This window comes from Budorcas taxicolor, chromosome 17, assembly GCF_023091745.1.
Source record: "Budorcas taxicolor isolate Tak-1 chromosome 17, Takin1.1, whole genome shotgun sequence".
Classification (NCBI taxonomy): Eukaryota; Metazoa; Chordata; class Mammalia; order Artiodactyla; family Bovidae; genus Budorcas; species Budorcas taxicolor.
This window is the reverse complement of record NC_068926.1, coordinates 70031059-70268823: the sequence shown is the minus strand read 5'-3', so window position 1 is coordinate 70268823 and position 237765 is coordinate 70031059. Positions and strand designations below refer to the sequence as shown.

The 237765-nt window shown below is 48.5% G+C and overlaps 5 protein-coding genes and 2 non-coding genes across 15 annotated transcripts; 5 read left to right on the top strand and 2 right to left on the bottom strand.

Moving 5' to 3' along the window:
• Positions 1-7116: 7116 nt before the first annotated feature.
• PISD (phosphatidylserine decarboxylase) lies at positions 7117-35122 on the top strand. 3 transcript variants are annotated; one of them, XM_052654367.1, is made up of 9 exons: positions 7122-7181; positions 13581-13660; positions 17732-17907; positions 30916-31081; positions 32321-32557; positions 32695-32833; positions 32994-33140; positions 33318-33478; positions 33886-35122. In XM_052654367.1, the coding sequence occupies exons 3-9, from the start codon at positions 17732-17734 to the stop codon at positions 34108-34110; spliced, it is 1251 nt and encodes a 416-aa protein (XP_052510327.1). In that variant the 5' UTR covers positions 7122-7181; positions 13581-13660; the 3' UTR covers positions 34111-35122. The 3 variants fall into 3 exon arrangements, with proteins under 3 accessions (XP_052510329.1, XP_052510327.1, XP_052510330.1); XM_052654369.1 differs by lacking the exon at positions 30916-31081 and having other exon boundaries at positions 7117-7181; XM_052654370.1 differs by lacking the exons at positions 7122-7181; positions 13581-13660; positions 17732-17907 and adding an exon at positions 29358-29443.
• On the bottom strand, positions 35118-119081 carry SFI1 (SFI1 centrin binding protein). Its single transcript, XM_052654476.1, is given in 34 exon segments — positions 35118-35276; positions 35354-35465; positions 35938-36009; positions 36050-36056; positions 36134-36266; positions 37273-37459; positions 37556-37660; positions 38163-38425; positions 38513-38689; positions 38778-38852; positions 39350-39424; positions 39875-40035; positions 44532-44628; positions 45727-45829; positions 46510-46586; positions 46948-47043; positions 47521-47596; positions 48288-48466; positions 48791-48872; positions 53499-53629; positions 58296-58362; positions 59584-59681; positions 61978-62070; positions 63923-63993; positions 65711-65872; positions 68033-68189; positions 79508-79610; positions 81514-81631; positions 84432-84526; positions 90575-90685; positions 103235-103306; positions 104767-104940; positions 118986-119054; positions 119056-119081. Coding segments are annotated over 34 exon segments (3729 nt in total). The 3' UTR covers positions 35118-35171.
• LOC128062668 (U6 spliceosomal RNA) lies at positions 100145-100253 on the top strand. The gene has a single exon (XR_008200823.1). It is a non-coding gene; the product is annotated as a U6 spliceosomal RNA (small nuclear RNA).
• On the top strand, positions 106594-106667 carry TRNAR-CCU (transfer RNA arginine (anticodon CCU)). Its single transcript has one exon. It is a non-coding gene; the product is annotated as a tRNA-Arg (tRNA).
• Positions 119082-127074: 7993 nt separating the features above from the next.
• EIF4ENIF1 (eukaryotic translation initiation factor 4E nuclear import factor 1) lies at positions 127075-166508 on the top strand. 4 transcript variants are annotated; one of them, XM_052655158.1, is made up of 19 exons: positions 127075-127093; positions 127959-128078; positions 140456-140529; positions 142650-142777; positions 143814-144100; positions 144334-144535; positions 147882-148057; positions 152563-152698; positions 152913-153092; positions 153731-153963; positions 156915-156986; positions 157437-157620; positions 158546-158625; positions 158938-159080; positions 162272-162356; positions 163603-163735; positions 164481-164825; positions 165066-165230; positions 165744-166508. In XM_052655158.1, the coding sequence occupies exons 2-19, from the start codon at positions 127986-127988 to the stop codon at positions 165983-165985; spliced, it is 2958 nt and encodes a 985-aa protein (XP_052511118.1). In that variant the 5' UTR covers positions 127075-127093; positions 127959-127985; the 3' UTR covers positions 165986-166508. The 4 variants fall into 4 exon arrangements, with proteins under 4 accessions (XP_052511118.1, XP_052511120.1, XP_052511117.1 ...); XM_052655160.1 differs by lacking the exon at positions 127075-127093 and adding an exon at positions 127259-127345 and having other exon boundaries at positions 158941-159080; XM_052655157.1 differs by lacking the exon at positions 127075-127093 and adding an exon at positions 127260-127345.
• A 4316-nt stretch (positions 166509-170824) lies between these two features.
• On the bottom strand, positions 170825-184962 carry DRG1 (developmentally regulated GTP binding protein 1). Its single transcript, XM_052655161.1, has 9 exons — positions 184829-184962; positions 183930-184053; positions 182850-183025; positions 178793-178862; positions 176556-176725; positions 173557-173687; positions 172356-172523; positions 171968-172090; positions 170825-171138 (listed from the first exon to the last, which is right to left on the bottom strand). The coding sequence occupies exons 1-9, from the start codon at positions 184868-184870 to the stop codon at positions 171039-171041; spliced, it is 1104 nt and encodes a 367-aa protein (XP_052511121.1). The 5' UTR covers positions 184871-184962; the 3' UTR covers positions 170825-171038.
• Positions 184963-208482: 23520 nt separating this feature from the next.
• PATZ1 (POZ/BTB and AT hook containing zinc finger 1) lies at positions 208483-226004 on the top strand. 4 transcript variants are annotated; one of them, XM_052654392.1, is made up of 5 exons: positions 208483-209991; positions 211313-211376; positions 217201-217372; positions 223116-223188; positions 224613-224759. In XM_052654392.1, exons 1-5 carry the CDS (start codon positions 208721-208723, stop codon positions 224644-224646), a joined length of 1614 nt encoding a protein of 537 aa, XP_052510352.1. In that variant the 5' UTR covers positions 208483-208720; the 3' UTR covers positions 224647-224759. The 4 variants fall into 4 exon arrangements, 3 of the variants coding, with proteins under 3 accessions (XP_052510352.1, XP_052510350.1, XP_052510353.1); XR_008200798.1 differs by lacking the exons at positions 217201-217372; positions 223116-223188; positions 224613-224759 and adding exons at positions 212475-213153; positions 213522-213560; XM_052654390.1 differs by lacking the exon at positions 223116-223188 and having other exon boundaries at positions 224613-226004.
• The last annotated feature ends 11761 nt before the right edge of the window (positions 226005-237765 follow it).

The following is a 237765-nucleotide window of genomic DNA, read 5'->3' as shown; positions in this document are numbered from 1 at the left end:
GTCTTAAAATCATAGAACTTTATAGCTGGAAGGAGGCCTTGAAGCTCTGATATGTAAAGATTTTACATCCACACACAGACACATATATATTCTTAAAAGTTAAGGGGGTTGGAACATGTGCATATGTATATACATATACACATATATATGGAGAAGGGAATGGCAATCCACTCCAGTATTCTTGCCTGCAGAATTCCAGGGACAGAGGAGCCTGGCGGGCTATAGTCCATGGGGTTGCAAAAGAGTCGCATACGACTGAGCAACTAACACACACACACACACGTACAGACATACTGACGATATCAGAGGTCGTATATGAGTGTCTTTTAATTTGCTTTATTGTTGTTTACTCCTGAAAAGTGCTGACTACTTTCCCCTGTAGAATTGTGCTAGAATTTCTATGTTGTTGTTGTTCAGTTGCTAGGTCATGTCCGACTCTTTGAGACCCCTTCAACTGCAGGGAAATTTCCAGGGAAATTGGAACCTTCATCACTACTGATGGGAATGCAAAATGGTACAGCCACGTTGGAAAACCTTGTGTCAGTTCCTTAAACAATTAAACTATTGTTGCTGTTCAGTCGCTTGGTTGTTTCCAACTTTTTGCGACCCCGTGAACTGCAACATGCCAGGCATCCCTGCCCTTCACTATCTCCCAGAGTTTGCTCAGACTCATGTCCATTGAGTCAGTGATGCCGTTCAACCATCTCACGCTCTGTCCTCCCTAAAGAATTTCTATAGCAAGTTTCTATGCTGACAACCAACGTGGATCCTCAGATGTGAGGTGAGGTGCTGAAAGCCACGACTTCCGCTCCTCTGGACTGGCCGGCTATGTGCTTGCCCCTTTGCCCCTCTGAACTTGTCAGCAAGCCTTCCCTGGCCTTTTCTACAAGTATTTCCAGCTCTCCAGCAAGCCCTCTGTGTCTTTCCCCACCAATCCCAGGACGATTAATCTGATCTATATTCCTCTGATTCCAATCTGAATTCTTGATAGTAACTGAATGTCAGAGAGCATAGACCATCCCATGGAAATAATTTTCCCTTTTGGTGAACTAGATCCAAATCCCTGCTTACATTTTTTCTTCGGGAGGCTGTAGCTAGCTCCCGTCTCTGATGATGCCAGGACAGAGGCCCCCACACAGGGTGCTCTGGACAAGATTGTAGACACCTTTTTCTGTGAAGGGTCAGACAGTAGCTATCTCAGGCTTTGCAAGCCATATGACCTTTACTGCAGCTACTCAACTCTGTGGTCATAGCAGGAAAGCCGCTGTAGATGATATGTGAACAAATAGGGGTGACTGTATTCCAATAAAACTTGATTCACGGAACAGGAAGTGACACCTCATTTGCCAACCTTCACTCTGGAGGATAAGCATCTCTACTTGGACTCAGGAAACCCCTCCCCTCTTGGATTTTACCCAGGGACTCACCAATCCAATGTGTTTCTACAGAGACGACTTGAAGAAAAAATGAGATGAAACAAAATCTGACAACACAAGAAATCAGTATAATGGTCCTGGCCAGAGGAAACCATTGTCAACACAGTATTTGGAAGCTTCTACTCCAGTGCATGTCAAAGGGTTGCTGGGAAGTAGCCAGGGGGCTCCGGAGCAGAGGGTTCCATCTGACCATGGTAAAGGTCCTCGAACCTCTCCTGAGCAACTACAGTGTTTTTTCCTCCTTTTAATACCACGAGGACCTGGTGTGACAGTAGATGGGGTCCTAGGAGAAGGGTCGTGTCTTTTACTGTACGTGGGGGTGCTGGGCAGGCCGCAATGAAGACGGGAGATTCTGTGTACTGCAACTAAGACCTGGTGCAGCCAAATGATTTTTTTAATGGAGCTAGAGATGAATCCACGCACCCTGGACACCTTATCTTTGACAAAGGAGGCAAAAATATACAATGGAGAAAAGACAACCTCTTTAACAAATGGTGCTGGGAAAACTGGTCAACCACATGTAAAAGAATGAAATTAGAACACTTTCTAACACCATACACAAAAATAAACTCAAAATGGATTAAAGATCTAAATGTAAAACCAGAAACTGTAAAACTCCTAGAGGAAAACATAGGCAGAATACTCTCTGACAATCGTTTCCAACTCTTTGCGACCCCATGGACTGCAACACACCAGGCTTCCCTGTCCTTCACCATCTCCAGGAGCTTGGTCAAACTCATGTCCATTGAGTCAGTGATGCCATCCAAACATCTTATCCTCTGTCGCCCCCTTCTCCTGCCTTCAAATCTTTCCCAGCATCAGGGTCTTTTCAAATGAGTTGGCTCTTTGCATCAGATGGCCAAAGTATTGAAGCTGCATCTTCAGCATCGGTCCTTCTAAGGAAAAGGATTGATTTCCTTTAGGATGGACTGGTTGGATCTCCTTGCAGTCAAGGGACTCTCAAGAGTCTTCTCCAACACCACAGTGCAAAAGCATCAATTCTTCGGCACTCAGCCTTCTGTATGGTCCAACTCTCACATCCGTACATGACCACAGGAAAAACCATAGCTTTGACTAGATGGACTTCTGTCGGCAAAGTAACGTCTCTGCTTTTTAATATGCTGTCTATGTTTGTCCAAGCTTTTCTCCAATGAGTGTCTTTTAATTTCATGGCTGCAGTCACCATCTGCAGTGATTTTGGAGCCCAAGAAAATAAAGTCTGTCACTGTTTCCATCATTTCCCCATCTATTTACCATGAAATGATGGGACGAGATGCCATGACCTTCGTTTTTTGAATGCTGAGTTTTAAGCCAGCTTTCACTCTCCTCTTTCACCTTCAAGAGGCTCTTTAGTTCTTCTTCACTTTCTGCCATAAGGGTGGTGTCATCTGCGTATCTGAGGTTATTGATATTTCTCCCGGCAATCTTGATTCCAGCTTGTGCTTCATCCAGCCTAGCGTTTCTCATGATGTACTCTGCATATAAATAGCAGGGTGACAATATACAGCCTTGACGTACTCCTTTCACAATTTTGAACCAGTCTGTTGTTCCATGTCTGATTCTAACTGCTGCTTTTTGACCAGCATACAGGTTTCACAGGAGGCAGGTAAGGTGGTCTGGTATTCCCATCTCTTTAAGAATTTTCCAGTTTGTTTTGGTCTACACAGTCAAAGGTTTTAGCATAGTCAATGAAGCAGAAGTAGATATTTGTCTGGAATTCTCTTGCTTTTTCTGTGATGCAGTGGATGTTGGCAATTTGATCTCTGGTTCCTCTGCCTTTTCTAAATGCAGCTTGAACATCTGGAAGTTCTTGGTTCACATTACTGTTGAAGCCTGGCTTGGAGAATTTTGAGCATTACTTTGCTAGCGTGTGAAAAAAGTGCAATGTGCGGTAGTTTGAACATTATTTGGCATTGCCCTTCTTTGGGACTGGAAAGAAAACTGACCTTTTTGAGTCCTGTGGCCACTGCTGAGTTTTCCAAATTTGCTGGCATATTGAGTGCAGCACTTCAACAGCATCATCTTTTAGGATTTGAACTAGCTCAGCTGAAATTCCATCACCTTCACTAGCTTTGTTCATAGTGATGCTTCCTAAGGCCCACTTGACTGCACTCCAGGATGTCTGTCTCTAAGTGAGTGACCACACCACCATGGTTATCTGGGTCATTAAGATCTTTTGTGTGTGTGTAGTTCTGTGTATTCCTGCCACCTCTTCTTAATATCTTCTGCTTCTGTTAGGTCCATACTGTTTCTGAGCCACGGCGGAGCCACTGGGGAAGCCCAATTAAACTATGCAGCCCAGCAATTCCACTCCGAGGTATATACAGAAGAGAAGTGAAAACACATGTCTATACAGTAAACCACATATGAATGTTTATAGCAGTATTTTTCATAATTGCTAAAAGGTAGAAATGATTAACTATGAATGGATAAAGAAATGCAGTCTATCTATATAGTGGAATACTATTCAATCATAAAAATGCAGTACTGGTACGTATTATAAAATGGACAAACCATGAAAATATGCTAAGTGAGAGAAACCAGTTATGCAAATGCATATATGATTTCATTCATATGAAAATGCAAAATAGGGAAATCTATAGGGATAAAAAGTAGATTATTTATTGCTTGCATGCTCAGTCACTTCAGTGATGTCTGACTCTGCCACCCCATGGACTGTAACCCACCAGGCTCCTCTTTCCATGGAACTTTTCAGGCAAGGATACTAGAGTGGGTTCCATTTCCTCTTCCAGGGATCTTCCCAACCCAGGATCAAACCAGGGTCTCTTGAATTGGCAGGAGGATTCTTTACCACTAAGGCCACCTTGGAAGCCCCCATTCAAGAAATGGCAACCCACTCTAGTATTCTTGCCTGGAACATCCCACAGATAGAGGAGTCTGGTGGGCTGCAGTCCATGGGGTCGCAAATCAGTTGGACACAACTGCGCAACTAAACAGCAGCAAGCACTTCATATAAGTGGAATTAAACAATACGTGTCCTTTTGTGACTGGTTAATTTTACTTACCATAGTGTTTTCAAAGTTTATTCCTGTTGTAGCATATATCAGTACTTCATACATTTTTTTAAGAAATATTTACTTATTTGGCTATATTGGGTCTTAGTTGCTGCTCACAGATCTTTTTTCCAGCATAGGAGGTCTTTTGGGTGGTGTCCGGGATTCTCTCTCTAGTTGTGGCTTGGGGGTTCAGGGTTCAAGACTATGGATTTATTAATAGTTGCCCAATAGCATGTGGGATCCTTATTCCCCAACCAGGGATTGAACCCATGACCTCTGGGTTGGAAGGAGGATTTTTAACCACTGGACCACTAGGGAAGTCCCTTCGTGCATGTTTGTATGGCTGAATAATATTCTATTATATAAATATGTCACATTTCTATTTGTTCATCTACTGAACCACTTTTTGGCTATTGTGAATAATGTTACTATGAACATTGGTGTACAAATCTCTGAGTCCCTGCTTCCATTCTTTTAGGTTATACCTGGGTGCTTGATTGGGGCTTCCCAGGTGTGCTCGTGATAAAGAACTCTGTCAGAAAGATCCCTTGGAGGAGGAAATGGCAACCCACTCCAGTATTCTTGCCTGGAGAACCCCATGGACAGAGGAGCCTGGTGGGCTACAGTCCGTAGCAAAGAGTTACAGTGAGCATGTACACAGGTGCTGGGTCATATGATAATTCTGTGGTTAACTTGTTGAGAAACCACCAAACCATTTTGCATAGCAGCTGTACCGCTTTACATTGTTACCAGCAATGCATAAGTGTTCTCCTTTTTCAAAATCCTTGCCAACACTTGTTATTCTCCTTTCTCTTTGATTGTAGCCATTCTAATGGGTGAGAAGTTGATATCTCACTGTGCTTGTGATGTGCATTTCCCTAATGATTAGTAACACTGAGCATCTTTTATTGGCCTTTGGTATATTATCATTGGAGAAAATGTCTGTTCAAGTCCTTTGCCTATGTTTGAATTGGATTATTTGTTTTTTGTTGTTGTTGTTGAGTTTTAGTAATTCTGTATATATTCTGGAGACCATACCCTTATCAGATATGTTTGTTTGCAAATATTTTCTCCCATTCTCAGGGTTGTCTTTTTGATTTATTGACAGTGTCCTTTGATGCACAAAACTTAAATTTTGATGAAATCCAACTTATGTTAGTTTGTTGTTGCCTATGCTTTTGGTGTAATATCCAAGAAATCACTGTTGAATTCAATGTCATGAAAATTTCCCTTGTTTTAAGAGTCTACAGTATAGAGCTGTAGTTCTTAGCTTTAGGTCTTTGATCCATTCTGAGTTAATTGTTGTATATGGTGTAAGTGTTAGTTGCTCAGTAGTGTCTGACCCTTTGCAACCCCATGGATTGTAGCCCGTCAGGCTCCTCTTTCCATGGAATTCTCCAGGCAAGAATACTGGAGTGGGTAGCCATTCCCTTTCTCCAGGGTATCTTCCTGACCCAGGGATTGAACCCAGGTCTCCAGCACTGCAGGCAGATTCTTTACCATCTGAGCCACCATGTGAATATTCAATTTCCACAAATGCACTTCATTTTGAAATAATCTCCCTCTCCCACTTCTTTTTTCACCCTGGTTTTGAGTTACTACTCTCAATGAATAGTAAAACCCATTCTATACTCCCCACCCCCTTCAGACTTTTGAAAACCATAAAGGGAAATGTCTCCTCTTCAGTAGGAAATCCGATGCCTGTTAGGCTCCCTGTAGGGCCTGGTTATGTCCTAGTTGAGCATAACCAACCATATAGAAATGTCAATAATTGTAGGCACCAGGCAAATATCAAATGCCTGGTGAAGACAAGTACAATTAGCAGCTTAGGGAGGAAAAAGCAGAGCTATATTCCTTTAGTTTGGGGACCCATATTCAGCCAGATTCTAGGCAAAGGGCTTAAAAGGAAGAATGTTTAGTTCATGGGTTTTGGAACTAGAGATGTATGTTCAAATTCTAGCTTTTCTCTTTTATAGCAGTATGTCCTTTAGCATTCTAATGGTTAGCTTTCCTGAGCTCTGATTTCTCTATCTTTAAGAATAATTCTCAGAGCTAGCCGCCGAAGGCAGATACTATTAAGTCTATTTTCACTCAAACCTGAAGGTCAGGAAACTGCAGGAGCACTCGCTGTCACATCAGTTACTTCGTGCGACGACTAATTGCATTTCTAGGGGATCCAAGACCTCTGGTCTCTGGACTCCCTGATAGTACAGCGATGGGAGGTGAAGAATGAGACACCGTGCACGCTAAGTCACTAGCACAGAGCTTGGCACTTAAGAAGCGCTTACTCAACGGCAGCTGAGCTGTGGACGCTTTCAGATTCCCCACCCGTAAATGAGCGATTTAGCTCAACTGATCCATTCTCAGACCTTGGGTGAGTCAGATTTTCCGGGTACATGCGGAAACGCACGTCGGAGGGAGGAAGGAGAACTGGCAACCCGGCGCCCAGGTCCAGGTTTAGCACAGTGGGCGCGGCCACCTCGCTCACCTATCCGACCCGGCTCTGCAGGTGCCTAAAGGGGCGGGCAAAGGAGCTTAGACACATAGCCCCGCCCCCCACACACGCTGCCTTCTTCATTGGGCCCGAGAGGCCGAGACTCGGAACGTCACATGCGTGCGACCCGCGTGTACAAGGGGGCGTGTCCCGCCGAGAAGGAGGAGACAAGATGGCGGCGTCCGTGGGGCAGGGATGTCTGAGGTGGCTGCCCGGGGTCGCGTGGCGGAGCAGGTACAACTGTTTGGGGAGCCTGCCTCGGGGCGAGGGACGGCCCGAGCCAAGCCGGGGTCTAGAGAGAGGAGTCGTTTCTCTGTCGCGGGCTCGCCCTGAGGAGTGCTCGAGTGGAGACGGAGCCACTCACCTTCACCTCGAGCTCGGGCGCAGGTGCGACTGCCTCCGCCTAGGACGGTCCGAGTCTGGCCTAAACCTCTCTCTTTGTCCTTTCCACTCCACAAGGGACAAAAAACAAAAATATAAACGAAAAGCACCCCCTAAACCAGGTGAAATGGGCTGCGTGTCCGCCACTAGAGCCGAGGCAGGGCTGGACGCTTCTTTCTCTGGGAGTCGTATTGCTGGGAGGGGCGCCGAGATGTGGGAAGAGCACTGGAGTGGGAGTTGGGCGGCTTTCACTTTGGATTCTTGGACTCTGAAGTGAGAGGGTAGGATTCCGTAATCTGAAAATAGTCCATGATGGAAATAGGGTCTCGGTTACCCTGGTGACCGTCAACTCTTAGATTGTTAGAGGGGTCATAAATCCAGCCCTTTCTTTTTGGCGAAGTCGAGGCCCTGATAGACGGAAGGACTTGCTCAGTTCCACCCAGCCGGGTAGCAGCAGAGCTGAGACTCCTTCCCAGGTACCTCTGTGTCTCACGCAGGGACCTTTCCTTCAGGCTGCCCACCGTGAGGACATTCATTATTCGAAATAACTTATGTAAGAACTGGCATGGGAGCATTTGGACTCTCGGAAAATGGATTAAAATGTTGGTTGCTGTAACTCAGAATCTGTCGCTCGGTGTCATTTCGAAGAGCTAAGATTGTGAGACTCACAACTTTTGTGTTTCGGACTGGCTGCATTTTGTCAGCGTGGATCAGAGCTTGCGCTATAATTTTGGGAAGTAGAGACACTGGTTTCGGGCTGAGAGGGAACAGAAAATGTCATTGCCCTGGACAGGAAAGCTTCACTCTCCATTATTAACTACTCAGAAATGGTGTAACTTCTCAGGAGAGGGCTCCACAGTGTGGTGGTAACTGTTGGGATTTGAACAAGAGGGTCTCTGTTGTTTTATTGTTACCAGGTGTGCTGTTTATGAGTCAGTAGTAAAACGTGTCATAAGTTGGAAAGACTAAAAAAATGACTCTCGTGTGTTTTTTTTTTTTTAACGATGGTGAGGAAGATGACTTCACCCACTATCATTTAAAAAGGGAAAAAAGTCAAAACTGTAGTACCAGTATAGGTAGAGACAGCTGGATTTAGGTCCACTGGGTAGGAGGGGTGAGGATTTGGGTACAGTAATTCAGTTTTCAAAGCTGTTACATATCCAGATGGAAACTATATTGAGATGCAAAAAACCCCCAAAAGATAACATTTCCATGATTTTTAAGTAAAGCAGTGTCTGTTTGTGAGACATATATTTGAAAGCCTCATACTGCAGAGTTTTCCAGTAACTGAGTGATATATGACAGGTGAGAGAATAGAGAAAGTAATTATAAGTGATAATTTAGGGCCATGTTTCCTAAATTTGATAAAAGAATGGAGTGGGTGTTTATTAGTAAAAAAGATTTCCAGGTACATCCCCACAATGCTGCCAAATGCAGGCTAAGTAGGTGTAGGCTGGGGCCCTGGCAACTGTGTTTTTTATGGGTGCTCTGGACGATTCTTTGGTTCAGGCACATATGAACATAGTACCTAGGTGGTGCATGATTGTGTCAGACCTTCCTTCAGGAGTATTTACGACATTCCTGCCACTGTCAACTACAGTGCCAGGGATCAGGGGTGAGGGGGGAGGGCAGGAGAAAAGAGAGGAATTGAAAGATAACAGGCCTTGTGTTGAAAGAACTTTACAGTTTAGTAGAAGCGAGAGGGAACACGGCTAAATAGTACGAGATAGAACATGCATTAGGCCTTAAGAAACCTGCCAGTTCATTTTCAGGAGAACTTGCCACAGCTCCAAAAAGCAGGAGGGACGTAAGGACTATAGTTAGTGTTACTACCAGAGGTGATGTTAAAGATACTTTAAAACTGGGCTTCGCTGCTGCCTCAGTGGTAGAGAATCTGCCTGCCAATGCGGGAGACATGGGTTCGAGCCCTGTTCTGGGGAGATCCCACAGGCTGTGGAGCAGTCGAGCTCACCTGCGGTAACCGTCGAGCTGTGCTCTGGAGCCCGGGGAGCCGGAACTGCTGAGCCTTAGAGCCTGTGCTCCGCAACAAGAGAAGCCGCTGCAATTGGGAGCTCAAGCACCACAGCGAGAGAGTAGCTCGCACTCCCCACAGCTTGAGAAGCTTCGCAGCAGCAAAGCCCCAGCATGGTCAAAAATAATAATAATAAATAAATCATAAACATAGTTTAAAACTATGAATGTGGACACAGACCAGTTAGGGTGAGCAGGGGTCACAGTTGATGTGGCCACCCCAGTGTGCCAGCTGAACATCACTTGTGTTACTTTTGATAAGAGTAATACGTAGCTAGGTACCAGGGCCTGGGATTAAGGTTTTCTGTGATTGTCTCATTTACTCCTAATGAGGTAGGTCCTGTTTTTAGAGGTGGAGAAACTGAGGCTTAGAATTAGTTAACAAGCGGCAGAATAGAGATCTGAGCCCCAGAGTCAGACTTAAGTGCTTAATCGTGGGCTTTAATTGCCTGCTTGCAGGGGGTACACGTGGGTTCACCATGCAGAAGGTACATGTGATTGAACCTAGCTGTTCATTTCTCTGAAGCTTAATCTCGCTGTTGAGATTGAGGTCCAGGGGGAGACAGACAAACCCCTGTATTCGTCGACAAGTACAGACAGAAATAACGTGAATATATATAAAATCAGTTCATTTCAGGTAGTGAGAAGAAAAATAAAGGAAGTTAATTAAGGAGTTAGCGCTCCAGAGAGAGAACTCTTGGGCTTGTGGTCAGGCGGAAGCATTTGAGCAGAGAATTGAGTGAGGAGGGACTGAACCAGCTGGAGGGGTGTGCCCAGCAGAGACAGCATTGCAGAGGCATGGGTGTGCAAGGGGTGGGGGTGGACGTGTGAGGAGAGGGGAAGTAGCAGGAGGTCTGGGGTTCAGAGGGCCACTTATGTAGGGTCTGTTTTGAAAAGGTCAGTCCAGATGTTCTGTGATAAATGGGACATGGAGGCCAAGCAGGGAGACCAGGCTAGTGCAGCTCTTCAGCAGCAGGCTCAGTGGCTCAGGCCAGAGAAGAGAAGTAGGCAGATAAGGGTGTATTTTGAAAGTGGGGGCTTCGTGCCTTGTCAGTGGATTGAATGTGGACAGTAAGAAAGAAAGGACTTGCAAAGGAGTCCCCTGTGCACTGGGGGAGTTGTGGTGCCTTTTGTCTGGGGTGGTGTATTTATTATAGCAGCGTTGCTATGGTAACAGGTAAATTCTAACATCTTGGTGGCTTAACACAGTGGAAGTTTTTGTCTATCATGTAAGTCCAGGCCACTTCTCATCGGGAGGGCAGTGTAATTTGAGGGCCTGTCTCTTGCCATCGTAACACATGGCTGCCCAGGATCTGCATGTTTGCCTCCATCTAACAGGCCGGGAGGGGACCTGGGGAGTCTGAATGGTTCTCACAGTGGTTAGAACTCACTTCTAGGAAATCTCATCTGTTGGGTAGAGGAAGTGGATTTAATAACCGGCTGGCTAATCTCTGCCACAGATGGACAGCTCTGGGGGATGGAGCTGTTGAAGGGGAGTGAGGGAGGGTTGGGAATCTGTTTTGGACAAACTCAGTTTGAGGTGATTCAAAGTGAGGATGTTGGATAGCCAGGTTGAAATATGGTCTGGAGGTCTCTGAAGTAGAAGTGAGGAGAGTCCTCTGCATCTGGCTGTTTAAAAGCAGACTGGGTGAACATCTCTAGGGCGAAGCCTAGACCAAGCAGGTGTCTGAGCCTCAGACATGGCAGCTGTTTGAAGTTAGGGAGACTGGACAGACAGAAAAATCAGGGTTCCAAAGGCTGTGTGTGTTTCAAGAGGGGCAAGGTGTGAATGAAGGCGTTGAAAGAGACAAACTCCCAGTTGAAAAACACCTAAGTCCCAGGCACTCACTGTACAGTGTGGGGCCAATAGTTACTAGTACTGTCTTGTGTATTTGAAAGTTGCTAAGAGAGTATTTCTCATCACAAGAAAAATCTGCAAACATGTATGGTGAGGGGTGTTTAACTAGTTTTCTTGTGGGGATCCTTCCACAATATATACAAATAGGGAATAATATCCTACACCTGAAACTAATATAATGTTACATTTCAGTTATACCTCAGTTGGACGAAAAAAAAAGGAAGGGATCACCTGTGACAGATGCTGCTGAGAGGTCAAATAACACGAGGTCCAAGAAATGTGAGTAGGGGTTGGCAGGTGGAAGAGGTGACCTCGGCAAGAGGCGATGTGGTAGGAACAAAAGCCCGGAGAGACGGGAAGGCGAGGAAGTGAAGCGGTGAACAGTGCTCTTTCTGCACACCCGCAGTGGTGTGGGCAGTGTTGTAAGATCAGAAAAAGTGTGGTGTTGATATGAGAATAAGAATGATCCAGAGATGAAAGACAAGCTGATGCAATGAGCTATTTGCCAGGCACTTCTTCCAGGAGCTGGGGCTGCAGCAGTGGATGGCGAGACCTTGACTTTGTTCTTGGGAAGATCTAAATGGAAACCAGCTGCCTGGGTGCTGTGCATTGGGTTACAGTGGATAAGCCCTGATCTCCCACTTGCACCTCCCCTACGCAGCGCCCCCCCGCCGGGGGGGAGGGAAGGAAAGGCCTTATTCAGCAGCCTGCAGCATGCTTTGAGTTGGGGGCTCAGCAGCAGTTCTGGACGCACAATGCAGCAGTGTGCGCCGCGCAACAGTGCAGCCTTCAGCCAGAGTTTACACTGTGGCTCTGGGCGCTCGCCTTCGCGGTGGGAGTGTCCAGTCCAAGAGATGAGCATTGTGCACTCTGAAAGAACACTCGCCTACTGCAACACACCCTCCTTTGTGCTAGGAGCTGTCCGTCCATCTGGCCTCCGAGGGGGTGGTGACGGTCAAGGTCCCAGCCTTGTTCTGCACGCAGATCTCCGTCGCCTGTAGGAGAAGCAGAGTCACCCTGTTGGCACCATGCTGCGAGAGTGTCACTAAGTCAAGAAAGTTTCACAGGAGTAAATGAAGGCGTTTAAATCTGATCATGTTCACAGGATATTTATGTAAGACGTAACTACTAAGAATCCATGAATGTAAATATTACTGTATGAAAGTCATAAATGCCGTTCTATTTTCCACAAAAATAGCAGTTTAGACATTTATAATAGAGTGAATTTCTGCTTTCATAAAAGACTCCGAAGGAAAAAAAGAAACCCTTACTAACAAGGACATAGTTTCTTTACTTTAGATTTCAGGTCAGTATTTGGGGGAACTGAAGTGCTATCTGAATTGAAGGTGGGGTGTTTGCTCTTTGATTAAGGAGAGAGCCGGTTGTTCATTAAAAATTCATCAATGCTTTCCTTGCTCGCACAGTCACTTACTGCACTGGGGATGTGTCCTGTTTCCCTAGGTAAAGAGGAAATGAAGAGAGACAAAGAATAAAATACTATTTCCTTACAGCTTGAAGCCATGAAAATGGTCATTTTTTTCCTCAGAATGCTTGAAAACCCTTTTACCCTGTGAAAGTAGCTTTTGTGGCCAAGTAGCCACAAATAATAATTTTAAAATTCCAAACAAGTTGAGCCTTCCAGACTCAAAGTAGATTAGAGGAGCTCAGCCCGATTTGTTTGCGTCATTCTTTCCCCAGGGTAAACATGTAAAGTTTAAAAATTCAGGGTATTCTCTGCTGGTCCCGTGGCTAGAACTCTGTGCTTCGACTGCTGGGGGCACAAGTTCAGTCCTACAGGCTTCGTGGCACAGCCCAAAAAGAGAAAAATTTAAAATTTCAGCCACTTTATTAGGTTCTTTAATTAATAGGAGTTTGAGGCTACAAGGCTGTGTACAGCTGTTCTTTTGTGGTGAAGAAACATGCTTTTTGTGTAAGTGCAGCTTTACTGCTTATCATGGTCTTAAGAAAAGAGTAATTCTTTTGTGAAAAAGTTTTAGACTTCAGAAAAGTTATGAAAATAGTACAGAGAATTTCCAAATGCCCTGTGCTCTGATTCCCCGTATTTTAGCTATATCTGCTTTATCATTCTCCCTTCTCTTCCTTTTTCTCTTTTTGTGAGTGTCTATATGTATATATTTTCTGCTGAAACACTTGGTGCCCCTTTACGTTTAAATTTTTGAGCCCTTTTCCTATAAGGACATTTTCTTACAAAACGACAGTACTGTACAGTGGTCAAAACTGGTAGATTAAATGGATGCAATAGTATTATTGACTCTATAGATTGTATTCAAATTTTGGCAGTTGATCCTCTAATTTTTTTTAATTAAAAAAATGTTTAATGATTCCTTTTTGCTTGATTATAGGCGTCCTCACTGTGAAGATGTTGTCTTGAGCCACTTCCTTCAGTCCCTGAGGAAGCCATCTCTCAGAACCTTTTCCACAAGTAAGTAGCAATTTACTACTTACAAAAGACTGGACTGCCCAGGTGACACAGTGGTAAAGAATCTGCCTACCAATGCAGGAGGCTCAAGAGATGTGAGTTAGATCCCTGGGTGGGGAAGATCCTCTGGAGAAGGAAGTGGCGACTCACTCCAGTATTCTCGCCTGGAGAATCCCATGGACAGAGGAGCCTGGCGGCTGCAGCCTGTGGAGTTGCAGAGGCGGACGCAGCTGAGCGACTAAGCACAGGCACCAGCAGCAGGTAGAGACGGTGCTGGCCTCTGCTTCAGCGTGCTCATCAGCAAACTCATACAGACGCAGCACCTATTTCACAGGGCTGTCGTTAGACTCAGATGGAATTGTGCCTGTGAAGTGCTTAGAGTCCCTGCCCCATAGGTAGCCCTGAAGCTTTAGCTGCTGTTATCCGATCATTTTTACTGGGTGAATATGTGGTGTTCCGTTGCTTGAATGTACCATTTGGTGTTGGGCAGTTTAGTTGCTCCTAGTCTTTTGAACTGTGGTGTTGGAGAAGACTCTTGAGAGTCCCTCAGACTGCAAGGAGATCAAACTAGTCCATCCTAAAGGAGATCAACCCTGAATATTCATTGGAAGGACTGATGTTGAAGCTGAAACTCCAATACTTTGGCCACCTGATGTGAAGAACTGACTCATTGGAGAAGACCTTGATGCTGGGAAAGATTGAAGGCGGGAGGGGAAGGGGACGATAGAGGATGAGATGGTTGGATGGCATCACCGACTCGATGGACATGAGTTTGAGTAAGCTCCGGGACTTGGTGATGGACAGGGAGGCCTGGCGTGCTGCCGTCCATGGGGTCGCAAAGAGTCAGACACGACTGAGCGACTGAACTGAACTCTTTTTCTATTATAGACAGTTCGGTAGTAATGTATGTTTATGCATCCTCAGAATAAATTTGGTGACTTAGAATTGCTGCCTGAAAAGGTTTGTGTGTTTTATAACTTGGTATTTAGACCAAATTGCTCTTCAGAGAGGGTTGTCCCAGTCTCCCCTCCTGACCAGAAAAGGCTCATGAGCACATCGGTTCCCCACACCCACCTCAGCACTGGATTATGAACTTTTTGGATCTTTTAAGCAGTTGTTTGAATCTTTACAAAAATGTGTGTTGTTTTTATTATCTAGATACCCTTTTTATTCTGTTGTACCAAAAGCTGTTTTTGACTGCCGAGTAATCACACCTTGGGAATAAAATGAGATGATTAATGAGAATAAAAACAAAAGGCTTATTATTAAGGTAGTTAAATAGGGGCACATCTGAGTGTTACTTAAGTAGGACTTGCCTGTGGGAACATGTAAGACTCAACTTGAAGGATGGAGGGGAGCCTCAGAAATGAAGTCAGAATGTCACAGATCTGCAGAAAAACTCTGCTTTTATAAAGTGACAAACACGGCCGGGAGGCAGTCAGGAGTGAAGGGCACCCCTGCTTCCTGCTTCCTGTTAGAGGAGTAAAGAAAGCCTCTAGAGAAAGAGGCCTGTAATTGAAGCAAGGACCGATGTAGCCAAAGCACCGAGGAAGGTGTGACCCGCCAGCCTGGGGCGCTAGCTTAGTGCCACGGGGCTGTGTACAGCAGGTCTCTCCTCACCAGATAATCCAGAAAGAGGGAAAAAAATGTTTCTTGCTTTCTGACAAGTTTTTCTGGTCAGAGGTAGACTATTTAGTTGTTAAGTAGTAAGGGTTCTTTAGGAATAATCAGAAGATGGAAGAGATTAATGACATCCATACTTGCTCATTAAAAAAAGAAACAGCAGGGAATTCCCTGGTGGTCCAGTGGTTAGGACTTGAAGCTGTCACTGCTAAGGGCCCAGATTCAATCCCTTGTCTGGGAACTAAAACCCCACGAACCTCTCGGCATGGCCAGAAAAAAAGAAAAACAAAAAAATCCTAACCCTTCTTCTCACTGTGCCAGTCTTCACTTGCTGCCTTCACCTCGCTGCCCTTGTCTGCAGGTGGCCTTCTCCCCGTGTGTGTGTCTGTCTCCAGACTTTCTTCCTGTAAGTGGACGAGTCATATTATTAGAGCCCACTGTGGGGACCTTCTTTTAACCTGATTCCCTCTGTCGAGACCTCCTATCCCAGAAGGGTGACGGAGGTGTGGGGTTGGGGCCTCAGCATATAAAGTTTGTGTGTGTGCGTGCTCGGTCACCAAGTCGTCTCCGGCTTTGTGGGCCCTGGACTGTAGCCCACAAAGAGGAACTAAAAAGCCTCTTGATGAAAGTAAAAGAGGGGAGTGAAAAAGTTGGCGTAAAGTTCAACATTCAGAAAATGAAGATCATGGCATCTGGTCCCATCACTCCATGGGAAATAGATGGGGAAACAGTGGAAACAGTGTCAGACTTTATTTTGGGGGGCTCCAAAATCACTGCAGATGGTGACTACAGCCATGGAATGAAAAGACACTTACTCCTTGGAAGAAAAGTTATGACCAACCTAGATAGCATATTCAAAAGCAGAGACATTACTTTGCCGACTAAGGTCTGTCTAGTCACTGCTAAGGGCCCAGATTCAATCCCTTGTCTGGGAACTAAAACCCCACGAACAGTTTTTCCTGTGGTCGTGTATGGATGTGAGAGTTGGACTGTGAAGAAGGCTGAGCGCCGAAGAATTGATGCTTTTGAACTGTGGTGTTGGAGAAGACTCTTGAGAGTCCCTTGGACTGCAAGGAGATCCAACCAGTCCATCCTAAAGGAGATCAGCCCTGGGATTTCTTTGGAAGGAATGGTGCTAAAGCTGAAACTTCAGTACTTTGGCCACCTCATGTGAAGAGTTGACTCATTGGAGAAGACTCTGATGCTGGGAGGGATTGGGGACAGGAGAAGAAGGGGACGACAGAGGATGAGATGGCTGGATGGCATCACAGACTCGATGGATGTGAGTCTGAGTGAACTCCGGGAGATGGTGATGGACAGGGAGGCCTGGCGTGCTGCGATTCATGGGGTCGCAAAGAGTCGGACATGACTGAGCGACTGAACTGAACTGAACTGGACTGTAGCCCACAGGCTCCTCTGTCCATGGGGGTTCCCAGGCAAGAACACTGCAGTGGGTCGCCACTTCCTTCTCAGGGGATCTTCCTGACCCGGGGGTTGGACTCAAGTCTCCTGTGAGAGTTGGACTGTGAAGAAGGCTGAGCGCTGAAGAATTGATGCTGGTGGGTGGATTCTTTGCCATGGAGCCACCTGGTCTGGGGGACATGGTTCAACCCATAATGCATGTTGAGCGTCTTTACATGTACTTACCGGCCATTCCTGCTGGAGAAACATCTGTTCATATCCTTAGTGTGTTTTTACCTTATTTTTTGTGTTACTCGTTTTTGGCTGTCCCGGGTCTCTGTGGCTGCGTGGGCTTTGCTCTGTGATGAGCACAGGCTTCTCACTGCAGTGGCTCCTCCCGTTGCGGAGCACGGGCTCTGGGCTGGCAGGCTTCAGTTTCGGTTCTCAGGCTCTAGAGCAGAGGCTCAACCGTTGTGACGGACATGCTTAATTGCTCCCTGGCATGTGGGATCTTCCCAGACCAGGGATAGAACCTGTGTCTCCTGCGTTGGCAAGCAGATTCTTCAGCACTGAGCCATGAAGAAAGCCCTTAGTATGTTTTTTAATTGGGCCATTTGTCTTTCATTGTTGAATTGTAACAGCTTATGAGATTTTGCCTTTGAAAGAATACTGGTGTCCAGTCAGAACTGGGTCTGGGTCATAAAAGTGAGATCAGAGAGCCTGTCCCTGTCTGGCCCTTTGGGTAGCCAGTAGGGCAACCTGGGATACTTCTTTGATCTCTTTGCATTTGATGTTTTCATCTTAAACTCGGTAGCTGTGGCGGCAGTCGAGGTACGTCGTCGTTTCACGGGGAGGACGCGTGAGCCCTGACTGGGTAGACTCTGGAGGCAGCAGCGTCTCTGCAGTGACTCAGGGCTGCTCCTGCTTGGCAGACCTCTGGGGTCCCGTCAGCTTTCCTGAGGGCTTATCCCAGCCTTCCTGTTGGTGTTGTGTTTGCATGCTTCAACGCTGTCCCTTCTCCTGGCTCAGCGTTTTCCTGTTTTTTTACAGATGCCAGGAAAGTCCACACGGCCCCTGCCCGCACCTTGTCCCTGCTGCGCCCCCTGCCCATTCTGGTCGCCACGGGTGGTGGCTATGCAGGGTACCGGCAGTACGAGAAGTACCGGGAGCGAGAGCTGGAGAAGCTGGGCTTGGACGTCCCGCCCAAGCTTGCCGGTCACTGGGAGGTAAGAACCGGGGGAGCTGCCTTGCGTCCTCCCAGAAGCTGGAGAAGCTGGGCTTGGACGTCCCGCCCAAGCTTGCCGGTCACTGGGAGGTAGGAACCAGGGAGCCGCCTTGTGTCCTCCCAGAGCATGTCCCTCTGTAGATCGGCCCGAAGTTAAGCCGCCTGAGAAAGCGGAATGTGCTTTCTTGGAGCTCATGTCTCCAGTGGGTTTGGGGCGATGTGGAAGTCGTGTCAGGCTTCCCTCTGTCTTCAGACGCACCCCTCGTCTCCCCAAGGACTCTTGAAATCTTGGGAGCTCATGTCTTCCCCTGGGGCTGGTGTCCTGGCCGTCATGCTTCCTCAGTCTGAGGGCGGGCCGGAAGGGTGGGACTGTGTGATGTGGATACGCTCTCACCAGGAGCCAGACTGCAACCGTCCAGTCTCTTTACCATTACTGCTCAAAATGCCCTTGGGCCGGGAAGTGGGGGTGCGGTTGGGCGTCACATAGTGAAGGCTGTGGCTCAAGGGACGCGCCTGGGCTTCCCGCGGCACAGCGTCATTCGTGACTACTAGTGGACGTTCAGTCAACGCTGAAATTGAGTATAAAGGTGTGAGTTTAACAGTTGCTTTCTCTTCACCCTTAATTTAACAAATGAAATGCCTGCACTGTCAGTAGACCCTGACCTGTGAGCGCAGAGACTTGACGGTATTCGGGGTGATGCGTGTGGGTTTCCCTGTGAGCCTCCCCGTATCATTAATCCAGCCCGGCTGCCCCCGCAGCCAGGGCCCCAGTCCTGAAGGCTGGCTCTGGCTGTGCGCCTTGGTGGCTGTGTGCACTCAGACCGCTTTCCTGGTTGTCTGTTTTGGGGTCGCACACTCCGGACTCCGTTTGCTGAGGGGCCATGGCGCAGCGTGTGAGTCACGCTGTCTGTGTGTGCTGAGCACCGCACACCTGTCGCTGGTGGCTTCCTATGTAAACATAGCCTTCTTCCAACTAGTGAAGTACTTGTGAGACTGTGACCCATGACCCCACCGGAGTGTTAGACCCACGCTTTCTTCCCTCTGACCCTGAGCATCTGTCAGGCTGACCCACCCTGTGACCTGCTCACCTGCTTTTAGGAAATCCCCACTCATTTCCAAGGAATCCCAAGAGAATCTGCGTGTGCAAGAAATCTGCTTCCTCATTCACAGAAGACCAACGTCAGTGGTTTTTTTTAGCATCCATTGTTTGTAAAACTGGAATTCCTGCCGTCTGTGAGTCAGTACCTGAAAGACAGTTGTCTGTAGAGAGGACAGGGTTGAATTAGCTCGTAAGCTCTGGGCTCTGGCCAGTGACGGGACACGGGGGCAGAGCGGCCCAGCGCAGCGCGAGCTCTGGAGGAGCTGGGCTTAGTGCTGAAAGAGCTGGGCTGAAGTCAGTCCTGCTTGCTCTCTCTTCCTCTGTAAATTGGTTGTTGGCTGTGCGGGCTCTGCGTTGCGGTGAGTGGGGCGGCACGCAGGCTGCTCATCCCGGTCTCTCTTGTGGAGGAGCACCGGCTCTGGGCGTGCATGGGCTGAGTTGCCCCATCACGTGTGTCATTGAACCCCAGCCCCCTGCATTGGGAGCGTGGAGTCTTAACCATTGGACCACAAGGGAAGTCTCTCCTGTAAGAATTTTACGGTTTTAGGTCTGATGTTTAGGTCTCTGATCCATTTGGAGTTGTTTTTTATGTCGTATAAGGTAAGTGTCTGACTTCATTCACGTGGATGTCCGGTGTGCCCAGCACTGTTGGCTGAAAAAAGGCTGTCCTTTCCCCGTTGAGCGGTGTCGGCCCCCTTCTGTGAATCAGTCTTATTCTCTCGTAAATGACAGAGATGATGGTAATGCTCTGACAGAATGTTGGAAAACGGGGAGCACACTCTTGATTCCCCCTGCTTCTCACTAGATGACTTGTTGTGTAATCGTGGGCTTTAGTTTTCGTGTATTCACTTCCTGTCTATCTCTGTTTTTAAACGGATATACAGTTGACCCTTAAACAATGTAGAGATTGGAGGCACCAGCCTCCGTCCCTGCAGCAGTAAGAAACGTGCGTGTAACTTTACAGGCCACCCCTGGGGTGCGTGGCTCCGTGCCCTCCGTACCCTCCGTTTGCATAGTCCTGTAGTGCGGATCTATTGAGAACACTGCTTATAAGTGGACCTCTGCAGTTCGTACCTGTGCCGTCCAGGGGCAGCTGCTCCTATTTCATAGCTTTAGGTTGGTGCAAAAGTAATTGCGGTTTCAGATCATGAATTTTAAATCATTATAATTAGATTCAAACACATCTTTATTAATCAAAATAGGAACCATTACAATCAACACAACTTTGCCAATGAGAAATAAATTGATTTATTCCTGTAGTGTAAAAATCTGTCCTTCAGGATTTGATAAATTCTTGGAAAGCATTTTCTGCCTCCTGCTGGTCATGGAAACGTTTTCCTTGCAAAAAGTTGTTGAGATGATTGAAGTCGTGTTTGGTGAGAGGTCAGTGAATATTGCAGATGAGGCAAACCTTTAGCCAAATTCATTCAACTTTTGAAACATGGGTCGTGTGGTATGTGGTCAGGCGTTGTCATGGAGAAGAATTGGGCCGTTTCTGTTGACCAGTGCCAGCTGCAGGCGTTGCAGTTTTTGGTGCATCTCATCGATTTGCTGAGCGTATTTCTCGGATGTAATGGTTTCACTGAGATTCAGAAAGCTGTAGTCGATCAGATGGGCAGCAGACCGCCAAATCGTGACCGTGACGCTCTCTGGTGCAGGGTTGGCTTTGGAAGGTGCTTTGGAGCTTCCTGGTCCAACCACTGAGCTGGTTATCACTGGTTGTCGTATAAAATCCACTTTTTGTTGCATGTCACAATCCTATCGAGAAATGGTTTGTCGTTGTTAGAATAAAAGAAGATGACACTTCAAAATAAGTTTTTAAATTTTCGGTCTGCTCATGAGGCACCCACTTATGCAGCTTTCTCACCTTTCCGATTTGCTTGAAATGCCGAACAGCTGTCGAATGGTCAACGCTGAGTTCTTCGGCAGCTTCTTGTGTAGTTATAAGCCTCGATGATCCTCTCACTTGGTCACTGTCAACTGCCAGTGTCTGGCCATTACAGCCCTGATCTTCACGGCTGTCATCTCCTTTGCAAAACTTTTTGAATCACCACTGCACTGTATGTTTGCTAGCAGTTTCTGGGCCAAATGCATTTTGTTGTGAGTGTTCTCCACTGCTTTAAGATCCATTTTGAACTCAAATAAGAAAATCACTCGAATTTGCGTTTTGTCTAACATCATTTCCACAGTCCGAAATAAATGTAAACTGAACAGCAAGTAGTAAGTCATTAGCACAAAAACCATAAAGCGAGAAATGTATGTTACGATGTTGTAGAACACAACCTCATTTAAGAATGTATTCCAGTATCAAACAGCAAATTGCAACAGTGCAAAAACTGAAATTACATTTGCACCAACCGAGTACGATGATTTTGCAGACTCCACGTGAGTACTGACTGTAAGTGACTCTGTTGCTGCGGTGGATTCTGGGCACGGGTGCTTTTTACCGGTGATTAATGCTGAGCCAGTCTTTGCACATAGGCCTTCCCTTGGGCTGCATGCTGGGTGTGGAGTTGCTGTCTGAAAGGGTCTGGGCGCCTGCAGTCTGTGCTGTGTGTTTGGCATCTAAACCTCTTGTAGCCATCTGTAATGGGCATTGTCCATTAGGCATAGGATCGTTGTACGTGAACCACAGTGGGTGTTAGTGAAACCGTTGTCACAGACATTATTCCTCTCATGTTCACTCCATACCACAAATCTTTGCGCTCCTTCACGTGCCAGGCCTTGTTGAGCTGCAGGGGATTCGCTAGTGAAGAGAACCGGAGTTCCCATCCTCAGAGGGCTGCCCTTATTAGGGGCTAAGACAGACAAGAAGCAGGCACACATGGGCATGTCGAGGGTTGAAACGCTGCGGAGGAAGCACAGACAGGTACAGGGCACAGTGTCTTGGGCTGGGCAGCGCCAGGGAAGGAAGGAAGGCGGGCCCACTCAGAGCCGTGTGGGCTCCCGGGGCATCTGAGGGGCGGGGAGAGCCTTCCGGGCAGATTGGACAGAGTGCGCCTGTCGCTGTTGATGGGGAACAAGGGCCCCTGTGGCTGGAGGCCGGAGGGCGGGAGGACCCAGGGCGCCAGCTCTGCCTGTCTTTTGAGTGCGCCCTGAGTGATGTGGGTTCTGATCCGACTGTCCTGGCTGCGGTGGGGACAGGTTAGGGGACCTGTTGGGAGACTCTGACAGGATCCCAGCAGATCAGAGTGGGAGCAGTGAGGAGGGGAAAGGCACTCGATGCTGTTTTTATTGAAGTGTAATTAATGTAGAATGTAAGTTACAGGTGTACAGTCCAGTGATTCACGACTTTTAAGGTCATGCTCCATTTACAGTTCGTATAAATTGCTGACTGTATTTCCCGTCGTGCAGTACATCCCTGCGGCTCATCTCGTGCGTGATCGTTTCCCCTCCCCCCCCGTCCCTGCGTGTCCCTGTGTCCCTGTCAGGCGTGCCAGCCCATTGTACTGTGTGGACTGCACATTGGATTCTGGGTATGTGTGAGGGGAGAGTGCACGGGACGCCCCGCTGGGTTGGATGTGGGATGGGAGTGGAAAACGCCCGGTGAGCTCTGACTTGAGCAGGTGGAGGGGAGGGAATGAAGAGCCTCCGGACTCGCGCTGTATTACGCTCTGTGGTCGGCTTTTCTCGGAGCGTGAGTCCCCATCAACATTTCTCACGTGTTTATTCTCTGCCTGTATTGGCTCAGTGTACTCGTCAGCTTAACATTTCAGTCTGATTGGCACGGACTAAGGAGCCCACCCTCCTGCGGCCCCGGTCGGAGCAGGACACCTGCCCTCAGAGCCAGAGCTGTGGCTGGGCGAGGCGAGGGCTCTTCCCCAAGTGCCTTTTCAGGAGCTCGTGATGTCCTTCCTGGGAAAGCTTTGGGTTCAGGGTCAAAGAGCCTGATCATTTTGGGCTGCTTAGGCCTGGTGTTTGGCCTCCGGGGGGAGGGCGGTCGCCCTGGGCCTCTGCTGACAGGTGGCTTTGAGGGGACAGCTCTGCCCGGGGCTGGAAGGCCCCCCGTGCCCAGAGTGTCGCGCCGTCTGTGTGGCGGCTATAATTTCACATACACCCCGCTCGTGTCTCCGTAAGTGCAAACGGGGAAACAGGCCTTCGTAAGTGCTTCTTACCGAGAGGCTGAAAGGTGCTCCAGCAGGTGGCCCGGGCGGCAGGCGTGTGGTGGGAGCACATAGGCGTGCCCACCCCAGGGGCTCCTGCCCCACGCAGGGGGGGATCTGGGGGCAGAAGCCTCCGCACCCCCAGGTTCTGGCACTTCTGAGGTGTCCCTTTCTGACCAGGCCTGAGGACAGGTGTGGGCATGTGGGCGGGGTGGAAAGGGTGGCCTTTGGAGCAGAAGCTGGCACATGTCCTCCTCCTGCACCAAGGAGCTGACTCCGTGGAGATGGGGCCGAGGTGCAGGGTGGTGGTTGGCGGCTGCCTCTCCCACCAGGCGAGGAGCTGCCGTGTGGACAGAGAGGGGTTCTCGGGAGAGGCACTGTGTGCCAGCCTGGTCCGGGGCTTTTCTCCCCAGTAGTAGAATTTAGTTTTTCTGTGGCTTAAACAGTGTCTTCCAGTATTTTTATTGTGAGCATTTGAATAAGGCAGAAAAGTTGAGAGAAGAGCACTGGATTGATGGGCGTGAACGTTTCAGTATATCTGCTTCGTTTCTGCGTGCATCTGTGGACTCCCCTCAAAGCCACTGAAAGAACATTGCAGACGTTGTGAAATGAAACTTCATCCCTCCACACTTCAGTCCGCATCTGAGCATAGGATGCAGCGTGTTGTTGTCTCAGCTTAGCCTCAGGGTGCTCAGGGAGCAGTCCCTGTGTTAACACCAATTCCTTGGTTCCGGCTCAGTTTGGTGTTTTTAAAAGGAAGGTGCGGCATTCCAGCTGTGAAAAGAAAGAAAGCCGGATCAGCCTGTTGTCCCCCACCCACCGCCTGCACTTGGCATCTCCTTCCCTCCATGAGCCTGGACAGTGTGGAGCTTGTTTTACAGGTTTTTAAACTTCCGGTAATTGTCACAGCTTTATTGTTCCTCTCTGTGAACAGGCTGCTTTGAAATAAGAATGGCACAGGTATAAACACCTGGTCCCATGCTGGCAGGGGGTGGGCATTCAGTAAGTGCTATTCTGCTTCTTACCTCACAGGTGGTGAGAAGACAACTCTGGATGTTAAGATGGGCAGACAGTCCAGTTGGTGGGAAGCAGACCTCCAGCCTTTCCTCTCCCCTAGCCTGGGGGGCACCTGTGCCTGGAGCCCTGAGGGGGCAGGGAATGGACGAGGCTGGGCTCCGGGCAGGAGGGGCTTTCTGCTGGGCTGCCTTATCCTGTGCAGCCTGTTTGCTCTCTGGGTGGCAGAGAAGTCATCGGGCTGGTGGGACTGCTAGGAAACACTGGAGAGCCCCACGGGCGAATTTGGCAGGGCTGTGAGAAGCCCTTGGATCAAGAAGTCACCCGAGGGCACTCTGTGCTTGTCCCGGCTCCTGCCAGGCTCCTGCCAGGCTGATGACCTGCCGCTGGCTCCCCGTGCCAGCCTTGGGACGCCAGCCATCACTGTTCTTCCTCAGGGGCCTCCACTAGCCCCAGGCAGTGAGGACACCTGCCACTCCCTGGCCCCCTGGCTCAGCAGAGCACGGTGTTCAGGGTGTGGGGAGGGGCCGGGCGCCGTCCTTGGCGCTCTGGCCCAGTGGCTGGGGGCCTGCAGAACCTTGCGGTGGCACTAGGTGGCACTCCCGCCCAGGGGCGTCCAGGCAAGGTGGCCATGAAGGCCCAAGTGTGGCTGGCCAGAAGGGGCCTCATTCGGGCAGAGTGCAACTGCCAAGGGGTTTTGTTAGTCCCAGAAACCATGCTGAGTTTTGTCTGGAATATGGTCCAGAAGGCATTTCCCTCCTGAGGTACACGTGGTGGAGGGCAGGTTAGAAAGCGGGAGCGCCGGTCTCAGGGCTGGTTTACACGTTAAATAAGCACCGACCAGCCTGAGAGTTTCGAATGATCCCAGAGGAGCGCAGGTCCACGTGGAGCAGCCCAGCTGGCCCTTTGACGGTGGGGAGCAGCAGTGCTGCGGGGGCTCGGAGGATGGAACGCTGGGCTCTTGGGCCACGTTTGTCACCCCCTCGCTTCGGGTCTGGGTGCACTGCAGGCTGTGGGGAAGCCGGGATGGTCTCCCCGGGTTTCCAGATCTGAATTTTCTTGTTAGGATTGTGTATCAGCATCTCCTGTGCTTTAACTCCTCGTCATGCCATCGTGAGTGGTGTTTGGTTGGAGCTCTAAGCTCAGAAGGGGCCTGGAGGCTCACTGAGAATGCCGGTGTGCTCCCCTGCCTCCCAGTTCCTGCTGGCGCCCTGTCCTGTTGGGTGCAATCCCTGAGGGAGGAGCCTCCTGTCCTCCCCCTCCTCCCCGCTGAGATGCCCCGGGCTGTGGTTTGTTGCGGAGCCCTGGGTTTGGTGGATCGAGATGCGGGCGGTGTGTGGGCTGTGCGTCCCCCTGCGCCTTCTTCCAGGTGGCCTTGGCCTCCCCTGCCCGTCTCCTCACAAGCCCTAAGGCTTCCTGAAGAGGAAGAGGCTCCTCTTCTAAATGTTGCTCTGGAAAGTGAATTCCCCATGGTCAGGAGATGCTGGGGTGGTCCTGCGTGCTTTCTGTGACTGAGTAGGGGTGGTGGTGCGCCCCTGAAAACTGGCTCGTTCCATCCCATGTTGATCGAGTGGTTTTGGTGGGCATGGCGGGTAGGGTGCTGAAGCCTGCAGGCTGGGCCCCCACCATCCAGTGGGGCAGGAAGGTGGAGGAGAATCACCCCACAGGTCTCGAGCCCTGCGAGGAGGCCTGCGGCAGGGCGGGGCGGGCCCTGCCCACTGGGCCTCCTGTGCTGGTCTGCACTGGGGGTTTCTGTGTCAGGGTGTATCTGCCTGGAGAAGAGGGCTTGGGGCGGGAAGCAGCCTTTGTCCTCAGGCTTGGGTGTGAGAGGGAGCGAGGGCTTCGCCGCCTTCTGTCAGCTCTGCGGGCTGGCTGGAAAAGGTGGCCGGAGGGCGAGGCCCGCACCGGAGGAGGCCCGGCCGCGGACCCCTCTTCCTGCCGCTCCGCGGCCCCGCCCCGCCGCTTAAAGGGACCCCGGCCGGGCGGGCGCCGCCGAGCCTGGCGTCCGGCCCCCGCCCCGCCCCGGCGGCCTGAGTGGCTGCAGCCCGGCCCCCTGCCCGCCCCCTGCTTCCGTGGAGCGGCGCCTCCCGGCAGTTCAGTGGCGCGGGCGGCGCGGACACGAGCGGAGCCGACCACCTGCGGGTGAGTGAGCGCGCGCGGCCGAAGGCCTCGCCCAGCGCGGGGGGGCCCTCGCCTCCTGGGCTGTGGTCGCGCCTTCCCGCCGGGGATCTGGGGAGCACCCCGCTCCCTTCCCGGGTCCTCACCGGGCTGTGGCTTCCCTGGCCCCACACGGTGGGTCACGGGGCCGGCGGATGAGCTCACTTCCTCCGCGTCTTGTAGCATCTCTTCGCCCCACAGCCCGGAAAAGGGAAACCCGGGCTGCTCGGGGTCTTCCCTGTGCCCAGTTTCCTCAGTGCTGCCGGGGGCTGGCAGTTGTGGGGAGGGAAGCGGGACCACGGGCCGAAGGGGGTGAACCCGCCCTTCCCAGAGCCCCACTCCCCGCTGGTGCCAAGGACTGTCCTGGAGAAGGCTCCTTTCCTTGAGGGGAGCTAAGAACGACTCCTGCCGCCTCCCTGCACCTCCCTCCAAAGAGGCGCACCTGGACCTTTCTTTTTGCTTCCTCTTCTTTCACCGGAGGCTTCCCCAGGATGGCTCACCCATTTCGCAGGGAGAATCCATTTTCTTGGTTCCCTACTTCTGACATTTTGTCCCCTCTGGCTCTGGCACTTGCGGAGGAATGGTTGGTGGCCCCACCTGGACACAGCTGCCCTGTGACTACCCCAAAGAGCAGGCGTGTGCACCGCAAGTCAGGCCGGGGACACGTGGTTTGGGGGCACTGGGGGTTACCTGCCGAGGCTTCAGGCCGGGTGTCTGGCACCCCGTGAGCTTTCCACACGGAACACCATCGCCCCGGCTGACTCGTGCAGGATGTGAGGGGTGGGCGGGGACACTGCGGCCCTGCTAGGGTGTGAACCCCAGAAGAGCTCTGACAAAGGTGAACCCCTCCAACTTGGTCTTCTTGAGCCCGCCCTTCCTGCTCACATCATTGCTGCCCTGGGGTTGGGCCTTCTCTGCCCTGTTCCTTCCATCCTCCCAGATCGTGGGTCTGAAGGGGGGGGGGGGGGGGACGTCAGGAGCCAGGGCTGCGGGATGAGACTGCGCTAAGGTTTTGGGGGGAATGGAGGCGTGGGGTTTCCGAGCCTCCAGACAGGTGACCAGGAGGAACGGTCCTTCCCCTTTCAGATGAGGGGACTGAGACCCAGACAGCACCTGCGACTTGCCTTTCCCAGCTCGCAGGGTGAGGGTGGCGGGGGCATCCAGGGTCACAGCCACCAGATGGTCCCCTTCCCCCACCAGAGCCACTCTGTGTCCTCACGTTCCGCATGGCTGGCTCTTAGGTTGCCCAGTGACTTTGAACTCCTACTGGTCCCAGCCCCATCTCATCCCACAGAGTGTCCTTGGGACTCTAGGGAGAGAGGGAAGGTGTCTGTACTTCTCTGCTTCCGGGTGCCCTCCTTGCAGAGTCCTCATTCAGGCCTGAGTGCCCCAAGTTGCACTCAGGGAGCCAGAGAGGGAGAGAAGGCTCTGGCTTGGCCTCCAAAGGCCACTGTAGGCACAGAGGGCTAGTGGGGCTCTGAAATGGGAATGCCCTGAGTTAGAAGGGGTGATCTCTAGGGACTCATTCCCGCCATTGTGCAGCTCTGAGCTGGTTGGTGCTTGAGGGTGCTGGCCCATTTCTTGAGGGACAGGTGAACTCGTGTCTGCTTCCTGGGGGCCTTTGGGGGTGCACCGATGGTGATTTAGAAGAAATCTGACCCTGGTCTCAGTGTCCCATTTTAGAGAAGGCGGCAGAGTAGTGGCCGAGACAGGACTGAGGCATGCAGACTTGGGGCTCCTCAGGGCAGTTCTGGAGTGCCTCCAGGATAGCAGCTCCTTGGGCTGGGCCCCCCCAGAGCCCCTGGACTGGAGGCTCTGGGAGAGGATGCAACGCAAAGGCACACGCGGGGATCTGCTTTGAGGGCCTGACGTTTTGGAATGAGCTGGGTTTGTTTGTGGGCTCTTGAATGTGCCTGACAAACATGCAGAATCGGTGACGGTCCTGCCAGGAAGACAGTGAGGAAAACTGCCCCAAGGACGTCTAGCTCCTGTCCAGGCCCACAAGACTTCACCAGCCCCTGCCATGAATCCAGTTTTCTAGAGGCGGGTGGGGCTCGAGTGGTGAACCTGGTCCTGAAGCCTAGCTCCATGCTCAACCCCAACTGCCCATCTCCCCACTGGGCCTGCTTCTCTTGGGAGCCAGCAGGCAAGTTTGGGGTCTCAGGTGGGGCGGGCTTGCTCGTAGGTGGGCAGGACGTCCGCTTGGGCCTGGCCCTTGGGCAGAGGAAATCTGGGTGGGCACCCTCTGGCCACTCAGGAGGGTGGCCTGGGGAGATGGGCGTCCTGGTTTGAGATGGGGCGGAAATCCAGTTGAACATCCAAACCTTAGTCGGCCTGGTCCAGCCCCATGGCCGCGGACACCCAGGGAGCCGGCAGTTGCCGATCCTCCTTGAGCGAGGTGGGTTTGCCCAGGGCGGCAGACGTCCAGCCGAGCTGGGGCCCCTTGCTCTGCCCCTGCTCGGTAGCCGGGCGGGAGCAGCCCTGGGCCCCCGTGGGTCTTCCTGTGAAGATGCCGCCAGGCTCGCGGGTCGGCAGTGTGCTGGGCAGACGGGACTCGGGGCTGCCGAATGTTGCTCCCCCTGCCCGTCGGCTGGGAGCCGGGCGCCCTCGCCCCACAGTGCCGCTCCTCCCGGGAGAGAGGGGAGGGCGCCGGGCTGCCCCTCTTCTGAGGAGGGAGGGGTGGAGGGCCAGAGCAGGCCAGACGCCGGGTCCCAGCGCCGCGCCCTCACCCCTCAGATGCTACTCTGTCACCTGCAAGGGAAAGGGGGTCAGGTCCCGGCGAGGGAGGGGCGGCGGGGCCGACCTGGGTGCCTGCCCGGAGCGCGGGGCTCGGATTCCCGCTTGGGCCCGGCGGCGCCGAGTCCCCTCCCGGCCGGGAGTGGGCAGGTGGCCAGGGACACAGCGGGCCGAGCAGGTCCGTGACCCGCGCCTGTCTCTGCAGCAGCCCCGACGTCTCACCCGCGCCCCCGAGCCTTCGGACCGGACCGAGCCGGGGCGCGGTCCCCCCGGCCGCCACCTCGGGCCGAGGAGCGGTGACAGCGCAGCCCCGGGGGGAAGGGAGGAAGGAGGAGAGACAAAGGCGCGCGCCGGCCCCGCCTCCTTGCGCCGCCCACCATGTGTCAGTCAGAGGCGCGGCGAGGACCCGAGCTCCGCGCGGCGAAATGGTGAGATGCCCGCGGCCGCGGCCTAACCCCGCCGCACCGCGCGCCGACCTCCGGAAGGTCCGCGTTCACGTCCAGCGGCTCCGCGGCGGAGGTGGTGGCGGCGGCAGGGGGCTAGGGGCCCAGCTCCCGCGGCTAGAGGGGCCCACCCCGGGGGGGCCGAGTCCGAGAGCCCGCTTCAGGTATTGGTGGGGGCCCGCGGGCTGTTGGTCCGGTGTCCACGCCGCGCCCCCGCCCCGCTTGGGCGCAGCTTCTCTGGGATTGGCCCCCGCGCTTCTGCAGAGAGCAGGGTGGGCGGGAGGAACCCGGGGTAGAGGAGTGATGCGTCCGGCCGGGCCTGGCCCCTTCCCATTTCGTGGGCCTGTTTAAAGGGATGGGAGAGAATGATCGCGGAGGGTCTGGTGCGGAGGCAGCACTTCCAGGGCCGCCGCTGAGCTGCAGGGCCTGGCCCTCCGCTCAGCTCTCTGTCTTCTCTGCTTTTCGTATCAGCTGTGCTGCCTTTGTTCCTTGGGTTGTTGAGCAGCTGGGGGCAGAGGACCGAGCTGCTCTGAGCGCGCTCAGGCGCAGATGGAGCCTCCTGCTCCAGTTGTGTAGTGTTTTTGATGAAACCGAGGCACCAGGACATTCTCCGAGTGGGTGGTAGAGTGGTCTCTAAAGCCCACACTGAGGCCTTGAGAGCATCTAGGTCCTGGGTCTGTGGCGCGGCGACCTGGGCCTCGGTGTCACGACTCAGGAAGAACTTAGCCCGGTCTCTGGCTCCCCTGAAGCTGAGCCTTTGCTGACTGTACCGAGTTGGGGCTGGTGTGGTCGGGGGAAGGCCCACCTACCTTTACTGGAAGGAGGGGCTTGGGTCAGGTGTGTGTGGCCCCAGCAGGCCTGAGGGTTGGTAGGGAGTTTAGCGCCACCACCCTCTGGATTGTTGCAGAGAACCTGAGGTGACGTAGAGGGACAGCAGGGTGGGTGGAGCAGTAGCCGTGAGGGGTGTGTGTGCGCACCTGCGTGTGTATGTGTGATCTTACCAGGCCCGATCCCTTATCAGGTGAGGAAATAAGAGGCCTGGTCCATGGAGAGATTTACCCAGATCCTGTGCTGCCAGAGGCTTGGGGGCTCAGCCTAGCTCTCCTTGAAGCCCATGTGAATGGAGCCGGCCTCAGGCAGGTGGGGACCGCCCAGCGGGTGCTGTCTACACTGCCTCCTTGGTGCTCGGCCCCAAGGTCCGGGACAGGGCCCCTGCCAGGCTGAGAAGCTATTCTGAGCCGTCTCAGCTGACAGGCAGGTCGAGACTGGGAGGTGAGCGCCGACAGAGGCAGCCCAGCCCCCGACTCAGAGTGCGGTTGGTGTGAGGGGGTCGGTGTGAGGGGGTCCGGCCAGAGTCACCGGCTCCATGGAGAGGCAGGCGAGCTTGCCGAGGGCGGGAAGGGTGGGGCCCCTGGTCCCCTGCTGACCGCGGCCGTGCGCGGACGTGTGCCCTGCAGGTTGCACTTCCCTCCGCTGGCCCTGAGGCGGAGGCTGGGACAGCTGAGCTGCATGTCCAAACCCGCCCTGAAACTGCGCTCCTGGCCCCTGGCGGTCCTCTGCTACCTCCTGCCCCTCGGCGCCCTCAGGCCCCTCAGCCGGGTGGGATGGAGGCCTGTGAGCAGGGTAAGTGTGCGGGGGCTGCCGGCCCTGCCTCCCCACAGCAGGCCGGAGGGGGTTGCCCAGTTGTCTGGGCAGAGGTGGTGCTGCGGGGCCTGAGCCCTTCAACAGATGCTGTTGGAAGGCGAGTTGGTGGAGGGGCTCGGCTGGTCGGTGGCCATGTGGGCTGTGGACAGGTGACGGGACAGGCCCGTCATTCACGGCCTGCTCTCTCTCCCCGCATTCCTGCCGTGTCAGTGCTCTGTTTCTGGAAAGAACCCACATTGGGCGTTCAGAAAAGGGTGTGTTTCATCTCCTGTGCCTCAGAAAAGAGCTTAGAGGTGATTTTGAGAAGAATCAAATTTCTGAACCCGAGAGGGCAGTTCATACACGCAAAAGCCTGTGTGCCCTCTTTGGGTAGGGAAGCCTTTGAGGACCCAGGAGCCCCCAGCAGGGCTACATGAGGGCCCTGGGCAGCCCAGTGGGTGTCGCCAGGCTTGGAAGCTGAGGGTACCTCTGGGGCACTGCGCATTAGGCCTAGGGACACAGGGCAGCCCTGGGCCACCCCCACACATAGGTATCAGCTGGGGGTGCTAAGAGCTGCTAACTCAGTGCCTCTTTAGAGGTGTTTAAAGTTGGGAGTGGCATTGCTTTTGCACCCTGGGGACTTGGTGTCTTGGCATCGTTCAGCAAGCAGCAGCCACCAGTTAAAGCAGGTCCCACAACAGCACCTCAGATTTAAGAGCTTGGGCTGGAGGGTCTGACTGAGGTGCAGTCCCCTCTCCTGGAGGAGCTTCGGGCAGGGACGGCTGTGTGGACTGTGAGGCCCTTGGAGTAGAGGTGTCAGTGCCCGGCACTTCTGCCCGAAAGCCCCTGTGCTCAGGGCAGGCTGAGCACGTGCACTTGGGAGTGTGGACGTGCCTGACCACCGAGAGCCGACTGCTCCTGTGCTGATCTGGTACGCCCACAGCACTGCCCACCGCAACCTGTGTGACCACATCCGACCCTTGTATGCCCATCCCCATCCAAGAAACGGGGTGGGAACACTGCAGGAAATGGCTGACACCTGAGCTATGTGAGTCACTGCGGAGGCCCCACCAGTACTGTGTGTAGACTTGGAAGCTCAGTCTGGTTCCTGGTGAGAGACCACCATGTCACAAAGCCCTCGAGGGTCCCAGCTGCTCGGGCCTCAGAGCTGGTCCCTGTGGGGGGGTCCTGGGGCTGCGTGCACGGCGTGGCACACTCACCTGCCCTCGGGACCTGCAGGTGGCCTTGTACAAGTCGGTGCCAACGCGCTTGCTGTCGCGGGCCTGGGGCCGCCTCAACCAAGTGGAGCTGCCGCACTGGCTGCGCAGGCCCGTCTACAGCCTGTACATCTGGACTTTCGGGGTGAACATGAAGGAGGCCGCTGTGGAGGACCTGCACCACTACCGCAACCTCAGCGAGTTCTTCCGGCGCAAGCTGAAGCCGCAAGCCCGGCCCGTGTGTGGCCTGCACAGTGTGGTAAGGCCCGACCCGCAACCCGCGACCCGCCTCCTGCCTCGGTGCCTTTGGGCACTGCCTCCAGGCTGGACCCCCAGGGGGGCCTGGCCCTGTCCTCCACACCCTCCCCTGCCGCGAGCCTCTCCTGACCCTTCCAGATCAGCCCCTCAGATGGGAAGATCCTCAACTTCGGACAGGTGAAGAACTGTGAGGTGGAGCAGGTGAAGGGGGTCACCTACTCGCTAGAGTCGTTCCTGGGCCCCCGCACTCCCGCAGAGGACCTGCCCTTCCCCCCAGGTGGGTCCTGGCCCGTGGTGCTGGGTGCCAGCAGGTGGAGGGGTGGGGAGGGAGGGAGGCCTGTGGACAGGAGACCCTCTGCCCGCAACTCAGGCCTCCCTGGAGCCGGCGTCCGGGCGGCACAGAGGGCTCTGAGCAGCTGGCCCGCATCTGCCCACAGCCATGCGCCACAGCTCCTTCAGGAGCCAGCTGGTCACGCGTGAGGGGAACGAGCTCTACCACTGCGTCATCTACCTGGCCCCCGGGGACTACCACTGCTTCCACTCCCCCACTGACTGGACCGTCGCCCACAGGCGCCACTTCCCAGGTAGGCCGGGCCCGGCTGCCCCCGGGGGCCTCGGACGAGCGCCTCAGCTGCTTCCTGCCGGAGGCCGTGGGCTCCAGAGTTGGGGGCAGAGCTGCATGTGGGGGTGCAGGTTGGGGTCCAGCTGCCCCGCATCTGGAATGGCAGGCCGGCCGGGGAGTAGCAGTGTCTGACCCACAGGCTCCCTGATGTCCGTGAACCCCGGCATGGCCCGCTGGATCAAGGAGCTCTTCTGCCACAATGAGCGGGTGGTCCTGACTGGGGACTGGAAACACGGCTTCTTCTCGCTGACGGCCGTGGGGGCCACCAATGTGGGCTCCATCCGCATCTACTTCGACCGGGTAAGCAGGTCCCACTAGAGCCCAAGGGCTGGGCCATTCTGGGCTCCCCGCACCATCTCCCGTGCAGCCAGAGCTGCTGGGGCTGCGATTTCTAGGAAGGCGGGTCCCCCACCCCGGTCTAGAGGTGGCTGCAGGGGGAGGAAATTAACCTCCCTGCTTGGCACTTGCTTCTGCTGGAAACCCAAGGGGAGCCTGGGTCAGGGTGCTGCTGGAGGGCAAGTGTGTGACGGGCACAGGGGAACAGGCAGGTCCGGCTCCTCCAGTCCCTCCGGCCCCAGGTCACAGCAGATCAGGGGCTCCAGCTCAGCCCTGGCCCGTGGCCCGAGCTCCTGTCCCCACTTCCCTTGCCAAGCAGGGTGGGGGACAGGCTGTGTCCACGGCCCACATGCTCTGTCCCCGCCTCCCAGGACCTGCACACAAACAGCCCCCGGTACAGCAAAGGCTCCTACAACGACTTCAGCTTCGTGACGCACACCAACAAGGAGGGCGTTCCCATGCGCAAGGGCGAGCACCTGGGCGAGTTCAACCTAGGCTCCACCATTGTGCTCATCTTCGAGGCCCCCAAGGACTTCAACTTCAGCCTGCAGGCAGGACAGAAGATCCGATTCGGGGAGGCTCTGGGCTCCCTCTGAGCCTCCTGCATGGCTGCGGCTGCTGAGGGTCTTTTCAAGGGGACCTCTGAGGCTGTCTAGGGAGGGGACCGCAGGGTCTGACCAGGCAGGACCTGGGTGACTTCCGTCCCTGCTTCCAGGGTGCAGACAAAGTCGTCAGAGCCCATCATGCCCTACACCGCTGTCACCGCCCGCCCGCCCCCCCCACCCCCCCAAGAGAAAGCCTGGGCCAGGGTGATGGAGTCCCTCTTGGAGACTTTTTAACGTCTCGGAAAAACTGGCTCTTTTACCTCCCGGCTGAGCGTTCGGTTGGTCCCAATTTCCGTTCTGAGATAAGCGGTAGTTAAGGTACCTTCTTGCTGCTCGTCTTGTCACTGCTTTCTGGCCTCCGCCTCTGCTTCCCCTGCACAGGGTGAGGTGCCTCCTGGCACTGACTGTGGGCCCCACACCGGGGCCGATACTGCAGCTGCTTTCTGTCCCCGAGTTTGCTCCACCTTGCTTGTTGGGAAAGGCTGCCTTCTCTCTTTGCACTTGAGACTGAACACGTCACCTGCCAAGACTCTGCCAGCAGCTTCCAAGGGTGGCCTCTGGTGGCTCAGTGCTTGGCAGACCCTGGCGAGTGACCTTCTGGAGCTGGTAGGACCCATATCGACCCCCTGCAGTGGTGGCCCAGCTGGGACCAGGGTGAGCTTGTGTCCCCTCCCTACATCCAGGCCTGTGTAAATACGCAGAAGTTGCTGCTGTCGATCAGGGGCTTACACTGGAAACAAACGAGCCTTGTTGATGTCTTTGGTGTGTGACGGAGGGGGCTGTCAGTGCCTAGAAAACCTGTCCCCAAGTAACAGATACTAACAGGTACGAGGTCCTGAGGGGGGCGGGGGGAGGGCCAAGTTTCATGTTTCCTGGGGATGCTGTGAATTTCTCCTGCAGGAGAAGCCATTTGAACTTTTTCAACTGTATCAGTAGCACAGTATTTTTGTATGAAAAGTGGGAGACTTCTGAACAGTGATTCATTTAATTGCAACATTTTGAAATAAACTAAAGAACATTGCTGCTCTGCATTCTGTTCCTGGACGTGGTGACTAGCACAGAGCCCGCCGCAGGGCCTGGACCCGAGCGATGCAGGTGTGGACGGGCTGGCGCCGGGCCTGCAGCTCGTGGGCCAGCTGCTGGATCTGCACCTCCACCTGGGGGGACGGGGGGCCAGCTGAGAGGAAGCCCAGCCCAGGAGCCGTCCCAGCCGTCCCAGCCGCCCACGCCTCACCTTCCGCAGCTCCTCCTGAACCTGCTGCTCAGCTTCCTGGTCCTCAGCCCGGGGCTCCTCCCTGCTCAGCTCTAGCCACCGCCTCAGGCTGTGCGCTTGCCGCTGGCAGGACCTGCGGGCGTAAGGCAACTGCTGCCTGGCTTTGCCCAGGCAGAGCCTGGGGACAAGCACACCCGCTTCTGCCGTGGGCGGAGGCAGAGAGGCTCCCCGACCATCCTCAGCCTGTGCAGAGCAGGCCTTGGGGGACCCAAGTCCTTCCCTCCAGTCAAGGCTGCTGCCCATGTGGAGGCCCCCGGGCGTGCGGGAGGCTGGCCGTGGACCCAGAGGGCACATGCAGGGCACCATCCCGCATGAGTGACAACATACCACGCAGACCACTGGCTTCCAGGGGCACAGATGGGTGTAAAGTTCTGCTCAGCTCCTCCTGAGCATTACGCCCTCAGGTCCCTGAAGGTGAGACCACCCTGGACCTAAACGAGCTGGACTGAGCGGGGAGCTGCTCTGCCTGCCTGCGGGGCTGTCCCCGGGGACACAGCTCCCCAGTTGGTCCCCTCGGTGGGGCGGCACGAGTGCCGTGGTCTCACCTGAGGTTCTGCCTCGTGGTCTGGTAGTCCTGCAGCTGCTGCCGGATACCCTCAAGCTCAGCCTCCACGTCGCTGTGGCCAGTGCCCACAGGGGAACAGGCTTGATTTCGGCTAGCTTCCTGGCTCAGTCCAGGATGAGCCGAGCTGCCGGGGGGGGCGCCCCCTCTCAAGGCACTGACAGGCCCGCGGTAAACACCTGCAGGGTCAGAGCCAGGCCCAGGCCTGGTGCCCTTGAAGTCCTCAGGAAGGAGCAGGCGGGGGCTGGGGACACCGGCCAGGGACGGAGGGACCGGGGACGGAAGCCCAGGCGTCACCGGCTGGGCTGATCGCTGTAAAGGAGAGGTGAACACTGACCAGGGAAGTGGGCGGAAGGTGGGGAGCCGGGGTTCCCTGCGCCTGCTGGGGCCAGCTCACCTGGCCTTGCCCTCTTCTACACCCGACCCCGCCAGAGGGCCCCCACCACTGGAGCAGCCGCTGCCAGCTGTCCCAAGCTTTCACCCCTTCCCTGAGAAAGGTGCTCCAGTCCCCCTCCCCTCCCTCCTGGTGACGCCGGCCCCTGGAAGGACTCGATGCTCCCACCCTCCCTCCACCCGCTCAGGTCGCAGCCCTTCCGGCGGGGCCAGCCCAGGGCACACGCGCCTCCGCACGTCCCCGTCCCGACTCCTTGACTCTCACGTCACAGGCCCCAGAGTCGCAACCCCTCCTCCCTGTCACCCCTTCGGTTCTCAGGGGGTTACCTCCAACCTGTGCTGCGAACTGTCAACTTTGATCTGCCCTGACCTTGTTCCTGGAGGCCAGGCTCCATCTGTTGCTTTATCTCAGACCTGACAGGTTCAGGACTCACGCATCACCTGGGTCCCCAGCCATGTCTTCCCTCTCGCAGTAAAAGAACTCATTATTCCCCTGGCGGTTCAGGCTGGAAACCCAGGCACCATCCTGGACTCCTTCCCTCCCTCTCACCAAACCCATCAGCGCAAGCCCTGCCTGCCCTGCCTCGCACGGCGTCCACGCGCCGCGTCCCAGCCACAGCACCTTCTGCGGGACCCGCGTCCACAGCCTCTTGCGCACCTAACGTCCAGCTTCTCCCTGGGGCCTGCATGTCCCTCCCTGGTCCGCAGCTTCTGCCTCTGTGCGTGTGGGGTGTCCTTTGGTCTCCACCTCCGTGTAAGTGTCACGAGCAGGGGCCTCGGGGGCTGCTCCCTGCCGTGTCCCCAGGACAGTGGCCCCTACACTGGGTGCGTCTCCCGAGGCAGTGAGCACAGCTTTGGCTACGGCACCAAGTGTGCGAGAAAGCAGCAGCAAAGGCCAGGCCAGAACAGGCCCCGGGGGTCTTACCCAAACGGGTACTTGGGCCCCACGTGGTGCAAAGGAGGACGGGGGCAGCAGCTCTGGGCTGGGGTGCGCCGTGGGTGGTGGCTTCAGGCCAGAGGCGCGTGGCAGGGGGCTGCTTGGGTCCAGCGCTGACCGGGTGGGGCCCACTGGCCAGACCTGGTGTAGGCCGCACTCCCACAGGGCCTGGGACCTGAGTGGGGGAGCGGGAGGAGCCAGTCAGGCCGCGCCCCAGAGGAGCGGGAAGGAGGGGGGCCAGGCCCCAAGGCCCCAGGACTGCAGCACCTACCCCTGCCTGCTGAGGGGGCCGCACCCCAGGGGCGCCCGGCTCTGCAAGGCCTCTGCCAGGAAGCTTGGGCGTCGCGGCTGCTTCCGTGCCCAACGGGCAGCATTGCTGGGAAGAGACAGGCTGTCTCTCCAGGCTGCCCAGGGCCTGGGACTTTGTGGGTGCAGTCATCCAGCCCGACCCCTGAAACCCCTCGGGGAGACTGGAGGCCGGGTGAGCAAGGCCCTCGCCCCAGCTGCCTTCCTGGACGAGCAACTCCAGGAGCCTGCTGCCCGCGGGTGCCCCACTCACTGTCTCCCAGGAGCCAGGCACAGGCTGCAGCAACGCAGCGTGTGGGGCCGGCGTGTCCCAGAGGGCACCCGTCTCCCGGCTGTGACAGGAGGAGTGGGGAGACCACCAGGTCTGGTGAGGAGGGGCTGCCCGGGGCCCGTCTGGGAGGAATAGCGGCTGAGCCCCGGTTAGGGCCCCACAGAAGCGGGGGCAGGATTCTGCTGCACGGGGGGTTCCCAGTGGCTCGGCCGTGACCCCGGAGCCCAGTGTCCTTCCCATACTGTCCAAGCTCTGCCCCGGGAGGAGGCGAGCAGAAGGAGGTGAGGGTCGGGCTACTCACAGCTCCAGGAGCTGGGGGTCCCCAGGGGCTGATGCCAGGCTGTCCAAGGCTCCCCAAAGCCCACGAGGAGCTGGTGGCCTCTTAGTCTCCAGGGGAGCATCGCCAGCCCCGGCAGCAACGTGGCTAGGAAGCGGACGCTCAAACGTCACTCTTCTGCTGGGCTCAGTGGACACGGGGGACTGCGGCTCCCTGCCCTGGCCCAGCGCCTTCTGTTTCCAGAGCGTGGCACAGCGACGCACTGCGCGGTGGAGACTGTGGGCCGCCTGCAACTAGCCTCCAGTCAGGCGGTGCTGTGCCCGCCCGTGCCCCACGGGGCTGGGGATGGGGCGGTGGGGACAGCCCAGGCCCACCTGCACCTGCTGCTGGGCGTGCAGCTGCTGCCGGAAGGCCTTCGTGCCAGCTGCAAAACGCAGGAGGCGCTCAACACCCTCCCTGAGGAGCTGCAGGTGGTAGGCCTGCGCCGCCTGCTCCTCCCGCGCCTTCTTCCTCCTCGTCTCCTGCACAAGGCCCCGCCAGGCGGCCCAGGCCTCCAGGGAGAGGAGAGGTGAGGCCCAGCCTCCTGCTGAGGCCCCCTCCCACCGGCTGTGGCCTCTGCTGGGACGGGGAGCCCGTTACCTTCGCCTGCAGGGAGAAGGCCCAGAACCACAGGGCCCGCGCCGTGTGCTGCCGCTCGTGCCTCCTGTCCAGCAGCTACGGGCCAGAAAGGCAGTGTCCCCTTCAGGGAGACCCCCTCACGCAGCCCGTTACCCTCAGATCCCTCTCCAGCTGGGTCCGGCCCTGCCTGCCCTGAGGCTGGGCATCGAGGAAGCTGCCTGGGAAAGAATGGCCAGGAGCTCTGGGGTCAGGAGCAGGGGGCAGGACTCCGGACTCTAGGGAGGAAACGGACCGGACCCCTGAAGGGCCAGCGGGCGGGACACACGACGCAGTCTGCCTGGTGTCTCAGCAAAGCCTCAGTGAAGACCTAAAGTGCGTTTCCTATCAATTTCTACACGTTACCCTGACATCTTTTCAACAGGACACTGCAGGAAGGGACTTGGCCTTCGACAGGTTCCCAGGGAAGGAAGCTGGCAGTGCTGGGCAGTGGCTGGCGGGGCTGGGGGAGCCCCGGGAACAGGGTGAAACCAACATGAACTGGAGCGGGCCCGTGAGGGAGCAGGACTGGGAGGGGGCTTCTCCAGGATGCCCACCTGTCGTCTCCACTGGTGGAAGCAAGCCCGGCTGAGCATCTGGGCCAGGAGTCGGGCGGCCTGCCTCTGCTGCAGCTGCGGAGAGAGCACGCAGTGGGCTGTGGGCCGTGTGCTTGGGGCTGGCAGGTGCCCACACCCAGAGCCCCCGAGGGCAGCGTGGACTTCAGGCCCACTGGCACCTCCTCCCACCAGCAGGAGTCGTCCTGGATGAAGCCAAGGGCCTCCTGCACAGACGGGGTGTCCAGATGGCTCCGCAGCTCGCCCAGCGCTGACAGGCGTGGTTCAGATTGAACGGGTTCTCTGCCGAGCCACTGTCCACCTGGGGGACAGGCTCCCGAGGCTGCTTCCCCAGCCTTCACTCACCAACCAGAAAGGCAGCTTTGCACCCACAGGACCCCAGCCACCATCATCCACACTGGCTGCTTTGGAGTGCTTCAGGAAAGACCTTTCCTTGCCGGAACGCGGTCTCCTGGCCCAGACAGCCCAGCCGCGTTGGGGAGCTTGTGAAGCTGCCCCTCGCCTCACCCTCTTCCTGACGCAGCCCTGATGGTGCACCTTCCACCGGGCCAGGGCCTCCTGCAGCAGCTTCCGGCAGTAATGCCGCACTGCCCGCTCCATCTGCAGCCTCTGCTGGGCAGCCCTCCGGCTTCGGTCCCGCCAGCACCGAAACCAGGTCCTGAGACGGCCTGAGACAGGTCAGAGTCAGTCAGCTCTTGTGGAGGACGCACGTGGACCACTAGGGCTGTGCGTGCTAAGTCGTTCAGTCATGTCTGACTCTGCGACCCCATGGACTGTGGCCCGCCAGGCTCCTCTGTCCATGGGATTCTCAGGCAAGAAGACTGGAGTGGGTTTCCAAGCCCTCCTCCAGGAGTTCTTCCCAACCCAGGGACCAAACCTGTGCCTCTTGTCTCCAGCTCTGGCAGGCTCTTTACCACTAGCCCCCTGGGAAGCCCTCACGGACCAGTAAGCAACAGTGAAATTTAGAGGGTGGAGAACCTGGGCATGTGGGCGTGTCCTCTGACGACAGCTCCAGCCACCTTCAGAGGCTGCGCCCACCCTGACAGGAGCCAGGTCTGTTGATCGCCGGGCCCCCCACCCCACCCCCGAGCCATAAGCCTGTGCACAGCAGCCGCAGGCGCGCCAAGACCCCGCAGAGCCGCCTGCGAGCAGCCGCTGGGCTTGAGGCAATGGGAGGCAACCGAGGCTCAGCGGCCCAGGCAGCCCGAGCCAGGCAAGGGAGAAACCCAGCCCTGCTGAGCGCGTCCTCTGACGGCCGGGCTCCGCAAGCAGGGGGGTCGGGGCCGCACCCTGCGTGTCTGTCATGACGCTCGAGGGAGCAAGCACTCTGCTCTGGTGATGCTTTCCCTTTTGGACTTTTTCCTTTTCTTCAGCCTGGAGCTGTCGCACTAAGCGCTGCTGTTCCCCGGGTCCTGCTTTACACACGGATGTGTGAGCCTCACTGGACCCCCGGGACCACCTCCAGGGCAGGTCCTACTGTTCCCACCCTCAGCCGGCACACCGAGGCTGAGAGGAGGCCCTGCCCGAGTCACGCAGGCACTGACAAGCACGAGTCCCCACGACCCCTCGGCCCTGCTGCGTCCTCCCGCAGTCCCAGCCGAGCCGGGGACCACCAAGGTGTGCCCGAGACTCAGAGGCTCACTTATGCCAAGAAACAGCCCCACAGGTACGGTCTGCGCACGGGCTGTGACACCGCACGTCGTCAACAGCCCCCAGCAACCTGCACCAGCCCCAATGGACACAAGCCGAGGGCCAGCCACGTGCCACCCGTCTGAGGAAAGATGCTGCCGGCAGCCCGCGGGGGAAGCAGCTTCAGCTGTGCCGGTCACCATCCCCCCGCGGCCGCCTGACTCTCACGGTGCCGTGCAGCACCGGTGCCAGAGCTCCAGCCCAGCAGAGAGCGGGGGCGGGCTGAGCACGTTGTATCTTTCCTGGGAATGACTAGAAACATTTAGCCTTGGTTTCTAGGGTGAGGAGCAGTCTGAGGTCACAGAGGAGCATGCTGGACCCTGAGATTCCGTCCAGGAGAGCACAGATCTGTGTTCATTGACACAAGAACCAGTCAGAACCAAACCTGAGTGGATTAGCTTTTGTTTGGGAGCAATGCTATTAAGCCAATTTAACAACTTAATCCACTTTCTCTATGGTCCGATTTAAACCATTTCTCATTCGTTCTAACCAGCAGCTGTCTCCTCAGAGTGTCAGACATGCCCCCTGCAGACCCAAGGGCCCCTGTTTCACATCTCTCTCCAGCAGTGGTCCCCCCAGGCCACTGGAACGGCAGGTCATGGGACTGCCTGGGGCCAGCTGGACAGTCCCTGCTCCCCAAGCAGACAAGGAAGCAGGACCCTGACAGGGTGGGCCCGACCTGACAAGCAGCTGTCACGGGCAGAACGTCCCCATCAAACTGCCTCCAAGACCCCACTCCAGCTCCAGGTCTTTACCTCTCTGTAGATCTCAAGCCTGGGCTTTCGTTAATGGCAATAGGACAGGACGAGGGTGTGAAGATGCACTGGAACGCACAGTTTACGCCTCCCACGGCCACATCCACCCCAGAACCTGAGCTAACGGTGTGTGGAGCAACCGATGTCTGGAGTGGGGTGCGCCCTTAACCCAGTGACGACTGGTCTCCTAAGAAAAGACACAGGTACACAGACACGTGTGATGACGTGAGGAATGATAAGGCCGGAGTGACCTCATGTCTACAGCCTGCGGTGCAGCAAGGGTGGCCGGGAGCCGCCAGAAGCCAGCTGAGGCAGGGGAGAGGACCCCCCTGCCCGCCACCGCAAAGCCTTCGGAGGGAGCACGGCCCTGCCAGCACCTTGAGCTTAATCCTCACAGGCCTCTCTTCAGCTTCCACACTTTCGCCAAGAGAACGTACTGTCACAACAAACACCCGCTTCCAACAACGTAAGAGACGGCTCCACGTGGGCCTCACCAGATGGTCAACACCGAAATCAGACTGATTATATTCTTTGCAGTCAAAGATGGAGAAGCTCCATACAGTCAGCAAGAACAGACCAGGAGCTGACTGTGGCTCAGATCATGAACTCCTTATTGCCAAATTCAGACTTAAACTGAAAAAAAGTAGTAAAAAGCACTAAACCATTCAGGTGTGACCTAAATCAAACCCCTTACGATTATGCAGTGGAAGTGAGAAATAGATTCAAGGGAGCAGATCTGACAGACAGAGTGCCTGAAGAACTAGGGACAGAGGTTCGTGACACCGTACAGGAGACAGGGATCAAGGCCGTCCCCAAGAAAAAGGAATGCAGAAGGCAAAATGGCTGTCCAAGGAGGCCTCACAAATAGCTGAGAAAAGAAGAGAAGCAGAAGGCAAAGGAGAAAAGGAAAGATATACGCATCTGAATGCAGAGTTCCAAAGAACAGCAAGGAGCGATAAGAAAGCCTTCCTCAGGGATCAAGGCAAAGAAATAGAGGAAAACAACAGAATGGGAAAGACTAGAGATCTCGCCAAGAAAATTAGAGATACCAAGGGAACATTTCATGCAAAGATGGGCTCGATAAAGGACAGAAATGGCATGGACCTAACAGAAGCAGAAGATATTAAGGTGGCAAGAATACACAGAAGAACTACACCAAAAAAATGACCCGGATAACCACGATGGTATGATCACTCATCTAGAACCAGACGTCCTGGAATGTGAAGTCAAGTGGGCCTTAGGAAGCATCACTATGAACAAAGCTAGTGGAGGTGACAGAATTCCAGCTGAGTTATTTCAAATCCTAAAGGATGATGCTGTTGAAGTGCTGCACTCAATATGCCAGCAAATTTAGAAAACTCAGCAGTGACCACAGGACTGGAAAAGGTCAGTTTTCATTCCAGTCCCAAAGAAGGACAATGCCAAAGAATGTTCAGACTACTGCGCAATTGCACTCATTTCACATGCTAGCAAAGTAATGCTCAAAATTCTCCAAGCTAGGCTTCAGCAATATGTGAACTGAGAACTTCCAGATGTTCAAGCTGGATTTAGAAAAGGCAGAGAAACAAGAGATCAAATTGCCAACATCCGCTGGATCATAGGAAAAGCAAGAGAATTCCAGAAAAACACCTACTTCTGCTTCACTGACTCTGCTAAAACCTTTTATTGTGTGGATCACAACAAACTGTGGAAAACTCTTAAAGAGATAGGAATACCAGATCACCTTACCTGCCTTCTGTGAAACCTGTTTGCAGGTCAAGAAGCAACAGTCAGAACCAGACATGGAACAGTGGACTGGTTCAAAATTGGGAAAGGAGTACATTAAGGCTGTATATAGTCACCTGCTTTTGAACTTCTATGCAGAGTCCATGATGAGAAATGCCAGGCTGGATGAAGCACAAGCTGGAATCAAGGTTGCCAGGAGAAATATCAATAACTTCACATACGCATTTGACACCACTCTTTTGGCAGAAAACCAAGAGGAACTAAAGAGACTCTTGATGAAGGTGAAAGAAGAGAGTGAAAAAACTGGCTTAAAACTCAATATTCAAAAAAAGATCATGGTATCCACGACCATCACTTCATGGCAAATAGATGGGGAAACAGTGGAAAACAGCGACAGACTTTATTTTCTTGGGCTCCAAAATCACTGTGGATGGTGACTGCAGCCATGAAATTAAAAGACGCTTGCTCCTTGGAAGAAAAGCTACGACACACCTAGACCATGTGTTAAAAAGTAGAGACATCACTTTGCCAACAAAGGTCCGTCTAGTCAAAGCTATGGTTTTTCCAGGAGTCATGTATGGATGTGAAGAGTTTGACCATAAGGAAGGCTGAGCACCGAAGAATTGATGCTTTTGAACTGTGGTGTTGGAAAAGACTCTTGAGAGTCCCTTGGAATGCAGAGATCAAACCAGTCACTCTAAAGGAAATCAACCCTGAATATTCATTGGAAGGACTGATGCTGAAACTAAAGCTTTAATACTTTGGTCATCTGTTGAAAAGAGCCAACTTATCAGAAAAGGCTGGGAAAGACTGAAGGCAGGAGAAGGGGATGACAGAGAATAAGATGGTTGGATGGCCTCAACGACTCAATGACCATGAGTTTGAGCAAGCTCTGGGAGGCAGTGAAGGACAGGGAAGCCTGGCGTGCTGCGGTCCACGGGGTCACAAAGAGTCAGACATGACTGAACCACCACCATCTAGCGGGCCCCACTTACCTCTACGCAGCACCAGCCGGGCCTCCCTGACAGCCCCATCCGCCTGCTCTCGGAAACACACCTGCACAGACACTGCCTCTCGCCACTCAAGCAGCACCTGAGGGGCAGAAGCACAAGAGTGTGGCCACGGCACGTCCCCACTTCCTGGGGCCACCCCGGCTCTGCGGGTCGCTCCCCATGGAGTGAACGGCATTCATGTGGGCTCCAGGAAGTGCCCGCCGTCCATATAGACCCAGGCCACCATGCCCAGGCCCCTCGTAAGAAGCCCTGTATCCCAGGCGATGGGCCCAGAGGAGCTGAACTTCACACAGTGCCGTGCAGACGTCAAGTCTCACTCGGGCTCTCATCCTATTTGTTAAGTGGAAGCTTCATGTCACGTACGCTTTCATACGTGAGGCAGACGTGAAGTCACAGAAACAGGACAGGGGGTGCCTGCCGCCTGCTCCCCACACAGTCACGAACTCCACTCCCCAGAGGCCTCCTCCCTTCCGAGCCCCGACCGTCCTTCCAGAGCAGGGCACTCACGCCGGCCTCTGAACCTCCCTGAGAGCAGATCGGACACTGACCACGTGGAACTGCTGCTCGTCCATGGAGGCCCCAGAGCTGCCAGGACCGGCCCCGGGCTCCCAGCAAACTGCCTTCTTCTGAAACGCCCCCGAGTCAAGGGCCACCTCCATCACGGTACGTGCGTCCTGTCACATGACGTGACTTGTTCCCACAGCCATGTACCCCTCAGCCCGTGGAGCCAGGGCACACCAATTCCTGCCAACCGTGGCCAATGACCTCACATTCCCGGATGCTCTGCGGAAAGCCCCCGAGGCCATGAATCCCAGAAGGCCGAAGAGCAGCAGGGGTCAGGGAGGCCTCCCCGCTGTATGTCCGTGCTGATACGAGGAGACGGAGGTGTGGTGTCCCAAGGGAAAGTTCCACGTGTGTGGGAAGCCCTGGTTCTAGGGAGAGCTGGTTCACAGTCACTATGCGCCCTGCCTTTGTTTTAGGGATGTTAGTTCAGAATTCAGGGAAAGCAGCGAGTAAACAAGCCCGCCTGCCGGCCCAGCTGCGTGTGTGCAGAGGGGCGCTGTCTCTTGCTCTGCGCTCCTCACTCTGTTCACGCCTCTGGAGGCACTTCCAGGCCGCCCCCTCGCAGGAACACGGCCCCAGCCCCCCAGGCGACCAGCTGGCCCCCAGGGCTCACCTTGGAGCACAGAGTCCTTCTGTAGTGAGCTGCCGCCTGGGACATCTTTTTCGTTTCGTCCGCTTGGGCCACAGTGTTCTCTCTCCAGCGATGTAACACACGCCTGTGGGCACACGTGGGGACAGGGTGACCTGGGGGTGGATAGTGCGAGGCTCTTCTGCTCGGTCGTGAATTGAGGTCTCCCCACACCCAAGCGTGTCTGTTGCACGGACGATTCACGTTGACTGCACACCCCACACACGGCTGAGCAGTGCCGTGGGTGCACCACGGGCACCACGGCCTTGTGCATTGAGGCGCCACGGGGAACACAGGGCTGCAACCCGGTGACAGCGACAGAGGTGCTGCATCTGCGGTGAGAGAGGTGCAGCCGGGAGGAAGGAGGAAGCAGCCTGCAACAGCAGGTGCTGAACAGACCGAGGCGGGGAGGAAAACAGCGGAGCCGAGGGGCGCGAGGTGCAGACACTCCCAGAGGCTAGAGAGAGGCCTAGAGCAGGGGGTGGGGGAGGGCACCTCCCGCAGGTCTGAACGGGGCAGAGAAAGGTGCTCAGATGAACAAGACACGCAGGAGATGGCGCAGGTGCCTCCCAGAGGCCCTGCTCAGCACACAGCGCGGGTTCAAGACACATGAGGCCCCAGTGAACAGCACCAGTGTTGGAAACACCGAAGCCTCGCTCTCAGCAGCAGGGGCATGACTGCCAGACCCTGGCTGGAGTCCTCCCAACCTGCCGGGGTCTGCAGCCTGCTCCCTGGTCCCTGGGCTGTGCCGGGGACGCGCGGACTTACCGCAGCAGCCGCCTCTTGTGCCGGCTCTCCCTGGCAGCCGCCTCCTGCAGCACGCTCCGCACCTGGCTCTGATACACCTGCAGGCGAGCAGGAGACTGGAGGACCCGGGCCGCAGCGCGTCCTGCCCTGGGGCAGCCGCAGGGGTGCAGGGCCTGTGCCGCCCAGAGCAGGCAGCACGGAGGGCGGGGGGAGGCCAGGAGCCCACCCAGCAACAGGGAGAGGACCAGCTATGCTCACCTGGTGAGTCCAGCCCCCAGGTCCCCGGGGAAGGACGGGGAACTAGCTCAGGGGTGTAAGACCCACTGGCCAGGGCACTTGCTCTGAGTCTCATGGAATTACTACCTCGGGAGGGGCGGGAGAAAAAAGGAAGGGGAACAAAGCCTCCGGAATCGCCCTCCCTGCCAGCCGAGGAGGTCTGGCGGCCGCGGCATCGCGTACCCCCCAGGTCTGCAGCGCCCTGTGCATCAAGCTGTGCTGGCGGTGCAGGTCGGCTCGCGCCAGCTTCTGCCACTCGGCACTGCGCAGGGCCCGGCGCTGCGGAGAGGAGAGAGCCGGCCGCCGCAGGCCCAGGGCTGAGCGGGGCTCACCCGTGCCTCGGTTTCACTCTTAGCTTGGGGGAGCTTGAGTAAAGTGGTTATTAACCCCAAGCCCAGCATCCTCCTCTGTAAACAAGCAGTTCTTAGAGGGCTGTGAGGATGACATGGGGCAAACGCCTCCTGTGGGTCAGTGCGAACATTTTTCACCCTGAAGAGGACGTCTGTGAACCATTAGACCAGGAACTGTAGACTCAGAGTGTCCAGGAGGGGCAGCCTGGCACCTAACACAATGGGGGCCTGTGAGCCAGTCATCTCACAAGACCAGCTGGGCACTCACGCCACCTGCCACCCGGCCTCCCGCGCACACTCAGGGGAAGGTGGTCTCCGTGGGACCATGGAGGAGACCGTGTGTCCGCCCTGACTCACCCCAACGAGGCTCCACCCACCCACAGCCCCAGGCACGCCAAGGCCTCACCTCCCGCCACCTGGTCCAGGCCCAGCGCAGAAGCCACGCCACGTGGAATCGTGCAGCCCGCACACTGCCCATCCTCCTGCAGGGAGACAGCTGGCGCTCAGCCCAGACCCTGCAAAGGCCCTCTTGAGGGGCACCCCACTGCAGCTGGGACCCTGCCCAGGGGGTCTTAAACATGCAGGGGAATCACGACCCTTTGGGAACAGCTGCCAAAGGATTTGGGCGTTCCACTCAGAACAGCACTCATGCAGCCCAATTTCTGTGAACAAATTCACAGGGCTCTGTGTTCATGTGGGAACAGGTAACCAAGGAGGACGTTCAGCGTGGCCAGAGTTCGAGAGGTGAGAGACCCTTGAAGCACAAAGCGGATCAAGAGAGAACCCAGGGCAGGACGACGCCTGTAGGGCACACGGGGTTGTCCGCCCTGGTCCCTGACTACGGGGTGTGGTGAAACCACCACAGCCTGCCCCAGCCACGGGTGTTTCAAGTGGCCCCAATCAGTGAGCAGGGTGGAGCTGACGGGCAGGACCTCAGGTCCATAGGCCCTGTTGACCAGCCAAGGTCCGGAGCCCAGAGATCCACGAGCGCCCCAGGAGCCTCTCACTGCAGCCCTGGCTTTGCTTAGACTGTTTCAAGTTGAATTTCTGAATCCAGGCTGACACGACCACCCCCCACCCTCTACCCGCAGACGCTCAGAGCTAACAGTCTGCCACTACAGTCAAAGCTGCCCCGAGCCGGGAAGGGTTTCCGAGGCACGAGTGGCCACTCACTCTGCTCTGAGCCCTCGGGCGCCCTCCCTCCAGACACAGAAGACCCTCCTGAGCCGCCCGAGGTGGTGGTGGGCACAGGCCAGGGCATGCTGCTGCTGCTCCAGGCGGTGTGCCGCTGCCTGCTGGCGCCACGTGGACCACGACTGCTGCAGAAGGTGCCGCTCTGCGTGGAGCACGGCCTGCGGCAGGAGAGATTGGAAGGGTCACAGAGGCGGCGGTGCGGAAGCCAGGAAAAGTCCAGGCCATGAAGATGACCAAGGCGGAAGAGCTGGAGGTGCAGGAGCTGGGCAGGCCCAGAAACCATCTGCAGAGTCCACTGACAGACAAGGAAACAGATGCCAGGCCCTGCCCTGGCCTTGCGAATCCTGGCTGCAGGTGGGTCGCCCTGCAGCACGGGTCCGGGTCCAGCAGCATCCTCACGGGCAAGGCGCCAGGTGCAGAGACCTGAAGCAGGCCCGGCGCATCCAGGCACCTCCCCAGGGGCCCCCGGGGGCACCACTCACCATCCTCTCTGCCAAGCGGTGTTCTTGATGCTGAGACGTCTTCTGACACCAGAGGGCAAACACCTGCTTCTCTAACATCTCCCTGAAAGAATCCAAGTGAATAACAGGAGAGCTCTAACTCCACAAGAATGAGAAGTTCCAAATGACTGGGTTTTTTCTCTTATATTAAGAGCCAAATAAGCCCAGGTGGGGAGCAAGGAAAGCGGACAACAGCCAAACCCCTCAAATGACCCGACACATTCCACACTTTAAGGAAGAGATGTCACTTTGCCGACAAAGCTCTAATCAGTCAAGGCTGTGGGCTTCCCTGACAGCTCAGTTGGTAAAGATTCTGGTTCAATTCCTGGGTTGGGAAGATCCTCTGGAGAAGGTAGGCTACCCACTCTAGTATTCTTGCGCTTCCCTGGTGGCTCAGCTGGTAAAGAATCTGCCTGCAATGTGGGAGACCTGGGTTCAATCTCTGGGTTGGGAAGATCCCCCGGAGAAGGGAAAAGCTACCCACTCCAGTATTCTGGTCTGGAGAATTCCATGGACTGTCAGCCCATAGGGTCATAAATAGTCGGACACGGCTGAGCGACTTTCACGGTTTCCCAGGAGTCATGTAAGGCTGTGAGAGCGTGACCATAAAGAAGGCTGAGTGCATCACCAACTCAATGGACATGAGTTCGAGCAAACTCCAGGAGACGGGGAAGGACAGCAGAGCCTGGGGTGCCACAGTCCATGGGGTAACAAAGAGTTGGACATGCCTTAGCGAATGAACAACAATAAGGCTTTAAAGAAACGCTGTACATCATTAGTCATCAAGAAAATGAAACAGCTCTCCACATACCCACCGAAACGGCGAAGCTGGAAAGACTTCAAGAACAAACGCTGGGGCTTCCCTGGCAGTCCAGTGCTTGAGAATCTGCCTTGCAATGCCAGGGACACAAGTTCAAGCCCTGACTTCAGAAGATCCCACATACTGTGGAGCAACTAAGCCCATGTGCCGCAGCTAGTGAGCCTGTGCTTTAGAGCCCCTCAGCCCCGGCTACCGAAGCCCGCGTGCCCCTGAGCCTGCACTCAGCAGCAGGAGAAGCCCCTGCAATGAGAAGCCCTCACACCTTAATTGGAGAGCAGCCTCCCCTCGCCACAAGCAGAGAAAAGCCCGCAAAGCAGCGAAGACCCAGCACAACCAAAGCTAAAGAAACATTTTAACTTTGGTGCGGATGCTGGAGCAACCAGAACCCTCAGGTTTTCTGGTGTGAGCAGAAAATGATATAGCCACCTCCAAGATTAAGCAGACGCCCACCCTCTGACCCGGAAGTCTACTTCAAGGTATCTACCCAAGAGAAGTGAAACGTACCCCACTAAAACAAAACGTGCACAGCAGCCTTAGGCACGATGGCCGCAAACTGGAAAACAACTCCTATGTTAACACAGATCGAAACGGTGTCTGAGATACATACAACTGAGTAGTACTCAGCAAGTTAAAAACACCTATAGATACATGCAATAACCTGGCTCAACCTCAAAAACATTAGGCTCGAAGACACCATAGAGCAGGTACTACATGATCCCACCGTGCAAAGTCCAAAAGCACGCAAAAACGAACCTAGAATGGCAGAACGCAGAACAGGGATGACTTCTGGGGGCAGGAACTGGTGGAAAAGGGCAGGAAGGAACTCTCTGGGATGATGGAAGCATTCTGTATCTCAGCTGGGGTGCTAGTTATCCTGGGACGCAATTTGTAAAAATTCCATCTACTTTCTTAACATCTATACCTTTTACTGTATGTAAATTTCAGCTCAATTAAAAAAAAAAAAGGCAAACGGGTACTGCCTCATTCTCAGTATAATATTTCACTGGCTGGTTAATAAATTATTATTTTTAGCCATAATTCATGAGATTCTACCATGAATTCAGTTTATATTCCTGAAATATTTTTTTAAAGTACCCCAAGAATTATGGAAAGATAGAACATACGCTTCTTTTTTTTTTTTTTGGAACTTTGACTTGCTAAACTCAAAACCAAACATGGACATCAATTTACCTTAAGAGCCACAAATCAGTTCCAGGGGATGGATTATCCTTCTCAATGGTCATGGCAACCCTGTGGGATGTTATCAATTCATCTCCATTTTACATTTGAGGAAACTGGGGCTCAGAGAGACTGAGTGACTTGCCCAGAGTCGCAGAGCTGCCGAGCGTAGAGTGTGGGTCTGAACTCAACCAGGCCTGTCGGCTTCTAAGCCAGGTTCTCAATCACTCTGCGTTCTTGTGACCTAGGAAGGCAGGAACCTAAAAAACTAAGCTGTCTAAGAAGATCCAGCTAAACCAAAAGAAGTAATGTCTAATCTTTTTCGCCAGCCTTCAAGCCTTCATCTGACTTCCTGCCTTGATCCGCCCTCCACACTTTTGTCTCAAGTGATGGTTCTAAACTCGCCCAAGGCGGATGCCAACCACATCTCTTTTAGGAGCTCCTCTGGGCTGCTTTGAAGGTGCCCTTGATTTCTGGTCCCACGACATCCCAAAATACAAACAAGCAAGCAACAGAACCAGCTCACTTGTAAAGGAAACGTGTGTTGTAGGTAGTGAAGCCATTTGTTGAATGCCTCTTACATTAGATCTCAGCACAGAAACTAAGGCAAAGCCCCTCTCTGCAGCAGAGGGGGCAGAGATAAGTGCCAGCCCATGCCAGCCTCTTTGCTTCATGGCCGCCCACTAAAAGCACCTCCTTGAACTTAGTGTACGGAGCCCAGGGTTCGGGCTGACCCTCTCACACCAGCGTTCGGCGTCCTCCAAAGCCAAGTGCACGTCAGCTTCTCCCAGTGCTGGTCCTTCCCCCTCTGCCCTAAGTGACGCACTGTCCTCAGGGCAACATCCAAAACTGTCACTGCTTCCATGCACCTGCTCAAACACCTGTCCGCGATCTACCTGCAGAATCAGGCAGCCCCTCAGTCTGGCCCTCCTCGTCCCACCATCCACTCCCCACCACCCGCAAAGCAAGCCTCCCCAGGGCACACCCCTCAGCACCAGCTCTGAGCCCTGGAAGAACCTGTGTTGACACTCTGAGGACACAGATGGTCTGTTCTTTAGGACTGTTCTCCAACTGTCCCTTGAGTATGTCTCTCCTTCTCACCAAGATTTAAAGTTCATACCAAGTCATAGGGCTCCAAAATCACTGCAGATGGTGACTGCAGCCATGAAATTAAAAGACACTTACTCCTTGGAAGGAAAGTTATGACCAACCTAGACAGCATACTAAAAAGCAGAGACATTACTTTGCCAACAAAGGTCCGTCTAGTCAAGGCTATGGTTTTTCCAGTAGTCATGTATGGAAGTGAGAGTTGGACTGTGAAGAAAGCTGAGTGCGGAAGAATTGATGCTTTTGAACTGTGGTGTTGGAGAAGACTCTTGAGAGTCCCTTGGACTGAAAGGAGATCCAACCAGTCTATCCTAAAGGAGATCAGTCCTGGGTGTTCATTGGAAGGTCTGATGTTGAAGCCGAAACTCCAATACTTTGGCCACCTGATGCAAAGAGCTGATTCATCTGAAAAGACCCTGATGCTGGGAAAGATTGAGGGCAGGAGGAGAAGGGGATGACAGAGGATGAGATGGTTGGATGGCATCACCGACTCAATGGACATGGGTTTGGGTAGACTCTGGGAGTTGGTGATGGACAGGGAGGCCTGGCATGCTGCAGTCCACGGGGTCGTAAAGAGTCGGACACGACTCAGTGACTGGACTGAACCAAGTCATAAAAAGACCTTCCTCCTGATCCAGCAGCAAGTACTTGGACTTTGGAATCAGGGAGATCTGAATGTAAACACTGGCTGTTGTTACACAGTTGAGTCATTTATCACTTTGAACCTGTTCTCTCCGGGCTGCTGTGAGAAGGAAATTATTAGTGAAGATGATGTCGTCACAGGCAAATGGGCTTCTGTATTTTCCACTCTCCCCTCCCACCACACCTACACCTCTGTGGCCGACAGTTAGTCATTAACGACCTCTACACTGTCTTGCACTAACAGGTGGTGCAAACCTGCTCTCAGCAAGTCTGCCGCCAACTGGAGCTAAAACGATGGAGTTCTGCCCATCCTAACTTTGTTGACAATATTTTCAAGGCTTCAAAAAGTCAGGTTGAGGAACTTCCCTGGTGGCCTAGGAGTTAAGAAACCGCCTTCCAGTGTGAGGGACACAGGTCCCCGGTTGGGGTTGACAAAGGTCCCAGGTTGATCCCTGGTTGGGGAACTAAGATCCCACATGCCACGGGGCAACCAAGCTCACACTAACCACAACTAAAGAAGCACCCCAATGAAGACCCCATCCATCAAGAGGGGAAAAAAAAGGTCTAGCAGAAGAGGAGCCAAGCATTTCAGGGAAATCACGCTCAAGAAAGCCGTCCAAGGTGATGCGACATCCAACCACACCCTGATCCGGGAAGCTGATGGGCAGCTTTAAAGCAGCTCACTGCGGCTCGTGATGGGGGCAGGATGTAAAACCAGGGCAATTCTCGAAGCACTTGTACACAGATGGGCAAATGTTTCCCCAGGGGAAACACGGGCTGTCTCTTCCAGGCAGATGAGCTCAGTGAGCCCACAGTTGAAAATCCAGGAAGAACCTGGGCTGAGGGCACTGGTAGGCTGAGATATGAAACAAAGGGCTGCATGGGGAGCAGACCCGGACCCAAGACATGGGGCTGGGTGCAGAGAGGAGCTGCATGGGGTACCTGTGAAAGCTCGCTGCCCGGGCCTCGAGGGCTCGCTGCTGCTGGTGCCACCGCCAGAGTCTCCTCCATGCCTGGAAGGCTGCAGGCAGGGCTCTCTGCTGGAAGTGGCAGTCTGCTCTGGCCTGCAACAGCTGAGGGGAAAACCGTGAATGACCATTTGTACTTTACATTAAAAACGAAAAAAGTCTTTCCAGGTCCCATTCTCAAGGGAGGACTGCTTCCGATACAAACACCTTTTAAAGTGAAAAGCATTACTTTTAATTTCTGCCAACATGACAGGTGAAAAATGAAATGATAGGTTAAAAACTTTGCCTTTCATTAAAAGTGAATTAAGCGTCTCTCCCTACATCTGACCCCGTGTGTGTGTGTATTTATCTGGCGTTTTTCCCTACGGCCCAAGTGTCCGTCCTCACTGCCCAGTTTACTGTGAGCATCTGACTCAGTGACATATATGGGTTTTTTGAACCTTAAATTTATTAGTCCTCTGTCATGTGTGTGATCAATTTTTGTTTCCACCTGTGTCTTTTGATTTTATAATACTTTTTTGAAATACAGAGTCTTTAAATGTTTATGTAATTATAAAAGGCTACTTAATCTACCATAGGACCAGTAAAATCTACCATATGACCCAGAAACCCCACTACTGGGCATATACCCTGAGAAAACTGTAATGAAAAAGGACACGTGTACCCAGTGTTCACAGCAGCACTGTTTACAACAGCCAGGACACGGAAGCAACCGAAATGTCCATCAACAGATGAATGGGAAAAGAAGTTGCGGTATATGTATCAGAATAAAGATAGATGTACGTATCTCAGAATATTACTCAGCCATAAAGAAGAATGAATGTGAGTCAGTTCTAGTGAGGGGGATGAACCTAGAGCCTGTTACAGAGTACAGTAAATCAGAAAAACAAACATAGCATACGTATGCATATATACGGAATCTAAAAAAATGGTACTATCTGCAGGGAAGGACTGGAGATGCAGATGTGGAGAATGGGCCTGTGGACACAGTGGGGGAGGGAGCGAGTGGGAGAATGGGGAAGTGGCTTCAGCATATAGACACTACCAGGTGTCAGACAGACAGCTGGTGAGAAGCTGCTGTGTAGCACCGGGAGCCCCGTCTGGCCCTCTGTGATGACCTAGAGGGATGCGATCGGGGAGGGGGAGGGGGGATGTATATGCAATTATGGCTGATTTGCACTGCTGTATGGCAGAAGCCAACGCAAGTTAAAATTAAAACACATGTATATTTAAATTAAAAATAAGAAAAAAAAAGGCTACTACTGTTCTGTCCAGTTTTAAGCTGGCTTAAACTTCAGAACATTCAGAAAACTAAGATCATGGCATCTGATCCCGACACTCCATGGCAAAGAGATGGAGAAAAAAATGGGAAGAGTGTCAGACTTTATTTTCCTGGGCTCCAAAATCACTGAGGGATGGTGACAGCAGCCACAAAATTAAAAGACACTTGCTCCTTGGAAGGAAACTTTTGATAAACCTAGACAGAGTATTAAAAAGCAGAAACATCACTTTGCTGACACAGGTCCATCTAGTCAAAGCTATGGTTTTTCCAGTAGTCATGTACAGATCTGAGAGTTGGACCATAAAGAAGGCTGAGCGCCGAAGAACTGATGCTTTTGAATTGTGGTGCTGGGGAAGACTCTTGAGAGTCCCTTAGACAGCAAAGAGATCAAACCAGTCAATCCTAAAGGAAATCAACCCTCAGTATTCATTGAAGGACTGATGCTGAAGCTTCAATATTTGGACCACCTGATGCGAAGAGCTGACTCACTGGAAAAGACCCCGATGCTGGGAATGATTGAGGGCAGGAGAAGAGGGGGACAGAGGGCGAGATGGCTGGATGGCATCACTGACTCAATGGACGTGAGTTTGGGCAAATTCCAGGAGGTAGTGAGGGACAAGGAAGCCTGGTGTGCTGCAGCCCACGGGGTCACAAAGAGCTGGACACGGCTGAGCGACTGAACAAGAACAACTGCTCTTCTATGGCTCCATCAGTAGGAAGACACGCCACTGACAGAACGATACGTACGCCTCCATGGTGCAAAAGCTTGGGGCAGCGGGGAAGCATACACGTGTGTGGCAGGTTCAAGATAGGGCTGGCTGCAGGGAACTCCCTGCCAGTCCAGTGCCTCGGGCTTTCACCACTGCGGGGCACGGGTCCTACCTCTGGTTGGGGAACTAAAACCCCCATGCCTCGGCCAGAAACAGTAACAACAAATAAAACCAAAAAACAAGACTGCAAGCTCTTTGACCTTCCTTTCCTTGAATCTGGGTGGACAGTGACTACTTTGACCAACGGTGAAAGTGACACTAAGTGGCCTCTAAGGCTAGCTCGTAAAGGGCCACACAGCTCCTGTCCTGTTTGTGGGAACACTCCGGGAGCCCTGAGCTGCAACACAGGAAGTCTGCTACCCAGGGGCCGCCATGCTGAAAGGAAGCCCGAGCCTCTGGGGAAGGCCACGGGGAGGCTCTCTAGTTAACAGTCCCAGTGGAGCCCCGTCTTTGAGTCATTCCAGCCCCAGAACCAGATGACTGAGTGAGGAAACTAAGCTGAACGGCTCCAACCTCCTGCCACTAGAATCAGACCAGCAGAGGCCCCAGCAGCACGGAGCAGAGACCAGTCAGCCTTGCCACGTCCTCTCTCAGGTTTTGACACACAGAATCCTTAAAACATAATAAAGTGGTGGTTGTTTTAATCCACTGAGTTTGGGATGATTTTTTCTCCAGCGCAATAGAAAATTTCACAGCATGCCTATGTGTGTGTTTGTGACACACTCCTATTCACACAGAAGAAAAAAAATATCAGGTTTACTCACCAAATGTCATCTTAGAGGCAGGATTATGGGTGTTTTTTTTCTTTTTTTATGTCTTTGTACACTTCTCAAATTTTCTGTGATGTCTACCTATTGCTCATGGGCATTTTCCAGTATAAACAAGAGTAGCAGCAATAATATAACAAATCCCCACAGACTTCTCACCCAGCTTCAACAACAAGCAAACGTTCTCGCCATTCTTTGTAATATCACTTCTTAAATAGAAGGAAATGCATAATACATTAATTTTTATCTTTCCCTAAAATAAAAGGCACTGACGTGTTCCTGGATATCTGAACCAAGCAATACTACTCAGATTGTTAGCTACAGGTTTTTTTAAAACACAACAGCTGAGCAGGGCTCTTACTATTTTTCAAACCGTCCACTGTGTGGGCTGCGCTGGAGGCCTGAGAGATAAGGACTCGACCCTTGACCTTCTTCCAGTGCTGGGCCCCAGGGTCGAGCGGATCCCTTTTTTCAGGGAGAAATTCAATGAGACCCTTTGCTTCTTTTCCACCTTGAATAAACATAACCTTTCAACTCAGGGGCTCATGTTCTTTTTTTAAAAGGGCTCTTTCTTCATACGCTGTTGTGCTTGCATTAAATAACCTTGAGAGACCAGGTGGCAATGTCCTTTCCAAAACAGCCACATAATCCAAAGGGATGTCAAAGAATGCACCAATTCTAAGCCTTTTCCAGGTGTGGAAGGTAAAGGTGACCCAGAATCGACCCATGCCCTGCTCAGTCCCAAACATCAAGGCACTGGGGTGGTTTGGGGGGTAAAGTCTGAAGCAGTCACCAGCAGCTCATGTTTGTTCGCCCGTGTCCCTCGCTTGTCCAAACACGGTCAGGGCCTGCCCTCAGCCAACAGTTCAGGAGATGAATGGAGCAGGGCAGGCTCTGTGCTCAAGGAGCCTAGAGCCTGGTGGGGTGGACGGGGTGGGGGGCAGCCAATGCCAGGTGATGAGAAGGCCGCATGTGGGACGGGGGCAGGGGCCAGGGCTGACACCTGAGCTAAAAGGGCAGTGGTTAGACTGGGAAACAGGAGCAGGCAGAGAACACCCAGGAAGGACTGGCGGCTGGACTGCACACAGCTGTGAAGGGCAGAGCGGACACAGGGACAGGGAGAAGAGCTGACGGGACCAGCCCCCAAGGGAGTCAGTATGAAGTCCAAACCAAGCAGCCAGCCAGACTCCTTAGATCCACGTGTCAGACTCGAGCAGCAGACAGAAGGGGAGGTGGAGAGGGCAGCAGCGAAATCACCATGAGGAGCCTGGTTCGCGTCCCCGCCCGTTTTCACTGGGGGAAGGCCAAGCAAAGAGCTGAGCAGCCCATGTCCTACTGTGAGGCCCTGCAGACATCACCAATTGAACACTTACTCCCCTGAGCCTGATGAGGCCTGGAAACCCACCTTTCTCAGTTCAGCGATCAGCCATTGTTAGAGCCCCCCAGGGGCTGAACTGCAAGCCTTGTGAGAGTAGGAACCCTCTGTGCTTTGTATCATAGCTGCATTCTCAAGGCCTGGCTTGGTCTCAGGCACAGCAGCTGTTCAGTCTTTCTCCACCTGCCTCCTCCCACCACTGCGGGCACCTGTGTCTCACGTGGTTTAGCTCTGGGACATGGGACTCAGGCTCTCCACCTTCCCCGGCATCTCCCGAAGGTCCCACGGGATGAAGGGCTGGCTGAGGACAGTCAAGACGTGAACAGAATGGCTTGTACGCTCATCGCCTTCAGAGAGCAGCTGTGCTGTCAAAGCACACGGAGGCAGGGATGGGAGTCACGCAGACCGTGGCACCCCTGGAGGGCCCTGGGGCAGGACCTCGAGCTTTTCACAGTGCCCTTGCCTCCAAACCAGAACACCAGGCCCCCTGACACAGGCCTTCCCCAAGAATCTCTCCAACGCCAGCTGGTCCAAGAGTGTGAGCCAGCAGAGCCCGCTGAGCTGAGGAACTCCGTACCTGCTGGGATCGCCTCTTCTGGGTGGACTGTGACCACAACTGGAAGCACTTGCGAAGCAACGTTATTCTGAAACGAAACACGCCACCAAGGGAATCACCTCCCACTTCCAGGAGTCTAAACTTTTGTTTCACTTTAAGGAAGGTGAATCTGGGCACAGGCACTTCTTGAGCAGTGCCGGGGCCCTCAGGGGTTTCATTCTAGGAGAGAAGGAAATAATCTGATTTCTGACATGAAATCCACCAACCCCTGATTTTGGACTGTGGTCCGACCCCCAAAATTTAACAGCTTTCTTGTAAACCTAATTGGACCACCAAGGACAGTGGACTTGGAATTAGGTAATATGTATGAAATCCCCCAAATATGCTGAACTTTCCGGTTTTATGGCCAAACTCTGGGGTCTTTTAGGACCATGTTGGTCTGTGACATGCCTTCACAGTAATACTGAAATTGAGAACCACACTCAGCTTTGTAAAACAGGACTTATAATAGTGATATACCCTGGCAGCTCCAATCTGAGTCGGCTAAATACTGGGATTCTCACTGACTCATTAAAAAGTGCTCCAAAATTGGACCCATAGCTATGCAAATTAAGTTATACTCTTGGGGGAGGGTTTAATGAACATGTCTTACAGCAAGAAAGTGAATAAAAAGTAATGAAAAAATATTTTAGACAAGGGGATTCCCTGGCAATCCAGTGGTTAGGGGTCTAGACTGTCACTGCTGAGGACCCTGGTTCAATCCCTGGCGGGGGAATTAAAAATTCCACAAGCCAGGAGTGGTGGTCAAAAAAAAAATAAAAAGTGAACAGCGGTTCCCTCTGAAGAATAAGACTAAGCCGTTGAAGGAAGGCGTCCGGGCAGTCTTTATTTTTCACTTTCTACTTCTTTTCTATACATTCTGAGTTTCCCCTGTGGACATGTGGTGCTTTTATTTACTTACTTTAACTGAATGTTTAATTGAGGACACGCTTCACAACCTCCAAGACCAAGCCACAAACACCCAGCTGCCTGGGATGTCTCTGTAACACTACTGATGCCTGAATTCCAAGACAGAACGTCACTGACGCCTGAGACCCGAGGCACTGGTGGCCGAGCACCAGCTCAAGCGCTCCTCATCCCACCTCCCGCCTCGTCAGCCCAACAGAAGAGGCCGGCGCAGGAACCACTGGTCCACGGCAGGGCCTTTCCGAACCTGCACAGTAACGTGGGGAAGGGCGAGTGATGACTCCTACAGACCAGCAAGCAAGTCACAGCAGGCCCCTGGGGAGCCTGCAGGCCACATCCCTACCTGCTGTGGTCCCAGGCAGCACGCAGGAAGGGCAGCTGCTCTCTTTCCTCCCTCTGCTCAAGCCGCGACTGCCAGAGGTTCCAGACCCTGCGCAGCAGCTGAAGTGAAACAAGGAAATGGAAGTTCATTAACACAAAACGATCTCTCCTGACCCTGCTGCTGCTAAGTCACTTTAGTCGTGTCCAACTCTGTGCGACCCCAGAGACGGCAGCCCACCAGGCTCCCCCGTCCCTGGGATTCTCCAGGCAAGAACACTGGAGTGGGTTGCCATGTCCTTCTCCAAGGCATGAAAGCGGAAAGTGAAAGTGAAGCCGCTCACTCGTGTCCGACTCTTTGCGACCCCATGGACTGCAGCCCACCAGGCTCCTCCGTCCATGGGATTCTCCAGGCAAGAGCACTGGAGTGGGGTACCATGGCCTTCTCCACTCTCCTGACCCATTAGGCAGCCAACTGGTAACTCCAGAAGACGCAGGAATTACCTCAATTTGGAGCACCCGACATGTAACAGACTTGAAAAATAATTACGGCCAAACTATATGGAACTATTCTGGGCCAACATAAAAAACAAACAGCTGGATCTATCAGATCTGTGGAAATCAAAATGAAGAAGCTGTTCCTAATCGGGGCCTCATGGAGGCCAGCACCATTTTAGAAACTAAAACTGATCTTATCACATATTACTACTTATGAATCTTTTGTGACCCCACGGACTGCAGCCCACCATGCTCATCTGTCCATGGGATTTCCTAGGGAAGAATACTGGAGTGGGTGCCATTTCTTACTCCAGGAGATCTTCCCAACGCAGGGACTGAACCTGGGTCTCCTGCATCTCCTGGATTAGCAGGTAGATTCTTTACCCTGGTGAAGGAAGCTCACTGTCTACGAAGTAGTCTTGCCAAAAAACATTTAACTTCAATCTAGTCAAGCCCTTAGATCTAATTTCCAGTTCATAAGAGCTACATAGGAAAAAGGGAAATCAAATGACATCAAAAGTACACAGAAAAATGGAGAATAGGAAGACTGTACAAAAAACTGGTCTTCCCTTTCAAAAAGTCAATGTCATTAAAAATACATACGTTATGCTAAGTGAAATGAGCCAGTCACAAAAGGGCAAAGTTCTATAAATATGAGGTACCCGGAACAGTCAAATTCACAGAGACAAGAAGGAAAGCAGTGGTTGCCAGGGGCTGGGGGAGGTGGAGGAGACTGGGGTTTATTGTTTTGGTTCTGCAGGATGAAAGGATTCTGGAGATGGACGATAGCTGCACAGTGACGTTAATGTCCTTAATGCCCCTGAACTGTACACTTAATGGTCCAGATGATAAATTCTGTGTGTTTTACCACAATTAAAAAATTAACATGTTAAACAAAAGAAATGGAGGGTGGGAGAAGCTTATTGATTTACTAGAGTCTTAAGAGACATAACCCAATGTAGTAAGTCATCAATTTTTAATTGCATCCTGGCTTGTAAAAAAACAAGTATAAACACATTTGGGTCAGGGGCAACTGAATTTGAATATGTGCTTGGTATTGGTTAATACTGGGCTTCTCAGGTGGTGGTAGTGGTAAAGAATTCTGCCGATGCAAGAGCTACAGGTTCGATCCCTGGGTTGGGAAGATCCCCTGCAGTTAAGAAATGGCAACCCACTCCAGTATTCTTGCCTGGAAAATCCCATGGACAGAGGAGCCTGGCAGGCTACAGTCCAAGGAGTTGCAAAGAGTTGGACATGACTGAGTGAGCACACACTGGTTAATATTAGAGCATTGCTATTCGTTTTGTTAGGGATGATAATGATATTGTGGTTATAGAGCAAAATGTTCTCATTTGGGGGCAATGCAGACTGAAATGTTTAGATGTAAAGTGTCATAACATCTGTAATTTACTTTGAAATGACTCAGGAAAAAAAAAGCAACTGTTAACCTTAAATGGTAAACTGAGGTTTATTATACTATTTTTTATATTTTTTCTGTACATTTGAATACTTTCACAATTAGAAAACCCCCTTCTACGCCCAGAAGCACAACTGACAAATGAAGGTAGAATGCTGGTTACCCTCAGGAGAATTAACCACTGAAGACGACACGGTGCAAGCAGTGCCAAAGTCCCTGGAATGCAGGACTTCAGAGTATATTCCCCAGGTCCAGGCTGAATCCACAGTGCTTGGCCTCCGATTCAACTACCATTTTTTTTTTTTTTTAAGCAAACAGATAAAAAAAAAGGCATCACATAAGAGAAAAACAAGAGTTTCTCTATCCTGTGGTACAGATCACTGAAGAATATGGACCTGAAGGTTTTGGAGTCTCAAGATCTGAACAAACCTCTAAGCACAAAGGTTAAAAAAAAGAGGGAAAGAAGGGCCATCAGAAGTGTCTTGGTACAGAAGAGGGCCTCACCATGACATCATGCTGTTGGTGAGCAAGATTCCTTCTTATCCGTTGAAGACGGGCATGGATCACGTTGTCTTTCAGGGCTTTAAAGCAAAAATGCTGTGAAAAGAATGGACACAGTCAACAGTGTGCCTGTAACAGTAAGCTTGATGCCGGAGAAGGTGGTGAAAAGCTCAGCCATGGCTGTTCACAGATGCTCCCGGGTCCCAAACAGTGTTTCTCTGCTTTGAGATTCCATTGGGAGTCTGATGCAAGCCAGCCCACACAGTGGGCACTTTAATAAACACTCCCTGTTGCCCGAAGGTACTGCACACACAAGAACAAATCACCCTCACCTCTGACCAGGAGAAGTCCCTGTGACTCACACAGAAACATCAGACAAAGGTCAAAATATAACCACTGCCTCTCAGAAAAGAGACAGACTTTCAGCTTATGGTGGGTTTACTTTTTTTTTTTTTTTTTACCATGTGGGGTCAACGTGTACACATGGTTCAGTTGCTAAGTCATGTTCGACTCTTTGTGACCCCATGACTGCAGCACACCAGGCTTCCCTGTCCTTCACTATCTCCCGCAGTTTGCTAAATTCATGTCCACTGAGTCACTGATGCCATCCAAACAAACATCTCGTCCTCTGTCGCCCCCTTCTCCTCCTGCCTTCAATCTTTCCCAGCATCAGGGTCTTTTCCAATGAGTCAGTTCTTCACATCACGTGGCTGAAGTATTCAAGCTTCAGCATTAGTCCTTCTAATGAATACTGAGGGTTCATTTCCTTTAGGATAGACTGGTTTGATCTCCCTGCAGCCCAAGGAACTCTCAAGAGTCTTCTCCAGCACCACAGTTCGAAAGCATCAATTCTTCGGCGCTCAGCCTTCTTTATGGTCCAACTGTCGTATCTGTACATGACTACTGGAAAAACCATAGGTCTGCCTAGATGGACCTTGGCTGGGAAATTGATGTCTCTATTTTTTAATATGCTACCTTGGATTGTCAGCTTTTCTTAATATGCTATCTCTTTTCTTTAATATGTTATCTCAGTTGAAGATTTTCTTTAAGGAGTAAGTGACTTTTAATTTCATGGCAGCAGTCACCAGCCACAGTGATTTTAGAGCTCCCCCAAATAAAGTCTATCACTATTTCCATTGTTTCCTCATCTGTTTGCCACGAAGTGATAGGATCAGATGCCACAATATTTGTGTTCTGAATGCTGAGTTCTAAGCCCGCTTTTTCACCCTCTTCTTCCACCTTCATCAAAAGGCTCTTTAGTTCCTCTTTGCTTTCTGTCAGTAGGGTGGTATTGCCTGTGTGTCTGCAGTTGTTGCTATTCCTCTTGGCAATCCTGTCTATTTACACAACTGCAAACGCAGCTGTGCAGAGTAGAGCAGAAGGAAAGAAGTAATCTTTGGTGACTGAGGTGGGGGGACAGGGGCAAGCCATGCTGGCCTGGCTCCAGCTCCGTCCAAACGCTTCATGCGTGACTAAGCAGAGCCCATGCTCCACAGGCTGGCTTCAGTTCTCTGAGACTGAGAAGAAGCACCTAGGGGTTTTCACAGAGTGATCTGTGGGCCCCCAAAGGCTCCTGACAGTGTCTGGAGGCCACCTCGTGTGGTGAGGGTGGGGGAGAGCAGCCGGCAAAATGGGCACTATTCCCAGACCTGGCTTCATCCACCACACCTCAACTTGGATTGCTTTTCAAGACTAGGCCTCCACCATTTAAAGAGGGGCCTAAAGTGTGGATATCCCAGGACTAGATCGCTTCTAAGGCTGCCCTGCAGCTCCCAGCACTTCTGACCCCACACCATCGCCGTCTCTGATCCACAATTAAAATCAGGACATGACAATGAAGGGGACTTCCATGACGAATGGCAACCACACAACCAGATGCACTTAAAGAGCATGACGTGGGTTGGGCCCCCCAAGGAGGGATGCCCGAGCATGGCCGCGGTGCCCTTACCAGCAGGCCGCGCCTGTGGTGTTCTCCTGCCGCCTTCCACCGCTCAGCTTCCTCTGTGCACAGCAGCGTGTCTGCCCGAGTCAAGGCTTCTCATCTCGACATGGCCCCGCCCCAGCCCGGTGCAACCCCAGTGACCCGTCCCAAGGGTCCTGGCTGCAGGTGACAATGGGCGAGCCAGGAGGGCTGGTGTCCACCTCGTCTCGCCTGATGACCCAGGAAGAGAGGATTGAGGGGAACCATCATGTGAGTTATTTATCTGCCTTTTTCCCCTCTGATGCCTGCTCCATGCGGGGAAAAAATAGTTGAGATAAACTGCTACCAGCCGGAGTAAACATTTCAAAATCTCAGCAGAACCTGAGACTCCCGCACTCTCTGTTTTGGCAGCACAATCCGGTCAGATGTCTGAGCTAAAACCCTTGGAGTTATTTTCAATCCTTTTCTCCTCCTACCCCTCCATCTCTCAGCTGCCAAGTCCATCTGCTCCCCTCCTTGTCTCCGCGTTGTCCCCACCCCCAGCCCTGGGCTGTGCACCAGACTGGGCCCCCTGTGCCAGCTTCACTCCCACCATCGAGCATCGTCCTTCGGAAAGCACAGACCTGCTGCATCACGTCTCAGAAGCCTGCAGGGGGTCCTCAGTGTCCCGGGATGAAGCCCAGATTCCTGACCACCCACACAAGGGCCCCACGAGCCGGTCCCCAGCCTGTGTCTGCCTGCCCCAGCACCCCACAACAGAGTGCAGACCCTCATCGCCACCCCTGGGGCTCTTCCGCATCCACGCCTGCGTAAATGCCATTCCCTACACCTGAACCGCCTCTTCCGATTCCCCTGCTGGGAGAACATGTCAGCCCACAAGGCTTGAATTCAGCTCAAACATCAATTACCTCCTCGGCTAGGTCTCCACAGCAGCTCTAGCAGGACTTAATACAAACCTTTATGACAGTACTTCTCATGCCACATTTGCAGACTGGTTTTCATGTCTGTTTTCCCCAGTTGACAATGAGCTACTGTTAAGTCTCTAGGTTTCCCTGTATTCCAGAACTTGGGCAGGAGTTTAAAACAAGAGTTCAGTGAACAAACGAAAACGTGAGTGAACACCCAGGGCAGTCCAAACCCCAAGCCTGGGCACAGACTGTGGCAAGGGGGGGATTAAGAAAGTGCACTGGAGTCAGAAGCCTGGCGCTGCCAATGAGAGTGAAAATCACTTAGCATCCCCGACTCCGCTTCCTCATCTGTGAGATGGAGATGGTGACACCCACTCCACAGGGCTGCTATGAGGATTAAGGGGATCATCACAGTGTCTGCACGTAGCAACAGCTCAATGAACGGAAGCTGGGATCGTAACAAGGCCGCCAAGGACAGAAGGCTTCCTGAAACAGAAGTGGAATGAAACAAATTTCTGAAGCAGAAATGGCATGGCTATTCCCACCATCTAATGGGCAGGAAGAAAAGGATGAAACGATAAGAAAATCGGAGCAGTGGGAATGCTTCTGAGGGGGAGGAAAGGGAATACCGTCAGCGAGGAGTGAACTGGGGTGTGCGCGATGTTCTACCGAGCTGTGCTCATTTTACGATTATTCTTTAAATTACAAATGTCTGCTATACGCACTCTTTTGTATGAGTATTCCCAGAATGGAACAAAATTTTTTTAAAAACAGCCGACCAGAGATCAGGACTGCCCGAAACTGCTGGGCAGCTGTGTCCCACGTGTCTCCGGACTGTCTTACAGGCTGCCGGGCTCTCACTGTCTTGGCTGGGCCTGAGGACAGGCCTGGGGAACGCAAAGGATACAGTGTTTCCAGTGCGCCAAGGCCCTCCGCAGCAGCGTCCTCCTGGCCAGGCCCTCCACCCGCGCGTGGTGGGCGTGCAGGCTCTCCCTCCGCGCCCAGGCGCGCCGCCAGGCACAGAAGTGCATCTGGAGCAGGGTGGTGCACTGGACTCGCTCGGCCATCTCTGCAACAGAGAGAGGAGCTTCAGTGCTGCCCCGTCGAGGCTGGACCACGAGCTGGAGGCTTCTCTAGGATGGGCTGAAACCCACCACTGGCACACAGCTGCAATTCCAGGCTGCTGCTCCACAGAGAATGTTGGGAAAGAAGGGTTTTGAACAGGGGAGGGTTACTATGGATTCCTTAGCTACAGTTCTGCTCTCCAAGGAAAGAGAAAAGGATTCTGTCAAAGGACTGAAGCTCCTGGTTAGTGACCAAGGAGCAGGAACGGGGACAGCTGCCTCTAAAGAAAACCCCGTTTCACTCCTGCCTCTATACCCGCGTTTCGGGACTCCAGGGAACGAGTCAGTGACACACGACTCGGTCGACATGCTGGCAGAGGCTTCTGTGAGCCGTCAGCCAGGCTGATACAGGCCGCCAGCTCCATCTCCTTTTAAGACTAATTAGCTAATGGCCTGATGAGCTTAAGGCCAGAGAGGGGAGGGCATTGGTCCTGGGATGAGAATGCCTTAGGTGGAGGCATGTACTAGTCTGCAACTCATCACTAAATAGCTTCATGCCTTCATTGAACTTCCAGGCTTGGGCATCCAGACAGTAGGCCCCTCATCACTATTTTCAAGTGGGCACATCAGCTCTCCCAAGAGACAGTGCTGGGAGGCTAGGAATCCTGCAGGGAGGCCTGGGGAAAGCAGGGGAGCCTAACCCTGCAGCCAGGACTTCCATGTGGGCTCGAGAAACTGAAGGTCAAAAAGTACTGGCCTTCATGACCAATTTATCGTTACTTCTGACCTACTGTGGGAAAACTAAACCATCAGGATAGTGCTCAGAACACTCAACATCATAAATCATGCATCTGCATAATGAGGGACAAACAATCCAAATATCTGTTTCCTCTTTTTTTGGCCACACCACACAGCTTACGGGAGTTTAGTTCCCCACCCAGGGATCAAGCCCTCGGCCTCAGCAGTAACAGCGTGGCATTCTAACGCTGGACTCCCACGGAGTCCCCCAGATATCCATTAATAGAAGAATGACTGAGTAGATTAAGGTAAGCCGCCCCCCTCCGTAAAACACGGTCATTAAAAAAAAAAAATGTATGGGATTTCCTTGGTGGTCCAGTGGTTACGACTTCGTCTTCTGGATAGCTAGGAAGTCTGGGATGGATATGTACACACTGCTGCATTTTAAAAGGATAATCAGCAAGGACCTACTGTATAACACAAGGAACTCTGCTCAATGTTACCTGGCAGCCTGGATGGGAGGCGAGTTTGGGCGAGAATGGATACATGTGTATGTATGGCTGAGTTCCCACCTGAAACTATCATAATGTTGTTCATAATGAAATAAAAAGTTTAAAAGAAAACAGACTTCACCTTTCCAATTCAGGGGATGTAGGTTCAATCCCTGGTTGGGCAGCTAAGATCTCACGTGCCTCGTGGCCAAAAAAACCAAAACATAAAGCAGAAGCAATACCGTAACAGATGCAACCACTTTAAAAATCGTCCACACACACACACAAATTCTTATTAAAAATAACTTAAAGACAGGAAAGCATCGATTAGTTGAATGGAAAAAACAAGATACAAAACTGTACATATCATACTAATCATAATAATCGCACTACTTATAGCATAATTAAAATCCTACTGAATTAAATACACTGAACAGGAGCCCCTTCTGGAGAACGCCAGTCCCTTGAGGGGAAGAGGACACAAAACGCCACTGCAAAAACAAGTCAGACACAACAGATACTGTAAGAAGTCACCTGTGCGTGGGATCTAAAAACACAACAGACTAGCAAATCAAGGGAAAAAGCAGCGGACTCGGCTGTGTGGGGGCAGACTAGTGGCTGCCAGCGGGGAGGGGGCCTGTTATGGGATTATACGAAATTATGTGTGCGCAACTTCTGAAAACTGAAAGGCTCTATAGAATGTAAAGACTCTTTCATTCAATAAAAAACAATAATAAAGGAAAAAAACGGAATAAAACATTGAAAAAAAACACACAGAGGAAATAACTTAAACAGGAGTCAAGGATGCTGTCCTGTCCTCGGTCTCTTCTTTCAGAATCTGTGGTGTGACTGTTACCACCCCCCGTTAGTACATGACCGCCCCTGGCAGCCGTGGGCATGGCGACCCTCCCTCTGCCCCTGGTGCCCAGGACTCACGGTTCTGCAGCCTCTTCTCTCTGCGCAGCTGCAGGTACTCAAGCCAGGCCCTGAGGGCTCTCCACTGCTGCCGGCGCTGAAGGTGTTTCACTGCGGAGACCGTCTTCCTTCTCTCCCTCCAGACAAAGAGGAGCTGCTCCTGCCACCGTGACCAAGCCTGAAAACCAGAGAAAAGACAACCATTAAGGGAGGCAGGAAACCAGAGGTGAAATACAGGTGAGGGGAAAGAGAAACCCACACGCTGGAAAGGGAGAACTCAGAAAACGAGGAAGTGGCGATTCCAAAGCAGGACCGTAAGAGATGGGGATGTGGGGTGAGAGGATCTTTGAGAAGGGCATTCTGGGACTTCCCTGGAGGTCCGGTGGTAAAGAATCCGCCTGCCAATGTGGGAGACACAGCTCGATCCCTGGCTGGGGAAGATTCCACACGCCTCAGGGCAACCAAGCTTGTGCGCCACCAGTACTAAAGCTGTGCTCTCGAGCCCGGGGGCCACAGGGGCTGAAGGCTGTGTGCTGCAACTCCAGAGGCCCACAGGCCTAGAGTCCAGGCTCTGCAGCAAGAGAAGCCACCGAACCGAGAAGTCCGTGCACTACAACTGAGGAGGGCCCCTGCTCAGCGCAACTGGAGAAAGCCATTCTTTCCTGGATTAAGGGGAAAAAAGAAGAGGAATGACAAGCTGGGACAGTCCAAGGGGTGGTAAAATTAATTCAGATCTGGAACAGGTGAGGCTCTGTCTTTTCTTCCAAAGAGGGAGGAAGCCTACGGTCGAGGCCCTTTCTCAGCACGTGAGTCCCCAGGACATGGACCTATAGAAACCGAGGGTCTGCAGACGGATTCCCTTAAGATTATCCATCAACGGGCACCCTTGGGAAAGCCTTCACGCACACCCAGCAATACTCCTGCCCTACTCTGAAGGTAACTGCCATAGATGACTTGATACCTTCTTTTATGCCTTCATACCTCTGTAAACCTGTGACATCCCTTCTCCCTTCCTTCCTCTCATCTGAATACCATTTTTTCTATTTTGCCAAGAAAATGAAAGCAATCAAAAGACAATTTTCTCAAGCTTCCACACATCCCCCAGGGGCTCTTCCTTCTCTCCACACTCCCAACAAAGGTCACCCCCACCCTGCCCATCTTCTCTCACCTTCTCAAGTGTATCACTCTGGCAATTACCCCCATTCCCTTCCTGCGTCATCAGCTTTTGCTCTGCTAGATTTTTAAAACCAGCATTCAAACGTGCTGTTATTTCTCCCTTTGGGAATGTGGCAACCAAAAGCAATGGGTGACCTCTGACTGGGCCCTGGATCTGACAGTAAAAGAGCAACAGTGTACAGCTGCAAGACAAACTGTAGTCTCGACACTATCATATCAACACTACACTTCTTAGATGGATGTGGTTGTATAAGAAAACATCCTTGTTTTAGGAGGTATGAGCTGAAGTATTCAGGGTGGGGGCTTCCCTGATAGCTCAGTTGGTAAAGAATTCACCTGCAACACAAGAGACCCTGGTTCTATTCCTGGGTCAGGAAGATCCTCTGGAGAAGGGATAGGCTACCCACTCCAGTATTCTGGCCTACAGAATTCCATAAACTGTATGAGTCCATGGGGTCACACACAGTTGGACACGACTGAGTGACTTTCACTTTCACTCAGGGTTAAACTTGACGTCTGCAACTTTAAAGTGACTCAGAAAATACAAGAAATACACCGATACACTTGGGAAAGCAAGTGTGGGAAGATCCTAAGGATGGGTTAACCTGGTGAAGAGAAGCCAGTATCCAGCTTTTCTGTGATTTGGTACTTGTCAAAATTAAAAAGCTGAGGGCAAAAGTTGCAGACTAGTGTGGCACTAGACTTCACTCTTGGTCCAGTAATTAAGAATCTGCCTGCCAATGCAGGGGACAAAGGTCTGATCTCTGGTCCAGGAAGCTACCACAAGCCTCGGGGCAACTAAGCCTGCTCCTGGGCCCACATGCCTAGAGCTCATGCTCTGCAACAAGAGAAGCCGCCACAGCGGGAAGCCCAAGCACTGTAACGAGAGAGAGCTCGGGCGCAGCAACAAAGACCTGTCCATAGATAGAATTTTAAAAGATTATGGTCACACAAACACTTCCGGAAGAGAATAGATCAGTCATCCTCAAACCAACCACCCATCGGCCACCCACCAACACCTAAGTGCTCTCTCCTTTCCTTTCCAAACTCTTCAGAAGGGCTGTCTACTTTCTCTCTTCTCCTCCCGCAATAAGCAGGGAGATCCTCTCCTCCTTGGGTTCACTGAGACTGCTCTTATCGAGGGCGTCGATGACCTCCACGTTGTTCAATCCAAAGGCCAAACCGCAGTCCTTGGCGGCCAGAAGCGTCTGACACAGCTCATCGTCTCCACCCGGCCTCCTTGCCTCCGCCTCTCCTCTCTTCCACCACCGACGGCAGGCTCAGTGCCACTGGCTACACCCACTCCCTCTGTGCTTTCACCATCTCGTGGCTCCAAATGAAACCTGTGTGCTGAGGACTCCCGAGTTTACCTCTCTGGTGTGGACGCAACACTCCACACATACCCAGCCAGCTCCTCCCCGACTGCCCCTCATGGTCACGTGAAAGGCCCATCAGGCTGAAGTTACGGAGCTCAGGATGCAGCCCCTCCCCATCCTCCCGCACAACCCTGCCTCTCCCTCCCCTCCCCTTCCCTATCTCAGTGGAGAGCAACTGGGAGCAGTGAAGCACCTGGGAATCCTCTCAGACTTCTTCTCTGAAGGTTCACTCCTTATCTATCCAGTAGCAAACCCTGCTGGCAATTCCTTGAAAACATATTCAGAATCCAACATCATCTTGCTTTCATCTTGGCCCAGAATCTCGCCTGGAACTTTGTAATCGCTTCCTAACTGTCCTCCCTGCTTTTATATTTGATTTTCCGTGGTCTGTTCTTAGCACAGCAGCCAGTGGTCCTTTTTCACTAGTTATGACTGCTTTGTAAGTTCAGTCTCTCCATTGTGCTGCTTATTTTTAAATAATTACTTAAATAAATAAATAAATAATTATTTCATATTTGGCTGCGCCAAGTCTTAGCTGTAGCACTCAGGATCTTCTATTAGTTTGGTGCAAAAGTGACTGTGGTTTTCCATTGTTGAACTTTGCCACTTGATACTGGAATACATTCTTTTTTTTTTTTTTGGAATACATTCTTAAATGTGATTATGCTATACATCAATTTAATGTGCATTTCTTGCTTTATTTTTTCCCTAATGACCTATTACTTGCTGTTTATATTTACTTTGGACTATGGAAATGCTGTTAGACAAAAAACAAATTCGAGCAGTTTTCTTATTCAAGTTCAAAATGGGTAGCAATGCAGTGGAGACAGCTCGCAACATCAACAACTCATTTGGGTCAGAAGCTGCTAAGGAACGTACAGAGCAGTGGTGGTTTAAGAAGTATTGCAAAGGAGACAAGAGCCTTGAAGATGAGGAGCACAGTGGCTGGCCATTGGAAGTTGGCAACAACCAGGTGAGAGGATCCAGAGAAGGCAACGGCAACCCACTCCAGTACTCTTGCCTGGAGAATCCCAGGGATGGCGGAGCCTGGTGGGCTCTCGTCTATGGGGTCGCACAGAGTCGGACACGACTGAAGCGACTTAGCAGCAGCAGTTGAGAGGATCATCAAAGCTGATCTCCTACAACTATACGAGAAGTTGGCAAAGAACTCAACATCAACCATTCTAAATTAGTTATTTGGCATTTGAAGCAAACTGGAAAGGTGAAAAAGCTCGATTAAGTGGGTGCCTCATGAGCTGACCGGAAATCAAACAACTCGTCATTCTGAAGTGCTGCCTTCTCTTATTCCACGCAGCAACAATGAGCCACTTCTCAATGGGACTGAAACGTGTGACAGAAAATGGACTTCATGTGGCAAGTGCTGATGACCAGCTCAGTGGCTGGACGGAGCAGCAGCTCCGCAGGCTTCCCTAGGCCAAACCTGCATCAGAAACGGGGCCACGGCCACTGGTTGCTGGTCTGCTGCCCATCGGATCCACTAAAGCTTTCTGAGTCCCAGTGAAACCATCACATCTGAGAAATACACTCAGCAAATCAAGATGCACCGAAAACCGCAACGCCTGCAGCCGGCACTGGTCAACAGAAACGGTCCAATTCTTCTCAGCAACAACACCTGACTGCACGTCGCACGATCAAGGCTTCAAAAGTTGAACAAACCGGGTCCTAAGTTCTGCCTCATCCGCCAGATTCACCTGACCTCTTGCCAATCAACTACCACTTCTTCAAGCATCTCAACCTTTTGCAGGGAAAATGCTTCCATAACGAGGAGGACACAGAAAATGCTTTCCAAGAGTTTATCAAATCCTGAAGCATGGCTTTTTGTGCCATAGGAATAAACTCATTTCTTGTTGGCAAAAATGTGTTGACTATAATGGTTAATTAATAAAGATGTATATGAGCCCAGGTATACTGATTTAAAATTCAGGATCCAAAACCACCATTACTGCTGCACCAACCTTAAAATCTTTATTGCAGCATGCAGGATCTAGTTCCCTGACCAGGTATCGAGTCCCTGAATTGGGAGCTTGGAGTCTTAGCCACTGGACCACCAGAGAAGTACCTAAATCTCCCCATTTTTATGACAATTTCCCTCTCTGCCTTTTTCTCTCCGTGCTACTAACCTGTAAAGGAGAAACCAGGTCACGTACCCTATAAACTGTTTCACGTCTTAGATTTGGCCAACTGTCTCCTCCTGGTGTCTTTAAATTGTCCCTCCGATTCCTGTGTTTCCCACAAACTGATAGTAAGATTCACGTTAGGCTTGGCTGGAGTCATGTTCAAATTTCAATCAGGGACATGTTTCAAGTGCTGTGGATTCCTTCCTGTTATGTCACAGCATGGAAGGCTGCCATAGCTTTAGCGACTGTTTGGTGCCAAGACTGTCCAGTGTCTTCAGATGGCATCAGTCTGACCCCTCCCTCATATTTCTCTATTATCTTTCCACTGGGTGACTACTGCCCAGATCCATTTTCTCACTGGGAGGAAAAACAGCAATATTCTAATTCTAATACTCCTGCATTTGTTTTATTAACTGGAATTCTATTTTTTTTTTTTTAAAGCCTTATTCTCTCATTAACCCTCTCATTTCTCAGAGATTAGTCTATACAGGAAAGGCAGGATAAACGCTCGACTTTGGTCTTCATTAATTTCCAAAGAATAGAATGAAGGCTCTAACAACCCAAAATCGTGACCAATCAGCTCTTTTTTTCCTCTAATGAATGTAAGAATTTTTATATACTTTGTATGTTTCGATCCACTAGTCGTTATGCCTTTTGATGCTCAAATTGTTGTCTTAGGCCTGCAGGAGGCCTGCTGACACACGCCCGTCAAGCTCTTCACTTCTTCACAGCCCTGCACACCATCTCCCGGGACGCAGGCTTCCGATGTCTAGTTCTTGCTCTATTTCTGGAGTCAGTCATTTCCCAAAAAAACGCCTCAGTTCCTTTCAGTGGCAAATAAAAGGAAATAGGAGACCACAGCTCAGGCACTGGGGATGCGAACTGCTGTAGTACTGCACTGCCTCTAAGTGTTCTCAGTCAATAGTTAGAATTTCACTAATTCAGGTTAAAAAAAAATCATGGGTCCATACTGATACTGGTATTTCTAATTTCAGATTACAGGGCTTTTGTTTCTTTGATTTTATACCTGTGACCTTTCCTTTTATACTGAAAATCTGCTTCTTAATGACACCGCCATGGTTATTTGCTTTAGCTTACAAAGTAGCCTTAATAGTTCAACGCAACAATCCAAACCTGCTACTAACAATAAGACCACTGAAAGCAACCTTAGAGCTCTTAGCTCTCTGTGTCCTTAGAATACTCCCAGCTAGGAATGAAGAGTCAAAGTATCATATTTTAATTCTTTTCTCTTTGTAGTCCTTGCTACAAACTTGATATATTTGTTTTCAGTGTGCTCTAAAATCCTAGGGCCTGGTTCTTTTACTTCTTGATTTACTTTCCTTTTTTAATTATATAAAATACATCGTTGCAAACATAAAACTGTGTAACAAAGCAAATTCATTGACATTTTGTTCCTATATGTTCCCTCCCTTCCCTCATAGGTAACAACTCTTCCGTTTTTGGTTTATACTTCCATTATTTCTTCTTGAAAATATAAGAAAACACACACTCTCTCTTCCCTTTCTTCCCCAAAAGGCAGCACTCAATGAACCAAACAGAGCCTGTTAAGAGGGAAGTGTGATCATATCTCTTCTCTACACCAAGCCAGGAGCTTGCCCCTCCCCCTGGAAAAAAGAGCCTGCAAAGCCTTTGCAGGCACAGCCTTACTCGGCCTGCCTTGTTACACCTAACCTTTCCTACTCTCCCTCTCACACTTATCAATATATCATGAGCTACATCAAGTTCACAGGTGGGGAGACTATCTTAAACAACTTTCTCCAATCTAGTATGAAAAGTCAGTGTATTGCGATAAAAGTCCAAGCAGGCTTTGTTGTGGAACTTGATGAGTTGATACTGAAATTAAAGAGTAAGGAAGAACTGCCATGGCAATTTTGAAAAAGAACAAGAGTAAAGAAGATCTCTTTCCACATATGAAGACTTAAGAGCTATACAGCAAGATCAGTAGTGGTAACAAACAGCATTTACTGAGGATTCCATATTCCAAGCATCATTCTAACCGTATTACATGCCTCATCACACTTAATCCTCAACAGCCCTGTGAGGTCGTACCATTATTATTTGCATGCATGATCAGTCGTTCAATAATGTCCAACTCTTTTCAACCCCATGGACTGTAGCCCACCAGGCTCCTCTGTCCATGGGATTCTCCAGGCAAGGATACTGGAGTGGGTTGCCATTTCCTCTCCAGGGGATCTTCCTGACACAGGGTTTGAACCTATATCTCCTGCACGGGCAGGCAGATTCTTTACCACTGGGCTGGGAAGCCAACACTATTACTTACTTACAAATAAGTAATGTAAGGTACAAGGAGATTAGATAACTCATTTTAAAAGGGCAGGAAGCTAACAGGTGACGGCAGCAGAATTTCCACCCAGGTATTCTGATGAGAGAACCTTTGTTCTTTCTTACCTGCTTCGTTAGATCATAATTAAAATAGTGTGATACTGGCTTAGAGATAGACAGCTACACCAATGGACCAGAGAGCCCAGAACAGACCCTTGAACAAATGGGACCTTGCCCCAAATGGAAGTGGACTAATGATCAGTATAAAAAAGATAAAAGATGAACTACTCAGTAAAGAGTGTTGCGGAAATTAATTACCCATAAGGAAAATGACAAACTAAGATCCTGTCTCAAACAACTTACAAAAATGTAAGTTAGGCTACAGTGAAATTAACAGCGCTTGTGTGGGGGTCTCCCCTAGGGGGTCCGTGGTAAAGAATCCACCTGCAGGAGACGCAGGTTTGATCCCGGATCCAGGAGGATCCCTGTGCCATGGAGCAACTAAGCCCGTGCACCGTGACTGCCGAGCCTGTGCCACAATGAGAAGCCCTTGCACCATAACTGAAGAAGAGCCCACTCAGTCACGAACCCGCATCACAGTAAAATACATACATAATTTAAGAAAACACTTGTATGAACAAAAAGGCACCATAAATAAAGCGAAGAAATAAAAAAGTAAACAAGCTATAAAACCTAATAGTTAGTGTACCTAATAGTTCAAAAGATTAGTAAGCCGAATCTATGACCATGTGCACGGAGCAGAAAAAGCTAAATAACCCAACAGAAAAAAGGAGTGAGGGACGGTAACAAGCTCAAAACCACAAACCCAATGACAATCAGGCATCAGAAAAGATACTGGGGTTCGCTAGGAATCCGTGAAACATAAACTAAAGCAACAATGAAGAACCACCTCACACATATCACATTGGTGAAAATGACCCAGTCTGGCAATGCAAAGTGCTGATGAGTCCCAAAGAAACCAGAACAACAATTTTAGCATGTAAACTGGCACAGCAGTGGAGAGCAAACGGGTAATGTTGGATAAGGATGATGAGATGATACCCAAAGACCCAACAGCTTCACTTCCAGGAACGAGAAACCCTCAGACTGTCATATAGGGATGTGTGTTTAAGAATGCTCTCCGAGGCGGCTTCCCTGGTGGCTCAATGGTAAAGAATCTGCCTGCTAATGCAGGAGATACAGGTTCGACCCTTGGTCCAGGAAGATCCCACATGCCACACAGCAACTAAACCCGCAAGCTACAACTACTGAGCCGATACGCTGCGATTACTGAAGCCCACGCACCCTGGAGCCTGTGGTCCGCAGCAAGAGAAACCACCGCAATCAGAAGCACACGCATGGAGACTCTCAGAGAGAACGGCCCCGGCTCACAGCTAGAGAAGCCTGCGGCAGCAACAAAGACCCAGCTCAACCAAAAGTAAGCTAATTTAAAAAAGAATGCTTTCTGCAACACTTTGTAATCTTAAAAAAAAAAAAAAAAACAGGTAATCAGGAAGAAATAACAGTTTAGCAGCAGTGAGCAGATCAACTGAGTCTTACTCAGCAAAATGGCTGAATGTACGCGGTTAACAGATCTCTATACCAACATGAATAAACCTCAAAGATACACTGCAGCATTAAAAACAAAAAGCAGCAAGCTGCAAAGTGAAGCATGATGCCATTCATAAATTTCCTAACAACACAAAGCCAGAACATTTATTCTCGATGTACATGTATACATACACTTTTACAAGTGGAAAAGAATGTAAGAGAATAAGGATTCCAACATCAGGGTGGAGTTATCTCTAAGAAGGAAAGGTGGCAGAAGGAAGGATGGATAGGGCTTGAAATGTGAATTTAACTACATTAAATTACATCAAATTCTGGGGCAAGGATGGAAAAATGCTGACAGCTTTTAATTTTGTATGTTGGAGATGTGGATATCTGTTAAAGTTTTTTTTTAATTCTTCTGTTGTGGGCCATTTTTACAGTCTTCTCTGACTTATTATAATATTGCTTTGGTTTTATGTTTTGGATTTTTGACTGTGAGGCCTGAGGGATCTTATCTCCTGGACCAGGGATTGGACCTGCACTGAAAAGTGAAATCTTAACCATTAGACCACCAGGGAAGATTCTTGTTAACATTCTTAACAAGTGTTTCATAGTTCATGTTTTTATGCTTAAACTTCATTTTTTATAATTTCATATGTCATGATGTCTGTCCTGACTAGTTCAGAGATGTGAGGATTGAGAGGAATGACTTAAGGTTCCTGGTAAATCATACAGTACTTACCAGACACAAGGATTTTATTTATAATCTGCAGCATAAAATTTGTCTTAAGAGTCTCACAAAGCTTTTGGTCCATAGCAGCGCTTTCTTATTGCTCATGTTTTTCACTGGATTTGATTCTGAATGACTTTTGTCTTATTAGTTAAATCCAACCTCAAATCATGAAAACCTATCACTGAAGACAGTCATTCAAAGCCGCTGTTGGAAGCTCTGAGGGCAAAAGCCAAACAGGAATTCTAAACGCGTGCTGAGCAACAGTGGCAGCAGCAGAACGAGTCTGCAGGCTCTCAAAGTGCTGGCTGAGAGGGACAAGCACTCACACAGCCCGAGTCCCTCAGTGGCGGAAAACCAGCCTCATTCCATTCCTGCGCTTCTGTTTTTTCACCTGGATCCCTCACCCTCCCGAGAGCACCAGTCCACAAGGATAAGACAGCAGGATGGTCAAGGGACGACCCTGCACTTTTCAGGCTGCTTGGGTTCAAATGCTGCCCCTGACCTTTGCCAGGTGCACGACAAAGGTGAGGGCCAGGTATCGGAGTTATTTAACCTGTAATAATCGGTTCAGTTCAGTCACTCAGTCGTGTCCGACTCTTTGCGACCCCATGGGCTACAGCACCCCAGCCTTCCCTGTCCATCACCAACTCCTAGAGTTTGCTCAAACCCATGTCCATTGAGTTGGTGATGCCATCCCACCATCTCATCCTCTGTCGTCCCCTTCTCCTCCTGCCCTCAATCTTTTCCAGCATCAAGGTCTTTACCAAGGAGTCAGTTCTTCACATCAGGTGGCAAAGTATTGGAGCTTCAGCATCAGTTCTTCAATGAATATTCAGGACTGATTTCCTTTAGGACCGGCTTGATCTCCTTGCAGTCCAAGGGACTCTTAAGAGTCTTCTCTAACACCACAGTTCAAAAGCATCAATTCTTTGGCACTCAGCTTTCTTTGTAGTCCAACTCTCACATCCACACATGACCACTGGGAAAACCATAGCTTTGACTAGATGGACCTCTGTTAGCAAAGTAATAATAATATGGGCTTTTAAAAATAATTTTGAAAATTGCGATAACACATGTAAGGGCCTTAGTCCAGCATCTTGGAGAAGGAAACGGCAACCCACTCCAGTGTTCTTGCCTGGAGAATCCCAGGGACGGGGGAGCCTGGGGGGCTGCCGTCTCTGGGACTGCATAGAGTCGGACATGACTGAAGCGACTTAGCAGCAGCAGCAGGACGGTAAGACCACAAAAACACCATTACTGCTCCTACCATTCTTGTTACCACATTATCACTGGTAACAACTAAGTCTACTTCCTTCCTATTGCTTCAGAAGTGAAGTGAAGTGAAGTCGCTCAGTCGTGTCCAACTCTTTGTGACCCAATGGACTGTAGCCTGCCAGGCTCCTCTGTCCATTGCTTCAGAAGACCTTGTGAATTCAGAGGTCAACAAATTTTTCTCTTAAAGGGTGAGATAATAACTATTTTAGGCTTTGCAGACCATGTGGTCTCTGTTGCAACGACTCAATTCTGTCGTTGTAGCCTGACAGCAGCTTAGACAATACATAAATGGACAGGTGTAACTGCATCCCAGTTAAAACTTTATAACAGGCAGCTGGCCAAACCTGATCCATGGCCGAGTGGGCTGACCCCTGACCTACACTGTTCGCACACGATCTCCACATATTGCATACACTTGCAGAGATGACGCAAAATGTTGTCTAATAGAAAGTTACTGGCGGGGGGCATGCTTCCCTGGTGGTCCCATGGTAGAGAATCCTGCCAACGCCGGGGACCCAGGTTTGCTCTGTGGTCTGGGAAGATTCCACATGCCGCAGGGAGACGAAGCTTGTGCACCACAAACACTGAAGCCCCCACACTCTAGAGCTGTGCTCTGCAACAACAGAAGCCGCCACACCGAAACTAGAGAGCAGCCCTCGCTCACCACAACTAGAGAAAGCCCGCGCAGAGCAACGAAGACCCGGGGCAGCCCGAAACAAATTAACGACAAAAAATCACATCTAGTGTATTCCTTCCCGCAGTCTCTCCATTGAAGAGTCCAGCCTTCCACGCTGCTTGTGCCTCCCACCCCCTCCCGCCCCTGGAGCTACACGAAGGGCCCAGCAGAGGCAGCAGCCCGACACCAGAAGTCGGGCGCGTCTTCTGTGCGTGGGGGCCTGACGACACGCACAGAGGACCCCAAAGCCTGAGCCTGCGGACTCACCTGCAGCTGGAGGCTCTGGGCCCAGTGCTTCACGGCTGTGGCCTGGAGGGCTCGGCCTAGGAGGACCCGGCCCAGTCGCCGTCTCCACACACTCCACCACACCCTGCCGGAGAGCAAATCAAAGACAGGACCAGTCAGAGCACGGTCAGCAGAAGGGCAGGGCAGGGAGGGCTGGGCCTCAGACCCCCGGCTCAGGTCCCTCTCCCTAAGACCAACACCATTAGATCTGCTGCCAGAAAAAGCAATTAAGGAACGGCTCTAGCACTGCCAGCTAAGGGTTGAAAACTGACGGTCCCTAAGGTCAGGCCCCCTGGGGGAGGGCACGGCAAACCACGCCAGTATTCTTGCCTGGAGAATCCCACGGACAGAGGAGCCTGGGGGGCTACAGTCTGTGGAGTCTCACAGAGTCAGACACAACCAAGGTGACTTAGCACACAGGGTCAGACCCGGCCTGAGACACTTCAGATGCGCTCTGTTTGGCCAATGTGGGTTTAAAAAAAAAAAAAAAAATCGCTGCCAACTACTTCAGGAGATTCCACAGAATAAACTGCAAAACTACTAGTATTTATTTATAGCCACTCCATGCAGCATGTGGGATCTTAGTTCCCTGACCAGGGATTGAACCCACGCCCCTAAGCAGTGGAAGGGCAGAGTTTTAACCACTGGACCCCCAGGGAAGTCACCCAATAATGGCTTTTAGACTTCCAGTCTTGATGGATCCCTTCCCTTCCTCCTGTCCTTGCCAGGTTTCATTCTAGCCTTGGGTTCCTTCCTACTTATTCTCTGATTTGTTCAGAAGAGCAGTAATGTGGAAAAGAGCGCTTTCAACTTCTGTTTTTACCCTGGTCACTCTAACTCACCAGTATCTCCTTCCTCCTAACTTAAGCCATGCTTAGCTGTATCTCTTCAAAATCTCAACCTATCTGGCATTACTACTTATTTTTTAAGCACTTAGAGAAATTACAAATTCCCTGAATGCAAATTGTAATGTAAATATAATTTCCCTGAATGGAAATGATAAATTCCCTGAGTCCCTCAGGACTCAGTCAGAAACATTTTAAGCCCGTAACAGACACTGAATAAATAAAATTATGTAGAAATATCTCCCATAGACTCTAGAGAAACTACATACTTACTAAGCATTTACAAATATCTGCTGAATAAAGTTTAAATAACAAACATTTTAAATAACTTCTTTATGTCCACTGATGGTCTGTACACTAGCCTAAATACTTCACAAGTACTACCTTATGTATTTCCCATGACAACCTGAAAAAGACAGCTCACGGTGTGAGGAAAGTGAGGCCTGGAGAAGTGAAAAGACCCAGTACTTGTGAGAAGTCTAGCTGCAAGGCTTCTGCTCTTACCCACGCTACACCGAGGGCCCCGCTCTCCTGGCCAGGAACTGAGCTTTCAGTGCGCTGCCATTTGGGACACCAGAGGACCGCTGGGAACAGTGCACAGAGGCATCAGTACCAGTATAAAGCAGCTCACTGCTACACACTTCTGGCTTTCAAAGTGGACTGACTCAGGTGGTCTCTCCAATGGAGGACGGTGCTGCTGAGATGCAGTGCAGGGCAGCAGGAAAAAGTGTGAGCTGCGACATCAGAAAGATGGATGGGTGAACCCTAGTTTTGCTAATTATGACTCACACACAGTAGAAAGCTTGAGTAACTTGCCTGAGCTCATGTATCTTAATCTGTGCAATATCAGTATTTATCTTACAGCTTATGGTAAGAAGTAAGTGGGACACTTTTCATTAAAAAATTAACATACTCAGAAACTTAACACAAGGCTTAACAGTAAATATTCAATTAGTGTTACTTATGATTTTGTGAAAACCTGATCTTAATGCTGAACAACGTACCAATAAATACTTACTACATATCAATTATATTCAAAATGTTGTTTTAAGGTGGGTTTTTATGCTGGCTTTCCAGCAGCATAAAGCAATGAGGAGGTAAAAACGAATGCTGCTGATCTGTAGGGCCACGCAGCACACTCACCACAGAATACTCCGCTGCCTGAACTCCAGGGCAGTGGTCTGCATCTGAAGTTTAGTCCTACGGAAAACCACGTAGATCAACCAGGACTTCCAGGCCTGTCGCATCTTTTGCTTTGCATCTAGATGCACCAAAAAGAGTTCCAAGAAGGGGTTAGGAGAGATGAATTACTCTGGCTTAAGACAAAAAAAGCTCAGAGGCTCTCAGACGGGTCCCTCCTCTGAGTATCTAAATTCCTCCAGTCTTCCAGTGCCCTCTGCTGGAAAAGTTATGAAGCTCCACAAAGTTAATAAAGATGCAAGATGCAAGGAACAGTTATGCAAGTGATGACATTTACAAAACATTTAAAGGAAAACCAATGCGCTGCGCTGTTCAGATATCTCTAAAAGTCCTTATTTTTTGTAGAGTTATATACTCTTCAATATCTACACATGAAATAACAAAGGAAGCAGGGAAGTGAATGGGGATATGGACGTAACAAGACTAGTGAGCTGATAATTGGAAGCTGGGTGGTGGGTACACACAAGTTCATTATTCTATCTTTCCATTTTGTAGATTTTTAAAATTTCCATTAATATAAGGTTAATGGAGTAGGAAATGGCACCCCACTCCAGTATTCTTGCCTAGAGTATCCCCGAGGATAGAGGAGCCTGGTGGGCTAACAGTCCATGGGGTCGCAAAGAGTCAGACACAACTGAAGCTACTTAGCAATATAAGGTTAAAAAGGAAGTCATAATATAAAATTTGCTGTTTGAAACAATATTTGTAAAGTAGAACAGGCAAGATGAAAAGGAAAGGATACTATCTGTATTTATTTGTGAGAGAAAATAAAAAGGGCCAGTAATGATCCCAGAGCAAAGAGAATTTACTACGTAGAGGAGGTACAAAGGACAGGCCTCCCTTTATAGTAAATTCCATTTTCATTGTGAGAGTCATTACTGGAGAAGTTTTTTTTTTTGTAGAACACAAAGGAGAAAATAAAAATATGTAAAACATTTTCAGCACATTCTCTAAAATGTGGACAAGGAGGACTACAGCTCTACTTTGTATTTCATAGTTGTTGACAAATCACATCAAAAGATGAAAAAGAATTTAATATGTCGCTTCCTTGGGCTTCCCTGGTGGCTCAGAAGATAAAGAATCTGCCTGCAAAGCAGAAGACCCGGGTTCGATCCCTGGGTCAGGAAGATCCCCTGGAGATGGGAATGGCAAACCACTCCAGCATTCTTGCCTGGATAATTCCATGGACCAGGTGAGCCTGGTGGGCAACAGGTCCGTGGTGTTGCAAAGAGGCGGACACGACTGAGCGACTTTCACTTCATAGTTTTCTGAGGGCCCACCCCAGCCTTCCAGAATCAGCACATCTCAGGCAAGAAGGACTAGCATGGCACCGTGGTTTTAGAGTACAGGCTGCTAAGACAGACAAGCTGGGCCTGAGTACTGTCCTTGTCACTTGGCTAAGTAACCCCACACAAGTTCCTCACCTGCAAACTGGCGCCTCCTTTAGAGGTACATTTGCAAACAGGGAGGCCTGGCGTGCTGTGGTTCATGGGGTCGCAAAGAATCGGACACGACCGAGCGACTGAACTGAGATGAGATTATCTATGAAAAGGAGAAATTAAATGAAAAGAGATGAAAGAAGAGGGCCTTATAGAACATTTACTGCCAGGCAGTGACAAAGAAGAATGCAAGTGACCGCTCAGGGAGATGTGCTGTGGGAGAAGACAGCTGAAGGCCGCGGGCATGGGGAAGCCATTCCTGAGGCTTCTCTCTTAGCTATGGGAAGAGCAGGTCTACGCAGGGTGCAGTGGACAAGGCGTCCAAGGGACCTGCTGAGTTTGAGGGGCCTACAGGGTGTTCATGGTTATGAGAAATAGCAGGAGGTTACATTATCATTCAATATGCCTTTTTCCCTTAGATTTACCCATACGGGTTTCTGAGTTCAACTCACAGAGGAACTAGATAACAACCAGAGCTGAACTGTCACAAGATCACTAAGGGCCAACCTGGACCGAGAAGGCCAGAAGCCAGCAGTGTGACCTGACACACGGTGGCAAGACAGACAGCAGCCCCAAGTGCTGTGGGAGAAACACGGCCAGCACGCTGCACCAGCAGGGTGGGAACCTGCTGATTTGTTCACACAAATCATGCTGACCTGAGTCGTAAGTGCCCAAACCATGTTGCATGGAGACAAACCATGGGGACATGATCACAGGAGCTCCTGCTGAGAAATCACACGGGCACAGGAAGCGGAGTCAAACAACTCTTCCCTTTGACTCAGTGATTCTCTCCCAAAGACAATGTACTTGTCCTTCACAGAAAACTTTCCTTCTGAAAGTAACTCTGGGCTCTTAGTAAACTAGGAAAAGGGAGGGATCTTACTCAACTTGATAACAAATATCTACAAGAAGCCTATACCATACTCAATGGTGAGGAACTCAAAAGCGTTTCTGCTAACCAAGTGTACAGCAAGGATGACTCCACTCACCACCTCTATTCAGCACCTCAAGTTCCCGACCCAGGGACTGAACCCAGACCATGGCAGACAAAACGCCAAATCCTAACCATGAGACCACCAGGGAACTCCCACTATGACCACTACTAAGTCGCTTCAGTCGTGTCCGACTCTCCCGTCCCTGGGATTCTCCAGGCAAGAGCACTGGAGTGGGTTGCCATTTCCCTCTCCAATGTATGAAAGTGAAAAGTGAAAGTGAAGTCACTCAGTCATGTCCAACCCTCAGCAACCCCATGGACTGCAGCCTTCCAGGCTCCTCTGTCCATGGGATTTTCCAGGCAAGAGTACTGGAGTGGGGTGCCATTGCCTTCTCCAGGGAACTCCCAATAAAGTCTTAATAAAGGGGTGGGGGAGCAAAAACAAGTAAATGGAGGCATTTTCTTTAGCATGTACTTCCTCTTCTCACCATGATTCTCGGCTCTCAGGTACTTGCTCCTCATCTCCCGTTGCTGATACACGTAGGTCTTCCAGGTCTGGAACATCAGGCTGTACAAGTAATATCTGAGGAGCCACAAAAGCAAGCGGTGCTTCTTTAAAACAAAACAACTCTTAATCTGACATACCCAGTCCGTTCTGCACACAGGAAAAATTAACAGAACACTTCTGACACAGAAAAGCCAATCCATATCCTAAGCTGGGCTGCCTTGGTAGCTCGGCGGTAAAGAACCCGCCTGCCAAGCAGGAGACATGGGTTCAATCCCTGGTTGGGACAATCCCCGAGAGAAGGAAATGTCAACCCACTCCAGCATTCTTGCCTGGAAAATGCCTTGGACACAGGAGCCTGGAGGGCTACAGTCCATGGGGTCATAAAGAATGACTAAATAGCAACATATCCTAAACTAAAGCTGCATTTCCTACAATCACGGTGAAATTTGTCCTCCTTGACGGAGAGTGTTCTCCGCACCTTATGCTATCACTAAGGGAAAAAAGGCATGAATTACCTGAGTGTGACTTCATCTTCAGCATCCACAGAGCTGCAGCATTTGGAACGACAGTCATTTCTTACTCACCCATGCCACGGACAATACCAGCTCTGCTTTGCACTAGAACATGGTCAGTGGCCTCCTTTGTCTTTTCCTCCTCAGTACATACATTATCCACAGGACTGTCAGTCCCTCCATCTCTTCACTATCCCATTTCCTAAGACTTGATTTCATACTCTGCCAGCATATCAGAACAATTCAACACTGTCTATGTGAAAGTGAAAGTGAAAATCGCTCAGTCACGTCTGACTCTTTGTGACCCCATGGACTATATGGAATTCTCCTAGCCAGAATACTGGAGTGGGTAGCCTTGCCCTTCTCCAGGGAAACCCACCTCTCCCGCATTGCAGGCAGATTCTTTAGCAGCTGAGCTACAAGGGAAGCCCAAGAATATTGGAGTGGGTGGTCTATCCCTTCTCCAGCAGATCCTCCTGACCCAGGAATCAAACTGAGGTCTCCTACAATGCAGGCAGATTCTTCACCAACTGAGCCACCAGGGAAGCCCCTAATTAAAACACTGTCTAGACTTTATCTGCGATATCCATAAATCAGAAACCCTACCCCAGAGAGCCTAAAGACATGATTATGAGTGAATACCATTTGGAAAAGATACAATGTGTGAGACATATTAAGTTTTTACTTGTAAAAAAGGTATAGAAAATATGTATGTGATAGAATTCCCAATTTTTACTTTTTTCACTTATCCCTGGGAATACAAATGTCACAGATTAAGAGTTTCTTCTATCACTAAAAAATAAATAATTTTTTAAAGTTTGTTTTCTTTGTTTTCTATTTTCTTTTTTAATTTAAACTTTTTTTTATTTGGCTGTGTTGTGCAGCATGGAGGATCTTAGTTCCCTGACCAGGGGCCAAACCCATGACCCCTGCAATTGGGAATATGGAGTCTTAACCACTGGACTGTCAGAGAAGTCCCTCTTTTCTGTTTTCTTAAGGTTCTATATTGGGCATATACTTCCTCCCAAGCAATATAAATTAAAGCAACTCTACTGGTTTAGAAAACAGAACTGGAAATTATACAGCAGTGGGAGTTGGTGAGGAAACGTCTATTCTAATCATTAGCGTGACCGGTACATGATGGTTACCTGAGTTACAGGGTTACCTCTGTGTGTGTAAGTTCACATGCATACAGTACTGTGTCCTTGGGTTTAAGTTAGGACTCTGATCTTGCTCACTCTAAAAAGAATTTGAAGAAAAACAGAAAATACAAAACTCTTCTCCTTACAAGGATGGTCCAACAACCACAAATTCAATCGCTGTGACACAGCACATTACTAGAATCAAAAAGAAAACCATAAGATCATCAGCGTCTCAACAGGATAAATGCCACATATCATGAGCCCACATCTAGCACCACACTCAATGGAGAAGGCTGAAAGCTTTTCCTCTGAGATCAGCAACAAGACAAGCGTGCCCACCCTCACCACTCCTACTCAACATAGTACTGGAAGTCCCAGCCAGAGCAAGTGGGCAAGAAAAAGAAATAAAAGGCATCAGCATTGGAAAGGAAGAAGTAAAACTGTCTCTATTTGCAGATGACATGATTTTACACATGGAAACTCCTAAAGATTCAACCAAAAAACTTTTAGATCTAATCAATGAACTCAGTAAAGCCATAGGATATAAAATTAATGTAAAATATAAGTAGCATTTCTCTACAGTAACAACAAATTATCTGAGAAAGAAAGAAGTAAATTAATCCCATTTACAATAGCATCAAAAATAACAAACCACTTAAGAATAAATTTAACCAAAGAAGTGAAAGGTCTCTACTTTGAAAACTACAAGACACTAATGAAAGAAATCAAAGAAGATACAGATAAACAGAAAGGTGGTCCATGTTCACAAACTGGGAAAATATTGTTAAAATGCCAATACTACCAAAAATCATCTATAGATTCAATGCAACCCCGACCAAGATTCCAATCTCATTTTTACTGAAGTAGAAAAAACAATCCTAAAAGTTACATGGAACTACAAAAAACCTCAAATAGTCGAAGCTATCCTCAGGAAGAACAAAGCAGGAGACGTCACACTGCCTGTTTTCAAGCTACACTATAAAGCGGCAGCATACAAGGTCATAGGCTTCCTTGGTGGCTCAGACAGTAAAGAATCCACCTGCAGTGCAGGAGATTCGGGTTCGATCCCTGGGTTGGGAAGATCCCCTGGAGGAGAGCACGGCAATCCAGTCCAGAATTCTTGCCTGGAGAATCCCCATGGACAGAGGATCCTGGCGGGCTACAGCCCAAGAGGTTGCAAAGAGTCAGACACGACTGAGCAACTAAGCACAGCACATACAATGTCACGGCATAAAAAACACAGAGACCAATGGAACAGAATCCAGGGCCTCCGAATCAACCCAAATATATGCATTCAGCTAATACTTGACAACGGAGCCAAGAATCAATGGGGGAAAACACAGTCTCTAAAATAAATGGTGCTGGGAAAACTGGATACTCACATGTAAAAGAATGAAACTAGACCCCTATCTAACACCACTCACAAAAATTAAAGAGAAATGGATTAAAGACTTAAATGCAAGACCATGGAATTCCCAGGAGAAAACAACACAAGAAAAAAGGTCCTTCACATAGCAATGTGAAGCCAAGAATCTTAGCAATGATTCTTTGGGTATGATACCTAAAGCACAAGCAACAACATAAAAAATAAACAACTAGGACCACAGTAAACCAGAAGGCTTATGCACAGCAAAATACAGTCAACAACGTGAAAAAGACAACCTACAAAATGGGAAAAAATATTTGCAACCCATATATCTGATAAGGGATTAATATCCAAATATATAAAGAACTCACACAACTCAACAGCAAAAAATCAAATGATCCAATTTAAAAGTGGTCAAAGGTAAAGATAAAAGACTGAAAAGTGAGGTTACTTTTTTTATTAGGTAACAAAAATTAAGCCTTTGGGGTGCTCAAAAGCCCTATGGTAGGAAAAACAACAATATGTATTAAATGGAAGTAAATACTGTTCCAGAATCCCCAATGTTTTCATCTTTATCCAATCTAAAAATTATACAACTTCCTTTAACCATTCTTTTTCTAAATGAGCATTAATGCACTGCATGTGTTTAATACACTAATTCTCAACAAACATAAATAAAAGTGGGCAAATGACCTAAACAGACATTTCCTCAAAGTAGATACACGAACAGGCAACAGGTACATGAAAAGATACTTAAAGATAACTAGTCATCAGGAAAATACAAATCAAAACCACAATGAGATATCACCTCACACCTCTAGGCCATCACCAAAAGGACAAGATAGAATAATAATGCTGTGCATCTGAAATTTATATAATGCTATAAACCAATTTTACCTCAATCTAAAAAAAAGTAGGAAATTAGGTCTCCCTAAAATGAAGAGATTTAGAAAAAAAAAAAAAGATAAATGCTTATGAAGATACAGAGAAAAGGGAACCTTGCGATCTGCTGGTACGATCTGTAAACTGGTAATAGCCACTAAGGAAAACAGTACGCAGGATCTTCCAAAAATTAAAAATAGAACTACCAGACAATCCAGCAATCCCACTTCTGGGAATATATCCAAAGGAAACAAAAACACTAACTTGAAAATATATCTGCACGACCCTGTTCATAGCAGCATTACTTACAAAAGCCAAGCAAGACAGGGCAACAAAGAAAGAGTCCACAGATGTATGAATGGGTATCTATTAGGTTGGTCAAAAAGCTCATTACGGAAAAAACAACCAACTTTCTGGCCAACCCAAATACATAAAGTGGAATCTGTTCAACCATTTAAAAATGAGGAAATTCCACAAAAACTAATATATACATATATATATATAAAAAAGAGGAAATCCTGTCATTTTTGACAACATGGATGGAATTTGAAGGCATTAAGCTAAGAGAAGTATGTCACAGAAAGACAAGCATTGATCTCACGTGTGCATTCTTTGAAAAAAAAAAACTGAGAGAAAGATCAGATTTGTGGCTTTCCAGAGGCATGGGGGTTAGGGGAGCGGTCCACAGGTACAAACTTCCAGGTATAACACTAATAAGTTCTGGGGATACAGGTACAACATGATGACTACACTTACCACTGTGGTATGAAATATATGACAGTGGTTAACAGAATATATGATAATTGTTAAGAGAATAAATCCTGAAAGCTCTCATTACAAGGAGAAAATTTTTTCCTCATTGTTTTTCATTGCAGTTATATGAGATGATGAATGTTAACTAAATTTATCATGGCAATCATTTCACAATATATAAGTCAAATCTCTATTCTGTACACCTAAAACTCATACAGTAATTAATATATATTGTTATATTAATAATAAATGTTGACAGTAATTAATAAATAATTGTTATATTTATTTATATTTATTATTTATAAATATATATTTATATTATATATTTAATTTAATTTATATAATATATTTATATATATTATTAAATACATTATTATTAAATATATATTTATATATATTTATTATTTATTTTTATTTATTTATATATTATTATTTATTATATATTATATTAATTATAATATTAATTATATTAATATTATACATTAATATATTATTATTTAATTATATATTATTATTATTTTATTTATTTATTTATTTATTAATTTATATATATTATATTTATTATTTATTTATATTTATTATTTATATATAATATATTTATATATTATTAAATATATTATTAAATATATTATATATTAAATTTAATATATATTTATATATTATTTATATTTATATTTATTTATATTTATTTACATTAATTTAATATAATTATATTATTAATATATTATATTATATTAATTATAATATTAATTATAAAATTAATTATATTAATATTATATATTAATATATTATTTAATTACATATTATTATTTTATTTATTTATATATTATTATTTATTTATTTATATTATATTTATTATTTATTTATATTTATTATTTATATATAATATATTTATATATATTATTAAATATATTATTAAATATATTATATATTTAATTTAATATATAATATTTATATATTAATTATATTTATATTTATTTATATTTATTTATTTATATTAATTTAATATAATTGTTATATTTATTGTTATAATTATTATATATATTATATATAATAATATATATAATATATTATATTATATTATTAATTGTTATATTAATAATAAATGTTGACAGTAATTAATAAATAATTATATATGTCAATTATAGCACAATAAAACTAGGAAAAAAAAGACTTATCTTCCTTTGATCTAGGATCATGCCAACAAGTAATTATTTGATAATGTGTACCAGTAAAATTCCCTGGTGGCTCAGCTGATAAAGAATCCGCCTGCAATGCGGGAGACCTGGGTTCAATCCCTGGGTTGGGAAGATCCCCTGGAAAAGGGAAAGGCTACCCGCTCCAGTATTCTGGCCTGGAGAATTCCACGGACTGTATAGTCCATGGGGTCGCAAAGAGCTGGACAAGACTGAGCGACTTTCACTTCACTTCACCAGTAAAATTAAAGTGATATATCATGAAATCTGACCTGTAGTGACAGTCAGCTCGAACACGGAGTTTCCACTCTCGATGGGAAACCCACCACTCTTCTTTCCACTCTTCAAAGACCTTTCGCAGAATCTTTTGTTCATAGTAAAGCCTACGGCAGTGAAAAATAAAAACTCAGAGACACACACCTGATGATGTTGGAGCTGATATCTATTCCCAAACTTCTGCTTCCTATGGTCATTGCTTTCTCACAGAAAACTGGCTCATTATTCGATAACACCAAAATATACATTACTTTCAATGGAAAAGAACCACACCCCTTTGCACAAGTACTTCCTTCTACCATCGACTCTCCATCTATTTCCTTTCTTTCCCAGAACCTCACTAAAATAACAGCAAATACTTTAAAAAGGTGTAAGCCCACAAAGAAAAAGAGACAACGATGTTAAACAAGAGACGCCAACAAATCTTAGACAACGGAAAGCAGGCAGGAGGGGGGGCAACTGAATCAACAGGAGAGAGAGAGCTCGGTTTCTGGGGGGCAAGAGGCAAGGGCATGGTGGCACAGAACCAAGAAAGGGGTGGGAATGAGCGGCATCAGAAGTGCAGAGTCCTGGGTTGGGGAGAAAACACAGGATTCTTTCGCAGGCCTGTAAGAAGAGGTTAGGCCCCTGGACCCCATTATTCACATGGGCAGAGACTCAGGCTTCTCTCCGGAGAGAATGAACCTGAGTGTCACTGCACCCTCCAACACCAGGCAGAGCTCAAGAGATGGTCCTAAACCAAGAGACTACACACCGAACAATGAGACCCACATTCCCCCTCCTCTGCCTGCCGCCAAGTCTGTAACCACCGCCTCCACTCGACTCCACCTCAACCCTGAAGGAGTTTGGAGGATTCTCTCCTCTGGGGAAAGCTGATCAGCCTAAGGGAAAAAGCTTTCCGATACTGAAAGATGGTGGTCTCCCAGTGAAACTGTCAAAAGCCTAAAGGGAAACCCTCAATTTACAAGTCCCTATGCATACAAGTATAATAGATGTATCTATTTCTAAATTTGAGTTTTAGTGCCTAACTCTTAAATGTGGGCTGACAATAAAAGGATCTCTGACGTTTGAGGAAAGGCTCTCACCTGCGACAGTGAACAAAGGCACACACAAAAAAGAAGCTTAGAAGAAAGAGAGCAAAAATCTTAAAAACGAATCACTATATTAACCTCAAAAAGTTATAAGCCTCGAGGATGTCATTATTATTATTTTTTGAAGTCTTTTGAATTTGTTACCATATTGCTTCTATTTCATGTTTTGGGTTTTTGGCTGTGAGACACGTGGAATCTTAGCTCTCTGACCAGGGATCAAACCCACATTCCCTACATTGGAGGGTGAAGTCTTAACCAAGGGACCGCCAAGGAAGTCCTTTTCTTTTTTTTCAAAGGAACATTCATAGAACAAAAAAAAAAGAACTCTTGGAAATTAAAGCTATGATGGCAGAAATTAAAAAAAGAAAAGACCCACAGATAGTTAAAACAAAGGTGACTGGCCTAACAATTAAAACAAAAAAGAGTCACAGTAAGGACTCTGGTTTTTACCGTCAGCAGGACAGGAAACAGCCCTTGTTCTGCGTAAAGATATTGACTAAGGACGAGGCCGGAAGCAGGAGTCCAGGGATGAGGCTCCAGGAGTCATTCAAGGGAGGCACGATGATGGCCTGAAGCACCGTGGTGGCAACTAGAGGTGCTGGAAAGAGCTCGAGTCTGCGTCTACTCTGAAGGCTGAATCAACCTAATTTTGGCATTTGGTACCGCAATTGGGGTGTGAGGGAATAAGAGCTAGTAAGGAGGACTCCCAGGTTTCTGACCCGAGTCTCTGGAAGGATGGGTGTTTCCTTTACTGGAGAGGGGAAGACTCGGCAGGGAGGTCTGTGAGGAACATCCAGACTTTGGCTATGGACACGCTGAGCCGTGACGTCTAGCTGGGGCAGGCAGCAGTGTCACGCGGGCAGCAGTCCAGAGTTCAAGAGAGAGGTCTGGGCGAGTGTGAACCTCTGGGGATCGTCTGGGATTTGATGAGGTTGCCAGCAGCGGGACGCAGACAGAGAGGCAGTGCATGGACTGGGGCTGTGGGACTCGGGTGAGGAGGGACCAACAGAAGAGGGCGGGAGCGGCAGAGGCGGAGGAGTGAGAGGGCGGCCACCTGGGGGCTGGGGGAGGAAAGGGCTTCTGAGAGGAGAGAACGGTGGGCTGGCCAGTGCTCCCGGGTGAGTCAAGCGAGAGGAAATTCACAAGTGACTTTAGCAAAAGTAGTGAACTTACCAAGATCAATGGTGAATCCTTCTTAAACGAACGAGGCAAAGAAATAGAGGAAAATAATGAAATGGGAAAGACTAGAGATCGCCTCACGGAAACTGGAGATATCAAGGGAACATTTCATGCAAGGATGGGCATGATAAAGGACATGATCAGTAAGGATCTAACAGAAGCAGAAGAGGTTAAGAAGAGGTGGCAAGAATACACAAAAGGACTGTGCAAAAAAGGTCTTAATGACCCAGATAAACACAATGGTGTGGTCACTCACCTAGAGCCAGACATCCTGGAGTGTGAAGTGGGCCTTAGGAAGCATTACTACAAACAAAGCTAGTAGAGGTGATGAAATTCCAGCTGAACTATTTCAAATCCTAAAAGATGATGCTGTTAAAAATCTGCACTCAAAATGTCAGCAAATTTGGAAAACTCAGCAGTGGCCACAGGACGGGAAAAGGTTAGTTTTCATTCCAATTCCAAAGAAGGGCAAGGCCAACGAATGTTCCAACTACCGTGAAATTACGCTCATTTCACATGCCAGTAAGTTTACACTCAAAACCCTTCAAGCTATGTTTCAGCAACGTGCGAATCAAGAACTTCCAAATGTACAGATGGGCTTTGAAGAAGCAGAGGAACCAGAGATCAAATTCCCAACATTCACTGGATCGTGGAGAAAGCAAGAGAGTTCCAGAAAAACATCTACTTCCACTTGACTGCCTACACTAAACCCTATGACTACGTGGATCATAATAAACTATGGAAAAGTCTTAAAGACATGGGATACCAGAACACCTTACCTGCCTCCTGAGAAACATGTATGTGTGTCAAGAAGCAATAGGCAGAACCAGACATGGAAAAAATGACTGGTTCAAAACTGGGAAAGGAGTACAACAAGGCTGTATATTGTCACTTTGCTTATTTAACTTGTATGCAGAGTGCATCATGCAAAATGCTAGACTAGATGAAGCACAAGCTGGAATCAAGATTGCCGGGAGAAATATCAATAACCTCAGATACGCAGATGACACCATCCTTATGGCAGAAAGCAAACAGGAACTAAAGAGCCTTTTGATGAAAGTGAAAGAGGAGAGTGAAAAAGCTGGCTTAAAACTCAACATTCAAAAAACTAAGATCATGGCATCCAGTCCCATTTCTTCATAGTAAATAGAAGGAGAAAAAGTGGAAGCAGGGCAGATTTTATTTTCTTGGGCTAAAAAAAAAAAAAATCACTGTGGATGGTGACTGCAGCCATGAAATTAAAAGACACTTGCTTCCTGGAAGAAAAGCTATAACAAACATAGACAGAGTATTAAAAAGCAGAGATGTCACTTCGCCAACAAAGGCCCATATAGTCAAAGCTATGGTTTTTCCAGTCTTCATGTACAGATGTGAGTTGGATCATAAAGGAGGCTGAATGCCAAAGAATTAATGCTTTCTAACTGTGGTGCCGGAGAAGACTCCTGAGAGTCCCTTGGACTGTAAGGAGATCAAACCAGTCAATCCTAAAGGAAATCAACCTTGAATATTCACTGGAAGGACATATGCTGAAGCTCCAATACTCTGGCCACCTGACGCAAAGAGCCAACTCATTGGTAAAAACCCTGATGTAGAGAAAGACTGAGGGCAGGAGGACAGGCAGACAGCAGAGGATGAGATGGTTAGACAGCATCACCAACTCAACGGACACGAGTCTGAGCAAACTCTGGGAGGACAGGGGAGCCTGGCGTGCTGCAGTCCACGGGGTCGCAAAGAGTCAGGCACAACTTACCGACTGAACAACAACAAAGTGACCTCACAAAAGTAAAACCAGTTTTGGTGGCAAGGTGGGAAACGAAAGCCTCGTGAGGTGGATCTGAGACTACAAAAAGAGGTGCTGCAGAGCCTGGGGATGTTCAGATGTGAGCTGAAGGGCAGCAGAGAGACGGAGAACTAGCTGCAGGCGGAAGCAGCATCAGAGAGGCTTCTTTCTCAGGACAGGAAAATAATCACATTATATGCTGGTGCAAATGATCCAGTAAAGAGGGAAAAATCAACGCAGAAAAGAGAGGGGGGAAAAAAACCGCGAGTGCGATGGCCTGGCGTAGGCACCGGGAAGTGCAGCGCCGGAAGACCTCGCCAGAGATGAGAACGTGGACAGCTCATCTGCCGCATGGCAGGGAAAGCAAGCCACGTGGCAGCAGACGCTGGCCGTGGGGAGGTGGAGTCGTCTCCTCTGTTACTCCTATTTTCTCAAGAAAAGAAGAAGCAAGGCCTCGGTTAAGAATGAGGAATAAATGTTGATAAACTACTCTAAATGGAAGTGATGTTTTTATCTACTTCCCAAATTAGCTGAGTAATTTTGTTCAGATCTTCTCTTCAGAAAGAGAAGTGACTACTTCCTACCTAAGGCGGCCTTACCTAAGGATCCATACTATTATTATTTTTGCCCTTACTAATTCAGTGGTTATTCTGGTTCCATATATTAATAGTAAAACATAAAACAACTATGGTTTATAGAAGTCAAAACATTCTCCAAGCACATAAAGGCATTAGTCTCAAACTTCTGGTGTGATATCATTCTCTTCTAATGTTCCTGACAGCGAGATATAAATAATTCAATATAGGAAAAAAAAAACAAAAAAAAAGCGGGGGGGAGATCAATACACCCAACCTTGCCCAAAGTTATAACCCACTTGATTTGAAAAGCGATTGCAAGTTGAAAATACCCACTCCATCACAAACTTCAAAGTCAATGAAAACACAGTATCAGAATTATAATTCTGGTAGATGCTTAGAGAACAAACTTTCTCAATTTTACAATTTGAGAAACAGAGGCCCAGAGTCATAACTTCATCTCAGATCAAGCGATTATCTAGGGTCTGGTTAAGAACCAAAACTCGGGTCTCCTAAAACCCAGCCCAGTATTCTTTCCTCGATCCCTGCCACCACTCAAGTGCAAAGAAAGGGCAAGAGTACAACATGAACGCTCTGATGCAGAGAGGCAGACGTGGGTCACAGATACCCAACACCCCCTGCCCAGCCTCTACTTCCTCACTAGCATCCACTAGAAAGGCTGGGAAGGGTTTTGTTCCAGCCTCTTCTGTAGCTAAAGAGTTCCATGACAGAGCTCCAGCCAATGAGACAAAAGCAGAATGCAGCTGGGGGTTTAGGCAAGTTTTGCCTTCCCGATAGAGAGACAGGTCTAGCTGATACGACCCTTCCTTGCCCTTTCTGTGCAAAGCCAGAACAGTCACCTGGCAACTATGCAGCGTCATCTCTGAGGATAAACGGCCAATATGCTCAGGATGGTGAGCTGAGAAGTATCTGAAAGTCTGAGTCTCTGATGACATCCCCAAACAGCTGTTGTTCAGTCACTAAGTCGTGTCCAACTCTATGCAACCCCATGGACTGCAGCACAGCAGGATTCCTTGTCCTTCACTGTCTCCGGAAGTTTGCTTAAATTAATGTCCGTTGAGTCGGTGACGCCATTAAGCCCTCTCATCCTCTGCACCCCCTTCTCCTTTAGCCTTCAACTTTCTCAGCATCAGCATCTTTTCCAACCAGGCTGTGAGAACAACCAAATCCTGATTTGCATAAGCCATCTTCTGACTTTCTCTAACTTGGAGTCAAATGCATTTCTAACACAATTAGCATCTCCCAATACTTGGTATACAAATAGGCATTATTTGCAGAGGTTTCCAGTTAAATGAGTCAAATTTAAGTTATAAAAAAATTAAGCAGGAAAAGGATTTGGGGAAGAGAGTGAAGGCAGCCACATAGTTTTTCAATCTCTGAATCCTTATAAAACACACACAGAAACCATGCAGAAAAAACAAAAACTCATGTATCAACTACAACAAAACCAGGTGCCAAGGTAACCCTAAAAACCCAAAATGCAAGCAGGTGAGGACAAGTCACCCTAGTCAGAGGACCCCCATTCGTAGAGAAGAAAGTGGGGCTCCTGGGCACCAGGCCTCTATGTCCTTCATTTCTTTGCTTGAGGGAAACAGCCTTCACTCGGCCTCCATGACCTTCCCTGAGGTTCCAATGGGCAGATTCAAGCAGCCGTTAATTAGGGAAGGGAGAGGATGGGAGACCAAGGAGAAAAGAACAGTCGAGAGCAGCCTTGGGGCAGGGTCCTGTTTCCCCATCAAAGGACCCACCTGACAGCATCTCTGAGCTGCTCTGTGGACATTAAACCCCCTTCAGGCGGGAGAAGTTAATGACTGATACACAGCATGCAGACCCCAGACCAGCAGGACCTGAAGGGTGATGACATGGACCCCTACTTGCCGCACCACCAGGCCATCGAAGGGTGTCCACGAGCTGATCACGCTCTCCTTGAACAACTATTATAAAGCCTGTCACTGTATTCCCCAAGTTGGGACACTTGGTTTTGAGGGATTAACCCACTGTGTCCCCCTCTGCCTGGCAAAGCAATACAGCTATCTTTTTCGGCTTCTCCTGGAATTCTGTGTCCAAGATTTGATCCAGCACCAGAGTACAGAAAGGCTGAGCTTTCGGCATCAAAAGGAGCAATGAAGGTGGTATCTGAGGAGCCTGAGGACAGGAGAACCTAAATCAGCCGGTGAGTAGTCACTGCAAAGTGCAGAGGCCCAACTTGAGGCCAGCAGCTGAAACAGGGAGGAGTTTTGTGCTCTCCAAAATCAGAGCTCACGTGAGAGCTGAAGGTGCTGACCTCAGATCCTACAGTCCCAAAACCAAGCTGACCCCAAAATCAGACAGGGATTCATGCTGAGGAGGAACTGCTGGGAGCAGAATAGACATTGAGCAGGAAAGGGACAAGGAGGCAAGGAAACCGAGGATCAGACCAGGCGTGGTTAAGAGGAGCAAGCCTTCACACCTGTGGACACCACGAAAGGGACAGAAGAAGGAGCTCTGTGATATTAGGAAGCTTAACTAAAGCTCACTCCTCTCTAAAAGTCCAGAAAAATTAATTTCACATAAAAAAGAGCAATAGAAAAGTAACTGAGGTCAAATTCTATACAAAGTTACTGTAGGAGAAAAGGAGAGTCACAGGCCTATGGACAAAAGATTCTTGACAGTCCCTTGGAAAGAAAGGAGATGAAACCAGTCAATGCTAAAGGAAATCAACCCTGAGTATTCATTGAAAGGACTGATACTGAAGCGGAAGCTCCAATACTTTGGCCACCTGATGCGAAGAGATGACTTACTAGAAGAGACCCTGATGCTGGGAAAGATTGAAGGCAGGCAGACAAGGGGACAACAGAGGAGGAGATGGGTGGATGGTATTATCGACTCAATGGACGTGAGTCTGAGCAAACTCCAGGAGATGGTGATGGACAGGGAAGCCTGGGGTTATGTGGGCCGTGGTGTCACAGAGTCTGACATGACAGAGCTACTGAACAGCAACAATGGACAAGATTATTCCAGAAAGACATGCCACAAAACAGGGGGGGAGAAACAAACAAGAAAACCACCAACCAGCCCTATAACCTATCTCAAAATGAGCTAAAAGACTTAAAAAAAAAAATAAATCCACACCCAGGTATATCATATTAAATCTTCAAGAAATAAGACAAACACTGAATCTTCAAAAGGTCAACAGCATGCAAATGCAAGTCAGGAGACAGTGGAGTATCTTCAAAGAACTGGGGAGAAAACTGGTAACGCAGACTTCCTGTAACCAGTGAGGTATCTTTCAAAAATGAAAGCAAAGTAAAAACATTTTTAGACAAAATCTGAGAGGATTCATCACAAGCAGACCTACTTTTTGATCCCTGGTTGGGGGAACTAAAATCCCACATGTTGCATGATGCAGCCAAAAGAAAAAAATATAGTCCTGAAGATTTTATAATGTAAACTGAATTAAAATCCCTTACAGTAGGGCACATAAATGGGGACAGTGACAGGCAGAATTAAAGTGACCAAAGGAACCTACCTTGTTTGGGGAGAGGGTAAAAAAACCAATTAACATTAGACCCGGAAAAGTTAAACACATGTGTTAGGGCAGTCAGTATAAGAAGAATGAAAGAGTGTATAACTTCCAAGCTAACACAGGGAAGGTAAATAAAATATTCAACTGAGCCAAAAAAAAAAACAAAAGACTTCCTGTGCAAGCCTGATTAGTTCTCCCAGGGGCAACAAGAAAGAAAGACACACACAAAAAAGATTTCCTTGAAGGCTGAAGAGCTCCCCAGGCAGTAAAGGGCAGGGCAGGGTCCAAGGGAAGGAGGAGCAGCAGAAGTGGGCTATGCCTGATCCCCAAGGCTGGGAGGAGCTGGTGCCACCCTGGGAGCTTCCCTGGTAAAGACCCAGGGAGAAGATGGGAGCTGCAAGGCCCTCCCACCAGGTATACAGGGAAAAAGATTTCAGAGAACACAGACAAGAAATGAATTTGTTCGAGAGACTCTGAATCAAGAGACCTTGATTTTCCAGGTCAGGAAAGCTACTCTGTCAGAAAAAGGAGAAGGCACAGCAAGAAGAGGGGGAAGGGGTGAGAACCCGTTAACATTCCAGCTTTTAAAAACACAGTATAGAATGGGAACGACTAGAGATCTCTTCAAGAAAACTAGAGATACCAAGGAAACATTTCATGCAAAGATGGGCACAATAAAAGACGGAAATATCATGGACCTAACAGAAACAGAAGAGATTAAGAAGAGGCGGCAAGAATACACATAAGAACTATACAAAAAAGGTCTTAATGACCTGGATAACCAGAATAGCGTGGTCACTCACTTTGAGCCAGACACCCTGGAGTGTGAAGTCAAGTGGGTCTTAGGAAGCATGACTACGAACAAAGCTGGTGGAGGTGATGGAATTCCAGTTAAGCTATTTCAAATCCTAAAAGATGATGTTGTTACCAAGTGCTGCACTCAATATGCCAGCAAATTTGGAAAACTCAGCAATGGCCATAGGACTGGAAAAGGTCAGTTTTTATTCCAATCCCAAATGCCAAAGGATGTTCAAACTACTGTACAATTGCACTAATTTCACACGCTAGCAAGGTAATGCTCAAAATCCTTCAAGCTAGGTTTCTACCGTACACTTCACTTCACTGAAGTAAACAATAGTTCACTTCAACAGTGAACCAAGAACTTCTAGGTGTACAAGCTGGATTTAGAAAGGCAGAGGAATCAGAGATCAAACTGCCAACATCTGATGGGTCATTGAAAAAGCAAGGGAATACCAGAAAAACACCTACTTCATTGCCTATGCTAAAGCCTTTGACTGTGTGGATCACAACAAACTGTTGAAGATTCTTAAAGAGATGGGAATACCAGACCACCTTACCTCCCTCCTGAGAAACCTGCCTGTGGGTCAAGAAGCAACATTTAGAACCCTACATGGGTGCTCGCTTCGGCAGCACATATACTAAAATTGGAATGATACAGAGAAGATTAGCATGGCCCCTGCGCAAGGATGACACGCAAATTCCAGTGAAGCGTTCCATATTTTTAGCCAGGACATGGAAACAACCTAGATGTCCATCAGCAGATGAATGGATAAGAAAGCTGTGGTACATATACACAATGGAGTATTACTCAGCCGTTAAAAAGAATACATTTGAATCAGTTCTGATGAGATGGATGAAACTGGAGCCGATTATACAGAGTGAAGTAAGCCAGAAAGAAAAACACCAATACAGTATACTAACACATATATATAGAATTTAGAAAGATGGCAATGACGACCCTGTATGCAAGACAGCAAAAAAGACACAGATGTGTATAATGGACTTTTGGACTCAGAGGGAGAGGGAGAGGGTGGGATGATTTGGGAGAATGGCATTGTAACATGTATACGATCATGTAAGAATCGAATCGCCAGTCTATGTCCGACGCAGGATACAGCATGCTTGGGGCTGGTGAATGGTGATGACCCAGAGAGATGTTATGGGGAGGGAGGTGGGAGGGGGGGGTTCATGTTTGGGAATGCATGTACACCCGTGGTGGATTCATGTCAATGTATGGCAAAAACAATACAGTATTGTAAAGTAAAATTAAGTAAAAATTAAAAAAAAAAAAATTAAAATAAACATCTTGGTAATTACAAAAAAAAAAAAAGAACCCTACATGGAACAACTGACTGCTTATCAAATGCAGATCAAAACCACAATGAGGTACTATCTCACGTGGGTCATAATGGCTGCCATCAAAAAGTCTACAAACAATAAATGCTGGAGAGGGTGTGGAGAAAAAGGAATCTTCTTACACTGTTGGTGGGAATGCAAACTAGTAGAGCCACTATGGAGAACAGTGTAGAGATTCCTTAAAAAACTGGAAACAGAACTGCCATACAACCCAGCAATCCCACTGCTGGGCATACACTCCAAGGAAACCAGAAATGAAAGAGACACGTGTACCCCAATGTTCATCGCAGCACTGTTTATAATAGCCAGGACATGGAAGCAACCTAGATGTCCACAGGCAGACGAATGGATAAGAAAGCTATGGAACGTATACACAACGGAATATTACTTAACTACAAAAAAGAATGCATTTGAGTCGGTTCTAATGAGGTGGATAAAATTGGAGCCTATTATACAGAGTGAAGTCAGAAAGAAAAACACAAATATAGTATATTAACACATATATAGGGAACTTAGAAAGATGGTAACAACCCTATATGCAAGACACCAAAAGAGACACAGATGTAAAGAACAGACGTTTGGACTCTGTGGGAGAAGGCGAGGGTGGGATGATTTGACATAATAGCCCTGAAACAAGTACATTATCATATGTGAAACAGATCACCAGGCCAAGTTCAATGCAGGAAGCAGGGCACTCAAAGCTGATGTGCTGGGACAACCCAGAGGGATGGGATGAGGAGCGAGGTGGGAGAGGGGTTCAGGACGGTGGACACATGTACCCCCGTGGCTGATTCACGTCAATGGATGGCAAAACCACCACAACACTGTAAAGCAATTAGCCTCCAATTAAAATAAATAAATTTTTTTTAATCTAAAAAAAAAAAAATTGGGAAAGGAGTCCAACAAGGCTCTATACTGTCACCTTGCTTATTTAATTTATATGCAGAGTACATCATGTGAAATAGATGCACTCTGATGAATCACAAGCTGAAATCAAGATGGCTGGGAGAAACATCAAGAACCTCAGATATGCAGATGGTCCCACCCTAATGGCAGAAATCAAAGAGGAACTAAAGAGTCTCTTGATGAAAGCGAAAAAGGAGAGTGAAAAAGCTGGCTTAAAATTCAACACTCAAAAAAAGAAAGATTATAGCACCCGGTCCCATCACTTCAAGGCAAACAGATGGAGGAAAAATGGAAACAGTGGCAGACTTCATTTTCTTGGGCTCCAAAATCACTGCGGATGGTGACTGCAGCCATGAAATTAGAAGACCCTTGCTCCTTGGGAAAAAAGCTATGACAAACCTAGACAGCATATTAAAAAGCAGAGACATCACTTTGCCAAAAAGTGTCAAAGCTGTCTTCTCAAAGCTATGGTTTTTCCAGTAGTCATGTACGGATGTGAGAATCAGACCATAAAGAAGGCTGAGTGCCAAAGAATTGATGCTTTTGAACTGTGGTGCTGGAGAAGACTCTTGAGAGTCCCTTGAACAACAAGGAGATCAAACCAGTCAATCTTTAAGGAAATCAACCCTGAATGTTCACTGGAAGGAGTCATGTGGAAGCTGAAGCTCCAATACTTTGGCCACCTGAAGGAAAGAGCTGACTCATTAGAAAAGACCCTGATGCTGGGAAAGACTGAAGGTGGGTAGAGAAAGGGGCGACAGAGGACGAGATGCAAAGGATGGCATCACCGACACAACAGGCATGAGTTTGAGCAAGCTCTGGGAGATAGTGAAGGACAGGGAAGCCTGGTATGCTGCAGTCCATGAGGTCAAAAGAGCTGAACATGATTTAGTGACAGAATAACAGCAACCTTCTCAACGGCTCTCAGCTCCCTGAAACATTTCCTACACTGGCCCCTCCCTCCTGCCGTGACCCCAGTGTCTTCCCTGTGTGGTCCACTCTGGGCACTGCAGCCACAGTGATCTTCACCAGCACCCACAGCAGTAGGCGGCAGCCTGGACAAACTGAAGCTGTGGGACTTTCACTTGACTATATTTCATGCCCCTCGCCAGTGTCAATTTTTCCCTAGGTTCTGCCCCAGACCAGGTCAATCTGTTAGTCTCAACAGGGACCTGAAAGAGCTCATTTGCCTCTCCTGGGCAAACACTTCTTCCCCCAGAGGGTCCTGGCTGTCCTGGTTTACTTGTGATTCCTCTATAACATCCATTCAGCCAGACTAGTAAGTGTTAGGCTACCATTCTATCATCCTCCCCTCCTGGCGGCTGGGGAGGAGCAGACGGGGAATGCAACACACGCTACGATGAAGGTTACACACGGGCTTCGTACAAAACAGAAACCGAGGATGAAACTGGGGGAAGTCTGGTGTTCTGAGCTAATACTACCTGGCTTTAGAGGGAAACACTCTTCCAAAAGTCATTCGCATCCACAAATGAAAGTACTTTCTGGCCACGCATCTGAAAGGAGGAGAGAAAGGACACACACATTTAAGAACTCCATCTGGTTTGTATCATCAATTTTCTGGAAAGGAGACGGAAACTTAATGGTCTCAGGGGGTGGGATGCTAGCGTGAGTCGAAGGTGAATCATAGATAATCCTGCATCACACAGAAAAAAAGGGGAATTTGCTGTATGGTGCAGGGAGCTCAGCCTGGGGCTCTGTGACAACCTAGAGGGGTGCGATGAGATAGGGTGGAAGGTGGTAGGGAAGTTCAAGAGGGAGGTGATATACGGACACCTGTGGCTGATTCATGTTGATATATGGCAGAAACCAACGCAATATTGTAAAGCCAATTATTCTGCAATAAATATAAATTTTTAAAAAATAGCACAAGATGGGACAGCTTTAAAAAGCTAAAATTGAGCAGATTATTTTTAAAGATACTATTAATATACTCTGTCCATAAAGACTTCAGAATTGAGGAACAGGAAGTATATGCTAGTGCTTTTGCTCACATTCTTCCTGCCTGAAACACCTGGCAGAGGCCTGGCAAGTGCCCACTTACCCAACAAGGTTCATCTTCAATGCTCACTCCTATGTGAAGCTTTCCTGGGCTCTCCCCAACCAAACAGAGCAAGGAACTAGCTACTCTCAGCCCTGCTCCAGCCCCTAGAGTAACGTTATGATGCAGAATCCCAGGAAACCGCTCACAGGGTGCCTGTCATTCCCTCTGCACACTGAGCCTGAGAGCAGGGACCGTGGCTCACAGTATCCCCAGAATACTACCTGGAGCACACAGGAAGGTGAGCTTGTCTTGGCCAGTTAACCTCCAGGTTCAGCCTGGAACACTCTCCTTCCTCCTGCCCTTTACCTGCCTTAATCTTACTTACCCTTCAGGACTCAGCTAAAGCCTACCTCCTCCAGGAAGTCACCACTGCCAATGCTGGGCTGGTGCGGCTTTTCTCGCCCCATGAGCCTGTGGAGCACATCCGCCCTCCTCACAGCACTGTCCACACTTCACTGTTGTGGCTTGTCTGCCAAGCCTACTTGATTTTACATTTCCGTGAGCTCTTGCACTAGGAATGTCATATTCACCTTATACGCTCAGCATCTAACACAACACCTGGCCAGGCAGGCACCTGATAACTTTTTGCTGAATAAACAAAAGGATACCGTTCAAAGACCTAACCAAGAGTAGCAGAAAATGATCATTTTCTTGGACCACGTTTAGACTTTTTCTGGAAGACTCTTTATAGCTTACATATTGTGGGGCACAAGTGGAGACCATGAATGAAAACACTCGATGATGGTTTCCACATTTGCAGATTCCTAAATATTCTGAACATTCTGTCATGGCGAACAAGCACTGCGGTCTCCAATTAACTAAGATAAGAGAGTAAGAATCACCCCCTTGTTTTAACCAAAAAGGGGGAACAATGGCCCAGACCCTGAGGCAGGGAACCCCTGGCAAGCTCACCTGACACGCAGTTCTCTTAGCCGGCCCCTTCGGGTCCGGGCCTGGGAGGGATGGTATTTCACTGGCTGACTGGCCCTAGATCCCTCACTCCGGCTCCCAGAGAATGCAGAGGATTTCTTTGTGGACAGTATCTTTGGAGAATAAGGCTTCTTTACTGCACTGTCCCTAAAAGACCTCAAATTTGAGGAGAAAAGGGGAGAACCAAATTATCTCTGCACGTGATGCAAATATCTTTCAACATATAAGTGAAATTAAAAAGATAAGCTCATCAAGACAGAAAGGTAATAACTCTACTTCAAGGACAATAAACTGCCCAATCTCTGACAAAAACATCCACCCCCCAGGCTTCCCTGGTGCCTCAGTGGTAAAGAATCCGCCTGCCAACGCAGGAGACATGGGTTCGATCCCTGGTCCGGGAAGATCTCACATGCTGCACAGCAACTAAGTCTGTTGTGCTCTAAAGCCCAGGAGCCACAATTACTGAAGCCCAAGCGCCCTAGAGCCCGTGCTTCACGACAAGAGAGGCTACTGCAATGAGAAGGCTTCGCACCGCAATTACAGAATAGCCCTTGCTCACAGCAACCAGAGAAAAGCTCGTGTGCATCAACAAAGACCGAGTGCAGCCAAAAAATAAATAAAGATTATTAAAAGAAACAAAAAAAAAGAAATACCCACCCCATCTGGAGGTGGGCACTGCTAGATCAGCTCTAAGCAGAAGCTACAGAGCTGCAGGGCACCTGGGAGACCTCAGTCCTAACACACACTTCTTTAAACGTGTCGTTTAAGGGGAATCATTTTCAAGTTAGAAACAGGTTTCTTCATGTAGAAACAACTAGGAATGATTTCAAGGTTAAGCGACTTTTACATCAATGTGAAACTACACACTTTGATGAAACACTACATTTATGACTTTTAATCCCATTTTAGACACATTAAGGGATCTTCTTATTGGCATGAACTCATGATTTTAAAAGACACATGTCAGAGATCGGCCTGCAGGAAATACCTAGTGGCAACATCCCATCAGCAATGAGCAAACGCAGAGCTCAAATATTGCTTCTAAAATGCCACTGCCTACTCAGAGGAAGCGGCAGTGCTTGGGAATATGGCTGACTTTCAGGTCTGAGACAAGAAAAATACAAGACAGGCTGGACTATCTTACTGGATCAGAAAGTAAATAAATGTTCAAAGAATGACAGGAGAATGTCGAAAGGACACAGGAACCAGCTGAAAAGGGCTCCCACTGGTCAAATCTGGGACAATTTTGGCAGTAACAGACTAGAACCCACCGAATAAAACAAGAATCCACAAATCCACACTGAAGCAAGTAAATGAGTCAATAAATAGATGAAGAAAAATGGGAAGCTCTACTCTGCAGTAGAATACAACTAATAAACTTTTAGGAACCATCACAGGAATAACTGACTCAGCTAAGAATCATCAATGGATGTAAAATCAAGTGGGTGCTAGTCTGATGAGAAACAGGCTATTAATGTAGTTTCAACACATCTCCCCACAAAACACTTATTCACTTCTTTATAGTGGAGAAACCTGACAGATATCATCTATACCAAGTGATAAAAGTTACCATCAATGGTAATAGGACCAAATCTCCTGATATTGATGTACTGAGAACACAGCATCATTTCTGTGACATTCTTGCCAAAAATACATAACTTGAATTCATTATGAAGAAACACTGAACAAATTCAAATATATATATATAAGGTAAGCTGAACTATTCAAAAATGTTAGGTCATGGAAGATAAGGAACTACTGAGAAGTGTTTCCAAATTAAAGGGGACTAAAAAGACAAAGTGAGGGACTTCCCTGGTGGTCCAGTGGCTAAGATTCTGTGCTCCTAGACGCAGGGGGCCCAGGTTCAAACCCTGGTCAGGGAGTTAGATTCCACATGCTGCAACTAAGACCCGGCACAGCCAAATAAATGAAGAAATATTAAAAAGACAAAATGAAAAGGGAAGTTTTTCTTTCCAACATTTTGTTTTCTTTCTGCTATAAATATCATTTTGGGGACAACTGACTTCAGCTTACTCACAAATGGCCCAGAGGAGGGAGGAAACATATCGTTTGATTCTTATTCTTTGTGGTAAGTTCTATAAAGCCACCATAAGCACTGAGCCAGTGAATACACTGAACCACTGGCCCTACAGGAGAACACATAGGTAGCTTCCTGCCAGTCTCTAAAAGCACTCTCATCGGGACTCCCCTGGCAGTCTAGCGGTCAAGGCTCCACGTTTCCACTGCAGGGGGCGTAGGTTTGATCCCTGGTATGGGAACTAAGACCCTGCATGCCAAAAAAATATCATCAACTAATCAATACGGAGCCTTGTTTTATGTGTGCCTGTGTTTAAAGATGCCATACTTAATACATACAGGACTCACAGTCGACAGCCCTATAACTCATGCTTGGACAAAGCACCTCTAACATACGGTTTTTAAAAACATTATTTCTGGCTGCGCTGGGTCATCACTGCTGCGCACGGGCGCTCTCTAGTTGCAGCCCGCAGTGGCCCCTCTTCATTGTAGCGCACAGGCTTCTCCTAGCAGGGGTTTCTCTTGATATGGAGCACGGGCTCTAGAGCGTGGACTCAGTAGCTGGGGCGCGTGGGCTCAGTCACCCCGTGACACGTGGAATCTTCCCAGACTAGGATCGAATCCGTGGTCCCCGCACTGGCAGGCAGATTCTTAACCACTGGCCCACCAGAGAAGGCCTACACTTTCCTTTTTTTACTTTTGGCCTCGTCTCAAGGCCACATCTCAAAGACCCCGATCCTGGGAAAGACTGAAGGCAGGAGGAGAAGGGGACGACAAGAGGATGAAACGGATGGATGGCGTCACCGATTCAATGGACATGAGTTTGAGCAAGCTCAAGATGGTGAAAGACAGGGAAGCCGGGCGTGCCGCTGCCCAGAGGGTCATGAAGAGTGGGACACGACTGAGCAAATGAACAACAACAAACAAGGCATGCAGGATCTTAGCTTCCCGACCAGGGATTGAACCCGCATCCCCAGCACCGAGAGTGTGGAGTCTTAACCTCTGAATCGCCAAAGAAGTCCCCTACATTTTCTTCATAAGGTACATCACAGTCCTCCTGCACCAAGGAACACTAGACAGAACTTCAGCGCTGTGATTAGGGGCCACTTCAAACAGCAAAACCGTCAACAGAAAGCACAATCTGTGAAAAGATGGCAGTACACAGACTGGGAAAAGGGTCCTCACCTACAGCATGAGCTGAAACAGGAAGGCAGAGCATGGCCACGTTTGAGCTCAGCCAGAAGCATGTGTATCGGTGACTAAAATGCTCTGCCCCTCTGCACGTGTCTACAAACAACATGAAAACAGAGGAGACAGACAGACGAGAGAGATGGGGGGAGGAGAGAGACAGTAGCAGACGAATGTGGTAGAAATGTTAACAGGAAAATCTGCGACAAGAAAGATACATAGTTCTTTGTCCTAATCTTGCAATGTTTCTCTAAATTTGAAATTATTTCAAAATAAAACACTAACAAAAAATTTTAAAGCGAGGCTTTCATCCCACTTGTTTTACTATAAATATATAAAGAGCCTATGAAACAGCAAACTGACGGAAAAAGTGCTAGGTCAGTGCCCTTTTAAAGTCCTGTTACATCATCAAACAGGTCATCAGACTGGGAGGCCCACGCCTGAAGTCATCCCTGACCACTGCTCTCTCCTCTCATCAGACTCTGGGCTCCCCCCCACCAGCTAGTGAGTCAAGCAGCAGATGAACTATCTGCAGCTCTGTAAGTTTAATGATCATAAAGATACCGACTCTGGTGTAAGTGAAGTAGCCCCAGAAATCTAAGCTATTCTAACACCGAAAGGAAGAGATCACAAACGGAAGCCACAGGTTTGTCTCCGTACCTATATGCCTGTTTCCCATCACAAGGCCTCATGATGACAGGAACCACTTTTATCTGCTAATATATACTCAGCCCCTAACACACTGCCAGGCACTCACAGTAGGTAGACATATAAAATGTGTTCACTTATGGAACAAAGGAAAGGCAGAAGGAAAGAAATATGAAACAGAACGCACTTCAAAAACAATACCAGAAACCCAACAATCATGAAGAACAGGGGAGGAGCCTGGTTTAATTCAGAACACAGGAATACAGTCGCTTTTTTTTTTAATGTCAACGGGAGGATGATGATTAGCCAAGAAACACCAAAAAATAGAAGTGCGGAGAAAGAATCTGAAAATGTTCATCCAAAAGGGACAAGGAGAAAAAACAAAAACTCTAATTCAAAAAGATACATGTAGCCCAATGTTCAAAGCAGCAATATTTACAATAGCCAAGACATGAAAGAAGCCTAAATGGCCACCGACAGAGGAATAGATAGACAAAGATGCGGTACGTGTATACACAATGGAATATTAGTCATAAACAATGGAATAATGCCATCTGCAAAAACAGGATGAGCCTGGAGATTCTCACACTGAGTGAGTCGGACAAAGAAATGATCATACTCTATCACTCACATGGGGAATCTAAAACGTGATATAAATGAACTTATTTACAAAACAGAAACGGATTCACACATACAGAAAACTTGGTGTTACCAAAAGCGAAATGGATAAATTGCGAGTTTGGGAGTAACAGATACACACCACTGTAAACTAAACAAGGACCAAGTGTATAGCGCAGGGAACTGTATTCAATATCTTGTAACAACCTCCAATGGGAAAAAATCTGAAGAAGAACATACACACACGTGTAACCTAATCACTGCTGCACACCCGAAACACACTCAACACTGTACATCAACTAGACTTTGACTTTTCTAAAGTTAAGAAAAATTTAAAAAACAAAACAGTGCCCAGGGGAAGGCACGCCCTGACCAATTCACTGAGCTATTTACTTGGCAGGCGCGCCCTGCAGAGTTCGCTCATTCTCTCAGTATCAAGGACCTACTATCACACGCTCAGCAACACGGCACAGCCTGGGGCGTGTCATTGTTGTGGTTGTTCAGTCACTCGGTCGTGTCCGACACTCTTCAGCCCCATGGACTGCAGCATGCCAGGTTTCCCTGTCCTTCAACATCTCCTGGAGCTGCTCAAACTCATGTGCTTTGAGTCAGTGATGCCATCCAACCCTCTCATCCTCCGTGGCCCCCTTCTCCTCCTGCCTTCAGTCTTTCCCAGCATCACGGTCTTTTCGAATGAGTCAGCTCTTCACATCAAGTAGCCAAAGTATTGGAGCTTCAGAATCAGTCCTTCCAATGAATATTGAGGGTTGATTTCCTTTAGGAATGACTGGTTTGATCTCCTTGCAGTCCAAGGGACTCTCAAGAGTCTTCTCCAACATCACCAAAAGCAGCAATTCTTTGATGCTCAGCCTTCTTTATGGGCCAACCCTCAAATCCATACATGACTACTGGGAAAACCAGAGCTTTGACTATACGGTGTAGGGAACAAGGTATAAAGAAGGTTGAGAAGTGCTTGCAAACGAGACTCTCAACCAGGGCTGAACATTCTTGCAAACGAGATGTTCTGCCCAGTGTAGGGAACTAGGTTTAAGGAAGGTTGAGAAGTGCTTGCAAACGAGACTCTCAACCAGGGCTGAACATTCTTGCAAACGAGATGTTCAGCTAAGAATCCTGTTTGTTCCCGTGGGAAAAGAACATTTCTTGCACACAAGGATGTTTCTCTGATTCCTCAAAAGGAATAGACCCTGGGACAAAACGGATTCTAAGTTGATAAGGAAGTTCCCCAAAACACAGTCTTAGCTGCAGTAAATAAGTCAAGGTAAAGGTTATCTCGCCCTGCGCCTGCGCACTGTATAGTCTCTGAATCATAGTGCTTGGCAGCTTGCCCTGTAGCTTGTTGTGCTAGGGATATAAAATAATGTAGCTGTAAGAAGCAAGTGTTAAAATATAAAGATTTAAACCACTCTGCAGTGTTGGTGTTTCATTCCGTCTCCAGCATCTGGCGCCCAACGTGAGGCACGACGGAACCGAAAGGGTAAGCACCCCGGGGCAAAAGGCTGAAAGGGGGACTTTCGGGAAATAGAACAGAAAATAAGAGAAAAGAAAAAGAAAAAACTATGGGGAATTCCCCGTCTTTAAAGTCACACTATATGGAGCTGGTTAAGGGGCTCCTGCATTCTATAGGAATTAAAACGTCTACTCGCCGCTTGAGTGAGTTATTCTGTCTTATAGAGCAGCACTGTTATTGGTTTCAATATCAAACAGAAGTACAGCTGAATCTGAAGGAATGGAAAGTGGTGCAGAAAGAGTTAAGAAGGCAGCATCAAAAAGGAAATGTGATTCCTTTAAGGCTGTGGACTCTATGTAGCGCTATAACGCAGGCTTTAAAATTAATGGCTGCTGATAGTGAGGCCATCTCATGTTATCTTGAGGAGGGGGCTTCACCTCGGCCTCCGCCCAAACCTCCGGATGATAGTACAGATTCATCCACTGAGCCAGATAGAGATGTGAGTTCTGGGGAGGATTCAGATTCTGTAGAGGCAATGACTGCTGCCTTTTAAAAGGTTTTATTAAATAAAAAACAAACTTCCAAGGCTGTTAACCCTTCTGCACCACCTTACGCATCCCTATTTCCAGTAGCTGCCGACAAGGCTGAGGTAGGGAGAGAGAGTCAATAGTTTTGGAAGTACTGGAAAAAGTATATTTTAGGAAATGCTTATTAATGACTCTCGTCCTTTAATGTCACTGATTATTGAAGGTAAACAGTTTGAAGGATTAGTGGATACAGGAGCAGATGTTTCGGTTATTTCTCTCCAGCAATGGCCTAATGACTGGAAAAAAGAAAAAATTCCTCTTGTTTTAACAGGCTTAGGATCAATAGCAGATGTGTGGAGAAGCGCTCAACCTTTGTCATGCCAATTGTCTAATGGAAAAAAAGTATTTATTTCTTTTTACATTGTTAATATACCTATTAATATCTGGGGAAGAGATCTTTTATTTTCTTTAGGAACAACGCTTACCATCTCGTCGGAAAACTTGTAGCCACTGCTCAAATTCCTCGAGCTCTCCCACTGAAATGGTTAACTGATGTCCCTAACTGGGTTGAGCAGTGGCCGCTTCCAAAAGTGAAGCTCGAGGCTTTAGAACAATTAGTAAAAGAACAGCTTCAATCTGGCCATATTGAACCTTTTACGTCTCCTTGGAATTCTCCTCTTTTTGTCATTAAGAAAAAATCTGGTAAATGGAGAATGTTGACTGATTTAAGGGAAGTTAACAAATGTATAGAACCTATGGGAGCTTTGCAATTAGGTCTCCCTTCTCCTGCTTTGATTCCACAGGATTGGTCTTTGATGGTTTTAGATTTGAAGGATTGTTTTTTTAATATTCCTTTGCAAATAAAAGATAGAAATAAATTTGCTTTTACTATTCCAGTGTATAATCATGGGCAGCCCGTAAAACGTTATCAATGGACAGTGTTGCCTCAAGGAATGATTAATAGCCCTACACTTTGTCAGGAGTTTGTTGATCGTGCTCTTATTACTGTGAGACAATTTTCTAATTGTCTTCTCTATCATTATATGGATGATCTTCTATTGGCAGCTCCTAGTAAAGAGGAACGAGATAAATTTTTTATTCATGTAAAGAAAGCTTTAAGTGATTTTAATCTTCAAATTGCTCCTGAAAAAATTCAAACTGAATTTCCTATTTCATATTTAGGTGCTATTTTAGAACGACAAAGAATAAAACCTCAAAAAGTCCAAATTAGACGAGATAATTTAAAAACTCTTAATGATTTTCAGAAGCTTTTGGGTGATATTAACTGGTTACGTCCCATGTTAGGGATTCCTACACCTCAATTGCGTCATTTATTTTCTACTTTAGAGGGTGATACTGCTCTTAACAGTCCTCGATCTCTTACTTCTCAAGCAAAAGAGGAATTACACTTTGTAGAACAACGGTTAAATAAAGGGTTTCTTACTTATCTACAACAGGATCAACCTATATATTTCATAGTGTTCCATACTCCCTATTCTCCTACTGAAGTTATTGCTCAATCTGCAGGGTTGATTGAGTGGGTATTTTTACCCAATAACTATACAAAAAAGCTTACTACTTATATGGATAGAATTGCTTTCCTTATTTTGAAAGGTCGAGGCCGTATTACTCAGTTAATTGGAAGTGACCCTCAAACAATTATTACTCAACTTACTTCCACCCAAATTTTTAATTGCTTACAGTTTAATGAAAATTGGCAGATAGCTCTTGCATCTTATTCAGGGACTTTTTCTAATCAATATCCTCAATCTAAAATGATAGATTTTCTTCGACATACATCAATGGTTTATAAATCTCCTATATCTAATATTCCAGTTGAAGGAAAAACTATTTTTACAGATGCCAATAAAAATACTGCTGGCTATTGGACTGATACTACTTCTAAAGTTGTTCCACATTCCTTTTCTTCTGTGCAGCCTGCTGAACTTTGGGCCATTTGTTTGGCATTACAGGATTTTTTTGATATTCCTATTAATATTGTTTCTGATTCTAAATATGCAGTCTTTTCATGTATTTATCTTCCTGAAGCCACTCTACCAGTAACTTTAAAAACTAATATTGATAAATTATTTTTTCAGGTTCAACAATTATTAATTAGGCGAACTAACCCTGTCTTTTTTACTCATATTCGAGCTCATTCTTCTCTCCCCGGACCATTATCTCAAGGAAATGAAACTGAAAAATGGCAACATTCTGCATTGGTTCCACCTCAATTACAAATGGATGGGCACCTTCAATTACAAGGAGATATATGGAAATTATGGGCAGTGTCAGGTGACCTTACTATATGGACGGGAAACTTTAAATATTAATGATCCTAAGGGGCCATTTCAAGTTCATTTGCATATTAATAAATCTTACTCTGCTATAGCATGTGTAAAATTTCCTTATTCTTTACTGTATGGGCAATGGATTTGGAATGAAATTTTGGGAGTTATATCATGTTCTGATTGTAACTTGACTCAATGTATAAATCGTTCCTGGTGGGAAAATGTTGAAAACAAGATGGTCCATTCCAGTAATTATTCTTTGGTCACTGTGAAAGCACGGACTGAACTTTGGTTGCCTGCTAATCTTACTCGACCTTGGTCGGACTCTTTTGCTGTCACTCATCTTGTGAATGCTGTACAAACTTCTCCATCGATCTCGAAGAATGCTTGGCATTGTCATCGCATCAATTCTCGCCGTGGCTTCAGTAACAGCAACAGCAACTGTAGCAGGTCTTGCTTTGCATCAAGGCATACAGACTGCTGATTTTGTCAGGGAATGGCATAAAGATGCTCATTTATTGTGGCAACAACAGCATGATTTGGACTCTCAATTGGCTACTGATGTATTGAATTTACAACATACTGTTTCCTGGTTAGGAGATCAAGTGACTGTGTTAGCTACAAAGAGTGTGTTAAAATGTGATTGAAACTCATCTCACCTATGTGTAACCCCTGTTCCCTTTAATATGAGTGAGGGTTGGGAAAAGGTGAAAAGGTCTTTAGTGGGACACCAGAATTTAACTGCTGAAATTATGGAATTGGAACAAACTATATTGTCAACTTTTAGTAAGACGCTGCCTAATATTCTTGGTTCTGATATACTGAAGAGTCTTCAAGAAGGATTAGATAACCTTAATCCTTTAGGGCATGTATCTACATTGTTAACAACATCCTTTGTGAATACTTTGTTAATTGTTGCTTTATGTTTTATTGCTTTTATAGTCTACCGGCGCTGGCGAAAAGGGAAACAATTAAAAGAAGAAGCTTTGCGTATTCAAGCGCTTATTCAACATCTACAAGAAAAGAAAGGGGGAGATGTAGGGAACAAGGTATAAAGAAGGTTGAGAAGTGCTTGCAAACGAGACTCTCAACCAGGGCTGAACATTCTTGCAAACGAGATGTTCTGCCCAGTGTAGGGAACTAGGTTTAAGGAAGGTTGAGAAGTGCTTGCAAACGAGACTCTCAACCAGGGCTGAACATTCTTGCAAACGAGATGTTCAGCTAAGAATCCTGTTTGTTCCCGTGGGAAAAGAACATTTCTTGCACACAAGGATGTTTCTCTGATTCCTCAAAAGGAATAGACCCTGGGACAAAACGGATTCTAAGTTGATAAGGAAGTTCCCCAAAACATAGTCTTCGCTGCAGTAAATAAGTCAAGGTAAAGGTTATCTCGCCCTGCGCCTGCGCACTGTATAGTCTCTGAATCATAGTGCTTGGCAGCTTGCCCTGTAGCTTGTTGTGCTAGGGATATAAAATAAAGTAGCTGTAAGAAGCAAGTGTTAAAATATAAAGATTTAAACCACTCTGCAGTGTTGGTGTTTCATTCCGTCTCCAGCAATACGGGCCTTCGTCAGCAAAGTAATTTCTCAGTTTTTCAATATGCTACAAAGACAAATATGTATTCAGTGTGTTTCTCATGTCTTACAATGAGAAAACAAGAATATCAACAGCTTACAGCAAGCATAGGACACTGACACGCACCCAGTATTTATCCTCTACTTGGCTGCACACATGGCTGCCCAGAGTAAGGACTACATTTCTGAGGCTCCCCTACTCCTACCTTCTAAAATTATGTTCTAAGAGGATGTATAGGGGCTCATCAGGTGGCAGGTCCCTACGATCTCCCTTAAGAGCTAGCCAATGCACACTCTGTCTTCAAATCTCCCTCCTACATGCTGCCTGGAATGGCTGCGCACTTGAACCGGGAGGATGAGGACCACCTCTCAGAGATGGCGGTGTGGACAGGGGCGAGGTCCTGGGTCCATAAGAACCTCACTGGACATAACCATCATAACCACCTGCCTCCAGACTTCCTGTGTGTGAAAGGAAAATCACTTCTATCTTGTTTAGCATCCGTTACTTTGGATTTCAGGCTTCCCAGGTGGCTCAGGGTCAAGAATCAAGCTGCCAATGCAGGAGACATAGGTTCAATCCCTGGGTCAGGAAGATCTCCTGGAGAAGGAAATGGCAACCTGATCCAGCATTCTTCCCTGGAGAATCCCATGGACAGAGAAACCTGGTGGGCAACAATCCATGGGGTCGCAAAGAGCTGGACATGACTCAGCAACTAAACAATAACAACAACTCGGGATTTCCTGAACCTGACCCAAACTCAGAGCTGGATACTGCAGAGTATGAGGCACAGAGTGGTGAGAAATGAGGCTAGAAAACGGACGGTGGAGACGCCTTGAAGGCAAAGCAAAGGAGAATGGACTGGAGCCCAAAGGCAACAAGAATCACTGGAAAGTTCTAAGTAGGGAGGGCTGACACACTCATCCTGGAGGTGAGGTTATCAACTATGTTCCCACACTGTGATTTCAAACTTCCTAAGAAAACTTCGGAATATAATATGGCTTCCTGCAGCAGGTAGGCATATACTGCTGGTTTCCCTAGTTATTTCTCATTGTAAACAAATTAACTGGTACTTGGTGCACTGAAATGAACGGAAGTAACTGGCATGCTGACAGGTACATCAGTTTAGTAAGCACAAGCCCATCTCCAAAAGACTCAGGGATCATTCTCAAATTGAGGGTGTGGGTGAATCAGAAGTTCTACAGCCTTGTGAGAATGTACACTCTGGGTTCTAAGAGGGTCAGGGAATCATAAGCCTTACAACTGGTTTAAGGTGACTGTGGAATAGTAATGTACCAAGGAGAATAACAAAGGGAAATGCGAATCCTTTAGAAAGGAAGGCACCTTCATAAACCTGGAGACCGTCCTGTAGTGTGCCGTGTCCAGCACACAAAGCCCGACTCCGCGTAAGGTAACAGCAACGAGAGATCCACAAAGGCTTCAGATACTGAAGAGATGTATATCTGTGTATGCTATACGTGGATATTCACATACATACACACGCACTTTTTATTCACTCAGAGAAAGTTTACTGGACACTCATTGCTGGTGAGGCAGTAAGTATATAAAGATAAGAGTTTCTCAAGAGTTTATGGTGTGTCAAGAAGACAATGAGAACACCAATCACTGAACGCCGTGAAAACGGAAAACTGAGTGTGTTATGGGAACATCCCCACTGGGTGCCTAATCCACACTGGGGTGGGGACGGGGGACGGGGTGGTAAGGGGCTTCCTAGAGATGATACTGGACCTGAGCCTGGAAGTATGAGTAGAAACTAGGCGGGAGCTGGGAACTGGAAAGAGCAGGTGTGAATACTAGGTACGAGCAGGGCAGAAGTTCAAGGAGACTTCAAGGAGTCCTGCAGGACTCACACGGTGGATCTCAAGACTGCTTTACCGCAGAATACCTAGGGAATCCATCCTCCTATCGAAGCTTCCCATCCTAAAGCTGCAGAGTATTTGAGGAAGCAGAGCTTCAATTTAAGGCCATGGTTACTTTGTTTTAGAAGCTAAAGTAAGGCAGGCCTGACAAGCACTCTACGGATCACTGGTAAACACTGTCAGGGCATGGATTCAGCTTTTGAGGATGGATCCCTCAAAAGCTGTGGGATCAGCAGGGGTAGGACCTCAGCAGCTGTGCTGGGAGCTCCATGACCATGCTCCAAGAAAAACTTGATTAGAGCAGGGGGAGAAATTTGACTTACATTGGACCAACCAGATTCATTCTCCTAGAACTGAATTTTGAGCTGAGACACAGTCTGTACAGGAGATGGGGGCTGAAGCACAAAGATGGCACTGCTCAGGAGGAAGGGACCAAACGCTGCTGAATAGGTCTCTCCAGCTATGCTGGCTTCCACCTTGCCCAAGACCTAGTAGATTCTATTTAAAAAAAAAAAAAGAAAGAAAGAAAGAAACTTCTGTATGGGGATTTCCCTGGTGGTTCAGTGGCTAAGACTCCATGCTACCAATGCAGGGGGCCCGAGTTCAATCCCTGGTCAGGGACTTGGATCCTACATGCTGTAACTAAGACCCAGCATAGCCAAATAAATAAACAAAACCTTCTGTATGTTTGCTCCTTGGAAGGAAAGCTATGATGAGCCCAGACAGTGTATTAAAAAGCAGAGACATCACTTTGCGACCAAGGTCTGTATAGTCAAAGCTATGGTTTCTCCAGCAGTCATGTACGGATGTGAGTCCTGGACCATAAGGAAGGCTGAGTGCCAACGAATTGATGCTTTTGAATTGTGGTGCTGGAGAAGACTCTTAAGAATCCCTTGTACTGCAAGGAAATCAATCAATCTTAAAGGAAATCAACCCTGAATATTCATTGGAAGAATTGATGCTGAAGTTCCAATAGTTTGGCCACCTCATGCGAAGAGCCAACTCACTGGTAAAGACTATGATGCTGGGAAAGACTGAAGCCAAAAGGCATCTTGCAGGGAGGGAGCCAAGGGGATAAACAGTCTGGCCTCACTTTCCTCTCTCTCTCCTCACTATCTTCTACCAGGACCTCACTGGTCAAATTCAATGGAAAGCCCTGGATACACAAGTGGAGGGTTTATACTGAAGATAGCCAGCACAAAGAGGTAATTCCCTAGCTCGCGTACTTCCAAAGTCTAAACATGAGCCTTAAGACTAGAACTGGCAGCTCAAATTACCAACTCTTCCTGCTCCTCTCAGTGTGCTGACCTGTGTACAGGGTCCCAGCCTTTGCAGCGTGCAGACTGCAGCAGCTGCCACTATAACCTCAGCACCAGGTGGGTCTCACTCTTCAAACCCTGTTCCAGCTTTAGAGGAAAAGCTCTGATTGGCCCCATGCAGTCACATGCCCAGCCCTGAACCAATCCCTCTGTCTTAAGACGCCGGATACTCATGAAGGGCCAGGTGCAAGTCACCACTGTGAATCTGAGCTTTGTGAGTAAATTGTAGTCTCTTTCTTGTAAATTCCCTCCTTCTTCCTTGGCTAGCCAGAACTGAAGTCTCTTATTTGCAATCAAAAGAACCTTAGTGCAGGCTGAAAGCAGCCACAATCCAGAGCAGGAGGAGAAAGGAAGCCTCAATGTAACTTCTCAGGAATAGCATCCTTATCTCTGCTCAAAGCAAGAATTTTAATGATGGATATCTCCACACACCCAAAATGGATTCTGACTGTAACATAAAGTATAAAACGTGCATTATACTCTATACCCTAGATGAGAAACCCAAAATATCAACAAAAAACTGTTACTCACTACTCCTGATTTTAGGAAAAAACTACATTTTAAGAATTTATTATTTTCACACAAAAAATATTTACAAGCTTTTAAATAAGCCATAATTTCAGTTATCTTTTTTGTCAAGTCTCATCACTCACCTGGAGTCAACCTTCCTCTCCATTCTCTGCTTAATCTTTTTTTGCTGAAAATTCAACCAGTGGCTTGATGCACTTTTCAGTAAGCAGATTCTTCATGAATCAAAAATTAGTGAGCTGTGCGTGGAATACTAGGAAAATTAGAAAATAAGACAAGCATTAATTCTCAGAAAAAATGATGGGATATACAAGAGACGAAGAGTTTCAATAGTCTACTTGGTTCAGCATGCGCCTTCCCAGATGGCCCAGTGGTAAAGAATCCGCCTGCCAACGCAGGAGACTTGGGTTGCATCCGTAGGTTGGGAAGATCCCCTGGAGAAGGAAATGGCAGCTCACTCCAGTATTCTGGCCTGGAAAATTCCACAGACAGAGGAGCCTGTCAAGCTACAGTCTACGGAGTTGCAAAGAGTCAGATACAACTGAACAACTGAGGGTGTGCATGGGCACACACATTTGGTTCAACAGTGAATATCTGTTATTTTACGTAAACACTATTAACAACAAATTACCACATAACCACGCTGATGGGATGAGGAAAGAAAAACTGAGCCAAGTACTTACTTCCCATGAATAATGGTTGACATAAGGTGTAAATTTAACAAATCAAAAAATATCACCTATAAGGTTATTTACTTCCAATTTACAAGTAACATCAGGATGAACAGAAGAATGGAAACTGGAACTGTAGCCTGGAGACCATTTTCTAATATAAGCTTTCAATATTAATTTTCTTTTGGCTCTGCCAGGCGGCACATGGGATCTTAGCTCCTGGACCAGGGAGGATGGAACCTGCACCTCCGAAATTGGAAACTCAGAATTTAAACCACTGGACTGTCAGGAAAGTTCCAATACTAATTTTTTAATACACATGTTAATTTGAAAAATGCAAATCTAAGAGTAACTTAAAGAAGTTTCTACAGTATTCTGCAGCTTCTAACAATAACTGAAAAATGAGCGATCTTGCTAAAGAAAAGCAAGGAAATACCTAAATTTATATGCCAAGTTGCACAATAAATTTCAACTACTTCTTCCAGGAAGCCTTCCATGACACCTCCAAGCCTTATGCTTCTATGGCACTTAGGTGGGTACCATGCCACCTAGAAAGTCTAGATTAGAGTCAAAATAGCATTCATGGAGCGGGTACTCTGTGTCAGGTACAGTATCAATACTGAGCACTTTTCATTAACTAGTTGCTTTAGCACAACCACCTCAATAGCTGGTAACCATCTTCATTTTATAGATGAACGGCCCACACCATCACCAAGTGGTACAGCTGGGGCTGGTACGCAGGGACCTAACACCATTCGCTCAATATATATTTACTATAATCCAGAGGTTAACAATAAACCTGAACTGCCTCCCATCAAATAAAAACAGCACCACGAGGCTTCCCTGGTGGTCCAGTGGTTAAGAATCGGCATCCCAATGCAGAGGGCCTGCGTTCCATCCCTGGTCAGGGAACTAAGATACCACATGCCACCAGGCAACCAGAGAAAGCTCGAGCGCTGCAACGAAGACTCAGTGCAAACTAAAATAAATAAGTAAATTAATTTTAACTTAAAAAAAATAAAAAGCAAGCACTAATCTCCCACCTGCGGGTGTTCGCCCAGTTGGCCCTCGGGGCTCTGGTGGGGCCCCTAAGTTCTGCAAACCCTCCCTGCTCGCTCGGCCACGCAGCAGGGAATTCGAATTCGCGCGCGCCAATGAGCCCCGCACGGACGCGGCACACGCACCCGCCCGAGTTCACCTGACGCGCGGGGAGGACGCGGGGCGAGAAGCGCCGAGCCCGGGCGCCGTCCTGCGCGCCCTTCCACTCGCCTCCCCTCTCCCACTTCGGCCCTGCGGGGAGGCAGCATGACCTGCACTTTCAGAGGAGGAGGAAGCGGACGCGCCCACAGAGTAGTCACCGACCGGGCTCGGAGGGACGTGCGCTCGCCTCTGGGCTCCGGCCGCAAAGGCCGAGCCCTCCCGCCTCAGACAGGTCTCGGGAGACGCGGGCCCAAGCTCTCAGGCCGACGCAGCCCGCGCGCGCCACCCCCGCGCTTCCCGCGCCTCAGGGCGCAAATCTCGCGCCGGCCCCGCCCCCCGTCTCCACGGCAACGCGGCGTGCGTGAGGGACGCCCCGCCCGGGACCCGGAGCTGGCGCAGCCTCAGTGCGCAGGGGACGAGCCCACCCCCACCCGCCAGCGCCGCCTCCCTGCGTCCGAAAGGCGAGTTAGCGGCGAGGTGCGTGGGGAGACGCGCCTGCCGCGGGCGGCCCCACGGAGGCCTCGGTGCCTCTGTGGCTTGCTCGCTTCTTCTCTCAGAGCTCAGCTTCCTACCGCTTTTGGACAGGAGCGGCGGGAGCTGTTTCATTTGCTTTACGATATCGATGTTGGTTTGAACCTGTTGTGAGTGCAGTCCCGAGTTACACTTCGCGGGGCAGCCGCTAGAGACGAGCGAGGCGCCTGCGTGGAGGCCGGGGGCGCGGGACCCAAGTCGTCCTTCAGCCACCTCCGGCCTCGCGCGCAATGGGCCGCTCCGGGCTCTCCGCGGTTCCCGGCGAGCCGGTACCGACGCGCGCGCGTGCGTGCAGTGGGCAGATTGTCATCGAGGACGGTGTGGGTGAGGGCACGTGGTTGCCCAGCCGGGGAATTGAGATTATCCCAGGTTGATATCGTCTCCTAACCATTACTTTTAAAACGTAACTGACAAGCATTAATTATTAGTATCGCGTGAACAGCCGTTAATTTTAAAATTCAGGCCCACTCATCATCTTTTTAACGTGGGGATGGGAGACATTAGGTAGGGCATTATTTTTTAACTGAAGAATAGTTTATTTACAGTTTTATTATATATTTTTTTATATTTTTTATATATTTTTTATATTTATTTATTTATAGTTTTATTACAGTGTTAATAGTGTCAGGTGTACAGCGAAATGATTCAGGTATGTATTTTCAGATTCTTTTTCATTATAGGTCATTAAGGTAGGGCATTTTTGTATCCTGTGTTTTGTAAAACATTTAAAGCACCTGAGATTTCTGGTGTAGAGCGAAAAACAAAGGCTAGCATTATGAATATAGATGCTTGAGACATTTTACGTTTAAAACATGAGGAAAATAAGTTGAGTGCTTTGGGATTAGAATCACAGGTAATTTGCATTTTTGCTCTATTTTCTACTTATGTCAGTTTTTGTAATTAAAAGTGTTTAAAAGGAGAAGGTCCATTTTAGCGGGACATGGGACAATCTTTTTATCTGATGTGGCCAAGCACTTTTAAAAATAATTTAGTGACTTTCAAAAATCTTAATTAACACGGTAACTAGTATTTACTTACTGTAAAGCTACTTTTATAAGTATTAATATTTATGTAAATAATGTTTATACAAATTACAACTATCCAGGAAGATAAATCAGTAAGTATGCTTTTTAAATGATTTACTAATAGTTTGTCATGTGCATTTACCACCGTTGGTTTTGACTGATTTATGAAGGAATTAAAGCCATTTCTATTTGAATTATGATAAAATAATCAGTCCTCTGGGGAAAGATTAATCAGAATAACGAGAGCTAGTGCAGCAGCACTTGGTGTCAGACTCTTTTAAGTACTTTGCATATTATAAAGTCAAAGATGTAAGGTGCCAGGAAGGGTTTGCTGCTGCTGCTGCTGCTGCTAAGTCGCTTCAGTCGTGTCCGATTCTGCGCGACCCAATGGGCGGCAGCCCACCAGGCTCCCCTGTCCCTGGGATTCTCCAGGCAAGAACACTGGAGTGGGTTGCCATTTCCTTCTCCAATGCGTGAAAGTCAAAAGTGAAAGTGAAGTCGCTCAGTCATGTCCGACTCTTCAAATCTTCTCGACCCCATGGACTGCAGCCTACCAGGCTCCTCTGTCCATGGGATTTTCCAGGCGACAGTACTGGAGTGGGGTGCCACTGCCTTCTCCGGGAAGGGTTTAGGCTCTGCAAATAACTTGCTGTGTGGTCTTCCAGAAGTCCCTTAATAATGCCTTTGTAGTCCTTGAGTACTACAAAATCACTGCAGATGGTGACTGCAGCCATGAAATAAAAAGACATTTACTCCTTGGAAGAAAAGCTATGACCAACCTAGACAGCATATTAAAAAGCAGAGACATTGCTTTGCCCACAAAGGTCCGTCTAGTCAAAGCTATGGTTTTTCCAATAGGCATGTATGGATGTGAGAGTTGGACTATAAAGCTGAGCGCCGAAGAATTGATGCTTTTGAACTCTGGTGTAGGAGAAGACTCTTGAGAGTCCCTTGGACTGCAAGGAAATCCAACCAGTCCATTCTAAAGGAAATCAGTCCTGAATGTTCATTGGAAGGACTGATGTTGAAGCTGAAACTCCAATATTTTGGCCACCTGATGCAGAGAGCTGACTCATCATTTGAAAAGACCCTGATGCTGGAAAAGATTGAAGGCGAGAGGAGAAGGGGACGACAGAGGATGAGATGGTTGGATGGCATCACCGACTCAATGGACATGAGTTTGAGTAGGATCCAGGAGTTGCTGATGGACAGGGAGGCCTGGCGTGCTGCAGTCCATGGGGTCGCAAAGAGTCGGACATGACTGAGCAACTGAACTGAATCCTTGAGTACGTGATGCCACAGCTGTGAAACTTCAAATTCTATTTTCTTGGAACTAGGGAGTACCCTTGGAGACAGAAAAGCTGATTAGGGAAAAGCCCATTTAGAAAGGTGGAGAGCAGTGGAGATGTAATCTCAACTTTATGAGTTGAGGCTGCTCTCAAAATTTCTAGGTTTCTAATTTCCATTTGCTTCTCTGCTGTTCTTGAACTGCTCATTTCCCCAACGGACTGAAACTTGGGAGTCCCCTGATGCCAAACTGTGAAACAAGAATTTGAACCTAAACCAAGATTTTACAAATAATCTATAAGTAGGATAAATCACTTATCTCTTTCTTACTCTCTCAAAGGGATTTCCCATACTGATACTTGAAAATTCATTTTAGTTGCAAAGGAGGCATTTGGAGTTACAAATTATCATTCCTGCCAAAGAGAATAACATTCAAAAGCTACAATGAAACAAAGATTTGCAAGCATCTAGCTTTACATGCGGAGAAGGCAATGGCAAGCCACTCCAATACTCTTGCCTAGAAAATCTCATGGATGGAGGAGCTTGGTAGGCTGCAGTCCATGGGGTTGCTACTAGTCGGTCACGACTGACCGACTTCACTTTCACTTTTCACTTTCATGCATTGGAGAAGGAAACGGCAACCCACTCCAGTGTTCTTGCCTGGAGAATCCCAGGGATGGCGGAGCCTGGTGGGCTGCCATCCGTGGGGTCGCACAGAATCGGACACGACTGAAGCGACTTAGAAGCAGCAGCAGCAGCTTTACATGACAGGTGAAAGGAGCTCACAGATGGCTCTCCTTTAGTAAATGATTGCCTTTATTCCTAGGTAATAATTGTCTCCTTTAGTAAGGATAATTAAGGCTCTGAGAGGTAAAAAGTAAATTGAACAAGATTCTACAGTACATTAAAGAAGAGCCCGGGGGAAGAGTACATTCTCACTAGGATAGATCAGAGGACCAGGCCTCTATCATAATAGCTACCATGCCTGGAGCACATTTCATATATGACTTGTAATTTAAAATGTGCCTGCAAAGTCTGTGACACTCTTCCTATATGAAAGTGTCCTATCTGAAGGTGTAGTCTAAATCCTCGGAGAAGGCAATGGCACCCCACTCCAGTACTCTTGCCTGGAAAATTCCATGGACGGAGGAGCCTGGTAGGGTGCAGTCCATGGGGTCGCTGAGAGTTGGATGCGATTCAGTGACTTCACTTTCACTTTTCACTTTCATGCATTGGAGAAGGAAATGGCAACCCACGCCAGTGTTCTTGCCTGGAGAATGCCAGGGACGGCGGAGCCTGGTGGGCTGCCATCTATGGGGTCGCACAGAGTCGGACACGACTGAAGCAGCTTAGCAGTCTAAATCCTCTTCCCTTAAATACAGGCCTGGCTTAGTGACTCCTATCGAAGGACTAGATGTGGGATGTGGGGATGTTTCTGGTTGTCCAGTGGTTTCTACTTTGCCTTCCAATGCAGAGGTTACTGGTTCAATCCCTGATTGTGGAGCTAAGATCTCACATGCCTCTTGGCTAAAAAAAATATATATATATATATAAAAGAGAAGCAATACTGTAACAAATTCAATGAAACCTTTAAAAATGGTCCACATCAAAAAAATCTTAAAAAAAAAAAAAAAAGACTGGCATGTGGCAGAACAGACAGTGAGTGACTTGGAAGCTAGGCTAGACAGTTTACGACTGTCTGGCCCTCTTCTACCTGGACACACGCGCTGGGAATCTAGCCACCAGTGTGAGGGAGCTCAGGCCACGCAAGAGACCAGGTGTTAAGTGTTCCAGCCAATAGCTTCATTGGTTCCAGCTGACAGCCACCAGCAACCATCAACCACGTTAGTGAGCCATTTGATGTTCCTAGTGCCCAACCTTACAGCTGAAGCCGAAGGGAGCAGAGACCAGCTGTCCCAGCTAGAACCACCCCAAACTGCAGATTTGGTGTAAAGTAAATGTTGATTTAAGCCACTGAATTCTGGGACTGTTTGTTAAACAGCAAAAGATAACCAGAAGTGTTTTTAATGTCATCTCTAATTCCCACTAAAAGCCTGAAAAGTAGGTACTGCTGTTTCTTTTTGATAGATGAGTAAACAGGTTCCAAAGGTGAAGTAACTAGGGTTTCACACTGTCAGGGCCAGGATTTAAGAGCTTCAAAAAAAAAAAAACAGGCCTCCACTTCTCCATAGTGGCTTGCGGATAGAAGACTTTGTAAAAAACACATTTTACCCAATATAACAGACAAAAATAAAAAGTTTTCATAATTGTTTTCTCTGCTGCCAAGACTCAGGACGGGAACTCAAGAGCTCACTCACTGCCCAATGGGCTGATTTCACAAGTGAAGCTTAAAGAAAGCAGGCTCATTGAAAGATATGTAGATTTCGCTATCCTTCCACGAGAAAAATGACGTTTCCCTCCACAGCCACGTATCATTTCATGGTCCCACGAGGCAGAAACGGGCTCGTGAAATTCCTGCAGACCAGGCTCACAAGAGATCCCCGTTAAACCTTTCCTCCCAGCACGGCAGTTACTCTCATTGCTCACAGAGGAGGGGAATCATATTGATATTTTTGCCTCTTTGTGGCCCTTGTCTGCCGGTCCCAGCACTACGTACTAAGCGCTTGACATCTGCAATCTCATTTTCAGCCAAAAGCACTTGCACTTCCCCTTCCCGTGCAGACTAAGGAAAGATTCAGGTTACGGGGCGGGAAAGAACATTTCAATGAATGTGTCAGTCGCCCGTAGCTCATTCAAAAGCAACCGTGGCAGTTTTATTAACACAGCAACGCGTAATCTCGCTTATTCCTCATACACATAGATCATTTCAGTAAGAAGAGCGGAACTCAGTCAGAGCTTCGCCCAACATCACACCACCAAGTTAAAAAAAAAAAAAAAGTCGAGGTTCGAACACACCCCGGAAGGCTCCAAGCTCCCAGGTTCGCCTAACACAGAATCCCGCTCCCGAAGCCTCAGGGTTCTCCGCCGAGAACGGATCGTGCAAACGCAGCAGCCGCCGCGTCCCCAGCTTGCGGCCCCCGCCCCACTTGCCGGCCCCGGCTGCCTTCCTCGGCCGGCCGCCGGGCGGTGACGGTGGGCTCCAAGCTCCGCCCGCCCCGGCCGCCCCGCCCCGAAGCGCGCGTGGGAACGCGGCGTCCTCCGCCGGGCTGCCCGCGACGACTGCCTGCGCGCAGCCGGGAGGGCTCTCCCGGCCCCCGGCCCGCTCTCCACCCGCCGCCGCCATCGCCTCCCGGCCTCCGCCTCCCCGCCGCCGGGCGCACGCAGGGCCCGGCGCCCCGGCAGCGCGCCGCCGGCCTCCCCTCTTCCGGCCGGCGCCGCCGCGGCCACCTCACATCCGGGCGCGCGGCGGCGAAGGCGGCGCTGGGGCCCGGGTGCGCGGAGGGCGCTATTAAGCGGGAGGGGCCGGGGGCAGCGGCGGGGGCTGGGCCGCGGTTACGGCGGCTGCAGGGGGACAGCCGGCGCGGGCGGCGGCGCGGGGAGCGGCGGCCGAGGCAGCCAGTAAGGGCCGCGCGGCAGCGGCGGGGCCCGGGGCCCCGCGCGCCTGGGCCCGCGGGCAGAGAAGGGGCGCGGGCGCGCTGAGCCCCGGGGGCGCGGGCGTGAGCGCGGGCGCCGGCGCGCGCGCGGGGGACGGGCAGGGGCCGGAGGCCGGCGGGCGGCGGGCGGGCGGCGGCGGGCCTGCGCCGGCTCCAGCTCGGAGCGCCGGGGCTGGGGGACTCGGCCCTCCCGCCCCCTCTGGCCCGCCTCCCCTCAGTGAGTACCGTCCCCGCCCTTCCTCCGCAGGCGGCTGCTGGGCCGGGGCCTGCGCGAGAGGCCGGGGGTTGGGGTCGCGGCCCCTTTGGATCTGAAGCCGGCGCTCGCCCCTTCCTTGGCACGGGCGCCCCTGACATGTCCACAGGTGCGGCGGGCCGGGCGAGGGGAGCTGTGGCCCCGTCCCCAGTCCCCTGCCTCCGGTAACAAGGGGCAGCTGGCGCCGTCCATTGGCAAGTGACAGGCACTTTCCCACCGCCCCGCTTCCCCGATCCCAGCCCGTCTCCTACCTGCCCCCACTTCGGGAAACTTCCCCACTGCCGCCGGACGGCCCTCACGAGTGGCAGCGACCAGTCTCGGTTTCTTTTTGTGTTAAAGCTGCTTGAAGGCTGTCCCCTGATCTGGGCACGTTCCGCTTCTGCTTTCCTTAGCCTGTTGATGCTTAGAGCTCTTTACGATAAGAGATATCCAAGTACCAGTGGTTTTGTTTCCAGTGGGTTCTGGTTTATAGAAAGGGTTTTTTAAAGGGAGTCCTAGATAATTTCAGTTTCTTAAACAGTGAGGACTCTTAAAAATTTACTGTTCTCGGTGACAGTTTTGTGCTGATTTCTTCCAGGTGCAAAAAACTGTCAACCAAGGAGCCATGGATAGAAGTGTGGGTGGAACAGAAAATGGAGATGCTTTTCTCGACCTGAAGAAGCAACCTGCTTCCAGATCCCCCCATCGCTATACAAAAGTAGGCTTTGTTACTAATGAAATAGTGTTTCTTTATAGGTGAGGAGATTGGTAACATTGTGCAGAAACTTCATTAGTATCGTTTAAAGAGGTAGTCTCATTCTGACTATGTGGACTAAATATTAACTAGACTTAGTAAAACATTGCTTTGAACTTTTTTTCTGAAAGTACAAACACCCAGACTTTAAAATTTGCCCCTAAGTAGGCTTCCACTGAGAAGAAGGCAATGGCACCCCACTCCAGTACTCTTGCCTGGAAAATCCCATGGACGAAGGAGCCTGGAAGGCTGCAGTCCATGGGGTCTCTGAGGGTCAGACACGACTGAGCGACTTCCCTTTCACTTTTCACTTTCATGCATTGGAGAAGGAAATGGCAACCCACTCCAGTGTTCTTGCCTGGAGAATCCCAGGGACAGGGGAGCCTGGTGGGCTGCTGTCTCTGGGGTTGCACAGAGTCGGACACGACTGAAGTGACCTAGCAGCAGCAGCAGGCTTCCACTGAAGACTGCCCAGATCCTCCCTGTGTGAATTTGTGGATCGGAATATGTTGGCACTTCCCTGGTGACTCAGTGGTACAGAATCTGCCTGCCAACGCAGGAGACCAGGTTTCGATCCCTGAGTGGGAAAGATCCCCTGGAGAAGGAAATGGCAACCCACTCCAGTAATCTTGCCTGGATAATCCCATGGACAGAGGAGCCTGGCCAGCTACCATCCATGGGGTCACAAGGAGTCGGACAGGACTTAGCAACTAAACAACAACAACTAATGTGTTGGCGCACACTTTGTGTAACAGCTGTGCGGCTGACTTACAGGCCGTAGAGGAAGGATTCCAGCTCTGGGATGCCTCACAGACATCAGTGTCCTCTGTGCTGATGTTTCCTTGAGAGCTGAACTCACAGGAGTACTTTGGTATGCTTGCCTGGGGTAACCAGATTTTTAAATTCTTTTTACATGCTGTTATAAAACGGATATGGACTCAAGAAAGTAAGACTTTAATCATATTTCCCTTAGCTGAAGACTTGTGGTGATTTCAGCTCCTTTAGATACCTGCTTTTCCTGAGGTTGTCGGGGGAGGAATCACCTCAAGGTCATGTGTTTATTGAAGCTATTGCTTCACTGTCTTGTGGGCTACTGACCATTTCTGAAGCAGTTGATGAGAGCATTGAATTCTTTCCTGATACCTTGAAATGTTTTGGGCTGTAGTACATTAAATGTGCTTGGGACTGCTGGTGGGAAGAGTTATGCCCCAGTTGGGCCTTGTGTCTGTTACTTCCCTTGTATGAGCCCAATCAAGGACTCTAATGTGGTTGTTGTCCCAGGCTTCCCAGGATGCTGACTGGTTCGTGTTTTAAACTCGGGCCTTCTGTGTGCACTGATGCTGCTGCTTTTAACTAGCTAATTTTAACTCTCTAAAAATGAATATTACTTCAATAACACTGGGTACTTTAATTACTTGATAAAATGCCCAATGTTATTGGAGTAACATTCTTTTTTAGCATTAAAAAAAAAAGTCTTGAGGACAAGAGTGTTTTCACTTGTAAAAGGTTTTTGGTCAGTTTCTATCTTAACCCAATCTGTTTTGGCATAACAGAATATGCAGCAATAGAAAGCACGTGACTTCATTCAGGTTTGGTTTTCCCAAATATAGTTTGTCTCAAACCTGAGAGTGCTTGAGTAATATTTCACAACTTAAATTCATTACCTAAAATGTTGACAAGTGAAATCTGAATGGAGAAAGGCTTATTAAAAGAAAGGAAAGTGCTTTTATAAACTCATGTGAATTCAGGTCTCCCAGTTCTTTTTGAGAAAAAGTTCTGACTGGTACATTATGTTGTAGAATCCAGGTATAGAAGCTGTTGAATTATTTTCACACCTTGATTAGAGGGTAAGGTGTATATTTCATTTTTAAAATGTATATCCATCTTTATGAATGTTATTTTTAGGAAGATATTATTATAGTAATATTAAGATATTATTAATCTCTCAGTGTAGAACTTGTGAGTGTCTACAGTAAAGAATAAGAAGCTCAGTATTGCCTGTATTTGACAGTCTAGCCTCAGAATTGTGCCTCAGTTAAATAAATGTGCCTTAAAGAAATTTTTTCGGTTAATGATTGTTTAGATTCAACGGTCTCTACGCAGGTTACTTAGAAATAGTTGTACTTTCCGGCTCATTTAAGAGTTCTTAGTTAATGACAATTATAGGGGCTTCCAGGTGGCGCTGGTGGTAAAGCATCTGCCTGCCATTCCAGAAGACACAAGAGACACGTGTTCGATCCCTGGAGTAGGAAACGGCACCCACTCCAGTATTCTTGCCTGGAAAATTCCCTGGGCAGAGGAGACTGGCAGGCTTTGCGGTCCATGGGGCTGCAGAGTTGGACAGGACTGAGCGAGCACACACACACACAATTTTAGGGTCACGATTGGGTAGTGTTGGGGTATTAGGTTAGTGCTTTCATATACATGTGTATCAATACTCTGGTAATTTTATGTAGCGTTTGAGGCAAACTCAGCCTTTTTTCTTTTGAAGGAAGTTTAAAACAGTTCTGTGTTCCTAGCACTATAGTAAATGGTCTGTTGATTCTACTCCTGGAATGATATTTGAGCCATCCTCCTCCCTATCTACTTATTGGGCCCAAACTGTTGGAATAAATAAAGCATTTAGTGATGTTTCTGCCTCTCTTTAACCAACTCTTTTAATGAGACTTTTTAACCAGTTCTCAGGTGGGGCCCATTCTGCTGGCCCACGGACCATGCTTTGAGTAACAGGGCTTTCGTCTTCCGTGGGGAACTTGAAATATGGTGTTGATGTTGTCGAGGGACTCAGGTGCATAGTTACTCCTCAGGGTTCAGTTAGTGTCTGCTGTGCCTCCATGCATGTCTCAGGAACTCATGTAAGAGTCACACTGGGAATTTTCAGGCCTCCTCCTAAGCCTCAGTGATTATTAATTTGGATGGTTATAAGTAGACTTATTATATCACTTGCTATTTTGAGGGTTTTGAGCCCTTAATGTGTAAACCTACTCAGGTCCATTTTGCTAGATTGGCATTTTCCTAAAATCAAAAGCTATGATTTGGTAGTATTTACACGGTGCCTTTTTTTTTGAGTTTAAGGACTTTGGGAAGTTATAGAGTGGGATCCCACATCCAAAGTCATGGATTAAAAATGGTTTAGACCGTGGTTCTCAAAGTGTGCTGCTTCAAGTAACGTTTAGTGAAAAGTAAAATTGTTCGCTGCTCAGTCATGTCTTACTCTTTGCCACCGCATGGACTTTAGCTTGTCAGGCTCCTCTATGGGATTGACCAGGCAAGAATACTGGAGTGGGTAGCCATTTCCTTCTCCAGGGAATCTTCCCAACCCAGGGGTTGAACCTAGGTCTCCCGCATTGTAGGCAGATTCTCTACCATCTGAGCCCCCAGGGGAGCCATGGTTTAGCATCATCTGGTAAAGTGTTGGAAATAAAGATCTCGAGCCCCATCTCATAGGCATTGAGTCAAACTCCAGGGGCAGGGCCAGCCATCTCTGGCTGAATAACAAGCAGTTCAGAGAACTCTGACTCAGGTTCGGGTCTGAGAGCCATCAGTTTAGGAAACAGGAGGCAGTGAGGCTACGAGTGGAAAAAGCTGGGGACTCATGGAGCTGCTGCTTGCCTCCCTCAGGGGCCCTCTTTCACCAGCTCCTGAGACGCAGTACCTGCTCTTCAGTTAGTGATAGCATCTTTTGCCTGAAATACAAAACAGAAGTGCTTGGGACTGCCTCACTGCTCAGACCCTTGGTTTCCTTTTCTTCAAGTGAATAAACTTGATTCTCTTAGATCAGACTATTACATGCTTTGTAAGGTTCCTCTTTTGCTCCTGTAGCTTGCCGCAGACCCCTTAATGAATGCTGTCACTTGCCAGCTGGACAGGGAATAAAAGCAGAGGACACTTAGAATATTCAGCATGATACTGACCAGTGTTAAGCATGCATGTTAAATCTACCACCTGAAAAATAGGTGTGGGATTATCTGAGTTGCCTGTGTGCTCTTCATTGCCTTGACTGGTTATAAACTGGCACCCTTTTGCCAGGGTAAGGATCTTTAACGGAAGCCACCCTGATTTGTGGCCGGTGGGCGGCTGGCTACAGTGGCACAGCCATGTTGATGTCTTGGTCTTAGGTTTTGTTCTGTTTGTTTCTCTGCGCACGTGCGTGTTTGTTTTGCCATGCTGCATGGCTTGCAGGATGTTAGTTTCCCGACCAGGGATTGAACCTGGGCCCCAGCAGTGAAAGTGCTGACTGCCCGGGAAAATCATTAAGAAAACAGGCAAGCAACTGAAGTGGACTGCTTTGAGTAATCATTCTGGCCTTCTTAGAATCTATTGCGAGACTTGAAGTCAAGCCTTTGAGAATACCCTTTGATTTAAAGTCTAGGTTGAAATCAGTAGTCAGATAGTCAAGCCTTTACTATACCGAGATCTCGTTCGACAGCTTCATGGGTACATCATAAATTGAGTTAATAGGTGGCATTTCAGTGAGGCACTAAGCTGCAAACTTTTAAGCTAGCATAAAAATAGGGCTGCTTGTTTATATTGGTGAAGGCAGAATTACAGTACAAAAAATCACGATACCATGTTAAAGCTTCTGCTGTCCAGAAAACCTAACTGGAAGTTCTTAGAGGGGGCTGACTGATACCACCGCAGACACTGTCTTGCTAGTGCTCTTTCCTACCTGTTCCAGTTCTGAATCATCTGGAAAAAGTCAGGATTCACGGTCCCCTGCCCCCTTGGGTATCCTCTCCTTGCTCGTGGTGGGAACTTCTGGCTAGATAAGGAGCCAGTCATTTCACAATGGGAAATTGGGACACAGACATTTGTGGGCAGGGCCTTTGATTCAGGAAAGGTGCTCTGAGAGGAGCTGGCCCAGGGGAAGCCTGCCCAGGGAGCTGGCAGTTTGTTCAGGGTTCCTCATGGTCTCAGTGGACAGAGACAAACCCAGCACTGATGACAGAGCTACTGGGAGGGGTTGGGTGCCTTCCTTCATCCTCCGGGAGAACCAGTGGAGAGAGCAGGGGGCCGCCGAGACCCGCTGCCTGGTTTGGGACCCCCACTCGGCCACTCACTCAACCCGTGTTGCCTTCGGCCATATTCTCAGCTCTCTGACTCTGGTCCTTGTCCTCTGTGAAATGCAGAGAGAACAGTGTCTGCCCCATAGGATTTTTGTAGAGAATAAATGAGAAAATGGATGTCAAGTGCTTAGAAAAGTGCCTGACACACAATAAGTGTTAGAAACAGCTTATGATATAATAAGGGTAGGGAGAAGCACTGAAAGGCAGCTTCTTCAGACACCGACTTCAGACCCACACGCTTACTTTCTGTGCGTCACAGTAACCATCTCCATTTTAATATGAAACCATAAAGCAGTATCGCAGATACAGTGCTTCTACCCTAAAAATGATTTTCCTAAGTTTCTTTCTGTACTTATTTACTTGCTTACTTCATGTTTTACATTGCTTTTATCAGTTACGTTTAAAAGCCAGGGTTTATTTTTATTGTGTTGGCCAGATCAACATAAAAAGCAGGCTCTCCAATTTTTTTTCCTATTTCCATTTTCTTATCTTCACATGAATTCTTTCAGTAGAAGAAAGTGTGTGCATCAAATCAGCTGCCATTAGAGGCGTGTGTTGAATCCAGGTGCTGCGTCCTACAGGGCCCTACAGGATCTAGTTTGAACCCTGACCTGCTTGTAAGACCTGCTCTGAATGGTGCCCCTTCAGCAGACTTCATGAGTGGGGGATGGGGAAGTGAATCCCACACACCCTGTGTCGGTCGTTTACCATTGCCCGGCTGTCATCTCTGGATGCCAGTACCCCATTGCTATTTTTAAAAGCTTTCTAAGCCTTTCAGAAAAGTCATGTGACTCACAGATTGAGATATCAGGTCAGTCAGCAACCATCTGAGAGCCTCATGGGCCGAGCCCAAAGTTAGTGGGTGTGTGGAGGGTGGGGACCAGGAGAGGAGGTCAAAGAGGGACCCAGCCCAAATGCTGTTCCAGGGACATCTGCCCTCTTCAGGAAGAGCAGGCACACAGGTGAGGTACTGGGTCACTTCCAGGGCGCTTGGACAGCTAACAATGGAATAGAAATATCCACAGTAATTGTAAACAATTGGGCTTCGGGGGCTTCCCTGGCAGTCCGGTGGTTGGAACCCCTCATCCCAAAACCGGGGGCATGGATTTGATCCCTGGTTGGGAAACTAGGATCCCTGATGCCACAGGGCACAGCCCCCCCAAAAAACGCCTTGCCATCTTACTCGTATGAATTAAACTCAGTTCACAGAAGTAAAGAACATCTCTCTAAGTGACTTGTGTGAAATTCTATGTCAGATTGTCAACAGAATGCTTAGGATTTCTGCAGAAACTGTATAAGGTTTAACTATTGCTTTGGGCTTATATCATTTGATTTCTACTTTAATTCTGACCACTGAAAGTGGGTGCCCACGTTAGTAGTTCCCAAATAGATTGTTTGGGAAAGCTTGACACATTTTCTTTAAGGAAGGCTGCTAAACCTGAGAAAATACGTTTACACTTCTATGGGCCTGGGATCTTAGGGAATTAGCAGCGTATTCTTGCCTAGTCAGGTTTTAGTCACTTATGCGAAAAAGTAAGGTCTCAGATAATAACTCTTCTCTTGACCAGATGATCATTTCAGTAAATCTGTCCACGATGCAAGTTTCTGTAGGTTGTCAGAACTCTACAAAAGGGTAATCTCCCATCCCCTCCTGAAGTACTCATAGCAAAGGAACATACTCAGTTCAAAATGAGCACTCTGAAGTATTCTGCTTTTCGCCAAACTTGAAGCTTTTCTTTGAAAGTATCCCAGAGAGATTCGTTTCCAGGAATAATTGCTGTTAAGAACTCCTGAGATGGCGAGTTCAAGAAGGCATCTCTTGAGAGATTGGAGAGCAGTGGGGCCAAGGGACAGCAGTCGTCTGCCTGTGCTGGCCTCTAAGCCCGGCGCACAGGAAGTGCTGTGTGGACAGTTATGAAAGGGCAGACTTCGTGTTGCCTTAGCTGATGGCTCCTCTCCTTCCCACTCACGTGCTGGGTCCTCTCAGGCTGGGAAACCACCTTAAGCAACCTGAGACATTGCTGAAGGCTGACAGGTTTAACTCTCTAAATCCCATGAGGAAGATCTCACTTTTCCCCAAACACTGGGGTGGATGTTGGGCCACATTTTGAGAAACGTGTTTGGTTTAAAGTGCTACTTCTCAACCTCCTAGGGTCCAGTGGAGGTCTTTGGATTGCCATTAGAGCTGAACACTTATTGCAGAAATTGCACAAATGTGTTTATGTGCGGTTTCCTTGATGCTGTGAGACTGGTTTTAGAAGGCCCTACTCTCAAGAACAGTGTATAGTTTGACCTAGATGTTTAAAGATGTTATGGAAAGATGTTATTTCCAGCAATTATTACAATCCAAAAATTGTTTTGTTTTCCCAGTTCTTGGCCTGTTAATAGAGTAAATGACTCTTCATCCTCTGTAGACAGGTGGACTGTGTTTTGGCCATTGCATTTGGTCAGAGGCATACCCTGGCACGGGTGGCGCTGCTGGCATGGTTGGTGCCCACGTGCACCAACCTTCGTGCCTGTAACTGTGTGCATGTAACTCCCCTTCGCGCTCTTACATGCCTGTCAGGTTTGTACAGTCACTTGAGCGTTCACCCCTAGTACGTGCCAAGCATATAGTCAATAGAGAACTAGAAAAATATGGGAGAGAAAGGTAAAACCTTTTCACCAATCTGAGCCTCTTTTCTGTATCTGAGAGTCGTTGCTGTTTATTAATCCGTAATTAGAGTGATAGATCTGTAAAAAGAGAGTAAAACATTAACCTTTGCTAACTGAACCTCTTAGTTTGCTTAAAATTCTTTTGTTCTTGAGATAGAATTCACATACATAAAATTCACCCCTTTTAAAATTTACCATTTAGGGACTTTCCTGGTGGTCCAGTGGTTAAGACTCTGAACTCCCAATGGAGGGAGCATGGGTTCGATCCCTGGTTGAGGAGCCAAGATCCCACATGCAGTGTGTCCAATAAATAAAAATTTTTTTTTTAAGTACCATTTAGTGCTTTTTAGTAAATTCGAAAAGTTGTACAGCCACCACTACTATCTAATTTGAGACTGTTTTCGTCTCCACAAACACAAACTGTACCCACTGGCAGTCACCGCCCGCAGTTCCCTTCTCCCAGCGCCTGGCAGCCATCAGCCCACTTTCTCACGCTGTGGCTATCCCCAGTTTGAAAGTTGCGCGTAGAGAGAATCACACAGTATGTGGCCTCTTGTGTCTGACTTCTTTCACTTAACATAGTGTTTTCAAGGCTCATACTGTATCAGAACTTATTCTGTATTATTGCTAACTGTTGCGTTGTATAGGTTTATAATTTTTCAGTTCTCTTTGGTATGTAACTAGGATGGGAATTGCTGGGTCATGTGTCTAACTTTTTGAGGAACTGCCACCATTTTCCACAATAGCCGCACAATCTTCCATTCCCGTCAGCAGTGATAGAAGGCTCCAGTTTCTCTACGTCCTTGTCAACACTATTTTCTTTTCTTTTTTATTTTTAAACAGCCGTCCTGGTAGACATGAAATGGTATCTCATTTCAGCAAACAGCAATAGTAGTAATAGAGAACACCTATTACTTGGGCTCCCTGTTATTTGGAGTTAAAACATTTTAGAGCCACACTGTTTAGAAACTTTGTGTATTGAGAATGTACCTATTTAAGGATGAAGTACGTTGCACTTGGTTTAATAGTATGCTGGGGCTCTTTAATATTGGATTTGTGGGTGGTGAAGTGAGGGGTGGGTACTCATCTTTGGGCTGCTTCAAACAGCAGAGAATTGCAGGGTTTTCTCCCTGCAGTGTGTGTATAAGTATTTCCTATATTGCAAGGTCCTTCCTGTTTTTACTGGAAAATGTTTCAAGCCCTCTTGTTCTTAGGATTTCTGTGTTGTTACATCTTCTGTCGCCATAACTACTATTGGTCCCCTCACCACCAAGCTGTGTCCCTCCTGCCTTCCTGACGTTCACCACACAAGATTTCACTGGACTCCACTTGCTACTGCCAGTTTGCAGGTGGTATGTCAGTGCTTTGACAGTTTTTTTCAGAATTTTTAGTAGCCTCTAGACATTTTCTTGTATTTGGGATTCTGTTTATCTCAACATTCCCAATTTTTCTAGGTATTTCTACCCAATTAATAAGACACAATTCATAAGTGAATCATAAATAAATGTAAACACCTGATTGATATCGTGGTATTAAAACTAAAATGTCTTCTTATTCTCAGGCATTTTGCTGTCATGGAGAAAACATTTAGGTGCCTCAGGTGTGTGACGACACACATGGCATGCTTCTGTGCAGTGATTCCTAAAGGCTAAGAGAGTAGCTCTGTCCCTCCATATTCACCCCGAGACAGGGGAAGCGGTGATCAGACAAGCAGCAAGTGTTCTGTTGAGGCCTGTGACAAGGGTGTTGGAGAGGCCCTGGTACAGTGGTATGTGCTTTTTTGCAAAGCAGTTGTAGCATTTTACTCGTACGGAAAGTATGGGAATTGCTATTTTTAGTTTACTCTGAAAATGTTTATATAAAAAGGCGGCAATGGTTTTGTGTATATGCGTCTATATGAGCAGGTGTGTGTGTGTGTATAACATCAGTTCAGTTGCTCAGTCATGTCCAACTCTTTGCAACCTCGTGGACTACAGCATGCCAGGCTTCCCTGTCCATCACCAACTCCCGGAGATTGCTCAAACTCATTTCAATAAAGTCGGTGATGCCATCCAACCATTTCATCCTCTGTCATCCCCTTCTCCTCTCACCTTCAATCTTTCCCAGCATCAGGGTCTCTTCAAATGAGTCAGTTCTTCGCATCAGGTGGCCAAAGTATTGGAGCTTCAGCTTCCGCATCAGTTCCTCCACTGAATATTCAGGACTGATTTCCTTTACGATGGACTGGTTGGATCTTCTTGCCATCCAAGGGACTCTCAAGAGTCTTCAACACCACAGTGCAAAAAGCATCAGTTCTTCAGCACTCAGCTTTATTTATGGTCCAACTCTCACATCCATACATGACCACTGGGAAAACCATAGCTTTGACTGGATGGACCTTTGTTGGCAAAGTAATGGCTCTGCTTTTTAATATGCTGTCTAGGTTCATCATAGCTTTTCTTCCAAGGCGCAAGCGTCTTTTAATTTCATGGCTGCAATCACCATCTGCAGTGATTTTGAAGCCCAAGAAAATAAAGTCTGTCACTGTTCCCATTGTTTCCTCATCTATTTGCCATGAAGTGATGGGACCAGATGCCATAATTTTACTTTATTGAATGTTGAATTTTAAGCAAGCTTTTTCACTCTCTTCTTTCACCTTCATCAAGAAGCTCTTCAGTTCCTCTTCACTTTCTGCCATAAGAGTGGTGTCATCTGCATATCTGAGGTTATTAATATTTCTTCCAGCAATCTTGATTCCAGCTTGTGCTTCATCCAGCCTGGCATTTCACATGATGTACTCTGCATGTAAGTTAAATAAGCAGGGTGACAGTATACAGCCTTGACGTACTTCTTTTCCAATTTGGAACCAATCTATTCTTCGTGTCCAGTTCTAACTGTTGCTTCTTGACCTGCATACAGATTTCTCAGGAGGCAAGTAAGGTGGTCTCATATTCCCGTCTCTTTAAGAATTTTCCAAATTTTGTTGTGATCCACACAGTCAAAGGCTTTGGCATGGTCAGTGAAGCAGAAGTAGATGTTTTTCTGGAACTCTCTTGCTTTTCTATGATCCAGCAGATGTTGACAATTTGATCTTTCATTCCTCTGCCTTTTCTAAATGCAGCTTGAACATCTGGGAGTTCTCGGTTCACATACTGTTGAAGCCAGGCTTGGTGAATTTTGAGCATTACTTGGTTAGCGTGTGAGATGAGTGTAATTGTGCCGTAGTTTGAACATTCTTTGACAGTGCCTTTCTTTGGGATTAGAGTGAAAACTGATCTTTTCCAGTCCTGTGGCCACTGCTGAGTTTTCCAAATTTGCTGGCATATTTGAGTGCAGCACTTAAACAGCATCATCTTTTAGGACTTGAAATAACTCAGCTAGAATTCCATCACCTCCTAGCTTTGTTCATAGTGATGCTTCCTAAGGCCCACTTGACTTTGGACTCCAGGATGTCTGGCTCTGCTGAGGGATCACACCATCGTGATTATCTGGGTCATGAAGATCTTTTTTGTACAGTTCTTCTGTGCATTCGTGCCACCTTTTCTTAATATCTTCTGCCTCTGTTAGGTCCATACCATTTCTGTCCTTTATTGAGCCCATCTTTGCATGACATGTTCCCTTGGGATCTCTAATTTTCTTGAAGAAATCTCTAGTCTTTCCCATTCTATTGTTTTCCTCTGTTTCTTTGCATTGACCACTGAGGAAGATTTTCTTATCTTTCTTGCTATTCTTTGGAACTCTGCATTCAGATGAGTATATCCTTCCTCTTCTCCTTTGCCTTTAGCTTCTCTTCTTTTCTCATTTTCCACGTGGAAGCAAATGAGGATACCGAGTTACCAAACCTTGAATTCTTACACCATACTCACTTAAAGGAGCTTGGATTTCTCAGAGAAATGGCTGACTCTAAGACTAGGACAGGATGGGTACATGTAATGCAGAAAGTAAAAATGTGCTTTTTTAAAAATAATGGGGGGCTTGCCTGGTGGTCCAGTGGTTAAGACTCTGCTTCTGCTGCAGGCGGTGCAGGTTTGATCCCTGGTTGGGGAATTAAGATCCTGCTTGGCAGGCATCATGGCTTAAATAAATAAAAATTCAAAATGATGAGGTGTGTCAAAAGGATACCAGAGCCAGTTTGAAGAGGCTCTCAGTTTGTGCATCAAAATAGTTAAGGAGAGGAATTGTGACTGTTAAGGACATGTATACCAGATAAATGGTATATGGGTGTTTGGGATGCTTTTTTTCCCCTTGCAATTTCACTATTCAATAAAAAGAAAATCTGTCCCCTTGTAAGTTGGATTCTGATGCGTTTAAGACTAGTCAGGTTAGCTGAACATTTTATATAAGTCTGAAGCTACCATGCCTTATCAGCATTCAGTGTGTGGAGCATATTATTAGATGGAAGTTTATGAGAGAATGTGTTTTAGCAATAAACTGATCGCTTACATCATTTGCCAATTACGCCTGAGCAGCTGTTGGGAACCTTGAGCCAACTTTGTCCTTTCAGGAGTAAGCCAGGGTGTAAATAAGTAAGAACTGTGTGAACTGCTTATGTAGACACTGAGTTACTGGTAACAAAAGTAAGTTGAAAGTATGTGACCCAAGAAATATTGTTCAAAATCACCATATGATTTCTCTTTCTAGGAGGAGCTCTTGGATATTAAAGAACGCCCTCATTCCAAACAGAGGCCTTCGTGCCTCTCTGAGAAATACGACAGGTATTTATGGGGGTCAGCTTCTTGTTACACCAAACTTAGTAAATTAAGAGTTGTATTGTTTTGCTAGAATTAACAAGTGGGGAGATTTCAGGGGTAATGACATTGGGTTTCCACACGAATACATTGCAAGTAAGCTCGAACATAAGTGGCATCTCACTGCACTGCCCTCTTTATTGGCTTCATTATTGATTAGCTAAAATTCAGAGATATAAGCTGCAGGGAACTCCAGGGACCTCTGAACCAGTTCCCTTTCAACTAACGGGTGTTGAAACTAAAACTAGAAAATGCCTTGGTCAAAGGCGCGTAGCCACAAAGAAGAGCTGACTTGAGACAGGAGCCCCAGCCAGGGTCTTCTCTCTGCCAGTGATTTTTGCACACGCTTTTGAGGGTCCTTCTTCAAGGGCCTGCCTCGGGTAGGATGGTCAGTAGAGCTCTGAGCCTTTTATCAGCCCCCTCCCCGCCAAACAGGAGAACCATTAGGCTAATCAGATTAGCTCTTTTGCATCTTGGGCTCCCTCAGAAGAAGCAGAAAGCTTTGGTTTGAGAAGGCCATGGCTAACAATGGCCTGAAAGTCTCTTAGAATAACCCTACATTGCGTGTCTTACAGTTATCTTCAGACTCTAAGGTCACTTAAATATCAAGGTAAATACTTGACATTGGCCCACACTTTTTTAAGAATATAAAGTGTTTAATTGTTTGGTTAAAATAGGACATGCTTTTTTAAAATTTTTGTATATGGACAGTTCATAGGGGTGCTGAATCTGGACTCCACACCACTTACCCCTGGTAAGGCTGATCCTTGAATAATGGCTTTTCCAACTGGTTAGTATTTTTTGCTGAGTCTCAGATTAGCTGGAGTTTTGGTTTTGGGGTTTTTTTTCCTTCATTAAAGCTGTAATGGGTTTTTTATGCCTCAAGTTGAATTTTCTTGTTATAGCTATTCCTTGGCATAAAATACTTGTACTTGCTTTAATCCTGAAATAGAGACATTGTGCCTAATCATATTGATAATGATGAAGAGAAAGAGGAAAGGGCTTCTCATTCTGCTATTTCTTTTCTCTCAGAGAATTAGGATTTATTGGGTTCTTACACTCCAAGTGATCCTTGATAGGTAATACCTCCTTATGAGGAGTTTGAGACCTAGAAGTTCACTGACTTACTGAAGAAACATTGCATTGCTACCTGCTGTGTGGCAAGCAGTGTGTGTCAGGGGCTGTCGATCATACCATCATCCTGGACTGTGGGTCTGTCCCAGAATACAGATACTCCTGAGAGCCTGTTGTGACCACCATGACAGGTTGTGAAGGACAAGAGTAGGGTGCGGTGCTAGTGTGCAGCACAGCCTGGTCTGACCTGGGGGTGCAAAAGTCCTTTTTGCACAAGGCTGAAGGACATAGCTCAGTAAGGGGTCCGGAGGTCCCAGTCAGTGACTCCTGAGAGCCTGTTGTGACCACCATGACAGGTTGTGAAGGACAAGAGTAGAGTGCGGTGCTAGTGTGCAGCACAGCCTGGTCTGACCTGGGGGTGCAGAAGTCCTTTTTGCACAAGGCTGAAGGACATAGCTCAGTAAGGGGTCCGGAGGTCCCAGTCAGTGGTGGCAGAGCTGGAGTTTGGTTCCAGATCATTAGGCTCCAGAGCTTCTGCTCAGCACATGGCACCACCTGCCACCCCATCATTAGCATGGGAGTAACATTATCAGACCTAGACTACGCACCTTCGACGAAAACCCAAGACTCCCTAAAAATTCTGGAGGACTACACACCAAGCATTCCAGGAGCTGCTTCTAGTGAGAGGATTGAGGGACTTTTTCCTCCCTGTACTAATGTTCAGTAAACTGAGTAATCAATACTTAGGGAGCATTTGTTTGTATAGGACCGGGGTAGATACACTTACTCGCAGACCACTGCTTTTCAAGTCTGTTGCTGTTACATGAACAATAGCAAAGCACTGCAGAATTTGTTAGTTGTTTTTATTTCGAAAGAGGGAGCCATTCTGATGGCCACCATGAAGCTTTATAGTAGAAAGGGGTCCCATAACCTGTCCTCTGCAGTAGCAGAAGGTGGACTGCCTGTGTAGTTTGTGGCGCAGGAGCTGAACCGTGGTGCCCTTTGACTTGCAGTGATGGTGTCTGGGACCCTGAGAAGTGGCACGCCTCTCTCTACCCAGCTTCAGGGCGGAGCTCCCCGGCGGAAAGCCTGAAGAAAGAGCTGGACACGGACCGGCCTTCCCTGGTGCGGAGGATAGTAGGTAAGCAGTCTCCAAGAGGTGGGAGCCATGCTTTCAGAGGCAGTGCCCTTCGCTTCTGGCTTCATCCGTAGCTGTGAGAGTGTTAGGCCTTGGGAGAAAGTACCGTTATCAGAAAACTGACTTAACAGTTCATCTATGATGACCTGGCAAGTAAAATCATAGCCCTCCTGTGTGGCTGTGGTGAGTAGATTTGCTTTTGTCTTCTCTGAACAGTAAAAGAGCAGAAGTTCTAGATTTTGATCAAACTCAGCCTATCATTTATTAAAGTAGATCGTGCTCTTGGTGTCAACGCCTGAGAAAATGGTGCAAACCCACTGTCGTAGATTCCCTTCCTATTTTCTTCTAGAACCTTTGTAGTTTTAAGGGTCACATTTATGTCTGTGACCCACTTTGAGTTAATTTTTGTATCACAGTGTGATAGCAATGTGAAGATAAGGCATATGGATAGTCAGCTGTTCAATACCATTTGTTGAAGAGAAACTTTAACTTTTAAAGTAGGTACTGTTTCAAATACTGACACCTACAATAGTTTATTAATTGATGAAACATTTGCTAATAATTATACAGATAAGAATTTAGTCAGGGCACTTCCCTGGCCGTCCAGTGGTTAACACTCTGCGTTTCCCCTGCAGGGGGTGCATGTTTGATCCCTGGTCCGGGAAATCCCATGGACAGAGAAGCCTGGCAGGCTATGGTCCAGGGAGTCACAAAGAGTTGGACACCACTGAGCGACTGAACACACGCGCGGGAACTAAGATCCTGCATATCATGCTGTACAACCCCAAAAAAGAAAGAATTTAGTTAAAAGGATTGTAGAGATTAATCATGGAAGGTTATTGATTATGAAGTACACTTCTTCCTCCAGAGAGATGAAGCCAAAGGCCCAACCTTTGTTAAAAATATGCGAACTCTCTGGCTGTTTCAGTGGTGCCTCTTTCCCAGGACCCCAGTGGCCACCAGTTATGGACACACGCCCCACCCCGGGAGAACTACCCTTGCTGGTTCACCTGACTCTCTCTTTCTGGCGTCTTTGCAGATCCACGAGAGCGTGTGAAGGAAGATGACTTAGATGTTGTTCTCAGCCCACAGAGACGCAGCTTTGGAGGGGGCTGCCACGTGACGGCAGCCGTCAGCTCCCGGCGCTCGGGAAGCCCGCTGGAGAAAGACGGCGACGGGCTCCGCCTGCTTGGCGGACGCAGGATCGGCAGCGGGAGGATCATCTCTGCTCGGACCTTTGAGAAGGATCACCGTCTTAGCGAGAAGGACCTGCGAGACTCAAGAGACAGAGACCGCGAGAGGGACTCCAAGGACAAGCGTTTCCGGGTTTGTCTCCCAGATCCTCTGGCTCCTTGTGTGTGTGCTGCATTTATTCCAGTTCACTCGGTGACGCTGGGTGAACACGGCCCATTCTTAGTCCAGAGGGAGGAGCCGAGAGCTGGGGTGGGGAGCAGCTTCATCGCACTACCGAGCATCGCTGAACTCATCAAGACTTGGACTGAGGTAAACATGCCTGGACCAGAATCTTACTTTTTATTTTGCATTGTGTACTTTTCCAGAGGGAGTTTGTGGATAGTAAGCGTGTCTTTGGTGAGCGTAGAAGAAACGATTCCTACACAGAAGAAGAACCAGAGTGGTTCTCAGCTGGACCCACGAGTCAGTCTGAAACCATTGAGCTGACGGGCTTTGATGATAAGATACTGGAAGAAGACCATAAGGGGAGAAAAAGAACAAGGCGACGAACAGCCTCTGTGAAGGAAGGTCAGCAAAACCTCTGGGAGGGAAAGCTCACTGTTCTGAAATGAGACGTGTTTATAGCTGGCTTAACCGTACACTTAGAGATAGGCAGCAGAGTTAGGAGCGGCGCGTTTTTACCAGTGAAGCTGCTTCCTGTGCGTGAGTTCACTGTGTAGGCTATGTGTCTGTCTCCCTGACTTGTCTGCCTGCAGGGCTAAACAGAACAGCCTCCCCCACCCGGTGAGAGCACTGTGTACACGAAAGGGCCCCCAGAGGTAAGAGTATGCGATGGAAGTAATAGGGGTCTCGTTTATTGAGCATGTGTATACTGGACACACGGTCAGCATTTTGTCTATAGAGTCCTACTTCTGACAACCCCGTGAGGTAGATACTGTTGTACCCTTCTTACAGATGAGCAAATGGAGACGTAGGTGGCGCCATAGCTGGACACTGAGGAAGTGAGTAGTGAAGTTGAGCAAGATGCTTGTGCTTCTGAGCCCACCTCCCTCACCGTGGTGGTAGGCCTTCCTAGTCAGCTGTCACTTGGCTTCTCCCAAACTCACTTTTTCAGGCACCTCCCTGGCTAAACTGAAGAAGCCAGAGCTGAAGTGTGAGGGATGCCTGCTGCAGGGTGGGGCTTATAGTCGTGTTCAGGGCAGTGACCAGGCTGGTGGTCTTGGGAGGAAGCAGTGAAGAGGCAAGTGGGCAGCATGAGAGTCTTTGCGGTTAAACTGCCTTTGAGAGATGCTTTTGTCTTGTCTCAGGTGGGCGAAGGCAACACCACCAAGTGTAATCTGTTCACCTAAAAGATCAGGCTTCTGGTGAGAAAAAGCCAATCTTTTTCTTAACTAAGATGAAATACGAATTTCAGCCATTCCTGTATCAACCAGGAAGGAACCAAAAGTAGCAAAATGTCTCAGTGTCACCTCCTCAGCTCACAGATGCAAAAAGAGACAGGCCTGGAAAGAGGTAACAGCGGGGACCCGGCCCCGTGGGTTTAATGGCAGAGCCTCAAGTAGAATCCAGGGTTCCCGGCTCTGTCACCCCCAGTGGTTAATTACCCTAGCGACCGTCTTTAAGATGAACATGTCCTGTAGTTGCGTCTTGGCTGCAAGGATGAAAGGACGGGGAGGGCCATTGAGTGCCTTTGAGCCCCTTTATGTGTGTATTTTAGCTTTCCGTTGAACTCGGCATGTCGAGTTCTTTGCAGGCACGTCACAGTGCTAGGAGTATAGCCGTCAACAAAACAGATGTGTTCTTTGCCTGCGTGGTTTTAACACAGTGTGTGTTGAGCACCTGGCATATAGGGCCCAGTGCTAGGTATTGTATATATGGTGACCAATGAAAGTTTGAGTGTGTATTGCACTTATAAACAGAAAAAAATTATCTGGAAGGAGGAAATGGTTAAAGCCCTCCGTTGATAGAAAGTTTTAATTTGTGTTCTCTCTAATGAAAAATCTGTATTCATTCTGTATTTCCCTGGCTGCCCTGTGGTTAAGACTCCTCCACACTTCCACTGCAGGGGGCGTGGGTTCGATCCCTGGTCAGGGAACTAAGATAATCCCTCATACTGCATTGCAAGGCCAAAAAAAGAAAAGTATATGTTCATTCTGAAATATGAGAAAACCTAACCTTTAATTGTCTTTCCTGGGTCCCTGGCTTTGGAGACTATCATAATAAATGGCCAGTTGTGTTTGCTAGAGCATATTCCTACCCACTCTCAGTTGTTAGGCCCAGTTCACTCTCAAGCTGGCATAAAATTACACACAGGGCACTTTTGCCGCTTGCAAAAGCCATTCATCTGTTAAGAGATGTTCTCATCTCCACACAGGAGAACAGGAGAGTCATTAAAGCTTTTTTGTGAGTACTTGAACTAATTTCAGACTCTGCTGGCTCTCACCGTGAAGTAGGCAGACAGGTTCCGGTGGGTTCGATGAGTTAGAAGCACTGCTCTAGTGGAAAGGACACAGACTTGGCACTGATTAGGCTGTTGTTTGCCTTTTCTAGGGTTGGTTTCTTTGTCTATAAAATGAGGAAACTACCTCCACCAAAGTAGCAGTTTTAGTTAAATGTCAGTCAGCCTCTGCTGTCTGGCAGTAAGTGTGTGCTGACCCACTGCCTTGTCCGAGGCACATAACTGCCGTCTCGCTGGGGCCTTAGGCCCTCAGAAGGCCCGGGCCCTGAGCGGGGGCACCTCTGCAGAGGCCCAGTGCTGCCGTCCGGGCACAGCGCAGAGCACGGCGTGGAGGAGCGCTGCCGCTTCCACCACCTGACAGCATCAAGAGCTGGGTGAGCAGGTGACCTCACCTTTCGGTTGCTATAGCCCCCTGCCTCGCTGCCTAGCTTTCTGAAGTGTTGCTGGAACCAAAGCAGATGATACCACGTAGCCTCTTTTGGTCTAGAATATCCTGGCTGAGTGATAACAAGACTGCAGGCCTGTTGGGGCCTTTCGAGAGGGGATGGGCACTCTTTTTTTGGTAGTCTTTTTTTTTTTCTCCCCCTAGGAGGACTTTGTATCTGCTGTGATCTTGAAACCATAAGCAGCTCTTCCATAGGTGCTTTTGTAGGGAAGGGCTTTGGGAGCTCTGTTCTTCAGATTAAAAAGTTGAGTTTCCTGTATCTCTTAGTGCATTTATTTTAAAAGAAAAAAAAAAAGGGTTTGTTTTTATCTGAAAGATTTTGCTTTATGCCCATCCTCTGGCTAAAACTAAGATGTTAGCTTCCCTTATCTTCCCATCCTCACAACCGGACCAGGTGCTGCGCAGTAAGGCAAAGCTGATGAGTCTCATCAGACTGTTAATATAGTGTGATATGTACTCTGAGAGATAACACAAACATTATAGACAAGGCGGTGATTAATTTTGTGGTAGGGTAAAACTGGGTAGGCAGGGCATACTTACCAGTGAAGGTGACATTTGAACTTTGCCTTGAAGGACGAACTACAGTCAGGAGGCAAGTGAAAACTGCCCTTGGACTAGGTTTCACGTAACTACTCGGACTTAAAGTGTTAATGCAGGTGCACGGGTAAAAGCAGAGCCAAGGTAATTTGGTTCCATTCTTATAAGATATGCTCAAAGATTGTCCTTTAAAAAAAAAAAAAGGAAGACCCCCTGCATTATGGAAATTTGAAGACGGGGCAGAGGAGGGACCACAGCCCTTGCTGAGTCAAGTTGGTGTTGTGGCCTGGTACTCAGGCTTTCTCCTCCCCTGGCTCCCGTAGGAGGCATATGTGGCAAGTGCTGCACCGGTACAGGAAGTCTGCTTTTAAAGTCACCCGCAGCTCTCTTGCATTCGTGATAGTGCTGAGGCCACCGGAGGCCTCTGGAGCAATGTGCTTGACCAGACTGTCTCTGTCCGGTTCTGCTTTCAGGCGTAGTCGAGTGCAATGGAGGAGTGGCTGAAGAGGATGAGGTGGAGGTCGTCCTCGAGCAGGAGCCCGCTGCTGACCAGGAAGTGCCAAGGGAGGCCGTCCTGCCCGAGCAGTCCCCAGGAGAATTTGACTTTAATGAGTTCTTTAACCTTGATAAGGTGCCATGCTTGGCTTCGGTGAGTGTAGCGGCATGCTTGTAATTAATCACAATTGGATCGGTCAATTGGGGTTAAATTTGACCTGAGTCTTTAAGATTCTATTTAAAAGTTTTGTTTTGCTAGATGATTGGGAGGTTTTTTTTTTTTTTTTTTACTTTTATTCTTAAATATTATTTGAATTTTTGTTGGCTTTGTTTTGAGAGGCTAAGTAGAAATGATTGAGTGAGGATTCTATACCAGTTAACTCTTTCTCCAGGCTGTTAGCATTGGACTAAGAATTCTTAAGATGTTTAAGAACATTGCTTTTATTTTTAAATAGTTAAGTGTTTATTGTAAAAACTTACTATGGAGGTGGATTTTTATAACTGGTGGTCAGTACCACACTGATCTGCATTCCTCAGGTATAACTGGTTAGGTGGTACCTCTATGATGTGATGGTTCTGAAACCTTTTGTGGAAAGGAATGTGGGACACCATCACTCTTGCTGTTAAACTGTTGAGGTCTAATCTTCCTCGACTTTTAAAGCAGAAACAATAAGATATCCCAAATCTGCACTTTGTCCCTGCCCTTGCCCCGTCCCCTTTGACCACTTAGGGATTAGCAATGCCTCATCAAATTTTCAGACAAAATACAAAACTGTGACCTATGCCCTCAAAACTCTGTAGCTGCTGAAACAGTGCATAGCACTGATGAGATAGAATTTTTAAGGCCATTTGACCAAGAGCATCTGTACATCTTAAGACATCATTTATAGGACATGAAATACAGCTAGTAAGTTTGGCCAGTCCTTTAGAATTATTGGTTCACACACTTTAACTTACTCGACTCCTCAACTATAACTGCGTCCTGGTCGATTATTACACAAGTGGACAAGACTGGGCATGACCAAGCAGCAGCATTGTCCTGTCTCCTTTGTCATCTGCCTGCTGCCCAAAGCCTGAAAGATGGCCACCCAGGACAGGTGAGCACACACGGATGGCACTCACAGGTATAGGCCCACAGGTGAGTGCCAGGGCAGTAGAGCTTAAATTCTCTATGGTGAGGACCAGATTTTATGTCCAGTCCATTGAGCACCAATACTTTAGTATAAAGTAAAAATATCACAGCAATCCCAGATTGCTACAAAAGTTTCTAAGCATTTACTACAGCTCTCTGAACTTGCCTTACTGTGGACCAGCCTGGCCCGAGGCCACACTTGTCCACGGCGCTGGTCAGGAGCAGGTGGAGGGTGGCTGCAAACCAACTGGCAGCTGCCTGGCTTTGCTTCTTAAGTGCTAGCACAGTTTTAACTGTTAGTCTCCTAGGCTCTTATCTCGCTTACAGTGAGCTGGCTAGTAGTCCTTTGGCTCACTGTGAGCAGGAGGGTTGCATCCAGATGTGAGTTTAATTTACCTGATGTAAAACCGAGTGGTCTTTTCAGATTCTTAGGGGACAGTAATTTTTTATTTTTACACCAACTGTGTTTAGTGACTTTTTTTTGCATTCTCTTAGAAGACAATGGAAATCTTATTGTAAAAATTTTCACAGCTAAAGGTCAGAACTTAGAGGCCTGTACTTGGCTCCCACTGCAAGCACCCGTGAAACTTACCTGTGTGCCTTGACAGAGAATTCAGAGCTGAACGTGTAACGATAGGTGACATGCACACCATGCTGTTTTAGGCTCTACATTCGACAGGTCATTTAATCCCCAGAAGAACCCTGTAAGTTAGATTACAGCTGTTCCTATTTCATAGATGAGGAAGCGGGCACAGAGAGATTTAAATAACTTGCCTGAAGTCACGTAGCTAGTGAGTAGTGGAAACTGAATTCTAGTTTTTGTGCTTTGAGTTAAGAGTTCTTTACTCCAAATTCCCCACAGCTGTACTGCCTATAAAATATAAATGGGAGGAATGGGAACTGAGCACCACCTTATCCTTTAGCCCTCACCCTCGACCAAAACTTGGTTAATTCTGAATGGGAACCTAGGCTAGGAATTCTCTCCAGGGTTTTCATGGAGGTACTTACTCACTAAGGTATCTATTCTACAATAGGTTCGCTTAAAAGCAAAGCTGGGATCAGTAAAAAGAGATGCTCTGTTTGTCCTGTATAAACAACTAGACTCATAATTCTCAGAAAATGACCAATCAGTTGGGGAAAATAAGGGCAATATAATGTTTGAATATCAATGGACAAATGATATAAAATGTTAGAGATAGTACCTGGCACTTAGTAGTCCCCATAAATGTTGGGTAGTAATTGGCATAAACAGAATTGCACCTATATTTGTAAGTTATATTTACTAACATTACAATACATTAGAAGCTGACAGCCACAAAAATCTGTACAAAATGAAAAGTTGGATCACACATGCAAATAATTTCAGTCAAATAATTAAAAATAATTTGATTTTAGATATGCACCTCTTACCACAGAGCCTGACACATAACAGGTACATAAAACTATGTCAAATGAAGGAAAAGGAAATCAAAACAGAAATCCTAAATCACTTAGGGATGAACAGGAATGGAACAAAGAAAAACCTTGGTGGTATAATCAAAAGTATGCTAAGAAGGAAACAGGTAGCCTTAAATGCATTCATCAGAAATCCAAAGAAAAATCAAACTAGAATGAAGCAAATACAAAAATATAGACGTTTCAATGACAGTAGAAAATAAGAAAAGCATTTATCAGTAAAAGCTAGTAATTGTCAAAGAGCAAAAATATTTCACAGTATCTGTATCGGCATAATATGAAGCCTAGGATATGAACAGTCTAAACAACCTCTGACAGACCAAACTAGCAGCTGTATGGGTTACCTTAAAAATGCTATTAAAAATGTCTGGAAGGAGCAGTTGAAACATACCAGACTGCAGTTCACAGCCTCCTCAAAGACTCAATTAGAGGAGGCTGTGGGGTGTAGCAGCATTCAGCTGAGCACTGGAGCATCCCAGCTGGCTCTGTGGTAAAAATGACTGACCAGATTGTCTCTTATGATTCTTTTTGGCTTCAAAATGCTCTAGTTCTTGAAATTGGCATTTCCAGTAAACATGAGTAAAAGTGACTTTGTGTATGTTTTAGCTGTAATAAAACTAAGCTTCTCTAACAAAGTTGGTCACTGATCAAAGTATGGAGATAAGTTTCTCAACACTTACTGTCAGATCCTTAGAAAACGTCCAGATACTTTGGATTCACTTTCTTTTTCATGTTCCTCCTGTGTATCTTCTGGCTTTTCTCCTACACAGTGTGACCAGAGGAAATAAAGTACAGTGCAAAGCTATTTTTGCTACTTGTAAAATTTCAAGCTTTTTAAAATTGAATTATTTTAAATAGCTGTAGCTTTTACTTTTAAAAATAACCATTTTTCACCAAGCCAGTTGTGTTTTGGGTACAGTTCCCAACTTTTCACAGTGAAACATCACTTTATAATGCTTACCTTAAAATTTAATGATTGCAAATTAGTGCACTTGAAAGTCGGCATTATTCAAGGCGTGAGAGTTTACAAGTGGAATGTGATTGAACCTGCTGAACAATACCTGCAAAGACAGAAGTATGAGTTCTAGATTTCAGATAAAACAAAGTCCCTAACTCCGTCATATATGTGCATGTCTTGGGGAGAAACCTGTTTGCTGTTTATGCCTTATTGTCAAGGATGGGCCTCATTTTCGGATTGATATTTACTTTATCTTGTCTTTTCTAAATATTGATCAGAGCACTGCATAAAGATCAATTTGGGTATTTAATTAGATTTATAATAGGGTATAACTGAAAATTTCTTTCCAAAAAATGCTTAAATCTAGTTTTCAAGAAGGACTGGTAATAGAAATTACTGTTATGAAACACTGTTGAAAAATTATTTCTGATCATAATGCATCATTTAATTGCTCTTATTAAACCAAAAACTATGGAGGTCAGATTTAAAAGAAAACAAACATGAAGTTTGAAACTTTCCATGAAGTTCAAACAGATATTAGAGATCATTTAAAAGTCTGTCTTTCACATTTTGATACTTCTTAAACTTTGACTTGGAAATATGAGCTCTGCGTTTTAGCTTTTGGGTTCTGAAATTAGCAGCATTGGATTTCACGGTGTTTATTACAACCTTGAGGGTGTTAAAGTTTGAAGCAAGGGTTTTCTTTCATCAGCTCTGCACACCTGATGCTTAGTTGAAGGCCACTCATCAGCTTGGCAGCGGAATGCTTTACTTTGGTGCTGATTTTGATTTTGAAACTGTGCCTCCTTAGAACATTCATGGATTTTCTAATGAGGCAAATGACAGAAAATCAGAACACTTTCTGTGGCAAAGAGGTTTTGCTTTATATGCTTAGAGAATACATGGTTATGCCCAAGTTTGGGTTACTCAGAAACGATCCAGGAGGGGAAGAGAAGTTAAAGATGTTCAAAATCCTAAGTTCTGAGGGTGTTTGCCTTCAGGTCAGCAGCATCAAAGGAAGTTTCAAAGTAAGTGACCCTTCCTTAAAATTTGAACCTTCTTGTCCTTTTCACCTGGAAACTGTTACCTCAGCTTCTTTCATTTCTCCCTTTAGATGATAGAAGATGTTTTGGGAGAAGGGTCAGTCTCCGCCAGTCGGTTCAGCAGGTGGTTCTCTAACCCGAGCCGGTCAGGAAGCCGATCCAGCAGCCTTGGGTCAACACCCCATGAAGAACTGGAGAGACTTGCAGGTACAGTTGCTTCAGATGCTGCCCTGGACATAGACTTGAGCTTTCCTTGATATGGTTCATTTCATCTTCATTAGTCAGGGGTCCATTAGCATTCATGGGTTTCTGGATACTGAAAAATACCCTTCAATTTGTGTCCTTTCAGTATTGTTGAAGATGTGTTTCTGTGCTTTATTGAGGACCAATTAATTATGCATATATTAATTTGCCATATTAGGTCTGGAACAAGCCGTCCTCTCTCCTGGACAGAACTCGGGGAATTATTTTGCTCCTATACCACTAGAAGACCATGCTGAAACTAAAGTGGATATTCTAGAAATGCTACAGAAAGCCAAAGTGGATTTAAAGCCTCTGCTTTCCAGCCTTTCTGCAAATAAAGAAAAGCTTAAAGAGAGCTGTAAGTGCCTGTTAGAGTCTGTTTTAGGTATTTGAAACATTTGGATGCTCAGTCTTAATTAAGGCAGAATCAGTTCTAACAGACTGCTATTTCATCAAAAGTCAAATAGATGGTGTGTTTTGTTTAATGTTCTTCAAAAACACTTATCAAACAGTACCACCTCTTTTGAGAATCTACCAGATCAGCGGGTCACTGAACTCTGTGGCAAGAACTTTTCTTCTAAGTCCTGCTCACCTGGAGCCTGAGTAGAACCCTCCAGTGAGTATTTAGTCCTCTTGAGCATAACTTGGCAGCTGCTCATACCTCTGCTCTGGTTTGCCATGTTCTTGCTTAGGTGATAAGCCCTGAACGTGCAGCCTTGATGGTAGAATAACCATTGTGCAGGCAGCACTCTAGTTCTTGTTGGGCTGTCTGGGGTTCCTATCCCTCCTAACGAGTCTCCAGAAGACCCTTCATAGTAGACATACCCCTGCAGGGTCTCAGTGCCTTCAGTTTGTCTGTTTTTGGTATCAGTCTTTTCTGACAACTTCAGTTCAACTGTGAAATAAATCATTTTCGCCTTATCCCACAGAGTACAAAGAGAGTTCCTACCACATATTCCTTTGCTTGGCTTAACCTAGACTTTCTCAACCTTTCAGCACATTCAGGGGTTGTGCTTTCCGTGGAGGAGGTGGAAGCAGGGCTCAAGGGCTTGAAGGTTGACCAGCAAGTGAAGAATTCGACTCCCTTTATGGCAGAACATTTAGAGGAGACCCTGAGTACTGTGGCCAGCAATCGACAGCTCAAAAAAGATGGAGATATGACTGCGTTTAACAAGCTAGTGAGCACCATGAAGGCAAGTGGGACTTTGCCTTCTCAGCCTAAAGTCAGTGTAAGTATTTGGCACAGACCCCAGCCTTTTCTCCTTTTCTTTCTATTCCACTTCCCATCCAATAAATGGATTTTTAAAAAGGTATCCTGAGTAAGTTGGAAATTCTTTAGTAGTCATTTGATCCTCGATGCTTTTGTGTGTTCTCTAATTACCACTATACTGTTTGCTACTTGAAATAGCAGGTTTATCTGTATTGAAAAAGCAGGTTTATCTGTATTGAAATAGCAGGTTTATCTGTATTGAAAAAGCAGGTTTATCTGTATTGAAAAAGCAGGTTTATCTGTATGTATTGTGCGTGACAGTATAGAGTCTGATAGATTCAGATATAACTTGCTTATCTTAACTCAGTGCTTAAAAAAAAATGGTGTAAAAATACCTTTTGGGATGAACTCTAGAGAAAGTTTTCTGTTTATTCAGCTGTTTGTTGTTCTTTAGTCGCTGAGTCGTGTCTGACTCTTGCAACCCCATGAACTGTAGTCCGCCAGGCTCCTTTGTCCATGGAATCTCCCAGCAAGAATACTGGAGTAGGTTGCCGTTCCTTCTCCAGGGGATCTTCCCTACCAAGGGATGGAACCTGCATCTCCTGCGTTGGAGGATTCTTTACCATTGAGCCCCCAGGGAAGCCCTTATTCAGCTACTTAAGTTAAAATAATTTTACCATATTTTTATAGTAAAGTCTTTTCACTACTACTGATTACTCCCAGATACCTGGGATTATTTGCCTTCTTGATTAGGTATTTGACAGATATTCATGGCATTTGTAAAGTATCTAAGATGGATTTTTCAAGACAATTGCATTCTGTTTATTTACTAATAGAAAAAGCTGTGACTCCAAACTTATAAAACACCTGTAGGCATTAAGTTGGCTTACAAGGTGATTGTATGTCAGTAAATGCAGGTGTGTAGCCCATACTGGTCTTCCCCATAACACATTTAGAGGGTGCCTCTCAGGCATGGTGTGTGTTACTGTTGCTAACCCTTGATGATTACAGAGTGAAAGGGAAACAGTAAATCGAATAATATTAATTTAAAATAAAAACATAGACTTACTCTAGTTGCTAAGTTATCTCAAATTTACCAAATTGAGTTTGCCTGTTTCTCTTGACACCTTCTTGTCTGGGAACTACTGGTTAACCATGGGGGAAGCATGTGTTTCATTGTGCCTTGTACCAAGGGAGAACTGCTGATTTTTGCTATTTTGAATCTGACTAGCTGTTAGTGATCAATCCTAACAGAGATACCATTGTTCCTGGCCTACCTACCTGCCTCTCTACCTCCAGAAGGAGACATCTCAGATAGGTAGAGTTATTCTTGTGTATCTGACCACACCATGCCAGTTACAGGGGAATGTTCCTTGTAAGCTGCTTTAAATAATTTCCATGCAAGGAACTATTAGGTGTAAATGCCTTCGAATGAGGACCAGATCACTTGGCTGTAAACAGTCCTCCTCCGCTGCTTATTGCCTTTGTGTCTTGGGGATTAGGTGCTGACTACAGCAGGGTGGGTCAAATCTTATAAATAGCTTCTTTTAGTGTTAGTAAAGAAATGGGAGCGGGGGTGGGGGTGGGTTCAACTGTTTACCCGATGATGCTTTTGAACATTTTGTTTTAGATGTGATTCTAGGGTTTGATATTAACACAGTTGCCCCTGAGCTGTGAAGATAACTTGCTTGATGTTGGGGGTTCAGTGCTCTGAAATATATCTGGCTTCAGCTGAGGGAATGAGCCTCAAACAGGTGCATAAAGGAGTGGATGATATAATTTAAGGTGCTAGGCAAAGGGGAATACAAACTCAATCTAGGAAAAAAAAAAAACAAGGAAATAATCTATGAAGTGCACCAGGCGTTATCCCAAAATACTGCTTAATTTGCATGTTGGTGTTTGTCACGGGCTGCTTCCAGGCTTTCGGTGACTGCAGCTGTGTGCGTTACGTTTACTCTTTCTGGTCTGCCTCCAGCCACTCTGGTTCAGTCATGTTGTTTATCCCCAAAAGAAGACATATTGATTCAGTCTAAGCTCTATTTCAAATTAAGTTGTAGACTCTATCCTCCAAATATAGCAAGCCACCTAGTATAAAGTTGTGTCTTTGTTTTTGTTAGTTGGAATTAAATGACTCTTGAGGAGATCTTATTAAAATCATTTACAGTCCATTCCAATTCCAAAATCAACAATGAAACACTTGCATATTTGGGGGCTATTTGTCATGCCTGAGGACACTGCTGTGGACCTTCGCAGTTCCCGCTGGTGGAAGGGAAACTTGACAGAGAAAGCACTTCAGCCAGAGCTAAATGGACACACAAGGGTGTCCTGAAGCACCAGAGGTAATATAAGTTGGATGCAAAGTATAACTGCTACTGCATTAAAAGAATCGAAAGTGGAAGATTTTAATTTCACCCTGAATAGGAGACCCACTTTGGAATAACTGCTTAAAAATAATAAAGTTTAAATTTCCTAAAATATGAAACTCTGAAATATAACGATTTTGGCCGAACTCGCATTTTTTGGTACCATCTATGATCTGTAAATCTTGTTAAAGATAATAGCTAGCAAAGGTTGCTGTGAACATTAAAATCTGTAAATTATCAAAATTTCCTACTCGTGGCCTCTTACTAAACAAGTGTTCCCCCCGTTTCGCCATTTTCTTTTTCCCTTCTTTTGGACGCAATGTTAGAAATAGTGAAATGGACTTAGGGTTACCAGAGAGGAAAAAACCTTGTCTGAGGGTCTCTGAGTGGACTTTGCATGTACATGTGAAAATTCTTCTGTTCCGAGATCATTGAGACCTGTGCGACAAGTGGGACAAGTTGATCTAAGTTTTCTGTGATTTGGACATCATTCTGCTGTTAAGTGCCAACTCCCTGGGGAGTTTTCAGTGTTTTCTTGTGGTCCCCAATTAATCTATAAGCTAAGTATGTGAGAAGGTTAAAACCAGTTTTCCTTTGACTTTTTTAGCGAACCCTTGAAAGCCATTTGATGTCCCCTGCTGAGATTCCAGGCCAGCCTGTCCCTAAGAACATCTTGCAGGTACTTCACAATCTTATACCAAGGCCTTGGAGTCCTGAACAGTAGTCCTCCAAACTGGTTTTGTGTAGTGGGCCAGCTTTGGGCCGTAGAGACTGATCCGTGTTGCCTAGCAACGAAGGATACAGTTTTGCTGCCTGACATAGCTCTCTGTAGCTATAAATGTGGGGTGGGTTGGTGGCTAAAAAAGATGATCGAGTAAAGCCTTGGTTTCCCGTTTGCAGGTTTGCAATTTCTATGGAAATTTAAAGTATCTAACCTATATTTGTAGCACTAACTTGAAGGAAATGTTGGTACCTGAACGTTCAGAGAAATTCGTTGCATGTACATGTGCCAAGCCCTTCAGTGAAGCAGGAGGGAGATTCATCATTGGCTTCCAAATTCATAATCCACAGCCTCTGAGTAGGAGGAAGAACTAGGTTTGCTCACAGGATTTGACTTTTCTGCCTTTAGGAACTTCTGGGCCCACCTGTTCAGAGACCTGCTTCTTCCAATCTCCTGAGTGGCCTTATGGGGAGCTTGGAGCCTACGACATCATTACTGGGCCAGAGAGCACCCTCTCCTCCGTTGTCACAGGTGTTTCAGACGAGAGCGGCCTCAGCAGACTACCTTCGTCCCAGAATACCATCACCGATTGGTAAATGCTTTTGTGCATAGGTGTCCATCTGTCATTTCCCTTCTTCCCCTCGGGTATACCCATCTCCTAAAACTGGCAAAGTCTCTTTCGTTGGTACCCTTGAAGAGTTTAAAAAGAAACGTGCTGATTTGTTATGCTTTTTTCAGGGAGTGGTAAGGACACAAGTGGAAGGTAATTATCCAGCTGCCCTTCTGGATAAATAGGTTTATGTTACAGTTTTGTATTTTTTCTCTGGAGAACTAAATTGGATCCAGCTCTTTAGTCATCTTCCTTATTTGGGAAATTCAACAGAAAAAAATTATTTCGGCTCCTTAGGTTTTTCCTTCATGGAGAAGTCAGACTAGTGGCTCTCTGCCAACCTGATGAAGCTATACACAACCAACTGGGAGGTGTTACGGCTGATTCAGAGCATGAATGGGAGGAGCACTTCCAGAAAGCTGTGTTAGCAAGAGTGTGCAGGATCTGTGTTCCTGTACCCTCGGCCACTCTAGGCTGCTGGCTGTTCTGACCCCTGCTGGTTATATTGTGAGAGAGAGTGTTTGTTACCTTTCCACAGTTAGGGAGATCTAATGGAAATAGTGTGAGTCTCAGAACACTGGTGTCTGCTTTGGTACTAGCTGGTGTGGTTACAGAGAGCCAGATCACTGGCTAGAAAAGCTCTTCCCTCCCAGACAGAGGTCTCGGCTCTGAAGAGACAGCTTAGTGGGGGATGGGTACACCAGCAGCTTGAATCATTAAGTGCTCGGAGAGAGGTCCGTGAGGTCCCCACTGTAGGGGCACGGAAGAAGAGTGACATCATCAGCCCAGGAAATCAGTCCTTCACGAAAGAGATGGTGCTCAGCGAGGAGCACCACGCAGTGGAGATAATGCCTCTGAGGGACAGGTGCTATCTTGGCACGTACTGAATCTGTAACCTTCCCAACAGGTTTCACGTCAGGACCACAGCAGCTTCTCGGAGATCCATTCCAAGGCATGCGCAAGCCCATGAGCCCAGTCACAGCCCAGGTCTGGCTGAACTTTTTCTCAAGCTTGTTTCTCAAACTTGTTTGCTTTCCACCCTTGTGGAAATACAGAATTAAATGGCTGTAATGCTGGAAGTGGTTTTGAACTGTAACTCAGGCTCAGTGAAGGCTAGAAAACTGGCCATTATATAAAGTCATAAATCACCAACATCCAGTTTAGGCAGGTTTGCAGCATCTTAGTTTCTCTTAGCTGCTGCTTAAAACATACCTCTTCTGAAAGATCAAAGAGAGACCTTTGTAGAAGGTGTACTGGCTGTCGTTCTTCTGCTGACTCCCCTCTGCCACATCTCTCCAGCAGATGAGCCAGCTAGAATTGCAACAGGCAGCTTTGGAGGGGCTGGCCGTGCCACATGACCTCGCAGCGCAGGCAGCGAACTTCTACCAGCCTGGTTTTGGCAAACCGCAGGTGGACAGAACCAGAGATGGATTCAGAAACAGGTAAATTTCTAATCTTACCCTTGAGATTTGTAAATTAGTTATCCACAGTATCATTTCTGTTGTACACACTGATACACTGTACAACATATGGTGACAAGTCTTACCTACCGAGTGTTCAGTAGAGGAAATTATATAGTTGAATTCTGTTGCAGGGGCATAGGCTTTGCATCCTGTATAATTTTATTTATACTCTTCATTTAAAGGATTCGTTTTTACATATGTAGCTGGCATAGATACTTATTTGAAGTTATACTTATGAAATGATGGAAACTAAAACTCCACCTCGCTTCCCCACCCTCAGGCTCCTTGTTGAGTATCAAACTGTCCCTTAAGTCAGGTTTGTTGATCAAATAGTCCCTGACTTCACTCTCCTCCCATCCTCTCCACCAGTTTCAACAGGCAGTGAAATGAAATGAACCATAAGTTGGGGAAGAAAGAGTAGCAGTATTGTCCTTTTTTTTTTTATTGTAAAATAAAACAGGCAGAAAACTTATGAAGCAAATGTATAGCTTATTGTAAGGCAGACTCCCTTGTCAGCTCCCCAGAAGCCCTCCCTGTGCCTTGTCCCAATACCCCTTTCTCCAGAAGTGACCATTGTTCAGTCTCTAAAAGAAAAGTAGTCACCACCTTCATATTTTTAGTTTTATCACCAAAGTGGGCATCCTTAAACACAGTACTCCTACCCCATATAGTATTTGGTACTTGAAACTTATTTGTTTTGATGTGATTATTAAAAATGCTGTCTCAGTGTCTTACTTCATCTGGTCATATGTTGACACTTTCAGAAAGCACTGGAACTAGTAAGCTCTCTGTCCTCTTGCATAAATGTGCCCGCCCTCTAGTAAGAGCCCTCCAGTCTGTACAGAGAGCTCAAGGCTGCTCTGCTGAGCCCCTTCACTGAACTTCTGTCTACAGCATAGCAATTTGTTGACCTTCAAAGCACTTTCAGTTCAGTTCAGTCGCTCAGTCGTGTCCGACTCTTTGCGACCCCATGAATCGCAGCACACCAGGCCTCCCTGTCCATCACCATCTCCCGGAGTTCACTCAGACTCAGGTTCATCGAGTCCGTGATGCCATCCAGCCATCTCATCCTCTGTCGTCCCCTTCTCCTCCTGCCCCCAATCCCTCCCAGCATCAGAGTCTTTTCCAATGAGTCAACTCTTTGCATGAGGTGGCCAAAGTACTGGAGTTTCAGCTTTAGCATCATTCCTTCCAAAGAAATCCCAGGGCTGATCTCCTTCAGAATGGACTGGTTGGATCTCCTTGCAGTCCAAGGGACTCTCAAGAGTCTTCTCCAACACCACAGTTAAAATGCGTCAATTCTTTGGCGCTCAGCTTCCTTCACAGTCCAACTCTCACATCCATACATGACCACAGGAAAAACCATAGCCTTGACTAGACGGACCTTAGTCGGCAAAGTAATGTCTCTGCTTTTTAACATGCTGTCTAGGTTGGTCCTAACTTTTCTTCCAAGGAGTAAGCGTCTTTTAATTTCATGGCTGCAGTCACCATCTGCAGTGATTTTGGAGCCCAAAAAAATAAAATCTGACACTGTTTCCACTGTTTCCCTGTCTTATTTCCCATGAAGTGATGGGGCCGGATGCCATGACCTTCGTTTTCTGAATGTTGAGCCTTAAGCCAACTTTTTCACTCTCCTCTTTGACTTTCATCAAGAGGCTTTTTAGTTCCTCTTCACTTTCTGCCATAAGGGTGGTGTCATCTGCATGTCTGAGGTTATTGATATTTCTCCCGGCAATCTTGATTCCACTTGTGTTTCTTCCAGCCCAGCGTTTCTCATGATGTACTCTGCATAGAAGTTAAATAAGTAGGGTGATGATATACAGCCTTGACATACTCCTTTTCCGATTTGGAACCAGTCTGTTGTTCCATGTCCAGTTCTAACTGTTGCTTCCTGACCTGCATACAGATTTCTCAAGAGGCAGGTCAGGTGGTCTGGTATTCCCACCTCTTTCAGAATTTTCCACAGTTTAGTGTGATCCACACAGTCAAAGGCTTTGGCATAGTCAAGAAGCACTTGAGATAGCCACAACTTAATTTGCTCTTGGCAACAACTCTGTGAGGTAGATGGGGTAAAGAACTGCGTTTGACAGGTACAGAAACTTAGGGTTTCAAATGTGACTTACTTGAAACTAGCAGGTAGGTCCAAGACAGTGCCGATTTTTGGGTCAGATGGCAGGCCCTCCCTGCCTGTACGCTCTGTGCAGTCATGGCCCCCAACAGACACAGTTTCTCCTTGTCTGCTTTTTTTACCTCTTAGTCACTCAGAATACTCTCTCCCCTCACTGTCTTACTTGGTCTCAGTGTGGCAGCACTGGGGCTTACCTGATACAGACTGGAAGGCAGCCAGGAGTTTAGGGTTCCCTTTTGCTTATGAGTCAGTGAACTTCAGAATCATTGACTGTCCTGAGGCTTTGGCCTTTGCAGTACACGGTCTGACATGACTGAAATGCAGTGAAGCTTTGATTAGCCAGTGAGCTCATGTAATTCATTCTTCTCTCAGCCTATGTGGTCATCAACTCTTTGCTGTTTTCTTCCAAGAGAGAATAAGTAGAAAGTCTGGGGAAGAGAAGGAAGTCTGCTCTTTTAAACTTTATTTGGGAGGCCGAGGGCCAGCCCTGTGTGCAGACCCAGAGTGGCAGGGAATGCTCCGGGTGACTGGGTCCTTAAAGTAGCTCAGTCTTGGTGGCCTGTCTGACTTGAACTGGTGTCTCTCGGAGCCTCAGTTCTGCGCCAGGGACTGTGGTACTCGGTGTTGCTCCCTACCCTACAGAATGCAGGCCCTCTCCAGCCTGCCTCCCTGGCATAGTCAGCAACAAGCTACACACCTGCCCTGGATAACCCTACACTCCCAAGACCTTCCCACATCCCTTACCTGTTCCCTCTACCCCTGGTTTTCCCATCATACTCTGCTGGTACCCTTCATGTGCCATGTTTGCCCTAGACTAGTATCTCCCTCATTAGATGACAGCTCTTACAACACCCAGGACTATGTGTCAGTAAGCTTTTGTCTCTCCTCAGAACTTGGCATATAGTTTTGCACGTTATTAAATGCTTGGGAAATTGAAGAAAGGAAATGGGATGTTTCCTGGGCTGGCCTTGAGTTTTATGCAGTTTAAACTTGAAGTTTGAGCAGCTAGGGACTCACACAGATAACTGGTTTTTGTTCACAGGCAACAGCGAGTGACCAAGTCACCAGCACCCGCGCACCGAGGGAATTCCTCTTCCCCTGCCCCAGCCGCCTCCATCACAAGCATGGTCAGTGGCCTCTGCCCTTATGATTGACTCCTAGGCTTCTCCCTGCTTGGTTGCTCCTGTGTTACTAGGTACCCCAAATTGTCCTTGAGCGCCTTCCACAGGAGTCAGTGATTTAATAGATGTTTACACCTGCCTGTTGATTAAGGCCTCCCCTTTCAGGATGTAGTCTCTCAGGATTCTAAGTTCTAGTGAAGCCCCATGTTGGGGAAAATGTGTTCCAGCAGACAGAAGAGTCAGGGCCAGGGCATACAGGGTGGTGTGGTATGTTCCAATGAATGATCACTGGAGTGGGGAGCAGAAGAGGGATGAACGTGAAGGATGGGAGGTGAGGAAGATGGGTGATGGGAGCTAGAGCATGGGATGTCCAGTAAAACATGGTGCGAGTCCACAAATTTAGATTCAGTTCTCAGAGTGAAGGCTGGGACAGAGTGGTTTGCTTATTTGCAGTGACAAGTCAAGCTTTACAACTGACTCATGAACCAGCATTATTTATTTTTTTAGGTTTCACTCACCTCACAGACCTTTATCACCTATTCAGGGCTGATGAGGGGAAAAGGCTATTATTCTGTACTTCAGGACCCCAAGTGGTCTTTGCACCAAGCACCTTGAAGGCAGGATCTAGGAGCTTTTCTGTGCGTAATTCATGCCCTGTCTCCTGTCATCAAGGATACGGGGTTGTTTAATGAGAAATTTGCATGCACAGTAAAAACATCAGTGTAAAAACTGGCAGTAAAGAGGTGGGAACAAATGACCCCAAATGGTGAGTGCTGGTGCGGAGGGAACCGTCAGGAAGCTACTTGGGTTTTCTGGTAGCCAAGTCAGGGTAGGAAACATAAGAGTACAGAGAAATCGAGGTTCTGTGGTTGCATCTGAAATGTCCTTTCCCAACTTAGGGGCGGGGCCTGCTATTTCAGGGTTTTCTCCTGGCCATGTCTTTCCCCCTTCCCAGCCTAACTCTGGCTTGTGGAATGGCTGGAGCAGAGGCTGCAGAGGCAGGTAGAACTTTCTGTGCTTTAGCTAGCTGTGCGCTAGCTGCATCTTGGTTTTGATTAAAGTGAACTGCGCGCAAGGGATGACGCTGCCTGTTCGGCCCATCCTGATGCTTTCTGCCAGCAGCTAGAGGCCAGAATGTTGGAGTTGGCTTCCGCCACGTGCTGCCGAAAGGGAACTCTTCAGCTTCAGTAGTTTGGCCACTTGATTAGGGAGAGGCAATTAAAGAATGTGTGAATACTGTTTTCCTCTACAGCTTTCTCCTTCCTTCACTCCTACCTCAGTGATTCGTAAGATGTATGAGAGCAAAGAGAAAAGCAAGGAGGAGCCAGCCTCTGGAAAAGCAGCTCTTGGTGACAGTAAAGAGGACGCTCAGAAGCCCAGTGAAGGTACTTGAGAGCTGTTGAGGCTGGAGCACCAGCAACGTGTGTGACAGAGCACCAGCGTGCAAAGCCTTGGGCAAGGCCCCTGCTGCTCCAGACCTCAGTTCTGGGTCTAACAGGAGGCGTGGACCAGCTCACAGGCACTTAGCCACTTGAAATTCTGACCAGTCTAATAGTGCCTTGAGTGCTGGCATTAGGAAGAACAAGCATTCAGGATCCTTATTTAGGCTTGAATTATGAGTACATTTATTTGGCAAATTTATTAAAGTTCAACCAGTTTTATTTCTGAAAGGTTCTCTCCAGTCTGGAGACTAATTACCCAGTAAGAACTATGCAGTGGGTGACGCATATAGGAGGTGTGTGAGGCTTTCAGAAATACGTGGAAAATGTAAGAGGTTTTTAGGGGTTGCATAGTTCAGATTGTTAAAGACACAGTGAAACAGACTCTAATAAGTGAGGTTTACTTAGGTCTCGGTATTGGTCTAAGAGCTTTCTGCCTGTGAGAAAGCTTCTGGGGAAAAAAAGGAAATCCGGTTGGTCCTATTAAAAGGCAGTTCAGGTTCCTCACCAGACAATAATTGTTCTTTAGGCATTCTGTTGTGATGAATTTGCATAATTTTACTCACTTTTCCCCTTAGGCTGAAAAGCATGTTAATCCCAATTGTGAGCTTTCTAATAAATGAGTTACTGGTTCATCGGGAGGACAAAAAAAGTTTGTGAATACCAAAATATTCTGTCTGGATCCTTGCAGAGAACCTCCTGTCATCCAGCTCTCTGCCCACTGCTGCTCGGGACTCTTCTCCCACCACAAATCCCAAATTGTCAACCATGCAGCGGCTTTCCTGTTCCACCCCACTGTCCCAGACCAACCGTTACACCAAAGAACAAGATTATCGACCTAAAGCAACAGGGAGGAAGACACCCACCCTGGCATCCCCCGTTCCAGGAACACCTTTTCTCCGCCCTGTCCACCAAGTTCCCCTGGTCCCCCACGTCCCCATCGTTCGGCCTGCTCACCAGCTTCACCCGGGGTTGGTCCAAAGGATGCTGGCCCAGGGAGTACATCCACAGCATCTTCCAAGTTTGCTCCAAGCTGGTGAGTTTCTAACTTGGCATGAGTTGCTAGAACTGATGAAGTGCTGTACCATTGGAGGGCCTTATCCCTAGAAAGACATTCCATTGGGTCCAATCTGATCTATTCCTTAGTCCACTGAAAGATCAGGAAACTAGCTTGAACAGTCTTCATTCTTAAGGAACTTTCAGATCACCAAAAGTGTATAGTCAAGCTTGAAAATTTTCAGGTAGATTATTTCTGTTTCTTCTTTCTGCCCAATAGGTGTGCTTCCCCCTGGGATGGACCTGACCCATTTACAGGGGCTATCTGGCCCAATCCTGAGTCAACCCTTTTACCCTTTGCCTGCCACTAGTCACCCTCTCCTAAACCCTCGTCCTGGGACACCTCTGCATCTGGCAATGGTGCAGCAGCAGCTGCAACGCTCAGGTAGGTCAGGAGAGGACCAGGTGAGCTAAGGGTTAGGAGGTTCTGAACCAATTTCCAGTGAAGGGGATAAAATGACACTGTTTACTAATATATCCTAGCAAGACTGGATTGGGAATTCCTGTGAAGACAGCTGGAAAGCCAGGTGCACCCTGGCTTTTTTTTGGGGGGGGGTGGGGTATGTTTGCCTCTTTGGAGAGGAAGCTGAGAATCCTTCTGACGGGTTCAGCATAGGGAGTGCCGAGAGTAGATACTCTCCCTGGCTTGTGTTGTTGCTTCTGCTTGTCATGGGGAGTAGGGGGTGTGTCGTCTAGGATGGACTGTCAATACAAATGAATACCTCAGCCTTCCAAGGTACTGTTCTGGCACTTTGGAAAGGAGTTTCCAAAAGAAGCCTAGAATCAATCACCTTGTTAAGAACTGTTCGTAGTTTCGTGCACAGTGAAGCACGGCCTAGTGGAGAACTACTTCCCCTCCTTGTGCTCTGAATGAGAACCTTCCTTCATATCTCCACAGTTCTTCATCCTCCAGGCTCTGGTTCCCAGGCAGCTGCTGTCAGCGTTCAGACGACTCCTCAGAATGTGCCCAGCCGGTCAGGCCTGCCGCATGTGCACCCCCAGCTCGAGCACCGCCCCAGCCAGAGGAGCAGCTCCCCTGTGGGCCTCGCCAAATGGTTTGGCTCAGACGTGCTGCAGCAGCCCCTGCCCTCCATGCCCACCAAAGTCATCAGTGTAGATGAACTGGAGTACCGACAGTGAGCAGGGCAGGCTCGCTCGCCAAGCCTGGACCTGTGGCGGCACCCGGGTCAGGACTCTGCTTCCTCATCTCACGTGGGTTTACAGCTTTTACTTTGTAGCACTCTTGTGTGAAGCTGTTTAGGGGCACCCAGGCATCTGGTGTGGTCTGCGTCATGATGGAAGGAACTTAACCAGTCAGTGGAGTCTACATGGTTTGAATCCAGGATGCAGTATTGTCAGTCCTAGAAAGTCTTTTTTTGTAAGATATGTGAATGAAGTGTTGGTGTCTTCACCAAAAGGTGGCACCTTAAGGGTTCTGAGGAAATAAATGTATAGACCCTTATGTACAGACCTGTGTATAAACAACTTTTGTACATACATATAGGATAGCTTTTTTGAAATTATACAGCTGTACATAAAAGTAGCTGGTATTAGGTAAGCCTGTGTCAACATTTTGGATTTTTTTTTCACTTGTACAGTTCGGGCTTTTTCTTTCGGTTGATTAAAGTTGCATATGCTAAGTGTGTGAATGAAGTGAATGGCACTGTTGTGTTTATTTCTTCCTGAATCCCTTCCTCTTCAGTAGGTTCTTGAGGGAAATTACCTAGAGTTTTTTCTGTAAGACTCATGGACCTGAACTCTGCTTGGGAGGAGGAAGCCATGGCCCTCTTTCTTGAGCCTTAATGACCCCAATGGGTAAGTTTAGACTGAGCTGACCCTATAGGTAGTCTTGTGGCTAATATCAGATGATAATGTGTAATTTCTAAAATTAAACCCAACTAAAGAAAATAATTTATTGGGTCATCAGGTATATGGTCATTTGTCACGTTTACTGGGGCAAAAGTCAACGGATGGCTTCCTGTTCTCCAAGTCAGAGTCCCCAATAGGGAAAAATGGAGCCTTAGAATTCCGATTCATTCCAGAATTGTTTCCGTATAGAACTTCCCTCAAGACTCTGGTGCCTGTGTTAACTTCTTCTGTGTTCTTACTCCTCCGCTCCGATATTCTGTGGACTGTAGCTGCATACGCAACACTGGGGAAGAGGATTCTACGCACGTAACTACAGCCTGGAGCCCCCTTTCCTGACTGAAGGCTTCATTCCTCCCAATCCGAGGTGGCAGACCTCAAGCTCCTCGACTGAGCTCAGCCAGTCTCTCAGCTCTTCCCATTTAGGGCCCTCAACTCTAGTTTGACTTCATAGTAGAGGCTCAAACAATGAGACCATTCTGATTCACAAGTGAAGTTAGCAAGATGACTGGATTTTGACTAAAATGTTAAAAAAACAGCCTAAGGGTTCGGGGTGCAGCCTATTAACCTGGAGCTGCCCACCCTGCCCTGTGCTTCCAAGAACAAATAGCAGGTCGCTTTTCAACAAAACCTGGCTTTGTGGATTGAGCATGAGGTCTGTCTCTTCATAGTACTTCAACTTGAGTACTTCAACTTCAGCCCTCCCTCCCTGCACTGGGATCTGAGTGAATCAACTTCAGAAATAAGCCCTGTTTAGAATTCTCACAAATGCCTTGTTTCATAAACAAAGAATCTGGAAAACAGTCTCAAGCAACAGGGGCAGAACAGAAAAGTGGATCCAACTCCATCCTGTGTGTCCTTTCACCTCCTTTCCTTTCATATTGAACCAACAGTACAGGGTGTAAAGTGGGGAGGGTTGGTTTGAAGCTGCTAGTGAGGAATTCCTTTTTAGGCTAGAAGCTAATACGACAGACATGAACAAATGTAGGCACCAAGCAAAGGGCAAAGCCAGTAGCTGGTGAGATGGAGTCAGAAGAAAATAAAGGAATGTTGCTAAGAATAGCACAGCAGAAGCTAAATGCATAGATCTTAAAGCTATTTTGGTGAATGGGAGTAGAGGCAAAAAAGGAAGTGAATACAGTCTTCAGAAACTAAGAGCCAGCTATGGAGTAAAAGGAGAACATGACATGATGTCTCAGCTAATAAGCCATCTTACAGGGAGCAACTCTGGGGAGTCTAGCAGGCATGAGAAGCTTAGAAGCAATCAAAGCTGGAAGGATGTGCAAAGCCTCCTCAAAGTAGAACAGCAGAGGGCTAGAGAGAATCTTGTGGAAGTTGAGGGGTCAGGTAGGAAAGAACATTGCCTCTGCCCCTAAGGAAGCAGTTGAGCAACCAGTACTTTGAAACAGTAATAGTCAGTGAGAAGTAGGGGGAAATGGGAAAGTACAGGAACTTCCGTGCTAGTCCAGTGGTTAAAACTCCATACTCCCAGTGAAGGGGCCCTGGGTTCAATTCCTTGTCAGGCAACTAAGATCCTGTGTGCTGTGAGGCACAATGAAAAAAAATAAAGCTAAATTTTTTTTATGGGGAAGTACAGCCAGGTCTTCTTATAGGAGATATCTTATAAGACAAGCCTCTTAAGGTAGAAAGAAAGTCAGGTCCACTGGCCTACAAATGAAAGGGATAAACTCCAGGAACGAAGATAACATTCTGGAGTTAAACAGACTCTTCAATATTCTATGCCCTTTACTAACAGCTGGTTCAAGAATGGGTATGAGACACAGAGGAATTGGCTGTGCAGCTTCTGGGAAATGGCTTCACCAAAAGTTAAGACTCAGCCCTCTTTAGCATCCTCTAGATATTGGTATAAAGCCCAAGGCTATAAAGATATTCTTCAACTGTGAAGGGAGCCATCTGCCCAGCAAAGCAGTGAACAGGATGGCATCATGGAAAGAATTTGGATCGTCAGTCTACCAGCTAGCCCATCTGAGCTCCAGACAACTTATGTGAGAGACCAGGTTTTCTTCCATTTCAGCCAGTTAAGTGATTGTCTGCTATTAAACACAGCTTAATACTTTTGGCGACCTGATGCCAAGAACCGACTCACTGGAAAAGACCCTGATACTGGGGAAGATTGAAAGTGGGACAAGGGGATGACAGAGGATGAGATGGTTGAATGGCATCACCAACACAATGGACATGAATTTGAGTAGGCTCCAGGAGCTGGTGATGGACAGGGAAGCCTGGCATGCTACAGTCCATGGGGTTGCAGGGCGTCAGACACAACTGAGCTGAACTGACCTGAAACACAGCTAAAAGCATTCGAAAAGAAAAATGGAAATTCAAGCCATGTTGTGACAGTCAAACAACCCTAGTCGTGGAGTTCAGGAAGAGAAAGCTTTGCCCTCCTTGGTGGCCCTACCCCAGGCAGCAATCCAAACACAAAACTGTACCTCTCCCAGAACTCCCAAGTCTGAGCCCAGAAAGGAGGTAGGGTAATGCTCTTCCCAAACACCAGGGGGCCACTGATGGGGGAAGGGGAAGGTGTGGAAGGATGGAAGTAAAGCCCATTCAAAGCAAATGCTGAAGCCTTGGAATGAACCCAGATTTCAACATCTTTCTCAACATTCTGGCATTTCATTGCCCAATGAAAGTGAATTTGAGGATTCCTCAAAACCCAATATAAGCTCTGCCTGGAAAATAAACCTTGCTGGAAATCCCATATCTCAGAAAGCCAGTGTCTCTCTGAAAAGCCAGAGTAAACTCTAAATTATGGCCTCTATCATGAATGTACCAGTGATATCAAGATCTACACCCTCCAAAGTGAGTAGGATACCAGGCCTGAGAGGCTTATCTCCTGGGTCTGGGGACAGTGTTAAGCCCAAGCTCTAGGAAGACTATGAGAGGGAAAAAACTGTCACTAAGATAACAAGAGTAACAGCTCCTGGAAAAGGCAGAGTATGTGGATAATCCCACACCCTCACTGCTCACAGCATGCTAGAAGCTCTAGTTCACCTCATCTAAAATCAAACTCTGTCTTCCTGCCAATCTGTTTCCCTTGGTGACTTTCTCATGGACCACCCTTCTCTAGCATCCATGCAATCCATAATTATGTAATCTTTGACTTCTGTCTGCAAAGAGAAGGCCAGTTGCCAGGTTTAGGTCTCTCCTCCTGTATACCCACACCCTCTGTCTCCCATATTCTCACTAATCCACTCCAACACACAGATTTTCGCCAGTCAATTTTCCACTATCATGAAAAACCCTTTAAATTCCCTTATTAACCTTTAATGATGTCCTTAGTACCCTCTCTAGCAATCCTGACCCCATTACTTCTTATAACCTACCCTCCTTCCCACCTCCATATAAACACACAGGTGTCCCCACAAACCTGCTCTGATCAGACTGGTGGCCTCACTTGCACTGGGCTACCTCCATGCTTTCATCCAGGTTACGTGGTTGGGGCCAGGACTGCCATGGGAGTTCAAGAAGGGCTGAGTTATGGCAAAGGAGACAGTGGCACGCAGCTGGCAGCACAGTTCACCTCAACACTCAGCCCAACACTGATACACAGCGGTGCTCTAACTAAAGGAGAGGAACCAGTGAAAACAACAGCCAACATTCACCACATACATATCAGACACTGTGCTAATAAGCATTTTACAAGCACCATCTCTTAATACTAAGAATCTCCATTCTAGAAGGTGTTATTACTATCTCCATGTGACATGAGGAAACTGACACAGAGATCAAGTAATTTATGCCGATTGCGACAGCTAATTAAAGGTGGGCTTGCCACTCGAAGCCCGATGTGTCTGGTCGGAGTGTTTTACTGAACCACCATCTCCCAAGTGGGCTAGACTTGCAGGGAACAGTCACTGACGTCAAGCCCTTCCTTTCTCCAGTATCATTAGAGAAAGACCACTTGAAAGGACCACATCCAGTTGGAAGCATTTCTCATGACTGACCATCAGGTGAAATGCTGCAGTCATATTTTTACCCATTTCACATTCAAGACCAAGCTCCCAAGTACCTCTTCTGCAGCTCCCTCACTATACATAACCATCCTCATTCAATCCATCTCGAAACAAATTCTGACAATGACACATGAACTGTACATAGTCAGCTGGCCTACCAGGTCCTTTATGCAGCTCAACATATAAGGTGACACCAAGTTAAGACAAGTGAAGTTCCAATTTGGGTACTTCCATCTCCCTCCCTGTATCCTGATCCAGTGCCTGTCAAACCCAGGAGGGGCTTGGAGTCAGGTGTTTGATCATGGAGAAAGCTGCTAGGGTTGGCCCAGCAGATGGGGAAGGGGATGGCATCACTTCTTCACAATCTGAATGACATCCTCGTCCTCCAACGTATGGTCTTTACCCACTTTTTGAGGATTGTGTTTCACAGACAGACCCCACACCAGAGCACTGTATGGAAGGAAAAAAAGAACATTCAGTGTAAATAATCACCTAGCTTCTACCTACCTACGTGCCACTTTCTGTTTAGAGTTAGCATTCCAGTTCTTAAGAGTCAAAGCCCTGCAACAGACAAGGTTCCCTATCCCCAGTCAAAGCCCAGAGGCTTTAGCTTCCCCTGAAGTGTGGCACGCTGGAGCCTTCACAGAGAAAGCGGAAGACTTCAGAGTCATGTGGTTCCCCATGCTCCAGAGCTAATTTATGAAAGTCAAGGAAAAAAATACAAATGAGAAGTATGATGAGACTAATTTAAAAATAAAAGGAGAAAGCATAGACTTGTTACAGAGAAATACCCTGAAATAATTGATTGGAAATTGATTCCTACAAATGCAATGTCAGTTACAGAATACTAGTTTTTATTGGGCCTATGAACCATCAGTGGTTACTGGTAAGAAACGTAGGATATCCTTCCTTAGCCATATGAGGAAAACTCTATCAAGAGAGTATATCCTTATCCAAAAGGTTTAGGGGGGCCTCAGTACCCAGTGAAGCCCAATACGATGCTACATTTTGTGTCTGCCAAGAGGAAAATGAATTAACAAGAGAACCTCAGAGCAATCTGTATTGTCAGCCCTCCCAACTTGAAAAGGTGTTTCGGGCTCTTCCTGCTCCAAGTTGGCATGGTGTCACTTTCTGTTTTGATTTAGATTTAAGAAGACATTGAAAGGTTCTAACCAAGCAAGCATTTCCTGATGCCTAATTTCTATAACTCTATCTTAAGAATTACTCGTTAGAAGAAAGCTCACAGGGAAAAGGGGGCACCACATGCCATCATACTTACTATTTAAATTCTTTGATAAGATTTTTGTGAATCTTCATGCAGAAATCCTCCACCGTGGTCCTGGAGTAAGGCAGCACCACTGGGGACGTGTAATCGGGCAACTGGCCCTTGGGTTTGGTGTAACTAGAACACAGAGGGAGCAGAGGCTGCTTACTTCTTAGAATGCTTCATGTGTGAACGCAACTCAACCCTCCATTAACCCAGAGATCAGACATGGATAACCTCTATCTTGAGGGAGAAGGTGCCCTCAATATGGCCTTGCAGATGATAGGAATTAATTTATTTTTATCTCCAAAAACAGATTATGTTAATGAGCTCTAGCAGGTATTATTTTTGGATAGTCTGCTTTAAGTCCTACAGTAATAATACCCTCTCCACTAAGACTTACATCCTCACTAGTTTCAGATAGTCCCAGATCTTTTCCAACAGGTCATCAAAATTCCAGCGGTGATGGGCAGAGATGGGTACACAGTGAGGCACCTTATAGATAATATCCAACTCCTCAATGGAGATCTGATCAATCTTATTTAACACATAGATACAGGGGATATAGACTCTACAGAAACAGAAGAAAAACAGTATGTTAGTCTGGAGCTGTGGACAAGACTGTCAGTCTGACTCAACAGCCCCTCACCTGGGACTCAAAATCAGAGACTCTAAACTGGAATCATGAGAAAGTCAGCCAAAAAAAAGAAAATGTTTCCTACCTAAATAAGGTAGAACATGCAAAAAGTGAATTATCAGTTAAGTAACAAAACTCAAGCCACAGTCCCTAGTCATGCAACTAATTACTGAAAAAGCATGCTGCAGTGTAAATAACATAAGCTTTAGAGTCACACAGAATGTATTCCCAGCTCTGTCACTTTCTAGACATGTGTCCCTAGGCGATCTCAGTTAATTTCCCAGTTGTTTTATGAACTGTAAGAATGTAAAACACTTCTAATAATATAATAACTTCAAGAATTAAAAAAAAAAATTTTAAACACAACATCTAGCAATGTCACAATCCTAACTGTTCAATCAATAGGGCAGCTAAGGTTATTAATAATTAGGCGAGCTACAACTTCTCAGGCTTCAGTTGCCTCACTTATAAAACACGTAACTCAAAGCACCAGTTTTTGTCTGTTTTCAAATGCCAGAAGTAACAGTACTTTCAATTATTAATTTCAAATAGTAATGTCTCATGTTACGTAAGATCTCAGTTATGTACTCTTAGAGAAAACAGATACAGCCCAGTCTGCTCTAAGTTCTGCAGAACAGCCTACAGAATTTCTCAGATGGATTAATTCTGTGAGAGCAGACTGAGGACGTACTCTCTTGAACCACCATACAACACAGAGCTTAGGGGATAGTCTAGTTCATACCAAGTAACTGAAACAAGCAATGTGATAATCATCATCAAACTTCAGAGCAAAGAAGGATGTTAGCAATCAAGAACAACCCTTTATTTTATCAAGAAAGCAAGGCCCACTATTATCTGAGATAAGAGCACAACTAGAGTTAGAACTGATGTCTGCCAGACTCACAATCCAATGTTGTTTCCATTACAAGGCTTCAAATTCAAACTCAGGCACCATTTAGTCAGTTACCTGTTTCCTTCCACCACGTCAATGAGGTCATCTGCTGTGGCGTCACTACGCAGGGTCACATCGGCATTATGGATTTTGTACTCAGCCAGAATGCTCTTCACAGTTTCAGCATCCAGCTCACTCTGAGGGCACTGAATGGGCACAGAAGACAACAACTGGTCAGAGAGCAAAAAAAAAAAAAAAAAAAAAAAAATCTAAAAGTATCTGTTGATGTACCCAGATAAGTCTAGATAAGTGCAAATTTATTTCTAAAGACCATTATCCTAGATGAGACAGGCTTTGAGTAGGAAATACTTAAAATCTAAAGAGGTAATTAAATTAAAATGTCATATGGGTGGGCCCTAATCCAGTATGACTCATGTCCCCCCTTACAAGTTTGGAACACAGACACACAGAGGGAGGATCATATGAAAACACAGGAGAAGACAGCCATTTATAAGCCAAAGACAGAGGCCTCAGAAGAAACCAGTACGGCTCATATCTTGATGTCAAATATCCAGGCTCCAGAATCAAGAGAATTAAATTTCTGCTGTTTACACCACCCACTCTACAGTACTTTACTACAGCAGCCATAGCAAAAATACAGAAAGAAGGCTCCAACTCAAACATTATGAGACGATAATAAGAAAGATCTTTGGGGCACGACAGCTTAAGTCTATGCCAGTCTGGAGCTCTAGAATATTAGATGTTACAAGAAATTATCAATCCTCAATTATATGACTTAGAAGGAGCATTTGATAGAATTGATCACTCTTACCAATCTGAAACACTTTCTTTAATTGGCTTTCAGGATTCTAAACTTTTCTTATTTTCTTTCTTGACTGAGAAGTTTTATTTGCTGATTCTTCCCATCTCCTGGCCTCTAATCATTGTGAGAGGGTGGAGGAAGGTATCACAAAGCTCAATCCTTGAAACTCTTTTCTATTTATACTCCATTTCTCAGCTAAGTGATCTCAGCTAAGCTCATGGCTTTAAAATTGATAACCAATAAATTTATACCTGCAGCAAGATCTTTCCTCAAATGCCTATTTGACAGTAATATCTGGCTGTCAAACTTGAGTGTTACTGGCATCTTAAACTGAATATCTGATCATCCCCTCCCTTCCAAACCTATTCTACACTTAAATCCTACCATTTTAGTCACGAGAGTCCGTTTTCTAGCTCATAACAAAAACTCACCGTCACCTCTTTCTCTCACAACCCACATCCAGTTTAGCTGTAACTCCTACCAACTATTTCCAAAATCTTTCCACAGGAACTACTCCACATCTCCGCTATTGCAACTCTAAGAAACAATCATTTCTTGACTAGATTATTGTAATAACCTCTTAAATGGGTTCTGTGTTTTTCCTCTTAACACATTTCAGTCTGTTTTCAACAAACAGCCAGACTGATTCCATTAAAACCTGAATCAATTTTATTCCGCAGACAGGAACCCAACCATCTTCTGCAGAGCGGAAGTATGTATGGCCCTGTGCTATGACTTCGTTTCTCACTACTCTTCTACTTGCTCGTTCTGCTGGTCTTCAAACAAGCAAAGGCACACTCTACCTGTCTTGCACTTGGATGGTCCCTCTACATGAAATGCCCTTCCTCAACATATTCATTTGGTTCACTCCTTCTTGTCACCTCAGTGAAAATTTCTCTGATCAACCTACTTAGAACCACAACCCTTCCACCAACACTCTCCCTCCTCTTTCCCTAGTTAACTTTCTGTCCTTAGTTTATCCTAACATAATATACTGTATTAGTGCAGGAGGTAGCACTCAGACTCATAATATACTATAATCACTCATTAATTTGTTTGCTACTTCCCCATTCGAATATAAAGCCAGGAATTTTTGCCCCCTCTTCCATTTCCAAATAGGAAAAGGAGTACATCAACGCTGTATATTGTCACCCTGCTTATTTAACTTTTATGCAGAGTACATCATGAGAAACGCTGGGCTGGAGAAAGCACAAGCTGGAATCAACACTGCCAGGACAAATATCAATAACCTCAGATATGCAGACGACACCACCCTCATGGCAAAAAGTGAAGAAGAACTAAAGAGTCCCTTGATGAAAGTGAAAGAGGAGAGTGAAAAAGTTGGCTTAAAGCTCAACATTCAGAAAACGAAGATCATGGCATCTGGTCCCATCACTTCATGGCAAATGGATGGGAAACAGTGGCTAACTTTATTTTTCTGGGCTGCAAAATCACTGCAAATGGTGATTGTAGCCATGAAACTAAAAGACGCTTACTCCTTGGAAGGAAAGTTATGACCAACCTAGACAGCATATTAAAAAGCAGAAACATTACTTTGCCAACAAAGGTCCGTCTAGTGAAGACTCTTGAGAGTCCCTTGGACTGCAAGGAGATCCAACCAGTCCATCCTAAAGGAGATCAGTCCTGGGTGTTCATTGGAAGGACTGATGTTGAAGCTGAAACTCCAATACTTTGGCCATCTGATGTGAAGAGCTGACTCATTTGAAAAGACCCTGATGCTGGGAGGGATTGAGGGCAGGAGGAGAAGGGGACGACAGAGGATGAGATGGCTGGATGGCATCACTGACTCGATGGACACGGGTTTGGGTGGACTCCGGGAGTTGGTGATGGACAGGGAGGCCTGGCATGCAGCGGTTCATGGGGTCACAAAGAGTTGGACATGACTGAGTGACTGAACTTCCATTTCCCCTGAAAGCCTAAAACAATGGTGGCCCATGGGAGGTGCTCTATAAATCTGTGCTGAATGAATGAAAATAGATGATATAAGCAGCCATCTACTCCATGCAAGCATAAGCTTTAGTTCCATACCACTCCAGAGGGGAAATAAAGCCACAAAAGTAGTCTGAGATGGACTCTTGTTCTACTCTGTCAGTCATTACAATGTCATTGTATTACTCCAATTAGCTCTGGGAGAAGCCAGGCAAATTCCAAATGTCAGTGTCCACGTACCACAATCCACTCTCCACCCTAGTCCCTTCAACAACCTACCCCAAATACTTTCTTCACTTACAGTGGCTGTAAGATTAATGCCTCCTTTATCCTTCTTCTTAAAGCCAATGTTGGGGGGTTTGCTGTTCAAGCGAATACCAAAGCCTTCCAGCTCATTTTCAATTATCTTCTTATGTCCCAAGGGTTTCAGGACATCCAAAACAATCAAGATCAAGTTACACGTTCTGGCCACTGAAGAATTGAAAATAAAAAAATCTTTTTCAAAGATCATTAAAGACCTGCAAATGCAGGAGATGTAAGAGATGCAAGTTCGATCCCTGGGTAGGGAAGGTCCCCTGGAGGAGGAAATGGCAACCCAGTCCAGTATTCTTGCCTGAAAAATCCTATGGACAGAAGAGCCTAGTGGACTACAGTCCACAGGGTCACAAAGAGTCGGACACAACTGAAGTGATTTAGCACGCATATATATACACACACACATGAAGCTAAGGTTTCCAAAGATTTATGCCAGAGTCACTCTGCAGTGTATGCTTTGTTTTCTGTTAGTGCATCGAGAGATGTGTCTAGATCTAGATACACTAGCAGAAAAATAATCTGGAATGAAGCTACAAACCAGGTAATAACCTGAATCCCTAAAAAAGTTCAGAAAGATTTAAAACAGTAAGGATTTTAAAAGAAAAAAGTTATCCAGTTAGCATATTTTTTTGTCAACTTTCTTGAGCTATAATTTATAAAAAATAAATAGTACCCATGTTAAGCATACAATTTGATGACAAATGTATACACCTACGTAACCACCATAGCAACTGAGATTCGGAACATTTCCATCATCTCCAAAAGTTCCCTTGTATCCCTTTGCAATCAATCTCCCTTTCAATTCCCAGTCACCCACTGCTCTGTCACGATAGGTTAAATTGCATTTTTAAGAATTTTGTATAAATGTAATCATACAAAATGTACTGTTTTGTGCCCGACTCTTTTCATTTAGCAAGTTCCTAATACTCATCCATGAATGACTTCTAACCTATAATTCTATAAATAGCTAAATTATTAATTTAATGTAAGGGTGGAATAAAAATACTTTCAAACATGAAGAAAACAAGAACAATTTACCTATCATTCACTCTTTTTCATTAAGTTTCTAAATAATGTACTTTAGCAAAACATGAAAATAACCCAAAAAAGGTAAAACAACAACTCTAAGAAACAGGGGATCCCATACACAATCTCATCCATGCAAAAAATCTGGAGCTACACTGTCCAACACAGACTCCACTAGCCACCTGGGGCTATTCAAATTTAAATTAAAATGATAAAATTTAAAATTCCATAACTCAATTGCACCAGGTACACAAAGTCCTCAATAGCCACTGTATTCAAATATCTGGAAAAATACTGATTGATAGGCATTTGATCTACTGGAACATTTGAAAACTATTAGCAAACAGAAAAGTAAACAAAATAAGAACCAATTATTAACTCAATGAAAAACAAATTTAAAAAGCAGATTTCAAGAGAAAAGAAATCAAGTCATAATACAGTACTTATCTCAGCACTGAACAAGTTACACAGTCATTATATAATAACATAAACCATGACTGATGAGTTAACTAAAAATTATGATATTTCTTTGAAAAAACAGAAGAGATATGGAGTACGAGAGCTAATTTCCTACCATAACATGAAACCAATAGATGGTATTTAAAATTAATTAACCATGAAACAGTAATATAAGCATAACATTTTAAAATATGAAGTAGAAGAACAGTTGAAGACTTGACAGCACTTGCCAATGGGGAATGACAGTAGAGATGGAAACGGAGTAGCAGATTACTGCAATTTATGCTTAGCCTTTTTTTTCTTAAAGGTTGTATCATGCGGCTTGTGGTCCTTGACCAAGGATTGAATGCACTCCCTAAGCAGTGAAAGCATGGAGCTTCACTGGACCACCAAAGACTTCCCCTATGATTAGCCTTTTATAACATTTTACTTTAAATAAAAAGAAAAGAAGAAAAGGCATGAGTGGGAGTCAGGAAACCTGAGGTCTAGCTCTGAATCTGTCACAACAGGGCAACATTAATATCAAAGCCCTTCAGTTCTCCTATCCTTCCTTTCCCTTCAAATGGGGGTCTGGGCTGCTACTCTCTGAACCCCTTCAAGTTCCAACATTTTGCTCCAGTGAGAAGGCAGGTAAAACTTTCCCTTCACTGTGGTACCAACTCCAAGTTCCACAGTCCCTAAAGGAACAGCACCCAGTGAAGAAATGATACACCAGGACGGTGGCTCCAGAACACTTACCTGCAATGACCTGACGGCCTCTACCTTTCCCATCCTTGGCACCTTCAATGATACCTGGGAGATCCAGAAGCTGCAAGATTAAGGAGAGAAAAGGAAAAGCTGGCTATAAATCTGAACAGATTAAACAGAATGATTTAAGTATTCAAAATTTAGGAGATCCAAACCCAATCTTCCTTGTAAGTGAATGTGTAAATCTTACTTTTACTAAGCATCTACTAAATACCAGCTGCAAGCTTCTTATATACTTTATCTCACTCAAAATACCTAGCAAGTCTGTGAATAAGGATATTAGTTGAGGTTCACAGAGGTTAAGTGGTTTGCCCAAAGTCACAGTCCAAATAAATCAGATTTTAATCCATGTCTTGGGGACACAAATCCATAATTCTACCTTAGTGTCTTTCAATATTTTCCCACTTTCCAGTAAGTTGAGCCTCCACACAAATTCCTTACTATAGATAATAACTGGATTATGATATTCACAAGTGATAAATCCTGAGACCTCTGCAAATCCTCCAGTTCACAAAAATTTCTGCAGTCATTCTTAAGCAAGCACATAAGAATCGCATATAAAACAATTTAGAACGCAGATATTTAAGTCCCATCCCTGCAAATTCTGCTCTGCAAGAGCCAAAGTCGGACTCAGATACTGATCTGTATTTCAAAAGGCTCCAAGGATGACTCTGATATGTGTCCTCAGTTGAAAATAACCACTCAGTTGCCCGGGAAATGCAATAAAGTAAAACTTCACATAAGTCACAGTGTATGTAAACTAGTATCAAAACCAAATCTGTAGCACTCATGACTCAAATTCATAAACTACAGTTATAAGCTCTCAAGAGTCTGTTACGAGCACATGTAAAATCTGAAACTACCAAGGGCCATGGTACTGTATGGCCAATACCGAATTATCTGCATAAACAGACAGGGATATAGTTGCAGCTTATGAAAACATCATTTAAAACTAGTCTTTGCTACGGAATTCCCTGGCAGTCTAGTGGTTATGACTCTGCACTTTGAATGCCAAAGGCCCAGGTTTCATCCCAGGTCTAGGATCCTACAAGCTGTGCCCCATGGCCAAAGGAAAAAAACAACAACTATCTTTTGTGGTAAGCATATCTGATATTACAGAAATATACTCCACATTAAATAAACCACAAGGAAAAAGAATGAACTCAGGAGGTATTTAGAGTTCAACTTTTCCATTTGAGAACCTGCTCAAAAGCTCCTGCCTATTCCTCACTACAGAATAAATAACATTGCCTCCTCTAAAACTGGGACTAGTGAGCACACCAGATCTGGATTTCTAAGTACCTATCTCCAACAAAAAGAAGGACAGAAGTGGTTCATTTCAGGGCTGGGACAGGGAAAATATAAGATAAGCCTGGGGACCTCCCTGGTGGTCCAGGGGCAAAGACTCTACACTTCCAATAATTCAGGGGGCCTAGGTTCAATCTCTGGTCAGGGAACTAGATTCTGCATTCTGCAACTAAGACCTGGCACAGTGCAATAAATAAAATAATATTTCCTTTAATATTAAACTGAGAAAAAAGAGCAAGAGCTTTCTAACTGTGGCAGCTGAACATGGTGGAGAAATTTATTGAGGCCCCGACACACAAAAAAGCAAGTTAACTTAAGCTTTTCTTGAGAGGGAAATATTTAAAATTACATTAAACTATTTAAATATTTTAAATTACACTGAACTATTAAAATGTGGCAACTGAATTTCACCCAATAAAAACAGGCCATGCTTTACATATATGAATTTCAGATTACAACTCAGAATTGAGAAAAAGAAAAAATATATCTTCAAATCATATAACTGTTTTGATTTTAAGAACCGGATACTAACCTACTTCAAATTCTAATGCCTTTAGAAGTTAAAGCAGATATATGTGCGTGTCCATATACATACATACATACACACACACACATATATATGACAAGAGTCCTAGGGACTCTAGCAAGGTGAAACATAAGCCCCACAATTTCTGAAGCACTGTACATCCACTCTGCAGGCCAATCTCTGACTATGTGAAACATCAGTTTCCTCCCAACATCACTGGTTAATCGGTTAGTTGGTGGTTCAGCTACTACTTGAACATCTCCAGACACAGTAACTAATTACCTCAAAAGGTACTATTCCATTTTTAGGCACCTTTATTGTTAAAAAAGATCCTAACAACAGCAACAACAACAAAAACCAGAAATCAATCTCCTTATAATTATTAGATGGTTCTAATTTTGTATACCATTCCCCAGAGAATCACAGATAATGAGTCCTCCGTCACAAAAGAGGCTTTTAAAAAACATTTTGAGGGCAGTCATTTTAATCCAGCTAAACACACCTACTAGTATGCCTACTTAACTTGGTTTCTGGAGAAAGTCAAAAGGGAAGGAAAAATAGGCAGAGGGCACAGATGGAAAACAAAGCACCATGAAAAAAAGGAAGAAAAAAACCTGAAAAGGTCAAAAGAGACTGAAATAAATGAAAGTTTTAAGGAAAAGACAAGAAAAGAGAGGGGTTATACCAAGAGGCGCCATAACATCTCTTCAGGAAAGAGGTTACTCTCTGAACTAACAAAACTGACTATCAATAAGACTATGAAACCAGATGAAATTAGCAGTGGTCCAGATATGCCCAAGTGTCCTCATTCTTGTTATATACATTGGCATGGAGTCCTAGAAAGGTACGTGTTCTAATGGTACCTAACCAGAAGGAAAAAGTCACTGAAAATACCACCAGGACACTGGTCGCTCCTTACTTCAGACTCTGTAATACGGAAATATGAATGCACTTCACACACTGTTTAGAGGGAAAACAAATGCCTACACTAAAGAGTTTTTAAATGTTCTGCCAAGGCACTGGGGGCATTCTGATTTTCAAGACAAACAGCAATTCTCAGTATCTGTCAACCTACTAGATGCAAGAAGCTCACAATTTCACCATTAGATTCTACTACACTGCTTTCAACAATAACAGATCCAAATCTTTGGAAAGCTGGATTTTTCAGAGATTACTATGGCAAAAATTAAGCAACACACAAAAATCAGGGTGGAAAAAGAAACACATGTGGCAGTATTCATTCAATCTGACTCCAAAGTCTGAAAAGTTACATGGTACCTAACAGTGTCCGTATCCCATTAGTAAATAACTGTAGCTGTAAGGTCATAAATAATTGTTTGGCTCTAACTATTAAAGGAACAGAACCATTAGGTTACTTCTCTTGGCCTGGAGCACTGCAAAAAATTACTGGAAACAAAAAAGCTGTCAGGAAATAATTACTAAGACACTGAGGGTGTGAACCTACTGAGACACTAAGGGCTTGGGAACCTCTACCCTAGATTCAAATGTCATGAAATTCAGAACCTTATCTTCTTAGCTGCGGAGCCAAAAAGAAAATGTTACACCATATTTTACATGTATCTTTCATACCCAAATGGACTCCTCATTTGGGAGCCCTAAATCTATCATCTATCTAAGAACTTTTGAAGACAACTTCATTAAGCCTCACAGATAAGAATTATCTTCTAAAAAGGGTCTGATCATGTTATTCTTTATTAAGAAGTCTCTAAATGGCTCCCGGCTATGTACAAGATAAAATTCAACTTCCTTGGCAGACACATAAGATCCTTCATAATTCAGCTCCAATCTACCTTTCCAAATTCAGTTTCTACTACTCCCTATCCACAGCTAAGCTCAAAATACAGGCTGTTCCCCATTAGAGCTGCCTGAAACTGCCCTTTATATTCTCCAGCTGATAAAATTCTAACAAACATTAAAACCCACCTCACTGTTGCTTTCTATGTAGAGCTTTTTCTGTCTTACCAGACCTCCCCTTGCCCCGTCCTCAGGTGGAAAAAGCAGTCCTTCCTTTCGCTGTTTCTACAAACGATGTCTTTACTTCTATGCACTGGGCTTCTCTGTCTCCCCTGCTAGCCAAAGAGGTTCTGGTAGATCAAATATGAGGCTTGGCATACAGAAAGGTCCAAATAAGTTCTTTTTCAATGAATGGAAGAACTGACTTCTTCCAGTCCTTGGCCTGTAGGCCTAACTTACCTGGATCTTAGCACCTTTGTATCTGATGACGCCAGGCACAGTGGTCAGGGTGGTGAACTCGTAGGCTGCCACCTCGGAATATACCCCTGCCAGGTTACTGAGCAGCGTTGACTTCCCCACAGACGGAAAACCCACAAACCCAATTCGAGCATCACCCGTCTTGGCAACATCAAATCCTAAAACATCAATAAATATAAAAAGAAGAATGTTATCCTGGGAGCGTTGAGACTCAAGCAATTCCTTTTACATTCTGGTTGCCTACCCCTCTAAAACTTATTTCTCCAACTTTAGCAGTTTTATCTCTAGGGTAGAACGTAAGCACACAAAACTGCCCCATGGCAATTCACAGTATTTAATGGATTGTTTGATGGAAAAACTTTATACCTCTAATTGTTGTTATATACCTATGCACAGTATTTAGAGCCCAAATATTATACAATAACTGATCTAAAAAAACATTTTTTTTTCCCCTACAAACCCTGGGAACTGTGTGACTAACAAGAGTTTTCTTTTCTTACAATTAGTTGCAAACAAATTCAAAGCCAAATTTGTGGCCCTTCTCTAGAAGTGTACAGACCTTGTGACATTACTTTTCATACCAACTTTCTCTTGGCATCAACTTATTCTTTCTACCTTCACTTCCCTTTGCAGCAACTTCCTGTATCTTGTCGACTCTTTATTTATATATTTCACTGACCCAACATAAATCTATTTTGGATCAGGACAGGCTATACATAAACAAAACCCTAGTTCACTTTGAGAGAATATTCATTAACCTTTGAAATCAGCAGAATTGGGAATTCCCTGGCGGCCCAGTGGTTACAACTCTGCACTTTCACTGCCAAGGCCCAGGTTTAATCCCTGATAGGGGAACTAAAATCCCACAAGCAACACTGTGTGGCAAAAAAAAAAAAAACACACACACACACAAACCCAGAAATCAACAGAATAGAAATAAACACAATTCAAGAATTTAAGCTTAGAAAACAGACATTTCTAAACTAGTTTTTACCATATGCCTTTACTACTTTCATAAAAATTACACACACACACAAGGAAAAGAAAAACCCAAACACAAACCTTCTCCTGGTCCTCCACCACCACCACCTTTTGGAGTAATGAGCTCCCTGCGAAGCTTAGCAAGACGAGCCTTAAGCAACCCTAAGTGGTGTGCTGTGGCCTTGTTCTTCTGAGTCCGAGCCATCTATTAGGGAGGAATCACAGGCATAAATCAGAAGCAGTTCCTACAAGGTGAAACATCCAGAATGAATGCTCCCCCAGCTCTGAGAAGGATGTTTTCTTCTAAGTCCTACTAACGTCACTATACCCACTTTAAGTCAGACTTTAAAAGAGTAAAAATCCATTCTCCCCATCACCCAGTCAATTCGCCTCATTACAGACCAAACAACTGAGGCCCTGAGAAGAAATGTGACCAAAATCACTACAATCAGCGTTCACCAATTAGACTACAACTCAACTGCTGAACCCTTTTCAACTGCTTGTACCCCATGTACCCCAATCGATTTTAAACAGCTCTGAGCCCTTGAGACAGAAGAACCACACAACAATCCAGGTGGAGTCAAAACTACCACAGATGACAATTTACTTCCAGACCCTATTCCTGGGAGCAACACTCTGGGAAAGGGAGTCACCAAAGCAGAGACCAGGGAAGAAGGGGTGTGAAGAAAGATGCTGAGGTACGTGAGTAAATCAGGGCTAAAGTGAGGAGATAGGATTCCGTGCTGCTCGCAGAAAAGAAACTCAAAGTTCAGACAGAAGCCGAACGCTGGGAGGGGGTTGCCAACTAAGACGCAAAAGTATGGAACGCGGGCCCGGGCTGAGGGGGGTCAGGGAAAGCGAGCCGAGGCTGAGGGGGGGCCGGCAACGCGGCCCCGGGCCTGACACGTCTGAGGGGAGTTCAGGCGGGAGCAACGCCGCTTTAGAGGAAGGCTAGGACGGAGCGTTCGCGCGTCCATTACCTCGGCTTCGATCTCCGCGATCTTAGCTAGGGTGCTGCTCATGGTGGCGAGCTGCGGGGCACTCAACGGCCTCCACAGATGCCGTTCCCCGCCTCACAGTCGCCGGCAAAACGGCCACAACCACGAGGAGCTCCAGCAGTGCGCAAGCGCGGTATTTCCTGTTTCTCACGAGAGTTCCGCGCGTGGCTCAGCGCGAGATTTACAACGCGAACTGGTTTCCTCCTCCTCCTCAGCCAACCCCGCCCCGTCCCGCGAGCCAGTGCGGTGTCATAGAGCCCGCGGGAGTGGGGGCCAGAGAGGCCGCCCCGGTCCTTACCTCCCCGAGCGCGCTGAGGGTCGCGCGCCGCTCGGCCCCGCCCCGCCGGACGTGCCCTCGGCGTGGGGCTCCGCGCCCCGCGCCCGGCGCGTGGTGTATGAGGAGAGACTCCCCGCTGCTGACCCGCAGCAATCAGACCCTCTTTCCCGAAAAGGGCACCCACATCTTCCTCGCCAGCACCGACGGGTGCTGGGGCCCGTTTCACTGCTGGGGAGACACCCCGGGGGACTGCTTGGCCTCCTGGGCTGATGTGGAGACCCATCTTCCGCCTTTCTTGTCCTCTTGGGAAAAGAAAATACCCCCTTTCCATCACTCAAAACTATTTTTAGGTGTCTGTTTTGTTTACCCCCCAACCCCGAGTAAAGTGCGTGGCACATGGTGAGCCTGCAGTAAATGCGTGCTTGGATTAGTTCCCAAAGAACCGGTCCTTGAAACATTGCTCTAAACTGTGTTACGGATAATTAAATAGCGGTACCTCTATGCTGTGAAATACTATTTCAGGCATTAAAACGTAGATCTGTGTGGTCTTAACTGAAAGGATGTCCAGGACATAGTGTTTCAAGAAAAAAATGGTAGCAAGACCACCTACGTTGTGATCCCAATTATGTTAAACTCCAGTTCAGTTCAGTTGCTCAGTCGTGTCCCACCCTTTGTGACCCCCTGGGCTGCAGCACTCCAGGCCTCCCTGTCTACCAACTCCTGGAGTTTATTCAAACTCATGTCCATTGAATAGGTGATGCCATCCGACCATCACATCTCATCTCATCCATCAGAACAAGACCCAATTTCCCCCTCAGTCAGTCTCTCCCATCAGGAAGCTGCCATAAGCCTCTTATCTTTCTCCATCAGAGGGCAGACAGACTGAAAACCACAGTCACAAAAACCTAACCTATCTATCACATGGACCACAGCCTTGTCTAACTCAATGAAACTATGAGCCATGCCTTATAGGGCCACCCAAGATGGACGGGTCATGGTGGAGAGTTCTGACGAAACGTGATCCACTGGAGAAGGGAATGGCAAACCACTTCAGTATTCTTGTCTTCGCAACCCCATGAACAGTATGAAAAGGCAAAAAGATAGGACACAGAAAGATGTTAAGGTTCAGTTCAGTTCAGTCGCTCAGTCGTCTCTGACTCTTTGCAACCCCATGAATCGCAGCACACCAGGCCTCCCTGTCCATCACCAACTCCCGGAGTTCACTCAGACTCACGTCCATCAAGTCAGTGATGCCATCCAGCCATCTCATCCTCTGTTGTCCCCTTCTCCTCCTGCCCCCAATCCCTCCCAGCATCAGAGTCTTATCCAATGAGTCAATTCTTTGCATGAGGTGGCCAAAGTACTGGAGTTTCAGCTTTAGCATCATTCCTTCCAAAGAATACCCAGGACTAATCTCCTTTAGAATGGACTGGTTGGATCCCCTTGCAGTCCAGGGTACTCTCAAGAGTCTTCTCCAACACCACAGTTCAAAAGCATCAATTCTTCGGCGCTCAGCTTTCTTCACAGTCCAACTCTCACATCCATATGTTTATATAGTTGTACATGGTTAAATAGTCTGAATTAAAGGATACAATCTCAAACAGTGGGATGGATGCAAGGAAAAGTGGAGAAAGCCTTTCACTTCTTACTCTGCATTACTGTTGTTCAATTTTTTTAAAAAAGATTAATGTATCCATGCATTATTTGTGTAATAATAATAAAACTTAAAATTTCAAAAGGTTCCTCTTCCCCAGTGTCTTGTGCAGAGGAAGCCAGGACGCCCAGAAGCTGTGTGCTGATTTTGAAAGCTGCTTCCTGCAAGATCAAGGAATTCTTGTTGATAGATTGATTGATCCATTGGGAGTCCGCAGGCCAGGCTTAACCTGCAGGCTGGCCTCCACTCAGCCCTGGGAGGGAAGTTTATTTATCTAAATTTTTAAGTAAGAATAATTCCAACTTGCCAGAGACGCAAAAGGAGGTTTTATCCCGCATAAGGGAAGGAATGGGGGAAGGAAAGCTTTTATAGAAAGTCCCAAAGGACTCAGAAGTTTCTTTCCTTTTTTTTTTTCTTTAACCTCAGTCTTTTCATAAATAAATTAAGGGGTGATGAGGTAATTAGATCGTGCACCGTCTAATGGAGGAGGGAAGGAGAGGAGAGGAAGTCCAGCTGGAATGGGATATGATCAAAGATCAGTCTTAAAAGACAGATAAAATCAAATCTGCATGCCTTTGCTAACTTAGAGTACTTCAGGAATTAATTGGCTGACAATATCAAGGGCATGATGCCCTGTGAAGAGGGTCTCCTTAGCAAATCTGTCACAGGGAGCCTGCAGCTAAGTTAACCATTTCATTGACCAAAGACACCCCAGGACCCCCACCTTGGGGGCCCCAAGTGTCAGGACTGTGCCGAAGGGTAATATTGATCTCTGTCAGGTCCTGTGGCGGTTTGGTCACTAAGTCATGTCCTACTCTTGCGACCCCACGCACTGCAGCCCACCAGGCTCCTCTGACCAGAGGATTTTCCAGGCGAGAATACTGGAGTGGGTTGAAATTTCCTTCTCCAGGGGATCTTCCCAACCTAGAAATCAAACTCAGGTCTCCTGCCCTGCAGGCAGAGAAGCCCTTGGGCAGCCACGGCCAGGCCTTAAAGCTCGGCTTCTAAGAGCCATAGCTGGCCCGGGTCTGCTGGACACTAACCACAACAGAAGGCCTTTTTGCCCTAGGGCTAAACTACTAGGGCCTTGGCACTGTGTTTCTTTAAAAAAAAAAGGAATAAAACAGAGGAAATACAGAAAAGGCTTTGTCTCTTGCCAGGGCACTCCAAGCATTTTGAAGTAACTGCAGTTCTTCAAATGTGCAGGTGTTCTCTACACTTGCGTTGCCCGCTCAGTATACTTTTCTCCCACCCTTTCCTTGCACCACCTGCATCTAGATAGCTCTTCTTCAGCCTCATGGTCTTCCAGTCCATACAGTCTCTGAAAAGCTTTCCTTGAAACTTAAGACTGGGTGGAGAGCCGCCCATGGCTGCCCAGGTTTTCACCCCATCAGAGCGACAACCGCTCTACTTGTTTACTCCTCTGACTGCCCACCCAGCCCTGAGCCTGTGAGGATGTAGAGCTCCAGCACCAGCATGGGGACAGCTACAGGCAGTCCTTGAAACATATGTATTAAACATGTAAAGAATTCTAACAGTCAGGAAAGTAAAATGGAAATAAAAACAAGACAGGGGAAAAATTTTTTTAAGAAGAAGCTTAGAAGATATGTAACTTTCCCCCTAAATGACCATGTATAGTTTATCTACAGACACAATAGTAAGGTAAGCTAAACATCGGTGTCTGGTTGATGGCAGGAGAAATAACAGGATAATGATACATGAAACAGCCATGTTACTACTCTTTAATTGGCTTCAAAATTCCCAGATACAGGGAGAAAAAATAAAAAATTCCCAGATACTGTGACGGTAGAGGATGGGAAGCCCTCCATGAAGGACGGGTATTAGTATCACTAGTGCGTGACGTGTCTTACTTTTCGAAGGGAAATCCTCGAGAAGGCGCACATCTAGGGCAGTCTGAGCAAACTCCAGGAGACAGTGAAGGACAGGGCAGCCTGGCGCGCTGCAGTCCACGGGGTCACAGTTGGACATGAGAGAGCAACTGAATAAAACAATTCTTCTCTACAAACACGTTCTCTCTTAAATGCAAAAAAAAAGAGAATACACAAAAGTTTTCACTAAAAGTCTGCCTCTTCTGCCATTCAAGTGGGTGATTCCTTGATTTGCACAATACAGTCTACTCATTTCTGCTCAGTATGAATTATGATCCAGGGACTGTGGTAGGCACTGGGGATGCAAAGATAGGATATCTTTTATCCCCCAGGAGAGGGGTAAAGGTATGAAAATACCCCAAACTCATTAATACAAGACCCAGTGAGCAATGCCAAGTGTCAGAAGCGAGATAAACAAGCTACCTTGTGGGGTTCAAAGAAGGAAGTGCTTACTTCTGGTTTGGGTCAGAAAGTGGCTTTGAAAGAGACGTGCCCAGGGAAATGGAGATGGAGACGAAAGAAAGGGAACATTCCAGGCAGATGAGCAAAGGCAGGGCAGGGAAGCACTGTGGGCTTCAGAAGTGCCATTAGGCTGGAGCAAGTGTATGGCTAAGGGTGTCTCAAGAAAGGAAATTATTCCTAAACACCAGCATACATCCTGCTCATCTGAGATGGTGAATATGGTCAGGGCGGGCAGTCATTTGGGGGCAAAGAGCAAATAGTACCTTGCTAAAAGATAACTCACTTTCCTCCCTTAGTTTTCTTCTGAGAAAATTGTAAAAATATCCAAAAACTTGTTTTATTTGTTCCAAGTAAGTATGCTCAAAACAGAGGAAATGAACTGATGAGAAATCTTATTAAAACCCTAGACTAGAAATGCCAATCTAGTTTAGCAAAATGGAGACAGGTTGGAGAAATACATGTACTTCCAAGGCCTTAGTCATATTTAACTGTAGTATGTTAATAAACAAATGTACATTTGATTATGATGTCAGCAATGGGAAGGTATCAATGTAGAATCCAAAAGTATAGGAGAGCTTCTAAAATAACAGGAGGGATAAAGAATATGATTAGGCAGCAAAGAAATGAAAAGAGAAAGAGGAAATAATAAGCAGCATAAATAATAAACATAAAATAGAATGAAAGGAAAAACATCCAATACATCTATTCATACAATAAAAAGACTGAATTCCCCTCTCAAAACCAGAAATTTGGGTTTTTTTTAAAATCTAGCTGGATCTTAAAAGAAAAAAATCTAGCTGGATCTTAGTATTAAAAAACACCTAACAAAGAAAGATTAAAAATAAAAGAATGAAAATAGACAGACATGTAGACAGTTAAAGACGTGCCAGATAAATAAGAAGAAAAGAGCATTATTCATAACAGGTAAAAAGTCTGGAGAAGGAAATGGTAACCCACTCCAGTATTCCTTCCTGAAAAAGTCCATTGACAGAGGAGCCTGTTGGGCTGCAGTACATGGGGTTACACGACTGAGCTTGCGTGCATGAAGGTGGAGGGAGATGGGTTGGTAGCAATAAACTGGTAGAACTAAAAATGAAAAGTGGAAATAACCCACATATCTATCAACTGATGATGGATGAATAAAATGTGGTATATCCATAAAATGGAATATTGAGTGAGTGAGCTAAGGTCACTCCGTTGTGTCCAACTCTTAGCGACCCCATGGACTATATGTAGCCCACCAGGCTTCTCTGCCCATGGAATTCTCCAGGCCAGAATACTGGAGTGGGTAGCCATTCCCTTCTCCAGGGGATCTTCCTGACCTGAGGATTGAACCCAAGTCTCCTGCATTGCAGGTGGATTCTCTACCATCTGAGCCACCAGGGAACACCAATGGAATGTTATTCAGCAATAATAAGGAATGAAGTATTGATTCATGCTACAATAGGCAAAGCCTTAAAAACACTATAGTGAGTGAAAGAAGCCAGTCACAAAAGACCACTTATTGTAGGATTTATTTTATTGGAAATATCCAGAACAGGAAAATCTATGGAGACAGAAAGTAGATTAGTGGAGATTAACGGCTGCCTAGGACTTGGGGGTGGGATGGGAATGGTGGGTTGATGACTGCTAATGAGTATGGGAGAAAAGTTATGAGCAACCTAGATAGCATATTCAAAACAGAGATATTACTTTGCCGACTAAGGTCCGTCTAGTCAAGGCTATGGTTTTTCCAGTGGTCATGTATGGATGTGAGAGTTGGACTGTGAAGAAGGCTGAGCGCCGAAGAATTGATGCTTTTGAACTGTGGTGTTGGAGAAGACTCTTGAGCGTCCCTTGGACTGCAAGGAGATCCAACCAGTCCATTCTGAAGGAGATCAGGCCTGGGATTTCTTTGGAAGGAATGATGCTAAAGCTGAAGCTCCAGTACTTTGGCCACCTCATGCGAAGAGTTGGCTCATTGGAAAAGACTCTGATGCTGGGAGGGATTGGGGGCAGGAGGAGAAGGGGACGACCGAGGATGAGATGGCTGGATGGCATCACGGACTCGATGGATGTGAGTCTGAGTGAACTCCGGGAGTTGGTGATGGACAGGGAAGCCTGGCGTGCTGCGATTCATGGGGTCGCAAAGAGTCGGACACGACTGAGCGACTGAACTGAACTGAACTGAACTGAATGAGTAGGGGCTTCTTTTTGAGGCAATGAAAATGTAACAAACTTGACTGTGGATATATCAACACAATATTGTGAATATACTAAAAACCACTGAATTGTATTTTTTAATCTTCTAAATAACCGAGTAGTAGAGATTACATAGGCTGTGTTCTCTGAACAGAATCTAATTAAACTAAATATCAGCAACAAAGCTATGAGGGAAATGTAATCACTTGGAAATTAAGAAACACTTCTAAATAAATTTTGAAAAGTGGAATTTCAGGGACAAGATAGAGGTGCAGGATCAAGAGATATAAACTACTATGTATAAAATAAGTATGCAACAAGAATATATTGTACAGCACAGGAAAATAGAGCCATTATTTTGTAATAAATTTAAATAGAGTATTGGGAATTCCCTGGCGGTTCAATGGTCAGGACTCTGAGATTTCACTGCCAGGGGCAGGGTTCAGTCCCAGATAGGGAAACTAAGATTCTGCAAGCCACACTGTGTAACCAAAAATAAAAATTTCAAATAAAATGAAGAAATAGAGTGTATACTCTATTAAAACATTGAACCACTATGTTGTGCAGCTGAAACTAATATAGTATTGTAAATCAACTATACTTAAATAAATAGTGACACGTCAAATTATCTATAACCTTATGAATAAAACATGTCATACAAAACCATGGTAATACTACAAAAACGGTACTCAGGAAATTGTGTAGTCTTAAAGGTTGTAATTATTTTTAAAAAGATAAATGAGTTAAATATTCAATTTTAAAAATTAGTACAAGAACCATGTAAAGTAGAAAGAAAATTCTAAAAATAATTTAAATAGAAAATGAACAAAAGAACAATTTGTCAAAATAGTTGAAAGGATCTGAAAGGCCCAATAAAATAGAAAGGAAAAATATCCTGGCAAGTCTGATACATGGGTAAAAGATAGAAAAATAATAAATAAACAGTAACTGCGAATCAGAAATGACATATAACCAATAATAAAAGCAACTAAAAATGATTACAAAAAGATATTCTGTATAACTCTACATCAAATAGTTAGAAAATCTATGGGAAATACCATCATTCCTTGCAAAAATAAAATAAAATAAAATACTACAATATTAACTGCTTAGAGTTTGTAAAAGTAAGTATCAATCATTTTTAGGAGGCACCAGATTCACATGGTTTTAAGCTGCTGCTAAGTCACTTCAGTCGTGTCCAACTCTGTGCGACCCCATAGACGGCAGCCCATGAGGCTCCCCCGTCCCTGGGATTCTCCAGGCAAGAACACTGGAGTGGGTTGCCATTTACTTCTCCAGTGCATGAAAGTGAAAAGTGAAAGTGAAGTCGCTCAGTCGAGTCTGACTCTTAGCGACCCCATCGACTACGGCCCACCAGGCTCCTCCATCCATGGGATTTTCCAGGCAAGAGTGCTGGAGTGGGGTGCCATTGCCTTCTCCGTGTTTTAAGCTGAGATGTTTTCAATTCTAAAGAACAAAAAGAAACTTGGGGGTTATAGATATGTTCATTATCTTTATTTCTTTATCGTGATGATGGTTCCATGGGAATATACATAAATAAAAGCTCATCAGTTGTACATTCTAGGTTCTCCCCTGATGGTCCAGTGGCTAAGAATCCACTTTAAAATTTGGGGGTGCAAATTCGACCCCTGGTCAGTGAACTAAGATCCCACATGCAGCAACTAAGACCCAAGGTAGATGAATAAATAAATATTTTTAAAATCGTACACTTCACAAAGGTACAACATATTATGTCAGTTATACTTCTAAAAAGATGTTTACACAAAGACAGAGAAAGTAGGACTTCCACTTCCAATGATGATGAACTAATCCTTTGATCCTCAACAACAACTGTATAAGACTGGACAAAATCAGAGGCAATCGGTTTCATGCTTTGGAAAATAGGCAAGGCAGACTGTGATCCTTGAGAAAAGGGGAGTAGACAAGATGAGTCCCATGTTTGCTGGTTTTCTCCCTGGTGACAATTTCCCAACTGCAGGGGATCCCAAGCAAAGGAGTGACTTTTCCTGAGCTGAAAAGTTAGAAGGCAGTATTTGGGGCTGCAAGAATTTTCAGGTCAGGGTACAGGAGCTGCACAGCAGGGGGTGGAAGGAGGCAAAAGCCTGTGTGGGAATTCCTCTTGATTCTTCTGCTGAAGAAAGCTGGCCTATATACAGAATGAGACCCTGTGAGGCTCAGCAGAGACAACTGCTTGGGGCTGAGAGTTGAACACATGTAGCAAAGTTTGCTCAATATTGGGGCATGGAGTTCAAACCTAATCAGAATACACATCCTCAATATTTGGGTTACTCAGTTGAGACTCCCAAAAGACCATGCTTTAGGAGTAAGAACTAAGCCCTAGAGTAAAGGTCATGCCCAAGGACTAAAGACAAAACCAAAAAAGACTCTCCCAAACACAATTCAAAACCAAACCTGGTGGGACTTCCATTATTGGTCCAGTGGTTAAGAATCCGCCCTGCAGTACAGGGAACACAGGTTCAACCCCGGGTCAGGGAACACCGGGTATTTAACTGCCTACCAGACCAAAGCTCAATGCCCTCGAATGCGGCAAAATCCAGACTCCCTACAATGTATCACTCATACCTACCACACCATAAAGCCTGCAGGTGCAAGGACAAAGGAGACTGAGATACATAACCTAGAGTGGAAAAAAAAAAACTATGGAAGAGGACCTAGATGTTGGAATGAGCAGGAAAGGATTTAACAAGACTATTAGAAACATATTCAAGGATTTAAAGGAAGAAGCAGACATGTGAGGAAACATTTTAGCAGAGACATGGGAGATGTTTTCAAATGGGATTTATAGAACAAGTAAGTACCACATCTGAAATGAAAATCTCACCTTACGAAGTCAACAAAAGATTTTTAAAGTGCAAAGAAAAGCTAAACCAAACTTGAAAAATCAATAGAAATTATCTAAATTGAAAAACGAAGATAAATAAATTGGGGGTGAGGGGGGGGAATGAACAGAGTCTTAGTGTTCCACAGGACAGCAGGAGCCCAGAAGGAGCAGTGAGATAATAGGGTAGAAAAACCATGCCAGGAAATAAGGGCCCAAATCTCCCAAGTCTGGCAGAAAACATAACCCCGTGGATCCAAGAAGCTCAACAAACCTCAAGTAGGATAAACACAAACACACACCTAGGAACACCATATCCAAAGTGCTGAAAACCGTGGCTGAAGAGAAAATCAAGCAGTGGCCAGAGGAAAAAAGACATACGGAGGAAAGCAGTACAGATGACAAGCCCCGTCTCATCAGAAACAGACGGGAGAGGACACCAGCGCAAGGCCCTCCTCCTTCTCTGCAATAGAGAACAGAATATATCCAGTAAAAATATTCCAAGGAAGTGAGGGTGTCAGTGCCATGCGGCAGCCTATGCAAGAGCGGGGTTTGGGGGAGCATGGATACGTGTATATGTGCGGCTGAGTCCCTTCACTGTTCACCTGAAAGTACAACATTGTTAATCAGCTGTATCTGATTACAAAATAAAAAGTTTAAAGTTTAGGAAACAAAGAAACTGAGAGTGAAATAAAGACGGGCTCAGATAATTGAAAGTTAAGGCAAGTTCACTGCCAGCCACAAGAAATGCTCAAGGAAATTCTCCAGATGGAACTCTGATGAGCACAAGGACAAAGAGCGCCAGAAACGACAAATATGTAGATAAATTTTTTTAAGTTGTCTTTTAAATTACACATTAACTGTGTCTCGGTAAAACTGGAAAGTTTTGGTTTTCTGTTTTCTTAAAAAGACAACTGTTTGAAGCAAAATCAGTAATATTGTATCGTGAGGTTTGCACAGACACATGGAATATGACTATCAAAGCATAAAGGACAATATGGGGATGTAAATGGAATTATATTATTGTAAGACTGTCATGTTTTACATGAAATGGCACAATATTAAATCTTTTCAAAATGACCACAATCAAGAGAACGTGAAGAAAGCATTTATAAAAACTTGGGTGAATGGAGCCTCCTAAAATAAGACAAACCCAGGGGCCCTAAAGGAAATGACTGGCAACTTTAACTACAAAACAACATATTTTTGGACTGCAGGAGACGCCCACAACAAAGTCAAATATAAGTAACCAACTGATAAAAAAATATTTACAACACGTACAAAAAAAACAAAGCTTTATCATTCTTATTGATACTATATGAAAAAGCTTCTACAAATTGTGAGATAAAAGATGAGTGATCTAACAGGAGTGAGCAAAGGATATGAATAGGTATTTCCAAGAAGAGAAAACCCAAATGGTTCAGTAAATATATGAAAAACAGCTTACCGGGTCTATTGACCAGGGGAATCCTAACTAAAGAAATGAGATAGCATTTTGTCCCCATTATATTGAGAAAAATAGAGAAAAGACATCCAGTACTAGTAAGAATGTAGAAAAAAGGAGCACTCTCATTCCTTGTTACTTGAAAGGTGAGTTGTGATCATCCTTTTGGGAAATAAAATGACAGTATTTACCAAAATTTAAAACATACATACCTTTTGACCCTGCATTCCACTTTGGGGAATCTATCTTATAATTTCTGAATAAGTACAAGAATGTTTATGGCAGTGTTGTTTGTCGTTGCAAAAGAAAAAAAAAACTGCAACAATCCAATGTCCATCAGCAGAGGAACAGCAGAATCCATTCTGTACATGAACAACACAGAACTAGGCATAGATACTAAAAGGGAGGGCTTCCCAGGTGACGCTGCCAGTGCAGGAGACATAAGGGACGTGGGTTTGATCCCTGGGTTGGGAAGACCCCCTGGAGGAGGGCATGGAAACTCACTCCAGTATTCTTGCCTGGAGAATCCCATGGACAGAGGAGCCTGGCGGGCTACCGTTCTCAGGGTTGCGGAGTCCGACACGACTGAAGCGACTTAGCGTGTACACACACATGCAGTTTACCCAATTTTTATGAAAAGAAAACAAAAAAAGCAAGTACAAGATCAAAGGGTTCCTCTGAGGGTAAGTGGGGACAAGCCATGAGCGGCCATGTCTTCCATTTGAATTGAGACTTGCCTGAATGCAGAAAGAAGACACTAACATTTTAAGAAAGATGAATGACCAAAGAGCCCGGCTGTATTCTCTCTCACTCGTGTGCCTTTGTTTCAGCCAGTACTTACACTGAAAATGACGACGGGAGAAAATTCAAAGACAGAGCAACCCAGAGTTTCCTTTCCTCCCAGTCTGCCCTGACTCATCAGCAAGCTGTTGCTGGAACGTGCGTGTCTTGAGAAGTGAAATAAAAACAGTGGAGTGTGTTTTGCGCAGTGCTTCCACTGCTGTGGCAAGCACAAAACACAAACCTGCGGACAAGTTATAAAATGCAAATTGTGTAACTTGGTAACTCTGGGGGTGAGTTAGACTCTCGTAGATTTCCGCATTTAAAAACTGACATTGCACAATGTCAAAGGGGAATGGTAAATTTCATACTAATAATTTAAATTTTTATTTTTTTCTCTCCTTGGAATTATGTTAAATATGAAATGAAAAACACTGTAAGTTGAGACAGATAGATATTAATAGAAAGAGTGATCACAGAAGACAGGGAAAAGCTATTACATGCTATTACCTTCAACACCACTTTTCTTCCTGTCTTGTGTACAAGGGGGCCCTGAGTTTTCATTTTGCACTGGGCCCCGCAGATTAGCCCAGAGGAAAAAAACCTAGGATCTCTGCTTCCGCGTGAGGCACACGAGATAAAAGAAGAGGGAAAAACCCGGCTGAGACAGCAGCATGGTTTATTTAGCTTTAAAACAAAACGATGTTAGCAGCAACATGTACCTGGATGTGTTAAAAGATGATGCTCAACTTTTTCTTGGTTTTAAACTCGCCTTTGTACCTTCTATTCAGAGTCTTAAAGATGTGTTTTAAAAATCGTAAGAGAAACACTAGCTCTATGTAGTCGATTCAGGCACTATCTAATGAAGCAGTATGTGAACATTTCCTTTTGCTGCTCACTGGAATCCCCGGCTCCAAGGATTTAACAGCAGTGAGTCCCTGGCTCTGTGGAATACAACTTAAGAGGCAGCCAGTCTTTTTTTCTGGGGTTCAGAGAGGGGAGATGAACCATCCACGGTGACCCAGCTTGTAGATGGAAGGTTAGGTACTGGTACCTGGAGAATATTCATTGGAACGACTGATGCTGAAGCTCCATCATTTTGGCCACCTGATGCAAAGTGCCAACTCATTGGAAAAGACTCTGATGCTGGGGAAGATTGAAGGCAGGAGAGGGGGGTTAGAGGACAAGATGGTTAGATAGCATCACAAAGTCAATAGACAGGAGTCTGAGCAAATTCTGGGAGACAGTGGAGGAGAGAGGAGCCTGGTGTTGCAGTCCATGAGGGGCAAATGGTCGGACACAACTTAGCGACTGGACAGCAGCAAAGCCCAGATGAATCTCTGTCCCGCCCTGAGTGTGCTCCCCTCCTGCTTTCAGCAGAAGCGTTAACAACACGACGAGCCAAGGCAGACGCTGGAGAGTATCACGAGGGTGTCTGGCCCAGATTCCGCTCCGTAATGACAGGCCTCTGCGGCTGCTTGGGAAATCCCAACCGGATATTAATTTCACCACCGTCAATGGCCTTCATAATATTTTTGTTTAAAAAAAAAAGATGATTCAAAGTAAGGAGATCAAGTACATTATTAGTTCCTGTGATCTCAACTCTCAGATGAATTCATGCAATTTAGCGCCTTCTAATGCAGTCATATGGAAGTTGCAAAGCAGGCTGTGTCGGAAATAACAGATTTCTAAATGAGCTTGACTGATACAGACACAATATTGCGGGCGGGGACAGGATCTCCAGAGCTGAAACGATATCAGATCATCTCTGGATGGTCAGGACCCGGCAGGGAGCCTAGCTCATGGTGCTGGCCAGTCTGATTAGTCTGTGTGCACCAAGGTTTCTAGTCCTGAAGTCCTTAAAAGGGAAAGACTCCTCAGTTTCTCTAGTGTGTCAGTGGAACACAGATAAGCGTGCCCCTCCTTTGAGAAAACGTTTTCAAGCTTAGCACTTTAGCAGCTACGACATGATGGAGTTGCATCAGGAAGAGCCCGCATCTTGTGAGGTATCTGACCAGTTCATAACAAACCACATTTTATGAGAACTGTCCTCTCCCCACGTGGGAGTCATCTCTTAGGACAGGACTCTTTCCTTTCTCCTGGCCACAGGCATGGTGAATAAGAGACTTGAACTGGATTTTTTTCTTTTCAAGGGACTCAGCATTGGAGTTCAGCAGTTCTAGTTGGTTAGTGTGCCTGGGATAAGGAACATGTCAAAGTTTGGGATCCATAATGTAGCCGTCTTCTGCCATGTGCTTCGGTAGATAGAGAAAGCCAATCTGCTTGGGGGAAGAAAGAGATGAGGGCTGGCTCCTGGCAGCCAAGTTTGCACCATGTGACCTTGCCTTTGACCACAGCTGACTGGACCCACGTGGCAGTGGATCCAAGTCTGGCCAGTTAGTCCTTCCCCCAGGAATTTCTCCATGGCTGGAACTATATATGCCCTCAGAGGGAATTGCAAGAGGCCTGACAGGGGTTTTGTAAGTGTGGACGATGGACTGCAAGTTTCTGCAGGTGTCATCTCCCTGCAACCCTTCATCCCAGCCCTGGACTGAGGTGAGTGAATCACTACTAACCAGTCTGGATTGACACCCCAAATTTCTGAGCCAGAGTGGACCTGAGGCTCATTTACAGAAACTCCAGTAATTTACATGATAATTCTTATTTTAAAATCTGTTTTTCACTCTTGTTGTTGTAAGCCCCCTGCCCAAATTCTATTTATCTCTCACCTTCTCTCCCAGTAAAAAAAATGCCTTGAGAAAGCACCGCTGGCCCGACAAGCTGTCTTCCTCTATTTTCAGCCCAACGTACCAGATTAGATGATCATTTAGAAACTCACACTATGTGTGATGTGCAAAGATGCTCATCTCAGTGCTGACTCTAACAGCAAAGGAAAATACGAAGAACACAACCTAAAGGGCCAACATAGAAACTGAATAAAAATAAAAATACAACTATCCGTGCAGCAGGAAACTCTGCATTGAGTGAAAATGTTTGCTTATCTTATACTTAATGTTTATATAATGACTTGAAAAGTACTCACGACATTATGGAATCTTCATTGCTTTTCCAATTACAAAAGTAATCCCTTTTCATTACAAAAATAGAATGAAACACTCTAGAAATCCTCAAGGTAAAAGGTGAAGCTGCCACACAAACATACCTACCTCCAGCCCCAGTGGTAACAGGCAGGGTATTCATGACATATCGGTACATTTAAGAAGCAGGATAGTGACTTACCTGGTGGTCCCGTGGCTAAGGCTCCACGCTCCCAATGCACGGGGCCTGGGTGCAATCCCTGATGAGGGAATTCGATCTCGGGTCACAGCTAAGAGCCTGCACGCCACTACTAAAAGAAGAAAAGGATGAAGAGTGACCATCTCGCGTGCGCCTCAGTGACGACCTGCTGCAGCCAAACAAAGAAATTTAAAAAATAGAAGCAGCAGCAAGATTAAATTGTATATACTCACTAGTATCACTGTAACACTTGAAAAAAAAAGCTACAGGTTGGAATAGGGGGAAAAAGGCTATTTATACATCCATGTTCATAGCAGCATCATTTACAATAGCAAAATAAGGGAGTAACCTGTGTATCCATCAATGGATAAGGAAGACACGGTTCATACGTGCAGGGGAATATGAGTCAGCCTCAAAACGGAAGGAAATTCTGACATCATGGATGAACACCGAGGACATTATACTAAGTGAAATAAGACAAAAAAGACAGATATAGTATGATTCCATTTATCTGAGGTACTTCCAGGAGTCAGAATCATCCAGAAAGCAGATTGGTGGTTGCCAGGGGCAGTGGAGGGGCGGGAATGAGGACTTACTGTTTGAAGAGTACAGAGTTTCAGCTTTGCAAGATGCAAAGAGCTACAGAGATGGAGGGTGGTGATGGCTGGACCATTTGTCGTTGTTTTTTAGTTTCTAAGTTGTGCCCAACTCTTGTGACCCCATGGACTGTAGCCCGCCCAGGCTCCTCTGTCCATGGGATTTCCTAGGCAAGAATACTGAACTGGGTTGCCATTTCCTTCTCCAGGAGATCTTCCTGACCCAGGGATCAAACCCACATCTCCTGCATTGCAGGCGGGTTCTTTACCGCTGAGCCACTGAATGTATTCAAAATCACTGAATGGTACATTTAAAAACGGTTAGGATGGTGAATTTTGTGTTAGGTGTATTTTACCATGATTAAAAAAAAACCTGGGAGAAGAAAGGGCTAGGCAAAAATTACATTTTAGTACCTCTGTTTGGATAATGGGACTGTGGGTCATTTTTTTTTCCTTCTGCTTCTCATTTCCAAATAATCCATTTTGGAAAAATGAACAATAAAAATAAAAATGACCTAAGCCAGGCTGACCACCACCACAGCAAGCCATGATAACAAGAGCTAACTTTTTTGAGCCAACTTCTTGGTAAGGAAACTGAGGCTCAGAGGAGGGCAGCGGTCTAGGAAGCGCCCGAGATAGAGACCCAGCATGGACACCCATGGCAGATTACCCTGTGATCTCTCCATTGAGGTCAGTTCACTTCAACAAACATGTTTTGTTTTGAGCTCCGAGGGTGCTCTGGGCTCTGTGTCCTGTGGCAAGGGAGGGGGAACAGGAGCATCCCAGGGACCACCCTGCCATACAGTCTGCAATATAGTGCTGACGGAGTTTTCAAAGGGAGCTAGTGGTTGGGCCACACTTTACCATGGAATCTTCAGCTAAAAGCTTAAGTCAACCCAAACGCTGTCAGTTGTTTTGGTGCTCATGGCTGAGGGTTTCCAGTTGTCATTGTTGGGAGCGGTGCTCCGGTGAACACTCTTGAACCCATATCTTAAGAGCACAGCTGTGCTTATTTCATCAGATTTCATCAAATGAAATTGCTAGGTCAGAGGGTAAATGTATTTCCTAGGCTTTTAGAACATCGCTTTCCAGAAAGTTGCAGAAGGCACCATCTCAGAGCATGAGAACACCAGGTCCTCCTGGGCCCTTGCAGCCATAATGACAGCTAACAAAACATTGGATAATTTGATTGCCCAAAATGGCCTTTTCCATCGGTTCATTCAACAAGTATTTATAAGTCACTGGCACTGTGCTGGGCAATGGAGATACCGTGGGGATGAGATAAGAGCATTCTCTGCATGGAGCCTCTGTCTAGCAGGGAAGAAGACGACCTAAGGGCTACTCATCACCTGAGGAACACTGGTGTCAGAGGTGTTGTGAAAATAAGAAAGGAGCAGCTTTGGGCACCACTGGAAACAGTGACAGTTAACTATTCGGTTGGTCAAAAAGTTTGTTCAGTTTTAAGTAAAACTGTAAGACATGTTAAATTTTCACCAAGGATGTGTCTTTTTCTTAAAACTGAACAAACTTTTTGGCCAACCCAATACTTAGGATATCTGGGGAAGCCATATTTAAATGGAGGCAAACTAGTACACTGGAAATAGTATTTGGTTTTTATAGGATGTTTGCATTTCCTCTTTTTGTGAGTTGCCTGCTTGCATCCTTTGCACATTTTTTCCTTTAGGATATTCTTTTTTAAATTAACGTCTTTGCATCAAGAAAGAGAAGAAAAGGAATATAAACTAGATTACTACCAATAAATGCTCTCCCACTTGTAACTGGGTTGTTGCTGGTTGGGATTATGGTTGTTTGTAAAACAATTTTATTTCTATATTTCTGTATTTTGTAGCAATCATTTACCTTTTGTATAATTAGGTCATGAAAAATGTTATGTAACACTAAACCAACAAAGCCTACTAGATGGATGGAAAGGAAAAACAAAAAAAATTTTTTAATTGAAGTAAGATTCACATAATGTAAAAGGCAACATTTTACTGTGCGTAATTCAGTGGCATTTAGTAAATTCACAATGCTGTGTGGTTCAGAGTTCTTTTTTTAGTGAATTCATTTATTTTGAAAAATTTCAAATTCACAAAATGCCTAAAACACAGTAAAGCAAATATCCTGATTTGAGGGATGTTTTTGTTTTAATTGATCTTGAAGAATTCTTTCTGTATTAAGGATATAGACTTTGTCTGGCATCTGGAGCCAGCTTTCTTCAGGTGGCCCCTTGTCTTTCATATGTGGGTGTGCGCGTGTGCGCGCGTGCAAGGATACATACAACAGCTTATCACCTGCTGTGTTTCCTGCACCCATGTCACCAGTGGCACCATAGCTCTTCTTCCACTAATTAGGAGCAAGAAGAAAAATTCTCATAGATTTGCACAGAGGAAAAAAATAAGATGATTACATAGAAAGCCTTTTTGCTTTTTTTGGTTGTTCCTGATTGACTGAAAGACAGAAAGTCCTGCTGGTGACAAAGCGGCAGGAAATATGGCTGATGATAAACCCCAGCCTGCAGGGTCCCTGTCAGGCCCCGGAGACCACAGCCCAGAGAGGCCGAGATAAGCTGGGTGGGGGTGGAGGCAGAAGCTCTGGGGCCTCTTGCAGGATCCTCTGTGAAGAGGCAAATGATTTGCATGCTCTTCCCAGGCACGAAGAAAACCCAGCTGTCAAGAAAGAAAAGAGGCCTAGGGTTCAGTGCTAAGAGACTGGCTGCTGAAGTCAGGAAGGCCAGCTCTTGACTTGGACCCCATCCTCCATCAACGCAGGCTTGGACGAACCACCTCACTTCCCAGTAACCTCACCTACAGAAAGAGGGCAATAATCGTTCCCTCAGAGGATGGCTGGAGGCACTAAACAAAGTTCTGGCAAGTTCGCCCAAAACTGCACTGTCTATCTGGCTCCAGACCCCGTGTTCTGCTCCTGCGTAAGGTGCCGTCGTGGCCCAACGAATGACCCTGTGGACACGGCCCAGCACTGGGGAGCCGGCGGAGGAGGCGCGTGGCTGTCACAGGCCTTCTAAGCAAGCCCGGAAAAGGTGTGAAGGGTGCTTTCTGGTTGCCTGGCAGAAACCAAGGTGCCCCTCTGGCTTGCTTCTCTCCATCACCTCCTCCCATTGGATCCCTGGCTCACAGCCAATTGCTCGACCAAAGCCTGGCAGTCTGGGTTTGTGGGGAAGGCCCCAGGAGCGGTCGGGGTCCAGGTGCCACCCTGCTTTATGCATACTCGGCGACCCTGGCCCCTTCCTCATCTGGCCATTCCCCAGTGCCCTCCTCTGCAAAATGAGAATCCCAGAGCATGCACCTCGTGGGGGAGTTTCGAGAATGACAGACGGTAAACCAAGTTAACGTCCTCAGTGCCATGCCTGGCAGTTACTGTTCAATAAATGTCCGCTGTTATTATCAACACCCTGTTCCCAGACAGGAACGCTGGAACATGCTGGGAGGAAAATACATTGCTATGAGACCAGAGTCTACAGCAGCATGTAAAATAGAACCCAATTATGTTTACAAAACAGAAACGTTATACGTATGCAGGAGAGACAGACCAGAAGGAAACGGCAGCGCTGAATTCTTGGTCATGAGATTATAGAGGATCTTCCTTTTTTTGTTATCTTTTCATGTATTTTCTACATTTTCCTGCAATGCACATATCACTTTTCCAATCAGGGGGAAAAATGCTCTGTGAGAGATGAGAGGAGTTATTACTTGGATCTGGGCTTGTGGAGAGGATGTCCCAGAGGAAGTGGGATTTGAGCAGGGCCTGGAAGGATGGGAGAATTTGAAGAATGGGGGAGGAGAGACAAGAGAAGTCTTTGATGTTCTTTTTTTTTTTTTTTGTCTGTCTCCTTCCCTAGGCTGTGGGCTCCTTGAGGGCACGGTTCGTGGTCTAACTTGCTCACTGCTGTATCCCTAGCATCTAAAACAATTTTTGAAAAACAAACAGACAAAAAAACTAGTGCTTAGTAGGTGCTCAGTAAATACGGATCTAGTGACCGAACAGCCTGGACAGCTCCTCTCAGCCTGGGAGACGAGGATGCTCTTGGTTAGCTGTCCAGCTGGTGCACTGCCAAGATGGAGGCGCGTGGTCTCCACAGAAACAGAAGGGGGCCCACCTAGCTAGCAGCAGGAGGCAGACACAGGGGTTATGAGCTCCACATCTTTTCAGGCTGTGATCTGGAAACTGGGAACATGGTGGTGGGGTCTTTGGACAGATGTTGAGAAAAGAGAAGGAGCTTCATACTACACTTGATTTAGCTGTTCACTGGACAGGTCTGTCAAATCAGTCATTGGATGCTCAGGCAAATAGTTCAGGTCTTTGAAGGTGCATAGCAGACTCTTCATGGGTGGAAGGCTAGGGACTCAGGAAAATGTCATTCTAGTCTGAACCTTGCTGTGTGACCTTGGGCAAGTTACTTAACCTCTCTGAGCCCCAGCATGCTTATTCATAAAATGAGAGGTTTGATCAGCCTAAAATTGCTCATAAAAAGACATGTGTAGTAGTAATGTATAATGGTGACGCCTCTGTGGAAAACAGTTAAACACAGAATTATCACAGATTATCATATGATACCAATTCTACTGATAGGTATATACCCAAACGAATTGAAAGCAGGTACTTAAGCAAACATTTGTAATTGGATGTTCATAGCGGTACTAATCCGGAGAAGGCAATGGCACCCCACTCCAGTGCTCTTGCCTGGAAAATCCCATGGACGGAGGAGCCTGGAAGGCTGCAGGCCTTGGGGTCGCTGAGGGTTGGACCTGACTGAGCGACTTCACTTTCACTTTTCACTTTCATGCATTGGAGAAGGAAATGGCAACCCACTCCAGTACTCTTGCCTGGAGAATCCCAGGGACAGGGGAGCCTGGTGGGCTGCTGTCTATGGGGTCACACAAAGTTGGACACGACTAAAGCGACTTAGCAGCAGCAGCAGCAGCGATACTAATCACTGTAGCCAAAAGACCACCAACCCGATGAACAGATAGAGAAATGTAAGGTAGTATATCCAAATGGTGGAACTCAGCCATAAAAAGGAATGATAGTGCTACAAGGTCGAAAACATTATGCTAAGTTTAAAAAGCCAGACTCAAAAGATCAAATATTGTGTGATTCCATTTATATTAAATATTTAGAACAGGGAAATCCATAGAAACAGAATGGAGACTGGTGGTTGCCAGGGGCTGGAGGAAGTGGGGAGTGGAGACAGAATTTTATTTTAGGGTAACAGAAATGTCTTGGAACTTGATAAGAGGTCTTGTTTGCACAACACTATGAAAGTAATAAGTGCTGCTGAATTACACACTTTAAAATGGATAATTTTATGTGAATTTCATCTCAATTATATCAAAAAATAAAGAACCTAAGAGATAGGCAAGATGAAAAGTTCAGCCATAGATGAAAATGGGAGACCATCACAGGCCAACCACACAATTATTCTGCCCAGAGGATATGCAGAAAAAAGCTCCCAGTAGCTTTCAAGACTGGGAGCTAGATCAGTCTCTGGCCACTTCCTCATAGTGGGATCATGGGCCACTCACTCAAGTTCCCTGAGCCTCAGGCTTCCTATCTGCAAAATGGGGCTGATGCATCTGCTGTTTTCCTGAGCACTGTGGAGCAGAGTTCTGAGAGCACTCTGTGAACCCATGTTCTCAAAGTGACCCCTCCAGGATGAATGTCTCAGCACTGTGTTTTTCTAAACACAGCGAACTGAGAACCAGTTCCTAGTTCATGTGGAGACACTGAGGGGGGTTCGGGAGCCACTGGCAAAGAAGGGGCACACCCAGGTAGATTCCTGGCTCCACCACCACCTGTGTGGTCTAGGGCAAGTCATTCATTTTCTTCAACGGTAGAATGGGAGTAGCTCTATCTATCTTGGAGAGAGGCTGTGTGTTACACCGTAAGCACTCAATAATCAGATCCCTTCCCTCTTTCTTTGTCGCTGCTCTCCAACACAAACATTGCCGGCTCCCAGAAGCCACCAAAAGATCTGCCCTGTGGCTCAGAGAGGTGGGGGCAGCAGCCTGAGGCGGCACAGCTATCTTGGGCTTAGAATACAGACGGCCTGGCTCCGGGTCCAGAGAACTTCCTTCAAGCCTCAAAGCGTCATCGCTTATCTTCTTCAGCAGGTGTTTCACACCTACTCTGCCTAGAAAGGCGGAGGTGTGTAAGTAGAAAGACCCGGCCCAGAATTACGTGCTGTGCAGACTTCGAGACAGGTGTTGCTGTCCTCGGTGTACCTATTAGGAATCTGAGTGTGTTTAACTAAGGTTCAGAGAGACCGAGTGACCGGCACTGGGACACACAACCACCAAGGCGAGGTCTCGAATTCGAACTCGAGTCCTCCCGCGGTGCCACGCCCGGAAGCCCCCGGGCGCGCGTGGCTCCGCGCAACTAGGGCGCGCGGCGGTGTGAATCCCGAAAGGAGTTGGAAGCCGGGCCCGTTCATTTGCATGCTAATACCCAGAATGCTTTCCACCCCCCCGCCCCCCCGCACACCGCTTCTCTTAATGGAAGCGCTCAGTTTGGAACCGTGGAAAGTTTGGAACACATACTTCGTTCCCTCTTTACAACTGTGGGAACTTCCCGCCCGCACACGCTGTGCCTGCAGCCCAGGGCTCCAAGTCGGGCTCCCTGGCGGCGGTAGCCGGGTCTTCCCGAGCAGACGAACCTCTGCGTCCAACCCGTGCGCGGCAGCATCTCCCGGACAGCCGGGGACAAAGCGTCCAGGCCCGCCCGCCGGGCTCAGGGCCCGAGCGCTCGGCGACTTGCTGGGCTGCGGGCGCTGGGGATGCTCCCGACCTCAGGAAGGCTCCCTGGAGCCTCCTGTACCCCTATTTTCCTGGGGAACGCGGGGATGCCAGCTCCTGCCCACCGCCCTTGCCTCTGTTGTCGCCTCCCAAAGCTGGTGACTTTCCACTCCCTAGGGCACAAAGCTTGGCGTGTGGAGGTTTTGGGGAGAGGATGGACGATGGCCTCGTATCCCCAGCTTTCTCGGGTTCGAAGCCCCTTCGGCTCAGTCAGTGCGCGGGGTCCAGAAGGAGCTCCGGCGGTTTGGCCTGCCCCCACCGAGGACCCTGGCCCTCTCTGGGTTTGGGAATGGGGGAGGCGGTCGCAGGCGACTTCTGGGGATTTCGCGGATCAAAGGGGGGTGCCGAAGCGTAGCAGACGCCCGCTCGACTTACGGGTGCACACCGCAGGCTGGGGGCCCCGGATCTGCACCCCCTCGGTCTCCCCCCTCCCCTGGCCCTGTCCGCTAGCCGCCACTCTTGGCGGGGAGGGAGGGGCAGTGGGAGCTGGTTTGCTGGCTAGGCGCTTCGTTTGCATTGGTCCGGGGGGGCTGAGACTGCAGCCCCCGGCCCCGTGGGCGGGGTGGGGAGGCGGGGGCCGGACGGGGGCTCAGTCTGCGCTAGCATTGGCGGAGCAGGGGACTGGGGAGGGGGGGCAGGAAGCGGGGGGGAGCGGAGCTGCGAGGGGGGGTGTATAAATAGGGAAGGGGGGACGTGCATCCTCGGCTGAGTGAGGGGGGGGCGCTCGGCACAAAGAAAGTGGAAAGTTTGCAGCGCGGGGCGGTCCGGGCCAGGGATCCGGGTGCGCACGTGCGGGGCCGGGGGCACCGGGGGCCCCCCACGCCGAGCTCGCCGTTTCTTTTTTTTTTCTGCAAGCGAGGGGGGGGGGGGTGTTGTTGGTATCGCCCCCTCCTTCTCCTCCCCCCAGGGGTGAAAGTGCAAGAGGAAGTGCAGCCGCTGCCATCTTTCCTCCGCTCCGAACACACGGAGCCCGGGGCCGCAACGCAGTCGCTCCGCCGCCGTCTTCGCTCAGCCCGGGAAAGGGCCCGCCCTGCCGCCGCCGCTGCCCGCCCGCTCCAGCCTTCGCTGCCGACTCCGCCCGCCAGACTCCGGGATCCGGCCCGCGCTGCCGCCCTGGTGCGCGCCCCGGCGCCGCCGCCGCCTTAGCCTTTTGTTTCCTCCGCTCCGGCGCCCCCGCCCCGGCTCGCGCTTTGCAGGGGACGCAGCGCGCGCCCCCAGCGGGCCCGGGAAAAACCGCGGCGCGCGCGCGCGCGCCTGCGCAACAGACCCCCCCCTCCTCCTCCCCGCGCGCGCGCGCCCTCTTGGCTGCGCGCCGGCGCCGCCTGGCGGGCGGGAGGGGAGGTGGCAGGCGTGTTTGCGGGAGGGGCGCACCTCTTTGCTCGCGTACCCCCCCGGAGGTAGAAAGAGAAGGGGAGGCGGGCGGGCGGGCGGAGACGAGAGAAGAGTGCACGATCTGGCAGGGGTGGGGGCAGCTATGTGGGCGGTGGTGCGTCCTGCCGTCTAGACAGTCCGATCCGGGCAGGGGGCGTGTGCGCTCGGCGCACCTGCGAGATTACAGAGCCCCGGGCCGGCACGTGTGGGGAGTATAGACACGTTCGCTGCGCCCCGCTTCTCGCTGCCTAGGGAAAGGGAGTGGGGCGGGTAAGTGCCGCGGCCCGGCTTGTGGGGAGGGGGCGGCGGCCATGGAGCGAGTGAACGACGCTTCCTGCGGCCCGTCGGGCTGCTACACCTACCAGGTGAGCAGACACAGCACGGAGATGCTGCACAACCTGAACCAGCAGCGCAAAAACGGCGGGCGCTTCTGCGACGTGCTCCTGCGGGTAGGCGACGAGAGCTTCCCAGCGCACCGCGCGGTGCTGGCCGCCTGCAGCGAGTACTTTGAGTCGGTGTTCAGCGCCCAGTTGGGCGACGGCGGAGCTGCGGACGGGGGCCCCACTGACGTGGGGGGCGCGGCGGCGGCCCCGGGCGGCGGGGCTGGGGGCAGCCGGGAGCTGGAGATGCACACCATCAGCTCCAAGGTGTTTGGGGACATACTGGACTTCGCCTACACCTCCCGCATCGTGGTTCGCCTGGAGAGCTTCCCTGAGCTTATGACCGCCGCCAAGTTTCTGCTGATGAGGTCGGTCATTGAGATCTGCCAGGAAGTCATCAAACAGTCCAATGTGCAGATCCTGGTGCCCCCTGCCCGGGCCGACATCATGCTCTTTCGTCCCCCGGGGACCTCGGACTTGGGTTTCCCTTTGGACATGACCAACGGGGCAGCCTTAGCCGCCAACAGCAATGGCATCGCAGGCAGCATGCAGCCCGAGGAGGAGGCGGCGCGGGCAGCTGGTGCAGCCATTGCGAGCCAGGCCTCCCTGCCTGTGTTACCTGGGGTGGACCGCTTGCCCATGGTGGCCGGACCCCTGTCCCCCCAGCTACTGACCTCACCCTTCCCCAATGTGGCATCCAGTGCTCCTCCCCTGACTGGCAAGCGAGGCCGGGGCCGCCCAAGGAAGGCCAACCTGCTGGACTCAATGTTCGGGTCCCCGGGGGGCCTAAGGGAGGCAGGCATCCTTCCGTGCGGCCTGTGTGGGAAGGTGTTCACTGATGCCAACCGGCTCCGGCAGCACGAGGCCCAGCATGGTGTCACCAGCCTCCAGCTGGGCTACATCGACCTTCCTCCTCCGAGGCTGGGTGAGAACGGGCTGCCCATCTCTGAGGACCCCGACGGCCCTCGAAAGAGGAGCCGGACCAGGAAGCAGGTGGCATGTGAGATCTGCGGCAAGATCTTCCGTGACGTGTACCATCTCAACCGGCACAAGCTTTCCCACTCGGGGGAGAAGCCCTACTCCTGCCCCGTGTGCGGGCTGCGGTTCAAGAGGAAGGACCGCATGTCCTACCACGTGCGCTCCCACGACGGGTCCGTGGGCAAGCCGTACACCTGCCAGAGCTGCGGGAAAGGCTTCTCCAGGTGAGGAGCGGCGCCCCGACCCCGTGACCTGCCCCAGCCCAGCTCCTGGAGCAGCCAGCTCCTCGCCAGCGTCTGGGGAGTCACTCGCCCTTGTGGGGCCGCGTCAGGTTTGGGCAGAGGGTTTTAACGACGCTGATTTTTGAGGTGGTGTGGCCACGACCAGCTTTCTCTTGCCTCGGGGGACGTTCGCTGGCTCTAGGCGGGCCCTGCTGCCTCTTCTCGGGGCCTTGTGGGAAGGGGCCGGATTCCTCCGGCTGCAGCCACAGCCACCGGGCCTCACCATTCTTCTCCCTGGGCTCCCTTTGTGTTTCCGGCACCAGGCGAGGGGCCCCCTCTGGGGGCGGGAGGCCGGGCTCCTCCAGCGACTTTCCCCGCTTGAATGGCTGCCGGGGGAGGGACTGAAACAAGTGCCTCTGGGACTGCGTAGGCTCCCACGCTGCTGCCGGGCCCCCGCCCCCACCACTGGCGGTCCTGGGCCAAGAGACCCCAGAATTACAGGGCACGGAGCTGGGCACCCAGAGTCTTCTGAACAACGAGATCTTTGATATGCTCTGACCTGGTGGTTCCAGAGCCTACCTGAACCCACAGATCCCCTTTATGAGGGGGAAGAACGGCAGGACGTCTTTTTAGATCGACTTTTTAGTGAGACTGATGAGGAACTTGCAGACTTGTCTGCCAGCAGAGGGTTGTTTTTCCTCTTAAGAGGATATTCAGAATAAAAGGCTGGTTTCAGCTTGCTTGGGCTCTGAGGGCCTTGTGTGTCTGAACACCGCGATGCAGAGAACTCCCTCAGAGGGGCCCCAGGCAGGAACCAGTCATACCGGTCAGGCAGCCTCTGCCCACCTGCTCTGTCGGGCATCTGGTTTACCAGCCCAGCTGGGGACTTAGGGCTCCATCCCTTGGCCTCTGGGGACTGAATTCCATCTGGGTGGCATTCATTGGCTGCTGTGGCGGGAGAGGCTGGGGGAGGGGAACACAGAGTTTCTAAGGGGCTTTAGTCCCGACAATGAAGCAGACACAGCCCCTCCCGGAAAGGCTGCAGCAAGGCAGCCCGGTCTCATTCTAAAGCCCTCTCCTCGGGACCTAGAAATCACGGAGTGTCTGGGGGAGGGGGCGGGCAGACAAGGTCAGAGACAAACACTCAGCTCATTCCCTTCCGCCTCTAGAGAAAACCGGGCCACAGAGGCCTGGGCCTCAGGAGCCAGGGCTGCGAGCTGACTTTCCTTTGTCGTGCAGGGGTGAGGGGGAGGTCTGGCCAAGCTTGCAGCCCCTGTTCTCTGGAGGTCTTGTTCTAAAGTCTCTCTTGGTCTCTCTTCTCCAGGCCTGATCACTTGAACGGACATATCAAGCAGGTGCACACTTCTGAGCGGCCTCACAAGTGTCAGGTAGGGGCCGGGCCGGGGCAGAGAGGGAACGCGAGCCCGCTGGCGTCTGAGCGGGCGGCCGGCTGACCGCCGCTGTGCACACCTCCCCCTGCCCCCTCCCCCTCGTCTGCTCTCCTTTGTTCTCCCCCGCCCCCTCCCCCCGCCGCTGATGTCCCCTCCCTTCTGGTTGCTGGGTCCTGGCTCCCACCCGTCTCTGTCTTTGCTCTGCTGCTTGGCTGTCCTCTCCTGGGGTCTGCCAGCTCCTTGGATGGTGGGCCGCAGGCCACACGTGTCGTCCTGGGGTACTGGCAGCCTGCCGCGTCCGACTTTGGTTCCCGGCTGTTCGCAGGGGCCACCATGGGCAGAAGTGGTTTCGGAAGGGCTCCTGCTGGCCCAGCCCGCACCGCTTCCTCTGTGCGCCTGGCAGCCTGACCCGGCTTGGCGCTCCGTCTGGGTCCCCCGGCGGGGGTAGGGGTGAGGAGGCAGGGCGCTGGTACCCTCATCTCTGTCCCGAGCCACGTGTGTGCGCAGCCAAGGGCTTCTGAGAACTGGAGAGTGAGGTGGCTTCCTGTCCTGGAGAGCTCTTTGTGTAGCAGTAGGTAGGGGAGACTGAGCCAGATTCTCACCCTTGGTGTGTCTGCCTGAATGGTATCTGGGTGCCCTGGGTGCCCAGAAAACCAAGCTTCCTCTCCTGGCCATTGAGCAGTCTGTGTGGGTGGAAACCATGCCTCTCTCTTCTCCTTGGTCATCTTCCCTTTCCTGGGCCGAGTTCTCACCGTCTCAGGCGGGAGACAGTTGTGGGGTGACCCGCTTCTCTTTATCCTGTTGGTGGCAAGGAGGGAGTGCTCCGGGGAGACCGACAGGGAGGGCTGGACATGCTGCAGGAGGGACGGGGAGCCCGAGGGCTGGACATGCTGCAGGAGGGACGGGGAGCCCCCGGGGGCCAGGCGGGGCGGCACTCCCGCAGGCCTCCTCTCTCTCTGACTCTCCGCCACGGAGCGCGTTCCGACACCCAGGTAGTGTGCTGAGCAGCCCGGCAGAGCAGGAGGTGCCCAACGGGCAGTGGGGGCGTGCCCGGTGGCCTGGGGGGGTAACCTGCACTCTCTGCCCTTTTTCCAGGTGTGGGTTGGGAGCAGCAGCGGCCTGCCGCCCCTGGAATCTCTTCCTAGCGACCTGCCATCATGGGACTTTGCCCAGCCTGCTTTGTGGAGGTCGTCCCATTCGGTTCCTGACACCGCCTTTTCCCTTTCTCTAAAAAAATCCTTCCCAGCCCTCGAAAACCTGGGCCCGGCACCCTCCAGCAACGCTCTCTTCTGCCCAGCCCCCCCGGGATATCTGAGGCAGGGCTGGACGGCCTCTGAGGGTGGCCGGGCCTTTACCCAGTGGCCTGTAGGCTAGCCGGGCCTCCCGAGAGGGTCTTCTGTGGTGGGGGCGGCAGTGGCAGCAGGCCGGACCTTCTGCTCCTGGGAGAGACCTACCTACCGTGCCCAGCTCCTCCTGGGTACTTGGGCTCTTCCCCAGCTCAGGGACCCCCATGTGGGGGCTGCAGGGAGCTCCTTCCTGGGCCCGCCGCGGTCTCCGTGTTTCTTTCAGGGCTCTTGGCCCTTGTTTCCCCCCTTTAGCTGACGGTACCCTGGGTGTCTGCCCCTGCCTGGAGGCCAGTGCCTCCCCTCCCGATAGCACCTCCCTGAAGCCTGCGGTTTCTGAAGAGGGCCTGGCCTCCTCTCTGTTTACCCTGGGAGTGAGTCCTCCTCCGGCTGGCCAGCCCGAGCTGCCTGCTTCCCTTCCACTCACACAGGTCCCGCTTTCCTTTCTGGCTCGTGAACTAGACGGTTGTGGTTTTGAGTGCCATTCATTAGCAGCTCTGCTCAGGAACTAGACTAACCAGTAGCTTTACTTTGGGTCATCCTGACACATGGCTTTGGGGGGCTGCTAAAGCCGTTGTAGACCCTCCCCCTTGGATCCCAGTGGTGTGTCCTTTAGCCCCCTTGGGCTCTGTGGGAATAACAGGAGTGATGATAAAAGTTTTCATTCTAACATTTGAGGCTTTGTGTGTTTTGTCTTTGGTCTGTCGTAACGCTGACACCACGGTCTCTTGGTGTGCGTGCCTGCCCTGCCCTGCCCTCCGACACACACACGCTCACAGGGCCGTGGTCCCGCCTCCAGCCCCGCAGCCAGAACCCCCCTGATGGTGACCTGGCAGGTGAAGACGTGCTGCCCCTTAGGCTTGGGCTGGCCAGCCAGGTGTGCCGGGGCTGGGTTAAACAGGGCAGGGGAGTCTGTTTTGCATGGTGTGTGTGCTGAAAGCATCGGAGGTGAAGAGACAGCTTGCTGGGAGTTGGTTCCTGGGGCCCCTGGCAGGGCTGGGCACGGCCATACCTCTCGGCCCTCCTGGTGCCGGAGAGGCATTGGTTACCGGGACTGGTGCCTCAGCCTGAGGGCAAAGGCCCTCCGAATGCGGGGACATGGAGGCTCAGCCTGGCTCTCCCTGGGGTTTCGTGATGCCCCAGCGCTGCTCATCTGCACGTGCTGTGGGCTGGACCTTCCCCCCACAGGGAGTTCAGCCTGACACCGAGAGGCTGGAACAGCTCAGACCTCTCCCGCTGCTCCCTATGGCCTCACTTCTCAGGGGCCGGTCGGGGGTGGTTTGGGCTGGAGGGATAACTTATTAGGAACTGAGGTGGGAATAAAGGAACTGACACCCTCCAGAAGGGGGCCTGCTGGGCCCCCACGTGTTGCCCTTAAGACTCTTCTACCCTAAGGCTGCCAGACTCAAAGGCCACCGGCGTAGGGTGTGCCCCAGTGTCCCTGCTACCACTTGGGCCCCATTCCTTGGGAGTCTGGGACTTTTGGGAGTCTGGGATGGGGAGAAATTGGCAGGGCGGGGAGGGAGCCTGGTTGGGGCTCCGGGTTGAGTGGTGACGACCAGAGGGGACTCAGCTGGGGGGCCCTACCGGTGTACCACTGGCAACAGCAGGCTGCCTGCACAAGGGGCTGGGGCCAGGCGGCTGCCCCAGCTCCACCGGACCGGGGTGCTGATCCTGGCACAGTGCCCCTGCCTCCTGCCCCCAGGATAGGGGCTGCCTCTGTCTTGAGTGGCCCCAGCCTGGAAGTTCTGGGCACCCCTTCTTTGAGATCCATCTCTCTCAGCCTTTCTGCTTCTTGAGTCAAGTAGCCAGGCCCTTTATGCTCGCTGTTTGAACTTCTGGCAGGCCTGGACTTGGGCTCTTTCTCAGTTCCTCCAGAAAACCTCTGGTTCTCCGGTCAGAGGGTCAGTGCTGGCGTAGAGAAGCCAACTGCCATTCCAGTGTGGCTTTGTAACACACTGAAAGCTTTCCTATCTTTTCTCTAAGTAGCAGATTTACATTCCTAATGATGTTTGCTCAGGCTCAAGTTAGCTTTCATTCCTTGAGAGATAATCAATGGAGGACAGGGTGGGAAACCTCAGCCTGGTCTGCGATTTCAGTTTTGCTTAGCGAATCCCCCAGACGGATAATCCACTTGCGAATAATTGAGGTTTGGTTGTCCATTATCTTTTGTTAGCAAAGTGTGACAGGCAGTGCTTATAAGGACACGTCCCAAAAGAAAGTTGGCAAGGAGGTTTCTCTCTCACCTCCCTCTAGCAGCACCCTCTCCAGAGAGCACGGAAGGTGGAATCCTCAGTGTGCGTTCTTACACCTGGTCCGTGGTTGCTTCCTTTTTTGAGTTGTGTTGTGTGGTGTAGACTACACTGCCCCTCGTCATGGGATGGGTGGTCCTCGGTCACTTGTCTAGCAAAGCCAGCTCTCGTCTCCTCTCCCTGAGGTGTCCACAGCACCCCTTATCCTGGTTTATAGTCTGGTGGGCTGGGTGAGGGAAGAATTCCGTTTTCCCCCCTACTGAGGCCATGAGATCAGACACCCATGATGCTTTCTGAGTCATGTGAGTGCTCAAGTTTCCCTGCACAAATCCTGTCACCGCTATCAGGACAGCCTGGCCCCCAAGGGCGCCTTTCACCAGAAGACACCTCTGCTGAGGCTGGAGGTGGTCGGAGCACCGGCTCAGGGGCCGGCTCTCAGTCCAGCTGCCCCAGGTCCTCTCGGGACCTCTGCCTGCCTGCCGGTCGGTCGTGGCGGGTGGGAACGCCGCAGGGTGGCCGCGGAGGGGAGGGCCCTGGCCCCCCAGCGGCAGGGGGTCTCTTTCTTCAGTAGTTGAGCCCTCAGCTTTGTGCAGGTCACTCTCAGAACTTAGCTCCCTCATTTGTCACATGAATAAACTCACCATATGAAGGAGGTGAAAGCAGTGCAGTTGGCCCTGGAACAACGTGAAGGTTAGGAGCACTGACTCTCTGGGCGCTCAGATACACACGCACAACTTAACAGTCAGCCTTCTGTTTCCGCGAGTCTTTCTCATCCAGGCTCCTCTTCCTCGGGTTCGGCCGATCATAGGTGCTGTACCACCTATCCCAGTATTTACTAGCGAAAAAAAACCCGCGTATAAATGGACCCTTGCAGTTCAAACCGTTGAAAACTGTTCAAGGGTAAGCTGCATTTTATTAACATAACTTGTTCTATTCGCATCTGTGACATTTGTTCAAGAGATAACGAACGGCCAAGAACAGAGGCGGTCCTGACACGCACATCTGGGGCTGGGGTGGCCACCTCGGCGTCTTCGGGCTCCACAGCATCTCGCACGTTTGTTTCTTGCTTTGATTGCACAGTGAAGCAACAGACAGACGCTGTGCGTGGAGACAGTATTCAGATGCTTACCATAAGGCCTTGGGGTCTCAGGATCTGTTTCTGTTCAACGGAGACTGTGGGAGCACCTCCATTCTAGCCAGTTGATGGGGTGGCTGGTCTTCAGTAAGTTAACGTTCCATCTGTGATGACCTTAAAGGTGAATGTTGCTTTCTCTTATGGTTCTAAAACAGTAAACACACACGTATGGAGAAAAGAAATGAAGTCAACCTTGACTCAAAGCTGAGACACGTGCATGGAACCAAAATAGTTTGAAGGTCATCAGGTTGAACCCTCCTCGGGCTTTCCCGACGTTCCGTGACCTCTAGGGCTCTGTGCAGGCCCCCACTTGGGCGGGGCGAGGGCACAGCCAGGCTCGAGGGCCACTGTGAGGTACTGCCTGCCACTAGTACCTATGAAGGCGGAGCCTGGGCCTGCCCGGCACCAGGGGCACTTGGCCGGTGCAGGCGGTGCTGTCCTGGCTGGCACCAGCCCTGGGAATTCTCCAGATGCCCCCAGGAGCCTCTGGCTCTTGGTCTCTGCTAATTTTCATATTCGCGCAGTTGACGCTGTCCTTTCATGGGCTGCTTTTTCAGTGCAAATGCACAAGAATGTTATCAAGAGAAATCTCTGCTCCGTCCTGCCTTTCCTTCCCATTTCCCCGTGGCCACAACTAATGTCACTTTTGAATAAATAGTGAGTAAATGGAATTCTTTGTGTGAGGCAACCAGGGGAAACCCAGGGTGGAGAAGGTGAAGACTGTTCTATTTACATGCCAGCAACTCTTTTGTAAATTCACTTACAGCCAGTGCAAAGAAAGTCAGTTCTTAAATGTTTAAGAATGAAAAGTGCCTCGCTCTTCGTTTTGCAGAACTCAGCCTGCCATGAAATGGGCGTGTTGGGGGCCCGTGGGAACCAGTGATCCCAGTTCAGGGGTCCCGTGGGGAAGACCATGGGGAGCAGGAGCGGCTTGCTCAGCATCTGGGCAGGAAGCTGGGCTGCCTGCCGAATTCTCTTTGTACAGGGAGTTTCTATGTTGGTCGGAAGTGCTTTGTGGCATGGTGTGCTCAACGGGGAGTCAGGTGTGGGTGCCAGCTTTTACCTCACCCCGTTCTCCTCTCTGCCCTCAGACCTGCAATGCTTCTTTCGCCACCCGAGACCGCCTGCGCTCCCACCTGGCCTGTCATGAAGACAAGGTGCCCTGCCAGGTATGCGGGAAGTACTTGCGGGCAGCGTACATGGCAGACCACCTGAAGAAGCACAGCGAGGGGCCCAGCAACTTCTGCAGTATCTGTAACCGAGGTAATCGCCCACTATTTCCTCACGTCGGGGGGCGGGCCTGCGCCCCGCCTCAGGCCCCACTCTGCACGGCCACCCCTCCCGCCCACCCCACTGAGCGGTGAGCACCTCACCCTCAGCTAGCTGTGTGTCGCCCTTTCCTTTCCCATCAACTTGGGGAGCCTGGAGTGGGAGCTCCCAGGAGGTCAGCAGGCAGGGACAGAAGGAGAGAGGTGTTTCCCAGGCTTGGGGCCCATGACGCACCTGCTGCCCCGAGGGCAGGATGGATGCGCTGAACCACTGAAGTCGGTGGGAATCGTGAGACCCCCGAGAGGTAGGAGAGAGAGAGAGACCGACCCGAGAGCCGTGCCGGCTGAGTCACAGGCATACGAGTGAAAGTCAGCAGCCAGGTAAAGAGGTGAAGTCCATAGGTGAACAAGGGCCGGAACTTTCTAGCATATGTGGTCAAAGGAATCCAGACCCAGGTAGACTGTGGCCTTGACGAGGGCAGAACATGGCAGGTGCTCTGAGCAGGGCAGCATGCTCGCGGCCGAGGTCAGCCTGGCTGGCGTCTGACTGTTGTGTTGGGGGAAGTCGCCTCTGCCTGGCCCGCCGGCTGCCGGAAGGGCTGAGGCTCGTGTTGTCAGAGGAGGAGGCTGTGCCGTGTCTGCTGACGGAGTCGGCGCGGCTGTCTGGCGTGCGTGAGGCGGCTTCTGCATGGTGCGCTTGGCTTGGCTGGGAGCAGGGGACGGGGCTGCGAGTCCTGTCTCCTGGGACGCGCTGGTTCCAGTGCTCCTGGAAGTCCTGTGTGTGGCTTTGCGGACGGACCACTGAGCCAGGAGGCGGGGGACCCTGGGTTTCGCCGGCCCCTCCCACCTCACCTTCCTGTGCGACCTTGAACTCTCCCTTCCCCTGTGTCTAAGGCTCAGTCTCTTCATCTCTACAAGGGGTTGGAAACACCCCTTTGCCCACGTCACAGGGCTCTTGTGAGGATCCCGGGAGACGGGGCGGGTGACTGTCCTCTGGGCCCTGCAAGCCACAGCACACTCGGGAGGCCCTCCTTTGTTGCCATGTTGGGAGAGACACAGCTCGCCGACACTCTGGTCTGGACCAGGCACAGGACCCCTGCAGTCCTTGGCCGGGGTCTCTGAATCCTGTGGAGGGTGCCTGCAGAGTAGCCAGGTATTCCTGCTGCCCTGGGTTGGGTCCGCCCCCCACCAGGACTGTGCACTCAGGGTTGCCTTGAAGGCTGCTGGATGCCGATGTGTTTACCACCAGAAAGTGCTGTGGAAGCGGGCAGGTCGAGAGGTGGTCAGAAAAGCTGCGGAGGCATCCATCCTATTTTCTGCATGTCCGTAGAGGGCAGTGGGGCTGCCCGGCTCCAGGAGGAGACAGTTCTTTGTCTGACTTCCTCCTCACGCCCCTGACGGCTTCAGGCCCACCGCACCGTGCTGCCAGCAGGCGCTCTGTCAGGGTTTCAGGGTTGACGTTCTCAGCCTGAGTCGGCATCAGAGACCAGAGGTGGGAAACCGGTGTGCGTGGAGGAGGATGCCAGCGAGGAGACTGAGATGAAGCCTGGATTACAGAGGCAGGGAGATGGGGTCCCCATAGCCCCTGGGGACCCTGCTCAGGAGGAAAGAAGAGCTGAGACCAGCGGGGAGCAGCAGGGAACGCTGACCCAGTCAGGAGACAGCTGGTGTGGCAGAGCCAGCAACTGCTGAAAGTCAGGCTGTGTTTGCCCTGTGCTGGTGAAGAGGACTGGGCAGCTGCCACAGGCCACGTGGCCCTGGTGGGTGGGGGTGCCGGTAGAATAGAACCAGAGCCCCCCTTCCCTCAGAAAAGCTCCTGGATCTGGACTGTAAGCAAAGCAGCTTCGGGTCCCAGTGTCAGAGCAGAAGTCCTATTCCTCCAAGAATAGAGAAGAGGGCTCTAGTCCAAACCACCCTGGGTCCTCAGAAGGAAGACAGTCTTGGTCTTCGTCAGAAGAGAAGAAGCAGGGTTCTACCTTGGACTCATTCCTTGGGCAGAAATTCCTTTTCCTCCACGAAGAGGAAGACAGTTTTTCCAGGAAGAGGATGGGCCACTGGGACACGAAGACCCTGGAATCAGATCACAGGGAGCTCTGGGCTGACCTATCAAAGCTGTGACGCAGGTGCTGCCACAGGAATTAGGTGGGTGTCCTTCTGTCTGCGAGGGTCCAAGCAGAGGGTCAGCCCGCCGATCAGCAGGTGAGGCTGGATCAGGTCAGTTTCCAGGTGTCTTCTGACAGCCTGCAGTCCCAGCAGTCCTTGAGCAGTCAGCTCAACCACTTACCCGTCTGCCTGCTTGCAGCCACATAGAAGACTCTTGCCCATGAAGAACAGGAGAGAGCAGATCCCACACTGGAGACAGATGATCTTGTCTTTGAGCTGGAGACACATCGGGACATGGGCTGTCCCATCTTAGAGGAGATGAGTCCCAGCAGGGGAGTCGGATGGCTGCAGAAGCTGGCTCCCTCATGTTCGAGTTGAGGCAGTCAGCCGAGCTGAACAGTGGGGATGACCTGGTGTGATAATCGCTTCGGTTTCCCTTCTTCTGAAGTTTCTGTGGCAGGCCGTGTACACGTGCGTGTATCCTGGGATGAGGGAGAGCACGTTGGGAGTCTCCCTTTGACTGAGACAACATTTGCACCCACGCGTCATTGCTCCACGGGTAGAGAACACCGTCTCTCCAGCCAGAGGCGAGCACACACATTGTCACCAACGCCAGTCATGCCGTCTCCTGGGCCGTGCGGACACAGACCTGCTCAGCGCCCCCTCCAGCACGGCTCAGTTGGGCGCGGCCCCACCAAGGTGTGGACCAGGAGAAAGCAGCTTCTGACCCCTGCACAGATGTGGAAGCTGTGTGCAGAGGGTTTGCCTCCAGAATGGGAATTGCACCCACCAGCCAAGGACATGCTGCAGAGGCCCAGTGGCCACGTGGTGGTAAACTCTCTGCCTCTGGAGCGCGGGAGGGTAGCCCGTCGGTGACGGGGGTGTCACGGGTGTGCTCGAGCCCCATCACCCCAAACCTTGTATCACGCGGCCTCTTTGGTTCTTGGTTAGTCAGTGATGGACAAGCAGGTGAGTTTAGAATTCCAGCCAAATGTGTCTGGCTTCAAAGATGTGTTTGCGGAAAACTCAGCTTTCAACCCAGAACTTGGCTGCTGAGCTGCCGTGTGTTTAAATTCTGGGCTCTAGGTGGCAGCTGTGGATGCCGCCTACCACCCACCACGTGGCTTTGCTATAGATAGTAAGCAGTCAGCAGCTGGGGCAGCATCAAGGGGACCCAGCCACGTGGTCCCCAGACTGTTTTCCAGGAAAACGCAGTGAGCTTTCATTGAGCATCTGCTGTGTCCCCAGCACAGCTCTTCCCACGAGGAGTAGATACAATAGCTCCTGGGGCTCCTTCCCACCTCTTATGTCCCTCTTGGCTGCCATGGCCCTGTCCTGTGTGCCGGGAGAGTGGTTCCCTCCACTTCAGAGGCCCCACAGGGATGAAGAGAAAACGACTGCCTGCTGAAGCGGTGTCACCATGTCAGCAGGATAGTCTGGTATTTCTGCTGCCTGCCAGGGTGCAGGGCTGAGGGCCTCCATCCTGTGGGCCTCCCCTGCTCCTTCTGGCCACAGCCTCCCTCGAGGGAGTTTTCCTGTGGGACCCTCGGAAGCCAGTCTGGTCCCATGCTTGGCTGCAGGCAGACCATCCAGTCATAGCGCAGGACGGCGTGCTCCTGCAGGCAGGGTGGGACAGTAGCATCCTGTCCCGGAGGGTTTTCGCCATTTTTGAGAGGAAGCCCAGTTCACCATGTCCCCCATTTCCCTCCAGAACCACAACTGCTACCGTCAGGAGCACGTTTGTTAAATGAGATTCTAAAAAAACCTGCCTGCCAGTGCAGGAGACCTGGGTTTGATCCTTGGGTTGGGAAAATCCCCTGGGGGAGGACATGGCAAGTATTCCAGTATTCTTGCCTGGAGAATCCCATGGACAGAGGAGCCTGGTGGGCTACCAGTCCATGGGGGTCACAGAGTCAGACACAACTGAAGCGAGTTAGCATGCACACGTGGCGGAGAAGTGCAGGAATTTAAGTGGCGGTAACTTGAGCCTGTTGCACAAAGCCCGGGGATGTTTCTGGGTCCAGGACCAAGACACAGGGACCATTAGAGAGTCTGCCTAGTGGTGAAGGACTGTGTGATGCATGTGGTCCTTGGACTGGGTCCAGGCTCTGCCATTTAGCAGCCGTACCTGTGGCTGTGAAGCACAGCATGATACACGCAGTATGCAGGGCCTGGCATGCCTCTGTCCCTTGCTGAAGGTGACCTTTACTGAATAATAGTTCCAGCAGCGTTTGAAAGCCAGGCCAATCCAAACATTTTAAAAACTAGTCTCAGGGACTTCCCTGGGGCTAGAACTTCATGCTCCCAATGCAGGGGGCGGGCCCTGGGCTGGATCCCTGGTTGGGGAACTAGATCCCATGTGCTGCAACTAAAGATCTCGCAAGCCGCAATGAAGACAGAATAAATAAACATTAAAAAAAACACCAAGTCTTGTGCACACATTCACTGTACTCTCCAGCCACTGGCCCATTGGTTGTGGGCCCACTGCTACCCTGTGGCTGTAATTTAAGGAGAAAATGGAAGCACCCAAGGATATGTCAGCTGTTTCTGGACTGAAGGGATACCATTGGGGCACAAGGGCTGCACGTGGGCCTTTTGCAAAGTTTTGGTTCCTGCTGAAGGCACTTCCGGATCCATGGCTGTAGGGGGACTTGATGTCACAGCTCCTTCACGTGAAACCCCAAGTAGAGTTCCTTTGGTCCAGCTGGTTCCATCTCCCAGGACTCGTCGCTGCTGTGGAAGCTGATCCAAGATCCACTCTTCGCAGCCTGAGGCGTCTCAAGGCCCAAAATGACCTCTGAGCATCTGAGTGGGGCAGCTCCCAGATGGCGGGGTTGCCTCTCCCCCACGATAAAGACAAGGACTGTCCCTCTTCCTTAAGTGAACCTGATGGATCCTCCAAAACCTAACCAAGAAGACCATTGTGAATGAGAGATGACTGCAACCCTCCTTTTAACACAACTTCCCATTTTCACTGTTCCTCAGAAGGTCTAAACAGTCACTAAATCCAGTCACTCTGCAGGTGAGAACGTGAGCAGAATAGAGCTGGTCCTGACCATCAGGAGAAGGGGGACTCTGGAGGCGCTTCTCTGGAACTTCATTTTGCCTCCGACCGGTCTCTTGTGCAGATGGTTTGCCTTCGTGAGTGTTACGCAGCTGGAGTCCCGCGGCTGCCCTGGAGTCCCTTGTTTTCTCCTGACTGTGTTTCTAGTCAGGTCCCCACAGCTGGTGTGGGTCTGTGAACCATCCGCTCAGACCACTGGCCCCCTTGAGGCACCAAGCGGTCTGGAGGCAACGGGCCTTTGGCCCGGGCAGGAGTGGGATCTCAGGCCCTCCCTCCAGGCGGACTCCACCGCAGCCTTGCGGGGCGGGCTCTGCAGAGATGCCGACTCAGGACAGTGCCGCCGCCCTCCTGAGCCTGGTGGAGGCTCCAGTGGCTGCAGCATTCTTGAGCCAAGGAGGGCCCCTGTTACCAGTGCTAGCCCACGCGGCCAGAGGAGAGGCGAGGGGGAAGCAGAGAGAGGTGTCTGTGTGCCGGCCGCGGATCTCATCTCCTTTTGTCTTGTTTAGGTTTCTCCTCTGCCTCCTACTTAAAGGTCCATGTTAAAACCCACCACGGTGTTCCCCTTCCCCAGGTCTCCAGGCACCAGGAGCCCATCCCGAATGGGGGAGCAGCGTTCCACTGCGCCAGGACCTATGGCAACAAAGGCAAGCGACCCCTTGCTCTGCACTTTGCTTCTCTGCGCAGACTGTGTTGTGGGGGCGCTGGGCCGGGCGTGGGGAGGCGGGAAGGCGGCCGACTTGCTGGCCGCCTCGAGGAGGCTCGAGATCCGAGTGGCAGTGGTCTCCAGGACAGAAGTCACAGTGGGGGTCTCACTGCAGGGCACTGCCGAGATCCAGCCCCCGCCTCCTCTTCCCCAGCCTTCCCCCCTCGCTCCTGGCCAGTCCCCACACCTAGAGCCCCGAGGGACGCCCTGGGCCCAGGCAGGAAGAGGAGCCCTGCATGATGAGCCTCTGGGCCTGTCCGTTGCCTGTGGCCCTTCCAGGAGGGCGTGGTGCTGCGGCTGAACGCTTTCTTCTCCTTTGAGCCTGTGGGCAGGGGGAGCCAAGGGCTGGCTTCCCCCTCGGCAGGGGCCGTTGGCTGCTGTGGGCAGCCCTTTCCGTAGAGCCTCTGGCCGCGTTTGTGAGATGCATGGCGCTGACTCCGAACTCGGTTTGCGTAGAGCTCCCTAGGCCCCACCTCCACTGGTTGATTCCGGTTGTTCCGCGGTATTTCAAGTTGTTGTTGCCTTGTGGGTGATGCCCGGGCTTGGCAGATGGCAGAGCTGGCATGCTCCACACTCCCATCACAGACCTCCCTTCCCGGCATGGCGCTCTGAACCCAGGCAGGAAGCTGCTCTTGGTGGAGGATGCCCGTGTGGGCCGGGCAGAGCAGATGAGCGAGGGCTGTCCTAAGGCCCGGCTTGTCCCGGGCCCTGCGTATGGACAGCAGCCGATGGAGTTGTTCAGTTCCTTCTAAGCTGTTGTGCTTTGACCAGTTGGCCCGGAAGGCTTCTGGCAGGCGGAGGCGCGGAGGGCAGGGCGTGTGTTCGCAGCGTCGGGAGAAGGACCGGCTCAGCCTCAGCGGTCGATGGGGTCTGCCTGGGTCGAGGAGCCCACGGCTCTGGTTCTGCCTTGCTAGGGCGCAGCCAGTTTGGTGCCGAGGTGAGGTCACCGACATACCTGTTCAGCATCATTACCACAGCTGTTTTACCCGCAGAGGCACCTGAGAGGGCGCCTAGGAGTTGGGCTCTTGAGTTGTCCGGGTGGAAGCAGTGGAGGCCCCCTCTCCATACCCTTCCTCGAAGCAGGCTAAGATGGCGGTGAGCAGTACACGGGCGCCTGCGTGGAGAGGCCGCGGCGACGGAGGTCAGCGGCCCCAGGCCCTGCTGCCTCACCCCCCCCCCCCCCCCCCCGTAGGCACGCCAGGCTCCCCGACTGACCCGCTGCACTTCCGTGGGTTCTGCAGGGCGGTGGCTGGCCATCAGCTGCCCTCCACGAGTCCGTGAACTGCTGGCCCCTGGCGACCCCCTCCAAGGGGGCATCCCCAGAGCCTGGCCTCACCCGCCCCTCTGTGTTCTGTTTCCTCCTAGAAGGCCAGAAATGCTCGCATCAGGATCCGATTGAGAGCTCCGACTCCTACGGCGACCTCTCCGACGCCAGCGACCTGAAGACGCCCGAGAAGCAGAGCACCAACGGCTCCTTCTCCTGCGACATGGCAGTCCCCAAAAACAAAATGGAGTCTGACGGCGAGAAGAAGTACCCCTGCCCCGAGTGCGGGAGCTTCTTCCGCTCCAAGTCCTACTTGAACAAACACATCCAGAAGGTGCACGTCCGCGCCCTCGGGGGCCCCCTGGGGGACCTGGGCCCCGCCCTCGGCTCGCCTTTCTCTCCCCAGCAGAACATGTCTCTCCTCGAGTCCTTCGGGTTTCAGATCGTTCAGTCTGCGTTCGCCTCGTCTCTGGTCGACCCCGAGGTCGACCAGCAGCCCCTGGGGCCCGAGGGCAAGTGAGGCAGACAGACGCTGCGTCCCTGCGGAGACAGCCGCTGGGGACGGCTGAGAAATGCTGTGAATGCGGAGGGAAGTGGTGTCTTTGGGTTCTGTAGCTGAGAAGATTTTTATTCGTTTTTAACTAGCCCCGCTCCAGCCCTGTCACCCCCACCCCCCACCCACCCCCCAGTGGTCTTTAGAAATAGATTCTCATCTGATCCTCGGCAGAAATAACCTATAAGACCCGGAATGGGATGAGGGCAGAAAACACTACACGCGGGCCTTCTGGGCGAGGCCAGGGCTGGTTTCTCCACCAGGCGGAAGCTGGAGCCCCTGGTGCTCGTCAGTTCTCAGTGGCCCCAGTCCCACACCCACACCTGGGACCTCGGGGAGTCCGGTCCCCTGCCCCCTTTCTCATATCCCTCCACAGAAGCCACAGTAGGGACTCTACCCAGTTACACAGGGCTGACGCCCAACTGTTTTTAAGGAAGCTGGAAGCCCACAGCAGCGTCCCGTGGACCGTGGGGGCAGTGCCCTCTGAGAGCCCCCCTGAGCTTGACCTGTGACCTGGAGGGCCCCCACCCTTTCTCTGAGCCCTACCTGAAGGCTAGCATTCTGCTACTAGGACAAGCTTAGCAATTGAGGACACTCCAACCCCAAATTCCAGGTCTTCTGTGATTTTTTTAACCATTCAACTTGCTGTTGGGTTTTAATTCTCTAATTATTATATTATTATTATTATTTTTTAGGACCAGTCGTAGTGAATTGCTACTGAAAGCTATCCCAGGTGATACAGAGCTCTTTGTAAACCGCAGTCACACGTTAGGGTTAGGATTAAAACTTTGTTTAGGTGTACCATAATTAACTTGGCTAGTTGATTGTTTGAAGTCTATGGAAGAAATAGTTTTATGCAAAATTTTAAAAATGCCAGTCTGGTCAGGGCGGGCGGGGCTCTCTGTGCTGTTGGAGGGAGGGGGAGCCAGCGAGGGTGGGCATCACACACTGTGGTTGTACCGCACAGGAGCAAGCCCAGGTCGACCCTGTGACATGAATTGACCTGATCAGACTGTATTAAAAACATTAGTATGTTACTCTGCCTGCTGTCCTGAGTCTGTTTTTTTCAGCTAGGAGGGTCTCTGGGCCCAGGGGATGGGCAGCCTGTGCCCTTGCACCTGTGTGCGGTGCCGGGAGGCCTCTCTTCATCATCCACTGGGACCTACAGGTGGGTGCTTCCCCGCAGACTGGGCTGCCAGCATCCACCCACCGCCTCCCCTTTGTCTTCACTGCTCCGTGTCCCAGACCCTGAGGGCACAGTGGTGCCCAGGATACACTCATGGAGCTTGAAGGGAGAGAGTTGGGTAACCAGTAAGCAGACTTAACCACAGAGTCCAGATAAACATCCAAGGTAGTAGTGACAGCAGCGGAGCAGGTGCGCGCTCCAGGCCCATGAGAGGTGGATTCCGCGTGCTGGGGAGCAGCTGAGCCCGCGCGCTGCAGCCACTCATCCTGAGCCATGAGCTGCAGTCACCAAGGCCGTGCCCTAGTGCCGGGCGCCACAGGAGGAGCTGCTGCGATGAGAAGCCTGTGCGCTGCAACTAGAGGGCAGCCCCCGCTCCCCACAGCTAGAGAAAGCCTGTGCAGCAACGAAGGCCCAGCGCAGCCAAAAGTAAATAAAGAACGAGTTAAAAAGGCAGAGCACAAAGGGGCAGGAAGACGGGTGGAACCCCGGACATCCTAAGGAACCCCAGGGAAGAGGGAAGTCCCTGAACTCACAGAAACAGCATCTCACCTCCAAGCAGGTGGAAAGGAAAAGCCTAACGATGGCAGGGAAATAGACACAGACCAGAAGTAAACGAGGCGCAAAGTGATTTAGACCCACATTAATATCGGTAATTACATTGTTCTGGCTTAAAGGTAAAGACTGATCTGGATTTTTTTCCTTTTTTTTTTTTTAAATGGAAATAAGAGTTGACATGCGTGATGAGAGTTTTGGTGTACTGCATAGCAATCTGTATATCATGAAACGATCACCAGCATAAGTGCAGTAACCACCTGTCCCCATACAAAGTTGTAATATTATTGACTGTGTTCTTTACGGTGTATATTACATTCTTTGTGGCTTGTTTTACACCTGGAGGTTTGTACCTCTTAATCCCCTTCATCTATTTTGCCCCCATGTCCCATAGCTGGATTTTCTTTAAAAGCCTGAAGGATCTACGTGAAATTTGGGATAAAGTTGCTGGGCTCTGTGGAGTGCGTGATGCAGGCTTTGGGCCCTTTGGGGTGAGTGTCAGAGGAAGGACAAAGCTGGGAGGGAGCCTGAGCTGAACCCTGGGCCTAATTCTCAGCACAGCCTGTGAGGTGGGGTCCATTACTCCGCCTTCTGCAGGTGAGCAGATGGGCTGCGAGGTGGAGGCACCGCTGCCCTGCCCCCAGCATGCCCTCGCCCCATCATGAGGGAAGGGGCACCGCCAGGATTCACACTCTGTTCTGTCCTCGGACTCCAGGGCCTCTGGCCCCAGCTCCAGTGGCAGTGCCTCTGCTCACGGCCATATCTGGCACAGAGCCGCCTCCCTTCCCCACCAGGCTCCCACGACAAGGGCCTACACCGGAAAAAAGCTGCAGAGGAAGTCAGGGTCAGCGCCAGCAGTGCCCGAGACAATGAGGGCACTCTTCGTCTTGAGACTGACCCCCCTCAGCTCCTGGCCCCCTTGTTGTTGGTTAGTCACAGGCCATGTCCTGCTCTTTTGGGACTCCATGGATTGCAGCCCGCCAGGCTCCTCTGTCCATGGGGTTTCCCAGGCAAGAAGGCTGGAGTAGGTTGCCATTTCCTTCTCCAGGGGATCTTTCCCACTCAGGGATCCAACTTGCGTCTCCTGCTTGGTGGGCAGATTCTTTACGGCTGAGCCACCCGGGAAGCCTGGGTCCCTCTGAATGAAGATGCTCGCGCACCCCCAGCAGTCTGGTGGACTGACTCTAGGCAGACCTGTCACACCAGGGAGCCTGTCCAGCCACTCACTGCCTGGTGGTCTGGGCTAGGACAGGGGCACTGGCCTCGCCTCCCCATGGTGGTGATAACCCACAGGGGGCCCCGTGGCACCAAGGAACCCAGCACATATGGCCACCAAGAAAGGTGACCACCGACAGCTGGGAGTGGGGGTGCCTGAGGCAAGTCTCAGGAGGTGCTTCCGAGATCCTTCCACAGCCGTGGCAATGCTCCACGCCTTGGCCTCTTGACTGTGAAGGGGGGACACAGCACTCACCTGGGAGGTTGTATCGAGGCTGAATCACACACACTGGGCGCATCCCTGGGCGTGAGTGGGCCCCAGGCCTTCCCTGGCCCCCTCTGTTGCTACTCTCTGCCCTTTTCTCTCCAGAGCCTTATGGGGTCCCTAGAACTATTAATAACTTTCCACATCAGCCCGATTCCTCCAGACTCCCCGCTCGAATCCTACACTCTCTACAGGGGCTGCCCGGAGCACAAGCCCCTACTGGTGCAGACCTGCAGTCTCAGCCCAAACTTAACAAGAGTAAGTGTGATACCCGCCACACCGAGTGCCAGGTGCCCTTCTGAACACTTTACATTTATACACCCATTTGCCCTCACAACCTCCCAAAGAGGCAAGGCTGTTCTTACACCTAAACAACGTGCCCGAACACACAGCCTTACGGGGCCTTAAGTGGTGTGGGGAGGGGGCTGGGACTGGCCCTGTACTGGGGCGTATCCTGGCTAGCAGGCTCCACGCTCCCCCACCCCTTCTCAGCACCTCCCACCTGGCCCAGCCCCGAGCCTATTCCCCGAAACACCCACCACCTGGAAGGCTTTTCCTCCACAGCCCTGCGCACCTGAGTCTTAGCGTCTCCGTGGCCGCCTTCACCTCTGCCCTCCCCTGACCTTTCGCGGTGCCGCACCGGCCCACTTCCCTGGACTGTCACCAGGGGCCCTGGCTCTCGGTGGGCTCTGAGACCGCCAATGGGGCAAGGGTCCCAGTACCACCTCTTTCTAACCCGGTGGCCTCTGGCAGGTGCAGCTCTTACTCTTGAGGCCGCTGTGAAGATTACAAAGGCTGGTACCTATGAAGCACGTCAGGAGACATTCAGAAGGCTCCCTCCTAGTTCACCTGCATCGTCCCCTCCACCAGGCTATACCCACATAAAAGCACAAGAGCGGGACCAGCAAATGTTTTCTGTGAAACAGGAGGGTGCACACCTTCAGCTCTGAGAGCCGTGTGGCCGCTGTAAGGAGCAGCCAGGCACAGACACGGCGGGGTTCCCACAAGCCTGCATCGACAGACACTGAGGTTCGAACATCATATGCTTTTCATGCACCACAAAATATTCTTCTTTGGGTTTTTTTTCCAACCAATTAAAAATGTAAAGATCATTCTTAGCTCATCGGTCTTACAAAACCTGGCGCATGCTGGCTCCCATATAGCCCGAGTCGGCTAACCGCCACTTGAGGCCAGCCTCCCTTCCTGTTCCCTCTGGCCTGCCCTGGCTTCAGAGCTCAGACTTCTCTCAGACTTGGGGCCAGCCAACTGCGGGCTCACAGTTTAAGTGAGTACCATGGATCGGACACCCAGAGCTTATGATTTCTTGGTCTGCCGATCAATCCATTGATCCCCGCAGAGCACGATGCCATGTCCCCCAAACAAGGTCATTCAGAGAACTCCAGGCCCCACACAAAGGAGCACCTACTGCGCCCAGAGCCAGACCCGCCTGCCCAGCCCTCTGGTCACCTCGTTTTCATTTACGTCTCCTCCGGGGGAAGGGGAGGGGCAGAGGAGGCAGGTCAGAGGGAAGACGGGGGGGGGGGGGGGGGGGGGGGGTGGGGGGTGGGGGTGGGGAGCCCGAGAAGTGGGGAGTGAGGCCAGCTCTGGCCCCATCAGCCCCCGCTTTCTCCCTGGCTTCCCCAGAGGCTTGTGCTCACAGGCACCAGGGATGAAGGGCCAGGTCTGGCTGCGAGCTCAGTTTCAGTTCTCTCCAGTATCCCTGCAGGAGGAAATTCCACAGTCCTGCCTCCTCTTATGCTGGGTGCCCACGTCAGACTCCCCCTAACGCTATCCCCAGGGCCCCGCCAATTCCCGCCAGTTTTCACATCCGAGCCCGGCCACCCAGCACCTGTCAGCAGGCCTCCAGAACTGCCGTCTTCACACACCCTGCCTCTGCCCCGCTCTCCGTGGCCAGGGCCTGACTCTCCCGGGCCCCGCCTCGAGGTGCCTGCTGGACCCTGGGAGGTGGTCCTCACTGGAGCGGTTCAGGGGACAGGATGTCTGTCTGGATCTGCATCTCCCACTAAACTGTGTGAAAGGAAACGCCAAACATTCACCTAAGAGACGAATCTGTCCTGAACAAACAGGCTCCTGGAGGATAAGGCCGCTGAAGGGAGCCACCACGGGAGGACCACACACCCCTGCTGCAGGGAAAGCCTGCTGCTTGCATTCTGTCCAGCGCCCCACGCGGGGCCAGGCCACACGGGCAGGGGCCAGGCCTGCAGCGCTGAGGGCAGGCCTGCGGGACCGTCCACACCTCCGTCCTGCTAGCGCGTTCCTTCTCTGCCTCTCTCCTCTCCCAGGTCAGAACCCATGCCCTGAGCCTGCCCCCATCCCATGACCCTGCTCCAGGCACGCTTCAGCCAGAATGGATGCCGCCTGGTTCTTCCAGAGGATTCTGGTCTCCATCACTCTCGGTAGTCTTCATGTGGCATTCTCCATTCTTGGAAGCCTTTGCTTCCGTTCACATCCATTTGAGTGAGTAATCTTTCAGATTTCAGCTAAAAAACTGCCCGGTGTCCACGCTGAGGACCACAGATTCCACGCGCGGCAGGGCCTGTTTACTTCTTTTTGAGCTTTTCTTTGGATGATGATAAACTAGCTGCCTTTTCGTGTCATTTCCATCTCCTGTCTCGCTGAGGAGCTCCATTGTTTTAAAGAAAATAATTCTATTTATTTATCCGGCTGTGCTGCCTCTTCACTGCTGCCCGGGCCTTTCTCTAATTTCTGCGAGCGGGGGCTTCTCATTGCAGCCACTTCTCTTGCGGAGCACAGGCTCCAGTAGCCGCAGCATGTGGGCTCAGCAGGTGCGGCTCCTGGGCTCTAGCGCACAGGTTCAGTAGCGGTGGTACACCGGCTGAGTTGCTCCACAGCACGTGGGATCACCCCAGACCAGGAATTGAACCTGCATTAGCAGGTGGGGTCTTTATCACTTGAGCCACCAGAGAAGGCCATGAGGAATGCTTACTTATCTTATTCAGCTCAGGTGGCCCCTTGCCTGTACAGCTTTCCCCGCCCTCTCCAGGAGGGAGGCAGCTTCATCCTCACATCACTGTTCTGCGCCATGCACCGTGCCAGGGGCCTCAAGTACCTCAACAGCCCCGTGGGGTAGGTTCTGTTTAATCTCACAGAGGCCGAGAGAGGTCAAGCAATTGCCAATGTTCACACAGCTGCGCAGTGGCAGAGTCAAGACCTGAATCCTGAACTGTCTGACCATGGATCCCAGGGCCCCATCCCTGAGTGCCATCTCCCTGTTCTGCATAATTTCTACTTTTACGTCATCCTTTTCTGGATCCATCTCCCCACATGGGGCCAGGCTTCGTTGCAGATGGGGTTCGTGCAAAGATAATTCATCTCTGTGTTCCCAACACCTAGAATAGTGCTTGGCACTCAGCGACGGCTGACTCGTTTGACAGATGTCCTGAGAGGGTGACGTGCCAGGAAGGGCTGAACTGCTCTCACGGCGCTCGGCTGCACAGAATAGGACAGGATGTGGGACACATCCGAACCTCTGGAGAGGACGTGACAGCAGAGGGGAAGGGGAGATGAAGGCTCTGCTGGTTTGGAGGAGGTCTGAGAAGGTGGCGGCCCTGCAGCAGGAGCCTGAAGCAGGCTTCGGACTCAGAGACATAGGGGTGGGGTGGTGGGGAACGGGGCAGGGGCTCAGAAAAGGGAGGACCTGGGCAAACACATGCTTGACGTCCAAATATCAGCTGACAATCACAGTGACAAATGCTTTCCTATCACTGAGGGAGAAAAGGGCCATTTCTGACTGTGTAGGGGCTGCTGGGGAAAGTCAGCCAGCAATCAGACAGTGAAGAACTGGCTGCGGCAGACCATGCTCTGTTGTCTGAACAAAGACATTTTCCTAAGAGGAATTCAGCCACGTTTAAATAGCAAGTCTTCCCTCCCTAAAATAATAACTCCCTCATTCATTAAGCACAGGTTCTTCTGAGTCTCATGACTGTGACTGGTGCAATCTCACCCAGTACTCATTTCACAGATGAGAAAATCGAGGCTCGGGACTTCTCTGGAGGTCCTACAGCCAAGAGTCCGCCTTGCAATGCAGGGAATTGGGTTTGGTCCCAGGTCGGGAACTAAAATCCCACATGCCACGGGGCAGCTGAGCCCAAGCACCACTACTACTGAACCCTCTCGTTCTAGAGCCCGTGTGCCTCAACTAGAGAGTCCGCATGATGCAACAAAGATCCCACGTGCCACAGTGAAGACCCGATGCAGCCACCGAATTAAATAGGGCTTCCCAGGTGGCTCAGTGGGTAAAGAATCGGGCTGCAATGCAGGAGATGCCAGAGACCTGGGTTCAATCCCTCAGTCGGGAAGATCCCCTGGAGGAGGGATGGCAATCCACTCCAGTATTCTTGCCTGGAGAATCCCATGGACAGAGGACCCTGGCAGGCTACGGTCCATGGGGCCACAAAGATTCAGACACGAATGAAGCAACTGAGTACACACACAGCACCTGGGAAGCCCTAAATGTCATTCAGTTCAGTTCAGTCGCTCAGTCGTGTCCGACTCTTTGCGACCCCAGGAATCGCAACACACCAGGCCTCCCTGTCCATCACCAACTCCCGGAGTTCACTCAGACTCATGTCCATAGAGTCCGTGATGGCATCCGGCCATCTCATCCTCTGTCGTCCCCTTCTCCTCCTGCCCCCAATCCCTCCCAGCATCAAAGTCTTTTCTAATGAGTCAACTCTTCGCATGAGGTGGCCAAAGTATTGGAGTTTCAGCTTTAGCATCAGTCCTTCCAAAGAAATCCCAGGTCTGATCTCCTTTAGAATGGACTGGTTGGATCTCCTTGCAGTCCAAAGGACTCTCAAGAGTCTTCTCCAACACCACAGTTCAAAAGCGTCAGTTCTTTGGTGCTCAGCTTTCTTCACAGTCCAACTCTCACATCCATACATGACCACTGGAAAAACCAAAGCCTTGACTAGACGGACCTATGTTGGCAAAGTAATGTCTCTGCTTTTCAATATGCCATCCAGGTTGGTCATAACTTTCCTTTAAAGGAGTAAGCGTCTTAATTTCATGACTGCAGTCACCATCTGCAGTGATTTTGGAGCCCCCAAAAATGAAGTCTGACACTGTTTCCACTGTTTCCCCATCTATTTCCCAAGAAGTAATGGGACCAGATGCCATGATCTTAGTTTTCTGAATGCTGAGCTTTAAGCCAACTTTTTCACTCTCCTCTTTCACTTTCATCAAGAGGCTTTTTAGTTCCTCTTCACTTTCTGCCATAAGGGTGACGTCATCTGCATATCTGAATCTTGATTCAGATCCGGCAATCTTGATTCCAGCTTGTGCTTCTTCCAGCCCAGCGTTTCTCATGATGAAATGTCATTAGCCATCATTATTATTCCTTTGAGGAGCCAATTCTCTGAAATGTCTACTGTCACTTGAAGAGGACCCCTTCACTTGCAGAACTGTTGAATCTTTCCTCAGACCTGCTGTTCTACAGCCCCCGCCCCATCTCACTGAGGGGCGGCCTGTTCTTCCAGGCCAGGCCCTGGAGGCAGCCCGAGCTTCTCCTCTCACACGAGCATTCACTCTGCCCGCACGCCCTGCTGGCTGTACCTGCAGCCCCATCTGCAAGCCGAGCGCTCCTTGGCTCCTGCTGCTGCCCGGCCCGGCCACCTTGTCTCTCCACCCGTCATCGGGCTGGTCCCCCTGCCCACACTGCCCTCCCTACCATCAGTCTCTGCAGCCAGGGTGAGTCTTTTTAAACGTCAGTGGGCTCATGTTAGTGGGGGTTCCGAACACTCTGATGGGCTTTTCGTCTCACTCAAAGCAAAGCCGAATCCCTCCACGAGGTGTACAAGGCCCCTCAGGACCCAGTCTCCTGTTCCCTCTCTGACCCTCCCGCCCTCACCTGGCTCTGGCCACACGGGTCTCCATGATGTTCCTCTCACAAGCTAGCCTGCTCCTACACTCCTACCTCGGGGCCTTCGCACATGCTGTGCCCTGTTTGGAACATGTTTTTGTTAAGTTGTTCATTTACATTTTATCTATTTATTTCGGCTGAGTGGCATGCAGGATCTTAATTCCCCAGGGAGCGAACCTTCACCCCCCCTGCAGTGGAAGCTCAGAGTCTTAAATCATTGGACCGCCCGGGGAGCCCTGGGAATATTCTTTCTCCAGGCACTCATAAGGCAGAGCCGTTCTCTCTAAGCACCTAATGTAAAGCAACACACCCTTCCCTCTCTGTTTCCCCAGATTCTTCTTAAACCTTAGCACACAGCACACCTGATGTGTTAATATTATATACTTATACTTTGTAAGTATCTCCTTTCTCCCATCAGACAGCAGGTCACAGGCCACTGTTCCTTCCCCACCACCCTGCACAGAAATTAACTCCTTCCAGACATTTCATTGTAGGGACTGTCTCACAGTTACACCTGCCCAAGTCCAATGGCAACGTTCATGCCCTGGGGTTCTTCTGGATTGGGTTCCCTTCCTTACGTATTGGGGAAACTCTACACCCTGAAAGAGAACAAAAGCCCATTTTCCATGTTCAGCTCAGGGTGGAATTACCCTGGCGCTTGGGCTAAGGGGTTGGAGGGAAGAAGAGGGGCCCTGCTCTCAGGCTTGGACCACCTTCCACCCTCTTTCTGACGCCTGCGGCTGGCTGGAGTCTGATGAGATGTGTCCTGCCACAGCCCATTTCCGGGGAAGTCGTGCTATGGAAAAGAAAAATGTGTGCAGATAACCAAGAAATGTGATCAAAGGGGTGGGGAGGTGTGGAAAGTTTACTGAAATTATGGAGGGTGGAGGGAGGGCCCCCCCATGCAGAAACATGCGCCCAGAGCTCTGCAGAGTTGCCACTCGTCCAAAGAGCTGGGAACTGGGGGGATGCTCCCACCTACATTCACCACCCTCCTGGCCTCGACCTCCATGGAGGCCAAGGTAGCAGAACTCTGCAGCCCCCTGCCTGCCCAGTGACTGTGTCTGACCCCGGGCTGCTGTCTTAAGGGCAGAAGAAGCCCAACTCTATTATCAGTACTGGCCTGATCCCCACACAATGATCCACTCATTCACGGGCCCACGTGGTCTTCCGGGGCTGAGGCCCCAGCTCCGCCCTCCTGACCGAGGTGGGCAGTGGGCCACCTTCCCTGTCCCTTCCCCGGAAAGCTGCCCGGGAAAGCAGCCCTTCCCAGAGCTGTTTTCCATGAGCTGCTCTCCTCCTCCTCAGACCTGCCTGGACTGGCCCGGCCCCCTCAGGACAGTGTTTGACTTTCCCTTTGGCAGAGCTGGGCTCTGGCATCAACCTGTACGCAGCTGTGTGGGAGTGGCCAGCAGGGGGAGCCAGGAAAAGCTGGACTCTGCAGCTGGACAGAAGGGGTCGTGAGGCTCAGGTGACTTCCTCCCCATTTAAGACACACAGAACCAGGTGCACAGCTGAGGGTGAGGTTGGGGTGAGGGGAAGGCCAAATGGAATTCATCCAGTCGGGCAACAACAACTCGGTATTAAGCCCCTTCTCTGAGCCAGCCTAGATCCTTGTGAGGAGTAACCCCCAGCCCCTACCGTCAGAAGAGATGAGCCGGGAGAGCTCATGAGTGGAGGTCTAGCGCCGGGATCACAGGGAAGACACATGACAGGCTCCCGGAACACTGACTGTTGAGGCCAGAAAATTCGTGTGCTTCTGCCAATACCAAAAACTGCTAGAGAGAGAATGCCGGGCACAATAAAGCTGCTAAGAGCAACCTAAATGACAGCTAACATTCCTGCACCTGAGGGAGACAGCTTCAAGAACAAGTAGAAACTGAAAACTTGATCAATATACTAATTTTCTTTCAAATAATGCGGTGGGGAGAGGGAGTGATGCGGGGAGGGGTGGAACAGGATTGGCCTTGTGTTGACAGCGCCATAAGCTGGGTGACAGGTAGTTGCTAACTCCTGAGTCTACTTTTGTGTCTGTTTGAAAATTCCCACAGGGAAAGTTTATGTACGTCAACCAGCTGGTCGATGACTGCTACAGCCAAGTTTCACAGGAGACACGCTGTTTGTTATGGGAGAAAACTGGGTGTCTCTGCTGACCCCAAATCTGCATGAGCTCAGGACAGACACCCAGAAGCTGTGGACTTGGTCGGCCATCCCTCCTTCCTCCGGTCTGCTCTGGGAGCCATGAGCCTGACCCTTTAAAGAGCTGCAGAGCACGTGCGTGTCCTTTCTCTGGGGCCCCTCGCCTGGTTATTCACTAGAGCGGGGAAGAAGGAACTTCAGACTTTCCTCGGGGGGACGACTGAGATGTAAATTCTGTCTTTGGTGGCCCAGTAGGAAAGCTGAGTTTGGTGAGGATGATGGCGGGCGTGAGGGGTGAATTCTGCTCCCAGGACACGTGCGGGCACTGTACAAGCTGAACAAGCCGCGTCATCGGGGAGCGCCCCCTGGCTAAGGATGGGGACACATTACATACACAGACAGCGCCTATAGGGGCTTGTTTTGGCAATACGGGAGAAGTTCAAAAGATAAGTTTTTTTTTCCCCCATGTGTTTCCTCATATGGCTTCTCCAGGACAGTAATTTACAAAAAAGCATACAGCAGATTGTGAGGCTGTAACTCCTGATCTCTGGAGAGCTCTGGTTCCACTAAGAGGTTTCTGGACTTCCCTGATGGTACGGTGGATAAGAATCCACCCGCTGGGTGCAGGGGGCATGGGTCCGATCCCTAGACAGGGAAGATTCCGCTTGCTGCAGAGCACCTAAGCCGTGCACTGCAACTACCGTGCCTACGTGCTCTAGAGCCCGTGCTCCACAATAAGAGAGGCCACTGCAACGAGAAGCCTGCGGACCGCAGGGAAGTGCAGCCCTCCATCTGTGCAACTAGAGAAAGCCCATGTGCAGCAACGCAGACCCAGTACAACCAAAAATAAACACAAAATTTAAACAGTTAAAAAAGAAAGAAAGAGGCTTTCTTAGCAGTCCTTTACCCCAGACATTCAATTCACAACTGGCAGGTCTGGGCTGAGGCAGGTGGGAGTGGTCCGAGTTTCTGGGAGGATGAACTGAAAAATACAGCCAGCATTCTCTGATGTCTGAGGGTGGGACCTGAGAGCTAGTGAGTCTGGCTCCAGAAGAGGCAGTGCAAACAAGGCTATCTAAATAGTAAATACCAACTCAGAAAGCAGGATGACAAAAGAGCTTGATAAACCCAAGCACAGCACAGTAGGGCAAAAAAAAAAAAAGACACTGCATAATTATTTTAATGAGAAGGGTGTGTGTGTGTTCTCAGTTGCTCAGATATGTCTGACTCTGTGAGCCTATGGACTGTAGTCCACCATGCTCCTCTGTCCATGGGATTTTCCAAGCTAGAATACTGGAGTGGGTTGCCATTTCTTACTCCAGGGCATCTTCCCGACCCAGGGATCGAACCAGAGTCTCCAGCATCTCTTGCATTGGCAGGTGGAATCTTTACCATTGAGCCAATGGGTAAATGGTGCTGGAACATCTAAACAAACACATGTA

Excerpts from the sequence above, each read along its gene's own strand:
- PISD (XM_052654367.1), top strand. The coding sequence starts at position 17,732 with ATGCCAGGAAAGTCCACACGGCCCCTGCCCGCACCTTGTCCCTGCTGC. Across the intron at positions 17,908-30,915 it reads AGCTTGCCGGTCACTGGGAG|GTTGCACTTCCCTCCGCTGG; the intron begins GTAAGAACCGGG and ends TGTGCCCTGCAG. Across the intron at positions 33,141-33,317 it reads CCACAGGCGCCACTTCCCAG|GCTCCCTGATGTCCGTGAAC; the intron begins GTAGGCCGGGCC and ends TCTGACCCACAG.
- EIF4ENIF1 (XM_052655158.1), top strand. The coding sequence starts at position 127,986 with ATGGATAGAAGTGTGGGTGGAACAGAAAATGGAGATGCTTTTCTCGAC. Across the intron at positions 156,987-157,436 it reads TCCCTAAGAACATCTTGCAG|GAACTTCTGGGCCCACCTGT; the intron begins GTACTTCACAAT and ends TTCTGCCTTTAG. Across the intron at positions 165,231-165,743 it reads GCAGCAGCTGCAACGCTCAG|TTCTTCATCCTCCAGGCTCT; the intron begins GTAGGTCAGGAG and ends ATATCTCCACAG.
- DRG1 (XM_052655161.1), bottom strand. The coding sequence starts at position 184,870 with ATGAGCAGCACCCTAGCTAAGATCGCGGAGATCGAAGCCGAG. Across the intron at positions 184,054-184,828 it reads TCGCGGAGATCGAAGCCGAG|ATGGCTCGGACTCAGAAGAA; the intron begins GTAATGGACGCG and ends CCTCCCTAATAG. Across the intron at positions 176,726-178,792 it reads AGGCCGTCAGGTCATTGCAG|TGGCCAGAACGTGTAACTTG; the intron begins GTAAGTGTTCTG and ends TCAATTCTTCAG.
- PATZ1 (XM_052654390.1), top strand. The coding sequence starts at position 208,721 with ATGGAGCGAGTGAACGACGCTTCCTGCGGCCCGTCGGGCTGCTACACC. Across the intron at positions 209,992-211,312 it reads TGCGGGAAAGGCTTCTCCAG|GCCTGATCACTTGAACGGAC; the intron begins GTGAGGAGCGGC and ends TCTCTTCTCCAG. Across the intron at positions 211,377-217,200 it reads AGCGGCCTCACAAGTGTCAG|ACCTGCAATGCTTCTTTCGC; the intron begins GTAGGGGCCGGG and ends CTCTGCCCTCAG.